General features: G+C 41.1%; 18 protein-coding genes, 1 long non-coding RNA gene and 1 gene segment (V, D, J or C); 12 read left to right on the plus strand and 8 right to left on the minus strand.

The window, feature by feature from the left end:
• Positions 1-1,771: 1,771 nt before the first annotated feature.
• On the plus strand, positions 1,772-17,866 carry LOC311273838 (serine/threonine-protein phosphatase PP1-beta catalytic subunit-like). The gene is made up of 8 exons (XM_084381108.1): positions 1,772-1,859; positions 7,277-7,408; positions 14,111-14,341; positions 14,422-14,526; positions 14,646-14,717; positions 14,973-15,124; positions 15,736-15,870; positions 15,973-17,866. Exons 1-8 carry the CDS (start codon positions 1,808-1,810, stop codon positions 16,075-16,077), a joined length of 984 nt encoding a protein of 327 aa, XP_084237234.1. The 5' UTR covers positions 1,772-1,807; the 3' UTR covers positions 16,078-17,866.
• Positions 17,867-18,938: 1,072 nt separating this feature from the next.
• On the plus strand, positions 18,939-24,841 carry manea (mannosidase, endo-alpha). The gene is made up of 5 exons (XM_084380511.1): positions 18,939-19,193; positions 20,199-20,808; positions 23,266-23,375; positions 23,503-23,579; positions 23,764-24,841. Exons 2-5 carry the CDS (start codon positions 20,301-20,303, stop codon positions 24,395-24,397), a joined length of 1,329 nt encoding a protein of 442 aa, XP_084236637.1. The 5' UTR covers positions 18,939-19,193; positions 20,199-20,300; the 3' UTR covers positions 24,398-24,841.
• An 804-nt stretch (positions 24,842-25,645) lies between these two features.
• On the plus strand, positions 25,646-33,550 carry fut9a (fucosyltransferase 9a). Of its 5 annotated transcripts, none has more exons than XM_084381112.1 (4): positions 25,646-25,712; positions 27,092-27,370; positions 29,186-29,432; positions 29,707-33,550. In XM_084381112.1, exon 4 carries the CDS (start codon positions 29,715-29,717, stop codon positions 30,795-30,797), a length of 1,083 nt encoding a protein of 360 aa, XP_084237238.1. In that variant the 5' UTR covers positions 25,646-25,712; positions 27,092-27,370; positions 29,186-29,432; positions 29,707-29,714; the 3' UTR covers positions 30,798-33,550. The 5 variants fall into 5 exon arrangements, with proteins under 5 accessions (XP_084237238.1, XP_084237239.1, XP_084237236.1 ...); XM_084381113.1 differs by lacking the exon at positions 25,646-25,712 and adding an exon at positions 26,705-26,797; XM_084381110.1 differs by lacking the exon at positions 25,646-25,712 and adding an exon at positions 26,821-26,925.
• A 2,274-nt stretch (positions 33,551-35,824) lies between these two features.
• Positions 35,825-43,631, plus strand: fhl5 (four and a half LIM domains 5). 2 transcript variants are annotated; one of them, XM_084380628.1, is made up of 6 exons: positions 35,825-35,895; positions 40,168-40,341; positions 40,520-40,694; positions 41,575-41,744; positions 41,895-42,081; positions 42,261-43,631. In XM_084380628.1, the coding sequence occupies exons 2-6, from the start codon at positions 40,180-40,182 to the stop codon at positions 42,410-42,412; spliced, it is 846 nt and encodes a 281-aa protein (XP_084236754.1). In that variant the 5' UTR covers positions 35,825-35,895; positions 40,168-40,179; the 3' UTR covers positions 42,413-43,631. The 2 variants fall into 2 exon arrangements, with proteins under 2 accessions (XP_084236754.1, XP_084236753.1); XM_084380627.1 differs by lacking the exon at positions 35,825-35,895 and adding an exon at positions 39,955-39,980.
• Positions 43,632-44,368: 737 nt separating this feature from the next.
• LOC311273642 (transforming growth factor-beta receptor-associated protein 1) lies at positions 44,369-50,034 on the plus strand. The gene is made up of 11 exons (XM_084380778.1): positions 44,369-45,053; positions 45,249-45,443; positions 45,635-45,789; positions 47,016-47,098; positions 47,254-47,604; positions 47,775-47,832; positions 47,913-48,056; positions 48,213-48,347; positions 48,433-48,577; positions 48,655-49,076; positions 49,181-50,034. The coding sequence occupies exons 1-11, from the start codon at positions 44,375-44,377 to the stop codon at positions 49,316-49,318; spliced, it is 2,505 nt and encodes an 834-aa protein (XP_084236904.1). The 5' UTR covers positions 44,369-44,374; the 3' UTR covers positions 49,319-50,034.
• An 18,515-nt stretch (positions 50,035-68,549) lies between these two features.
• Positions 68,550-73,518, plus strand: col10a1a (collagen, type X, alpha 1a). The gene is made up of 3 exons (XM_084380530.1): positions 68,550-68,626; positions 69,025-69,169; positions 71,027-73,518. Exons 1-3 carry the CDS (start codon positions 68,621-68,623, stop codon positions 72,859-72,861), a joined length of 1,986 nt encoding a protein of 661 aa, XP_084236656.1. The 5' UTR covers positions 68,550-68,620; the 3' UTR covers positions 72,862-73,518.
• Positions 73,519-77,957: 4,439 nt separating this feature from the next.
• marcksb (myristoylated alanine-rich protein kinase C substrate b) lies at positions 77,958-80,664 on the minus strand. The gene is made up of 2 exons (XM_084380599.1): positions 80,274-80,664; positions 77,958-79,274 (listed from the first exon to the last, which is right to left on the minus strand). Exons 1-2 carry the CDS (start codon positions 80,367-80,369, stop codon positions 78,693-78,695), a joined length of 678 nt encoding a protein of 225 aa, XP_084236725.1. The 5' UTR covers positions 80,370-80,664; the 3' UTR covers positions 77,958-78,692.
• Positions 80,665-84,466: 3,802 nt separating this feature from the next.
• fyna (FYN proto-oncogene, Src family tyrosine kinase a) lies at positions 84,467-103,149 on the plus strand. The gene is made up of 12 exons (XM_084380689.1): positions 84,467-84,647; positions 91,635-91,891; positions 93,870-93,966; positions 95,618-95,716; positions 95,936-96,039; positions 96,621-96,770; positions 96,909-97,073; positions 97,823-98,002; positions 98,283-98,359; positions 99,164-99,317; positions 100,722-100,853; positions 101,587-103,149. Exons 2-12 carry the CDS (start codon positions 91,645-91,647, stop codon positions 101,793-101,795), a joined length of 1,614 nt encoding a protein of 537 aa, XP_084236815.1. The 5' UTR covers positions 84,467-84,647; positions 91,635-91,644; the 3' UTR covers positions 101,796-103,149.
• Positions 103,150-104,107: 958 nt separating this feature from the next.
• LOC311274282 lies at positions 104,108-106,012 on the plus strand. Its single transcript, XR_014624738.1, has 3 exons — positions 104,108-104,492; positions 105,001-105,140; positions 105,887-106,012. It is a non-coding gene; the product is annotated as an uncharacterized lncRNA (long non-coding RNA).
• A 229-nt stretch (positions 106,013-106,241) lies between these two features.
• On the plus strand, positions 106,242-108,475 carry LOC311274065 (E3 ubiquitin ligase TRAF3IP2-like; the record flags this gene model as incomplete). Its single annotated transcript, XM_084381489.1, has 6 exons — positions 106,242-106,416; positions 107,327-107,415; positions 107,529-107,597; positions 107,840-107,944; positions 108,038-108,112; positions 108,229-108,475. 6 exons carry the CDS (start codon positions 106,242-106,244, stop codon positions 108,397-108,399), a joined length of 684 nt encoding a protein of 227 aa, XP_084237615.1. The 3' UTR covers positions 108,400-108,475.
• A 547-nt stretch (positions 108,476-109,022) lies between these two features.
• LOC311274329 (uncharacterized protein) lies at positions 109,023-134,615 on the plus strand. 21 transcript variants are annotated; one of them, XM_084381921.1, is made up of 46 exons: positions 109,023-109,458; positions 111,685-111,861; positions 111,955-112,038; positions 112,112-112,216; positions 112,296-112,451; positions 112,655-112,798; positions 112,894-113,037; positions 113,291-113,434; positions 113,833-113,952; positions 114,111-114,230; positions 114,345-114,389; positions 114,481-114,528; positions 114,636-114,662; positions 116,054-116,197; positions 116,289-117,857; positions 119,873-119,932; positions 120,104-120,244; positions 120,602-123,940; positions 124,031-124,294; positions 124,411-124,497; positions 124,649-124,699; positions 124,993-125,058; positions 125,366-125,461; positions 125,683-125,733; positions 125,918-125,983; positions 126,238-126,276; positions 126,398-126,448; positions 126,544-126,612; positions 126,722-126,769; positions 126,866-126,913; positions 126,992-127,033; positions 127,117-127,185; positions 127,303-127,350; positions 127,557-127,604; positions 127,688-127,726; positions 127,973-128,005; positions 128,098-128,145; positions 128,237-128,299; positions 129,817-129,864; positions 130,785-130,832; positions 130,958-130,999; positions 131,108-131,152; positions 131,709-131,750; positions 131,860-131,895; positions 131,985-132,020; positions 132,142-134,615. In XM_084381921.1, the coding sequence occupies exons 1-46, from the start codon at positions 109,449-109,451 to the stop codon at positions 132,225-132,227; spliced, it is 8,286 nt and encodes a 2,761-aa protein (XP_084238047.1). In that variant the 5' UTR covers positions 109,023-109,448; the 3' UTR covers positions 132,228-134,615. The 21 variants fall into 21 exon arrangements, with proteins under 21 accessions (XP_084238047.1, XP_084238040.1, XP_084238051.1 ...); XM_084381914.1 differs by having other exon boundaries at positions 120,602-124,294; XM_084381925.1 differs by having other exon boundaries at positions 120,602-124,294; positions 131,988-132,020.
• Positions 134,616-136,097: 1,482 nt separating this feature from the next.
• fabp7a (fatty acid binding protein 7, brain, a) lies at positions 136,098-137,474 on the minus strand. Its single transcript, XM_084380770.1, has 4 exons — positions 137,318-137,474; positions 136,949-137,121; positions 136,751-136,852; positions 136,098-136,400 (listed from the first exon to the last, which is right to left on the minus strand). Exons 1-4 carry the CDS (start codon positions 137,388-137,390, stop codon positions 136,350-136,352), a joined length of 399 nt encoding a protein of 132 aa, XP_084236896.1. The 5' UTR covers positions 137,391-137,474; the 3' UTR covers positions 136,098-136,349.
• A 1,018-nt stretch (positions 137,475-138,492) lies between these two features.
• On the minus strand, positions 138,493-149,990 carry usp40 (ubiquitin specific peptidase 40). Of its 2 annotated transcripts, none has more exons than XM_084381675.1 (31): positions 149,295-149,990; positions 149,118-149,185; positions 148,919-149,032; positions 147,742-147,906; positions 147,403-147,549; positions 147,091-147,234; positions 146,843-146,971; positions 146,534-146,653; positions 146,313-146,420; positions 146,002-146,205; positions 145,702-145,837; positions 145,465-145,546; positions 145,104-145,275; positions 144,933-145,017; positions 144,773-144,843; positions 144,148-144,557; positions 143,917-144,070; positions 143,739-143,799; positions 143,271-143,324; positions 142,937-143,025; positions 142,675-142,761; positions 142,538-142,574; positions 142,306-142,370; positions 142,023-142,097; positions 141,710-141,931; positions 141,433-141,551; positions 141,271-141,336; positions 140,947-141,157; positions 140,561-140,656; positions 140,378-140,472; positions 138,493-140,269 (listed from the first exon to the last, which is right to left on the minus strand). In XM_084381675.1, exons 1-31 carry the CDS (start codon positions 149,488-149,490, stop codon positions 140,161-140,163), a joined length of 3,891 nt encoding a protein of 1,296 aa, XP_084237801.1. In that variant the 5' UTR covers positions 149,491-149,990; the 3' UTR covers positions 138,493-140,160. The 2 variants fall into 2 exon arrangements, with proteins under 2 accessions (XP_084237801.1, XP_084237800.1); XM_084381674.1 differs by having other exon boundaries at positions 145,702-145,840.
• Positions 149,991-151,343: 1,353 nt separating this feature from the next.
• Positions 151,344-158,449, minus strand: LOC311273442 (thrombospondin-type laminin G domain and EAR repeat-containing protein-like; the record flags this gene model as incomplete). The annotated part of the gene is made up of 13 exons (XM_084380519.1): positions 151,344-151,497; positions 151,766-151,867; positions 151,959-152,134; positions 153,084-153,316; positions 153,451-153,658; positions 153,761-153,922; positions 155,011-155,081; positions 155,182-155,313; positions 155,405-155,555; positions 155,642-155,732; positions 156,114-156,448; positions 156,991-157,214; positions 158,365-158,449. The coding sequence occupies 13 exons, from the start codon at positions 158,447-158,449 to the stop codon at positions 151,344-151,346; spliced, it is 2,124 nt and encodes a 707-aa protein (XP_084236645.1).
• A 3,028-nt stretch (positions 158,450-161,477) lies between these two features.
• LOC311274407 (small ubiquitin-related modifier 3) lies at positions 161,478-165,687 on the minus strand. The gene is made up of 4 exons (XM_084382080.1): positions 165,559-165,687; positions 164,550-164,678; positions 164,339-164,410; positions 161,478-164,145 (listed from the first exon to the last, which is right to left on the minus strand). Exons 1-4 carry the CDS (start codon positions 165,577-165,579, stop codon positions 164,083-164,085), a joined length of 285 nt encoding a protein of 94 aa, XP_084238206.1. The 5' UTR covers positions 165,580-165,687; the 3' UTR covers positions 161,478-164,082.
• A 1,603-nt stretch (positions 165,688-167,290) lies between these two features.
• Positions 167,291-172,946, minus strand: LOC311273727 (pituitary tumor-transforming gene 1 protein-interacting protein-like). Its single transcript, XM_084380941.1, has 7 exons — positions 172,696-172,946; positions 171,859-171,911; positions 171,449-171,557; positions 170,765-170,867; positions 170,171-170,236; positions 168,672-168,718; positions 167,291-168,253 (listed from the first exon to the last, which is right to left on the minus strand). Exons 1-7 carry the CDS (start codon positions 172,778-172,780, stop codon positions 168,216-168,218), a joined length of 501 nt encoding a protein of 166 aa, XP_084237067.1. The 5' UTR covers positions 172,781-172,946; the 3' UTR covers positions 167,291-168,215.
• Positions 172,947-174,297: 1,351 nt separating this feature from the next.
• On the minus strand, positions 174,298-217,902 carry myo10l1 (myosin X, like 1). 2 transcript variants are annotated; one of them, XM_084381046.1, is made up of 43 exons: positions 217,408-217,902; positions 204,167-204,265; positions 194,316-194,474; positions 192,732-192,919; positions 191,805-191,939; positions 191,264-191,388; positions 191,113-191,126; positions 190,901-190,985; positions 190,511-190,617; positions 190,076-190,205; positions 189,869-189,987; positions 189,611-189,757; positions 189,416-189,516; positions 189,079-189,145; positions 188,243-188,335; positions 188,084-188,152; positions 187,906-187,988; positions 187,549-187,651; positions 187,108-187,188; positions 186,874-186,998; positions 186,642-186,765; positions 186,435-186,541; positions 186,050-186,329; positions 185,076-185,936; positions 184,758-184,881; positions 184,537-184,675; positions 183,530-183,634; positions 183,316-183,411; positions 183,137-183,230; positions 182,956-183,011; positions 182,586-182,728; positions 182,161-182,355; positions 181,771-181,928; positions 181,554-181,674; positions 180,619-180,767; positions 180,273-180,421; positions 179,970-180,177; positions 179,730-179,866; positions 179,411-179,534; positions 178,833-179,186; positions 178,545-178,721; positions 178,262-178,453; positions 174,298-177,995 (listed from the first exon to the last, which is right to left on the minus strand). In XM_084381046.1, the coding sequence occupies exons 1-43, from the start codon at positions 217,426-217,428 to the stop codon at positions 177,891-177,893; spliced, it is 6,249 nt and encodes a 2,082-aa protein (XP_084237172.1). In that variant the 5' UTR covers positions 217,429-217,902; the 3' UTR covers positions 174,298-177,890. The 2 variants fall into 2 exon arrangements, with proteins under 2 accessions (XP_084237172.1, XP_084237171.1); XM_084381045.1 differs by having other exon boundaries at positions 184,534-184,675.
• Positions 217,903-227,415: 9,513 nt separating this feature from the next.
• atg9a (ATG9 autophagy related 9 homolog A) lies at positions 227,416-236,983 on the plus strand. Of its 2 annotated transcripts, none has more exons than XM_084381571.1 (20): positions 227,416-227,583; positions 227,820-227,939; positions 228,922-229,073; positions 229,212-229,255; positions 229,373-229,437; positions 229,597-229,746; positions 229,988-230,129; positions 230,223-230,363; positions 230,460-230,580; positions 230,717-230,892; positions 230,983-231,105; positions 231,624-231,811; positions 232,198-232,351; positions 233,435-233,614; positions 233,748-233,954; positions 234,064-234,293; positions 234,456-234,573; positions 234,716-234,986; positions 235,220-235,365; positions 235,462-236,983. In XM_084381571.1, the coding sequence occupies exons 3-20, from the start codon at positions 228,971-228,973 to the stop codon at positions 235,468-235,470; spliced, it is 2,568 nt and encodes an 855-aa protein (XP_084237697.1). In that variant the 5' UTR covers positions 227,416-227,583; positions 227,820-227,939; positions 228,922-228,970; the 3' UTR covers positions 235,471-236,983. The 2 variants fall into 2 exon arrangements, with proteins under 2 accessions (XP_084237697.1, XP_084237696.1); XM_084381570.1 differs by having other exon boundaries at positions 227,884-227,939.
• A 1,854-nt stretch (positions 236,984-238,837) lies between these two features.
• On the minus strand, positions 238,838-241,546 carry cUnh21orf58 (chromosome Un C21orf58 homolog; the record flags this gene model as incomplete). Its single annotated transcript, XM_084381490.1, is given in 9 exon segments — positions 238,838-239,002; positions 239,120-239,265; positions 239,347-239,461; positions 239,671-239,853; positions 240,002-240,075; positions 240,416-240,464; positions 240,466-240,474; positions 240,603-240,648; positions 241,500-241,546. Coding segments are annotated over 9 exon segments (834 nt in total).
• On the plus strand, positions 241,545-241,963 carry LOC311274067 (Ig kappa chain V region 3547-like). The segment is given in 2 exons: positions 241,545-241,566; positions 241,653-241,963.
• Positions 241,964-245,086: the final 3,123 nt, after the last annotated feature.

Genomic DNA, 245,086 nt, shown 5'->3' on the forward strand with positions numbered 1-245,086 from the left:
TTTTCAGACAAATGTTGTGACGTAAAATACAATTCTTACCTCAAATCTTAATTTTTTAAATACTTGAATTAAGTGTCTATAGTTACTTTTTTCTGGATTTAGCTGAGGACAGAAAACTCTCAGTAGATGTAAATATAAATTTAACATTGTGTGGCCATTTTGTGCAATGGTAAATACATGTAATTATGTACATGTATTCTCTATGTTCTGTTTAAAAAATAACCTTAACGCCTTTGATTGTAACTAAAATGCTTTTTGTTTATTTGGAATAAGTAATTTGCAATAAATTCATGTAAACTGTTTTAATGTGAGTGCTCAAGTGACATCTGAACAACCAGACACCAGCCGGTCCTCCTCTCTCTGTCCAGAACATCATCACCATTACATGCTAATGGTATTTATTTTAGCAAGCCAGGAAACACAAATATCACTATATCATAAGTTACACAAGCCATCCATGCAGCAATGACTCAGCACACATCAGCCCACATGTATTACCTTAATCATTACCGCCAATGAGATAGTCTGACCATAAATCATAAAAGGGGTTATTTTATGACCTCGGACAGTGATGAAAGACACCGACTGCTTCTGTTAATTATGTCACAAGCATACAGTGGTGGGAAAATACGTAAGTAGTGAGGAACAATTTGCCTGAGTGCTTTCACTTTCTGATTTTTTAACAGTTTTACTTCCTTACAAGTATTTGTCGGCTGATTTTACAAATAACATACATGATAATATTATTAATCAGCTAATAAACTAATATGTATTATTATAGACTAAGCAGCCCAGCAGTATATAAAGTAGTTGAAATCAGCTCCACCAGCAGCAGCCTTAAAGTGATGCAGACATTAATACATCACTAATTAAAATCCAGTAATATAATAGATATTGTTCTGAAATAGTTCATTCTGCATGATGGGTACCTTTAATTTTAGCACCTGCTGTGTATGTGGATACTTTTGTATTTAAAGGATAAATTCATCCAAAAATTGAGGGTTAGGGTTCAGTTATTATCTGGATTATCTGACCTTCACAGCAAAACAGCGCTGCAGCATTCTCCGAAACAGCTGAAGTAGATGGAGACTTGGCTCCATACAGCTCATCTGGTGTAACAGCAGTCTGTGAAAGCCCTGAGATCCCAAACTGATTTGAAAAGATGTTATTTACACTCGTTTTAAGCCAGAATCTCCACTGTAGCTGCTAAAAGCGTGCATGAGCTTGACCGCGTGTCCAGGGTGTGAAGAACGTCTTTTCAAATCAATTTGGGATCTTTGAAAATGCTGCAACACTGTTTTGCTTTGAAGCTCCAGAAATATTGTGTGAACTACGAAACTTCACCCGACTTTCCATCCATGTGGGAGTGAGTAGATAATGACTGAATTTTCATTTTTGGGTGCACTTATCCTTTAAGTAGGCAGGACATTTACTTGCAACAGAGTATTGTACACAGTGATACTGCAACTTTTACTTAAGTAAAAAATCTAAGTACTTCCTCCACCATTATTTACATTGTTGTATGATTACTGCTTCTTTAAGTGCAACCACAAATTGTGCCTTTATTTCAGATATGTTTCAAAATAATGCAGTGTATGCTTAATGGAAATTAGCATATAACATAAATAATATGTGTTTCAGTCTGAATCTACTTATAAAATCACTTTAATAACTATAAATATGATTAAAGGGCCTCTTCTTTAGGCCATTATGATCTGTGGTTATTGTTTTGTTGACAGCAGCGCCCCCTGGTGTCTGCAGGCGGAACCTAACCAGCCAACACTGACTGTACCACATCAGTGTGAAGATGGCGGAGGGTGAATTGAACGTGGACAGCCTCATCTCTCGGCTTCTGGAAGGTGAACAAATTCAATACAGTCTTTTATCACACGCAGCCGGCTGTTGCTCACTAAACCTGGCGTGGGATTTATTCCCTAACCACCGCGGTTGCTTTAGAAAACGCAGGAAATGCGTTAGATAGCGCGGCTACCGTCAGCCACTCGGAGCGGCTAGTCCCCGGCTAGCCCAGGCTAACGGTCCTGTTAGCTGGCCGTGTTTATAAACACTGTCGGCGGTGAACGCCTACATTTCTCAGTTTTCGCAGCCATAGCTAAGTTACTCCTGGAGAGTAGTTTTACTGCGTCTTGGCCTTCACTTCAGCGTGTAATTAAACTTCCTGCCTGCTGTTTTTGCTCTGTTATATTTAAAATTGTGTACGGTTGTGCCGAGCAGAGGGGGCTGGGACGTGTGTCCTGAGCACTATGACATTAAAATACAACCCAGATAAATGTGCCTTGGCTGTGAAGCTAATACCTGTTACAAAGGTTGAGTTAATATATGTTAACCTCAGGTACAAGCAACGATTTTCACCTGGACATGTTTAAGTTTTGCCCCATATCCGTGATATACTGCTCAGTTTCTGTTAGTGATCTGGTTAATGTTACATTTTTGGGAAGAGGATCATTTCCACAAATAGATAAGCTTTAGAAATAGACCTTAAACACTTGCATATGATTAACAATTTCATCTGATATTGGGTGCCCCTTTTCAGTAAATGCTAGACACATTTGATTTGTGAGGCGGTTTGATTTTTGTAAAGTAATCTGAACTTTTCCAGCTCTCCTCTCTCTGGTGTTGTAGGTGTATTTTAGTGGGCAGGTTGCTGTGATTCAGAGCACTCATGCACACTGGGCCCACATACGCTTTAAATGCCTGTACTGTATTAAAACCAGGATAGGATGGATGAAATGTTCGTCTGGACTTGTCCCTCAAACTGTCCTGCTGTGTTCACAATCAAATTATTGCTTTCATACTTGGTAAGTAAAGGGAGATTATTGTTCGTGTCCGAGGTCCAGGTTTTGTGTTTGGCAGAGAGAGAGAGGTGTTAAAATCCTTTTGTGTTGGCCATCCACCTGCTCGAGAGAAGGCGGAGAGTTTTCTGCTCCCCTGTGATATATCCTTTGAGTCAGACCAGACCACTAAGGCAAATTCAGCTGTCCTTGGCATACTTTCCATCAGTGTCTCTGACTGTTGGATAGATGAGACACTATGCCAGCACTGAAATGAAGATTTGGTGGTTATAGCTGTGAGATCTTGCTGCGACCGCCGTGTTTTTCTTGCAGCTTCATTTGCTACTAAATGGTGAAAGTAATTGAAAATAAACAGAAAAAGCAAATATTAAATCCTTTATCCGTATTGATCTTTCACACTGTGTTTTCCTTGGTACTCAGCTTGGACTGCAGTGACTTGTTGACTGTGTTGCTCATATTTTGGATAACAGTTGGACTTGGCATCTTTCACAGGTGGTCAGTTTGGTTGTGATCTTGTTTGTGCAAGATGGTGATTGTGTCTTTTTTTTCCCCACCACGCTCATAAAACAAGCGACTACACATTTACTAATTAGTTCGGATTGTTATCGCTTCATAGGCTTCTTACATAATCGCTCAGCCTTGTAATTAGTGGTGTGAACTTATTCAAGGGTAATAATCTAAGCACATGTGCAAATAATTTATGACCATGATAAATGGCCATAAAAGATTGTCATCTCTTCTTATTGTCTGTAGGTAAGACATTTCTTCTAAAGATAGTCCACTGCCACTGTGAAACCCCTTGCTTCTTGGTGCCTATGACAGGTGTAGGGATTTTTTTTGTTCATTAAATTAGTCTGGATCAGTCACCTTAAAACCTTATTATGAAGGGTTTAGTGGAACTAGTCAAGACAATGCACCCTGCAGCTTAGCAGGAATGAATGCCAGGCTATAGGGCTGCACGATACGGTAAAAAAGAAAGAAAAATCATATTGCAATTATTTTGACACATATAACGATTTTAGTATGATTCACAATTACTGGGAAATTTGAATCACAATTCTATTTTTCATGGAAAAAACTATTAAAATCATGATGATGCGACATTTGTCAGGGTCTATACTAGGGTTGGATGCTGAACTCAGTACTTTTAAGGGTACTGACTGAATTACGTTGGTACTACCGAGTACCGATTCAAGTTCAGTCAATCCGTGCCAAATTTCAATCAGTTCCTTAGGGCTCATGTTCAAAGTAACATTATAGAGAGAAAGAGAGAGTGAGACGTCACCCCTGCAACAAGTCACAGTGAGTCAGGTTAACACGTGCTGCAGTATTTGCAATGCAAAATACAAAGCTGACCAGAGCATCACATCTATCCTGAGGAAACACCTGGTCAAACATAATATATGTAAAAGCTGAAGAGTATACCATTTCCTCAAAGCCAGGTCTCCTGCAGCTGACATTGACACACCTGTGGAGCCAGTGGTGCACTTGTTAACTTTCGATTGATAAGGCATCAACATCAACATGTTCATTGTCATCTTTATATAATTAGCTAGTTGGAGAAGTTGTTTTTAGCGATAACTGGGCTTTTTTACACTGTCCTTGGTTATTTTAACGTTAGCCAAATCTCAGCCACTGGCTGCATCCGAAATTTCCTACAATTTTTTTTAATATGAAGTATGTTTCTTCATTTTAGGTTGATTTCCAGGTTGAATAATGTTCACAAAATAAAATAAGTTTCTCCAGCTGCCTCCAGGTCTTTGAACAGCTTGCTTCTTAGAAAGATAGATAGATAACTTTATATAATTTTCTTCTTCTGCCGGTCGTATTTGATGACTTATTTTTTACAACTGGAAGGACATTTTTGTTATTACAGAGAGAGTTAAGTACCAAATAAAACTAACTTTGGCTACCCGCTAAACAGAATTTGTTCTAGGCCAAGGCATTGTTGCAGCACGTCTGTACCTCATTATCATGCTGTGTTGTCACTTATTTTACCTTAATCAGAAAATTACAGTCTCTGCAAAAAGCCCTAGTTTGTACGTTTTTTCCAGTCTCCAGTTTAAGTTTGTGACTCTGTTCTTGAAGGGCAGAACTTGACTCCAAATTTATGTCTGTTTTTTATGGATATTATATCGTTATAAATGGAGCAAAACCTGTTTAATTTGCATCACAACAGTACATAATAGCTTACTGTATGTTTTGAAAACTCAGTCTTGAGGAAAAGCCAAGTGTCAGTGAGACTGCTTATTCATGGGAATTAAAGTGTATGGAACACTGTGTCACTTTCTCCGCACACGCGTACAGTCACACAGCCGCAAACTCACACTCACAGTGATTTGGTCTCTGATGGTTGTAAATCCTTGTCATTGCTTCATTTTAGCCTTTGCCCCTCAATGTTCTTAAGAACATAATCTCTTTTAAAAGTGCCAGCCTGCAGAAGTGCGGGCAGTGAAAGGTTCAGTGTTAAAGCCGAGCAGGCTAAGCATCCGAGCTTAACTCGCTCGGTTCGGCCCTGATGAGGCCTGGCTGTGGAGCGGAGAGCCCTACTTCTGCTATTTCATGCTTCATACCACGGCTATGAGGCACTGCAGATACACTAGATGGATGATAAAGAAAATTGATGGTGTGAAATTGATGGTGTAAAAAGCAACACTTCGTTAAGATTGGTGCAGCCCTGGAATAGAACTGGCACTCAGATTTACCATCTGTGAGGATCCATATTCCCTTGGTTCACTCATTTCTCTGAGATTTGGTTGCATTACATGACTAATGAGATGGGGACGGTGAGAGAGTCTGAGTTCATTATGCAAGTAGCATGTATATGTTTATGTCTGCAAAAGGAAAGCATGCACTAATTACACTTGTTAATCTTATTTTGAACTGTTCCCTTTTTTCGCCGTTCTCTCACTTGTCATCCTTTAAGGAAACAAAAAGGAAAAGTGTTTAAGTAAACTTCCTCCCTGACTAACATGCATTCGTTTCACTAGGCTCAGCTATTCTTTAATGGGATCTTGAGTGGGCGTCTAGCTTTAAGGCAATACCAAAATGGTTGGTTATTACATAATTCTTCAGGCATGGATTTGTTCATCACTTTTGTTTTCATCGTCAATGGTTCATCTTCATGCAGTGCTTTGATGTGCCTTTTGTGACGTCAGACTGAGACTAAAATTAAAATCTCCATGCAAGTGCCATTTAATTATCATTTACTATACATGTATTGATACAGTGATGAAGCACAATTGGCCACTGTTCAATCGCCAGTATATATCTTCAGCCTAAATATTTTATATATTTGGTTCTACCCTTGTTTACCTTTGGCACTAGTCACTTTATGTGTATCTAATGCCATGTGACCAGGATGCAAAATTAACTTTTGTGTTTGTCAAATTTTACCTGACGCTCAGCAGATTACTGTTTTTTGGGGGGGGGCTGGTGAATGAAGCAAATCGACCATCCACTTGCATATTTTATCGGCATTTGGCTGTTGACTGGTGCTTATTTTGTGCTTGTGACTGCTTGTGAGTGGCTGGCATACTCTTCCTGCCTGCAGTGTTATTGAAGAATTGCTGCTAATAAAGCTCTGCTAGTTTGGCGATAAACACGTTTCATTTCACAAAACAGCTCTCTATCATGAGTATTGTAACAGATGCTTATTTGAGGGCCAGGAGGGCGGTCTTTACGAGTTGGCCGCAGTCGCGAGATGTCACTGCAGCACTTTGGTATCTATGTAATCGGGAATGCTTTGACTCCACTCCAGAGATGGTCCATCTCGGGCACAGCACGGCAAAACTTGGTGCACTTAAACTGGTAATGTGCCAATTGAAAAGCCCCCTATCAGAGCCAATTTCTGCCAATACTTATAGTTTGTAAAATGTCCTATTGGCACTGATTAATCGATGGAATTAAGTAAGTAAATAAGTTGCAGCGACAGTAAAAGGCAGACTTTTGAAACTACATGGAACTTCAGTCTTATACAAGCCACAAGTTACCATAGCAAGGGAAGCAGTTTTTCTGTTTAATCTCACTTTTCATATCTCTGACTATTGCAGCTGCTGACTTTAGCCAGCGCTTGCAACGCTCGCTCCTCTTTTCATCGTTGCAAGATAAATCTGCACCCAGAGCTGTGGCTGAACGCCAGAAAGTAGGCTTAAGCTAACAGTGCAACTACACAGCCAATAAACCCACACCAGTGCTGAAGATGCAAGCTGCTCTCATAGTCTCAGCAGTGGGTTTCTTGAGTATGGCTGACACTAAGCAGCTATAAGCTACAGAACCATTACGCCCACAGATCATCAGATTTAAAGATTGCTTTGTGATTCTGACGCAAGTGAGGTTTTTTTTCCCCCTTAGGTGTAAAATTCTTGTATAATGGTCCCATGCTGATGAACTTAATGGTGCTGGGGGGGTTGTTGGCGCTGCTGTTTTATCACTGACAATATTGTGGTCTTTTCTCTCCTCTCCAGTACGGGGATGTCGCCCGGGGAAGATAGTCCAGATGACGGAGGCAGAGGTGCGGGGCCTCTGCATCAAATCCAGGGAGATCTTCCTCAGCCAGCCCATCCTGCTGGAGCTTGAGGCGCCCCTCAAGATCTGTGGTCAGTGTTCTTCGCTTGTTTAAAACCATTTTCTCAACACCTCGTGTCTGATTTTGCCTTTCAGTTTATAAAACATAAACTTAGTGCTGTGGTGTTTCTTTTAAAGCACATCTAGAATTTAAAGGTTTACTTGCATAGCCAGACAGGATAACACTTCCCTAGACTGGGTTATATATATCAAGTCAGTGTTTCTCTCAACTCTGTGGATGTTATAGAAGGATACATATGCGGTAGGTCAGTGCACACATTTACACAGATTGTATATCGTTGTCTTTCACACATAAAATGGACAGACCAAAGTGGAGCAAATGAGTGCACATTTGCAAGTGAACTCCCTCTCAACAGTTGAAATCTGCCACTGAAACTATCTCTCCCTGGCTCCTGCACATCTCTGCACCCTCCCACATGCCTTATCTCCTGCCTCCAGTGAAGCGCTGCAACCGCAAACAACTCTGAGCCCTCTAATATATGTGCCGGTCCTTGAAAATACACTACACAAGCTCACATATAGGCCTACACACAGTTCATTCGTGGCTGTCCTCATACCAGTTCCCTCCCACACACATTTACTGTAGAGATTGTTGTTTTGTTCACCTAATACTATATCAACCTCAGATGACAGCGTTTGGACTAAATGTAATAATGGGAAACTGTAATTTGATCCAATTGATCTAATTGTTTCTAATCAAATTGGATGTTTAGAGAATGATGTTATCCATATGTCTGACATCACATTTTTCAGAACACTGACTTTTTAAAGGCCTCAGATGCTCTCATCCATGCAGACCTAACCCTGGCAGGTTACTCTGAAATATGCATGAGTTTCAGGTGGTGTTATTTGTCCCTGTGTAAAGTTTCTTTGTCCCTCCTTGACTTCCATTGTTAAGTTGCTGAACTTCTATCCTCATGCTGAATACTTTAACCCAGGCTATCAGAGTAGCACCATTGACTGTAAAGACCAAACAGCGCATGCCTTTAATTATTTACTAATGCCACACGGATCAGGTTCTGTGCCTTCTCGTTCATACATGTTAACTTTAATGCCACCTGTATCATTTTGCCCAAGCCAGCAGCTTTGATGCTTTTTTGCTTTATCATTTATTTAAACAGTATAAAACTGGATTTTTTAAAATAGAATAATTTTTAAAATAATAATAATCAAGCAATCCATTTTGAGGATGTGTTAAACCCTTTTTGCACAGGATAAGTGTTACCTGGGCACCTTAAGTAGTTTGTAATCAATGTGGAGGTCATATGTGATCTTATTTAGGGATAGATCAATATGTTGTTTATTTTTTTATTAGTACTATTATTAGAGAGAAGTTATATTTGGACCGATAAACATTTGGAGTACAAATAAAAAATCTTAATGTAAGTAACTGCAAATTACTTAAGTACAAGATACTTTACTTGAGTATTTCCATTTCCCTGCTACTTTATACTGCAACTCCACTACATGTATTAATGTAATTAATAAGTTAATAGTTATTTTGCAGATTCAGATTACTCAGGGTCGATAGACTGTTACTTGTGACACACAGCCACGAAGCATCTTATACTTGATCGAAACGAGCTGCAAACTTGTATTGAAGCTTGTAACACATACAGAAAGTGAGCAAATTGACTCTAAACTATATTCATAATGTGGCGGCCAAAGAACAGATGCTCTGCTTCTGAAAGTTGATCTTTCTTGGAGCCTGTGCTAAATGCGAATGCGCCGCACAAAACACAAAGATGGGGTGGTACTTTGTAAATCATATGCGGTTCCCTAGTAACACTAGTGCCATCCAAATAGGGCTTTAGATAGTAATTTTGTTGCAAAAATAATCTAGAGGGATGATAATGATTAACAACAACCTGCAGTCACGATCCTCGGCAAAATTACCAAGGGGTTGGATGCTAACCATAATAGCACCTTACAGTTTCAAAGCCAAATGTAACTGATTTGTTAGCCTGTTGAATTAGCTGAAGAAAGACCGCAAGCTTGCATCCTATGTTTATACTGTCACAGAGTTTATGTTTGCACTCTGTGGGAGCATTTATCATACATGCTCAAACTCTGGGAACAGTGTCAGCGTTTGGGCTGAGTCCAACAGAATGCCTTTAAATATTTTCTGAGTAAAAGCAGGACCGACTTTCTTATTTTAAAGTTGATGATATAATTAAGAAATGTAACTACTTCAGCCATATTTTAGCAGAATATGGCTGACAGTGTGTATTCAATTTCTCAATCTAAAGTCATTTGTAAAAAGAAAAAAAGGCTTTTGGATTCATAAACTGGATGTGTAAAAGTATCCTGGTCTCAATGAGGATTCAGACGCTCCCGTCTTTTCACATTATTTTATTTTTTGTATGTTGTGTAAACGTAAACTTTTATGCCATCTCATCTCTTTGTTAGCTGGTATGCTATTATTTGGTTCATGTGATTTCCTCTTATTGACTAGTGCTACTACTGTATATAGGTGAGGCCACATCATGCTGTTTGGTGTTTGGAGCCTTGATGAAGATCTAGTGGTTGAACCCTTTTGTCTTTTTGTTTGTCTGGCCTGTTTAACTGAAGGCTTTTTAATATTTCCCTCCTGACTTGATGCATTTTTTTGTATTCGGAGTGCATCTGTTATTTTGAAGTTTTCAAAGAGCACCAGACACAACTATATCTACGTGGTATTACATAGAGCAGCCAGTCATCAGCACATTTATTTCTGTGATTCTCTTTTTTTCCCGTCAGCTTGTCGCGTGTATCACGAGGTGTTAGATGTATCCGTAAGGTGATATTCTCACATCTTGCTATTGATCACACTGTTTTTAAGTTTGAACACTTGATATAAAACATTTTATATATCATTACGTCATTTATCATATAGTATTTCTGCACAGTTTTCCTCCTGTTGTCTTTTCCGTGTGAAGCGGATCCCTTGTTATTTGAAAAAGAAAATGTATATCAGCAAAACAAACTATAGTACAGTTATGGACCGTGAGCCTGTTTGCTTTGAAATGTGCTCTAAGCAGTATTGTTATTATATTACTATAGATATCATTAAGAGCAGCATTATTAAGTGTTACCAGTTGAGTATCTGGCTACACAAGGTCATGCAAAAGGATTTACAGTTTTACTACTTAAGTACAAGTGCTGTAAAGCTCAGCTAAAAATGTAATGGCCATCCCATCATGCGTACACAGGCAGTCTTTGTTTTATTGTTATTTATTTCATTATGACTGATCTATTTGTCTGTTCAGCATAGGAGCAGTCAGCATGACATATAACATTAATGTACCACACTTGGGGAGTCATAATATGCAGTGCTGTGTCATTTAATTTATGTAGAGTTGAGTTATCACCATTGCTTTCACATTGCGTTGTCCTCTGAGACAGATCGTGCTCATTTATAACACTGACCTCAGGTTTAGCGCTCCGTTTTTTCCAGCTCTCAGCCTTTTGCTCTGCTTTTTAAACCCTAAATCTCTGCTGCTATTCTCGGACTGTTTTGACACTGCAGAGGCAGTGCTGAGTAAATAATTCACTGTCATCCTACAATTCCTTGTGATAGGGCAGGCAGGGGGGGCTGCCCCATAAAAAAGCCAGTCTTGGTGAAGCTCACAATTTCACATTCAGCCATGCAGCAACTCAACCAGGAGTCGAGGAACGTTAGTGTAAAACTAACCCGAGGTGTCTTCTCTGGAGGCAGACATTTCCACCCGATCTAAAGGTCGTTGCTAAGGCATTGCTGTTGTTGTTATTATTGCAAACAGGCTCAACCGAAATTAAAGACAGTCAATGTCAAAGGTGTGGGAAAAACAAACAAAAACAGTGAAAACAGCAATAATGCTGAGAAATAGAGTGGCAAAAGAGTATTATTTTTAAAATCCAGTTAATCCGTTTTTTACTACAGCTCAGCTGCAGTTAGCACTATTCCTACAAAGTTCACTAACCCTCAACCGTCTCTGCAGAGATTACAGTTTATGTTGCCATGTCTCTGACTCTAGCAGTTTATCCGAATGTGGCTTTGTTCCTGCTTTTAATTTCCTTTTCTGTGCACACTGCAGCAAAAATGAGCAAAGCTAATTGTTTATGTCTCATGTCCTGTTTTGGTGCAGCGCAAACAAGTTTGATTGTTCTCTGTATGTTGTCCTCTGTATTTACTCCGTCCCTCTATGTTTACTTTGTTGTCCAGTATGTGTCGCAGACTGCCAAGACTAAAAAAAAATCTGTCCGTTGAAGTCGTTTTTATGTCATATTTATAACTTTTAATGGGTCTGTTCCAGCTTTAAGATTAGCATTAAGACTGTCACAATATCAAATTTTCACTACATGATTGTAATTGTGGCCAAAAAATAATCACAATAACAATATCATTGCAATATTTGTCCAGGCTGGCGAGCTAACTCTTCTTGGATGCCGGTAGAGTGTCTCGCTTTCATCTGACATCAGCTGTAGCCATACAGTGTGGTAGTTGCTAGCTAGTTACTGTGTCATCTTTCCTTCTTTTTTTCTGTTTGAGGCAGCTGGCAACCAGCATTAAGTTGCATTACAACCTCAGAAATGATTTAAGAGGCGCCTGATTATTTACACGATATTATCATTTGCGTATTATTAACATGATATCAGTATTTTATTTTCAAATATCACGGTTATTGTCAAAACCGGAATATTGGGACACCCCTAATTAGCAAAATGTAGACATACACTGTAATGTATGCCCAATGACAAAACATTAAAGATATGACTATGAATTTTGCTGTTGTGGCAGACTAACGGAAGACAAAAAGGCACATTTTTTGCTATAAAACTGAAAGCAGTATTAAAAACAATTATTTTTTGGAAACTTTTTTATGATACATGGATCCCTGCTGGCCACCTAGCATCACCTTTTTTCCGTGAGAAGTAGGACATGAAAACAGCAACTAAAGTTTGGAAATGTTTAAAAGCTTTCCTGGTTTCATACTGACAGCTTGTGGACCATAATGCTGCAGCACTGTATTAATACTTTAAGACCATGTTTCATTGAAGTTTGGATATTGTATTATTAATGTAAAGGATTGTGAAGTTGTTACCATTACCAGCACTTGCAAGCTGGGGCTGCGTGTCCAGGGCAAAGAATGATTGGTGTTGAAACACAACTGGCTCAGCACAACATGAGCGCTTGAGTATAAGATGAAACCAGACTTCAAACATCAGAACTGCTCCTTTAATCTTTCATTTGCACGGAAAAAATGTGTTATTGCATGCCTTGCTGAGACACAGGCAAAAATAAGTGTAGGCCCGTAGCCAGATAGGTTCGGTGCCAGTCGTGGTTTGCGTTTTGGTGCCTAGATCACTGACGGGCATGGGGGAATAGACGAAAAGCATGCCAGCCACTCTCATGATATAAAGTTGTAATTTTTGCTGGTCATTTTTGTCTCAGGGTCAGGCAGCTGCGCAGTTTAAGAAGGCCTATTATTTCATTTTAATTCGCATTTGGTACCATCTTGTAATGAAGCACTGCCTTAAAAAGAGTGTGGCACATAATTTTGTGTCCCATTTTGGTCACAATGAAGCCTGTTATTATTGTCCTGGCCTTTCTGGTGAGGCTCCCTGCATTCATCTGGAGCACTTAGCCCAAATTAGAGCAGCTCTGAAGTTGGTGCAAGAGGATATAAAAGGAAGCAGGTCTTGGCTAGGTGACGGAGTGAGGCTCCCCCGTCGAGATCCTTTGGTAAGACTGATGTCACAGAGACAAGGTTGACCCTGAATCCTGCGAGAGCTGTTAAAATTAAAGTTAGTTTGTGTGGATGTGTGTCCTTTATTTTTGTGATTAACCTGGATTGTCAGCATTCTCTCCCTTGGTAGTTCATTTCCCAAGGGCCACGGCATTGATCTGGTGACAGTTGTAATGGCTCATTTTGTGTGTGTATCCTTGGGCCTGCAGCTAAAGTCCCAGTAAAGCATGGGCACAGTCATATATTCCCACCAACCTACATGTCTGGCTGTGTTCTGAAAATCAAAATGGATTCAGAGAGATGGGAGTTGGTGTGTGTATATGCAGTGTGTGAGGCTAACATGTGGTTTGGAGTTACAGAACAAGAAGTTTTTACTGTTGTGTTAAGTCCTGGTTTTTTTTAATGATGTTCTAGCATCTTTTCATGAGCTCAACTAGGGTTTTCCCAACTAGAGATTTTCCTAGTCGACCAGTAGTCGTTACCTCAAGACATTAGTCGACCAGTCGTCGCACTTTTATAATGTTACTTTAATTCTTTAAATGTGTATTTTTGGTGCAAGGACCGAAAAGCGGCCGGTTAACCTCAAGGACATGAACATGAACACGAACATGAACATGCATTTGTCTTTGTCCCTGATACTTTCATGACAAAAGTCTCATGGAAGAAAGTTTTATCCAGGCCCTAAAGACAAGGTCCAGCTCCCGCATGGAGTTTGAGAGGTTTTTGTTTTCTTCTTTTTTTGTCTGCAACTAATGAAAACTTGGATGTCTTACTCTTCTCATTGAGTAAGGGCTTAGTTGACTATTGGGGGTCTGCACTAATCACTACATCATCACTTTTGTAAATAATTTGGTTTCCTTCACTCTGTCTTAAATTCTCATTCTCAAGTAGCTTTTCCTTCTGTAATAATTTGATGTTAAGCAGCCTGTCCTTGTGCCTGCATCTTCAGTAAATAGTCAGACTCACATCTTGTCTTCCCTTTTGCTTCTCACCCTCCTTTTTTAGGTGATATCCATGGGCAGTACACAGATCTACTGAGGCTGTTTGAATATGGTGGCTTCCCTCCAGAGGCAAACTACCTTTTCCTGGGCGACTATGTGGACAGAGGGAAACAGTCGCTGGAGACCATCTGCCTCCTGTTGGCCTACAAGATCAAATACCCAGAGAACTTTTTCCTGCTCAGGGGCAACCACGAGTGTGCTTCCATCAACCGCATCTACGGATTCTATGATGAGTGTGAGTTGAAATAAAGTCACACAGCCCTGAAGCACATATATAGTTATGTTCTAATAATGTGTTTCTATGCGTTCCACCAGGCAAGCGCAGGTTCAACATTAAGTTGTGGAAGACCTTCACTGACTGTTTCAACTGCCTCCCAATTGCTGCTATCATTGACGAGAAGATCTTCTGCTGCCATGGAGGTAAATAACTGTTGGTATTTCCTCTGATTTGTCCCAAATACACACCAGAAACCTCTTAATACTCTTGTAGAAAAAATATTCAAAGCAACACCAATCAAAAGTAACCTTTTCTATTTTAGGTTTATCGCCTGATTTGCAGTCGATGGAGCAGATTCGCAGGATCATGAGGCCAACAGACGTGCCTGATACAGGTACTGTGTGTCTGCATGCTCATAACTCATACTGAAAGTGTTCACTTCCTCTGGCTTTCTCCCTAGAATTTAAAGTTTACCTTTAAATGACAGCCAGGCTCTCTCTCTTCCTGAATGGATGACTGTTACATCAGTCACATCATCATTCTGTGTTGCATCAGCAAAGCCAGCTGGATTCTTAGCACATTCTTCCCACAGTTGTCTGTCCAAGCTCTTCCTTGAACTCTTTCCTCTTCCCTCCTGTGTGTCTCTCAGGCCTGCTGTGTGACCTGTTGTGGTCAGACCCAGATAAGGATGTACAAGGCTGGGGAGAGAACGACCGCGGGGTCTCCTTCACCTTCGGGGCAGATGTGGTCAGCAAGTTCCTAAACCGCCACGACCTGGATCTCATCTGCAGAGCCCACCAGGTAATTATAGATGGAGTGAAACCTGTATGTGGAGAGTAAATAAAAAGGCACACAGCAAGCAATCGATCTTTCGTCGAGACTTAAAATTGGTTGGCCACGCACTTACGTGATAGCTGACCTCCATTAGTTTGTCTGTCTTTGGCACAAGTAATTACCTAGGCTGAAGCAAAGACACAGACACCCGAGTTAAACCACATATTAATAGATAGACCTTGTGCAGCAGAGTCGGCCCCCAGTTTCCTGCTGCTATTTCATTTCTTTTCTCCATGCATAATTCATTATAATTTCATTTAGTGCTCGGCTACTATCTTTTTTTTGGTGGAGTAAAATAATATGAAATGCAAAGAAAGAGAAACTACTGTATGCATTTGAGACACTGACGTCAAGTGTCTTAAACCTGATTAAGATTGAAATGCAAACATTCTCCTTGCTGGTTAAATCGGCCACAGCTATTTCAGCTCTGAGTTGGGCGTTTTTTACATTGATTCAGGTGTAGGTGGTTTTGTACACTCAACCCTAATAGCAACGTCGGATTTTGAAACTAGCTGAAGATCTGTTTTCTTGGTATCGATCGATGTAGGCGGCGGAATAACGTCACATGTCTTCAACAGGTTGTGGAGGATGGATATGAGTTCTTTGCCAAACGCCAACTGGTCACACTTTTCTCCGCTCCAAACTACTGCGGGGAGTTTGACAATGCAGGTGGCATGATGAGTGTTGACGAATCCCTCATGTGCTCCTTCCAGGTAGGAACACATATACGTTGATCCCTTTTTCATACTAAACACATCATTTCAGAAACGCTCACACGATCTCCTCTCTGTATGTGTGTCTCAATTTTGTTAAAGATCCTAAAGCCCTCAGAGAAGAAGGCAAAATACCAGTATGGTGGTGTAAATTCTGGTCGGCCTGTTACCCCACCTCGCACCGCCCAAGCCCCGAAGAAGAGGTGAACGCGCAGCCTTGGCTCTTCCCCCTTCCTTCTCGCCCTTGTCCGTCCCCGGTCTGCCATCGCGGCAACCCCTGTAACTCCCCTGTATAGCGAAGATACAGGGCTTATCTAATTGCCCAAGTCTTTCTCCTCTTTCTTCACCCGCCCTCCCCGACTCCACTGACAGCTCTTTTCTTAATGTGTACGTGTACATAAATTTGCTGTGACCAATCTGTTTCTTTTTTTTTTTTTTGCCTGTTTGTTGGTATTTTTGATATTATTAACAGATAATCTCTTTTTTTTTGTGTGTGGTTTTACTTCCAATGCCATTTGAGGTTTTCTGAAGGTTGTGTGTCGTGAAAGCAAATGCCTTCTCTGTGAAGAGGGGCAAAAGTGACTGAGTTAGACAAATTCTTGTTCAGTTAAACGAAAAAACACAGTGGAGATTGAACTTTGTTTTGCCTTGACCTCTCAAAAAGCGGAGAGAATCCTTCCAGTGTATTTCAATTGAGACCGAGGGTTTCTGTGCAATGCTAAAAGCCGTAGACACAAATAACATTTCTCTGATTCCAGTTGGAACACGTTATAGCATCTGCGGTAAACTTGTTATTATGCACATTTTATATATTTAAGCATTGAACAAGTGTACATCCCCACGAGTAGCAAAGAATGTGAAGAGACCGGCGTGAATGAAAAAATAGAGGCTAAATCAGAAGCTGCTGGCAGTGGACAAGCTCTACCCGGACACAACGCCCTCTGGGCATCGATTCCTCCGCTCCGTTATGCCTCCCTGTGCCTCGACTCCACACCCACGCAAACACATGCCGCTTCTCACACAGAGCTGGTATTGACATTTTCCTGGGTCTGTTTATTATTTGTTCTCATCAAGATAATTTCCCCCATATGATCCTCCTGATTTATTGTGAATGATGCCGAGAGATTTGTTTTTTCATTTTGTGCCCATGGAAAACTAATATCAGTCAGTTAAGGTCAGTATTTAACCTGCAGACATACTGGATACATAGTGCATTAAAAAGTGCTTATATAATTGTCCTCTCTATGTATGGAGAAGCAGATAAGGATAGAAAATAACAAATAGCACTGGTTGCAGTTTTGCAAGTGTCTAACTTATCTAAGTAAGTCTGTACAGTGTTAAAAAAAAAATCTAATTAAACAAAAAGCAAGCTCCACAGTATTTAAATTGTTTAGCGCTGTGTTAAAGTGCACACAATAAACAAACATAGTGAAGAAAGTTTGCTCTTGGAAGCTTTTAGATAAACAAAATGCCAGCTATCCTCCTTTCACATCACACAATCTGTTCTGGTAAAGAGGAAGAACATTGGTGGAGTCAGGAGTGGGTGGCAGCACCAGGCTGTGTTGCTATGTGATAGTGATGCCACCTGGTGTATAAATACAGTAGTAGAGAACAAAATAGTACAAATCAGATCAGACAGCTCAGGATGGGCTTTTGATGACATCGCCAGTACAAAATGTGTCATTTACCACAAGGAGGTACTTCAGTTCGACAGCTTGGAAGTTAACTTCAGTCTACTGCAAATAAGATGCAGTCGATCCTTTGTGGAAAACAGTTGCCTCGTTTCTTTTCTTTCTTTTTCTTTTTGCTCTTTGTGGTATTCTTCTTTCTGTTGTACTTCTGTGTTCTCTATCACATTGTTTACTTTTTATTCACTTAATTTATTTCCTAATAATGATAATAAGAAAACAATGAGGTGTTACCAAAAGCTGTTTTGCAATTTGTACAAGTTTGTTTGAAAGTCTATAAATTCAATTAAAATGGATGGAAACCAAAATTGTCGTCACCTGTTTTTTTTTTTACTGACGTCTTGTCATGAATGCTTTTCCCTCTATTCCCCTCAACATACAACAGAGACTTGATACTTTTCTACAGACCAACAGAGGTAAAAATCAGTTTGATTTTTATAAAAGGAGGTGTCTCAGTGGTGGAGTGAAACTTAATGAAAAGCCCAGGAACTCTTTAATTTTTTACTCCAGAAGATCGACAGCAGGAGGCAACAAGGAGCGGCCAGGTGGATGTGAGACAAGATCTAAGCAAAAAAGATCCACAGGCCCACTGGTGGAGAGAGGAGAGTGCAGTATTTGATGATGCTCTGCATGCTGAGTGTGGAGAGAAAAGATAATAAATATGTATGATTCCTGCAGTAAAACAGGTTATCTGTTTCAGGTATATGTGAACCAATAGCCTTTCTGATCAGACTTTGCAGATTCAGATTATTAACACAAAATATAAATCAGCTAATAAATTATCATTAATTACAATCTAATTCTACATCATTCTGAAATGGGATATTCAACACAGTGAGTCCTTTCTTCTTGGTCAGTGATACTGTGGTACTTGTACTCCAGTATTTAATTTTTACTACTTTAAACTCACTGCATTTATTTACTTTGCAGATTGCATGTTATGTTAATTTATTTTATCAGCAATTAAATAAGATAAACACATTGTCTGAAAAATTATGAATATCGACCAGGCCACTAATTGGTAGATATATAGCGTACAGTATATACATACATGTGTATATGTGTATAAATACTTGTACTTTTGATACTTAAGTATATTTGCCATATTCAATATCAATACTTTAAGGTAAAGGTGACTTTTAACACAATATCTATCTACTCTTGGTACTAACTGTAAAGTAGGCTTACAATTTGAGTGTGGCTTGTTTGTGTAATACACCTCCCCAGACGAAAGGGGGCGACATCTTTCACCGTGACTCAGTAACGTTGCTTCTTTGTCTGTTGTTGACAGACCAGGACCGTCAGCTCCCTAAACCACGTGGATGGGCCACATCGCTGCGCAGGCGCATTTGCAGATGGTTTACAGATCTGTGACGGGTTTCCGGGACAAGCTGCTGAACCAGAAGTACAGCTTGTGTCCCGTCTTTTGCAGCTCATACAACGAAAATAATTCATGAGGAGCCCCTACGAGCTGTTAGACCTGCTGTGTTTAATACTAGACATTGTATTTGAAAAGTCCCCGTTATTTAATGCCGAAATATGTGACGCGTTTGGCTGTCGGGGGCTGAAACTAATATTGTGTAGCCCTTGTTTATTCTTGGCAGCTATTGACAGGTCTAAAGTTCATCAATGCAGGTAGAGTTGAACTAGACAACATTGTTGGCTTGTTAATTGTGTTTTTAGACATCACTAAACTGCGTTAGCTACAGATATGCAAGGCTGGTTTTAACTGTATATCTGACTCCGCATCGTGTTCACCTATTTAAAATAACCGAGCTCTCCGTTTTTCTATAACTCTTTTGCTCTGTTTTTACAGCCGAAATGGTAATCGATAATTTATGTATAGTTTAAATTATTTACCAGACAAAACTGATACACATTTGACGGATGCAGCCTCTTAAATGTGAGAATTTGCTGATTTTCTTTGCCTGACACTGTGGTAATCTAATCTAGAGCTGCAAAACTTCGTAAAGATAATTGGCAATTTTCCACGATAATCAAAAAATTGCTTGGTTTGTGCATTTTTTTCCACTGCATTTTCAGTGTTTTATTGATAAAAATGAATATTCAAGAAAATTAGAGTTCATTCTTATAATAATATAATTAGGGATGCACTTTATGGAATTTCTTTCAGCTGATACCGATATTACCTGTTTCTCATGGCCGATAGCGATAAGATAACCGATAACTTATGTCACATTTTTGTATTTTAAAAAGAAGTTCCTCTCCTCTAATTTATGCATACGTTATGGTAACAAAAAGGAGATAACGTGAGCAAAGATAGATGATTTAATATTCGATAGCTCGAATAAGATTTTGAAGTATACTTTTACTTCTTTTTGTTTATTGGTGGATGGACACTTTAAAGGTGCATACCACCACCTACTGTATGGAAGTGTGTAGATGCTGCTGTTGTTAAGTCAATGAATGCAATTTAGTTTCATATAAGCGACTCTATTTTGCTATAGATGATAATATAAATTTCCCAACACTGGGCTGATAAATTATATATATATTTAGATATATATATAGATGTATATCTTCTCTGTTTATAGACCAAATGATTAGTCTATTACTGATAACCGAAAACCTAATGTTCTTCAGTTCACGATTATATCTCTTGTTTCCTCAAACCTTCAGGCCAAACAAAAACCCACTGACCGACCTTCAATGGCATCCTGTCCGACAACTCCCTGCTGTCTCAATAATGAATTGCGGATAGCCTCAAGTACTGACTGAAGAATGGCAAGGTTTAGGCGCAAATCTTGCATCACATTCATTGCTCTGGTGTTGCTTGTGCTCATAGTAACAGTGGTCTTGAAGGCGCTCACACCAGAGGACTCTCCGTTCAGTGACCCTGTCGGTGAGGAGCTGTTCCCGGAGAGAAGGAATGCGATCCAAAGAGAAAACGACAAAAAACCTGACCAGATCAAAATGAGTGACTCCGCTCAGTCAGAGAGAGATGCTCAACTGGAAGCTACACTAAAGAAGTTCCCTCCTCCAAACTACTATCTCCATGCATTCTACTATGTCTGGTATGGAAACCCCAAGTATGATGGCAAATACATCCACTGGGACCACCCTCAACTGCCACACTGGGACTTTAAGGTGGCTCAGGGCTATCCACAAGGGAGACACAGCCCACCTGATGACATCGGGGCCAACTTCTACCCCTCTTTAGGGGCTTACAGTTCCAGGGATCCCTCCGTTATAGAGGCTCATATGCAGCAGCTGCGTACAGCAGCCATTGGTAAGAAAGAAAATTGAGCCACACCTAACTCCAGGGCTGGGCAGAAATTCAATATTATCTCTTGTCTAGGGCATACTGATCTGATTAATTCACAAGTTTATTTGTATAGCACAATTCAGACACAAGGCAACTCAAAGTGCTTTACAGGCGCATAAAAATTACATTAAAAGAAATTTAAAAAATGCATTTAAGATATATTAAAAACAAGTAGGAAGACATCAAGAAATAAAACATTAAAACAAGTTAAGAAATAGGAAAGTAAGCTAAAACAGAATAGGTTTAAAAGGGACAAGACTAGAAAATAAAAGTCACAGTGCAGTTCAAAGCCTTGAAATTGCTTCAGCGAAAGGCAGCAGCAAACAGAAAGGTCTTCAGCCTTGATTTAATAGAGGTGAGAGTTGGAGCAGACCTTCAGTTTTCAGGGAGTTTGTTCCAGATATGTGACGCATAATACCTGAATGCTGCTTCTCCATGTTTAGTTTTGACTCTAGGGGCTGAAAGCAGACCTGCACCTGATGACCTCAGAGGTCTGGATGGCTCATAACGTGACAGCAGATCAGAGATGTATTTTGGCCTGAAACCATTCAGTGCTTTATAAACCAACAACAGGATTTTGAAATATATTCTTTGACAGACAGGAAGCCAGTGTGAAGATCTGAGAACTGGAGTGATGTGATCTACTTTTTTGGTTCTTGTTAGGACTCGAGCAGCAGCGAATACAGTTTCTTCGTCAACACCTTCATGAAGCTTGTCATTTCTGCTTACATGCAACGTTACATTGATTGTTACTGAATCAAATGTTACATAACTATTGATTCAGTTGTGCCTGTCTGCTGGCTACTGGCCTCATGTTACATTACATAAAAATGATGTGAGGACAGAGCGGAGCGCTGCTGTAAGATCAGTCCTCAGTTTTGACAATTACTCTGAGCCAAGGTATCACAGTCTTAAAAGTAAGATAAGTGTGTCCTTACTGAAATCACTGTCACAATATAAACAGGAATGGCACTCATACTGAACATACCAGCCACCTAAATACCTATTTTTTCATCAAGATTATTCCCTGAGAAATTAACTAAAGTGTTGAAAAACACCCTTTCTTGCAATGTTGAAGAAAAGTGAGAAAAAAGTCCTCGATCTGTGTTTTTAATCCAGATCTTCTTCAAAAGTCAGTGCTGTCTATTCTTGGCTGTAATCCTGCTGACAAACCAACCAGCAAACAAACAAATTGGTGCAAACATCCTCCTTGGCGTAGGTAATAAGGTAATATAAAATATTATGATGTAGCAGATGTATTTAAAATATAAAACATCTGAAACTCTATCAACAGCATAAAAGAAAAAAAAGAGCTAATTCTGCTCATTGTCATCAAATTGTTGCCTATGGTTGTACCATGTATGCCGATAAACAATAATACTGAGTTAACACCCAGCCCTCTGTTGTGATACTGCAGTGATCATAATCAGCAAATTGGTCGTACAACTGTTAAGTTTGATAGTTTTTGTCATTTATGGCGTCATTTTTGTAAATCACACTTAGCTTAAAGGTCCACTTTGTAAGAAAGTGGATTTTTGAGTCTCATTCTGAACCTGTCAAATACTGACACTTTGGGGTTGTAGGTTGGGTTAGCAGCCATCCCAAAGAGTTGGGAATCAGCTTTGTTTAACGAGGTGGACCTTTAAATATTTTCATTAGTATGCGGCGGTACAGGCTGTAAATTGCTTACAGGCCAGCCCAACCTACATAAAAATATAAACAAAAAATATGCAAAACTAGGGGAATGCCCAATGTCCGCTACTTGGACAATAAACAAATGCCTCCTTTGGATATAATACAAAGCCCCAGGGAAATAAAATGGTAAACTGAAGGTGTAAAGGGGCTTGGGTTTTAAGGGGTTCCCCAAATAAACAAAGTCCCCTTAAGGAAGATGTGGGCAGCCAAGAAAACAAAGTGGGGCCTAAATAGACCAGAGTTTCTGGCTGACAATCTAAGGGGGGAATGAGGTTCTTGGTAATTCAGGGAGCGATTCAGACTGGGTCGGGGGCAGATTCAGTGTGAGGGTGAGAGCCCCTGGTGTGCCATTTCCCACCTCTCTTAAGCCTTTCAAACAGGGTGTCGTCAGTCTCCCCACCTGTACACAGCTGCTCTGAATCCCCTGCAATCAGTCATGAGGAAAATCAGCCCAAACAAAGAAAAATAGCAAGTCACAAACAATTGGACTGCTACAAGTAGTAGTAAATATTAATTTATTATCTCTGTAACTAATCATTTTGTTAACAAAACTAAAAAAATGTATATTTTGACTGTCCCCATTTTTATTTGTGCCCCAACTGTATTACTCCTTTGACATATATAACATCACTCTAATACATACAAACCATAAGAACAACCAGTTATTCATGAACAATTATCTGGTCCAGGTTTTGGATTCATGTTTATAACTGTCTTTTTTCTCAGGTGTCATGGCTGTTTCCTGGTATCCTCCTAATATGAAGGATGATAATGGTGAGCCTGTGGATGACCTTGTGCCTTTGCTGCTGGAAGTGGCACATAAATACCATATTAAGGTACGTATGGATTTTGATTTAGCAGCGGACTAAATGTTCGATGCAGTATATGGAGCTGCTTGAAAAACATGTTTTGAGAAAGTTTTATGTCATCTTTATTATGTTGTGGTCGTGTGTGTGCTTACAGGTAGCGTTTCACATTGAACCGTACAAAGGAAGAGATGAAGTCAACATGTTAACTAACGTCAAATACGTCATTGAGAAGTGAGTATTGCTGTGTTTTCTCTGTGCTGTCAGTAAAATGTTAGCAATATGATCTCACACTCCATCTGGAAATGGAATAATCTTTCATTATTCATTGTATAAATAATTATCCTGTTTGCGTCTGCCTTTTCTACTCCCCTGACATTTTCCCCGTCTTCTTGTGTCTTTTACTTCCTCCTCTCAGATATGGAGAGCACCCTGCTTTCTTTAAGTACCGCACAAACACTGGCAAGCTTCTTCCGCTCTTCTATGTGTATGACTCATATCTGATGAACTCAGAGCAGTGGGCCAAACTGCTAAAACACACAGAGAGTAACAGCATCAGGGACACCCCGTATGATGCCATCTTCATTGCCCTGCTGGTTGAGGAGAAGCATAAGAGGGATATCCTGACTGCCGGTTTTGATGGTCTCTACACTTACTTTGCTACTAATGGATTTTCCTACGGCTCCACTCAGCGCAACTGGGACTCTATTAAATCTTTCTGTGAAGATAATAACCTGATATTCATTCCAAGTGTGGGTCCGGGGTATATTGACACAAGCGTTCGACCCTGGAACTTCCAAAACACTCGAAACCGCATCAACGGCAAATACTATGAAACCTCGCTGAGCGCTGCGTTGGAAGCCAGGCCTGATTTTATCTCTATAACGTCTTTTAACGAGTGGCACGAGGGGACTCAGATTGAAATGGCGGTTCCCAAATCAAGCATGACTGTGTATCTGGACTACCTTCCCAATAAACCCACAATCTACCTGGAGATAACTCGCAAATGGGCTGCGATATTTGGCGGTGAGAGGAGAAAATGGCAGGACTGATGTGACTGAGAGCCATAGCGGACGATTAATCACGGTTGTATAAAATAATCACATGAAAGCTAAAAAAAAAGCTTTAGTTGCAGAACGCACAACAAAATGCACTGTACTTGATGAATAACTGTACGAGACCAGCTCAGTTATTTGCAAAGCCACAGGCAAGTTAACTGCATTATCTTAATTTCCGCTGCACTGATGTATATGATTTTTGTTTACACTTTGATGATTTATTGTTAATTTAATTACGTCTAATTATTTCCTGTTTACACAGCCTTGTACACATTTTCAGAGTCATAACATAATAAGCATGTCTCCAGCTGACACTGTGCATTGGCATGATTTGCCTTCCTGTAATCTGTGACTATATTCAGCCTCGATAGAAATTAATAAAAGTGTACCCTGGAAAGGAAGGAAAGACGTAAATAAACTGAACAGTGCCGGTGTAAAGCTGTCGCCTCGCTCTGCTTCCAACTCCGCCTCAGTCCAAAAACAACAAAAGGAAAAGCACAACACAGATCTTGATATTTGAAAGGCATGTCAAAATGAAACCTGAGCCGTATCAAAGTGATGACAACAGTAGAGGGATGACAGGACAGCAGTTCAGTTACTGAAACAGGCGATGAGCACAGAGAGAGTGGAGAGCAAAAGCAAAATTATTTTCATTCCTATCCTTTGTTGCAACTTTGCATTTTGGGAGGGAAAAGCAATTAATTTCACATCACTCGTCAGATTAAGATGCATCGTTTACATTGACCTCAATTGGATTGGTAGAAATATAAACCTATTTAAAGGTGTACTGCAGCAATTTTACACATGAAGATCTTAAAAGATTAAGGAAACAACAGAGGATACATTTTTTTAAAAAATAACAGTCCTCGGCTGTAAAACTAATTTAACAAGGGAAAGATATCAGTGACCTTCTCAGGGGGTTTCAACAAGTGATCTTGTGGCCGCAGCTGTTTCTTGTCAACACCCACGTGCCTCCCAGGTGTCTCCAGGTGTTTGCGGCTGTTGCCTGGTTCTTTCCTCATCTCTCTGTGTTTTTGCCTGTTGCCTGGCTCCCTCGTCTCTCTGGGTTTCCTTTTGTTGTCTTTCTCTCTTCAGATTTAAAGGCGTGGCTGGACTCTCTGGTTTGTTGCTGATTGTTGTTGATTCTCTGGCCCACATAGATTTTTAAAATTCAATCGAGGGAGTTGCTATAATGATGTCCCGCCATCCCCGGAAAGTCTATGTCCATCGCTAAATTCTCAGCAGCCCATTGACTGCATCAAGTGTTTATGGCGGTAGCAAATGCAACCAGATCCTCAGAATGAGAAAGGTAAGAGACAAAAAAAAGCTTATAAACTTTACTTCCATCATAGCTAATCTGTTCAGATGCGCCATAAATTATGGCTGTGTTTGCATGTTTCGAGCTCGCTACCTAATATTAGCATTGGCCTCCGTGCTGGTCATTAGCCTATTTTTCCGAAAACCCCAAAAAGTCTGAAAAATGCTCCATTGGACTGAAGGCCCAAAAACGAAAGCCCACCGCTCCATCGGGCAGTTCCCGCCATGCTACCAGAGCCGGCTATGTGGCTTAGCTATGGCATACGTTTGCTGCCGTAGGACACACAGCGCAAACGAAATGCCACTTTCAATACCTCATAAAGAAATCATTTAATATTCTACATTAAAAAATAAGTTAATGATAATGTGATAAAGCGTTCCGCCAGTGTTTTTGATGCTTGAGCCGAGTCGCTGCGTCTCTTTGAAGGATGCAAGACAGTTGAGTTAAATTTGTTGAAATTTGAGGCACAAGTTTCGATAAAAGTAGGTCTATGACACTGTTAGGGTGCAGATTAATACGCAATTACACTTACATTTTTCTAAGTTTGGTTGTTCTGTGCTTTAGATGCAACGTGCGCATCATTTCGACCCCTTTCGTGCCAGAGCTTGTGTCCTGGTCGATAAAATGTTTGCTGGGAAATCTATAGAGTGCTCTTTTTAAATGAGTTATTCATGAGCTGATAGGCATAACTGAAACTCAACTGACTCTTTTGTCGAAATATACACTGAGGCATCAGTCCCTTCAGCAGCGAGTGATGTGAATTACCCTGAAAATGTTGCGGAAATTAGCGCAAATGACTTCCTTAATTGATGTTGGCTGTATTTTGGAGGGTTGTGGTGCATTATCATCACTAACAGGCGGTCATAGTTCAGCCTCTGGCTTACGGCTTCATCACTAAAAGGCAGCCATGTAACACACACACACACACACACACACACACCTCCCTTTATTCTTTTACTCGGATAAACAGACGATGCAGGGCCAAGTGAGAGGAAACCTTTCTGACGCGCGCTTCCTCGCAGCAGAAATGATTCACCTGTTTACTCAAACGGGAACCTTCAGAGGATGATTGAAGTGTAATATGCACTAACGCTGAATCTCAGCATCCCACACACACACACACACACACACACACAAACACACGCACACACACTACTGGAGCTCCGCCACAGCCTGCAGCTGCATTGACGGTAAACAGAGCAAGGTAGCGCATGGGCAGCCAGCAGGGAATTATTCCACATCGCATCACATCCCTGAGCATACATGGCGTCCTCACACACCGAGCCATGAATTTATCGTGCAGGCTGACGGGGTAGCCTCCAATTTACTGTTTTTCTTTTTTTTTTTCTCCCCCTTTTTTTTTTTCCTAGTCTGCAGCCATCATTCGTTGCGTCGGTGTGCAGCGGCAGCGGCAGCATCAGCGGGGAAGATTCAGCGCACATTGCTACAGTAGGTACCATCATTTTGTGGATCAAGACGATGGATGTGGGCTCATCCCGATCTATTCCTGCAAATACGGCGGACGGGCGCGATTTTCTATTCCAAACGCATCCGCATCTCCCGTATGTTGCAAGGTGTCTTTGAGCAGGGTACGGACCTCTGGAGGAAATGAGAAGAAAGGTCTATTTTGACTCACGCCTGTCGAGATGGTGAGTGAAATGCATGGCTATTTTTTTCCTCTCCCTCTCTCTTTCCCCCTGCACCCCACGGCTGAGCAGCGGTACCTGCTTTTGACGGCATGAAACCCCCCTCGCCAGCTAATTAGAAACGATCCCCCATAGAAAAACATGTCAAAATAAATGTAGCGATCGGCTGTTTCCTGTTATTTTCCACATAGCATCCTCGCATCCTCAGTGCACCGGGCACACATTTCCCTCCAGTGAATACGGCTTGTGTTTTAACATCTTGCATTGCACTCTCAGCCGTGTTTGCATTGCACATTTTGCACATTTTTGCAGCACCATCCTTCACGCTATTATTTATATTCTGCGCGTTTTTTGGTGCGCACACACATGTAATATCCCAGTTTCCTCATCAACTTAGATTGCAGTGTCACGCCAAAAAAAAAAAAGAGAAAAAAAAAAAGACAACCATTTTAAACAGTGGCTCCACTATATAGCATCACGTTTTATAATGACCTTCAGTGCTCGCTGGCTGGAAATTGATTCTCACCTGGGATGGAGTGTCCTTTTACAATCAGTGCAGTGGCCTTCCTGACATCACACATAAATCAAAAAACGCCAGGTTTCGTTTTTTTGCCCTCTAGCCTACCTGTTACCAAATCCTCATCAGGGATTTGATGCATCTCTGTGATGCTCCCAAAATCTTGTGGTTTGCGTTCTCCCTGCCTCCTCTCCACTCATTTCACAGCCCTGCTGCAGACTACTCACCCGTGCCATGCTCTTTCGGTGTCCCAAATACATCACAATGCATTTGACAAAACCCCATTTATGTTATTTTCAAGTCTGAGTGAGTGTTTGAGCTGCACATGGCTCCCTCAGGTCTCATTTCTTGGTGCAGAGGGGGGAAGAAGAGGAAGAGAGGAGGAACATACACCGAGCGTGTGAGCCATATTACCCTCTCATGTTAAATGCTCTGACCTCAGCAGCGTCACCATGGAGATGCTATAACTTTACCACACACTGCATATTTAATAAGCCTGATTTTGATCTCTGCGCTACTCTACACTTCACTTGCCTTTCTGAATCCACACCAACATGTAAGGTACGCATGGGCTGCATCCTCCTCGTGGAGCAGAGAGCTTATCGCAGCCGCTGACGGAGAACATGTTTCGGTAGTGTAAGAGGATTTGCCTACATGAAAATGTATTGATACCGTAAGCCTTTAAAAGGAGTTGTACTCATCTGGCCTCCGTTCATGTGGCCTTTGTGCGCAGATCTGTGCACCTAAAGTCACAGATGGGAGAGATGAAGAGGCGCCGTCACACATGAGGCCAATGTCAACCCCCGTATGTCATACTGGAAGGATGATGTGAGGGGAAAATGTGTCGAAGCTGGTCTCATTGATGTGAATCTGCTCGAATAGATAGCAAGTCACCTCTCAAGGTCCGTCGGTCTCCATCTGCTTGTATGGCCTCTTTATGCAGATGCAGGTGTGTTGAGCCACAGAGAGCCGGAGAGTCAGGGGGCCTCTCCACTCTCCTCCTCAGCCTTAAGATGGCAGCATTCTCTTACAAAGCCAGAAACTAATATCAGCTGGAGGCTTACATCCATACTTAACAAGCAAATTTGAAATAACATCCACGATTAACTGGCAATTTTGCAGCAACCTTTGTGTTTTCATTTGATTTCCAAGCTAATTTAAAGGATTTGGTTGAGATCAGCTCATCTCTACATGTTGATTGCGCATAACTTCCAGACTGTTTCTGTGGTGACGCTTCGTTTCTCTCCCTTTCTCTAGCCCTAATTGATTCTCTCTGATTCTCTCTCTCTGTTCACGTAAAGGAGGCATCATTAAGAAGACCTGTACATTCAAGATCAAACACACCTCATTAGATCATTACGGATCATTGTTATTCAGCGTGAGAGGCGTCTCTTGAGCTGTGTGACCTGCAGTCTTTTTTTTCCCGCCTATGAGCGCCGAATCGCAAAGAAGATTGATCCCACCGTCGACCCGATGTAGGAACTGCTCCCTCCGATTCCCACAACCTCTACTCTTGCTTGGATTTCAGCGTTCAGTCAAATCCACCAGGTTTGTATTTTGATGTTCGCGAGGAGGCAAAACATTTGTCCTGAGTATTGATCCAAAGCAGTGACTGCCTTACATATACTCATAGATGCTCACAAGCTAGCTAACTGTATTTAATTGCGGCACAAATGATGTTCAGAGTCAATGATCCAGTATAATAGACATCATAAACACATTGTGGTAATGTGAAACACCTTTACACGACTGAGAGATTAGTCTGGATGTTGTATCACGTTGATCCCCTCTTGATCTTTTTCCTTTGGTGTGCCCTTTTCAGGACGGAGTATGCCATCTGCACCTTTCCACAGAATCCTACGACCCCTTCTGCTCGGCACTTTCATACTGGGATGCTTTGTGACTCTGTTTTTGATGTATTTTAAACCATCCACAAGCTGGTTATCAGGTCCCGTAGAGTCCACGGTATCCACAGACCGGGTCAAGAACCTCTTCTCCACCAAGAGTGATAAAAACGTGACCACCGTCCTGATCTGGCTCTGGCCCTTCGGACAAACCTACGACCTGAGCGTGTGCAGCTCTCTCTTCAACATCGAGGGATGCTTCATCACGGCGGACAGGAATTTTTACAACAAGTCAGATGGGGTCGTCATCCATCACCGAGACATCTGCACCGACCTGTCCAACCTGCCGCCGGTAACGCGTCCATCCTTCCAGAAGTGGGTATGGATGAACTTGGAGTCGCCGTCGCACTCCTCCCAGCTGCCTGGGATCGAGAACATGTTCAATCTGACTCTCAATTACCGTCAGGATGCTGACATTGAAGTGCCTTATGGGTCCATCGTAGCAGCGGAGGGCGATGAGGACTTTGTCCCACCTAGTAAAAACAAGCTGATCTGCTGGATCGTGAGCAACTGGAACCAGGACCACGTGCGGGTGAAATACTACAATGAGCTGTACAAACACATTGAGGTTCACGCGTATGGACAAGCCTTCGGAGAGTACATCTCTGACCAAGACTACTTCCCCACCATCGCCAGCTGTAAGTTCTACCTGGCTTTTGAGAACTCCATCCACAAGGACTACATTACTGAAAAACTGTACAACCCGCTCTCTGTGGGGACAGTGCCAGTGGTTCTCGGCCCGCCCAGGCAGAACTACGAGAACTTTATCCAGGGAGACGCCTTCATCCACGTGGACGACTTCACCTCGCCCAAGGAGTTGGCCGATTACCTGCTGCTCTTGGACAAGAATGAGGAAATGTACCTCAGGTACTTTGAGTGGCGGCGGCACTTTAAAGTAAAGAAGGCCTATTTCTGGGCAGAGCACACATGCCTGGCTTGTGATTACCTGCGTAGGCACAAGGAGTACAAGGCATTCAATAACCTTGACAAGTGGTACTGGGGTGGATAGTGCTCTGAAGGGCTATGCAGTGCTTGTTTTGCTGTTGAAGGCAGTGCTTTAAGATTTTTGTCCTTCATTTAACATGAAGGTTCATTACTGTTCTGTCCCGAGCTCCCGAAGGATGTTCTTCAGTTGGTTAAGTGGCACAGTGAGACATCCATCTTGTTTTTCTTTTAATTTGCAAGCCAATTTTGCTAAGCCTTACTTTGCCTTTTGTCCGATTCATTTCTTATTTATTTTGTATGACTTACAAATGCACTAAAATTTCTTTTTATTATTTCAACCCATGTTTTTGCTTAACATGCCCACATTTGCTGCTATTTTTCATGTTTTTGTTCTATTATTAGAGTGAATGCTGGATTGTGTGGATGTTCCTGTGTAACAGACAACATTCATGGTGCGAGGTTGTTTGTTTTTCTTTATCTTTAAATATCATCTTATCATCAAGTGGCACACAGTGGACGAAAAATAGTGTTGGCTGCAGACGGAGACTGACACAAGAAGTGAAAATATTTATGTAATATTTATTCAAGTGAGGCATTATATGATAAAAAAAACAATCTCATCTGTGCTAGTGATGCAGTCACCTATGCAGTGTTTACTGAACTCAAATGTGAACGTAGTTCAATTGTGTCATGTACATATTGTGTAATTTTGGAATTATGTAGCTGTCATTTTTTTTCTCCACCATGTTTTTGTAAGTTTGCATTTGCACTGCTAATCCAACGGTTACCTTATCTTTACATATGTACAGTAAGACAGACGGTCATCATACGATGTGGTTGTAGATGGCATATGGTGATCATAATCGGGCAGTCTCCAACAGCAGATGTGACTGTGCTCTGTGAGAGGGAGTTACTATTTTAATCATGTTGTGAATTGCTCCATTGTCACATGTGATGTGTCGAAGTGCAGTTGGAATCTCGTGTTGATGATGACAGTACAGTACAGACGTTGTACTGCAATATAAAACTCCCGCATTGTAATTATGTTGCATTCTGATTTGAGTCTGTAATTTTTAACTGAATACAGTGACGGGAAAGAGCACAAAAAGAATATTACTGAGTCTTTTGAAGAAGCTATTTTGCTGTGTGTACTGTGCTGTCATCCCACAACGTGACCTAAAATATTTACACTGATATTTTAAACTATTTCACGCAGATGTTACCATATGGGTGAAGTGCGTGTGGGATGAAAGATCTGCCCACATGTTTGGGACCTGTTAAGAACAATGTGAAAGATGTGAAATGTTGAGGATTACTTCTGTCTTTGAATCACCACACTGCAGTGTTGTTTTGGAGAGGTTTGCATGTGAAAAATATTTCTCTGTATTTTTTTGTTTTTTTTGTTTACACTTGTTTACAGCCAACCCGACACCACTCAAGATCACACTACGAAAAAGACAGCTCAGCATCTGTAAATATCTCATCAATTTTAAATGTTAATCCATGAACAATGCATCTCAACAGCGCTCAGCAGCTATTGACATGACGGTCAAGTTTTTACAGAACGTACTGTGCAAAACCATGTCAACATTTTATGCAAGATAAGCCGGTGTCTTCTTGGTCAAGGTACTCGAACATGTTTCAGGTTCAGGTTTCATTTTGATATTTCTTCACTTTCAAAAGGGACCATTGATGTAAATTAGGATGAATTTAATTATTTTTCTTATGGAATATGGTTCCAGATGCCATAGTGAAACCTGTATATAAACCTTGTAGTGAACTGAATCATCATCAGGATCAAACCAGCCCACTAACACAGATCATTCCTGTATGTGCACCAGACTGAGGGAGCTCCGATAGTGCTTGCATTCATGGGGAAAAGAAACAATGTGTTGTATATATTTTTAATGTTCAAATCTCTTTATAATGTGCAAGTGTTGTCAGGCAGTGGATGCGGTTGCGCTGCACCTTTGCAAGTACGGTCGGTGTGAATCTAGGCGAAAGGAGAGAGACACTTGGAAAGGATAAACGTCAGAGACAATGGTTTTAGTGTTGTGAGGTGGACGTTTTCATCAAGGGAGGCAATTTTACACTGAAGTTTTTCTTTTTTTTCTTTGTTTTGATTAGTCGGTAATCCTGTTGGCATGACCTAATTGAAAAAGTCTTGCCAAAACGCAGCAGAGATATAGCACTTTTATTCATGTGGAGTTGTGTGACTCACTGTGCTGTCTTAGATGGAGCTATTGTGAGTTCAGAAACTGTCATCCAAGACCTCGGCTGTCCCACAGTTTTACTATGAAACTGCCACTCATGGTTTCATATTGTACAGTCCAATCTCATGTATGAAAACAAAGGTTTCTTGTCCAATGTGGTTGGTGACTTTAAGGAACAAAAGATTTTTCTTTTTTTTTATTATTTTGAGTGTGTCGTTCGTCTCTTTCATCCTCCTTTCTCTCTTTTTTGCACAAAAAAACAAACATGAGGAGCTGTGGCTTCTCTGCCCCTGTCTGAGTCTGTGAGTGTGTCACAGCACCAGAAAGTGAATCAGGATGTCTCTGGATACTGTCTGACCTGGCACTGATTTTGCTTGAGTCCTTAAAAACACTGCATACCAAGTGAGATGAAATCTTTGTGTGTGGTTGGATGTGAAGATTTCACCAGACATGCTCCTTTTCTGCCAGTTCGCTGACATAATCAGTGAGTCAATCTATACAAGTTTTTTGCCAAATCATTGTATTTTGCCAAATGTTGTGTTTTAACTGTAGATGTCTGATAGTGTCAAAGAAAATAAAGATATGGGCAAATGAGCAAACATGAGTGGATCATACAGCACTTTTTTTTCAAAACAGCTAATCATGTATTTAATGGAAACCCTTTCAAATATTCTCAAATAAGTAGTTTGGTTGTTGCTTGCTGCCTTTAAAGGTACAATTTGTAGGATAGGTGATTGCTGACTCTCATTTCCCAGGTTGTCAAATACTGATGCTTTGGGTTGTGTGGGAATAAGACGCAACAATCTTTGCCTACTATCTTTATCTACATGACAGCATGATAAAAAAATAAGACAGTGCTTTTGGGATGCAAAATTAGTATACGCCCGTGAATGCAGGATGAGTCATCAACATTTTTTGTGTTTTCCAGGAAATTACAAACTCTGTGACACCATTAAAAATACCTGATAGCCTGATACTGGAGAGATATGTAGCAAGATTAAAAAAAACAACATTTAGGCATAGAGTTTGACTGCGTGGCAACATTTTACATGATGGCACCTAATGTACGGTTCTTGTGTTTATATCAAGTGTCATTTCCAAAGATGTTGCCCACGCTGTTTTACAGTGCCATGCAATGCAGGCAGAAGTATAAATAGCGATCTAAAAGCCTTGATAAGTGATTGATGAGAGTGTTGTGGTGGATACGCCTCGATCCTCCGGCTGTTGTTAGTTACCCCATATCCTCGCTAGCACTCTGGTATTTGCAGTCGCCTCCTCACCACGGAGATGACACATCTTTAACTGCCTCTGCTCAGTGCTGCGGGTCAAAGTATGTGATAAATGTTGCCAGGATCAGTGGCGTGAATAATCCATTGATGTCAGTTGGGGATTAATGTGAAAGTTCAGGTGGGCATGGGGAGGGGGGACTGTCCCTGCAGTTCTTTCAGCGCTCAAGACAGTCACAGAGGAGGCCATCGGGGCAGTGGTGGATCTCACATTTGCTAAATACGACACAGAACATTACTCTATTGCATCTACTGTATCTCCAGTTCTTAAAGGGATAGTTCACCCCAAAATCAAAAACACCATATTTTCCCTCTTACCTGTAGTGCTATCCATCTTGTTTTTGTGTGAGTTGCAGACTTTTGGCGATACCAAGCGTGCATCGTGGAAGAGGGGTTTGTGTTTGTGATAGCGTGGAATGAAAACATTAATTGCATCCTCCTCGGTTGAGCTGTAACGTTAGCTAGCTTAGTTAGCTAGCCTCTCGTCCACATGTTTATAATCAATATCTGAGGAAAGCTTGATAAAATGACTGGGTTATCCAAACAGTCTTTCTCAAAGAGATGAACTGAGCGAACACAAATTAACCCGACTCTGCAGTTTCATTCATCTCGACAGAGGTTTATGGGGTCTTTCTGCTAATTGTTTTGGTTTTCGAGCCCCAACTTTACTGTTTCTGGTGCACTCTAGGGCCAGATACATGGTCAGCACAAGTATGCAAATGCAGGCGCTTCAAGCAACGCAAGATTGATTGAGCGTGTTGTTGCATTCTGGAATGTGTCACCTGAAAACTGTAAAGCAACACAAGCATGAGCTGTTGTCTGTGCATTAGCCTACGATCGCTACAGCATTAAACTACAAGAGAAAAAGAGAGTGTTTGTACTGGCTGGGCCAGGCTTTGGTATTTGCGTTTGCGTATTTGCATGGACCATGTTTCTGACCTTAATGCTGTCATAGTGTCATTTCCGGTTGCTCCAGGCAGTGGTTTTCAGTGAAAAAGTTCTCCAAACCCACCTGCTCAGCACCAAACATCAGACAGACAGAGTTAGTAACTAGCTGGTTAACATAGTGCAGCATCCAGCAGCTAAAGAGCAGATTATTCTCTCAGGAGTTGGTGGGGACCAAAACAGAGCTAAAACGACTCATCGGGTGCCCAGAAAGACAACTCCAAATTAATGCTAACGTTGCCTTTATATCTAATTAATGTGTAAGTAAGCAACTCTAACTTTGCTAACACATTCGCATCAGCTTAAAATGCAATACTAATTTATGTCCATGTTGTGTTTACAGCTTGTTTGCACTGCCCCAAAGTGACAAAAATATCAGTTATTGCTGGTTCCAGATATAATTAAGTGCTGTAATAAAGCCAACAAACATTTTACCATTTGCTGTCTCCATCATTAAAATGTTTTGGTCCAAGCAGACAAATTAGTTCAAGTTTGTTCAATTCCTGCCATACTAATGGCTGCTGGGCTTTTTGGATCCATCCAATAATCTGGACTGTTTATTTGTGCTGCACTATTCGTGTAATAGGAAATGTTCCAGCACACTGAGGATGAGGTCGTTATTGCTGGAAAGCTGGAGAATAAAGGAAGTCTTCTGGAAGTCTTTGGGGCTCTGAAGCTGTCTAAAGCTGACAGAAGACTGAGATTTTCCTCGTAGCAGGTATGTAAGATCTTCAGTTTTTTGCTTTTTAACGCTACCTCTGTTTTTCGGGCTGTGAATAATTGAACAAAATTCAAGGTATACATTTCTTATTTATCTGATTTACTGAGGTATGTTTTGTGCACCAAGTTGTTGCTGGCACCCAAAGGTAATCAGCAGCTTCGTCTACACAGTCAAACCGAATACCACAAACTCTGTGGGCTGGGAGGAGGCAAGGGATCGACGAGGAGAACATTTTAATGGGTTGTGCATTCCTAGGGGTAGACAACTTTCTCTCCTCTTTAGCAGCGGAGATCATATGTCTGGCTGTGTGACAGGTCTTGTCACCCACTCATACCATGACTCATTTTGGTGAGAACTGGGGAGGGCGGGGGAAGCAAAGTCATGAAGGCATGAACCGGGCGCTCACAGGGCCTCCCTGAAGGGGTGTAAGGTTTTGTGAGATAGTAGACTTAGTAGATTGTATCTCCTCGCCCCCCTGGCAACCCCCTATGTGGCTATCCTGTTCAGTCGAAAACGTTGCGTTGAAAGCGAGCCCTCCACGTCGCAGAAGAGTGCAAAGGCCAGCTCAAAGGGCCAGGTTTGTGTGAGTCCTCTCATTAACTACTAGAGACGCCCCTCATCTCGACCTAATGGAGCCCACTTATGCTGTCATCACCATGCCAACCGGCTGTCAACTCTGGTGCGGCGAGGCCTTTGTGCTTCAGAGAGATGCAACTGTGTCGCGTTGATCTGTCTCAGTCTACAACAAGTCGCCACCTCAAAGGAGCCACCAAAGTAAATGCTTCTCTTCTTCTCTGAGATCATTCGATTAAGAGTGGGGGGGAGAAAACAGCCACTGACACCTTATTGTAAAGACTGAATACATTAAGATAAGAGGACACCCGAGTCCAGGTCAAATAAAGGCCTATTTATTGGGGCTCGACAGGCCGCATACGAAATCTGTTGGCAGCTGCTCACTAGTTGACTTCAGAGGATTAAGCAGGCAAAAAGGAATACGCAAGATCAGCAGGCTTTCTGCTCTGCAGAGTTGGCACTGTCTGCTGTACAAGTTAATAATCCAAGAGACAAAGACCAGCACCTGTTATCTATCAGATACAAATCGGAGCGGTTATAATAAAATTACAAACAGGCATGCACGACTGCAGATTAACGCTGACAGTATGAACACAACATACAATAATCTCTGCTTTAATATCCAGTGAATAACCGCTGACATGCAATTTATTTCATATCATGTTAATACACTCAAAGAGATGAGAGTTTTTGTTTGCTGGTGAATATAGGTCACCTCCACCCTGGCTTGATGTCACATGATGACAGACATACTGTGCAGCAGCCACCAATGCAACAAAGATTAGAAGCTTTTGAGAGGCAATGACTAAACTTGTCCTACAGTTGGTTCTGGGTTTATTTAAGGTCTGCATGCGTGGCTTTGTGATTTGCAGTCGCTGATCTGGACACCAGCAGGGAACGAGGGTACAATACAGTGGTAATTTAATCCAAAGAGAGCAGATGACTCTGTGTAATCCGGCGTATCCACCTACTTAGAAATAAGTAAAACCTGAAGGATGGCTCTTCTTCAAACGGAGATAGTTCCTACACCTGAATTCTTCACATGACATGGTTATTTTGTTTTCAAAGCCTTATGTAACGCACAGCTTGTAGGTCAAAGTCTTACATTATTCCTCGGAGGTTTGTAGATACCACCTACGTACACCACAGACACATGTTTTAACATCATCTGCTGATCCAACAACACATTACATTGTAGTTATTCGCAGGAGTGTAATTCTAGATGGATTTCTTTACAAGGAGTGGCACTGAAGAGAAAACAGAGGGGAAGAGAGTTCGTCTACAGAGAGTTGCATTCCTCTCAGCCTCATCCCCATCGCTGACCTTCCTGTGTGTGTGTATTTGAGGGATTAGGCCGGTGGGCCGGGCTGGTGGTCTTCTCGGGCTATTTTTATGAAGATGTCCGCCCCCTGATCCTTTTGGAAAATTGATATGAGCACATGTTCCAAGATTCAAATGTAATTAGTCGACTGTCAGTCAAAGATGCTTAAAAAACCGGGATTGTTTTAACCAGCCCGGAAAAGTAAGATTTGTACTTTTGATGTTCATTTTTGACAACCAAAATGGCACATTCACTCGGTATATGCGATTAAGCCACATGCAGACAGATCAGAGGCATCTGAATTCTATACTGTACCGTAATGATCAGGGCGCAACACGACACACTTAAAAGCTGTGGGTCAAAATTGATCCAATTCGGGTCAATATAGCACCAACACAATAACTTTACCACACACAGTAATGGATTGATGTGCACCCAGTTTGTTATTTTTTCATGTTTGTGAGAGTTTTATGTATAATTTGAGCTTGTCGGGTCAAATTAACCATATTTTAGTTTGGATAAATGACCCAACAGTGATGCAAAGTCAAGTTTTCCAAATGGTGCCAGTTAAAAATATAATATGGAACCTTTCTGCATTAAAATAGCTAAAAAGACCAGACTTGTTATCACTTTGTTGTAATGTGCTTGCATTACTGAAATGTTTCCAACAACATTAACGCCAAGAGAAATACATAATTTCATCCATGGTAGTGGTTCCTTTAATTTGGTGGCCTATCAATAACACCTTTACCCTCTGTAGGTGCTATAACTTCAGGTTACATGGTGAATTTATAGCCATTTTCCAAAGCACAAGGCTTTAAAAAAACTAAATCACGTTTGAATCCTTTGTGCTACATCTATCCCAGAAAACTGCTGATGATTAACTGAGGAGTCTCAAATCAATTGTATTTATGAAGCCCAGAATCATAATCACATTGCCTCCACGGGCTCACCGCCTGGGTAATGAAGCTGCTCCGTAGTCTGGTCGTATGGCAGTGGATACTTCTGTATCTTTTGCCAGGTGGCAGCCGGGTGGACAGATTGTGTCTCGTGTGGGTAAACACAAGATGATACATGAGAGAGTGAGGAAGGAAGTCGGGGCATTAGCGACCCAGCCACTCAAATGTTTACTATTGATCGTATTGCTCAGCCGTGATCGCACATTCTGTTTCACAATGATGACTCCCATGATCCCACACTACTTCATGACATCATCAAACCTTGGCCTTTGTTATCATTTTGACTGAGAGACGCCATAGCAGCAGAAATGACAGCTTGTTTAGAGTGAACCCATTTTAGGGTCAGCGCTATATTGACCCAAACTGGGTCCGTTTAAACCCACTGATTTTCAGTGTGTATTGCTAATCATCTATTGTTCCAGAACAACATACGATGAATGTGTTTTTAACGAGGTTACAAGCGTATCGCTATCAGCAAGATGGTCACCATCAAACTGTCGTTTCAGCGCCTCCTCCTTTGATTTGCCGTGGATGGATTGAACATCCACAGGCCCGCTGCTTCCCTCTTCTGAAGTGCTGCCAAGGTGCTCTCAATAGCTACTGAGAGGTCCTGGCATTATAGTTCTGTACCTGGCAACCACAAAGCTGCTGGCGCCTACCTCCCCATAAGCCATCTGCAACTGCTTGTGTGTGTGTGGCGGGCAGGCGTTGACAAAGGCCACAAGTGTGTCCAGACACGTCACAGCATCCAAACAGCCAACTGTCTCGACCATGTGTCCAAACTGATACAGAAAAAAGCAACCTTAGGCTCAAATCTCATCTTTTACTGATGTGTATTTATGTGAAAGTGATCAAACATTTAGGCATTGACATTAGTTGGATGGTAAACAGTCATGCTTCCCAATGTTCTAGTCCTAAAACTGCATCTCTCATTGCTTTTACACATTTCTGGAATAAAGCAACAAGAGTTCAATTAGTTCAAATGCTCAGCAATCTCTGCACCATCAGCTCCCTTAAAAGGTGCAGAATGATGTAGTGGAGCAAGTTCATTCTCCCCAGAGATTACCGCTAATAAGAGGGCCAGTATTTATAGACGATCCCCCCCAGTGGATAACCCCTAATCCTGCCTCACCCCTCTTCATCCCTGCCCCATCCCTGTGCCTGGACCGCTCACTGTCTGCAGCCCCCAGATTCAGCTTCAGCCTCAGCCTCACCCCATACCGACTGAGGTAGACACTTCTTTATACAACATAGATTTTCTTTTTTTTTCAGATTCTTTTGAAAGACGAGGGAAAAATTGCTTGATGAAAGGGGGAAGAGATTGCTTGGACTATTACAGGGCATTTTCACTCCATTTTTTCCCCCTGTTCTTCCTTGTTGTCCAATTTTCCTCCTCATGCTCTCTTTGACCTGCAGCTAAGAACAACAATGTCCACCAGCGAGCGTTTCGACTGCCATTACTGCAAAGACTCCCTGCTGGGGAAGAAGTACATAATGAAAGAGGACACGCAGTACTGCACTAAGTGCTATGAAAACCTGTTTGCTAACTGCTGTGAGGGCTGCTCTTCACCTATTGGCTGTAACTGCAAGGTAAGGAAGACCCAGTGTTACCCTGGCTTTGACGTCAGAAATGTTTAACTAAGAATGTATGTTATTTATTTTGCAAACTAAAGGTGATTATTATATATATTTATATTCATGCACATCCTAAATATTTTACCTCACAGAGTACTCAAAGTGCAATAAAAAATGTGTTAAATATCTACAGGATTTGTCCTACAAGGATCGCCACTGGCACGAGCAGTGTTTCAAGTGTGCAAAGTGCAGCCGCTCTCTGGTGGAAAAGGCCTTTGCTGCCAAGGATGATTTGTTGCTCTGCACTGAGTGCTATGCTAATGATTATTCCTCCAAGTGCAGCACATGCAAGAAAACCGTCATGCCTGGTGAGTTCAGATGATGATAATTATGAGGATAATGAACAGAAAATCACAGAAAATCAATATCAGAATATATTTTCACATGCATATAAATTACTTTTTTTTTTTTTCTTGACTGTGAATACAGTGGTTGATATACAGTTTCACCACAAGGTCAGTTTAATAGCTGTTCTGGTCCTTGCGATCATTCATTCTACTTCTGGATGAAACTTGGATGAACGAGAAGTGAAAGTGCTGTGAAAAATAGAAATATGAACATGAACTAGAATGGCACTCAGTAGAGCGCATACCTCCGACAATGCCCCTTTTGTACTCACTATACCAACCAAAAGTTAATGTGGTCTATTCTGGGCTGGGACCCATCCTCCATTCAAGTTTGGTGGATCTTCATTCAGTAGTTTTTGTGTAATCCTGCTGACACCTCTGGTGTTCGTCTAATTTGTTTAAATAAAGATATAGTTTGACATTTTAGGGAAGATTCTTATTAGCTTTCTTGCGCAGAGTACCAAAAATATGAAGCTCAACCAGAGGCAGTTAGCTTAGCTGAGGAGCAAATACTGGAAATATTTCTTAGTGCAGGCTATTTTTAGCACAAAAAATTGTGTGTTAAGGCCAAAATTGGTCTTTTCAAAAAGTGTCTGCAGCGTTCCCAGCACAAATGACACCTATGATTGACAAAAGAAATTAGACAATCTCACCACAGGATCCATTTAGTAGCTTTTCTGGCTCTTCAATGCAACTTCCTCCTTTCCCAAAATTCTTTCCAAAATTCATAAGACTGCATCATCCTCTCCCTTTAGATAAAGCAGGACTATTTTAGGCTGCCGAGTGTTTCTATCATAGAGGTACCATATGCTGACTAAGTCGCTCTCGTCCCCTGTGCCAGGTTCCCGCAAAATGGAATACAAGGGGAACAGCTGGCATGAGACCTGTTTCCTGTGCCACCGCTGCCAGCAGCCAATAGGAACCAAGTCCTTCATCCCAAAAGACACCGGCTACTTCTGTGTGCCCTGCTTCGAGAAGCAGTTTGCCTACCAGTGCTGCGCTTGTAAGAAGGTAGTGTTACAGATGAGTGTTTTCTATGTATTGGCTGCTGCGGTACAGTAAATCCCCCTGACACTGAGGCTGCCTGGTAAAAGGATGCTATTGAAATGTCATGTCTGTTTTTTTTCACTCTCACCTCGTCTGGACTTTCGTTACCTCCAGGCCATCACAACAGGCGGAGTGACCTACCTAGACAAGCCCTGGCACCGTGAGTGTTTCCTATGCATCGGCTGCAGAAAGCAGCTGTCGGGTCAGCGCTTCACCTCCAGGGAAAACTACCCCTACTGCCTCGAATGCTTCAGCAACCTGTATGCAAAGAAGTGTGTGGGCTGCACCAAGCCCATCACCAGTGAGTCACCCGTCGTGCTCATGTTTTCATTCACTCAGCTCACGCACGTCTCCGGCTCATATTTTAAGGCCTTTATTTGCATTTGTGTGGGAACTGTCAGATAAACAAGGTGAGGTGAAGTGAGGATGCATTAACCTGCACATTATGTAAATACATGGATCTTTGCTTGATGTGTGCAGGTCTGGCAGGAGCCAAGTACATCTCTTTTGAGGAGCGCCAGTGGCACAGCGAGTGTTTCACCTGCATGCAGTGCTCCGTGTCCCTGGTGGGACGCGGCTTCCTCACCCAGCGCGACAACATCTTGTGCACCGACTGCGGCAGGGAGAAGTGACCTTTCCACGAAGGAGTCACCGTGACTGCAAGAGCTCATATTCTGACACAGATACTGTGCTTCCATGAATAGTTCTTCTTAGCAAAATGCCTGAATGTCACAAAAACACAATTTCTGTGTGTTATAAATGACCATTAGTTCTCTCACATGACACACACACACAAACACACACACACAAACAATGATGTTTGCATAAAGATAACCATGCATTTTTAAAGTGAGGGCATTGTTTCATCGTTAATGAATGTTTAGTTTGTTTTTCTGAAATGAAAATGCTTTTTCTCCTCGCTTACTTTCATTGTTGACAAGAAAAGAATGATGTCGCAAACATTTTGTGTAGTGAATGGTGAGAGACGAATAATATTCTGATCATTTGTCAACGTCAGATAAAGGATAATCTTTCAACTCAAGAAATTTGCAGTTTGTCATAAAACTGAAGAAGTATAAGACTGTGAAAATACGTAATCGGACAGATTACACACTGCACTACGCGACTGCCCCCCAGTGCCCCCTGTTCATAAAAACCGCAGTGAATGTGCCTTCTAGGATGCCGGTATGGTAGATAAAACATGATAAAGTGCTCTAGAGGGTGCCCTTCCTTTGGAGAAATACAGCTGGTGCCCTTTTTAATGTTTTCACCCCTGAATTTCAAACATCCTGAGTCTGCCACTGCCACACTTGTTATTTTCACCTTTTTAATTCCATTTTTGTGCCAGGGTGACAGCCATGTTAGTGTTGGTGACGTATATATTGTGCGAGATGATGTAGCTCACAGAGCGGTTTCACACAAAACTTCTGCAGAATATATTTTACGACAACTCAGACTTCATTGAAATGCAGAATTATCTTTTAAATTGAAAAACATCATATTCGTAATTCATGGCACAATTCAAACGTGATCAAAAATGATTTTTGTCTCCCCCCACTGACTACTGTACAAATCTTTTTGCAAAATAAGGTCCCATGGGCGAAATTAGAAGGGGAATGACTTGTGACAAAGATGTTATATAACAAATGCAGGATGTTTTACAGTTTGACAAGAAACTTTCGTATCTAAAATGTCATTAGTGAACTGTGCTCATATCGTGCAACATTTACGCAGATACAGATATATCTGTGATAGGCCAATATTGTCTGATAATATCAGCCAACTGATATATACAAAAAAATGTATTTACACAGAAAAAACAAACAAGGATGCAAATTTCTGCTTCTCTAATGTGAAATACTTTAAACACAAAAGGTTGCTCCAATAAAGACCTTTCTATATATATCACACTGAAATGGATATCATTGTCTGCCTGCTGCTGCAAATCCTAATAGGTCTCACTCTGCTCCGATGATGCCATCCAGAGGAGGAGTCTGCATTACAAATATAGCTATGATGGTAGGTTTGAAATCCAGATCTTTTTATGATCGTGCGTCCCCTCTCAGTCACCCTTTTAAACAATCATTGCTGGAAAACAAACCTCTGCTGTGTGTTGCTTCTTGACCCCGTCGCACCCAGCGCACTCAAGTTGTAAACAAACAGAGCGACCATATATGGTTTGATCAGCAGATCACTTGCTCTCCTACTTGTCTATTATCCACTAACCAAAGACGCCACTCTGGTGGATCCACATGCCAAGAATACAAGTGGCCGTAACTGTGGGGCACCTCAGAATGTCTGTCCTCTTCGCCATACCTATTGTTTTGATACTTGTAAAACGCTCTTGGTGAAGGCTGCTGGATGGGTTGTGTAAGTGTCCTCACATGGCAGGATGAGTGGCGTAAAATGCTGACATAGACTTCCTGTCAGGATGTAGTCACATGGGGAGGTGAAACGACTTTACACTTCAGAAACTTGTGGAGGAAATAAAGAGGAAGGGAGAACAGCGGAGAGGTAGGGACGTCTTATTTTACATATTTCCTAGAAGATCTTTCATTTAGGCGGACACGTAACGTATTTGACCCATTTCTGCAATGGCTTTTAGAGCATTTACACAAACTCATGTCTATGAAAAGCAAGCAGCACCAAAGGAAAAGGACAAATCCAGCATCCAGTGCATTGAGTGCTATGAGCGAAATATCTATATAGGCACCAAAGATGCAACAGTCCAGCATCTCATCCTTCCCAGCAGCACAAATGGAGACGCAAGTCTCAAAACCAGAGAAGGTAGGGCAAGAAAACTGGGCTCAAGCAACCAAGTGGCCCAACTGAGGGCAGTCCCACTTTTCAACCATCTGCTGGTCCTGTGGGATCGAAGCGTCACTGTCCTCAACATGTTCTCATTGGAGCCCGTTCCAGCTCTGAAGAAGATCCAGCATGTGTCTTTGTTTGAGGTGTGCGACTCATTTCTCACGGGCCAGACTGCATGGGTGCGGATGGTGACTTCCTCCAGCCGCAGGAGGGTGATCCGGATCCACGTGGTGGGAGTGGACAGGTGGGAGGTTGTAAAGGAGGTCCCTCTGCTCCAGGACCCGGTGGGCTTGGCGGTGGATGGCGTCAGCCTGTGTGTAGCTACCAGCGACAGGTATCTCCTGTGTGATCTTCAGACTGGCAGCAGTGAGGAGCTTTTCCCTCACGATCACAGCAGGCAACATGTTGTTGTTACCTCAGTTGGACTAGGGGAATTCCTCCTGAACGGGCCTGGATCTCTAGGTAAGAGCTGCCAAAATGTTTATGGCACATAATGTTCGAGCTCAGACATCTCCATGTGTCATTATATGTTTCCTCTCCAAGGCAGCTATACAGTTAATCATCTCATATCACACCCCCATCCATCCATCCATCCATCCATCCAGCCGGGGGGTATTTGTTTTTCCAAGATATAATTTCTCCATCCTCATCCCTCAGGCATGTTTGTGATGAAGACAGGGATATGCCAGCGCCCTCCCCTGCAGTGGCCTCAGGAGGTGCTGGCAGCCGGAGTATGTTTCCCTTACATCCTAACCCTGCAGCCTCAAGTGCTGTCTGTCTACAGCATGGTAGATCAGCAGCGCAAACAGACTGTGAGTCTCAGCGGAGCGAAGGGTCTGCTCTCCACATCAGGTAAACCAGGCAACATCAATTCATCACCTAATCCTGGCAGATTGCAGACCTAAAGGCTGTCAAATTGCGGTTTTGTTTGGAGAGATGTAGCCGAGTCTGTCTCAGCTTGCACTGATTCAGTCAATCATTCTTGCACCCACTGTTCCTACACACTGAGAGCGTCTGAAAACCAAAAACAAATCTCCCTTCAGATGGCGTGTTAGTGTTCACAGAGAGAGACATTTTCAGCCTGCGCCTGGTGCCATTCGAGGAGCAGATCCAGGCACTTGTACGGCAGGAGAGGGTCGAGGAGGCCTTATTGCTGCTGGACGGAGTTCAAGGCCGTGAGCCACTTGACTCATACAAGGTGAAATGCAATTTATAGACACACAACGGGACACAAACAAGCCTTTGCCTTGAAATCCAGGTTTTTAACAATATGTTAATAATTACACAATGCAGTTATAGTATTTCTCCTTTCATCTGTCCTTTTAGTCTAATCGTGTCAAACCAAGAAACAGGAAAATAAGTGAAAAAAAAATAATATAACAATAATTTAGTTACTTGCCAGTGGTGCTAAAGAAAAAGCCGCAGCATCACCAAAGTCATTTGAACAAATGTCTGGGAACCATAATTGTCCGTAAAAGTGTTTCATTTTTAATCTGGTATGGGTTGAATACTTCACACAATAAGTGAAAACTAAAGAAAGGTCCATCCAGAAGTTGCTGAGACTTCAGTCTGGATCAAAGTGGTGAAACGACTGACCTCGCCTCCATTAGAGTGCAGCTAACATGGCTGAAATCCAAACCAATGGTGCTCTGAGCTAGCTTTTTCCAACCTGCTTCCCGTAATTGCAAATTGACTGTGACGCTTCAGCATCTTAGTATATCATAATGGAGAATACGGAAGCACAGATAAACTAGTCTTTCGAAAAGCTGACCATCCTAGCTCAGAACTTTTCTGGCACAGTACTGACTTTTTTCTTTTGCTGGATGTTCGTCGTAAAAAAGGAAAAAATTCAGGCTTTCCCACACCTCAAACTTCAAACCTCCTTATCTCACCTTCACTTTTTCTGCCTTTTTTCTGTCTGTCTTTAAAGCAGCATTGAGTGCAGCTATAATTCCCCCATTTTATAGTTTCACACTCGGCTCTGTTCTGTCCATAATATGCATGCATCACAAGCCCAGCTGGCATTGCTTTGCAGCGTTGGAATTGAACATTTCATCACGGTAGAGCAGATTGAACGGGGATGTCGAGGCGTGGTCTGACTGCATTTTTGTGAGCTGCTGTTATAGGTGTATTCTAGCTGGATGAAAATGCAACTGGGGACAACAGATGGCGTCTGAGATTTAGTGTAATCTGCGCCATATCTCAGGTTACAGGTTAGAGTTGAGGATTAGGGGTCAGAATTAACGCACTGATGAGTCATGAGTCATTGCTTTTCGTTGTTTCAGCGTAACATATTGCCCCTCGAATTTTAAGTCACACAGTGTTCCGCCTCGGTGACTTCAGCTGACCTATTGGAGCTTTAAATATGTTCATGCAATGTGTGCCTGCTTTTAAAAGAGCTTTTTTTTGTTGTTGTACTGGCAGGAGCTGCATAAGGCCATCACTTGCCTGGCTGGATTTGTTCATTTTTACCAGCAGGGTTTTTCCGAGGCCAGAGATCTCTTCATGTGAGAGTAAAACCCCTTTCACGACACTCCAAATTCCAAATAAATCACGGCAAACTGTGCAGTTAGATGTGGTTTTTGTGATGAGTGTGTCTTTTCTGCTGAATTCTACACTAAAGTCTGACCCACAAATCAATACTCATTACCCACTTGAACAGTAAAGGTGAGCTGGACCCCAGAGAAATCATCCGTCTCTACCCTGACGTGCGGCCGTGTCTCAGCGAAGACTTTCAATCCCGGCTGCTTGATCAAGTGGACAAGGGCAGGGATCTGCAGGTGCTCTGGCAAGAGGACAGAAACACGTTTCATCATTACCTGGCCTTCCTGGGAGAGTTTCTCAGAGCAGTGAGAGGGATGGAGCAAGGCCTGAATTGCATTAAGGAGGTGGACTGCGCCCTCCTGAGGCTGTACGTTGAACTGGGAGACACTGAGAGTCTGCAGCAGCTTGTGGCATTTCCTAATGAGTGCAGGCTGGACTACTGTGTTCCTGTTTTGGAGCAACACAACAGGTGAAAGTGCATAGTTATGTATTGATTTGTAATTGTACTTGCTTAGAGCACAAATATGGTTACGGTGTTTTGTTTAGGGACGAATTATTCTTGAGAGAAGAGACTTCAATGCTGTTTGAGACATTTTGTCTAATTTGCACAATTTCTGTTTGACCTCTTTTAATTTTCAGATTTTTTGCGTTAGGCTCCCTCCATCAAAGCCACGGAAATCAAATCGAGGCAATCCAGGTATCATTTCCCCAAACTCCACACACGCCATACATAAACTTCCAGGAGGGACTGTGTTTGATCCTGTTTTATTCTTCCAGACTTGGGTGAAACTCGCAGACGGCGTCCATCAAGACTCCTCATGCTCAGATGTCCATGGACACATAGTTTGGACTCTCAGTCAACTCCGAGACAAAGATGCTGTGTGGAAATTTGCAGACTGGACTCTGCAAAGCAACCAAGAGGTGACTTTTTTCAATCTATCATGCTCTTAACCTAACTGCAGAGGGCAGAGTTGCACAATCGACAGTGTGAAAACACATCAAAATGTCACCAACTATATTAAGTAAACTGCTCTATTTAAAGGACAAGTATTAACAGTTTTCCATTATTTGAGAAAGACAGGTGTGCAGATTTTCACCAGCCGTCCACAAGACGATCGAGTGGAGACGCAAGACGTCCTCGCTCTCTTGGAGAAGTACCCGCTGGCATCGCTTTTGTACCTGGAGTTCTTAATCCACGATTTGAAGAGTGAGGTGGGTATGGCAGCGGTGACATAATTTAATACCCTGACTCCTTTATTAAATGCACTGAGACATGATTTGTGTAATCTGCCCCCAGGAGGAGAGACATCACAGCCGTCTGGCACTGGCATATGTTACTCATGCACTGCAAGAGGAAGAGGAAACAGATTTGAGGAAGACCAGAGGGAAGTTGCAGCAGCAGCTATGGGAATCCAAATTCTACGATGTCTCCACTGTGTATGGTGTGTGGATGCCTTCTGAGAAATTAAATCAATCACCAAATTAACACTAAATTAAACTGTTTTTTTGTTTTTTGCAGAGAGAGTCAAGCCAACAACCCTGCACACAGAGAAAGCCATTCTCCTCTGTAGGGCCGGTGAACACTCTCAGGCGCTGCAGGTGCTCGTTCACCAGGAGCGAGACCCCCAGGCTGCAGAGGCGTTCTGCTGCAGGGCCGCCCAGGGCCGAGACTCTCAGTTCAGGCAGACCCTCCTCCTCAACCTGCTCCAGATCTACCTGAGCTCTGAGGATCTCGCCAGCGCTGCAGCGGACCTGCTGAACAACAACCCTCGGTTCTTCGTGGCAGAGAAGGTCATCCAGCTCCTGCCTGATTCTTGGTCTGTTCAGCTGCTCTCCCAGTTCTTAATTGGATCCCTCAGAGAGACCTTGCACCAGAGGCGGATGGCAAGGTTGCAAAAGGCACTGAGCCAGGCAGAGCTCATGCGGCATAAGGTCATTTGGGTGAGTTTAACAACATATTTCACATTTTTATTTCGCTCCGGTGAACTTTATGTGTATTCTTTGTTTTCTGAACCCCGTTGCCCTTTTCAATCTCTACTCTACAGAAGCAGGCCTCGGAAACAAAGTTCAAGCTGGACAAGAGGCAGAAGTGTAAGGTTTGTCAGACAGACATCGCAGAGCCAGAGTTTGCCTTGAGTCGGCACGGTGAGCTGATGCACACAAGCTGCACTGGACTCAGCTAGACCAATATATTGTCTGTTTATGCAAATATGTCTCTGCACTCTTGAAAATCACATTCATTTCTAGCTGGATAAGTGTCTGCTTCCTACCCGTTCATTTCTCTAAATTAGACTGCACCATCTAAGCAAACTCTGCATAAGGATTCAATTCATGGAGCACGGACCAGCCACTTTCTTTAATTAGAAAAAATAAAATACATTGTGTAAATAACTGGTTTCAAAAATGCAAAAGAGCAAGCAGTGCACTTTTTTCCAGGGCGGTATGTCTGAGCCATTTCCTACAGACATCGCAGACAGCAATAGCTATAAAGTGAACGGTGGAGGACACTCTGGGGCATGCATTCACTGATCAGACAGTGGTGTTCTACATGGAAACCACCTGTGGTCACCACGATGACCAGCGGGAATTTGACCGTCTGTATATATGCATCCCCGCCATCATGGTTTCCACTGACTGTGTATATTTGTCTGCATGGAGCTGGAAATAGAAAGTCAACAAGGCTGCACGTGAGAGCGTTTTTTATGCAGCTCGTGCATTAATATACATTTATGATCACAATTATAGGTTTAAAAGTGAAAAGCAAACAGGTCAAGGGAGTGCAGAGTTTTGGGTCATTTCTCATCATATTAAAAGCGACTGAAAAGGACATGAAATCAGAGGCTGTTTTTAACAACATCATCCTTATATCATCAAGGAACATGACAAATATAATAATACACAAACTCCAGTATGTCCTCATGTACAGTATGGAAATCTTGTAAATAAACTTAAACACATGTCATTAAGTTAAATGACACTCCAGCTGCATTTGTCTATTTTTGTTGTAATTTAGTCATTAAGGCTAACCAAAAACTGAGAGTATTTCTTCATCCCGATGCATTTTGGGACAGGAGTTAAGGAGACGCCTAGAGGAGCTGGAACAGTAAGTTTTTTAGCCTGTGGTGAGTGACTAATTGCAGTGTAGATAAATAGTAAATTATGAGCATGCTGGAAAGGAGTATGTCTTCGCGATGGCCTCACCAAGATCTCTTCAGCTTTTCTCTCCTAATGAGGAGTTTCTCATTGTTCTCACTGAGGGTCATGTAATGTTTAATACTGTTTTTAGAGTTTAACTGGGATTAGGGGCTGCAAGAATAGACTTGACTTAAGCTAAGACTTGAATTTTCTCACTTTGATTGAATAAATTTAACCTCTGACTCATATAATAAACCGATTCGTACCCCAGGAAACCCAAGAAAACCACAATCCTGGCGTCTGTCTTTCATGTGGCTGCAGGAAAATCGCCACGCCCACTCCTCCGTATATGCTCCTTGTAATTTTGATAATCCATGCATTTAATTTAAATCTACTGTTTGGTCATTGTAAGCACTACTGGGTAAACTGTGGAAAGGTATCAGAAGCACAAAGCATCCACTTCTATCTCACTTGTTTTGAGATGTGAAGGAGCCTCTCACAGACTGCTGCTTTGTGACTGGCTGAGCTCTGGGCTGTGCCTGATGACCGGTGACCACTGGGTGGACCTGAGGACGGGATCGTGTCCACTCCTTCCCCTTCTCACGGACATTCTCGGGGGAGTATTAATGTTGTTTTGAACACCTGTGGTTGGGCTGTGCCTCAAAAATGTTTTTCTCATCTTTGAAGCCGACCAAGTGACCAAGAGTATATACAGACACAAGCACAAGCGCACCTTCTTCTGCCTAAATTAAGACTCCAGAAGGCCTGTTTGGAGCATTTAAATGGATTTATTTAAAAGCATTAAAGGGTAAGTTCACCCAAAAATGAAAATTCAGTCATTATCTACCCACTCACAAGGCGCACGAAAAGTCAGGTGAAGTTTTGTAACCAGTAAAACCTTTCTGGAGCTTCACAGCAAAATAGTGTTGCACATTCTCTAAAACAACTAACATAGATGGGGGTTTCTAAAAAAAACAACAACAACAGGACAGCTTGTCCTGTGTAATCTAAGTATATGGAAGCCCCGAGATCCCAAATTGATTTGACGCTACGCCCATGTGGATGGAAAGTCAGTGGAAGTTTTGTAGTAAGAACATCTCTGGAGCTTCACAGCAAAAGAGCGTTGCAGCATTCTCCTTGTATTCGTTTACAATGAAAGAAAAAAAAAACATAAAATGGCTCTATACAGCTTCAGTTTCAAAACTGATGTGAAAAGATGTTATTTACACCCTTGAGGAGTGGTTGAACTTGTGCTCCCACTTCCGACGTGGTGCGAGCTCATGCTTTACATTTTTTGGGGGGGATTTGGGATCTCGGCGCTTCCATACACTTGGATTACACAGGACGAGCTGTAGGGAGCCTTTAAATCCCCATCTACTTCAGTTGTTTGAAGAAGAAAATACTGGAAAATACTTTACCTGACTGTCCATCGGCATGGGGCTGGGTGGCTAATGACATTTTTGGGTGACCTTATCCTTTAAGGGATCTAATTGTTTATAAGAATGAGTAGTTCCTGTTCGTGTGAATGTAATGCTCTTGCAATCTGGAGTTCAGTACATGAGTAGGAGGGGGCTCTGGATCACTGCAGGGTGACGGCCAGACGGGCATTTCACACATGAGGGGAGTGGATTGGATGCAAAAAGGAACAGTTATGGAGGAAAGTATGGTGGGTATCCAGACATTGGTCTCCCATTATAAATACCCATGTTGCCACAGACTCAGTGCAGGGAGGGAACACAAGAACATTTTCTTCTTGTGCTTTTCTAAATATACGAAAAAATGTTGGCTGTCTCGAGCAGAGGACGTAATTGTTTACATGCTAACATATGACTGTTTTGTTTTGTTTTGTATGGACTGGGAGGAGCGGGATCATGAGATGCACAGGACTTTGTGGCCTGTACGTTTTGTTCACTCTTATGTTTGTTTCTCTAACAACTCAAAAAAACATATTTAACATTCTTTAAGCAGCTCGCAGTCTCACGGGTCTTCTAACTTTATGAAAACTGCTTATAAATGTGATTCTCAGAAACTAATGCATTAATTCAGTGTGGCTCTCATTAATACACTGAATGGTTAAAGACAATGGAGTCCCATATGCTGTGTGTCTGTAAATCCCAAATCCCAGTTAGTCTTTCAGGAGTTATTTTATTGGAGTTTTTTAATAGTTTGTTTATAAGAGCGCTTACAGTGAATTAGACTTCTCTGGAGTCTAATTGACCTTAAATAACGTCACTGTGAAGAATGACACGAGGTAAACTCATTACCAGACATGTAAGTTAGGTCACTGGTCTCAAGTAAGGCCCGAGTCAAGTCGAATCCCAGCCCAATCACCAGAGTAAATGGTAGCTAAGTATGTTTCTGCAAAACCACAGATAAGATACAACTTAACATTTCTTTATGTTGCAGCTTTAAGGTTGGTTTGGTTGAGTTTTCTATTTCTCACATGGTACAATGCTGTGCTTAGGCTCTGCTTAGGTTTAGGCACAAAAAGCACTTGGTCTGTGTCAGGTAAGGGTCAGGGATAAGTTGTATTGCATTGCATCACATCGTTTGTATCATATTAATGGTGCTTTATGTTCATTTCTGTATTTTGTCACCCTCATGAAATGTGCAGGCTCAGTTTGTTTCTTCAATACTATGATGGGTTTTAATAAGACTGAAAGAGAAGGAAAAAGATATAGAAAAGAAAAACTGCTTTTATATGGGATATAGGAGTGGAGTCTGTGGATCCCAGAAGATGAATAAAAGCAAGTGTCAACAAAATAAAAGGAGCTACAATATATTGTTTAAATATTTAATACCTTTAAGTCAATTATTTGTGTAATATCATAAAAATACATTATGATATATACTCCACGCTTTGGCACCAAGACCATAAAGTAAATGCTGCCTCAGGATTATGAATATTGCATCAGGTACCTCGCTAAATAAAGCCTATGGGAAAAATGAATACACAATGCTTCACCGTGCATCATGCATCATATTTATAGTCAAAGCCACAAATTACTGTATCATGTCCCTTATGACGCATTTTTCAGTCTCTTAGTGGTCGCCGGGAGACAAGGAGAATCTTAGTTTGCAGCCCTTCTGGTAGCAATAATGGTAAGGTAGCAGAAAACCTAAACGATTGAACTTTAATTCCCACTCTCCCAAGAAAAACTTATTCTATAGATATAGCAGAACAAGTATGGGAATACGTAGATGAAGAGGATGATCAAAACGCGTCTTTTTTTAAGCTGCTAAGGCTCTCATTTTCATGGCTTGCTACCTTGGGGTTTGGCAGAATGCCACTGGGAGAAATGTGTAGGGTGGCCCACTGGAGACACAGAGGGCAGAGACAGACACCACAGACACCCACCCTGCCCTGCTGCACCCAGGCATGGCTTATATACACCGTACTGTATACAGTCAAACCCTCTCTACAGCAGAGTTATTATAGATTTTTCATTGGTTTTCAGTACATTTTCATTCAGTTTAGCTTCAGTTAGTCTTCAGAGTGGGTTTGAACCTTTCAGTCAGTTTTTATTGTGTAAAAGTGTTTAGTTTTAGTTGGATTTGGATTAGTTACAGTATTGGTGTATGTATGGGTTATTTGTTGTAATGCGTGGGAATGTGTCCAGAATACATATCACAATGCAAACAAAACACTGTGTGAAGGCTTTTGAGTCATGTACACATCCCAGTCTCAATAAACATATGCACCAATGCCTCCTTGTGCTTCTTCTTAGTTTTAAGTTTAGTCTTAGATAACTAATAACCATGGACTACAGTGATAATAATCTCCATGTTTGCCTCTTTCAGTGCAGCTTTCTTCTTGACTGGATTTCTTTTTTCGGAAAATAATTTTGTGCACAACTGCCACTTTGAGGATGGTTATCCTTACTTCGAAAATAACATTTCCATATAATTAGTTCCCTAAGAAGTCAATTATAATATTGTTATGGTTAAGACCATGGCACTAGTTTTTTCCATGTGTCTCTTGTGTTTTTCCCTCCCATGTGTCCTGTGCCTCCCCTCTTCTGTCTTCTCTCTGTAAGCGATCAGCGTCTATTCAGGAGGCGTGGTGATTACTGCTCTCGGCGCTGACCGGGACTACCTGCACACCTGTAATCAATTCTCTTATCAGCCCTGCAGTATTTAAGCTCCGGTCCTTCCTGTACCACTTTATTGATTCGGCCTCTGTGGCAGTAAACAGCTGAGTCACCTTGAGATGTGTTTTCAGGTTGCCTTTTGTGTTTTTGCCTGCCTGCCTGCCAGATCATTCAGTGCAAGACTTACTTCACCCTTTGCTTGTGACATTTGGATCGTCATACATTGTGCCTGCATGTCTTCAGTCCACACTTTCTTCTGCTAGCCAGGGTTGGGAGAGTAAACTTCCGAAGTACTGTCAGAAAGGGTCAACAAAATGAAGTCAAACAGGTTCAGCCTCCCTCCCCACCCCAGTATTTTCATAAAGTCCAGAAAACTCACAGAAATATCAAACACGGCTTCAGCTGTACACAGAAACTTAATTTCCCTCTCCAACCTGAGGTCGACCAGAAATAGATATATTCCTAAACAACTTAACTGGCATTGGCTTAATGTTCTGTACTGTATTCAACTAATGGCTTCATTTTAGATGAAGAATGAGAGTTCGTTTTTGGAAGGTCTTTTTGGCAGCCTCACCTGTTTACGCCGTTATTTTCTAATGAGTGGACTTCAGGTGGAGAGTTAAGTGTTCGGCCCAAGGGGTCTAGCTGTGGTCCACCTGTTATTTCTGTGTGTCGTTTCCAGCTCTGGCACCTTTCATCTCTGGACCATTTGGGTTTCTGGGAATAGAAACAAACAGACCTGCTAAGTAATCTAAAAGTTGGGTGGAAACTGTAATCTGGCGGTGCAACTGCTACGTTGTTCCGCACCTATACATACAAATGAACTTCATCATCCATCTGGTGAATAAGATCATATCAGCTTTCATTAAGAGTTCATTTTATATACCTCAGTGTAAAAATATAAGTGAATGAATCCTATTTACAAGTAGGTCTGATTTAGATTGCTACTCTCAATTCAGAGTCTCTTCTTGACACTCAAAGAAGCGATTTAGCAAACTGCAGGTGATGACTATGGCACCACAAAAAAATGGCTTCCTGCTCCGTTCCATGTGAAACAAACATAATTAAAGCTCTGACAACAGAAGGGACGTGTGTTCTGCGCCGCAAGGTCCCCGATAGCTTCTACGCTTTATCTGTGAGACTGCGCCTCATGTGGTGTTTGACATCACTGATTACAGAGCATGTGTCATATTAAGTTACTGTTACTGTACCCTGGGAAAGTGGAGAACTTTGGATCTTGCATAATTAGACATTTAACGCCAATCCTTGCCACAGGCGTACACACCCTTCGCCACAACAGATAGGCCAGGGAGTTAAAAGTGTCCCAGCGCCCCCTGATATCAACCGCTGGAGTCAAAACGCCCTCCTTCTGCTATCTAGGACTGAACTTACTGTAACCCACACAATAAATGCCCGAGGGGAGCATGAAAGCCAATGCTAACCCCAAAATGGCCCATTCTATCTCAGCTGAAACAGCAGGAATCTCAAGTAATCTGTATTTTAGAGCAGAAGAATTCCCACGAGCTATTATAAACTTATATATAGCAATCGAAGCTCCAATCACAGCTCTGTCAAATTAGAGGTATATCGTGTTTGAGCATAGAATTACAATTCTATTTCTACAGATCGAATATCTCTGGAAGCGTCGTACGAATGACATTTCCAAGGCTTTCATTAAGTCTCTCATGAACCCTAACTACCACCGAGCGGAGAAGAATAGGCCGATTCTCAGCTGACGTGAAGCTGCACGACATCTCAGCACTTTGTGGTTTCATGCAACAACACATACCCATACTTGAGGCGTATTTCAGGAGTGCCTGAGCATTACTTTGCATCTAAAAAAAATGCAAAGAACAATTTCCAAAGAGCACATGATGTTCTGTGACCAGAAAGTACACAAGTTAAGCTAATATTTGTTCTTAAACACACTACAAGGACTTTTTTCACTGGTTGTGAAACGGTCTCAGTTTAGTACTGAGGCCTCGATGACCTACATAAGAAAACGAGACCATCGGCCAGAAGATGGGCTATTTCCATATTAATACTACAGTTATTCATATATAGATAGTATAGGGTTGGATTCTGATTTATCCAGGTTCGAAAAGTCTTAAAATCAACCCTATTTTTTTTATAGAGGAGTGCTCATACCGCTTTTGTCCACAGGGGCCGCCTTAATATTTTAACGAAACATCCTTTAGGAAGCTTTAAATTAAATTAATTTGGGTCATATTTTGCTTCATTTCTACTCATTTCATAGCGTATAACTTGGCCCTAGTTGTGGACAGTAACTAAGTGCAGTGACTAAGGTACCTAAAACGGGAACAGTATTTACATATCTTGAGGAGAACTGCAAACCCTTTTGTGGTTGTGTGAAGTTTAACAGTCATCGGTGATCGGGCTGCTGCATTTCGGGCTCCCAGACTTTGGAATGACCTGCCTGAGGAGATCAGAGCTGCAAACTCAGCCTTGTCTTTGAAAACACTGTTGAAAACCTACTTTGTGTTTCAAAATTGCTTTCTCTTTTTTTCTTTTCTTCTCTTTTTTTATTTGCCTCATGACATTCTGTTATACTCTGTGTTTCATGAGTTTAGCTTTTATTGCCTCCAGCTTGTTTTACTTGCTATGTGCTCTTTTCAGCTCGGTTTTCATTGTAAAACACTGTAACTATGTATTTGTTTTTTTAAATATGCCTCATAAATAAAGTCACTTTTAATATTAATGTCACTTGAGTCAACATTGGTTAGACTACATCCAGTCCATGACCACCCAACTTTATCCTCTGACCCTTGAAGGGGAACCAATCCCAGGCTGGGAACCAATGACTATTGTACATATAGAGTAAAGTATTTATTTATACAGTAGCTCTACCTCAACCAGCTGCAACAGTTAAATGGTACTTACACATTGATTGCATCAGTACTATTAACAATCTATGTCGTATACAACAATATATATCCACAGGGGCCATTTTCCTGAAGAAGGAGCCAACTTTTACCTTTTAGGCACAATTTCTTAAAATCTTCTTCTTCTACTGAAGTCAGGTTTCGGATGCAGGACTTTCACTTACATAAGCGTCTTTTTAAAATGTTGTACAGGTATTTTTACCTAAATAAGCAATGCTGTTTGGTCCTGTCTGCCACTGAGACACAGGCTCTCTCTATGATGGATTTTTTGCTGAATGATGTGTTCAGTCAGCTTTCAGCATATGCTCAAACCCAGTGGGTCCAGAAACGGCAGTAAATCAAAGAGTCATCATTGTGGTGACAGCACAGTGAATCACAGCGTCCTAAATAAAGCACTCCAGCTTTCCATTGTCTAAACAGCGAAACCGACTCCAAGCTCTATAACATAACATTGTGTATGCTTAACATGGTGCTTAATGAAGCAACAAAACCATGGCAACAGCCGTTATTATATGTGTGAGTAAACCAAAGTTGGTGTGTCCTTTAAGCCCATAAAACCACAGGAAAGTACATTTGTTTTCTGCGTTCCAGTCCTGATGCTCTAAATGCTCCTTCGAAATCTCTCTCTTTAAGCATAATGAAACTTTAAGGAATATTGTAGCAGCAAATACATTAAAGAGCAGGTATAAATGTGTTAATCAGTCTATATTTACATATAAACTTCCCTTTTATAGCAAGATGGCTGTATCTCTATATGTGGTTGCTTATTATGGGCGTAGTGTCCAAGACTTGTTGGAAGGTGCAGTATAAATCAGCGAACTACATTGGTCCGCATCTAAAAATGTACACATTTCACAATGATGGCTCTAAAATGTAAAGATACTGACTTTTTTTCCCCCTTCCTGCCTCTCTTCTTTTGTCTTGCATACACGCCACATGACTGTCACAAGTTTCCGTCTGCAAAATGTATGTTTTATTTTCATAATCTCTCATCAGTGAATGTGCATCATCTTTAGTTATCACAAAGATTTATCCAAGTCTCGCCGGAAAACAGTTAAAGTGCAGCATTTTCTCGATTAATAGGGGAAAAGTCAGTATCTTACAAGTTTAGAGCCATTATTGTGACACTAATGTGTCGCAAATGCACATTTTGATAGCTTGCTTCTTTCATCACAATCATTAGAAAAGAGAAATAGTTCACATATCAATGAATGATGAAAAGCTGTACTTGCATAGTAATCGACAACTGATCAATTATTTTTGATGGTTGTGGTTTGCAAAGGCTGAAAAATGCCTTCCAGCCGTCTGCTTTGAAAACCTGATTGACAAACTGTGTCTCTGCACCTCTCTGACTGCACATACCAGTCTTTTCTCCTACCCCCAGGTGATTACTGACATTCACAGTTTATTGCTGCATTTCATCTCAGGGCAGAAAACTTAAATCATCAGGAGCAGCTCACCTCAACTCTCCTGCATGCGTCTCTGTGCAGACTGGAGACTGATTTGCAGAAACTAAAGCTTATGCTAAGCTCTCACTTGGCAGTTGGTGTCAAACTGGGACAGACTGACAGACTGGAGAGACTGGGCTGATGAGTCCCGAAAAAAGCTCCCCAGCTTATAATGCCAGGTTTTGGCACATTTCCGACCTTTAATTTGGAGAGGGTGTTTCGCAGTCACGAAACCTTGGAGAGATAATGGGGGTGAAAGTATAGCTTACAGTAGCTGCATGTGTACAGGCGTGGATTATAATTAGCTTAATTTCAACGAGGCAAACCACTTGTCTGTGAGGTATAGATGGGATCAACCTCTGCAATCAACTGGGGGGCTTCACACTGGTGTGTATAAAGTGAAAGTGAAGAGTGCAAACATGAAGCTAATCTCATTTTAGGTTTTAAATCTCTTATTTGAGATCTGTTAGGAAAACAGTAAATGTATGCAATTTACACCAACTTAACAACAGAGCAACAGGAACCTCTGTCATTTCAAATGCAACGTAATACCTGACTACAAACATTTTCCATCTGCGTGGAATCCCTCATTGAACGTGAACTTAAGTTTGGATCAGCTAAAACTTATTTAAATTCTAGCAATTTTGATGAAATCTTTGTCATTTCTCCAACTTGCTGTGGCCCTGGACCTTCATTGTTCAGCCTGCCGTCCCTGAAACAGAATAATGAAACCAAAAATTAATGTGACATTCTCTGGGAGGCACTCACAGTTTTATGTGGTATTTGTTGTGGTCCAAATATCAAATGACAAATGTTTGTTAGACTAATTAGAGCAGCTATAAACAATATTTTTAACCATGTTGGTTGCATTTCACAATGGCAATGTCAGCCTGATAAGTGATCGGTTAGTTGGTTACACTGACTGTATAAAACACGGACAAAGCCAATCAGCCTGGACGATGGGGAACTACCTTAAACCTGCATTCTTTCTCATGGCCGACAGGGGACGCCTCCACTGGCTGCAAAAAGAAGTCTGATTGTATTCTCTTACCAGAAAATGACCCTACTTCTCACTTGATTAATTACCTGAGTTTCCAAATGAGTGTATGTATTGATTCACTTGTTTCAAATAGTTTGAAAAGCCACAGTCATATAAAACAAACTACAAATATTAGCTCCCTGAACGGGATGCACACAGCAGCACATCTGCGAGTGAGGCCTGTTTCCATCTTTGAAAACATGTTTGATCAAATGTCCTGTCCCTTTATTAGACAGCCACTTGAGAAAAGCTGCAGCCATTTAAATGCTACTGAAGCAGTTTCCAGACACAGTGTCCACCTGTCTGTCTGGCGTAAGTCGGGATTCAAGCAGCGGCTGCAACCACAGTTTTTTTCAACCACGAGCTGTTGCGATCTGACCAGTATGTGACTAGACCAATGTAAACACTGTAGAAGCAAAAGTGCACCAGTATTAGTACTTAAACTCTCTCTTCCTTTACCACACGGACCTCAAACTTCCACTTTTGGAGGTTTTGTTTGAAATACCGAGCTGTAAATAGCTGAGAAAAATACCAAATGGAAGCTCTTCAAAGAACTAGCAGTTCACCTTGTGCCATTCAGACTCGGCTGTCCAGCTCCAACTCTGGCACCAGAGAGAAAGATGTATACTTACGGGCTTTAGCTGGGCCTTAAAAGTAAAGTCCATACCCTTGGAAAAATGGTATTTACAGTAGCTGCATTATCCAGGAAAAAAGGAGATTTGGTACAGGAATTATAGACGAGATTAACAGAGGCTCTTTGTCGGGAAATAAGGTCAGAAACCCAAAATAGTCATCAGGCCTGTCCTAGAAAGATCTTCCAGCAAGCTGTCATTGCAGTTAAACCTATACATGCTGCAATTGAGGGGGAGAGCTCTGGGAAGTGACATTATAATTATTATGTTAAGAGGAAGGGAAAGTTTTACATGTGGATCAGTCTGGTTAACAGGTCTACAGCCGTGGTCACTTAAGACAGCTGCAGTGCGCCGAAATTACAGAGCACAATGACTCACACTCCTTCTGTGTTTAAGACCACTTGGCTCGGCTCGGCCCGGGACAGTAAACCAGGCTCTCCACAGAGAAACTGTTGCCTCATCAAAATAACAAACTCTTTGTTCTGCTTTGCAAAGTTTGACCCTGCAGGCCACCTAGAAGCATTTATTATTATTTTTTATAAAAGAAGAAACAGTCCACGTTTGTATATTTATGAAACTGTATCAAAAAATTATTCATCCAGACCCCCCAAGAAGCTCCTCTGATTTGCATTTACAAAAAAATGACACTTCACTAGCTTTTTATCTACGTAATGCAGCCGACTCGCATACATCATTTAACGAAACCCAGCCAGGATCCAGCCCATTAGACGCCTCAGCCTTAACCTTTCCACAATAAAAACCTTTTATTAACAAGTGCATGTAAATGTTAAAAGCTACATGTGCGTGTCTCTCATCAGGAAGTTACCTGCTAAAAACAGACCGGGGTTAACAGCTCATTTCATACAAATGCAGGCCTAATAGCTCCTTTAAAGATGTGCTCAACCGTGACTTTTCTTTGGGTGAAAGGGTTAAATCACTTGTAATTTCACAGCATTCTGCAGAACTACAAACACATAAGATGAATTTCTGTGTAAATGTCCACTAAACGCGACACAGCCACATTTAGCCGGTGAGCTTTTTTACACTTCAGATTTGTTTTGTCTGAATGTCAGGAACAGTCTCAGATGACTTGTGGTCAGACACGTTTAATGCTCCATGGTTTCCCTTATATTGTAGTTGGTGTACTGTACACTGAGGGCAAGAAATACCCTGGACCCATGCTGCGTGAGACAACTCTCCAGTTCCTCAATCGCAGGCCATGTGAGGCTCTGGACAAACTCACAACACAAGTGTTTTTGCATTCAGTATCCACCTTTGGCATGTCTCTTCAAAATATCCTGCAAATATAAAGTCCGGTCCCCTCAACCCTTTAAACAAACATGACGAGAAGCCAGCTACCAACATGCAGACCATTTGGAACGAAACTTCACTTCGAGTGTTTTTCATCCAGATTTATTCTTGTGTCTGTGGACGACCAACAACAAACTCTGAAACATCTGCAGCGAGCCACATGTCTGAATGATTGTGGGGACTTTTTTTCTTAATTTTTTTCAGATTACAGAGCCAACTGAATACACTGGGTTTCTGGGATAGCACATGTAGACGATGTTACATTCTTGGTCACATCTGATTTTAATTAAATAAAACCAACTGCATATTTGCCATTTTTCATAATACTTTGATTTTAGTGAGAGAGTAGTGCATGTGTGAACTCTTATTGGTCTTATTGATGTTTCATGAGAAGTGTCTTCAATTTTCCGCCAATTTCAGGCATAAGTCCAAGCACTGGACGCAACTCCGACCCAAAGGCATACTGACTCGGGGTAACTGGAGGGATGAATCACTGAAAAGGGCTTAAATGGGATGTGGTTTTAATAAGCTAATTGGTTTGGACTGCAAGAGTCATGAATTCATATAAAGGGTTTCCTCATCGAGTTTCTGTTTGTAAACTAAATAAAACCCACCAAAACAGTCAATTGAAGTGAGATGTGAAAATATTCAAGCTCTACACACCCTTTTCACCCACTGATGAAACTCTGACGCCTCTCCAGCTGCACGCCTCTCATGTCCCCTCCTGCCCTGTCTTGCCATCCCCAAAGTCACGGTCGGAGCCGCTGTAAATCACCTCTGTACTGTATCTCCTGTTGTCATAATGACCGCCGTCGGTCTTGGAGGCTGTATTCAGTCCCAGTTCAGCATCCAGCTGTGCTCACTCTCATGTCAGGCTGCAAAATCCAGTTAAATTGGGCCCGGTCGCCTGTGGTGACTCCCCCTGTGACCTGACAAACTCCAGGGCCGCTGGCTCCACGGCTAAATGAGCCATGATCTAAATAGCTAACAGTAGCTTGCTGCAGCCAAGGACTGCTAGCAAAGAGCAGCAGTTTACACTGGTGACATGCTGCCCCCTATGTTTTTGGAGCTACCTTCGAATACTGGCCATATTCTACAAATTACACCTTTAAGGGAAGGTTTGTAAGTGCTGAAGGCTGTTCAAACCTGCAATTTATCGAGACCATAAGGGGCCTCAAATGAACTTTCTGCAGCTTTCCAGGGAGTCTGCTTGGGGTGCAGGCTTCAGACATTTTACCTCAGTACAAGCATGTTGGTATTATCAGTAAAATATAAAACATACTTAAATATCGAAAATAAAAGTAGTTATCATAAATATGAATGTAAGAATAAACATTTTGAGGTTGCAGCTGGTCATAAAAGAACTCTTTATGCATTCTTACTTTTATTATGTTGTTAATTGAGGGCAGACGGGATGATATTGTTTGTGTACGTTATATAATGTGGAACGATTCCCATTTAGACTCAGTGAAGGCCACTGTTTCTGGCTCCGGTCAGACTATCAGCCCACACACTGTCCATCAGCCAGCAAAAGAAACCTCCAAACCACACCGACCGGATCGAGGCTTTGACCGGAGCATTGTTGTATGGACATAGTGTACTGTACATTAAACTTCCCGTGGCCTATAAACAAACACCAGGAGGAGAGATATGTGAATTGTGTGGGCACTAACTAACAGTTTGGCTCCTCCATATATTTTGAGACAGACTTGGCTGGAAACAAATATAGCGTACAGAACCAACACTTGTCTTTTCTCCCCGCAAGTCGTTATGGTGCAGTGCTAACTACGTGCTGCAGAGAGCGAGGTGACATTGTGTTGTATAAACATTGTTCCTTGGTTGTCGCTTTGCATTTCAGACACGGTAAGTGTCATTTCCCCACACGCACACATTCCTACTGCAGTGTGCTCGAGTCAAATGTAATTATGAACTGACAAGTCAAATATAAATCCACCTCTGCAATAAGAGAGCCGGGCGTTTTCATCCTCGTGTCTTTCACACTCCACTCTTCTTCGCCAGTCTTTTTTTTTCCGGGGCATTTGTTGTGAAATGGCTGACGCTGCCTGATATAGACAGTGAAACCTGAAATTTTGGCAGGCTTGATGTTGAGGATTAGTCATTATCCTTAAATACAGGACTCCGCCATCTACACTTAAGCGCTGAAAATCCCATTAAGGTGGTTTTATTTAACTTTGATATCTTTTAAATGATCCCACAATAATCAGATACTCCGAGAAGTCTGTCTTCTGTTTGACTGGGAATTTTTTTTTACTTTGAAGACAAGGCGAGATGATCCAAAGAACAGTGGAAAGTTATAATATACAGAATAACAAGCAGAGATTGTTTCCACACAACAAGGATGAAAATAATATCTATATGTGTTGCTCTGAACTTTTTACCTTGGCAGTAAATTGTGCGCACAAGTGCTGCTTTGCCCACCCCATAAACTGTCTGGCTGAGCGGTTAAATTAGTTTTTGGCAGCTGAAACTCAAACTCTGATTTCCTCAAACCAGCAGCTGAGTCAGACCTTTCCAGAAATAAACTTTCAGCAAATTTAACCATGGAAACAATCAAATCCAGTCGAGATAAAGTGGCACTTGGTTGAGCGGCAAAAAAAGTTCTTGCCACATCCAGCAGACTGGTGATAAGATCACAACCAGCCTGTGAGCGCAAATTTTAAACTCTTTCCAACCTGATTACACGGTAGGTTTATGTTTTTACACAACTGGACACTTTGGCTGTGTCCGGCTCTTGCTTCACATGCATTCACACCTGGGAGCTGTCGAAGGACATCCAACTGCTTTCTCATCCATCCCCCCATTTTCCTGCCGTTCTGGGTTTCAAACCGGGTTACCTCCCAGACATTAACCCTCATCTCTATGGCTACCATCACCACTACCGCCATTTTCTAGTTACTTTTACACTTCCGGCTCCATTTGGGTCCATGTTTGTTTTCAGGGCCCTGTAATTTCTCCACCAATCACTCACAAGGGCCCCCGTCAAGTCTGCCATTCATAAAGTTTAAAGTAGCTCTTAGTGGTCCGTGGAGTTTATTGAAACATTAAATTTGTATCCCAGCCGTGATGGTGTATCTTTAGCCGTTGCTTAACTCACGTGCTCGGTCGGGTCCCCTTACATCAACCGCCAATTATGTTCTCCTCTTGGGTGTGGGTTGAGCCTCGGTCAGCACGGCGAAGAAACCAGAAACATCAATTCCTGTGCACTAGAGCACACAAAAACAGACAAAATGCGAAAACCTTACTTCCAAACACTGTTATCATTGTCGAGTACAAGCGCAAACATCACAAGCGCTGCCAGTAACACTGTCCAGAAGTGCTCTCGAGGGAATTTAAATCCAGAGGCTGTTGTCAGATATGGACAAAGGCCTGTACAGTAAACTGGACCTCAGAGTGCCAACCTATGTCCTCTACAGGGGTCAGAAGAAGAAAATTTGCCCAGTCATGGCTTTCCTTGTTTTTTTCTTAGTCTTTCTTTTCAATTTATTTCTATACGAGATAATAAAATGAATTGAGTTGTTCTTCTAAACAGGTACCGGCAGTACAAGTCGTGCTGTGATCTTTTACTTAGATAAAAGTGGCAGTAGTTTAGAAATTCTCTGTTTCATTTTACCTAAATGTACTACAACCCGATAACAAACAGGATATTTCATTAGTGACTGAATTAAAGTGGACTGTTGGGCCTTGGCAGAGGTCTGCCCTCTACTGAGTACCCTTCTAGTTTATTATATTTTGTATTAATGATCTAAATCAGCAAATTAACCAGTACCTAAAGCTGTCAAACAAACCTAGTGGAGAGTGGAGTATTTCGCTCTGAAATGTAGTGGAGGAAGTCATATAGTATATAATAAAATGGAAATACTCAAAGTAAAGCATCTCGAATCTTATACTTAGTTACTTTCTGAGGCGTTATCACATAAACAAATATGAAACAAAATCTGAACTCTTACAGTCCTGAAACTGTGAAGCTCTCATGTGCTCTCGGTGACTTTGGGTGTGTCATGTTCATAATTAGCTATTTTCTTATTCTACTAAAGTCAGTAAAAGCGTTTCGGGTCATATATCCAGTGTGCATGAAACTGAAAGCATGTGCGTATTTTACAGCGAGGGTATCTCGACAATATAAGAGCCGAGCGACGTCACCGCCTCCAGTTTGAGGGCTGTTAACCTAATTCCTAATGGTTATTACAATGAAGTCTGCCCACCACATCAAGCTGCTGCGGTGCTGAAATGAGCAGAGCAGAGGGTGCTCTGCCTCAGCCCTCCATTCTGCCACTAGAAGACCAAGGACACAAAGTCCTTCACAAACGAGCACAGTGGCGTGTTTAGAAAACAAAAAAAATATGTTGTGAGGTTATAAACAACATCCAAATTACACTGTTAATTCAAGTCTTCCTCAAGCCAAAGTACACTCTGGTTCCAAGGCTCAGCGTGGATATGTCTGCCTCTACAATGGCTCACGTGCAGATGCAGGTTGTTGTCTCTGTTTTGTTCATATAGAGATGAATCATTGTTCTCAGAACATGGGAACTAAAAACAGAGAGGCTCTGTTGCAGTGGTTTAGCAGCAGAATGTTTGAAAAACATAAATAAACTGAATCATCTGAACCTATAAACATATAAAATCCTAACTCCACCCTCTCTTGCTCTGTCATTTCATCTAAATTTGACTAAATCTGGCATGGCTGGACCTCATCATGGGGCACCAACATAAAGAGATTTGAAATGTAATAATACAGTATGGCTATAAAATATCATAACTGATGCCACAGGGAACACATAGTGTGCCATTCACCAGACATTCAGTCACAAAAGGAAGCTTCAAAAGCTGAATACATACAATGCAGCTGATAAAGCGAGGCCAAACGTGTGCAGTCAAAGTGAACATTATGACTTGCATTTTATGATACTGGCACAAGTGTGATCCTCCTCTTGCTTGACTTGCACGTGCACATGTAATGCTACGATTCTCCATCATGATGACACAGCCTCAGGTAGTCTGTCTGCCCCCTTTTGCTGTCAGTCGTCACCCCTGTCTGGGCTATGAACACAATTTCAAACATTTGGAAATGAAGATCGCAAATTACTTTCTGTTTTATTTGACAGGAAGGGCAAACTTAAACAATGCTTGCCAAACATGATTAAGTGCTGTAAGCCGGGGTAAGGTAGCACTTTGGAAAATTGCAGATAATTTGGTCTAATTTACACAAAAAAAAAGTTCAAACGAGCGCCATGTTGTAGAATCTTTAATTATGGCTCCTGTGAAAGACGCCTGTCACACTCACGTGTTGTATAAACGCCTCATATAGAAACATACTGAAGCCTTCAATCAGGCAACTCGTGATCGTCTTTTCTGCAAATACACTCATGCTGTCAGCATTATGGATGTACATTATAAGGACATACAAACCTTAAATGGTCTTATGTTCGGGAACATTCTGGGATGGTACCCTACACAACGTTTATGGCCACTTGTGTGCTTGAGAACATGTGATTATTTGGGTGTATGCATTTCCTATGTGGCCGGGCTGAAATTGAGAAATTACAGTTGGAGGATCTCAAAGTAAGCAAGGCAAGGTGGAGGGTGAGGGTGAGGGAGGATAATACAGGAGGATAGAGCTGATTGAGGAAATACAACATCACGACAGAAAGCAGCTGTAATTGTAGGAATAGGCCTGAAACCTCTGATGATGTATATGCACAGAGGGGACCAAAAATAACAAGTGACCACAGGGGCATGGCCCCTTCTCCTCTGCAGAAACAGCAGCACCCTGCTCCATGGAGAGGTGCTGTGCAACAGTAAAACCTGCCCTCTGGTGTCCAAACATCAGTACTGCATGTGAGGGCTGTTGCACACTGGGTTGCATTCACAAGGCCGCACAGAAACAAGCCCAAATGTCTTTTCCAGTGGCTCCTTATATAGTTTTATTAGCTGTTTTGAGGGTGAAACGCTAACAAAAAACACAAGTTAAGAAAAAGTGTTCACCCTGAAATAGAGGCTGAAATCAACGCAACTTTGTCCTCATGACACGCCGACCAAATAGGAACAGGAAATGAACAACACTAAATAAATGAGAACATGTGAATCCCTTAAAAGAGGGGATTGCATCAGGAATAAACCTAATTATTTGCTTTAAATCCAAATCTACAGTACCTTTCATCCATGACCCCACCATTTCCCCTGTTTACCTTATCACGGCGGGGGTGGTGGTGGCCAGACAGCCAGGAAAGGTATGGGCCAGCCGGCTGGACAAGATGTAAATTTGCAGATGTGTCTAGCACTGTACATCCTCAATGAAAGCTCTGTGAAGCTACACAGGTGCTACTACAAATCTGGTGTTGTTTTTTATAGATGTGTTTTGGCTATTTTCAGACGTTGTCATATTTAAACAGGGGGTGTTATAAACATTCATAAATATAGACACATCCTGGGCATAAAAAAATTAAATGTTGCCGGAAAAAGTGTAAATATAAGTGTAAAAAGACTGGAAATGTAAAGGTGTTAGTGGATTAAGTTTATTCTCCCCGCAGAGCTCGTTTGTGTTCTTTGCTTGTGTATTCATTTATTTATTTTTTCTTACTTCGAACATGATTATTTTCTAGTTCAGAAGAAGGACTGAAATAAGTGATAATCATGTGTCTGGATACTCAAGACATGGAGGCACCCTGATGTGACATGCCCGCTTTGGGCAGATCTGTCTGCTAATTACAGCCTAGCTCTGAGGAGGGAGGTACTTGCGTGGTGGGGGCTTTTTCTTTTTTTTTAATGATGCGAGGGGCAGATATGGTATAAATACCCACATCATTGTACTGGAAGACAGCATATCCTCACTTGTGCTCCTACCCTAAGGATATACAGTAGCACCAGGAGATCACTGGTGCTGAAGAGACTGACTTTCCCCACTTTGGATGCAGGTATGTGGGCTTTCTCTTCCTCTCTTAGCAGCTCTGTCTCTGGAGGAGCGCAGGCAGCATCTAGATGCTTCGTCTAGGCCTCGAGTTGTTCCTGGAGCAGGGAGGCAGATTTTGGCTGGCTAAGAGCTTCCTGGATGATATTCAGAGAGTCCTGAAGCATCCAGGATGCTCTCACTGAATCCAAGAACTGAAATTCTCTCCCTGCTCCACAAACTTATTGAAACTAAACAGAGTTTATTTGCCATCTGTTGAGTTTCAGTAAAGATGCACAGCCTGTACATTTAGCTAAGAAAGTTTTTAATCTCTGGAAAATGACTCAGAACTAGAGAGAAAGTTTGCTGACACTTTGTACCTTGAGAGTGGCTGTGCTGACTGTCTCCTTGCTTTTTTCCCTGCAGGTTGGACTTTGTAAGATGGACTTACGAGTAGCAAGCATCGTCCTCCTAATGGCGGCCCTGGCTGCAGCCCATGGGAAAGGATACGTGGTGAAGAAGATGGTGAAGGCTGCCCCTCAATACCAGCCCTACTCTGTGAAGAGCCACGGTAAGAACACACAGCCCCCTGCTCTCTGTACAACCTTTCTGACATTGGAGCATGCTAGCATTTCTCCTGCTCAAGATTCCTCTAAAGTCAGACTTTCATCACTAAACATTTTACTTTTACTCTTTACTTGAGCAACATTTTGTGACAGTCATGCCTTACTTACCTTTAAATCTTCAAGTAGCAAAACCGGCATCTCTGTTTTGGCAACTAGAAGCAAGAAGTGCACAACCAGCTGCGCTTTACTTTGAAAACTGAACTCCACCTTGCTCTGGAGTTGCCTCTTGCTCTGATTGGCTGCAACAGTGTGCATGCTTCTCCAATCACATCCAGTTCATTTCGAGCTAGGGTTTGAATGAGAAATGCTCATTTAGTCAGTGCAGACTTTTATTTTTCTGGAAGTCGAAGGACTGGATAAATTAACTTAAAGGTTTTTCACATTTTTAGGAAGTTTTGTAGGTCTTTAGCAGCATTTCTTTCTCATTTTCTATCTGCTACAAAGTCCTCTTTCCATGATCAGCATCTCTGAGGAATCACTCATCTTTTCTATTGCTTGATGTGCTCAACATCTCACATTTTGAGGAGCACAATGATTTTGGCATGTTTTTTAAAAATCATTTTAGCTGTTTATTTCTTGTATATTCAGAATCCCACAAAAACGTTTGTTACTGCACTTACTGCACACAATGTTAATTATGGTGTGGCCCTGCAACATAAAATATGCAATGTTGCTTTTACGTGATCAACATGCTGCTATTTCTATTTGAGAGAGTAGCTGTTAGTGAATTATTTTTAGTTTGACACTGACAATTACAGTCCAGTCACCCAGCAGTGCGGTTTGTTTGGGTGTGCCCGCTTCACACAGAAGTAGAAACATCTGTTTGGATTTATCCAAACTCGACTGCAGTTAGGCAAGGAGTGAGCCTTTTACACCCAAACACATGTGACCACATGAAGGCAGCAAATAAAAAATAGGCTCTCTCTCATTTTGACCATTTCGCAAACAAGTCACAAGATATCTCTCTGTACAGTACAGTGTGGAAAAATAGCATGTAGTGTATTGTTTAAGCTGTTATAATATTTGTATTTTATTGATGCATTTTCTATATAATAATTAAATAAAGGCCTAAATAATGCATTATATATATATATATATATATATATATATGTGTAAAAAAAACAATGCAGAGACAAAACTCAACATTTATTTTGGATTATATAAAAGTTTAAGATTTGAAAAGGGGTTTTGTAAAATTGCAACAATGAGCCAGCACCATGTAGTCAGACCTCAAATCTACAAGATTGGTTTCTAGGAATAAAACCTGCCCCACCTCCAGGAATTAAATTTAATTGACATAAGATCAAATTAAGTCACTTTCTAAATGCATCCATCATTTTAACTCTTAACTAAAGCTAAGCATGAGAATAACATTCATTCAAGCAATTTTCATGAATGTTTCCTTTTGATTGTTGAACAGCCATGTTGTTTGTCAACAAGACACTGCCAAAACTCATTCACATTCACACACACTCAGGCCTGAGAGTTGGCCAGCACATCCATGTTCTTGTAGTTTAGAGGCACTAGAGTTACTAGATCCTGTAATCTAAGATATCATTGTGTGAATGTGATGCACAGACTATAAGTTAACATTTCTATTACAATGAAGTGAAAAATAAACAACAGGTTTTGATACCAACACATTACAGGTGTAACTTTTATAGTGATATTAATCTGCAACGCACAGTTGATGAGTGCTTCCTCATTGCCTGTTTCCATTACCACCTGTTTATTTGGGGGTTTTGTTGTTGCTTGTTTGTTTTTGGTGGTATTGATGATGGTCACTGTTTCACTCTTCACAGTGGTTTCAGTGGCAGGTGAGCCTGGTCCTCCAGGTGAGCCCGGCCCTGAGGGACCTGCTGGCCCTCCTGGTGCCCCAGGTGAGAGTGCTGAAGGTGAGCCTGGACCCCAAGGACCCCCTGGAACTCCTGGAGCTCCTGGTCGCTCTATTGCTGGCAAACCTGGATCCCCAGGTGGACCTGGCAAACCTGGCAGCGATGGAGCCCCTGGTGATAAGGGAGACACCGGAGCCACTGGCCCTCAGGGACCAAGGGGAGTCCCTGGATCTTCTGGAAGCCCTGGACCCGCTGGCCTCTCTGCTACTGGCAAGCCCGGACCTTCAGGACATCCTGGACCCATGGGACCTAGAGGAGACTCTGGTCTGAAGGGACATCCAGGTGTACCTGGACTGCCAGGTGCAAAGGGTGATAGAGGGGTGGGAGTTCCTGGTGCTCAGGGTGAGACAGGACCAGAAGGTCCCATGGGCCCATCTGGGGAGCCAGGTGCAGCTGGAGTTGGAAAGCCAGGAAAACCAGGTGCACCCGGTGAGTCAGGCAAGTCAGGTATGCCAGGTAGAGATGGTGCCACAGGTCCAATGGGACCAATGGGACCCAAGGGACACACTGGTGCCCCAGGTGTAGGTCAACCAGGTAAACCAGGTGAGAATGGTGCCCCAGGTCTGCCTGGCGCAGCTGGCCCTAAAGGCCACCAGGGACCTAGTGGGGCAACAGGTGCCCCTGGAGTCCCCGGATATGGAAAGCCAGGTGCAAATGGAGAGAAGGGAGAGAGGGGAGCCACAGGTGCCACAGGTGCCACAGGTGCAAAGGGTGATCAAGGTCCAACTGGTTATACTGGTGCTACTGGCGCCACTGGACCCACTGGTCCTTCTGGACCTCAGGGTGTAAGAGGTTTCCCGGGTGAGTCTGGTGCTGCTGGCCCTAAAGGTGACACAGGTGCAACTGGAGCTCAGGGACCTAAGGGAAATAAGGGAGATCAGGGACCACAGGGATTCGCAGGCAAGCAGGGTTATCCAGGCGCAGCTGGTCCTCCTGGACCCAGAGGAGCCAGTGGACCCACAGGTGACAAAGGCAATGTAGGTGCCCCAGGTACCCCAGGTGCCCCAGGTATTCCTGGCCCTGCTGGACCCAAAGGTCATCCCGGTCGTGCAGGTGAGCCAGGTGCGTCTGGTTCTGATGGCGCCCCTGGTTCCCGAGGACCTTCTGGACCTCAAGGTCCTTCTGGTGCTCCTGGCCTTAAGGGACACCCAGGTCTCCCTGGTGCTCCCGGCCCTGCTGGTCTGTCTGCCAAGGGTATTGTTGGACCTGAGGGTCCCCCTGGTCAGCCTGGTGAGCCTGGTGCTGATGGAGAAGCTGGCCCAGCTGGCCCTCCTGGTCTCCCTGGTCCTCCTGGTGAGGTTGTATTTGAGAAGGGCATGGGAATGGCTGAGGTTATGGTTAAGTCCCCCATGTCTGCTTTCACTGCATCTCTGGCTACCCCCTACCCTGCTGCTGGCACCCCCATTAAGTTTGACCAGATAGTGTACAATGCTGAGAATCACTATGACCCCGAGAGTGGCATTTTCACTTGCCAGGTTCCTGGAGTTTACTACTTCTCCTACAGCATCCATGTCAATGGTGCTCATGCCCTGGTGGCTCTGTACAAGAACGGCCAGCCTGTTATGTTCACTTATGATGAGTACAACAAGGGCTTCCTGGACCAGATGTCCGGCAGTGCTGTCCTTCTGCTCGATGAGCAGGACACAGTCTACGTCCAGATCCCTGATGACGAGGCCAATGGTGTCTTTGCTGCCGAGAATGTCCACTGCTCTTTCTCTGGGTTCCTCATTGCTTCAACGTGATACGTTGATACAGTAGTTCCCAAAAAGCCAACCAACTAAATTTGCAATCTATTTCTCAAATTAAAGTCAACTCCCTGTTATTTTTTTCCTCAGCCAAGCAGACAGGCAGTTCACCCTTCTTTGAGGAATAGTAGCATCTTGACTTGAAAACTACAAGAAATAGGTGCTTAGAAGAAGGAAAACTAATTTATAAAAACAGGTGATCAGGGATGGGGGAAGCAATCCACAAAGTTACCAGTGAGCTTTTGTAATGGAGACAGCATGTGAAATTGAGGTGTTATAACTGTGTTGTGTCCTGATTTTTTCTTTTCCACTCTGGTACTTTTATACTGATTCAACTGGTGATTCCTAATTTAGTGTTTGTCTGTTCTTTCTTTCTTTTTTTTGTTTGTTTTTGTACCAGCTTGTTTTTGTTTGAGTGACCAATAATCTTATTAAAAGTACACAAATACTTTCTGTGCAACATGTCGTAACTGTTATCCTTGTATGTGACTTGAATATTGTGAAATGGTAATGGTCAAATTGACCATTATGATGAGTCACCAGAATACTGTCATACAAACACAAACTACCAGCAACATTGTTATATCCCTGAACATGCATTATGTCATGTAAAGCATAATGACCAAAATAAAAGATGTCTAAACAAATGTTTTGTCCCAGAAGAATTTCCTGTTGGCTTTATTTCATATTCAACTTGGTACACTTTCAACTAGTTTGACTGTGTATTTCATTTGAGTATTGCACATAAATTAATCCCCTGTGGAGAAAATTTCACCTGCCCACAAATTCACTGTGGTTAGTAGTCAGCTTTGGACTGAACACTTCAGCAGGTCGGCTTCTTATGTTTGCAATATGGTTCAAAATGCCTGGTTTCCAAATATTAGCTTGATCCCAAAACATGAAAACTTAATAAGATTGTCAAAAACAATACATAATAGATGCTAGCATATTGGCTACTGATAGCCACCTAACCTAAACATAGTATAAGGTATATTATAATGCAGTGAACAAAAAACAAAAAACCAATAGCCATACTTAAGATATTATATCAAAATATTACTTACTTGGTAAAAGTAAAGGTAAAATACAAATAATACTTGAGTGAAAGTAGTATCTGATATTAAATGTACTTCAAAGTATCAAATGTACAAGTTAAAGTAAATTATATATATATGTTTACATTTATATACTGTATACTATGGGTCTACCAATTATAGGATCTAATATTCACATTTTCCTGATGGTCACTGTGTTTTTTAATAGGATTGCCAATAAAATATATTAATTTAAAAATGTGCTGAGTTGGCTTTGATGCAGCAGTCAGTCATCAAAGTAACTAGTGACTGAAGTTATCAAATAAATGCAGTACAATACTTGCCTCCATCTGTAGTGGAGTGGACATGTAAAGTAGCAGAAAATGGAAATACTTAAGTACAAATGCCTCAAAATTCTACTTAAGTAATGTAGTTACTGCCAACATGTCATCAGTCCCCGCCAGATGTTGATTTCAGATCCTTTGTATGTAAGTTAAAGTAACAATAACATAATATAAAATCATTCAGCAACACTTTACTTCAACTCCCCATTTTAAACATGTATAAGCAATAAATGAACATTTAATAAATGATTTATAACACACTGTAATGTAGTTGTAAGAATTAGAGTAAGAATTATTAACATTCAAAATGTCCTCATATCTGCTTACAACTACATTGTAGTGTGTTGTAAACCATTTTATAAAGTGTATACAGCTTATAAATGCTAAATAGGGGGACAAAAAGTTAAGTAGTACACATTTTCAATTACAAGTTACATTTCCAGGCGAAAGGATTTTTAAAAAAATAATAGTAATAGTACTTATGATTGAGAATCCCCCTTATTATTACTTATGTAAGCAGCAATATAATGTTGCAGTAGGGTATTTTAATCTGTAAACACAAACAAATGTAAAAAAGGTTTGCGATCTTCAATACAGACTCTTTAAAAGGTAGTGTCAGGTGTATGTGGCCAGGTTAAACAGTCACATATCATAGACAAAGGCTTTAGAAAGTGTCAGATGTAATAATCTGATATTGTTTGTATGTAGAAATTTAATCTGCATGGTTATTTCACCAGTCAAATGAATGTAGTGAAGTACAAAGTACAATATCTCTCCCTGAAATGTAGTGGAGTAAAGGTAGAAAGCATTAAAAAGGAAATACTTACTGAGTAGGCCTAAGTACTTGGGTATATGTACTTAGTAACTTCACATCACTTGTCCCTGTATAGAAGCTGAGATGGATGAGGGTCATAAAGCACAAATTCCTCCCCACATGATGGCCACTGGTCGCCTGCTTGGCAGCCAAAGTTTACAAAAGCTACTCTACCGTGCCAGCTGAATATAGGTGTGCTGAAAATAGTTGTGTGGGATGAGGGACAGGGATGGTCCTCTGGCAGGCCAGCAGCTGTTTGATCCTCCCCAGGAGAGAGAGAGAGAGCGAGACGGTGGTTAGGTGAGGGGCCCGAGGGACAGAAAAGAGAGGAAGCTGGTGGAGGGAAAACCGCTGGGGATTGCCATCTGATGGGACTGCCATTCAGAGACGGTCTGCGGTCGGCGCATGAGGTGGGACCGTCAGGAACACAGACGGAACGCTGCCTCTGGTCGACTCCACAAGCCGCACTCCAAAATTATCTGGTGCGCTTAAAGGAATATTTTTCACTTTGATTTATTTTGGGTGTTTAGACGGCTAACTGTATTTGCTTTAATGCATCTATACTTGTGAATCTGCTTGTCTAGAATGAAGCTAAAGAACCTGATGAGGATGGAGAGTGGCATGATGGGTTACGAGCTGCATGCTAGAGACGCTCACTTTACGAGGAAGAAAATGGCAGTAAATCCCTCAACAACCTGCCCAAGATGGACATGCACACCAGGAATCAGAAATAGAAATATTATGTGTAAAACACACCCTTCCTGCGGTGGAGGGCTGCAGTACACAGGGTTAAACTGGATGCAGAGGAAATAGATGGTTTGAAATGAGCATGGGTGCAGCTGTGGGTGGCTAAAAACACCCCAGAGGAGTTTGCAGTGAACTCATCTACTCTTAAAAAGATTCTGGTGTTTTTATGGGGTTTTGTAGAAGAAATCCTAACATGTCCATGGCGAGGTCTGCGCTGCAGTTGTTTGTCGTTGATACCAAAAAACTCCACACGTCGTGAAAATGTTTGTTTCAAACACTATCATTTAAAACCAGCAACACTGTGACTGAATCAAACACAACTTAGCCCAAATCTCATCACATAATTACGTTGCGGCTGTTCCCCGAGTCAGTTGGTTATTTCCTAAAAATACCGAAGGGTAGCAAAACATGTCTCACTTTGTCTTCTTGTAAATGAGGTTTAGAGAAAACGATGTTTGTGATAATCATACAGTTTTGGAGCCTTAAAGGTGTAGTTCACCACAAAAATGCCCCCAGATTTTTTTTAAAGGTTGAGGCTAGATGGGGCCACTGAAAGTGGTGGTACATAGAAACCTGGGACTGTGCCACAGTGGCTGCTGGATGTGCTTTTTGTTACTTACTATCATGAACTTGTAAGAGAAATAAACTTTTAAAATGAATGGTGACTAAATTGAAATATCAGAAAGAAACCTTTTATGCATATGCAACTTGTGAGAGGGCAGTAATTGTATCAGGGTGGCTGTGGTCACCAATATCTGCGACACTGGTTCACCATGTGTGAAAATCTATTTACTCTTCTCAAGAAAGTAAAAATCCAAACAAAATGTGAATACAAATGTATCATGTTTCTAGCTAACCTCGAGCATGGCCTGCTCCATTCTTCCTAGCAACAGAGAGCTTACCACCAGCATCTTTTCAGCAACAGTGCATGCTGATAGCCTATTGCTGCCTTTAAGTATGGACTCAGATGAGGGCAGTCAATCTATAAGCCCAAAGTTTCAGGTAGGTGTGTTATTTGTTTTTTGAAACCTTTAGCTAGTGGACACTCCCACTTGACTGTAAAAAAAAAAAAAAGGCCCCAATTGATTCAAACATATAGGGTGTAGTTTAGAGAAGTAGTTATGTTCATGATAGCATACAATGACTAAATCTGAGCATATTTCCTACATGTATAGTTGCAGTTGTACTGCATTGTTGTGTTGATTAACAGTATTGCAAAAGGTACCTAAAGGTCATACTTGAGTATAAGATATCATCAAATATGATGCATGCAAATAGCACCAAATTAAAAGACTTAAAATATCTGATATTAAATGTTCTCAAGTATGAAGTTATTTATGTATGCGTATACTGCATACTATACTACCCAATAATCTTATCTGATATTCTGCATTTTTTTATTGGAATCAGTGTTTCTTTTAGCTGATTGCTAAAAAAACTACTACTGTGGCTCAGATTCAGCATGTAACCTGAAATGTAACTAGTGACTTAATTTATCAAATAAATGCAGTGGAGTAAAAGTGTAATATTTGCCCCCAAAATGTAGAGAAGTATAAAGTAGCAGGAAATGGAAAAGTACCTCAAATCTGTACTTAAGTACAGTACTTGAGTAAATGTACTTAGTTACATTCCATCACTGTCTTAATGCCTTGATATGCCTTTATTTTATGGCATGGACAGAGGTTCCTGTTGAATGTATAACAACAAATATTAACTCTATTGCTCCTTTATAGAGGCTGTTTTGTATCTTATGTTATTGCTAATGTTATTGAAGAATTTCAGTTTCCTACAAATGCGACATGCTATTCCTTGCCATATTATGATTTTTTTAAAATATTTATAGATTCCAAACCCCTCATGATACAGATTTCATAATCATGCTTCTCTACACATGGACTAGAAACCTCGCCTCAGATTTATTCCTATAATGCTCCACAAGAGGGTGCTGTAAAGTCAAGAATCTGTATTTATTCCTCCAGGGGCTCAGTCACAGAACACAATAGTGAAATGTCGGAGGAGACATTTGAGGATTGACTGACTGACTTTATTTTAATAAGCTGAATTCATTTTGAATAAAGGTGGTTATGGCTGCTCAAATACATGCGTGTGCTTCTTAGTGTAGTGGTGTTGTAGTCATCACAGCTTGATGCAAGATTTGCTTAAAACATCTCCCAATTTTATTCAATCTTACAAATGGTGAAAAACAAGAAAACTTCATTTACAATGGGTAATCTGTTAAAAACTTCAGTCATTTAGGTACATCTCAGTCATAAAACCAGTAATATCAAATTCTATACAACGTGCATTACTACAGAGTTTTGAAATGGTGGAATCTAGATGGGAAGTGATGAGCACCTATTGTTTTTTGACAGTTAACTAAATCTAGTTCATTCAGGAATGGTTGTGTCCACAGGAGCGTTTGAGTTTTTAAAGAGTTGTAAACAACTGTGCACTGCAAAGACAACATTTAAGACTTGGTTTAGGACTTTCCCTTTAAATATCACAATGTGTCAAATCTTGCAGACACAGCTTTAGCTGCTACATCCAATTGCCCAGCACCAAATACTTTGATAAAATATGTCAAATTCAGCAACGTGTCAACACAGTCATGGTTTCATGTAGAAAAACATTCACACCCGCATTCGCACTTTCACACTCACCCACGTCACAAATGCAAGCACCAATGAGCAGTGAGGAAGCAGCAGCACACTCTCCAGTACACCTCCTGTCCATCACTGCCAAGGACGTTGCAGTCATTATGGATGAGATGGTTGCAGAATAGTAAACAAACACCAACAAAAAAAATGAACAAAAAAAATCCCTGGTTTTAGACAAGTCCTCGCATTCCTTCACATCGCCTCCTTCATTCCGGTGTCTCGTTCAGCAGGATTACTCAGCGGTGGCTGCTTCTGGACTGGCTGCCGTCTCTGGTTCAGTAGGTGAAGCTTCAGCAGGTTTCTCCTCTCCTCCCTCTGGTGCTGCCGCTGCTGCCTCCTCCTCTGCCTTCACCTCCTCCTTCTTCTCCTCCTCCTCAGCCTTTGGCTCCTCAGCTGCAGCCTCCTTGGCTCCTTCCTCGCCAGCCTCAGCTGGTTTGGCCTCCTCGGCTGGTGCTTCCTCTGACGCCACCTCACCTCCGGCTTCTTCTTCGGCTGTTGCTCCCTCCTCAGACTCCTTCTTGGTCTTCTTGAAGGAGAAGCCGCTGAGCTTGAAGGAGGGTTTCTTGAAGGAGAAGCGCTTTTTCTTCTGCTTGCCGTCATCGCTGGTGGATGGGGTGCCTTCCTCCGGCTTGGCAGAGGCCTCTCCGTTTGTGGCAGGCTCCTTCTCGCCGTTGGCCTCGGCACCCTCTACTTTCTCGCCTTCTTCCTTTGGAGCCTCCTCAGTGGGAGTGCTGCCGTTGGCCTGGACATCAGCTTTGTTGGCCTCCTCTGCAGCTGGAGAGGCATCCCCATTGGTCTTGGCATGGCCGTTCTCCTGGAATGAAAGAATCGGCTAAAAATGTCATTCTTGAACATGCAGAAAAATGACCCTTGATTTCCCTGTAATCATGCATCTCCTCCGGCCTACATTTGAACACGCGCGTGCAGGGACTAGCCCCTGAAAAAAATCTGGCGTGCCTTGATATTTAATCAAATTCAACCTCTAGTGGCAACCAATAGGAAAATAGACCTAAAACTGCAGCAACATCTGTTACTATGAGAGTGACGACAGATCTATGGCTTTCAGCAGTAGGCTGTCAGATAGACTGCAGCACCGCCGGGGCCCGCCAGGGGGCGTTCAATGTGGAGCCAGTGGATGCAACATAGGAATTTGGGGATTTTTTTCCCCCCTTTCTTTTAACGACCAGTTTAGTCATCCAACGTTTGCTATTTTAATTTTATATCCTTCTGTCACCCAGCTCTCCGTGCCTTGTATAATCTGTTGATTTTGTGGCTTTTGTGTGCGGATAAAAACGTGGCTCCTTTCTTGAACCTGGCAACAAAGGCGTGGTAGCGTTTTTTAAAATGGCCATGCCACCAGTGAGAGCGGCCGCAAACCCTCGGCTGCACACATTTCAGCCAAATGAATTAAAAAAAGAAACACTGTATGTGAAGCTGCGGCCAGAGAGAGACTGAGAAAATGTTTGTTAGGGGGGAAAAAAAGGCCATTTGAACAATTTCGTGATGAATTTAAAACACTCGGCTCAGTGGGCGCAGCCTCAAAAAGATGAATTAAAATATGCGCATGTGTCAATTTGAAGCATTGCAATAACGCCTCCGTTGTTTGAAACAACGTTTGGCAGCAGAAAACATCAAAATTGAAACAATGCACGCGCCGGTGAAAACGGGTACATGTGGCCACTTTCCCTGAAAGCCGGCGAGCGTGGGGATGCGCTACGGGGAACATGGAGCACGCCATTGACGCAACACATTCCCAAAACGAGACAAATTCCGCTCCAGCAATTAAGACTCGGATAATTAAAATCTTATTTACCTGTCCGTTTGTCTTCGCTGCAACAGCTGCGCCTTCTGCCGGCTTTTCAACCGCAGCTTCCTCTTTTCCAGCGGTTTTGGAGATTTGTGCTCCCATGCTTCTGGCGCAACAAAGGAACCCAACCGATCAAATGATTGAACAAAGACCGCAAGCTTCCTCCCCAAAAAAATTTCAAGTCAAGCGCCGACACCTCCTTCTTTTCCAAGCGAAGCCGAGGAATCAGGGCCGAGACCGAAGTGACCGCAAAAAGGGACGTGTGAGAAGTTGCCGGGGGTGGAAAAAAATGTGGCGAAGACGCAAAAGAAAAACGCGAATTCTTTCAATTTTTTCTCGAGCGGAGTTTGTAAATGGAGAAATTGGCCCCGCCGCAAATGAGATGCGGAGTACAACGCCCAAGTCCACTGATGAATGGGTACTGGGGCTATGACGACAAAGCCGGCCCGTCTCCACCAATCACAAGTCCCCAATCCCCAACGAGTGGGGGGGTCATGGAGTGGGGAGGAGGCGGGGGGGCATGGACAATAGAGACAACAACAACATGGCTAACTACTTGTTTTTTAAATGTCTGATTTAGGGCGAAATGACTTGATTTATTTTCGACCGAAATTGCAGCTGAGCAGGCGTTTGGATGAGGCCCTGCGCACTGAGCTGGACGCTCCCTCCACGGAGGGAATATCCCAGAGATCCATGACCATCCCTCACCACAGTATAGTACATGTTTAAAGACAAAATGGCCAAAATGTGTTTTATAAGTAGCTTAGTTGTAATATTAAACAATACATTACAGAGAAATAGCATGCAGATAATAACAATAGGTCAATGTTTGGGCCAGTCATCTCTAAATATGTTCACTATGTGTCATCTACAAAAGCAATGGGCTACAATTAAATGTTATTGTAATTATATGGACATGCAATGATATGATATGAATATCATATGCAACAGTATAGCCTCCATTGTTATTGCATATTGTGTGAATATATAATAATAAACAACACAGTATGCAACAATGGAGCCTGCATCATTATACATCATATGATATCAATATTGATATGGAATATAATATGAATATAATAATAGTCTGCAGATATGCAATAATATAGCATACAACACACATATTTAATCAAATTGTCTCCTAATACACAACATAATATGCAATACAGCAGCTTACATCTTTACTGCATTTTATATGAATGTACAATAATACACAACATAAAATGCAATAATATAGCCCACAACGCACTCTATTATTCAAACTTGCTTTTTCTCTCCTATTGCTGTCTAGTGTTTGTACATTTTCAATGTTTTTATATCTTTTATTGTTTATTCTTTTGCTATTTATCATGTTTTTTTTTTTACATGTTGAGCAAATTAACTTTCTTACCTTTCTTTAAATAATATTGCATGATTTGTAAATTGCACATAGCTCAAATTTATAACCAAATTTCTAGTTAACCTGATCAACCCGGCACTGACTCCAGGTTCATACAGAGAGCGTCCCTCTTAAATAAACTTTATTTATTTATTTATTTTAACTACACAGAAATTTCAAAGTCTGACATCTGGAAAAGAAAACTACATAAAACATTAGATCTTAATTTTGAAAACGTCATACCATAGAGCCTCCAGCTTTTTAATGGTTAGATGTTTTGCTTAATAAAAAAATAAAATAAAAATCAGGGTTAAAGAGGTTAAACATTTTTATTGATATACAAAGCTGCAACAAATAAGGCCAGGGAAGGTGTTTATCAAAACCTGTAGATGGACATTTAAGTGACAAAACAACAGCATGTTCTGGACAGCTGAGGAGAGAAAGCTCCGCTCAGCTGTTCTCATATTATATCATCACGCACCCTCCTAACATATGTCTCGCCCAGTAAACAGACGTCCCCTGTAACTATAAGCCCCTGTGCCCACAACTTCCCTCATCCCTCTTCTTGCATAATAGCGTCTTGTCTGCTCGTTGCAGCTGGAGCATCCCAGTGACCCAGATATAATGAGAGTTTATGGCCCTCCTGCTCCAGCAGCCTGCAGTGCTCTGACTCCACCACCAGCCACACGTCTCCTCTCGCTTTCCATGACCCACATCTCCATGGTAACCGGTCCAAAATGGCTCCGAGGAAGAGGCTGCACGTCGAGCACCTCGGCGATCGTGACTCCTGGTTATTGTGGAGAAGTAGGGTGAGAGTGAGTTCAAAAACTAAGCAGCCCAGACAACAGTTTGAGGATTAGGGTAACTTCTTTGAGCCACCCTCCCTTCATCAGGCTAACTAGGCCACGCTCATTGTTGTGATATTCTGATTACATGCAAAGCTGCAATTATTATGTTGAGCTGCCATGAATATGTAAACCAGAGGACAAAGCCAGCCGGCCATGAAGTGTTTTCAACAACACCATGCCAGCCAGACATTTAGACATAAAGACTTCACCTGTCAGGAAGACATCAGGAGGAGTGTGTGCACGACTACTGCACACAGCTGCCTCAACACTATAAAAAGGCAACTGCGATCTATTAATCATATACAATTTAACACTAATTGTGGATGGATTTTGGTGCATTTACTAATATATAAGCATTGATCTCAAACCACAGACGAGAGTGGCCGCTGCAGTCTAGTCTGTCTAATGATCTGCTGCCAATATATCAGTTTAAAGCTTGTCTGATATTCAGATTTACAGCTTTTTTTCTACATTAAATGATCGTATAATGGAATATCTTTGAGTTTTCAACTGTTGGTCGGACAAAACAAGACATTTTGACAATTTAATTGACATTTTCACTATTTTCTGACAGTTTATTGACAAAAAATAAATTGATTACTCAGAAAGTATATTTGATAATGAAAATAATTGTTAACTGGAGTCTCATCAAACTAACTCTTAATCAAACTAACAACCCTACAATTTATTGTAGGGTTGTTAGTTTGATTCTCGATCCGTCCTGTTCACATGTCAAAGCGCGGAGCACAAACTTGACTTGTCCGTGTGTTGTCGCTTTCTCGTCCTTAAGTCGCTTATTCAGTCAACCGTATAAACTTGGAGTGCACGTCTGGCATTCAAACAGCTGCAACACTGGAGGACTACTGCGTCAGTGGAGGTCAGAGGTCAGCATTGTGATTCATAATTACATTCCTGAGCAGGTTTAAATCTCTGTAAATCCTTGTAAATTATCAAAAAATGACATTTTCTAATCTGAGTAGGATTGTTTGCCACAATGAATGGAATACATGTTGCATTTTGCAACCAATACTCCCTCTGAGTGTCTGAGTGTTGCTGATGTTTTCATGACAAAAGGAGACATTATTCCTCAGTTTCTGTTGCTTTGCAAGCTTCATGTGACAGCACCTGAACATTACCGGAAATAAGAAGCTGTTAAGAGTTCTATTGATCTTTAGGGCTTCATTTACGGCGGCCCTGAGGGTCAAAGCACAAATACTTCTCACAAAACACAACATTTCACAAAACACAACAACTCTTTATGCCTATTGATCTTTAGGGCTTCATCACGGTGGCCCTGAGGGTCAAAGCACAAATGCTTTTCTCGATACACAACATTTCACAAAACACAACAACACTTGTTCAACCAGGGGAAAAAATTGTTGCATACAATGGGATGAAACAGAAATCAGACTAAAAGATTTATAAAGCTCTACTTGTTAACCCTAATTAACCCTTCTCTGTGTGAGACTCTGACTTTCTTATTCATATTTTAGGACTTGAGATGAGAATGTGAGGAGAGCTCTGAGCGCCTAAACGAAAACAGATAATTTACCAACCTTGCCCTGTTTTCCAGTCTCTCCACAGACGAGGAGGGGGGCGTGTCCTATTATAAATAGTTAACTGCTATTGGAGGGGAGCGGTGTCAATCACAGCTCGTGGTCGGCGTGGATCCGCATCAGCTGCACGCAATCACAGCTGCGTCAAGACGCACACAGACGAACCGGAAGGCACGCCAGCGTTTGCGGGTCAAAATAAAAGCACGGAAGTTGGTCATTTAGAAATGACATATAGCTGCTAAGCAGTCTTACTTTGACAGAATTAGTGAGAATTTTATTTGAAACACAGGTTAAAAACATTAGATTCGTTTTCCTCTATCGCCTTGAAATGACTTGCCCTGTTTCATTGGGGAAAACAACAGCTTTATTTTGGAGGGATTAAACAGGAGCTGCGTGCGTGCTTTGCTGTGAACTTGACACTGGCCGCCATCGTCATCATCTGTACGCACGGCGGCGACAGGAGCTCCTGGATCGGCAGGGACGGGTATCCCACCGCTATTCTGTGTCAATGCGAAGGAAAAACACTCACAGAGAGTAGAAAAATATCCCCGAAAAGTCCCTCTGGAAACTCCGATGGATTAATCTGGCTTTTTCTGCGGTAAGCACGCTTTTTTTTTTAGTCCTCCTCCCGTGTTGAATTCCAATCGGTGCACCCGCCTTGTCCCCTATTTTTGCGCTTGTGTGGAGATGAATTCATTTCGGGAGAGGGAGAGAGAGGGAGAGAGCAGAGCAGAGGAGATAAATACCACATTGTGGCTCGTTGTATCCGCTCGTGTCAGTCGGCAGATGTTGCGTTGCGTGTGTTTAAAAGCCAACTTTGCCCTCAGAAGGGGGCAGGAGAGGGAGAGAGAGGCTGGCGGCGGTGGTGGGTGATGTTTTGCAGCGCTCTGATTGTGGAGAGGGGGCTCCTCTTGTGTTGCAGCAGCAGGGATGGATGCGCTGCAGAGCTGAGCTGACCACTGAGGCCAGGCACGCATATGATAAACGCCACAATGGCCTGCAGACAGCCGCCTATTGATTCCCCCCTCCACCAACCCGAAAAAATAACTGTCATATGCTTTGAGATAATTGCATTGCCACGCTGTTAAATATCCAGTTAAAGCTGTCCTAATCGGGTTATCTGATGTGTCTGGAGGTGCAGCCATCCATCTTGTGGGCAAACACCGGGGATGGTATGTGAAGTGTGTGTGTGTGTGTAGCCTCAGTCTGATCCATGTGCAGTAAGTTGGCCAGTAGTTGTTGTGTGATGGTCTGCAAATATGCACTCAGCACCCCGAAGCTGTGTGTGTATCCAGCCTGTCATTATTCCATGAATGGCTACACAGCTGGAGTGCGTGATGCAGTATCAGATGTGAATGAGAAAAAGGAGTTACATATTGTGGTTCATGGAGCATGATCACTTCCCCCTCAGGCCCTCTCTAACCATACTGTTCAACAGACATATTGGCACGTAAGCTGCTACATGTGACTTGAGTTCCAAATGAAATATGTCACGACAAAAGGTGGAATATTTAGCTCAAAAAGGAGTTAACTGATCGCTTTATCAGAGCAAAATGTGTTCATTCACAACATATCTTGTAGTTGTTTGTGTGTTTTTTTGTGTGTCAGTCGATACATGTCACACACACAGCCAGGGCTGCAGCTAATGATTATTTTCTGTTAGAGCTGCGATAATTAGTTAAGTAGATCAACAGGAAAGTGAACTGCAACGATTCTGATAATCGATTCGTCATTAATCACATCACATTTTTGAAGCGAATATATATGAAAATGATGGATTCAGCTTCTCGGATGTGATCGTTTGAACTCAATATCTTTAGGTTTTGGACTGTTGATCAGGCAGAACACCACTGTAATGAGCATTTTTGTTTGTTTTCAGATGTTTTACGCACAAGTCGATTGTCCAAGCAAGTAATCTGAAGATTAATTGACCATAAATAATCTTTATTTGATTAACTGAGAACACAATCAGCAGATTGGTCCATGATATGTCAGGATATAGTGAAAAATACCCATCCTGGTATCCCAAAGTCCCGGTCACTCGTACTTCATGTTGCTTCTCTGTTTGCACTTTCTATCAACCCCAGTGTCTTTTACTCCTACCGGAAAACTTCCAGCCTCCGTCCCTGCAGACCCACCACATCATTATTTCCAGTGGGTTCTTACATTGAACATTGCCCTCCGCTGGCACAAGATTTGGAAAGAGCCGTTTAAACCCCTCCGTGCAGACTGACAGGCAGAATCTGCTCCTGTTGGTGGAAAAAGAAAAAAGAGAAAGAGTTAATGTTTTTCTAATTTGCCCTTTTCTCCCATTTGGAAAATATTCATCTGCTAGGCACACGTCTCGCTGAATGAGTGGTCTTTTACAATGGGCTCAATGATTTAACAACATGACTCAACGTACTCCACTGTGAACATTGTGACACCAAAACACAGTGAGGCTTATACCCACACGTACACAGCGTATGAAGCTCAGCTGTGGGTTTCGTAACTAGTTCATTCAGAACGTGAAGAATGCTTTGAAAGCCTTAACAGTGTTTTTCATTGTGCTGATAATCTTGTGGCAGAGTGAAATGTGGCCATTGTCTTGTTGTTGATTCGCTGAATGAACTCGGTTGTCTGACACAAGCAAATATTGTAACTATTTAGAGAATGGTCGCCATAAGGAGGAGATTGCCTTGAGTCGTACCAAATCCAGTAAACACAGCATCGAGTTTCGAAATGGCACACAAGTGAAAATGATTCTCTTTCAGATAATGTCTGTGGTTAAGTGAACAGAAAGTTTTGGAGCTGAATAAGGTCAGTGGGAGCGTGACTTCTGTAGGAGGGGTGTGGGAGGTTTGACCTTGTTTTGTGCCATGTCAATGATCCGAGTGTAAAGGGACCACACAGTCGAATTAAACAGAGCTGTGTTGTTCCCGTCTGCGTTGAATTGCAAATGATCGTATTCTGATGAGACTTGTAAGTTCGTCACGGTTAAATAATGAAGTAATTCATAATGTAATGACCAGTTGAGCATAGTTTAAGGTTTAAAACACTTCTTTTTTTTTTTTTTTTACAAAGCACAAGTAACATCAGATCAGCTTGTTACCAGTTAAACTTTGTGTTCCCATTGGAGCTGAAACCATTAACCTATTATTTTGAACTATTTTGATAATAGTAGTAAATCTTTTCTGTCATTATGAGTCCAGGATGGTATCCTCAGAATTTGAGAGCCTCGATAAGGTTGGAAAATAGACATGCGTCATTGAAAAGAATATGAATAATCTTTTGATTTTTTAAAACATTGTCTTTTGGGAGCTTCTGTAAAGCTTGCTGATTCTCATTATGAAAAATAGCAGTGTTGTAATGGCTAATAACCTTCGTCCTTGTCTCAAACAGTGCCTTGTTTGGTCCTTTTAACTTGAGGGAATTGGCCAGGGAAGTCATTGAAAAGTCCTTGAATTTGATGTTAAAGAAAGGTGTGTGAACCCTGAAAACACACAAAAAAAGCATAAAATCATCACATCCAAGAAGGTGTTTGGTACTTTTGGCCGATAAGCCACTTAAACGATGAATCAGTTAACAGCATTGTAAATTTGTTAATTAATTGTCTGCAGATCAAAATAAATATTCCAGCTCGAAAGTGAATCGCCACCAGTGCTCGTCCGCTCATCTCATTTTGTTCAGACTGCACATCTGTCTGTATGTCAGGCCGGACTGTCTCCCCCATCAATCCCTCAGTTACGCTGCGTGACCCTGACATGTCTGTCCTTTTTAATTTAGTATATTGATCCAGCAGCTTTGCTATAAATGGCCGAGTATCTCATCATGGCTCCCAGCTCTCTGTGTTACTGTAGATGATTAACACTTGTGCCCGTACGGCATCAAAATAAAAGCCGTCATTTGGGAAATTAATTTCCAGTTGATCCCAGCAGCTGTGACTGATGTAGTAGAACTAACCATCATGCTGTTACTCTGCGTTCAGATAATATTGGCTACTTAATTTCTCTTCACTTCGTACTGTGAAGGAATCTCATTGATAAATGCTATCCAACAGATTTGGCCAGACATCAGAGTCAGATTTCATACTGACTTTTGAGCCAATCAAGATGAGGAGAATTAATGTCTGTCTCATGTGAAAGTCAAGCCCTTCCTCTCTCTCCTCGTTTCCGCCTCTCGCTATTAACTGTTACGACACGCCACGTAGCTACGATCCTGTCCCTGTTGGACCTTCCACATCACGCCACTGTGGTCCTCTCGGAGGCAAGCTGTTCATTTGGGTCTGAAAATAGCGTGACGATGAGTGTTCTTGCTGGCTGAGGTGGTCATGCGATACCCAGGCAGTGCCACGGAAAGGAACAAGCCCCGCGGCAGCGATGCCATCATCTGCTTTTTTGGGGGGTGAAAGTTGTGCCGCAGGTCAGGCGTGGAGCGGCCTAGCATGTGGCTGCGTATCTCGCCTAAAATCACAGCGCTGCAGCAGGGCTTTGTCTCGACACTTTGATGCGATCCATAGTGTCGATTCATGCGTGTAATTGAATAACAGAGAGATCCCCCTTTGGATGTGATGAATGCTGGTGGAACTGTCGTATTATTGTGAGAAATGTGACAAATCTGCCTGTTGCTGTCGAACGTGCCTGACATGAACTTGATAAAAACTAGATTACTGTCTGCCTCCTTCAAAGAAAAATTTTTCTTGGGTCCTTGACATGATTCATACGCAAATGTTTACTCAACTAACATGCCAAAAAAACAAAGGGGAACACACGTACATAAACAAGTCAGGATGGCCTAGTTTCTGTGCAGCAGAATGGTTCCAGATTTGTGAAAGCTGTGGTAGTCCCTGGCCTTTTTAACTTCAAGAGCAGGAAGATTTTCATAATCCCCACAGGCAGCACGGCGACGTGAGATCTCCCCTCATTTACTCAGATCCCTCCAGGAGGGGATGCAGTGCTATTTCAATCATTGCAGTTAAAGAGGAAATGCAGCAGAAAACAGACTTTACCTGTGTTATCATCACAGTCACTTCAGTTTATATTTCCTCGCTCGTGCAAGTCCCCACCAGAGCTGTCGAAGATTTAAGTATGTTACTAACCCTGCTGTCAAGAAGCAAGAGGCTGGCCTGGACTGGTTGTCTGTGGACTGGTTTCCTATAACTGGGAAGGTAAATGGTGAGGTTGCAACTAATTATTATTTTCATCATCTACTAATCAGCCGATTATTTCCATGACCAAATGAGTCATTGTTTTAGTCTTTATACATCAAATCATCCCAATTTCCTAGGGCCCACAATGATGTCTTCACATTGCTTATTTTTTCCAACCACCAGTCGAAAACCCAAAGCCTCTTCACTTACCTTCCTAAATGACAAAGAAAAGCAGCAAAAATCTTCACGTTGAAGAAGCTGGATCCAACAAATGTTTGAAAAATCAAGATTAATCAACTATCAAAATAGTTGGCTATCATATATGCAACTCGCTGTTTGCTAATTTTTCTTGACTTCTCAATAAAGATTGTGAACAGACTTCACTTTTCTCATGTCTGCAGTTTAGGAGAGGCTTGTGCATTTCCCCTTAAATGGAAATGTGTTTTAAGATGGATTTCTTTTTTTTTACTTACCTGCTATAAAGTAGAGACGGGGCGCCGTAAATACCAGGAGACAGAGGATGTAGATATTAATGTCAAGGAGGATTATTTGTTTTTTCAAGGACCATCAGAAAATCAGCATTCGTCCTCCTCCTCTTTGTATTTCAGCCTGTGGTCTGAGCTTTGGTCTGGGCTTATACTGTAAAAATGCTTGCACTGGGCTCGTTTTATTCGAGGTATTTAATGGGCTTTTATTGGCAGTAATGAATCACAGTGATCTTCTATCTGCAGTGGCCCTGTTCCTCTGTTAGTTAACCAGTGTGAAGCAAGTAAAGCACTGGAGAAATCGGAAATCCTGTGCACAGGAGGTACATTCTCTACGTATATGTGTTATACTTCCATGCACCTGTGGATATTTGGATGTTTGGACTTTGATAGTGCGTTTGAATGTAATTTACAACTCAAGCATCATGAGTACATCAGAGCACTCCCTTAGTTAAGTAATGATGCATAATTTGTGCCTTCTGTCTACCCTGTTGCAGGAGACAGTCTGCAGCAAGTGACACATCTGTTTGCACTTTTTTTTTCCTCATGTAGGCATTTGGGTTTCTTGCTGGTAAATGTAAAACGACCCTGGAGGAATTTGGCCATACACTATGCAGCTTTCCTTGCAACCATTAAGCTCCGGCGTCCTGCAGGACGTGCCGCTGATTCCAGCTCATTTTGGGGCTGTAAACTATTTTCCTAGTAGCAAAAAAAAATACCCATCACAAGCTCTCAGAACACGTGGTGACATCTTGAAATGTTGTGTTTTTGTCCGAGCAGTGGTTCAAACCTGGAAAATATTTCGTTTACTGTCACAGAAGACTTTTAAAAACTGGAAGTGCTCACATTCGTGGAGCTGGAACTGGTGATTTCTTTGCCATTTTGCCTCAAAAAACTAATCAGATCAGATGTAATGAGCTGAAACTGTTGCCTCCAAAATCCTCTTCAGATGTGTGATGTTGCTGGCTTATTTACACCTATCCCGGCCAAATGTTTTGTCCATATCATCGGCAAAAACATTTCTCACAAGAAGCTGCTACGTGGATCTGAGTCTTTTAGCTAAGGTCAGGAGTGGTGCGCTCTCCCTCCCGTCTGTTGCAGCGCTGGCGTTTGCCCCCTAGCACCACCTCTCTCCAGCCACAGCGACTGTAAACAAGTGTGTTTCCAATTAGCCGTCTCCGAAGTCAGCTGGCCGCTAAAGCTGATGAAAGACATCGGTGCTGTCAGCGGTCTCCTGCTTGCCCTGTTGTGCCGGCTTCATGAGCTTCCAGGGCTTAAAGGGTGGGGATGGGGGTGGGGGCACGGTGAGCCGAAATGTGCATTAGTTTAACTGGGTCTTTAAAGACGGTAAAGGCTCTTTTTAATTGGCAAAGCAGATTGCAGCGCTGGTTTAGCTCTGCTTTAGTGAGGCCAAATGCTCCATCGGGCCCCCTCATGAGACTGAACCAGGGAGTGGTTGGCTGTTAAGCGTACATTCAGGGTTACATTAAGGGTCTCTCTGTGCGTTTTAACTCGCTGCTATGCATCTATAGATGGGTGTCTGGCTCCTTGTAAAGAAAACAAAAATAACGTGCATGCCAACTTGTAAATGCGATGGGCGGGTGTAAATTCTTCTCACAAGTGTGGTCGTGCAGTAAGATGGGAAAGTAAACCATAATAAGTAGTGCTGTTAAATTCCTTTATGCCAAGTTGAGATGGATATTCTCGGCTCAAAGTATCTCACAAAAACGTTAGCCATACACTGCAGCTCTGTCACATTATGTTCCTCTGTGTAATTAGTAATGGAGTTTAAAGTATCGTGTTTAATTTCAGCCTAATTGAAAGATTTTTCACAAGGCTCTGTGTGAGTCTCAGAGGAAGCGCTGAAATAATGGAATATTGAATCATAATTTCCCCAACGGAGACGGCTTTTGAGCTATTATTTTACCTACGTGCTAATTTCATCTCCGTGTCTCCTTCTCTCCACCCACAGAAAGTAGAGAATGGGCTGTGTCCAATGTAAGGATAAGGAAGCAGCGAAACTCACTGATGACCGGGAGACCAGCCTCTCACACAACTCGGGGTACCGCTATGGGTCCGACCCCACGCCGCAGCACTACCCCAGCTTCGGGGTCACCACCATCCCCAACTACAACAACTTCCACACCGGCGCATCTCAGGGGGTGACCGTGTTCGGAGGAGTCCACACGTCCTCGCAGTCTGGGACGCTTCGGTCTCGGGGCGGAACAGGTGAGGTCGAGGGAGCTTTTTTTAAATAAGTCTGTGAATGCATGAACGATTGTTCAGATGCAGGGCAGCTGTTTAGTAAGCAGTAACTGGTCCAGGATTTTAGAGGCTGTAGTTGTTACCCTGAACATTTAGCATCTAGCCCTGTATTTATAGTTAAGACATGAGCGTGATGTGGATCTTCTCATCTAACTCTCTGCAAGAAAGCAAATAAGCGTTTTCCCCGAAATGTCGAGATGTTCCTTTTAAGACAGGGTGACATTGTGAGTCTGAAATACGTTGCTGTCACTAAAACGGGGTCATATTACAAACGGCAATTAAAAGAGAAATAAAATGTCCGTCTAAGTTGTAAAGCTGTAAACTTCTGTGAGGACCACTCACTGTCTGGCTCTCGTCCAGCATTCAATAAAAAAGGCTGATGTCAGCTTAATATGTTGAGTGACCGGTAAACAGAGGCTAGTTTTCACTTCCGAATGAACTCCTTTAAAGTCTTTTCCTCCTGTATTAATTCCTTTCTTTATGTGTGCTGATATTGTGGTGCTGTGATAAATGCGTGTCCCCGCAGAAGATGAATGTCCACTGGCTGAAAGTTAATGGAAAAAGGAGTGACCTAAATTATCACCGCTCCTCTGTGAGGCACATCTGAGGACTATAAAGATCAGACGTTGTGCTGAACAGTGCAAAAGTGCCTCTGTAGTGGAGAGATGGGCTTTGCAGTCAATCTCTTCAGATTTTAAACATACATACGATGCGGGATGCATAAGTTAAGCGCATCTTCTTGCTTTGATGTCAACCATTCAGGGCTTTTTTTTCTCCGCAAGCACAGATAAACACTCTGTGGAGTCAGCACCAGCAGCCTGTATGAATAAGATATTACTCCAGGAGAGCAGCACTAAGCAACCTTCAAAAAAAAAACCACACACAACAGAGTCAAAAACCTCATCTGACCTCCCTGTGAGGACATCCACATGTTTGCCTCGGAGACAGTGAGCAGCTCTGGTCATTTGTAAGGTGTGTTTTGGAGGTCACCGCATCGGAAGGGAATTGTGTGGGAGCTTTGGTGCGGCATTGTAGCTCCGACCGTCCAGGGACGACTCGGATCAAATCAGAAAATGAAATCGTTTTACAGTTTGAGGCTTATTAAGAGATACAGGGACTCCAGGGCCGCTCTGAATCTCATCAGATAAATTTGATGGCCTCAACATTCCTAGAGGATGCTCTCTCTCTGATGAGGCTTAAAGTCCGATTTGGTTTTGTATGCAAAACAAAGAGTTCTAATTGTTTGCATACTAAATAATTGAAATTTTTTAATCTTTGGTGCCAACGGCCAGCTATTTTGGTCATCAATTTATTGTAACATCTGGTTGGAGCTTGTTAAATGTAAGCATATGCTGCTTTTGGTTGTCATTTACGACAGTAAGTGAAGAGTCTTTGGGTTTTGGGATAAAAGAAGCAATTTAAGGACGTCACTGTTGGCTCTGAGAGATTGTGATGACATTTTCTAGACCGATCGATTCATCCCGCTCCCTCTGTAGACATTAAAAGCTCATTCTAAGGAACCAAAAACACAGATTCTTAGTTTCAGATGATTCTGAACACATAACTATGAATATTATATTTCATTTCTGCCAATAGATCCTCCTAAATCCTACACATTGGACCTTTTAAGATGACATCTGGTGGAGTGAATCTCTTAATCACTTTGAAAAATAAGACATTAAATCTGGATAATTTCTCAGACTTATTTGTGTTTTTGTATTAAAAGTACAAATATGGAAGATATTATTGCCATAAATTGTGAGAAAGCGAAGTAGCAGTGGAAATAGAAGCGAGCAGTAATTCGTATTGCTATTTCATGACCGGCAGCCCATGTGGTGGACAGCTGAACAACAACAACAACAATAACATAAAACCACAATGAAAATCCTAACAATATACTTCAAACTCTAACCACCACATGCCACTCTTTGTTTTCCTGCAGGGGTGACTCTGTTTGTGGCTCTTTATGACTACGAAGCCAGGACCGAGGATGACCTCAGCTTCAGGAAGGGGGAGAGGTTCCAGATCCTCAACAGCACGTAAGTGTGAAAACATCTGCATGACAGCATTCAGGGTGGCGGTCGTGTTTTCGGTCTCTGCTTTTCGTCTGAATGCTGCATTTGGAAATGTTTCACAGGCGCAGACAGAAGGATCGAGTCTCTGTTATAAACCTGATCTGGGTTATGTGGGTTATGTTACTTGTATAGTCTGACAGATGGGCCATATTTTATTGAGCTTTTTTGGTTTTTGCATCATAGAAATAAAATGTGTCTTGTTATAATTGTGATGTAAAAATAGTGACAGAGTTGTTTTGCTTTTACACAATGCATACACATACATCATTCTGGTTAGGTGCTGGTGTCGTCCTCAGTCTTCAGCACACTGTCTGCACATGACATTTAGGCTACGGTGCAAGTTTGTCTACTTTCTCCTTCGTTTCTCTGGTAGCCTGCCAGCTGCTGTCAATCAAACAGAGACTCCGATGCACCCTTCCAGCAGGCTGAGACAAAAAGGAGTAGGGAGGCACGATATGGATTTTTTTTTAAAGCCGTTACTGATAACCAATAATTACCTGCTGCTCTTGGCCAATATCAATAAGATAACCAAAACAGGCTGAGATGTAGTGAGCACAGATGATTTAATATTACATAGCTCTGATATGATTTGTTGTGTCAACACAGCATGCTGCACCTGTTCCTCTGCGTTTATTGGCAGATCGCAAACCAACCTCAAGGACAGTTATGTAAGATATGGCCAGAAAACGGCAAAATAATTAGCTTTCATCAGGAGAGGATGACGATACAACAGTGTTGACGTTGACAAGACGTCTATGTACTGTGTAGTAGAGATATCTACTGAAGTTAGCATGCTAACCAGCCAGCCCCGGCCCGTTCTGTCCTGTAATACCACTTCGTACCACAAGAGGCGATAGTCTGATAGTTACAGCTGGGAGATGTATGCTACTTAGCTAATAAGTCAACAAAATAAACTCATAACATATAAAGAAAGGATAAGTTTTACACTTATTTTCCTTACTAAAACGGAAAATATAATGGCTGATAGAGCCACTTCGTCAATGTGCTAACTGAGCTACTTGCTAACGGCAGCCAGCGACCACAGCCGACCATGGTTAAAGCAAAGAGCAACCAGTCCAGTATAGTGAGCAGTGGTTAGTGGTTATGCTGCCTTTTATAGTTGTAGGGCTACAATCACATTATTGCCATTTCTCACCTTTAAAGGTGCATACCACCACCTATTGTAGATGAGTGCTTGTTAGGTTAAAGAAAGGAATTTAAATCTGCCAGAAGACAATAATTAAAATTCCCCATTATCTGTCTAGTAATTTACTCGCTCCATATATGTTGTGCATCCCTTTCTTGGACTTTTTTCTGTGTTTCAAGAATAAAAAAATATTAATGACGCATTTAAAAAAACATGGTGACATTATTCAGATGACTAAAAGTGATTTCAGTTGGACTTCAGAGAGATGACTCTTAGTAGGAACCCACGCACTCGAAAACAACTCGCCGCTTTAAATGTTTTTGTATCTCCGCTCAGCTCTCAGAGACAACACGGCCAATAAATCTGATCACCCACGACTGAGTGTTTATTTGTCTGCATAAATGTTGATCTCTCGGTTGATTCCAACCTGCCTCCATCCTCCATCTCTCTCTGTCCTTCTCTCTCCAGCGAGGGAGACTGGTGGGAGGCTCGCTCTCTCACTACAGGTGGAACTGGTTACATTCCCAGCAATTACGTCGCTCCGGTGGACTCGATCCAAGCTGAGGAGTGAGTAAAACTTTTTTTTATACGAGCACACACTCTCACACAGTCTTTGGGGCATGGCAAGCCTCATCAGCAGAGAGAGTGTCATAAATATTTCAGAGCTCATCTCACTGTATTTTGTTAAATGTGGTATACTGGCACGTAAAGCATTGAATGTTTGAAAAAATGCTTAAACCAAATGTTGCACTCCATACTTAATTCCTTCTGTTTTTCTCCCTGCAGCTGGTATTTCGGTAAATTAGGCCGAAAGGACGCAGAGAGGCAACTGCTCTCCAACGGCAACGCCAGAGGCACTTTCCTCATCCGTGAGAGTGAAACAACCAAAGGTACTCAGACCGAGCTGACGTGCTGACTGCTTTTAAAGTTTAGTAAAAAATACAAGTGTTTGTGAATAAAATATTTAGCAAGACTTTACTTAAATGCGCCATGTGGCGGTAGAAGCTGTTTATTTATAGACAAACTTGGAACATTACAACTTAAAATTCAGTTTAAAATCACGTCATTAACAATGTAGTTGCTCCAGATTCATTGCCCCAAATCGTTCGCACAATGTGCTTTATATAAGCTCGTGAAAAAACTGTCATGCCCTCTCAGTGCTCTGTAATATCATGGTGAAGTCTTACTTAGGGCTGCGACTAACTATTATAGTCCTCGTCGATTCATGTTTTGCCCATTTCTTTGATTTATTGATTAGTTTTTGGTCTATAAAATAACATAAACTGTTATTAAACATGTCAGTCAGTATTTACTGTCACAGAGGAGTAAAGAAACCAGAATATATTCATTATAAGAAGCTAAAATCAAATATTGTAGGCAATTAATTAAAAAGCTGACAACTAAATGATTAATCGTTAATTCACTGCGGCTAAAGTCTTACCAGAGATTCTGCTCATTCTGCCTGTTCCAGGGGCCTACTCTCTCTCCATCCAGGACTGGGATGACGTCAAGGGAGATCATGTCAAACACTATAAGATCCGCAAGCTGGACAGTGGAGGCTACTACATCACCACCAGGGCCCAATTTGAGACACTACAGCAGCTAGTACAGCACTACTCTGGTGAGACTCTTCTACAGTTATAAGGGGGTGAATAAAAAACCTCCTGACATGATAGATCTGCTTTCTCCTTCATAAAATTACAGTGTCATGTGGCTTCTTTAACATCTTTTTTAAATTCAAACTGCACGCTTGATCCAGCCAGGGCTGCGGGGCTGTGCTGCCGACTGATTGTGCCGTGCCACAAAGGCATGCCCCGTCTGACTGACCTGTCCGTCAAAACCAAAGACGTGTGGGAGATCCCGCGGGAGTCGCTGCAGCTCATCAAGCGTCTCGGCAACGGCCAGTTCGGAGAGGTCTGGATGGGTGCGTATCTTTTTGGCACAAAAGAAGAGTTGGACAGCTGTGAGCAGTGTTTCGAAAACATGCTGTATGCGTTGGATCATTCAACACCAACACCCAGATAATGTTACGCACAGAGAGGAGTGTTCGTCAGTGATTTCATTTGGAAATTGGGACGCTGGATACGACTCTGCATGATCTCAGTGTCCATTTCCACTGAACTTCCCATGCATTTTGATTGAATTCAGGATCTGAAATGGCCTTCTGACCTCGTAAACCATGGTCTATGTGGTGTTTTCTATATTTCATTAAGTTTCTCTGACATGGCTTATCAAAGCTCATTCAGGCAGATGCTGTTTTGGTTCAGTTCAGTTCAATAAAACATAATTTGTCCCACATTGGGAAATGAAAAGCTCCATGTGTATCTGATTTACCAACATCTGAATGTGTTTATACCACAGACATAGAGTCAAATCCTATAATAGATTCCTTTATAGTAAAGTTTTCAACTGGGTCTAGCCCAAAGCTTAATTCAAGTCGTGAAAACTTGAAAAAGATGTGAAGGGAGATGTTAAATTAAAAAAATAACTGGGATAATATGCTGTCTGCAGCTATTTCTCTATATTATTAATGCCTGTATTTTTATGATTATAACAATGTTGCACTGCGATAGGTGAATATCTCCCTCTCAAAATGAAATCCTCCTGAACTTCCACTCACCGACCTCTGGAGAAATACCCTTAAACAACCTCTTTTTTTGTTTTTGTTGTCAGGCACGTGGAACGGAACCACCAAGGTGGCGGTCAAGACTCTGAAGCCCGGCACCATGTCGCCCGAGTCCTTCCTGGAGGAAGCTCAGATCATGAAGAAGCTCCGACACGACAAGCTGGTGCAGCTGTACGCCGTGGTGTCCGAAGAACCCATCTATATCGTCACTGAGTACATGAACAAGGGTAGGTGCTGTTTCAAACTGACAGAGTAAAAAAAGACACTATGAATATTACATACATGCATTTGTGCACACACCTACTCAGTGTCTGCATAATTAATACATCGGCATGGACAGTACAGTATGTGTCCTACTTTACTGCATGGTGCTCTGTCATAGAGACCCTCAGTTACCACAGCAATGACTTAACAAATACAAATATGTGGCAGGAATCCCAGACTTGATGTTTTGCTTCAGTTTTGATCCAACATCCAACAGATCCTAACAATTTTGTCTTTCTTTAGGGAGTTTGCTTGACTTCCTTAAAGATGGAGAAGGACGAGGCCTCAAACTGCCAAATCTAGTGGACATGGCAGCTCAGGTACGAGCTAAAACAGTGAAAAATAATCTGAAATCTTGATGCTGTGAACTCTTTGAAAGATTTTATTTCCAACAGCTTCATTCACTTTAATGATCTCCAGCTGTTACCAATCTATTAATTTAATCTGTGTTGGAAATTTAAAGCCATTTCATGTCGATGTTATGCTACAGTTTACAGTTTCGTGAGACAAAACAGGTCTGTGATTGTCTTATATTAAGGCCATGTCCATGCATATACGGATATTTCTCAGCTTGTTTTCTGCGTTTTTGGCTTACAGTACACATAAACAGCATTTTAGGTCACTGAAAACGGACCTTTTGGAAAACTCTTTTCAAGGTGAAGGTATTCAGAAAACTCCATTTTCAGTGTTTACGTCCGGAAACGACGCAGTTGTTGGAGTATTTTGGAAAAGAGAGACAAAAACGGCTGCTTACAATGTTTTGCTGACAAGTTTTTCTTGTATGTCAGGACTTGGCAACTAAACAAATGGACAACAGAGTATTTAAAGTCAGTGATTTAGCTTTAAGACTGGAGCTCTCAATCTTCAACAGCTTGAATGTTAATTTGAAACTGTGATTTATCTCTTCCTGTCGGCCGATAAGCAATCATATCTGACACTTGAGTTTATTTTGCAGATATGGCAAATCTATGGGGTTTCTCATGAGAGATCCTTCTCTTTGGCAGCCCCACTTTTAAGGATTATAAACAGGCTGTTATCTATGTAAAAATCTTAGTACAAATTGAATCCCCTTGAAACTGTTCAGTGATGTGACATTCACTGGAAAAAATTACTCCATTTCCCAGGTGGCGGCAGGCATGGCATATATCGAGAGGATGAACTACATCCACAGAGACCTGCGCTCTGCCAACATCCTCGTCGGAGAAAGTCTGGTGTGTAAGATCGCTGACTTCGGTCTGGCCAGGCTCATCGAGGACAACGAATACACAGCAAGACAAGGTGGGCCTGCAGGTTTGGGCTACACCAGCCTTTCATAAAGTGTTTCTTAAGTTCATACTACTATTTGCTTTAAATGAGTGGTTCTCTAAATGAGGGTGTACCATTACCATTTAGAGAATGTTTCAGCTTGTAAAGACCTAAGTAATGTATAATTTAGTTGCTAGGAAACATCTGTAGTGCTGTAGCCTGGTTTGGTCAACAGCAATCAACTATGTTAACAGGAAGCATCTTGTAGCATCGCAAGCTTGAACATAACTTAAAAAATTAACAGTTTCCAAAAGCCAAGCAATGTGTGCCCATCCTTTGTAAGTGTAGGTATCACTTTAATATGTCTGTTATGGTTAGCAGCAACCATACATCTCAGACCAGAGGTAGTAGCACACTACTTAAAAACCCATAGCACCCTGTTGTCGCAATTTGCACCAAAATCCTAATCCTTCTCAGAGTCTTAACTCGGTCAAAGCTGCAAATAAAGACTAACACATGTTGTTTATATTCAGTTTGACTTACACTTCCCAATGATATCATTACCTCTGATTTCCATTTTGGATAAACATCCATAAATCAACTTGGAAAAAGAAAAAAGACTCTTTATGTTCCTGTGAATCAGCACAATTTTAGGTTTTCTTCAGTATAAAAGTGATTCAGTGATAGTTTTGAATAGATCCATGGTTGCGCTATTTCACAATGTTTTTGTAGTATTCTCTCAGTTCCAAACCACAGCATCCTCTGAAAACTTCATGTCAGAGGAAAAAGTTTTCAGGCTGGTAAATGTCTCGTTCCATTTAGTCAATACCAGGACACGATTTACAACCACACACACACAGACTTTTCAGAATAACTACAGTAAATGAGCAGGAATTTGTCTCGGTGACACATGTGGAAAACCGACGCACATGTGGCCACAGCATGGCGCAAAAACAACAAATATCGCATTTATGCAAGGGCACAGTGCAGAAGTTAAGATGCAACACATGTTGAACACAAACTCTGTCATTTTAATTGTGTACCTTGTAAGAAGGATGAGGAATAAACTTAACAAAAACATTGTTCTCCTCTGACTGTGTTGGCAGACGTAAACTATGTCAGGGGGGACTCCCAGACTCTGTTAGTCACCCTGTCAACACTTATTTGTTAGGGATTTAAACGTTTACTTGTTCAACTTGGGCCAAGTGTGAACTAACACAAGCAGAGAGATAATGGAATTGTTCCCTTTTATTTTCCCTGGTGGGATGTTATCATGTCCTCATGTCTCTGTACTAATGAAATCACAGACGAAGGGGGAAAAAAAAATCCTTACAGAAGAGACTGACCTACATACCCCTGCTGCTCCTGCAGTGGATTCACAAAAATGTTTGAGAAGGTTTTCGAACATTAAAAATCACACATCTGAATTTCTTTCAGGGGCGAAGTTTCCAATAAAGTGGACCGCTCCTGAGGCTGCTCTCTACGGGAAATTCACCATCAAGTCGGACGTGTGGTCGTTCGGCATCCTGCTGACAGAGCTGGTGACCAAGGGCAGAGTGCCCTATCCAGGTGAGTGTGTTCAGCTCTGTGGATTATGTAACCGCGTCTCAATTCCAGCTGATTGCACGCGTTTGATTAAGGCAGAGTGCGTGAGAGCATTCGAGTCCGCAGAGACGCTCGCCATGGTTCTGTATGCTAAAAAAAGAGCAGCGTGTTGCATAATGTACATTACGATGTGCATTATGCAGAGGAGTGTTCGCAGATGACTGTGTGAACATGTGAAATGTTTTCCTGTGTTTTAGGCATTCAAACAAATTCAATTATTAGAAGAAAAATAGCAGGCGTGGAATATAATAAAAGCTCTTATTGCTTTTTATGAGTAGTTTTTCTTCATATACTATTGTACTATTAAAACCTGTGATTTAAAAAGACCTGCAAGCCCACACTGGCGTCAATTACTCAGGCTGATTAATACTCTGGGTGGCAGTTTGGTGGAGCTCTGATGGGAAATACGAGTTCATGAAAAGACAATTTTGAGATAGTCATTGTGCTCTATTAGGGCTGCAACTAAAACTGTTTTCATTATCGATTCATCTGTGTATTATTTTTTGTTTTTGCCGATAAAAAATAAAAAAAATAGTGAAAAATACCTCCAATAATGTCCCACTGCACAAAGTGATGTGTTGTTTTGTCAACCCAACTGTCCAAAACCCCAAAGTATTCAGTTCTGTATCATGCTTTTCTTAGACTGACTGATTTTTCAGCCACATTTGCCTTCATTTCTCCGTGTCCCTCTCTCCAGGCATGAACAACCGCGAGGTGCTGGAGCAGGTGGAGCGAGGCTACCGGATGCCGTGCCCGCAGGACTGCCCCACGTCCCTGCACGAGCTGATGGTGCAGTGCTGGAAGAAAGACCCCGAGGAGAGGCCCACCTTCGAGTACCTGCAGGCCTTTTTGGAGGACTACTTCACTGCCACTGAGCCTCAGTACCAGCCGGGAGATAACCTCTGAGCACCGCTGCCTTCATCTCATGTCATTTCACCGGCTCTCCACCAGGGGTAGCCAGACTCCACCTGTTCTCTCTCTCTCTCTCATCCTGTGGCTGTGACGATCCTTAAAAGCTCATCGACTGACTTCTTTGACTTCCAAGCTTCACACAAAACTGGGAGCCCTGACAGCATACTGACTATCAAATCAAAGGATGTTTTGGAGGAGGGCACTGAGATGACTGAGGAGTTAAAAAATGACTGCCATGGATGAACGAGATGAGTTATGTTGTGTAACTTGTATGTAATGTAAATATAAATTGCTTGTTTACTTATCTCCTTTTTGTTTCATTTTATATTACTTTTGATATTTTGGAAATGTGTGGATTTTTTTTTAATCCAACGTCAAAATTAATTCAGATTAACGGCTTGTAGGAAAACCGTGTGAAGCTCACAGTTGGTAACAAATCGTGACATAATAATTGTAGAAATGGTAATAGTTAGACATCGTGGACCGAAGTGGAAGTCCACTGACCTTTTTTACGAGGTTAATATAACAATACTGCTCTCCTCTTCTCAAGGAACTTAGATGTACTATAACACCTGTTCTTGCCTTTTCATGTTTAGTAATATTCTTATAACGTAAGGGAATGCCTTCATGCTTTCTACACACTAACTAAGTGCATCATGGACTCTTCCAGCCAAACGTGTATGCCATCTGCACTAATATTAAGTGCATTCATCGCATTTCAGCTTCAGCCAATGATTTATAGATCTGCTTAAAAGCGACTTTTAGTTCCTGCAACTGCAACCATTGTTCGGCTGACTGCTTATTATACTGGCGATATTTTAAAATGTGTGTTGCATTATTGTACGGCAGCGGGCTGTGTAAGAAATTCTCGTCTTTTCCGCTTCAGCAGCCAAGCAGACAAACAACCTGCCGCTCACATCATGACAGGAAATGAAGGATGCGTACCTGTGTTTGTCCCTCCATAATGTGTACCTGGAAAATAACATGTTGTTTGTTACGAGACCAGACATGTTTATTCCATCGTATTGTTTCGCCCGGCCAGTCTGATGTGTCGTCAGTATGACATAATTACAGTATGTGATTTTTCTCTCCAGGGAAATCTGCAGCTCGCGATGACATTTTCTCAAACTTCTCCCTGACGGGTGAGAAGGTGCATTCAAGGACGCCATTTCTGTGTATTTCTGTTTCCTTTTCATGGGTGGAAAAGTGAGCCAAAACTAGTTTTTGAACCACTTTGTTTGACCCTAATTCTGTAGATGTACAGAAAAATGTTTTTGGTCTCTGCATTATTTATTGTCTGTCTGTTACTTGTACACAACTGGTTTTGAAATAAACAATCTTGCCATCATTCTTCTGTGGATTCACCACTACAAAATGATTAACGCCACACACTTGTCGGTAACATCTGATTTGAGGGCCTCCGTGACTGTTAAGACCACAGGTTTCGCGTTTTCCAGCAGTCAGGGTTCATCAATCATTTATGTTTGAATAGACACACCTTGAAATGGCTGTGGGTGAGTGAGTGTTTCTTTGTGGTTTTCCCTGAGGCTGAACATGACACAAAGACAACACCTCTGAACTCAGAATATATGCAAATCACATAGTAGGTCTGCCTGGCAATTGGAGAGCACTCAACTGGAAACAGGAGTTTAATTTAACCCGTTTCATTTGGGTTTATTGTAAATTTTTAGCATCATGAATTGAGGTTTTTAACATCCAAAACATTTAACTGTGGAGTTTTGTTTGAATGTGGCCACTTGTTGACCTTTTGAGAGCACATCTGTGCTGAAATGCCGCTCCTGTTTCATTCTTTCACTGGATAATATTCCTTTTAAATCATTTAACCAGAGGCCTTTTGAAGAGTAAACTCCAAGAGTAAGACTCCACTTTTAAAGGTTATCCTCTCCAGCTAAACTCTTCAGGCCGAGCTGGCTGTGCAGCACAGACACTACATTCTTGTCTCTGATTGGGTGCAACTGAAGCGGAGAAGAATTTGCATATAACAGGCTGAAACACACGCAAGCCTCTGCACCCACAGGAGTGTAAAGAATCCCGCAGAGAACAGGTAGGTTATTGTTACTCTTGCTTTACAGTCCGAGTCCCCTTCTTTCTGCTAAGACATTTTATGTAAGAATATGTTGTCTTGCGATGTGCACATTAGAAATGTCTTAATTCAACTGTATTGTAACCATTTTGCCAACTTGCAAAGACAACATGTTTTCTGCTTCTGTCTGTTCTTTGCAGGACTGCAGCCTTCTACCGAAGTCTCCTGGTTAAGATGGAGCAATCTGAAAAAGCACCAGAACTGAAACCCACCACTGCTAAATCAGAAAATTCCCCTCGACCGTTTAGCCCGGCAGTCAAAGGAAACCAAATATTTCATGCAAATCCACATCATGATGCATTCATGCCAAGCTGTTGCATGGATGCAGATTATTTCTGCAACAAAAGCCCGTGCAAAATCAGACAAGTGAACACAGAGTTTGGTTTGCCTGCACGAGAGCTGATGCAGCTCAGACAGCCACAAGGTAGAGGAGCGACTCCTGCCTGGATTAACCTCCATCATCAACCTCCTGAAGGCCTTTGTCCTGCAGGAACCAGGGAGCCTGACACCAGAGGAGAGAGCTGTTATTGGACCTGTGGACCGAGCCAGTGTGGAGCAGCAAGGCCAGCAAACAGAGGAACAACTAGGTGAGGAGCTAAGATAGGAAATCACTCAAGATAGTCAAATCTGTATTTGGGGTAAAATCATTTACATATTTTAAGACCCTGGTTTAAGACAATATATTTGTGTTTTTGTTTCATTACTGTATCTAGTTAATATCCACTTAAAGACTTATCTTTAAATGTGAAACTCCCTGGGAGAAATAGTAGGACAGTATATGCTTTTGTCAATCCCTTTTTGAACGGTAACTTAACCTAGAACCAGGCTACACGTAACACTCACCAGTTCAATTTTCATTAAAAAAAAAATTAAAAATTGGAAACTTTAATTCAAAGATCATGTTGAACATTTTATTTTTTATTCGTCAGATCAATGGGTAATAAAAATTTTGACTTCTTTTTCTTTTTCTGTATTTCTGGAATGTGGACTTGAGCAGAAATGAAATTTAATGGTCCTTTCAGCATCATTATACACATGCTAGAGTTATCTCTTCTGTTGAGAGGGTTATACATATAAATATTTTTGTATATTCAGGGGTGAGGATGAAAGCAATTCTCGGGTTCAGCTTGAGAGTGATGAGGAGGATCTCGAGCCTCCGTTGCCGTTAAGATCTGATGATGAGTTGTGGCACTACAATCCTTCTATACCTCCTCATCAGTACATGCACAACTTTGGTAAGGACATTTTTATTGAGTATAATTACTGATAAAAAAAAAAGCCTAGCGTACGTACATTTTAAAAGTATGATTAAAAGTAAATGATGTGTTCATTTCCATGTATGTATATACTGTAAAGTGTGAGTCGACTGATTATTGTCAAGGCTCATTATCGGACCTAGGATAATCAGAACTTTTCTGATTATCAATTACTTTGACGATCAGTGTTTTTTAAAAAATCTGATTACCAAAAAAGTGCCACTTTGATGCGTCATTCAATCTGCAAAGTCAAAAGCACAATTTAAGTCTACAGAATGTATTAGCATAAGTATACTCAAGTAAAATACAACTACCTCAAAATTGTATTTAAGTGCAATACTTGAATAAAAGTACTTAATTACATTCCTTCACTGCTGTTGGGTATTTTAACCTTTTACCTTATTATATTTTGATCAGTGTGTGTCAAATATTTGCCTGTAAAATGTGAATACTTTCTGCGTCACAGAAAATGGGCGCACTCAAGCAAAGCACATATAGCTAAAACTTTACAGTATTTGAGTGAATGCTTAGTTGCTTTACACCACTGTCATTAGCAGCAGTTTTATTTTTATTATTATGCAAAAAACCTGATTTTTGATTTAGTTGACCAGTTAAGCCTATATGTACTTGAGCTGGCAACCGCCTGTTCGCTATCCTGTGGCTTTTTAAGGCATTTTCTGCTTTGTTATTCTGTCACAGAAGAAATGTTTAACCTATCTCCACAGACCTTCATCATACTATGAATGCCAGGTGTTATCGCTCTGCAGGAGAAGGGCAGTACAACTTCAATCCAGTCAATAGATACCCCCCACCCCCTCCATGTCATCACTCTGCACCCTGCCAGGACAGAAGACTCTGGGAGAACCCCCAAAACAGGTATAAAGAGCAAGTAACCTGACGCAGCTTTACACAAAGTTCCCCCAAGCCACACTGTTAATGTTAAAAAAGCAGTGCGCCAGGTGCTGCGGCAGTATGTACTTTGCATATTAGATGGAGCCATCACATGTCAGCATGATTCAACACAACCCTTTGTTTATTTTTCTTTCTCGCTGCTTCAGGCTTCGACATCATGAAAACTTCATGAATGACAGCCTGGCTCAGGGAAGCGTCTCGGTGAACGTGCCTCAGTTCTACGCCCCCCCTGTGGAGGGCATGTCACAGGTCAGCGTGATGAACCTGACCTCGGCGGGAGCAGAGGCGTCCGTCTCGCATCCTCATGAGAAGAGAAGAACCATCAGTCTGCCTGATGTGTGCCGTGAGTCCTCTCATTTAAAAGGGGATGCTCATGTCTTATTTTGGCAACTTGCTTCATATGTAAGCAAAGTAAGTCGTGTTAACAGAACAGGTATTTATGCAGGATGTAGTTTCTGTGGGCAATTAGGCTTATTATGATACAGTCACGACAAGGCGCTGAGTTATGGAGCTGATGCTGATATTAGGCTGCGAGAAAGCACCCAAATAAAGAGAAATCGGGTTCACTGCTCACTATGAGCATTTCAAAATGTAGGTACTTATAATAGTATTTGTATTTGTTTCTAAACCTAAAAGATCAATGTTTTTTAAAGAAGAAAAGTTTATTTAGTTATTTTTTTTAGTTTATTTAAAAAAATGTAACTATTGTTAGTGAGGCTTACATGTGTATTGATCGTAAAGTAGGTTGAGGTGTTATATTAAATAAGCTCAGTCCACAGAATTTAAACTATGCCTTCGAACAAGCTATCAAAAGTTACATAAAGGTATGATGTCACAGTCATGGCCCTCAGCCAGTGCCCTGGTTATAAAAACCCAAGCACAGTTGCACAACATGATGGGCGTGGCCTGCTCAGGTCTGTAAGCGCCTGCCAATCAGAGCAGACTTGGATTTCCAGGAGGGGGGCATTAAAGAGACAGGATCACATGAATTGTCATTTGTGTCTTGTACCGTAAATCGGTACAAGGACAAAATACAAGAAACAGTTTCCAGTGACATTCAGTGCAAACTAAAACCCACCACAGAGAACACATTTCAGTAAAGCCTCAACAAAAACTCAGTGTTACCACTAAAATTCAGAACAAGGCACAACCCCATATGGTGTTTCTATTTTTCTGGAAATTTAGTGTGATTTACTGATGTACAATGAGAAATTTGGGGATTTATTTTGATTTATGATCTCCTCTCTTCTCAGGAAATGTTTTTATAACTTATTCCTCGGATGCTTCTTCAGAGATAATCCCCTTCGTGGACTTCCTCACAAAGCAAGGATTTCGAACAGCTGTAAGCGACTTGCTCTTTAACTAAATGTCAGATAATTTAAAAAAAAAAAAAGAAAAAAAAAAGAAAAAACTCATTTGACATTTCACTTACAGCCCTGAACTTTAAATTCACAGATTGACTTATTTGACAACCCCATCAGACGCATGGATATCAACAAGTGGGAGGACAGTCACCTGAAAGATGTAAGTTAATAAGGCTGTTAATACACAGACTTGTGCATTGCTGTTGCTATATTATCACAAGTGTTACTAGATAAAAATGTAAGATTTTAAAGACAGACTCAGACTAAATGTGGCTTTAATAGTTGAATAAAAGTTCCAGATTCTCTCTTTTGTGTCTGTTTTTAGCTTCAAACTTTTGTATTGAAGTCGTCTTTTCAGGCATCGTGTGTGAATGTGTCTTAAATGTGCTTTTTTTTAAACAGCCTTCAACCCTGATTATCATCGCCATCAGCGAAAAGTACAAGGCAGACATTGAAGGCTCTACAGTGGACAGACATGGTCTGCACACTAGATACATTCACACCATGGTGAGAGCCTGTTTGCCATTTTTTGTTGAAATGAGACATCACTGAAAATAACTTTTATTATGTGCTCAAATTTTTTTAATGTAACTTTGCCAGATGCAGAATGAATTCATCCAGCAAGGCAGCTTGAATTTCAGATTCATACCAGTTCTCTTCCTTAATGCATCCCAGGTCAGAAAGAACTTTAATTAAATGACAAAGCATTTTTTTAGCATGTGTATTCAAATTTTTCCCACCTTTTTCTTCCTCTGTTCTCTGTATATATATATATATGCATATATTTGCAGAAGCACGTCCCATGCTGGCTCCAGAACACACGTGTTTACCGTTGGCCGCGGGACACTGAGGATTTACTGCTGCGGCTCCTGAGGGAGGAGCGATATGTTCCCCCTCCTGTACCTATGGAGCTCACCCTCATCATCAGGCCTGTGACCCCCAGCTCTGCAGCTACACTGTAAAGACATGGCTGTTGTGCATGTGTGTATGTTTTTGATGATTGTAGTAGTGTGCATGTTTTACGATGTGTTGTATCTAATGTACAGATGTTTTTCAGTTGTTTGAATAAACCTTTTTCTTTGTGTAACTGTACACACCGTAATCAAGCTAGTGGAGTGACTCTGAGGATGGCAATGTCTACAGTAAAAACATATGCTGGACCCGTTTTTGGTTCACTGGTGAGGTAGTTTGTAATTTTGGAAATGTGTCACACATTAGCAAATGGGTGCACATATGAAGAAAGTGATGAGTAATGAAGCCCCCTGAACAAAATAAATCGCATAAGCACCAGCAGCAGGAGGAGGAGGAAGAGGCCGAAAATGTTTAAGCGCAATGTTTCCAGCTGTGTGTTGTCCGTTCCTCATCTTGGGCACCCAATTTGTTCCAGTTTAGTGGGCAGCACCAGTGAGGGTGCCCAGTTCAGCCAACTGATCTTACACACACCCCTTCAACCACCAAAAAAGGCCTGCCAGAGCAACTGGTCCGCAGAGCTCCAGCTAAGAATAACCCGGGCCTTCTGGGGGATAAAGTTACCTAGAAGCCCCCCCTGTGCTATGCTCTGACCTATACCATGTGAGGCACCAATAACACTGGGTGGAATATTCTGTCCGTTCCCCCCTCACCCTATCCAGCCCTGTGCTTAGCCTGGTGCTTTCCTTCCCCTTCCCTGCGTTGCTTTGCTTTGGCCCCTAGATCCCCTGCTGCAATGCTGCCACACTGGCAGCTCCAAATTCCCCAACGCCTGTGAAACTTTATGTTTGATTTTTCCATTTTCTTCATTTTTTTTTTTTAAACCTTGGAGGAGTTCAACCTGTGGATTACAAGATGAACGGAACAAGACTGTGATCACCAAGTGGAAATGGAATAACTGAATAACTGGAACATTTTTCTTTTACTGACAAGTCGATGCAGATTGGGTTCATAACAAATCTGTGATTTTCCATTCACTTCTGCATGAGGAGGCTTTGCCCCCAACTTAAAGGATAATACCTGAAATTGTCTCCATACCACCATGGCTGAAGGTAGGACTGTTACACCTGCACTGGGCCTACAATTATTAACCTTTACTGCTTGATGCAGCACAGAAAGCCCAAGTCATATATGCTTTGTAATAAAGAAACTGCAATGTTATGATGCTGTGTGTCCTCTTAGGAAAATGTGTTGAAAGTTGGTTGCTATAAATACAGGATATCATGTAGCCAGAGTATTAGTATCGCTGTCCTGTGACAGACATGACTGCTGCTGGGGCTGACCTCTGGTTTTTCAACAACTTTCTGTCCTTACCATCTAAAAATAAGGCAACTTGTTATGTGTGCTGCTCAAACAAGTAATATTTCACAAAGAAATCTTCAATTCTTTGATGAATCTTATGGGGCTTAGTGAATAAAAACAGCGGCAACAGGCGGTTTCAGTCAGAGTCAGTATACATTTGTGGTGAAACACTGACACCATATGTCCACCCTGAATAACTCAGCTGACTGAGGGGACAGTTTTTAGTTTTCATAAACCAGCACTTGTATATGAGGAAGTGAATCATGATGCGGGCATGCACAGAGTTCATTCGCAGTTAGAAGGTATCTGTAACACTTGAAAGAACAGCAGCGTTGGTGCACTCTTACTTAATTAGTTGACGATGGCGATGATAAGGTTTTAAATACCATCAAGACTTCACACTGTACTAAACAGGTGGGAATCATGTTTGGATGACCTAAATGAAAATGTCAGATATTTCCAGGTGAAATGTCAGATAGGTTTATGTTGATCAGGCTACAACCTTAATCAACGTAATCCTAAAGCTTACATGTTGATGCAACACAAGAGAAGTGGTGCCATTTGATGAAGGCAAGGATCAGACATACTGTCTTCACTGTGTTATGTTTGAATCCAGGGCCGTAATTATGATATACATTGTGGGGGACATCTCCCTCCTTAAATATATTAATGCAAAATATAGGCTAAATAAAAAAAAAATGCTATGCCTTGAGAAGAAACCACACACCACCATCCTGAATAATCATTAGCAAATGTAATTAAAACATAACTTAACTAATCAAATTATGATTATTACAGTATTACTGCTGGTTCTGGTCCAGTGTACTGGAGTTCTGTATGCGGTTTGTCTGAGCTGGTTATCAGTTAAAATAATTATAATAAAAATGAAAAATAAATAATATAAATTCTCTTTGGAGCGTTAGCTAGGTAGCATACATTCTGTTCATGAGCAAATGAACAAAGAAAAAATGTGTTTCATGGATTTCTGTGAATCTTTTAGAATTGCACTTTCCTTGGTGGGGGAGACCCCCAGACTCCAACAGATGTGGTCACCCCCAGTGTTGACTCCATGGCTAAGGCATTGTTTCAATCCTTTTTATCACAGAGGAAATAGCCTTCACCTGTCTTGTTTTAGCTGCAGTGTGTATGATGAGACTGGAACAAGATACTGTCTTCAAGGTAAAAATATATAAAAGGAACTCCAGCTGATAAGTTTTTAAAGATGGTTATATGTCATTATTTATCTCTGACTGAACTATATTGTCAATTTAAAGGAGCTCTGTGGAGTTTTCTTGTAAACAAAGTTTCTGTTTACATTAAACTATTTAAACTAAAACGCAATGACACAGTGAATCTTTGAGGTCTAACTAACAATAAAATGCATTGTTCTTAAAATTTTGAAAATTGCCCATGTTTACTTACTGTCAGTCTACTTCTTCTCCCTTTATGCCTTTATTGATATAATGATGTGTGAATATGTGCGTAATCACTGACGGACATGTTTGTCCCTCCATCTGCATGCAAAGGAACAAAACAGGGTATCAAGCCAAAAAAGCATAGCTCAAAAACTTTATTTCCTTCCAAATTTTAATCAAATCTGATAGCATTCTAGCAGCCAATGTTATTTTTTTTTTACAAAAACACTTAACTTAACTTTTTTTTATATAAATAGGGAAACCCTTTCATATGATTATTTATTGTGATTGAGATCTGTACTGACATACAACACGTCAGCGCCCTCTGGCAGACAAACTATGTATTTTTTTAAATACCACTGTAACCTGATATTTTGATCTGCACCTATTGAGTGTTATGTAGACTGACATTGAGGCCAATTATACCAATTATATTATATAACCTACTGTAAAAGTTCAAACCAAACATCTTCATGTAGCAGAAGCAAAAGTAAGACCGAAACAGGGACATATGGTTGACTTTTCAGAGTGACTTTAATATCTTTACCTATCCATCTTTAGCCACTGTGTCCAATGGAGTGGCGGCACCACAGGCGAGCTCCCTCAGGTCCAAAGGTCTGGGGCTCCTTGGGAAGCTGAAGATGTCTGCAGAGCTGCTGATAGCTCTGGTTGCCCTCCTGTCCTGGGTGACAGTGGGAGTGGTGATGTTTGACTTTGTGGAGTACAAAACAGTCCCTGGTAGGTCACACATACCTGAAAATGCACCTTTTTTTGAAATAACTTCAGTCATCAGACATGCATAATTACCAATATGTATTTTATTGTTCTCAGACATTCAGCAAATCATCACAGACCCTGTTGGAGCAGTAAACAACGCTTATGATGAAGTTTCCAGTCTGCTCAATAAGTTTCAAGGTACATAAGAGATACAGAAGAATGCATGCATACATGTTTTTAGACATCTAACATCTTATTTCTGGTCTTCTAGAATGTGCACCTGATTTAAGTGACCCCATGTCTGTTGCCACTTACGCTGCTGAGGAAATATCGGACGCAAAAGATGGAGTTGTTCGCTATTTTTCTGATGAGGAAGGTATGAAAACAACCAGGAAAGACAGCTGTTAACATTTTGGCTGACGTGTGATGTAACCATGACTCTAATGATCCCGCAGGGAACTTCTACCTCGACTATGTTGACCCTGTGGTCATTGGTAGACAGGCTTTCCACTCAACGAATGACTTCATGGGTGGAGTTGTGGGCTCCTTCAGGGACACATTGTGTGCTATAGTGGACACTGTATTGGATACTATATTGGATATTAATAAAGGTAAGTCTACTATATTTGAATGCTTATTTCTTACTAAGGAGTCCTTTCAATTCACCAGCAAATAGCTTGATAGATATTCTAATTAAATGTGTAAAAACGACTAATCATTTGATTCATTCATCTACAACTCTACTTCAATAATTCTTGCTGAGTTTGATATTAATAAATTAGTTTTTCCATCACAAATGTCCTTGTTTTCTCAGGAAAAACTGACGTTAGCTACATTGACCCTGTGGTCATAGGCAGAGGTGTCTTCAGTGTTATTAATGAATTCACATGTGGAGTGGTGGGCTACATACAGGATGTGCTCTGTGCCATCCTGGACACTATTCTGAATGTAGTGAAAGGTATTAAACCTCCTAACATATTAAAATGGCCATTAACGTAGCACACAGTTTTGATTTTACATATTTGTTCTTTGTACTTATTTGTTTTCCCCCAGGAACCACTGACGTCAGCTTCATGGACCCTGTGGTAGTTGGCAGAGATGCCTTCAGTGTTACTAATGACACTCTGAGTGGGATAGTGGGCTACATCCAGGACGTGCTGTGTGCCATCGTAGACAAAATACTGGACATAACAAAAGGTACCTGCTTCATATTTTAACCTTTACATTAAATATAATTATGTCTGTATTGTTTAATCCTTAACTCATGACTAAACAAACATTATTAGTTAATAACGTTTGTATTTGTTATAGATATATAGTTTTGTTTTTTTAAAGAGAACATTAATCATTGATTGGTCATTAACTGTCTTTTCAACTAAATGACAGAACGATTTGTTGAATGAAGTAACTAACTGGAGTTATGGGCCTGGATGTGTGTTGTTCTTCTCAGGAACCACTGACGTTAGCTTCATTGACCCTGTGGTCATTGGCAGAAATGTCTTCAGTGTTACTAACGACTTTGTGAGTGGAATAGCAGGATACATCCAAGATGTTCTCTGTGCAATCATGGATGTTATACTGGACGCAGTACAAGGTACAGTATCTGTCGTGGTTATTAACCTTTACCTAATCTTTAAGACATTTTTAAAAAACCCTCTTGGATCAGCTGGGAGATGCATTGTAAAAAAGCTGAAAACAGGCTAGTTTTCATTTCAAAGATATATGGCTCTCACATGAATACATACATACAGTATGATTATCTTATATAATATGAAGCCTTGCTGTAGATTAAACTACTCAAAAGTATGAGGTACCGATCTCAAACAACTACAGGAGTAAAATGCAACATTCACATTAATGCAGTGATATTAGTCAAAAGCATCATAGTAAAACAGTGATAGGGAAGTATGAGTACTTTTACTTTTGCTGACTTACTTTACTTCAGCAAGGTTTTGAATACAATACTTTTACTTGTGACTTTCTGTTGATCAGGTATCCAGAATGCTTTGGGATTCAGCCCCATGTCAGCCCTGAAGAGAACAGCAGAAATCACCACAGAACAGATCAGCATGCTTGTGGGCTACGTCTCCTCAATGCTGATTGGCGAACAAGGTCTGTTTACATTTGATGTGACTGCTCATATTTCTCTTTGAACAAAGACATACAAATATATATATTGTAATGGGAGAAACAGTGAACAATCTGAAGTTGGGTATGTTAGTATTATGAACAGCAGCTCTGACTGAGTTTGTGGTGTGCTGATATTTCAGGGATCATGCCTGAAGTGTCCATTGACCCCATGAAAGTCGTTGAAGATGCCATTCTGGAAATGTCAGACAAGAAGGATTTGTTTATAGCTTCCATGTCAAGCATGCTTGTCGGTGAGCAAGGTATGCTTGTCCTTTTAACTCAAATGCTTCAATACTTCTGATCCAGAAAGACAAAAATATATATATTAAAAAATCTTGATGCATATTTTGCCATATTTTCTTCTCATGTTTTAGGTGAACCTGCTGCCACACCGGTTGTACACATAGTGACTGAAAAAGGTTTTCCTTTTATTAGTTTTTATACACCTAAAAGCATCTTACTAGCCTCTTTCTGCGAACTACAACAAGTCTTTTTTTTCCATTTGACTAGATGAAACCATAGCTCCCGTGCCTGATATAAAATTGGTACAGAGGAAAGGTAAGTAATGGCAATAATTTTCCTTGCTGTCACAATACAGATAATAAAAATAATGGTTAAAATATTAAGCTAATTGTCATTTATTCATTTTCTTCTTTCTAATGTAGGTGAATTCCTGCCACCTTTAGAAAAAGGTAAGAAAACACCACACTATGGCGCCACACCTGTTATGGACAGGTTTAATGTGTGCTGCCTGCAAATAGTGGCCTTTCATGCATGTTTGCATTGATTTTTGTTAGTCTTTGTGTGAACCGGTTTCAAGTCTGCCTTATGTCATTTTCTAATGTATGATGTAACTGTATGACGGTATGTAGGTTTGAACAAACGCGATTAATTATGGCATGAACAAATTTTCATCATAACCACTGTATACTTTCACTGGAATAAACATCTATGACCTGGTGACTGCATCTCTTCCTTTGTCTGTCACACTGACTGTTTGTTGGATGTTACATGTCACTGAACTCTGCATTCACATCTTTTTGTTCCACTCATCATATTTTGTGTCATATGTTAAAAAGTTTTGTTATGTTGAGCTTGAAAAGTCGTCTTTAATATGTGTCTGCCACCTGTATTTCAACATCTGTGATATCCTGTATGCTGTTTGTATCTGGATTGTTTGTATCTGGATTGTTTGTATTGGATGACGTGTGTTTCCGTGCCGAGTATTTCATTTTGTCTTTGCATGGAATAATAATAAATCATCAGTACAACACGTTTCAAAAGTTAGCCTTCAGAATATTACTCACTAAATCAATTGTGGGTGGTAATATTTTTGGAATAAGTCTGGCAATAGTCCAAATGTTTCTGTTTGTCATCAATTCCCATGAAAAGACTAAAACCAACTATGAATGGATCCAACTAATAATCCTGGTCTCCGTAGCCAAAACCTGAAATATCTTGTTTGTTTTTTTGCACCATAGATGAGGGATATTCACACTGACTGCTATATTATCCGCTATATTGACCCAACGAATGCTAAGATGTGAAGGTTAACATGAAATTTGTCCATTAAATCATAATGTAAATCCCATGTTAATGTAGCTTGTACATCAGTTCCATACTCAAAGTGCTCAGCTGTTTCAGGAAGTTACTTAAAATGAAACTATACACTTGTGACACATTTCTAAAGATTAACCAAGCATTGACTGAGTGTACTTGGTTTTGGTAATTTCAAGATTTGCTGACAACAAGGAAATTGTAAAGATATGAGCATATTTTCAGTGCTGGACTTGTTTCAGTTTCTTGAAGACGTTTCGCCTTTCATTCAAGATGCATCTTCAGTTCTAACTAACTGGAGGGGAGTTTGCAGGCTTTTAAGCTGATATGAGCATATGTTGAAAGTTATTAACTTCCGCATGTGCTGTGTACTATGTAATGCTATGAACAGTCATTGTTCATGTACACATTTCACCCCATCAAATTCTTTCTGTACCTTAAAACAAGTTTTCGGAGCTGCATTTCTGTATAAAAATACATGAAGGTGAAGGTCGGATTAAACAGGTCACATGGGTGGATGATACAGTTACAGAGATCATGCAAGCTGCCAAAGAAGAAGCTGGCGCTGCTGCTGCTGCTGCAGAGTTAAGTGAAGCCCCAGACTCAAAGATGGAGGAGGAAGCTGAAGTTCCCTCTGAAGCAGATCTGACAGCGGCGGAGGAAGATGATGGTATTCACACGGTTTTTCTTTAATAGTCCAATTTTTTAGTCAGATACAAGATCGATAAAAGGCACTAAATTTGTTGCTATCACATCACTAGTGAAACATGTCGACGTCGAAGAAACGGAACATGAACGAGCACCGGAAGATGAGGAGCTCCTCCATGATGACGGCGAGGAAGAGGAAGAAGCAGTAGAGGGGGATACTAAGAAGGAGGAGGAAGAGGTCATTAAAACCGAGGGGGATGCAGCGAACATTGAGGAAGAGGAGGAGCAGAAAGAATATGACGGAGGCATTGTTACAGAAGAGGATGAATTAAAAACAGCAGATGATGATGAAGAAGAAGAAGAAGAAGATGGAGATATTAAAAATGAAGAGGTTGAGATAGAAGCAGAGGAGGGGGAGAAGGAGGAGGAGGCCAAAGCTGAAGAAGTTTTGGCACATGGGGAGGGGGAGGAGACAAAAACAGAAGAAGAAGTGGTAGAAAATGAGGAGGAGGAAGATGAGGAGGAGGAAGCCAAAACTGAAGAAGTTTTGGTACATGAGGAGGAGACAAAAACAGCAGAAGAAGTGGTAGACAATGAGGAGGAGGAGGAGGAGGAGGAGGAGGAGGCCGAAGCTGAAGAAGTTTTGGTACACGGGGAAGAGGAGGAGACAAAAACAGAAGAAGAAGTGGTAGAAAATGAGGAGGAGGAGGAGGAGGAGACCAAAGATGAGGAAGTTTTGGTGCACGGGGAGGAGGAAACCAAAACAGTGGAAGACGGGGTAGAAGATGAGGAGGAGGAGGAGGAGGAGGAGGAGGAGGCCAAAGCTGATGACGTTTTGGTACACAGTGAGGAGGAGGAGGAAACCAAAACAGCAGAAGAGGTGGTAGAAGTTGAGGAGGAGGAGGAGGAGGAGGAGGAGGAGGAGGAGGAGACCAGAGCTGATGAAGTTTTGGTACATTTGGAGGAGGAGGGGGAGACAAAAACAGGAGAAGATGAGGAGGAGGAAGAGCTGGAGATGGAGACCAAAGCTGAAGAAGTTTTGGTACACATTGAGGAGGAGGAGGAGAGAGTAGAAGAGGTTGAGGAGACCAAAATGGAAGATGAGAAGGAGGAAGAAGAGGGGACAAAAACTGAAGATGCTATAGAAGAGGAGGAGAAGGAGGAGGACACAAAAACAGAAGAAGAGGCTGATGAGGAGGAGATTGAAGATAAAGATCTTCATGAAGAAAAAGACAAAGAAAACATTGAAATAAGTGACACTGGTGTCAAAGAAGAGTTTTCAAAAATTGACCAGGACGATCAAGCTTTAGATCTTCATGATGATGAGTCTTTCGATGAGGAGGAGGAGGAAGAAGAAGAAGAAAAACAGGAAGAAATGGAGATTCTCGTGGAGGTGGATGATGAAGAGGAAGAAAAAGAGTCATCTGTCCAACAGCTTGACCTTAAAATCCTGTCAGCTGAGAAACTCGATAATGCCAGTGTAGCACCTGAATCCGATGATGAGGAAGAAGGGACAACTGTTCTCGACGAAGACGAATACTCCGACATCATCGACGATCATGATGAAAACAACAACAACAGTGAAAGTGGGAAACCTGAACTTAAACGAAAGAGGAAGGTTCATATTCCCCATGAGAGGCTCAGAAGACTTGGATCAAGAGCTGATCACAAGCATGAGAAAGGTACAACACTTTTACCATTACCATCATGTATGTTTCATCATTTTCTTCATTATCAGGTTATGAAAATGTTTCTGATGGTGAGTGTGTTCCTCAAGATGAATGTAACTTGGAATGATAGTATGAGTATTTATCATCTTTACATTTGCTAACATCTTTACGAATGACACACTAAATGCTTTGTGACATGACTAGTTTTAAGGGCCTAAAGGATACTTGAACGACTCATGTATATTGTTTCGTATATTTTATTTCAGTGCTTTTCGTTAACATTGTGTTTTTGCTGTTTTGTTCTGTGAGTGTTAATCATCAAGCAGAGCACCAAGCATTTAAACCTTGTTTCATCACAAAAGGTGTTTCATTACAGATTAAACAGATTAGATTGTTTTTAGGAAATGTTTGCTGTTTTACTCAGAATCAGAGGCGACGGTTGATATCAGAAATCTCTGTGTCATTTATATTCAGAAATGAGTGTGACTTATACTTCCCTAGGATATGATTATCTCTTACGTCTATTGTGAAACATCCATAAAAACACTTGTACACAAAAAAGATGATCTAATAACTGCAAAACTTGCCTCAAAATCACAGTATTTTTTAGTTTTCTTTAGCATCAAAGTAATCCAGAGATAGTTGTCTGTGCATCCTTGGGTAAATTGTAAACAGGAACTGCTAATGGCCTACTGTTAATAGCTCCAATTAGTCAAATTGTAAACAAATACAAATACAGGTAAAAAAATGCCAGGGCTCAAGTTGTAGCCCACAGCTAACTCACCTGCTAGCTGGCAACATTGTACTTCCTGTTTACATCCACCAAAGCGTCATGCAAAGAGGAGCTACAAAACAGAGGTAATGCAAATAATTATAATGTTGTACAAGCAATACTTTAAATATACACTTGGACTTTGCAAATCCCTGTCCTAGGCTAACCTTCTCTACCTGCTTGTAATTAGATAAGCTAGGCTAATATTTTTGGTGTTTTACTGATCAGATTGACCACACGTAAATTCATGACATGTTATTTGACCAAAATGTTTTGTATTTTTGTCTTAAACGGCCTATGTTCTGACTACGTTAGCTGTAACGTTAGCTAGCACAGTATGCATCGACTGTGTGTGCAGAGCACCTATGGTGTGTTTGTATGACTAGCCTATCCTCCAAAACTCCTCAGGACAAGAAACACCTGTTCTTCCAGTTATTCTCCTCCACCTCTCCTTTCTGTTTGTCACTTTACAAAACAATTTGTTAAACCTTATGAGAAGTGCAAAATATCTGCTTAAGTTGAGCTAGCAAACTCACTCAGACATATCTTCACCTCAGTTTTTGGAGCTCCAAGGAAATCTTGGTAGCAGTTATTTGTGTATCTGCATTGATCAGTCTGGGATCATAATATATAGGCTAGTCCTCTATAAACATAAATTTGTGTGCTTAGTCAGTAGCTATATGTACCGAACACACATGAACTAAACTGTTAAACTCATCTGACCACAAGAAAGATTAGCACATTAAATTAAAAAAACCTATAGAGATGGATATGATAATGTCAAGTCAAGTTTTATTTAGATCTGAAACTCAGCCTGACTTATGTGTGAATAGCTGCACTGAAAGAGGATCTTAGGACTAGTACATCACCTGTTAATTCCAGCTCCTTTAACTGTGCTTTTTTTTCATCTTGATGACTCAGTGAGGACAAATCTATTTCCTAAAGTGCTAATTAAATTGGCAACTTAAGTGTTCCTTCTTTAAACTGAGCAGTCATTGCCTCAGGCAGTGAGCCATTAGTAGAGACAGCAGCTAGATGGTGCTAAAGGGCTGAGAAAAACATTGATTGATTTCTGGATGAGGACATTTTTGGAATGCTTTTGGTGTGTTTGTAGCCATAGTGTTTTTAGTGTGTAGTGCTTTCTAGGCAAGCATGATTACTTGTCGTGATGACTATATTGCTGGTCTGATTTTTGGCTAGAATCGCTCTCTTATGTACTGTATATTCTAATATATTTCTGCATGAAATACTTTAGTTCTCAAAGAGGCAAAGGAAAGGCACGCAATGAAAGAAGTTACAGATGCCATTATTAAAGGTAATGTTCTTGAAATTGTGCACACTCTTCACTTTGTTTTCTCCCCATATCTTTTTATGTTTCCTAATTTTCTCATTGAATACATTGATTTGGTACAACTTAGTAAAACAATAATGTACTCTATTCACATGAGCACCTGATAACTTTACTTATGAATATGGTTGTTTACAGACCTCAAAGCTGCAGAAACTGAAAAAGAGAAGAAAAAAGAGAAAGAAGCCAAACATGAGGAGACCATAAAGATAAAACTAGAAGAAGAAAAGCCAAAGGAGGAGGCCAAACCTGTTGAGAAGAAACCACAGAGGCTCAAAGGTAATTGCACTTCATCATAAAGTTCAAATATTGTACGTGGATGTACCTGTGTAAACACAGAAACCAGCCTTTTGTAGAGTTTATGTACAAAGTATGAAATAGGTCCAAAACAGAATGATGTTCAATAATTTCTTTGTTTAACCTTATTGTATATGTAATATATATGTTATCACTATAAGCAAATACGTATGATAGTGATTCAGCATTTTTTATTGTTTCCATATGAGTAACATTCCCATTTGTACACAAAGATGACAGTATACTCTAGCTGTAAGACTGATCAAACCTTGAAGTCTGTTACAGACATGTTACGGTACATAAAGAACTGACAGTTTTTATAACTTGATGAACTTTTAGAAGAACCAAAGCCATCTAAAGACAAAAAAGCAGAACAGACACCCAAAGAGGTAAAGAAACCATCCAAAGAAGAGAAAGAAGTCAAGAAACCTCTCAAAGTAGAGAAAGAAGTCAAGAAACTTCTCAAAGAAGAGAAAGAGGTCAATAAACCTCTCAAAGAAGAGGAAAAAGTCAAGAAACCTCTCAAAGAAGAGAGAGAAGTCAAGAAACCTCTCAAAGAAGAGAAAGCAGTCAAGAAACCTCTCAAAGAAGAGGAAGAAGTAAAGAAACCTCTCAAAGAAGAGAGAGAAGTCAAGAAACCTCTTAAAGTAGAGAAAGAAGTCAAGAAACCTCTCAAAGAAGAGAGAGAAGTCAAGAAACCTCTCAAAGAAGAGAAAGAGGTCAAGAAACCTCTCAAAGAAGAGAAAGAAGTCAAGAAACCTCTTAAAGAAGAGAAAGAAGTCAGGAAACCTCTTAAAGAAGAGAAAGAAGTCAAGAAACCTCTAAAAGAAGAGAAAGAGGTCAAGAAACCTCTCAAAGTAGAGAAAGAAGTGAAGAAACCATCCAAAGAAGACAAAGAGGTCAAGAAACCTCTCAAAGAAGACAGAGAGTTAAAGAAACCATCCAAAGAAGAGAAAGAAGTCAAGAAACCTCTCAAAGAAGAGAAAGAACTCAAGAAACCTCTCAAGGAAGAGAGCGAAGTCAAGAAACCGCTCAAAGAAGAGGAAGAAGTCAAAAAACCATCTAAAGAAGACAAAGAGGTAAAGACACCATCCAAAGAGAAAGAGGTCAAGAAACCTCTCAAAAAAGATGGAGAGGTTAAGAAACCTCTCAAAGAAGAGAGAGAAGTCAGGAAACCTCTCAAAGAAGAGGAAGAAGTGAAGAAACCATCCAAAGAAGACAAAGAGGTCAAGAAACCATCCAAAGAGAAGGAGGTGAAGAAACCATCCAAAGAAGAGAAAGAAGTCAAGAAACCTCTCAAAGAAGACAGGGGGTTAAAGAAACCATCCAAAGAAGAGAAAGAAGTCAAGAAACCTCTCAAAGAAGAGAAAGAACTCAAGAAACCTCTCAAAGAAGAGAAAGAGGTCAAGACACCATCCAAAGAAGAGAAAGAAGTCAAGAAACCTCTTAAAGAAGAGAAAGAGGTCAAGAAAACATCTAAAGAAGACAAAGAGATCAAGAAACCATCCAAAGAGAAAGAAGTGAAGAAACCTCTCAAAGAAGAGAAAGAACTCAAGAAACCTCTCAAAGAAGAGAAAGAGGTCAAGAAACCCATCAAAGAAGAGAAAGAAGTCATGAAACCTCTCAAAGAAGAGAAAGAACTCACGAAACCTCTCAAAGAAGAGAAAGATGTCAAGAAACCATCCAAAGAAGAGAAAGAAGTCAAGAAACCATCCAAAGATGAAAAAGAAGTCAAGAAACCCATCAAAGAAGAGAAAGAAGTAAAGAAACCCATTAAAGAAGAAAAAGAAGTAAAGGCACCATCCAAAGACAAGAAAGAAGTCAAGGAACCCATCAAAGAAGAGAGAGAAGTAAAGGTACCACCCAAAGAAGAGAAAGAGGCCAAGAAACCATCCAAAGAAGAAAAAGAAGTCAAGAAACCCATCAAAGAAGAGAAAGAAGTAAAGGTACCATCCAAAGACAAGAAAGAAGTCAAGGAACCCATCAAAGAAGAGAGAGAAGTAAAGGTACCACCCAAAGAAGAGAAAGAGGTCAAGAAACCACCCAAAGAAGAAAAAGAAGTCAAGAAACCCATCAAAGAAGAGAAAGAAGTCAAGAAACCTCTCAAAGAAGAGAAAGAAGTAAAGGCACCATCCAAAGAAGAGAAAGAGGTCAAGAAACCATCCAAAGAAGACAAGAAACCTATCAAAGTTGAGAAAGAAGTCAAGAAACCTCTCAAAAAAGAGGAAGAAGTCAAGAAACCTCTCAAAGAAGAGAAAGATGTAAAGGCACTTTCCAAAGAAGAGAAAGAGGTCAAGAAGCCATCCAAAGAAGAAAAAGAAGACAAGAAACCTATCAAAGATGAGAAAGAAGTCAAGAAACCTCTCAAAAAAGAGGAAGAAGTCAAGAAACCTCTCAAAGAAGAGAAAGAAGTAAAGGCACCATCCAAAGAAGAGAAAGAGGTCAAGAAACCATCCAAAGAAGAGAAAGAAGACAAGAAACCTATCAAAGAAGAGAAAGAAGTCAAGAAACCTCTCAAAAAAGAGGAAGAAGTCAAGAAACCTCTCAAAGAAGAGAAAGAAGTAAAGGCACCACCCAAGGAAGACAAAGAGGTCAAGAAACCACCCAAAGAAGAAAAAGAAGTCAAGAAACCATCCAAAGAAGAGAAAGAAGTCAAGAAACCATCCAAAGAAGACAAAGAGGTAAAGAAACCATCCAAAGATGAGAAAGAAGTAAAGACACCACCCAAAGAAGAGAAAGAGGTCAAGAAACCATCCAAAGAAGAAAAAGAGGTCAAGAAACCATCCAAAGAGAAAGACATAAAGAAACCATCCAAAGAAGAAAAAGAAGTCAAGAAACCTCTCAAAGAAGAGAAAGAAGTCAAGAAACCTCTCAAAGAAGAGGAAGAAGTAAAGACACCACCCAAAGAAGAGAAAGAGGTCAAGAAACCATCCAAAGAAGAAAAAGAGGTCAAGAAACCATCCAAAGAGAAAGACATAAAGAAAGCATCCAAAGAAGAGAAAGAAGTCAAGAAACCTCTCAAAGAAGAGGAAGAAGTCAAGAAACCATCCAAAGAAGACAAAGAGGTAAAGAAACCATCCAAAGAAGAAAAAGAGGTCAAGAAACCATCCAAAGATGAGAAAGAAGTCAAGAAACCATCCAAAGAAGAGAAAGAAGTCAAGAAACCTATCAAAGAAGAGAAAGAAGTAAAGACGCCTCTCAAAGAAGAGAAAGAGGTCAAGAAACCATCTGAAGAACAGAAAGAAGACAAGAAACCCATCAAAGAAGAAACAGAAGTAAAGGCACCGCCCAAAGAAGAGAAAGAAGTCAAGAAACCCATCAAAGAAGAGAAAGAAGTCAAAAAACCTCTGAAAGAAGAGAAAGAAATCAAGAAGCCCCTCAAAGAAGAGAAAGAAGTCAAGAAACCCATCAAAGAAGAAAAAGAAGTAAAGAAACCATCCAAAGAAGAGAAAGAAGTCAAGAAACCTCTCAAAGAAGAAACAGAAGTAAAGGCACCGCCCAAAGAAGAGAAAGAAGTCAAGAAACCCATCAAAGAAGAGAAAGAAGTCATGAAACCTGTCAAAGAAGAGAAAGAAGTCAAGAAACCTCTCAAAGAAGAGCCAGAAGTCAAGAAACCCATCAAAGAAGAGAAAGAAGTCAAGAAACCCATCAAAGAAAAGAAAGAAGCAAAGGCACCATCCAAAGAAGAGAAAGAAGTCAAGAAACCACCCAAAGAAGAGAAAGAAATAAAGAAATCATCCAAAGAAGAGAAAGAAGTCAAGAAACCACCCAAAGAAGAGAAAGAAATAAAGAAATCATCCAAAGAAGAGAAAGAAGTAAAGAAGCCCATCAAAAAAGAGACAGAAGTCAAGAAACCTCTCAAAGAAGAGAAAGAGGTCAAGAAACCATCCAAAGAAGAGAAAGACATAAAGAAATCCCTCAAAGAAGAGAAAGAACAAAAGACAGAGCCAGCAAAGCTTTCTAAAGAAGAGAAAGAAATTAAGAAGACTGCCAAAGACAAAGAACCTGTCAAGAGGAAAGAGGATAAGACAGGTATGCATAGGCCAGCAATACAATGTTTAGGAAATACACAAAAAAGAAACAGTTGACTATTCCTACCAAAGTTGCATAATTGTAAATTATAGCATAATCTTTCTTCTGCATTTCAGCTGATGAACCCAAAAAGACTGTGAAAGCTGTCAAAAAGCATATAGTTCCTGTTCTGAAAAAGGAACTTGTTAATGTTACAAAAACAGGTATGTAACAGGCCACACACACTATGGGTCAAGAGGAATCGAACAGTATTCAAAACTATTCTAGTAGCAGTATATTTACATTACATTTAAAGCATGGATCAATATGAAGATAAGTTAACACATTATATTCATGAATTATCCCCAATAACAGAGGTTCCTGAGGTTCCTAAGGCAAAAGCCAAAGCAGAACCTGCAAAGAAAGGTATGAGCATGCTTTCATTCTTTTGTGTCAATTGTCAATTCAAGAAAAAGTATTTTGAGTTATTAAGCGGTTTAGATGCTACATAACCTTATAGCCTATCAATCTTTAATCAGCCCTTTCAAGAATTAAACTTCATCTTAACATATTCAAGCCAGATATTTAGCATATTTTCCCTTGCTGACACTGATTTGTTTATGTGTAGAACACATAAAAAACTACATATTAAGTGTCACATAATAAACATGTGCCTTTATGTAAAGCTAAGGATTTTTAATGTCATAATTTTCCACTAGTGGCAGCTCCCAAGGAGCCCAAGAAGGAGCCAAAGCAAAAAATCAAACCTGAATCTGTAAAATCAGGTAATGCAAAGACTCAGAGACACTGCAGTCGAAGCCAGAGAGCAAGAGGAATATAAGAAAATGAAACACTGGAAATCCTTATATCAACAACCAAATAAATACAGTTCTACTGAACCACAAACTACTGATCTTACAGTTGAATCAGCACCTCTTTAAATAAAAAATAAATAAAATGGCAAGATATCAGTCAGATTTCATCAGGAATACTGAACGATGCTTTGTAGAGTTAAAAAACAAAATGTAATAGAATGAAATAAAACAGCCTGACACTGAAATTGTAGCATAATCTTTCTGCTGTTCATTTCAGCTGATGAGCCCAAGAAGACAGTAAAGGTGGTCAAAGCTGTAAGAAAGCAGATAGCTCCTGTCCTGAAAAAGGAACATCTTAATGTTACAAAAACAGGTCAGTAACAGGCCACATTCAGTGTAACCACATGTGCACTTGTTACAGTGTGTGACATTATAAACCATAGGCAAAATAATTATGATATAATTATAGTTTGCATTGAGTGCCACCATTACATGTTGGCTAGTGCCTGCAGTGATGCAGTTTCGCATGTAGGTGGAGTTAATGTCAAGATAAGATGAGCTCATGAATTATCTTTTTGAATATTCCAATAATAGAAGTTCCTGAAGCTCCTAAGCTGAAAGCCAAAGCAGAACCTGCAAAGAAAGGTATGAGCGTGCTTTTATTCTTTTGTATTGATTTTTTTTTATTGTTATATTAATCATTTCAATTAAACTTGACCATATTCTAGTCAGAAACTTTGCATTTTTTCTGACTTTGTATGTGTAGTACACATAAGAAGTTGTACATTCATTGTCACATTATTTTCATAATTTCATTATTTTCCACCAGTGGCAGCTCCCAAGGAGCCCAAGAAGGAACCAAAGGAAAAACTCACACCTGAACCTGTAAAATCAGGTAATGCAAAGACTCACTGATGCGGAAACTCTTATACAATACAGTTCAACAGCACCACAAACTACAGATATTAGTGTTGAATCAACACTTTTTTAAACAAAAACTCAACATAATGACCTTCATCAGATACCTACTTAATGTATACCTACAGTTTAAAGTTTATCAGTTTGCAATGCAAATATAGTAGAGCTTTAAAGAATCTAATCAAAAGGCAAAGCTATTCTAACATTTTGCCCTGTTTCTTGACACAAAAGTTTCAAAGGAAAAGGCCAAAGCAGCTCCTGCCAAGAAAGGTAACACATGCACATTATAAGTTCATAATGTTCCTATCACCAAAGAGAAACATTATTTTCTTTTGTCACAATGGAAATAAAACTGTCCTGCTATAACCAACCTTGCGCTCTTGACACACAGAAGCTGTTAAAGCTGATAAAGAAAAGGTCAAACCAGTCACCTTGAAAAAAGGTCAGAGTGTTGCATTTTATAATGGACATGAAAATATTCAGCTATCTGGATCTTGAGCAACAATTTCATACTGTATGTGTATTGTATTTCCACAGAACAAGAGGAGACTCCCAAAAACGCCACTCTGGTAAAAGAGAGAGTCAAAATAGTGCCCATGAAAAAAGGTATTTTTTTTGGTGTATAGTTTTGATTGGTTTTAGATTCTTCCATGTTTCAGTGATTTGAGTCAGTGATCCTAAGCATACACCTGTTGTTTGTTTTTTTTGTTTTCAGTTGTCAAGGCACCCAAAGAGAAAGTCAAAGCAGTCTCTGCAAAGACAGGTTTGGCAAACTTTTAACGCTGCAAACGTCAAAATGTTCATGCCATCAAAGGTTTTGGTTTTGTGTGCTGAACATCATGTCATATGTTTTCTTTAGCAGCTGAGGTTTCAAAACAGAAACCCAAACCAGTTCTAGCACAGAGAGGTAAGAGCTTACCTTACATTCGGTCCAATGTGTCATCTTAATTTCTGTGATGATGAACCTAAACTCTCTTTTTTACAGAACTTGCTCCACTCAAGAAAAAAGCCACCCCAGTTGTTAAAGGTAAGAGGACACCAATCAACGTTTATGTTAATGTTTTAATAATGAAGTCACTGATTTTCATTCTCATTCGTTTCTTCTTACAGAGGCAGAAGTACCACACAAAAATGTCTCACTAACAAAGGAGAAGGTGAAGGTTGTGCCACTGAAGAAAGGTCCGTCTGTTTGTTTTTTTTACAGCTGATTTTAATATTGTGTGTATGCTCACCACTTTAGCAAGTTAGTCTTTGTTTAACTTGTACCATTTCACTGTAATATTTTCTCTTCATTAGTGCCTGTAACTCCAAAAGAGAAAGTCAAACCAGCACCAACTAAAAAAGGTAATTACAGTAATTAAAATACTTTCACTGTTATTTCATTTTTAATTTTGACAGTCTGCTTTCTTAACAATTTTTTGTTGGAATGCTTCAATTTCAGTGTAATAAGCTGCATTAGTTGTAAATCGGGTATGGTGACATGGACACAAAATGCTGGAAATGGCCAACTCTACTGACATTTGTGTTATTGTTATCATTTGCTTTCAAAGCTGAGGTTCTCAAGGAGAAGAAGGCTGAGCCAGTGACTCCCACAAAAGGTTTGGTTTTGTGACTGTAGTGTCTTTGTTGTTTCTCGCTTAACTGTATACATTGGAATTAATAGGGCTGTGTATCTTTCTAGCACCTGTTATCAAAGCAAAAACTGCTGAAAAGAAGAAAGGTATGCAGCGCAAGTGTGTTTCTCGTGCTTTAGAGGCGATTAACATGTGTCTGCTGGTGGAATGCTAATCAGTGTTCATGCTTTACAGCCACAAGATAACAACAATTTGTTTGTTTTTTTTAACAAAAATCTCAATCACATCTCCAAGAAATATTATACAATGTCATTGGATTGTTCATAAATCTATTATTTATTTAAAAAAACCAAAAACAAAACAGGCATTTATTTTGTATTTATTCCCTATAGAAGCTGAGGCCAAGCCAGCTCTTGCCAAAAAGGGTAATTCTGATACGATCAATCATTATTTGGCGAAATGATAACTCTTCTTAACACAACAACTGAACTCATTTTCACCCTGTGTTTTGCTGCAGCACCTGAAGTCCCAAAGGAGAAGCCTAAGCCAGCTCATGAAAAGAAAGGTAAATATTTAATTAAAACAAGACATAGTATTTCATATCCATATTTGAGTTAAAAAAAAAATGTTAAAAAAATGTTGTTCCTTTGAATTAGCTCCTTCTAAAACAGACACTGGGACAAAGAAGGAAAAGGTCAAATCACTCCTAAAGAAGAAAGGTAGCCTGCCAAAATCATCAGCCTGGAGATGATTTTCTGGGCTTGTAGCTTAGAAGAAATAACATTATCATCTACACACAGTTGCCAATTTATTAGGTGAACCTACTGTAGCTAAAGCTAATGCAATTAATACAAACTTTATGACGACTATAAAGATAAGTATTTGTTGATTCAACTTCTGCTGCAGTTTGTGTCAACTGTATCAACTGAGTTATACAGATGCATTAGTTTTGGCTGGTTGTACCTTATAAACTGCTGCTGAGTCTATATTATAATCCCGTAGGTTCACTAAAGGAACTCTAACATGTTATCACACTACAACAACAAAGTTCATGAGAGCCAATAAATTCATACATTCACTCAGAGCCCAAAGCATCAGTGGACAAAGTCAAGCCAGCCTTCACAAAAGGTACAAAAACAACGACACCTACAGCTCAGATGGTCATGTTAGGTGACAAATACATAAAACTTTTAATTTTAAACTTTTAAAACAAAATGCTCTGTGTGTCACTGCGGTAATTAAAGGGCAAGCATTGTCACAAGTAAACATTAATTGTATTTTCTCCCTGATGGATCAGCATTATTGAGGGGAAAAGGCCAAACCAGTCCATGTGAAGAATGGTACATTAGTGGTGCTCCATCTACATATCCTTGTAATTACAGTTATCTGGTCACAGGATGTAGGTCATGTGTAAAAGCTCTGATTGGACGGCTCACGAGGGAAACAAGCACTTTGCATACAAGATCAATAAATCACTGTAGAGGATGTAATGTACAGGAAATGGAGGTTGATTCCTCTGCAGCAGCTGCATCGGCAAACAGCTGCTTCCATACAATGATCTTTAAGAATACGTTATGCCTGCTTAAATAGGTGTAGTTGATAGATCATCAAGCTTTTATTACTCACCTCTTACCCACTAATTCATGGACAATAAAGAGCTGAGATTACACAGCACATGATATCCAAGCCAACAAACATTTACAATGTGTTGTAAATGTTGAAATGCCCCTCAAGCCCTTAGCTCTAGTTTAATACAAACTGTGTTTAGGCAAATGAAAGCTACAAAAACACGTAAAATAAAATGAAAATATGCATTATATAGAGCCATAAGCTTTAAAAGAGGTGAAACTAACTCTGGTTGAGTCATTTTCACAGATTATTTCATGTATAATGAGGAAATAGCGTCATATGTCCATTTCACATTTGAGGAGATGATAAAAAAGCAACAACAAGTACATAAAGACTTCTTGGTTATAATCACCAGATGCCTAATATATTCAGCCCAAACCAGCTGCTGATGTTAAAGGCACGAATCAATAGTGTTTTCTCACTTTCTAACACAAATTACAGCTTTCTAGTCATAGATTTCTCATGCTGTGTGAGCTGCTTTAAGGTTTTAGAAACTCAGTTTTGTTGTGGTTGTGCTGTGGCTCCAGCTGCAATATGCCTTTTTGGACAATTAGATAATTGTGACTTCCACTGTTGAGATCCTGTGACCTTATTTTTCCTTCTGCAGAACTGGAGACTCCAAAAGAAAAGGACAAACCTGCTGCAGTGAAGAAAGGTACAGTGTCTGCCACAGTGAATACTGTTATTGTACATATCAGCATTGTTTAGATCAGATTATGATGCAACAAGAATCTCAATTTGGTGATGCATTTGAGGCTATCTTAATAAGGTTTTATAGTCTATATAGATATTATAGTATAAATATAGTATATCTATTAGAAATCATTCCACAAAGAGAAGAACTGTATGCTTTATCAATTGCATTTTCTTCCTGATGGTGCAGCCATGTTCAGGGAAAAGCCCAAACCAGTCCGTGTGAAGAAAGGTACAACTTTAGTGCTTCAGTAGAGGCAGCACTTCATGTACCAAGCCGAGTGCAACATGTAATCTGATTACAACATGAAGGCCACTGCAGTCTGTGAATGTAGCCATTGGTTTATTTAGAGGGGAAACACACATTTCTACCCGCTGCTGCTGAAGCCTGAGAATATTTTCCTGCTGAATGTGATACTCGACATCCTTTATAGAAAACATTCAAAATTAAGATTTAGAAATGTGTTTTTATTCAGCAAGAAGATATTCTGTTATGAATCCAAAAATAACAACAATTTTGACTTCTTTGTCTATAAATCTTAGGCTTATAGACAGTAAGTGTACAGAGAGTTCAGCAATATTTTCCAGTAGCTTACTGCACATGCATGTTAAACATTTTTAACAACCCTAGAAAGTCTATTGGCAGTGATGTTTTCAGTTTTTGCTTTGGGACCTTAGGCATGTCTGTTCATAACAACATATCATTATGAAGAGACGCTGCAGTAAATCAGCCACATTAATGTCATCCCGAGTCTACTCTGGTAAAAGATGCATATGCTATACTAGCTAACACAAGCAAGAGAGAAAAGTTGTTTTTTTTTTCTGCCCTGAGGGGTCAGCAATATTGTAATTGCCAATTTCTCACTTATATTTGTGAAACAGAGCCTGAGGTCTCAAAAGCAAAGGTCAAACCCAGTGCAGCAAAGAAAGGTACTGCATACAATCATTAATATGTCAATATACTGTGAATTTATGGAAAATACTTTTGAAACTGCAAGAGGACAGAGCAGCTGCTTGATCATTTCATGTTTTGTGACCATTTTGATTTATTTCAGAAGACAGAGTTCCTAAAGAAAAACAAGAGCCTGTAAAGAAAGGTATCTTCACTTTTAAGAAACTGACCAGACAAATGGTTTACAGTACAACTACCACTGTACACTTTAGACCTAATTATTCATGAAACTTTATGTATTTGTTTCTTGTAGAAAAAACAGTTGAGAAGAAGGCAGCCAGAGAGGAGAAAGCTAAAGGTAGGTTGAAACTTAAAGGATAAGTTCAGCCAAAAATGAAAATTAAGTCATTATCTTCTCATGTGGACGGAAATTCAAGTGCAGTTTCATAGCTACAATTGCTCCATACAGCTCATACAGCATAATCCAAGTCTCCTGAAGCACTGTGATCCCAAATGGATTTGAAATTACATTATTTAAACCCCTGACGCGTGGTCGAGCTTGTGCACCCACTTCGGACAGGATCCTTACTAACACTTTTAGCTTAGCAACTTAGGTGAAGATGTTAAAAAGGGTATAAATAATGTCTTTTTGATAATAATGTCTCAGTTTCGGATCTCTAGCTCAACTCTGTTTTGATGTGCAGCTCCAGAAATGTTTTGTGGACGATTAAACTTTATCTGACTTTCCATCAGCATGAGGGTGAGAAGATGACTGAATTTTCATATTTGGGTGAAATTGTCCTTTAATGTAAATAGACTAGGGAAATGTCTGTGTGAATAATATAAATATAAACAGCACCAGCATTTGCATATTCCCCTGCATGTAGTTAATCATTATCAATCTTTTGTAACAGTGGACAGAGTTCTTAAAGAGATACAGGAGCCTGCAGAGAAAGGTACAGTTGTTTGTTTAGCAACTAATTTTTAAGTGTTTGAAATATTTTTTTACTACTACTTCTAACTATACTTTTATTTATGCATGGAAATTCTTCTTTTTTGTTCTAGAAAAGAAGAAAATTACCAAAGAGGAAAAAGTAAAAGGTACTGAATTATTGCTTATTGAAGCAATAATTCAGGGTAATAGAACACTGTATTGTTTTATGGTTAACATCATGTTCTCTTTCCGATAGCAGAGCCTTCTGTATCAGACAGCTTTCAGATGGAGGGTGAGTCCAAATTCCCTTCTCATAAGCAAAATATCACACAAGTGTGCAAACAGCACACTCCGTCTTCTCTCGGGATGACAGATAGAAGTGAAGAACATATTACTCTGAACTCCCTCCACAGATGAGCTGCCCTACTTCCAGTGTTTCTTTGTGGACGAGGACGAGGCCCAGTTCCCGTTCTACGCCTTCTCACCGCTGCAGATTTGAAGCTTCAGTCTGAATCCAGCCTGAGGTTTACAATTTAGCCAACTTACTGATAACGACGAGGTCAAGTCACTGAGCATGCCCTGCGCTGCGTCACTGTTAGTCTTCAGGAGAGAAACCTGGATGAGCAGAGGATGATGGGTGATCTGATGTGATGGACCGACTTTATTATTTGGTTGAGCTCTCGTACCAAATACATGCAGCCAGTGTCATTCCTTTCCATTTTTTTTATGTATTCATTTTTTTGTGTTTTTAATTTTTCTTTTTGAAAGGTGGATATAATGCAATTATACAAATGGAACAATAGACTATATTACCTTTGTGGAGCATTTATTTAGGTCCTCACAGCTACACATGCAAATAAACATGATGGTGCATTTTTTTTTAAAGAAGGAACATATTGTGTGTTCAATTCCTCCAAAGCCACATCAACTTGAAAAGTGGTTTGTACAGTAATTGTACATACATTTTTATCCTCAGTAATTTGTGTACTTTTAGCTTTTTTCTTGTAAAAGGCAATGTTTTTAAGGCTCAACTCATCCTGCTTTTAAAGCCCTTACATTAACAATTGTGCATAAGTCTTGATATTTTTTCAAGGAAACTTTTAACTTTTCACACATATTCCAGTATTTCTCCCCAAACGGGTACAAACAAGCAATCAAAGCATTAATGAAAGCAAGGAAAGTTTTTTTTTGTCTGTTTCTGTCTACTTATGTGTCAAAAGGAATGACCATGCACTGTATATGAGAGCTCCCAACACTACCTGAAACACTACCTTTAAAGTCTTATTAGACTGTACCATGTAGATGCCATGTGTGCCAGCTCCTCATTTCTGACATTTGGTGCTAAAAACAAGCTTTGCATCGTCTGCCCTGTCAGAATGAGGCCCGAGTTTGTATAATTGGACAACAAGTTGGAAACATGTTTTCCAACCACTTGTTCTAGTCAATGAGATGGCGAGTAAAAGTCTTTTCTTGCACTGTTATAGAAGATGTTTTACAAGCTAGACCATTAAAAGTACAGTAGGGCACATGTGATTAATTTTTTTGTCAGTCGAAAGGGATGACTGCTGTGGCTAACGGCAATTCCTTGATAGACCAAAAACGCACGGTCACTAACTTTTGGTTATTGGCTGTTTGTGTGTAGAAACACGATTTATTTTTGCAACCTTTTCAACAGGTTCTTATAAACCAGAAAGGGTCAGAAAATGTTTAAAAGTTGTAATGTTTTTAACATTTATAACATGAATATATCATTGTATTTCATCTGATTACTGTACTAAAACAAATGTGACAGGTTTCATATTACAGTTTATGGAAGTCCTGTGCTTGTGATGTACACTTGAGACGATTTCAGATTGATTTTGAATACTGAAACTGGACAAAAATCCAAGTAACGTGTTTGAAATCTCTGAAGTATGAAGAGAGCTGCAAGAATCAGCTCCTTCACAGGTTTATTTGTCAACCTGAATATTGTTGTTAACGCGGTGATGTTGAAGATGAAACTGTGTATCTGCACATCGTGTAATTGCACAGTTGTTGCAGAGAGCGCCACATGCTTGAGCAGATGATCTCAGATGTACACTGGTACATTATTTCTCAGCTTGTACCAGCTGTTGTTTACATGTAGCTCTTTACATTTTGCTCCATATGTTGCATAGAAGGCAGTTATTATTACAGCTTGTGACACTAATCCCACATTAAATCCACTTATCTTTTTATTGAAATAATAGAAGCACAGTCTTCATGAGTCCATATATGGTGCATACGATCTGCTCCAGTAACTGCACTGTAACAGCTGAGTTATGGGGTGCCGTTCCACTATCACTGATCCCAAAGCGACAGTGTCTTTGAATATTTCTATGAGTTATTGGACTGAAAGTAGAGATGTTGTTGCTAATATTTAATTCATGGCAACAAAAGATAAATATTTGATTCAGTTATTTTACTAAATTATATTTAAGCCTCACTTTAACCAGGTAAACATGTGCAATATATACATTTTTAAATATCTGAGTGATCAAAGCATTGTATGTTTGTCGGATAGTCGTTGAATGTAATGTGCATGATGTGTGTTTTTGTTTCCCGCTCTGTTTCTGTGATATTTTCCCCAACGTTAAAAATGGCAGCACTAAATACTTGAACTTATTTGACACCAATAACTGACATCTGTCGCTCAGTTGTGTTGCTAACATGAGATGTTATTCATATTTAAAATAATCTCATTGTAAATAGTTAAATAACTTGAGTAAAGGAATGTTTAATCCGATCCCTGCTACTGAAACTGCTCTTTAACTGCGGGTAAATTCACATTATGTATCATTTGTTAATTACATCTTCCTTATGCTTGTGAATAGTAGCAATTTGACATTAAAACAGAGCAATGCAAATATTTCTTTTGTAAGTCTCGTCTTTCTCTAAAGGTCAGCTTTTTGCCAATGTCATGGCAATAATTTGTGGTCAGTGCAGTGATTGATGGAGTTAAGTCTGGCTATGTGAGATGAGCAATGAACAAAACAAGAAATTTCCCAATTTTCAATGCGATAGCTTTGTGCCCTCATGTCATGTCATGAAAAGTGAATGAATGGCTGGTTTCAGTTGTATAAAGTCATTATTGACACATTTATATTATTTACGCTTACATTTAAAATCAGTTTACCTAAGCTTTATATACGTTTGCAGGTTTACGGTCAGGTCTTTCACACTGATAATCCCTAATGAGGCCAGAGATGGGTTACTACGGGCCAGTTTACACCACTGACACAGATTCCACACAAAGAGGAAACTCCTGCTGCTCTCCTGGGAAGCTCACTGAGGAGAGAAGAAGTTACACTAAACTATTATCTCTCACTGCTTCTCCGTCGTGGAACGCGATAACCCTTTCAGCGCAACTGTGCTGCTGTGAACACCGTGACATGAACTCGCCTGAACTTGTCTTTTAACTGTTGTCACCCCGAATACTTATGCAAATGATTTGGCCTGGATTTTGTGAGAGTTCGGGGCAATTTTTTTGGGCATCCTATAACTAGAGCATAAAGATAGATTTTAATTTAAATTAATTCAGTGGGCAAAGGCCAAATGAGTTCCACTCCAGTTACCACGGCTTCTTTGTGTCGCACGCTATTCAGGGGTGGCCAGAAACTTGGCAGCCTGTGTGTTGGGGTGAGAAGAATGGCCACTTGTAGTCACAGTGTTCAGTAGGCTCGACACAGCTCACAGGGGAGGACAGGGAGGCGTTCGCTTGGCCTCTTAAAATGTGGGAAAGACTGAGGTTAGATGAGGGTAAGCTTTAAAACTGTGTCCTCTTGTTTGTAACAGTTACAGATCACTTTAATTTTAGACTTTGATCTACCAACCGTGGGATAGTGGATTTATTGATACAAACTGTCCTCATCCTGCACAGTGCCCTTCCGTACTGCTGTCATTCTGTCACACCAGCGGCAGCATTCATTCACGGTTGGTCCGCACACCATCGAATGATGCCTCTACGTAATGACACCACGACTAAAACCGGATTATCCCGAGGCCAGTGACATCACCACCCCCACCCCCTCCACTCCCCTCCAGCTCCTAGTCGTCTCTGACCATCTGGAGGTTACTAGAGGACGTTCATTCCCACGAGTTCAATGGTCACACTGGCTGCTGCTGCTGCACGGCCGGCTCTGGCCCTCACCGTCACCCTGCAGCTGTCACCTGGAACTGACCCATCACAGGGAGAGCACTGTTCCCACAATTTAGGTTGACATAGTGAAAAGAAATGTAGGAGTGCATTCGAAGTTGGATGACAAAAAAAAAAAAAAGCCTGAGAAAGAGAGCCCTGTTGAGATAAAGTGGTACTGACGGAGCCCCAACTGAAAAGTCTGAGACGTTAAAGTTTAGTCAAGCACTTTATTTTTTTTCCCTTTTTCCACAGAATCAAACATTTTAGGCCCTTCACAGTCGGAAATTTCTTACAAAAGATCTTACAAAAAAGATTTCCCAAAATATTTATCTCATGTTACAACAACAAATCAAGTGCAAATCACTGCTGTAAAAACATTTTTGTTAAAATAAAAAAAGGGGGGGGAGGGGGGGACACCTTTTTTGCAGTGCAGGGATGATTTGCTCATTCAAGTGGATGTTAGAGTTAGGCTTTCTCGTATGTGCGGACCGCCTGGACTCCCTGATAAGTCAAAGTCTGTGAGGCAGAGAGGAGACAAAGCAGAGGACAGCCTGTGTTACGTGATGGTGGTCAACATTTACTCGCGCTTTTAATGCAAAGTCTGGAAATGATGCATACTGAATGTCATGCAAGTTTTCCTTAGATCACTCTAGTCGTATCATTTATTTAACCATAGCAATAACAAGGCGAGGCAAGTTTATCTGTTAGGCACGTTTGCACAACAAGGCAATTCAAAATGCTTTACATAACTACTTTGCAAGTTGTAAATGTAAGAACAGTGACATGCATGACAAGATTTATCTTCTGTTGCAGCTGTAGGGGTTTGTATCATACTCCATCAAGCTGTGCGTGTTATGTGATCTCACCATCACCATCTTCCCATCCTTGATTTCTCTGACAAATTTGGTCTCCTTGCCATCCCACTTCTGCACTTGCACAAGGTTGTCTCCCTCCAAGGTGAAAGTAGACTGCAAGCACAAACAAGCAAGTTAAAATTTAAACCACCTCCAGCTAGAGCACACATTAAAGTGAAAAAATTATGCAATGACTTTTACGCAGCTTACTTTGACGTGTCGATCATCAGGTGTAGTCTCATCAAACTCCTCTCCCAGCTTGGAGGAGATCTCGGTGTTCCTGAAGGTGCTCATGGTTTTCACCACCACTTTGTCTCCATCCTGGCTGATGGCTACTGTTGGTTTGGTGACATTGCCCACTTGTCTAGTGGCAAAACCAACACCTGTTGTAAAAACAAATCAAAAGAAATTATGCTTTGCTTAAAGTAAAAATATTTGAGCAAAAATAAGCAACTACTACATCAGAAACACACTTGTAGAATAAGTGCAGCCTACAGCAGACATCATTACTCACACTGAGAACAATTAACTCTTATTTCAAGGAGACAAATTAATAAAAAACAAATCAAACTTGCTCACCAAGTGCCTTCATGTAGTCATCAAAGTTCTGGCTGTCCACCAGTTTCCATGTAGCACAGAAAGCATCAACCATTTTTGCAAATGTTATTTGTCAAGCTGAGCAACTGTCAGACAATCTCTGCTCTCCCTGCAGTAAATCTCACAGCGTGTCTGCCGGCCACATTAATACTGTGACAGAGGGACACTAGAGCTGCACTGTGAAAGCTGATTGGACACTCCAGGCTTCTTGGGCTGTGATTGGTCACAGCAAAATGTGCTGTTGAAGGAGCACTATGCCGTTTTGGAGAAGAAATTCAGACTCAGAATTTTTATATTTACAATATTAATGAGGTACTAAAACAAACAACAACAAACAAACAAGTATTTTTTCCATAACTGAATAAACAAGCTGTTCTCAGAGGAAAATAATGTCCCAAGAACACTGTTTAAGGCTAGAAAAGTGGCATGGTCCGCCAAATATAATCTAAAACCGTATGAAATTGTGTTGTCCTTTAAAGGTCAGTTTGTTTATTAATTTTATTCAGTCATGAAAACGAAGAGACTTTGTTTATTAAGTTAGAAAAATCAGTCAACAAAGATCTTTCTCTTTGATTAAAATTTCTTCCCCAAAAAACTACATAGTGCACCTTTAATGTTGCATATTTTGTATGAATAATGAATGTCAACTGTAACATGTTTTTTTCCGTGATAACAACGAAAACGGTCATTAATTACTGTTAATTAAGGTACTACAAAAACTCATCTTATTTACGTATCTTATTACAAAAAGGATAAAAAGTTAATTGTTTTTTTCATATACAAACTTTTCTTGTGAACTATGAATTTCTTGCAGTAGACCCCAAATTTCACAGCACTATAGCTGTTCAAAGATGGAAAAATCAGCCAACATTGCCAGGCAAGGCTGGCTAAAGTGGGGTCTGCAATGAGGTTTGGTTTGGCCAACCAGAACAGGAAAAGAAAAAAAAGAAGAAAAAAAAAATTAAGATGAAGGGCACAACAAGTCCATCAATTAAGGAAACTTGGGATCGTAATACCATTTTGCATTCTTGTACATTACAGACAGTACAGTTTGCTTTTGGCCCGTGGTCCACCATTAACTTTCAGTTTTGGCCCTCCATGGAAAGAAAATGTGGGTACACCTGCCCAGGAGCAGGTTTAAAATGATTCAGCTTAAGTCTGATTACTGTATACCTTTATTATTGATAAAATACTTCCTGCAGATACAATCTGACACAAATACAAACAGATGTCTACTGTCATAGTACAGCAGATCATTCTTTATCAATAACACCAAAGATGTAATCAATAACACTCGTAAATGATATCATACTATACAAAATTAAATTTCACTATTGCTGAGTATACTGTCAAACAGTGTTCTCCAATTGCTTTAAAAAAAAAAAACTTGATATTTCTACTTGGCACTGATCAAGGCCAGAATAATACATGAAATAAAACAGGCAAGCAGCCTAGAAAACCGATCACATTTCATACAGTATAAACATTATTTTGTCACTTCTTTTTCGAATAAATTATCTACAAGAATATTATTTTTCTTCCCTGAAGTCACGTATAGTGCATGCAAATGAAACATTACATGTTCCACAATGAAAACTCATGTATCAACTCAGGGAATTTAAATTTTACATAATCAAGGAGGATTAGTGCCAGAAAGGATTTGAATGCATTGTTTTACAGAATATATCTGCAGCAGCCAATTCACCTGGCATCAGATGATTATAGAAGAATAATTTCTTTGAACATGAAATTATGGAGAAAGTGAAGGCTGTCTGCTTTATTATTAGCTCTAGAAGAGGATCATGTCCAATAAAAGACGACTAAGTTGCTTAACCGTTTATAAAATATGACTACAAGTAAACAAAGGCATCAAACTGAAATACTTTTTAAACTGTAGTTGACTCATATTGAGCAGGCGCATGAACAGTTTGAGGTTAAGAAAACAAAACTATTAATTACAGCAAAATCTTGGGGGGGGGGGGCAGAGAGGGCAGCAGAGGTAGAATGAGAGAGGTAGAGAGCGAGGTAGGGAGGACAGAGCAGCACTGAGGCTTCTCCATATTAAGGCCCATCTCTCCTCTCCCTTATCAACCTTAAAAACAAGCCCATGATACAGAAAAAACGTGCTTGTTCTCAATGCACAGTGACAGGTTTCTTATACAAATCAGCATTACTTAAAACAAGTTATCCTATGCGCATCAGCTAGAACTTTTGATGGTTGATTTCCTGCCATAGTGGCTTGTTGGCATGTCAGAAGATAAAAAGCATTAACTGGTGGCTGACAGTATTTTTTTTTCACCCTGATTGCTACATTTTATACAAAATTGTATAAGATAGACGCTCCAGTCAGCACAAATGTCGGTATATAACCTCCAGCTTGTAATAGCAAAAAAACAAAAAAAACAAAAATAAACACTCAAAGTAGAAAGTGTTTTCTCAGGGCTGATACTTTTACAAAGTAGCTACCGATCAATGCAGCAAGACAATCTGTTTTCCTGAATGTCGCTGTCTTCAAATATCCCCAAAAATATAATTCCATAAAGGGCATGTGTGGTGGTTGTAATTTAGAAATCTGAAATAATGGTGGTACTAAACAGCAAATCAAAAAGGCAAAATAAAATTCCTTCTCTTGTCAACAAATCAGACAAAAGCGAAGAAGGAATTAATTTACAGCGGGAACTGAGTCGGGTTTGAAAGGTTTGTGGAGAAATACAGTTGGAAAAAAAGAAATGGCACAAGACTGACGTCAAGTGGATTGTCCTGCAATGTAGCATCTGTGTTTGTGCGTAGTTATGATTTGTCCATGCACCCACAGGAGCCGGGTGCTATCTGAATACTCCAACATTGATTGACAGCCCCACCTCTGGTTTCCTGGATTTGGTCGTTCCAGCCTTCTTGCGTGGTCCGACACCATCTGAGCCTGCAGCCTGCCCTCTGAAAAGAAGCAAGGGTACAACGTTTCAGTAAAGGACCCAACTGACACAGTGTGGTAGTATTAAAGCTACAATACTGATCACTGCCATTAAAGGTTTGAAGTCCTACCCTTTCCTGCGTTGCTCCGCCTGCTCTCTGAGCCTCTGCTGGCCCTGCTGATCCTCCATGGTGACAAAGTCCCTGTTATTGTCAATCAAAAGATTCTGGAAAAAATATTAAGAACAGATTCAGCGTTTCTCGAACAAATAAAAAAACAGACTAGTTTTTAAACAATCTGGGTTTTATGAAGACCTTGATGCCGATTGTGTCTCCATCTTTGAGGTGAAACGGTGCTCCCAGTAGTGATTCTGCCCTCTTCTTCTTTTTCTTTTTGGAAACCTGCTGGTTCTGAAAGTACAAAGACATACGGCATATTATTCACTTACAAGAATATTGAGATTTTAGGATAGTTTCTTTGCTTATGAAATAAAAAAACCTAATAAAATGATGAACTGAATGATCAGATCCATGCTACTTTTGTCAGTCCTTGCTATGTTTCACACTTGTTTTCACTGTATGTTTTCAACTCTTCCAACTCTACCAACTTTTCTATTGAGCAAATGAGTGCAAGTATACATACGGATTTCCCCTGATGCCTAAACCAAGAAAAACAAGAAATTACTCTGTGCTTATCTTACCCAGTTTGAGATTTCCTCCCAGGTGTGTTTCTCTGGCTGGTGTTTGGCCAACAGAAGAGAGTCGGGGGAGAGGCCATAGTGTGAAGCCAGACAAGTGCGTAGAGAGCGAGGAGAAGAGTCTCGGGATGCATCCCAAACCAGCTCCTCTGGAGGGTAGTAGCACCTCTCCCCTGGTACTCCCATTTTAACATTCAGCAACACCTCCTTGGGGCTTCAATACAGATGGACACAAATAATTTAACCGAGAAATAACAGAAGAGCCCCTTTCCTTCTCATACACATTATGTATAAGTGAAAACAAACTGGTGACATTGCAAACCTTACCCTAGATCTTCCTCTTTTAGTAGCTGTTGCACACAAAGGTCTGTACCACTGGTCAGCTTCAATTTCCTGATCAGGAGGAAAATCGCAATGACTCAAAACTGAAATTATCAATAATAACTAGAATCTTGTGAGCATCAGTTACATCTTCGAAAGTGTTCATACCTGAGTGTGAGATGTTGTCCTCTGAGGATTCGTGCCAGCCTTCGTCCTTCAAGTTGCCACACACGCATGAACGCAGTGGTTGGCACACACACATCCTGAAGGGAGGGCAATGTCATCACCTGACACAGAAACAGAAAACAAAATAGACTGAGAGGAGCATCTTGGGTAGAAAAAAAAAACACCAAAATCACATGCACACTTTGCCTGACCTGATTATTAAGCCTTCCATAAAAGAAAAGAGAGGCAGTGTGTCAACAAGGACAAATTATACTCATACCTGAGTCTTAAAATCCTCCAAGGTGGCCTCGTCCGATATCTCCACCTGTCCTACATTTTTCAGCTCTGCCATGTTTCCAGCATACATTGGAGGTGACTGACTGTGTGTTTCACCTGCAGTCACAACCTCCAGCATTTTCTCCTCAGTGTGGCCGTTAAAATCAGTTTCCATGGAGTCGTTTCTGGGATCCAGATACAGCCACACTGATAGCTTTAGAAAACCCTGACACAGAAAACCAGAGAACCAGGCTCAAGAGAGTGGTAAAGTCACAACATTCAATAAATCTCCAGCCAAAGTCAAAACATTTAAGTACCTTTGGAGGAAGCTGTCCTTCTGTGACGATTAATGTCTCTCCATTGCTTATCTTCAGCTCTGACAGAGAAGCATCCTGAAAATTGAGATTGTTGGTCAAATTATTTCAAACGATACTCAAAGTTTACATCACAGCATACAGTATTCTCTCCAGACTTTTACCTGGTACTAAATATAATGAAAAAAAGCAAAAAACTACACCTGATAAGTGGGTAAAAGAAGCAAAACAAAGTAAAAGATGTCTGCAAACACCGTTGATTTAGGTATGACAGTCAGCGACTCACCTCATCCACAATTGCCTCTCCAACCTCTTCACACCAATCAAGCCTCCTCAAGTGCCAACAGGTGCCTGCAAACGCATATTTAACTGACATTAACAACCAGGTATTGCACTGATGTACTATAGTAAAAAAAAAAATGTTTGATTTCAGTCCTACCAAAACAGAGACAATAAGATGAGTCTGCAGGGCATATGAGTTACATACAGTACAATAAAGCAGAAAAAAGTTATTTTACCATCAAGTCCCACAGCATCCAGCATTGCCTTTAAACACTGCAAATAATAAGAAAATACAAATTTTAAAAGTATGCATACATTTATCATAAGCACGTGTTGAAGGTTTCACATAAGTGCATGAGCATTTTCTCCTCACCTCTTTGACAGTACAAGCACTCTCCACAATTATGTCCATCTCCATGCCAGCAGAGGGCGCTGTGCCCACAGAGAAGTGAAGGAAAAGCTGCAACGCAAAGAAAAAAACCCACATCAATCAGGCATTGAAATGCTCGTAACTCCAATTTGCTTGAAAACGTAGGATGGGAAAGGTTTCGCTGCTACTTAAAGGTTCTGTAACTTTCACATGTGCAGCTGCAAGTACAAAGGATTTATTGAAGCTTTCAAATAAAAAGACACACCTGTGATGCCTTGGGGGCAATTCCCGGACAGAGAGTCAGTGTGGTCATGAGTCGCACCCCTGCATCGCGAACACTCAACTCCTCACACACTGTCAGGTAAACCAAGGTAAGACAACACAAGCGCACTTGGTAAATATGCTTTAAAACTTCAAAGATGGATGATGAGAAGAAACATTACAAGCAGGGGGAGTACCTTTTAAACATTTTATGAGGGGGCAGTGTACAGAGTGTAAAGGAATGCATATTTTGATATTTTGTTACAATGAGGGGGATTTCCAGCCTTTAAGTTGTCTCCACCATTAAAATCACCCCAAGGTAACAAATGTAACAGTACCTGGAGGAAGGAGTTTCCCTGTGCAGTCCACCTGTCTCAGACAGTACTGTGCACCTGGTCAGTCAGAATAAAAACAGCTGATTTAAGGACATATCCAAACACAAATATACAGTTTGTGATTGCATAAACAGTAGCTAAGATTAAAAAAAAGTATTTTGAGTCAATTTCCATGGTCAAAGGCAAATTATAATATTTTAAAAGGTCTAGTGTGCACGAGGATCTTTTTGCAGAAATAAAATATAATGCTCATAATTATGCTTTGATTAGTGTATAATCACCTTAGAAATCTTTGTTTTCCTTTCAGATATTTTTTATCTGTTTACTTTGTCATCTAAAAATGAAAAAACTCTAAATGACTTCTAATACGAGCTCTTATTTCTAATCAATTCATTGATATTCATTTGTGATTAGTGACAGTTGTAAAACATCTGCAGTTGTAAACAGTTAAGTTTAACACGAGCAGCTTGCCTGGGGGGTTCTCCTGTAGCTGCAGTTCTTCTTTGGCCCTCTGTTTCACCTCAAACAGCAGCTGTATGAGACACACATCAAACATGACTAAATGATTTTTTAGAGACAACAATGTAGTGCTAACATGGAGATACAAAGAGGAAGAAGAGACAACCAACTGCAGCACAAAAATACTGACCATACTTCCTGTAGCTGGAACCTTGATCTTCCTCCTCTCCTCTTCTTTGTCCCCTTCTCCTTCTCCTCCTCCATTTGGTTGAAACTCCACCTGGAGCCAGCGGCAGTCAGACGGTGTAGTCACAGTGACGACGTCTCCATTTAGAGTGAACATGCTGAGCAAAGATAAGAAGACAGTTGTAAAACAAACACTTGAGGAAAACAACGTCACATACATTGCGAAGGATTTTACCTGCTGTCGAATGATTGTGGCTCCAGCACCAACAGCGCATCTCCGTCTTTCAGTGACAGCTCTTTTAGCGTCCGCTGCATGTCATCGGGAGGGAACAGCCTCCATCCGCTTGCCCCTCCTCCCTCTCCTGCCCCCTGCTCTACTCTCTTTCCTCCCTTATGCTCCTGGCACAGCAGACTCTCCTTAGGCTCCCCCAGAGCCTCCCTCACCTCCCCAAGAGTGGCAGCACCTGCAAAACCTCTCGCCTCCTTTTTAAGCCCTGGCCCTCCATTTTCAAAACCTCCGCTTCCCTCCTCACACTCCACCCCATCTTCCACCTCTGGGATCCCATCTTCCCCCAAATGGGGGCGGACTACAGTCAGCAGCACTGGCTCCCACTCAGCTCCAATGAGGACAGTTGCACCACACACCTATAGAGGAAAACGTGTCAAGTTTGGTTATCTTTGGTCAGATACTGTGTTCCATGCAAGAATCACTCATATAAAACAATTAATTCTTCTTAGGTAGCACGTATGAGTGATATCATTGAATTGAAACGTTCCAGTGGTTCAAACCTACTATACAAGTCAAGTGCAGATGCCTTTTTTGCATGAGGCCTACTTTGTTGGACTATGTCTTCCCTTACCTCTCTGCCGTTCCACACAAACAGGTCAGAGTTTGTCTGAAGGCCTGTACTGTACAGGGAGACACTGTCATCTGCAAAGAGTACCACAACCAGAATGAGTTACAACATTATTTAAACGTCTTTTACTCTTTCAAAAGTAGTTTGTATGCAAGAGTCTCACCTGTAATAGTATTGTAGAGGTGTAGACCCGCAGGAAGACTCTTGGCCATAGTCAGAGCCATGTCCCCTTCCCACTGGTCCAGCATCTTTACACACAAATGCAAAAACAGCTCACTCACACCATTCTTTTTTTGATTTTTAATACACAACAGCTTTTTGGAAATTAAGTCACCTGATAAATAGCTAATCGGAGATCTCCCACAGTCTTTCTACGGTCGAAACTCAGAGTGATGCTCCCGTCCTTCTCCTTGTTGATTGGTTGCAGAGCTCCATTTTCTAGCCTGTAATTGGTTGCCAGGTGAAGTCGCAGCTCCACAGTGTTATTTGTGGCTTCGAACTTCTCACTGCAACAGAAACACACGACTGACATCAATAATTAATGTAACAAACCAGTTTTAATACAAGTGTCTTCCTTTTTGTGTTGATCCTCACTGATTTATGATTTCAGATTCCACTGAAATGTCACATTCTTCAGTCAGAATCTACTAAACAGCCAAAAGCGTGGTATGAAACATGAATGTGTGTTTTTGTACCGCATTTGCTGTAGTCTGATGTTCTCTTCCTGAGCCATGTGGATGAGGTGAAGAGGAACTTTATATTGGGCATTATTCAGGGCTGCAAATGTAGAGGAAACACATAACACATTATAAAAGACAGTCAAAGATAATCAAATTACCCTACTTTCTCTTCTGTTATTCAACTCTTTTCCATTTCTTTTTCTGATCTGACACATCTTTTCCAATACTAATGCAACACATGGAGTCCATTACCTTCACTGGGCCTGTGCAGCTGTGTTTTTCTGTAGAACAGCATGTATGCACTCTCTTTGCCCTGGAACTGCTTCTCTATGTCAGACTCCCTGATGGAGGTCACTGTGGAGTCGTTAAGGTCAAACCAGTGGCTACCCTGCTGACAGACAGGAAGAAACACCGTGAGAAACAGGCATCAAAGTAATCACAAGATGTCCACCAGGAACATAGATGAAAAACAACTGAGTAGGTGTAATTCTTCCTTCAAAAGTCGTAACGATTTAACATTGGACGTCGAAAATGTGGCTGCTGCTCTAATACCTCTTTTTCAGGCTCCGGCTGTTGTTCAGCAGCTCCAGGGTCTGAAGGTGTTGAAGAATCAGAGTTAGTGATCTGCTCTGTTGGGCCTGGGGGCTCAGTCACAGGGCTTGGTGGCTCAGCCACAGGGCTTGGCGGGTTCGCCTTCAATGCCACTCGAGTACCATTGGACACCAACATGAAAACATCACTGTGGGACTGCAAGAACTAGAACAGAACAGAATGAGTAACAAGACGACAATTATTGGTACATGAAATAAACTAGTGTAAGACCCGATTTAAAGAAAGCATAAAAAGATCGTAAACTTAAATACCTTTCCTATAGGACCGTAGTGTTTTCTGAACTTTTTGCTCCAGGATGAACCAATCTTATCCAGGAGTTTCTGACCCAGCTGGTCCAACAGGATGCTCTTTGATGGCTCCTAGTGGACAGGAAATCACCTTATCAGTCAACTATGACTGTACCACTGACACAAGAACAGAAAAAAAACATACATGAACTAGACAAAAGCTCTTAGATTTGCAGTAGCTATACCTGGGCGATAATAGCAGTGAGGACAGACAAAGGGTCATCTTCTTGTAGTTTTGGCTCACACACTTCCTTCTTGACCGCTTCCTTGCCTTTCTTCTGAGTCTTGAGTTTGCATTCCTCCTCCTAACAACGAGACAAAGAGGCATTTCTTTTTATATTGCCGCTAGTAATGCAAGTCCATTAGAGTATTCGCATTCAACTGCTTTTGAAATAGCAATTTTAAAAGCAAGTATAACCAAAGACAGCTAGTTTTTTAATAAAAAATATTCCTTCATTTGCTCTTTTCCACCTTTGCGGTTTTATTTTTCTTACCGGCGGCTCCCATTGGCCCAGCTGGTCAATGTCCCTGATATAAACATGGTAATGGCCCCCATAGCAGCCACCCTTATGGATAATCACAGAGCTCAACTCGTAGGAGTAATCAGATTCCTCTCCATCGGTCTGTAAGTAAGAAACACATAATATTTAACTTATTAAGACATCTTTGTGTGGGCACACATCTGGAAAGCAAAAATGACAACCGAGAAAAGTAATGGTAAATGTAATCTAAGGTCAAGTACCTGTTCGCAAAACGGCTGCAGGTTGATTGTAATGGGGAAACTATAGCGTCCCGTCTCCTTGTATCGCTCACATTTGGCAAAGTCAAAACTGAACCTCAGCAAAGACACAGTCATGAATGGAGGAAGCTTCTTAAGCTTGGCAGACTAAATAAGAGCAAAATATAAAGTGAAGTGAGACACAGCTGAAAAAAGATAGATTTGTTATGTTTATGTAAAATCATTCATACAAACTAGAACAAAAGTTGTTCTAATGTGAACATCTGTTAAGGTTCATTGGATTATAATCTTTACAGTCTGAGAGCTGGCACTGACCTTGGCAGCAGTAACCAGCCTGTCACACTGTGCACAGCGGTACAGGTTATTGCCCTCAAACAACTCTTCCTCCACAAACATGCTCCACAAAGCATCCTCCAGGCTAGACATGCCACAAACACACACCGTCAGGTCCAGGAAGTCCTCCTACAGAAGACACCAAAAATTACAGAACCGGGTTGATTATAATAATGTTTGTTTTAGCATTTTGTTGTGAAATGTATTCAACATGGATACCTCCTTTGTGGAAGTATAATAATTCGAGCTGCATTTATAAAAATATATATAAAAAAGGAGCCACGTCAGAGAGGCTGAGAAATCCTGCAAGCACTGACGCACCTGTCTCTGGCTGACATTACCACACTCCTTGCAGGCAATGCTGTTAACAATGGTCCCATGGTACAGCCGATGGATAAAAGTACTACCAGAGGTGTCCACAAGAGAGTGCTCCAATGCACTGAACAGAATCCTGTTCAACTCCTGCACATCATGCTGATTTGTTCCCTGAGATAGGACAACAGAGAAAGGGTCAAATGACAGAACGAAAGACGCCATGTCTCAGTTACATACTATGTACTAAAGTATACAGTACACACTGTATTACAGCTTTCATAGTGTATTGTTTTTGTTGTTACTATAGAAGAAATCAATGTATATCAGCTGCAGGTCTAATGCGTAAACATTTTTTTGTTTTTGCTTCAATGTGAAGTAAATATTGATTGCACAATGTAATGGCTATAGAATAACAAAACCATCTGCATTTAGATCGGTTCCATAATCTTTGCTTTCAGTACACAGGCAGGAAATCTCCTCGGAAAATGTGGGCTGACTGGCAATCTAGTCAGGCTGGCAGCCTTGCATCATTTCTATTTGCTTTTAAGTCTTCATTAGAGACTAAATTAATGATTAAACTCATATTTTGTCTTGTGTTGTTGCTGCACTGAGGAATACTTACAGCAATCTATTGTCTTTGTTACAGCGGCGCCAGCACTAATGCCACTTGGAAATGCTTTGAAAGGGAAGAAGTTGACTGTTTCCCCTTTAAATTTAAGTTTTGGTCATCTTATTACCATAATGTATGTTTTTTTAAAGCTCACTCTTTATTCTAAACATTTACGCACTGCAACCTTGCAACATTTCTGTCTGTTATGTGTGTAGTCACTCTCACCTCCCCCAACTAGAGCTTTGGTTGCACTTTCCAGTATGATGGTTTTAGAGCTCCAGTGTGAGTTTAATCAAATCACTGTATGTACATTCTTAACCTGGAAAAGGTGGCTGTGCATGTCCTGAGGCGAATTCTGTGAATATTTCTGTCTGTTCTCCCTCTTTGTGTATGTATTTTTGCATGACTGCAGCTGGGTTGCCTCCAGACAAGCTGAAATTCCAATTCTGTCGCAGTTTGAAATCCAGTTTTGCGAATGTCTGCATGCACTTCCCGCTGTGACCGGAAGGTAAATCAATCACTGAAATATGAAGTGTAACCTGAGCCTCAATGACTAAGATAATGGACACAGACCTCGCTGCTGTTCCAGCCAAAACTGTCAGTGAGGCTGGCGGTGGAGGCGCTTTGCTGGTCTACCAGTAGCAGACTGGCAAACAGTCTCTGCAGCTCCAGTGGGATCACTCGGACCTGCAGAGAAGAAGGAAATACCTCATTAGAAATCACATAGATGATAAGTTGCATCTCTGGTTACACCTACAATAAAGGGACTTACTTTGGCCCCTGGTTTGTCTTTGTCTTCCAGGCATCCTAATTCATCTGGCCCCAAACTGAACAGCTCCTCTGCAACGACACACAACAAAACACAAATAAGAAAATATAATACATACATAACTGTCCTCTGGTGGACCTGAATCTCATCCTACTGTTAGGATATGTAAGCTGGCCTCACCTCTGAACTCTGGGGTGAACAGCAGGGTCTGGAGCAGAGAGTTGAGGTAGCAGGTGCCCCCCTGATTCTTGATGCCGCACAGATTGCTTCTTCCCCGGGGTGGAGGTGGCTCGTCTCCCCCCTTTGCGGCTCTCCCCCTGGAAGACACCGAAGCGAAGCCTTCCTCCTCCTCTTCCTCGAAAAGATTCCCGAACATGCTTGTGTGAGTTATGTACTCAGTTTTCTCTCAATTACGCTGGGACTCTGCCTCGTAGTAAGTCGTGTGTTAGCACTCCGGTGTGCCCTCTTGCTATCTCATCTTGGTCTTGCCGAGTTCTCTGTTGACAATGGCCGGGCTGACTCTGAAATAAGAGGACTTCACGGGGCTAAACATAGCGACTATTACCGGATGTATGTGCGTTTGACTCACAGTGGCGTTGTGTAGCAGCTTAGCAGGCTAACAAAGCAGTCCGACACCGACGAGCAGCTTGACAGCTCAGCGAAAATGAAAAAAAAAAAATCAGGCAGACGCAAATGTTCGCGGTCAGTGTCACTACGACTTAAAAAATGGCGTCTTCTTCCCGAAACCCTGACGACTGGTTTAATTGTTACACAATGTAATTGTAGCTTCTGGCAATGGCTCTGTCTTCATTTGTCTCCTTTAAAACTGATAACAAACGAAACGTAAATAAAAATACCCTCGGTGAACAGTGGGCAGCCATGTTTCTCCCTGGCAGAAAATGAAGTGGTGCATTGTGGTACTTGTAGTCACACACTTGGTTAACGCGAACGCTAAAAATCCAAAATAATTGACGTTACATTCATTACACTACCGATTAACGTAAACATATTACGTTTAGTTTATTGCAATTTCAGGAATTTACTGTCATTTTATGAAACAGCCATATAAAATCATGTTTTATAGCTACATTTACTTTATCAGCAGTGACAACTGTAGCCTCAAAAACTACATTTCCGACAAGTCCAATCGTGAAGTCATGGGGCTTGTAGTCCTGCAGAACAAACATGTTTTACAGCGTGGAGGTTTGAAGTCAAGTGCCCAGGGGCCATGAGAGTTGGCTTGCATACCAGTGAAATACTTTACTAGGGATGCTTCATTAGCCACGAAATTGCTTTGAATAAAAAAACTTGTGTACTGTGGTTTGCTCCTGCAGGGTATGTATACCACCTACAAGCTCTAAATGAACATACTTTGAATGTTAGCGAATGCACAAACAAGTCTTGTCTTGCAAAAACATACAATGTCTGGTTTATTGTAAAAATTAAATAATTTACTGTCATGTTTCATCTAAAAATTCATGCAGTCAGAGGCAAACAAGTAATGATCAGTCGGTTGTATTATGAGAACACACATTCCACTTAATAAACAACAACAACAAAATGTTAAATATCAATAGGCTATCAAATGTTTTTACAGAAAAGATCACACAGAGTTGTATTCATCTTGTGCGCATGATATTTGTGTTAAAGTGAGGTACATCAGTTGTTAACCTAGCACCACTGATGCTTAACTCCCTAGACCTAAACCTTGAAAACTTGACATCTCTGAAATGAATCACTGGTAATTACTTATTTTTTCCTTATTAAATTGTTCAATTACATTTTCAGTCTTTATCTTCATACATTATGGTCTAAAAACAATTTCAACAAGTTAGGCCAACTTAGGTGTTACGCTAGTGGAGAATTAAATTTCATTGAAAATGTCTGGCCTAAAACTGTCAACTATAAAGATATTTACTCTAAGAAATATCAAAATCATTCCTCAACACCCACCAAGTGCAATTTCTTTGTAACTTGAGAATGTAAAACCCTCCTCAGATTGATAAACTCCCCGAATTTCCAGAAACAATACCAAGGTTGTGACCTTAATGGTTGCTACAGCCCTAATTGTATGTAAATTGTGAATAGGCACAGTATAATGAAGGTAAACTTACTTCAATGCAATCACACGATTTCTCACACAGAAACATACAGACACTGGATAAGAAGAACTACATGTACACACAAATAAATACAATATACAAAACCACAGGCAGTCTCTCTTTTTTTCTAGTAGATTTTCAACTTGAACACTTTGGAGAGAGGTACTTTGGCACTAGAGTAGATCAGATATGATTCTCCTTTGGAGCTGAAAAACTCCCAGTCACTGCACCCAATCGTCGGGAGCCAGTGAATGGGAACAAAGCCTTCATATCCCTGCCACCTAAAAGCAAACAGAGAGGAGGAATCAAATCAAGGCTGTATTTGCATATCAGCTTTACAAAAGGATCTAGGCCTAAAATTAGCTGTCAGACAGTTCCCAGTTCCTCTACTAGTGAATTCTCATGTGTCAAAGGTGCAGGTGTGCTTTTAATAGTCTGGCTCACTGAAGGTAAATAAATCTACATTACAACAGTGTAGGTGTATGTCTCAGCACTAAGAGTGGCTGAATTATTTCACACTGGGAGGGGTGTTGTTGACAAGCTGAGTACCTGTAGAGAATGCTGTTGAGAGAGTAGGATTCTCCATTGAAGGAGTTAGCGACAACCAGAAAATATTCCTCCCCGAGGGTGAAGAACTCCCAGTCCACAGCACTGGAGAGACAGAAAAGGTATGTGGCGATGTCAAGAGTTTGAAACGGCAGCAAGCAGGTTATCACACAGTTAGTGTTCTCATAATCAGTACCTATAGGTCAAAATATCCTGGAAGCGGACAAACAGCTGCCCATTCATGTCCAGTTCATAGATAGTGGAGTTGATGGCATATTGACTTGGTCCATTAGCAAGTCTGTGTCCGTTGGCAACAACTAAGAAGACTCTGCTTCCGATCTGGAACATTTCCCAGTCTGTGGCGCAGAACGTCTAGATTGACAATGAGAGTGAGAAACCATCCTTAATGTAGTAAGTATGTTTACTCAAGTACTGTACTTAATACAATGCTGAGGCACTCTTATTTAACCTGCATGCATTTAAGTTAAAATGGATACTTTTGGATACTCTGCCCATCCTTCTGGCTTTTTGGATGTAGCCCGAATATTCAATTATCATATGCAATGAAAAGAACATTTCTCGCTGCTTTAACAGCTGCAAAACAGACAATACTTAAAAGTTGGTTTGAACCTAATACTGTTCTTTACAGAGCTGTATTGTTCTGTGATATTTGTCTTTAATAAGATCTGCATACTTCTTTGACTATCGCTTGCTTGGACATAAAGATGGAAAAGCTGAAATACATGTAAAATCATTTCTGGATGATATTTACGTGATTAATTTCCACCTGCCCCAGGGTGTTCTCAAAAATCCTCACATCCAGCTGTGGAGTTCCCCTAAATCATTTCAGCAGAAATGGTTTCTCATATGACTATAAATGTGTCAACGCTCTTTCCTAAAATGTGGCTACATTCAAATATATGATTGACTATCAGTTACACGTCAAAGCACTGCCATCGCTCAAGCAAATCACGGCAAACCACACGCTCTGTTTTTGGCCCTGTCTTAAATGTTCCTTGCTTCCCATCTCTCTTTCATTGCCCTTTTATCTCTCCCCGTTTGTATTCCCCTTCCCTCTCTGTGTACAGACAAGATCGTTTTTCAGGCTCATCTCACAGATACAGATCTCATCAGAGGAAATCAAAGCCCAGCTGGTGAGAAGATGAATGACATGGAAATCATGCAGAAAATAGTCAATATCCATCCACACTCAAAACACCATCCAAATTTATCATGTATTGTGGTGTGGCACCAAACCAGTTTTTTTTTTTTAAATCAAGACATCAAGACATTTTTTTTTCATTTTATGCTGACCAAATACCTTAATTGTCTGAAACACTTTGAAGCTTCCATCGACCCAAACGTAGATGACTGAGTCGACAGAAGTGGTCACTCCATCAAAGGCGTTTGCGACCACCAGAAAATGGTACGGTCCAACTGTGAAAAACTCCCAGTCGTAGGCCCCTGAGGTCGGCAACATCTGGTAAACCTTAAAAGACTTTGTTGACCTGTCCCATTTGTATATCACACTGTTGATAGTGTGATTATTATTACCTGGAAGAAGACAACCACATCAGCTCTGCCAGTGTTTTTGTAAACATTGCCAAAATATACGACTAATATGGGACCGAAAACATGTAATCATATGATGTATATTTAGTTATATTTATATGTATTTTTTTTTTTACCTTTCCTATGATTGGCCACAGCGAGATAGGTTTGCCGATTGATGTTAAAGGCTTCCCAGTCCCGTGCACAGTAGGTCTGCAGAGTCTGGAACTGCACAAACCGTTTTCTTTTTTTGCTCCACTTGTAAATGACGGAGAAGTCCATCTCTGATTCTTTGAGAAAAGGCTTGTCTGACCCTCCGCCAGAGTTAGACACCACCAGAAACATCTAGATTGAAGTAACAAAACACAGGGAATATCAGCTGGCTAAACTATGTGACACATGTGCTCAATTCATATTCCATGACCCAACTCTTTCTTTTAGTCACACCTTCTTGCCCATGTTGAAGTGTCTCCAAGCCAGCGCTCCATATGTGCTGATATTCTGGTAGAGCTGGAATCCTGTGTTGCTCCACAGATACACAGCAGAGCCAGAGGCTGCTGACCGATGAGCCATCGCAGCCATTAGACCCATCCCAGGTACCTGGAACACCTGAAGATTGGATTAAAAAAACATGAAAAAAATATGTTTGGAAAGCCATTTTGAATGGTAGAAGGAAATCACATGATGGTGAAAATGAATACTGCCCAAGATTTTATGCAGAAATGTAATCAGCCAAAGGTGGGACTACAACAGAGGAAATCTGACTAAGACTGACCAGATTACATTTCAGGAGAGGACACCTTTCGCTGTACAGTTCATCCGATATCGCCATGTTGGTGTTGTTTCATCTTAATTAATGTTACACCAGGACCATCATTTCAAGTTGCCACAAATTCCTCATTGGGGGCCAGCTGATGTGACCGAATGGGCTGAGGACATGACTGCCACTGAGGAAACTGGGGTTCATGTTGCATCTGGAAAATATTGTTGTACTGTTCACTTATTATTTCCCTTTTTTCAGTTTACTGACGCAGTTTTTATAGGTTGAGGCAAAAAAAAACCTTGCTTACGTGAAGGAAAAGATGGCTTGGTTAAAATAGACATTTCACAAAGTTAATCATGTGTAAAAAAAAAAAAAAAAAAAAAAAAAAGGTAGCTTCTCCATGTGCACATTTTTCCACTCTTTTTTCCCCAGAAGCAAAGCTATGACATTACTAAAACGTGATTGGTCAGGTGCAATGATTGTCCTGGAGCAACATTAATCATGGAGTTCCAGGAACAACAACAACAACAACACGGCGATATCAGTCGTGCTTAACAGAATACTAGTTCTGTTTCAACACTGACTTTCAATTGTTTTTTCTTGTGACCTTTTAATACAAAGCATTGTTTGTCCATTACCCCTTTTGGCAGGATGCATATCTGTCTTAGAGGCCCAGAGAGATAAAACTAAAAACTAAAAGTAGAGAAAATAATTTTTTATAGCCGAACTTCAACAAAAGATACAGAAGTATCAGCCGCCGTACCGCCAGACTACAGAGCAGCTATTTCCTCAGGCTGTGAGACTCCTAAACTCATCCTCAACAACCTTGAACCTTGATCTTATGGCTAGTTTCCAAGTACATTAGGGATCTTTTCAATAGTCTAAACCCCACAAATGTATGTAAATATCCATGTTTTACAAAATGTAAGGATACCTCTACATCATGTGTCTCTGAGCCGGTGATGAGGACTTGGTGTTCCAACACATAGTCCAGTCGTTTATGATCTGAGCAGATGGAGAGGTGAGAATTTGGTCAAATTGAATCTAAACGGAATAAAAAAAACTGGCTCAGGAGTGGATGGTTTGATTAATTAAGAGTCCACACCCTCTAGCACAGCGATCCAAGTTGTACCGTCGCAGAGGTAGAGTCCTTTCCTTAGCGGATTGAACCACAGCTGGCCTTGTAGCAGCTCCGAGCATGACCGCTCCAACCCCACTGCCACTCGCTCCTGGGTTTCTTTGTGATCAAAACATAAAGACAAACCTTAACTAGGAAGCATTTACGTCATGTCTTACATCACACCGTGAAAAATGCATCTGCAAGTTACCATAGGAGGTTGCGTGGCCGTCCCTCCCTGCGACAGACAGGTCTGAGAGAAGTGGTGGTACTGACAGAACTGATAGCTGGGGATCAGAAGAGGGGCAGATGTGATGGGTGGCATCTGATCCTGGCACCAAAACCAGCTGTCGCAACAGACCCTGAGCACAGAGCAGCAAATAAAGATTCAACTGTTATAGAGGAAACTGTGAATTACCGGTTTATTCCTTATGAAATGTAGTCTTACTGAATACAAGCCTTTCCATCTCCCCCTGCTGCCAATGTGGAATCTGGATCCCTGAATGTTGAGGTCTGCGGGGAAAGGCCTGGAGGGAACACTGTTTGCAATAAAAAGACATAATTATTTCTAATAGCTGAGGTTAGTTGTTTTCTTCAATAAATTATCTAAAAATCACCGTAATTAAAGCAGTCTCTGTTCTGCTTCTGTTTTCAGGAGCAAGACAGGAATTGTATTGTATAGGCACTGTAAGGGTGTCGATTCCTCCCTTCTGTGCGCCATGGGGAGTTTCCACTAAAAGCCATCTATCACAAACTGTCAGGACACTGTGATATGGCTGCAGGGTGCGAGCAGATTTGGAGCAATGCCATTGTATTGTGGTGACGGATCTACTATCCCTCAAGGGAATTCAGAGGGAACAGGAAGAGGAGACACCCAGTGAACAGAAGCACTCAAGAGGAACGAAAAAAGGTGAACTTACATTTCCAGTGGTAAGCTACAGTCCACTGTGAGCCTGACTTGACGACTATCAACGACTAAAACCAGAGTGTGCCACTGGTTGTCGGCCAGCCGGGCGCCTCGAAAGCCCCAGTGCTCCACGACCCCTCCGTGACCTCGAAAAAGGAAGTGCAGACGTTTTCCCGAGAGCCTCAGTCCCAGGATTATCCGTCCACGTTCCTCGTTACTCTTCACCTGCCTCTCCTTCTTCTCCATCCCTCCATGTTGCTCCCTCTCTTCATTATCCTCCTTCTTCTCCACCAGCCCTGTTTTCTCCACTGTTTTTGGTTCCATTAAGGAAAAGATGTATTCATTTCGCTGAAAGGCAAATGGGAAAAACTATTAGTCACACTGTGTTTGACAGGAGTGAAAGTACTGCACAATATGATGTATGTGCACTTAATGATTGATAATGAAAATAATAGTTAGTTGCAAGTAGCCTACATTTCACAGGAAAATTACTTGTTAGATTGATACTGAAAATACCTTTCAACTGTAATACAGTGATATACAGTATATAAACCTGCTTCAAAAATACATTATATAGTTTTAATGATCTCTACTAACATTCTGCTGCATCTTTTACTTTAGGTAACTACATTTAGTCAATATTATTTTGATACTGAATGCAGGACTTTTACTTAAAGGGTAACTCCAACAATTTTCCCCATCAAAGTGTGTTTACAGTTCGTGGGGAGTACTATTACATTGAGTGATAAAAGTAGTATAAAGCCTTTTGTGGCTCCAGAGGAAGCTGCATGTAATCTCATAAATCGCTTCTGGTGGGTTTGCAAGTCTTTTTTTGTCAGATGAGGACTTTGTCCACCAATCACACCACTGAGTATTTCTGGGACACTCACCTTGGCAGCACTGGAGGTGACTTTTAGTGTCACAATAATGGAGAACTCTTTGGGGAAGAGGTCGCAGTTGACCAGCAGCTGAGAGGAGGGAAAGCTCATGGAGGTGTGAGGGGTCGAGAAATGTATCCCCCTCACCGCTCCTGCCTGCTTCATGTGCACCCCTGGTACAAGTTTGGAAGGGTCCCTCTCAAGGACAAAGGACAGAAGATCCAGAGGGAGAAAATCTGAAGACAAATATAGAGATCAGAAAGATTGCTTTACTGATTAAGCCATTTCATTCTCTAATCTTGGGGTCGTGAGAGGTCACAAAATAAATCTAAGGGGCCCTGAGATGACTAATTGTATGAAAAAGAAACAAACACATTGTCTGCCACCCAAATTGTGTCTTTTTTTCAGACTTTTCTACATGTTTTAAAATATTATTCAAGCTGAGAAAGTTAGAATCACTCATTGATTGATTCTATGATTGATAAAATAGTTAACAGATTAATACATAATGAAAAGAATCATTGGTTTAAGCTTCAAAATAGTTGATCTCAAACCAACAAGAGAAAAAGGCTGCTTACCCATTAATGCATCAATAATAATAATCTATTGATATAAAGTGTGTAATATAGTGTAACAGTTACAGGGGATGTTTTTCTGCACTGAGTACTTTTACTTTAGTTTTTTCTTCATATGTAACATTTTCAATAAATGATCTTTACTTATAATAAGGTACTTTTATGGTGGAGTATTAGTACTTTTACTTTAATAAAGCATCTAAACAACACTGCTCTCATAAATTAATATATAGACTACCTTATGAAACCAAGGGGTCACAAGTTGGCACAGCTTTGCTTCAAAGGGACGCGTTGGGAACAACAGCTATAAACTAATAAACCCATTAATGTCATAGGAAGCTTGAGTTCCTGACTCCCCCGCTGTGTGAGAAATAGCCCTGGGTTGCGTTGGAGCTATAGGAGGTTTTAGGAGGGGTTGTTATTAAGAATGACACTCTTTGAGGAGCCAGAATAATGGAAGGGAATTACGCCAAAATTGATGAGACATCATAAAAACATGTCTGTCCTGATGTTACGATCTGTATAGGATTGTTGTGGAATCCCAACCACATCCAATGTCTGTACTTGTTTGTGGATATTCATTTAAGTTAATATTGCACGCAACGCCGCGCACAAAAACACTCCCACTGTACTGTAAGCAGACGCAGACAGTTGGAATTATCCAAAAGAATTTTAGCTGGAGGGGTTTCCCAGGTTTTTTAGATGAAACAGTAAACCATTCAGTGGATAATCATTAACTCAAACATCAGAGGTAATAGACAGTAATGCTGAGGATGTGGGGAGATAAAGTAGAATAAAAATGGTATATTACCTGTACAGTGTCTCCATGTGTCTGTGGTGGTGTCAATGACCCTTAACCCCAAGAGGAGGAACTGCACAAATATCAGCGATGACATTACAAAAAGCATGTTTGGTTCAGTTGCCAGCTGGTACAAATGTCTCCATAGTGAAGGTATTTCTCTTTGTCTCTATCTTAAATGACGGCACACACAGGTTGGCTGTATGTTCTTCATATTGATACAAATGAGTTTTTTCAGATCCTCCAACCCCAAAGAAAATTATCTAGTCAACAAGCTCTGCTCAAAATCATTAAACTAGCTTTCCTGGCTACCTAAGATTCAAATAGTCCCAGAGCATCTGTGCGTAGAGAGGAGTCCATTCACTTGTGTGGAGTATCCTGCACCTGCAGCTCCTTTTAAATGCCACAGCCATGCAAATCACTAACCAGCCTGTCAGTCATCCTCCCTCAACCGCCTCTGATGACACAGACCTGCCAGAGGGGTGAGTCGATCCACCGTGTGTGTGTGCTCACTTCTGACACACAAACTGACAAGCATACAGTATATTTTACAGTAACGATACAGAAAGTTTAACCTCATGAAAAGAAGCCATAGCAAACAAAATGTCTCTTTTTTTAATTAAAAGGCAACAACAGAACATGTGTGACCTTTGATCCACTAATGGATAGATGGATATGAGCTGAGCTATTATCATATTAGCTGTTATCCTGTAGTTTATTACCTGAGCAACTGAGGTATGTGCATGAAGCCAGCTGTGATATTAAAGTCTCAAAGCAGGATTATTATTTGTTGAAAGTGTAATAAAGTCAGTAAAATTAGGAAAACACTGCAACGGCAAGAGGGCCTGGATCAAATAGTACTTTTATTGCATTAATTTTAACCCACTTGAATTGGATAAATCGCAGGAATTTGACTTTTAAAAAACTTTCCAGCAGTCTCTTGATCATCCGGGGTCACCCAACAATTTAGCACCACTTCAAATAACTTGATAACATCATTTTCCAAAGTCTATTTCAGTCTGGTTTGTTGGTTGCTATAGGCAAATAATCAGAGAGACGTAGGCATCTCGGCTTGTGTCAGATCTCTCTGTAACCTCTCATCCACCGGCCTGGTACATTTACAAGGCAAATGCACTTTGTCTCTCTTCTTTCTCGCCCACATTAAGATCATAGACTGCACAGAGATCAGGATACAAGATATCAACTCTGCCTTTCTCTTCTCTTCCTCTATCCATTCATTAATCTTTCTTCCTTCCAGGCATGACCACGGAGTGGGTGTTGCAACCTCCTGTGTGGTTAGGGATCTGTTTAGATGCAGAGAAGTTAATGCAGATTGTGCACTCATGCACATGTTTTTCCTTATTCCTGCTTTGACTCATCACCTGCTGGTCTTATCGCTGTTCCAGCTGTGCTGAATGCAACCATTCAGTCAGTGTATCAGATGAGATCTGAGGCTCTAAATCAGGGATCAGGTAATAAAAGACGTGCTGAAAGTAAAAGGATAAGCTCACCCAAAAATTAAATATAATCTTTATCTACTCCCTCCTTCATGCTGATGGAAAGACAAGTGACGTTTCGCAGTCCACAGAACATTTCTGCAGGAAAACAGTGGTGCAGCATTCTCTGAGGATCTTGGGGACTTGGATTGCGCTGGGCGAACTGCATGGAGCCATTTTTTTTCAGTTGTTTTTTAATGTTTTACAACAAGCCCCCATCTACTCCAGTTGTTTACAACACTGTGTTGCTGTGAAGCTCCCGACATGAACTACAAAACATCACCTGACTTTCCATTTGCATGGTGGTAAGAAGATAATGACTGAATTTTCAATTTTGGGTGAACTTATCCCTTAATAATAGACTTGAGTCATTTTAATTACTGAAGCCTAACGTACATTTGTGATTTAATGTTTTTTCTTTTGTTTCATATTGTGTTTCTTGGTGTCCTTGTTTAAAACATCTGTTTTTGTTTGTTTTTTTATGATTATTATATTTATACTACTGTCCATGTTGTACATATCTGACCAATAATGTATTCATATTTAGACTTCTGTCTCTGCTGCACATATCTGATCTATAGTGTATACACTATATCCATATCATAACTCCAGCTGTTCCTTTCTGTATGTCTTGCTATTAGCATAGCCTCTACACCTGCACTGCCTACTGCAACTGCTGCACATCTTAATGCTGTATATATCTTAGTGTATTCATATTACCACTTACTGTTTACGCTACATTATACAATTTTATTGGCTAATACTGGCTTATCTCAGATGTGATGTGCAGATATCGTGCCATATGTGTTGATATGAAAATGTCTTATCAAAACTGATATCACTGATATTATTTTGGACAATTTTCAAACTGTAAAATGTTTCGCCTTCATTACATATCTTTGTCACAAGTGTTTGATGTGAGAATATTAACAGAATATGGTCATTTTTCATATTTCAGCCCTAGAAATCCTGTATCAGTCTGGCTCTACATCTTACCACTATATATAGCTATTAACATTACTCTGCATTTCACTGCATTTTGCTCTGTCAGTACGTATACTCTCTATGCAATGACAGTAAAGTTAAATCTAATCTAATGGTGTGCTATATGTAGGCTGTTTCATGACAGAATTAAACCAAACCAGACCAGGCAGAGTCATGAAATTATGATGGCTCACTGGCACCACCTGGCTGACTATTTTCTTGAAGCCACATGTGGTATTTCCATCCACAGTACATTGGCACATTTTTAGCAGGCAGTGCTCCAGTGGGACCTGAAACCCTGTCTTACATAATGAACGGCTCAACAACTATATATAATTCAGTGACATCATGTTCTGACAAGTGACAAAATGTTGCATACCAGGAAACAGGTTAAATGGTAGAAGGTCACGGATCCCTACCTGCAAAATTTGTAAATGCTTCTTAGTAATACAATAATGACAGGCACCGCAGCATAGTATATCAATTTTGTGGCATTAAAATAAAAATCTATAAACTAAACAGATTTTTTTATCCTTCCTCAACATCCAAGAAATAATCCCAGAAGTTGTTGTAGAGCATTAAACATTTCAGTAGGTGACCCGTTTTTGAATACACACACAAAATGATCATGCACGTGACGGCAAATCTGAGTACCAAACTATATTTATTGTATACAGTAGTAAAAGACCACAAATAATGTACAAATCAGTAGAGAAACAAATAACATGACAAGACCTGGGCCCCGTTCTTCATACATTACAAAGTTCAGCTCGTATGTTGCTTTGTCCAGCGTACTCAGCTCCTAAAATGCAAGTGGATGGGCTGTGCTCTTATTTTGTAGGACCGGAAAGATGAAATCATGATGGCTGCTTGTGACTGGCTTGTGCAGAGGCATGTCTTCAAGAGTTAACAAACAAAGATGTCTGTACAACATAATATCAACAAATGCTTGTTGTTAGTGACTGCGGTGGAGGATGAGAAATGGTTTGACCTCAGGTAATCAAAGATGTCAGAGAGGACAGTAGTGAATATTTCATACAGCTGGTAGCGGTGAAGTGAAGCTTTTTCAAACATTAATGTCAAATATTCATTTCCAAATGAAAAAGGTATTGAAGTTGACATGTTTTTATTAGATAGAATGATACAAAAATACAGCTAAACAGGATGTTGACTACAATTTAAATACCATTTTAAAAATTACAGTCTTTTCTAAAATGGCGGCGCAATTCACTAACGGCTATGACTAAAAAAGGCCAATTACAACTGCAGCCCATATTGCATCAATTCCATCATCAAATACCGCATAATGCAATAATTTCACCTATATTGCAAATGTCTAAAGAACAGTGGTTTTTGAAAATTTAGATTTTTCTTCAAATTGCTCTGGTTTGTTTTTGTTTTAAGTATGACTCCTTAACACAAAACCTGTTCAGTTATGACAATACTGACCTGTGAGGAAAGCTGTAGCCTCGTCTAAAATAAATTAAAGTAGGTAAACTTAAAAAACGGTTGCTATGATCCAATTTGCTCGTAATAAGGTTGTACTTTTGCAGGTTCTGAGTGCAAGGACTACTGTCTTCCAACAACAGACACATGATAATCCTGACTGAACTGAAATACTCAAACTCATGTCAGGCCATTGACGATCAAAACTGAGCCAACTCTGTTTCCATATACAAAGAATGGGGCCCTGTGGGTATAGAACACTTATCTCCCAAACTCCACTGGTTGGCCTCCCTGCCCTCCCGATATGCAACAAACTGCATGCATCCTTTCTCCCAGACTGTAAATTGCTGGAGACACTCATCACCACATTGTCGGCAACACGGCAGTCAGGGTTGTGTACAAATAGCCTCCAACTCCTGCCTTTAACACACACAAGGAAACAGCTGGACAGTTGACATAGCAGTTTAAAGTGTCTTCGAAATGTGATACTAACTTTTATTGTATATAACCTTGCTCAAACTAGAAGCTGCTCATCTTCAAAACAAATCTAGAATCAGTTGTCCTGTCAGCCTACATACGCAGGGACAATACAGAGACAGCTGACCCCAAAACAGCATTGAGGAACAACCTTCTGGATATTCCCACCCTCCATTTTCATCCCACCCAGAATGTAAATCCCAAAAGCATAACCGCTTGTAAGAATACCATAGGAAATGGGCATTGGCCCATCAGAAAATAGGGAAAGAAAACAAAAAGTTATGTATTCCATGTCAAGAGACTATCTCACCAGAGCCCAACCAACTCCACTTGAGGATTAATTAAATTTCGGGATCTGTCTGGATGAGTGAACAACAGTCTGTACCGGATACCCGGAAAGAACCTCTATCAATTAGTAGAGGTCAAAGAGGAAGCAAATAACATTAATGAAATCCCTTAACATGTGACAGTTTTGACCTTGCAGTTTGCTTTTAGAGTGATCAGAGTACATCAAATATGCAACAGAAGTTCAGTCTTTGGAGAGTTGGTCCAAGCCCCACAACATTTATCTAATATCCGCTCTGATACTTCTGTACAGAAAAATCAACAAGCCCCCTGGGTGTTAATTCTTGAAAGAAAGAAAAAAAAAAAAAAAAATCAAAAATACAAAACAAAAAACATTGCAGAACTCTTTAGCAAAAGCAACTAGAATGCAGAGAGAATTAAAATACCTGTTTGACAGAAGAGCAGGAGTCACCGTTCAGACAAGAAAAAACAAAACAAAAAACACACACACAAGAAAGCGAAGTGAAATGGAAGGCGGGTGTGTAATAAGTTCAGATAGTGCTTCCATTTCAAACCATTTTCATGCCCTCCGACTGTGACCCCTGGACAAAAATCTTGCACAGCCTCGTGTTCGACCCCGATGGATGTAAAATAATGTGACAAACTACAGGATGCTAAGCTTTCACCGGAGAGTGAATGAGAAGCACTGACAGACCAGGAACAACTGTGACGCGCTGTTGGTCCAACCACAGCCTGCAGTGCCGGAAGGAAATGTCATCCTGATTGACCAGCAGAGATACTGTTGTCGCGCACAAGAGTTCAGTCCTGGCTGAGGCAGTAAATAAACAGCTGAGGAGCTCCCCCCCACACACACCTGACGAGAAACCATGACAGACATCTTTAAACTGAGGAAATAATAATAATAACTATTATAATAATAATAATAATAATAATAGGCTGCGAGGAGCGATGGGGAGGGGAGGGACAGTGAAGGTGGCTGAGGGCGTGGTCTGAGGGTGGCCGTCAATGAGGTGGGGAGGGCTTAGCAGCGCCCGCCTGTCTGCTGCTGGAATACATCTATGGTGTCTTCATCTTCCATCTCCAGCTGAGAGGAGCAGAGTGAGAGGTTCCAGTTAGTGGATGTAAACAATCACTGAACATGTAAAATGGTTTAAGACGATCCATAGTCACTGAACAGTTACATTGCACATTCAGTGTTAAATATACTGAATTGAAAGAAATATCATCTCAGCGAGGTTTTGGGAGGATAGAATAGGGAATAGAGGATAGTGTCTTACCTGTGCAGGTGTATCCGTCTCATTGATCGGCTGGCCATCAAACCTGAACCTGATCTGCCTTATTGCGAGGCCCTGCAGGAAGAGACACGACAGACATGAAGCTGAATCCATGCACAAAGGAAAGGAATGAGGTATTACAGTAAATCCAAAATAATTGTATGTTGTTGAAGAGGAGAATGCTGAAAAGCAGTCATTTGGGCTTTTAGCTCACCTGTCGTTCGCAGTACGCCTTCATTAGTTTGCTGAGGGGTGTGTGCCTTTTGATTTTGAACTGGACCACCGACCCATCTTGCCCTGCAACCTTGAGGTTGATGTGATCGTTCTCAGTCTTTACTCCCTCCTGCAGAGACAAAAACGTGTTTCATCAGGTAAATCAGCCAGTTTAGGCTGAACCACAAACACTGCATTACACCAAAGACACACCACAAAAAGAGAGTGTTATCTCACTGCTATCAGAGACATATGCCAACCAAGCAAGTTGACTGCAGCCACAGATAGCCTTGCAACTTCCAACAGAAATGTCACAATAACGACGTAGTAACCACGACATGTGGTGCAGGAATAAAGTTACACCATTTTGCACGCGTTAACAAAACAAAAATACACTGGAGTAATTTTGCCAGGTTATAAAAATGTGGCTAGGCGGGCACAGATGCTAATCTTAGCATGATTAGCTCAGGGCTAGCTGGTTGGCTCGCCAGCCCTTTAAGGACCGCTGCTGAGTTTAGCTGCCGGCTAATGCTGCTAGCAGTTTTTTTGTTGTACCGTGTCCAAACAAACACAGACACATTTAAAAACAACAGGGACAGCACTGCTAAGATAGTTTTTATCACAGTGCGTCACCTCGGTTTGCGCTCTTTTGTCAGTGCTGCATTTGCGGCATTTGCGGCGTTGCGGACATAACGTGGTCCCGTTTCGACAAAGAAAAAAAATCCGCAAATGACAATCATGGTGTAATTGGCATTTCTGCTCGCTATCGTCGAGGGCCTAGTTAGCAGGTCAGTTTATCTCCCACTTCCATCCACGGAGGGTCGTTTAAGCGCATATACACGTACAAATGGATGTGCAGGTACTCATTCATTTGCGAAACAAACACTGCGCCGATTCAGAGAAACGTGCAAACCAGGCCATTTTAGATTGCACATCTGAGCAATGGTTTGGCAGGAGCTCGACTGAGCCATCACAACACATCTACAGCTGGCTGAGGCTTCATATCTTACCTTTGGCTTTTCCTCTGACATCCTGGCTGTATTTCGTGTGCGGGTTTTCAGGAGAATCGGTTAATTGGGCTTTATTTGTCTTCCTGCCGCCTTCTGTCCTCTCGTCTCTGCTGCTGACGGGTGCGCGCTTTGGACCGCTAGTATAAATAAATGATTGGATCAGACGAGGACCACGTGACTGCTAAACCGCGGGAGCGCGGACACGGGAGCGCGCACCGATGCAAAATACTCGAGCACGCGAATCGAAAGTACCTGAAGGTGATATCTTAAACTAGCAAATCATTTGTGTTATGAGAATTTTGTAGTACATGTAGAGGAATGTGAATTGATGTTACACAACCCTCTTGATAGAGACTGTTAAATATGACCTATGACCTGTAACTTGTGACTCTTTGTATTGTTTTAAGACACATGTAAGGTATTGAGTAAATCACTCAAGGTACTGAATGTATATTCAATATTATCACTTCCTTCTGTGTGAGTGATTACTTTAAGTACAGAAGGGCAAGGTGACAACACACCCACAGAGACAGATAAAAACCATGCGTTTCTCCTCAGACATTGAGTCTTCACTTTGTAACAGACCTGCGTGTTGCTTTGTGAATGCTCCTCTTGTACAAGATATAAACCCTTGTTTGAATTTTGAGCTGACTCCAATCTCCTTCCTCCAGTTCTAAATTACGCAGGATTATTTTAACAATTTGTGCATGCATTTGGATGAATTTTCTGTAACTCACACAGCTATAAAACACAATAAACAAACAAAACACATTTAACTAAGTCAAGAAACCAAATGTGGCGGTAATCTAAAATTGATGTATGGCTATAACAAATGTTGTAAAAAGTACCCAAAAGACATATCTGAGTAAAAGTAAGTAAAGATATTGTGTTCAAATATAAGTCACCCGTACGAATACTACATGAGTACTTGAGTCCTGAAGTAAAAAACTGAAATTAAAGATACTAATTTTCTGGCAATATGTACTCAAGTATTAAAGATACAATAAATGTAAGATGACCTACATGTACTGTATGTATATACTGTATACTATGGGTCAACCAATTAACTGCCTGATTGATTATAAGATCCAATATTCTGCATTTTTTTCTTATTATCAGTGTTTTTCAAAATCTTATTGCTGATAAAGATAAATTAATTTGAATCTTTGCCAGGCTCTGATGCAGCACACAATGTGCAGAGTTGCTAAAGTTATCGAATCAATGTAGAGGAGTAAAAGTATAAAGGTAGCAGAAAGTGGAAATACTCAAGTAAAGCACAGCAAGTACCTCAAAAGAGTACTTAAGTATTGTACTTGAGTAAATGTACTTACTTACATTCCCTACTGGATGTTACTAACTGTGTAATAATAGGATAAAATAGGGTACAAGCATGGCAGGAGGCTACGCAATCTGGTTTAAAGTTTGAAAGTGGAAATACAAATCAATTCAGCAATGTCAGCAATAAAAAAAATAATCATTTTAAACATCTGATTTGATTTATGCTAATAAGTCGTAATCACTGAGTCTCTGACATCAAATATCTGTCATATAACACCTACAGTGGAGAAATATATATGATCTTTACCTCACACAGCAGATGTCAGCGTCCAGCCTCTAACGACCTTCGATGAGGCATTTTGAGCATCTCAACTGTTTTAATCAATGAACTTTCACTTTTTAATCATTTAGGAAACAAAATATGAGGCAAAAGTTTTAATAAAAGCACAAAAGACAAAGCCTAGTCTTTTATTAGGTCTATGCATCTTTACAGGGTATAGAGACAAACGTGGAATAAGACACTTTACGATCAACACATTCAGCTTAAGTTAAAGGTGCAGTGTGTAGGATTAAGGGGGATTTAGGAGGATCTATTTGCAGAAATGTAATACTATTCAAATGTTTTATTAGAGTATAATCACCTCAAAAATAATGAGCCTTTTATATCTACAAAGGGATAGGGTCCTTTCCACTGAGTCGCCATGTTGCAGGCTTGGCAGGCACTGGCTTTAAAAAGGGCCACCATAGGAGAGGGTGAGACGATTCTACACACTGGACCTGAACAATTACAGAGTACAAGGCAGAAGATCTTATTTTGACTCCATAGTATGAACAAGTTTTTTAAAAAAACTTTTAAAAAATGACCTTTAAGAAGTTCATGTTAGGATAGCAATGAGTCGATTTGAAAGAAGAGAAAAAATCACAAAGTACAAAAATAGGTTTTAACATCCAAGTATATCTCTAAATCAGCAGCAACTCAGGCGAATGAAACAGATGCAGCAGATTGTCTAAAGTCAAAGGAAGGACTTGTGCAGTAACCAAACTTGATTCTCTCCATTCTGTACAGTTTAAACTTAAGACTTACGTTTATAAATAGTATAAGGAGACTGGTGCTACAGGAGCCAGCCACACTATTGTCTTCAACAACACTGTTGCTACATGTGTCTATTCTAGCTTTGGTTACAGCCTCTTGGGTCATCGAGCACAACACAACATTCCTAATCATTGGCTGGAGTAAGCCAGAGACTGCCTGTACAAAACTACTGTCACTTCAGATTGTTTTAGTTATAGTATACATGAATTCTCAGGTTATGTCTACTTTCACAACCACGGGACAGGTTGTTGTCTGTCACAGGTCAAGGGGAGACAGAAGGGTCCTCTCATGCAAATTTGGAGTATGGATTTGGTCCACTTAGGCCTGGAAACACAAAAATAATCAGTAAAGACATGCATTGATATGAAAGAATAGGTTGAGATGAGGGCTGGGCTGCATGGCCTTAAAAAATGATCTTGTATCGTGATTTAGCCTATATTTTAGGCCATATTTTAGGCTGTTTGCCTCGGTTTTTAGTCATTGTACTAAGCTCAGCTAATCGGCTGCTGAGCAGCTTTGTAGTTACTGTAAACACATGAGAGTCCTATCATTCTTCTCATTTAACTCTTGGTAAGAAAGCAAGTACTGTAAGCACATTTCCCAAAATTGTCAGACTGTTTCTTTAATGTCTGTCAAGTGTAAACCAGAAAAAGATAGAAGGAGCACACATTTAGCTCCCATGTGTGTGATAACAGAGAAAAATAATAAAAAAGAAAGTTTGTCAGCATGACATAGAGCTCACCATATTTCTTCCTGATTTCCTCGTGTCTCTGTTTCATCTCTGCCTTCCTGTAAGGACAAAACATTTTCTTCTGAGTCACATTTACTGATAATATTTTCTTCACTCCCTCAAACACTCCCCAAAGTCACATGACCACAAACCAGTTCAGGCTGGTAGCAGTTTGACGTGAGCATTTCTCCCCCATCTGCGCTGCTTTTGTGTTACGCTATGAAGGAAACTGATATGGCCATGAACAACAAAACAACAGGGACAGCCTGTGTGGCAGGTAAACCAGGAGATAAAGCTACACATTGAAACAATTAAGAGACTACCTGAAATAGGAAACACTGAGGAAATGTTAACAACTTTATTTGAACTAAATGTGCATAAAAAAAAAAAAAAGGTACAGGCACGACTTAGCAAACTAATTTGCACACAGCGATATTGAACAAGTACTTACAGGCCACCTATAGGGAGTCAGTCTTTACTTTTTACAGGTGATAGCCCACAATGACTATAGTAACATTAGTCTACATGAGAAAAAGTTACACTCAGGTTGAAAGGGCTCCTACATGGAAACATTAATATAGGACAAATGAGGATAAAGAGAAATGTTTACGTGTAGCAGGAAGTACAAGCTAAGCAGAATTGATGTGGAAGAAAGCTCTGTGGGAGGAAACTCTTCATGTGTACAGCTGTGGAAAATAACTCGGTACATTTACTCATGTAAATGTAATGAAGTACAGTTTTGAGGTCCTAAAGCCATACTTGAGTATTTCCATTTTTTGCTACTTTATACTTCTGCTCCACTACATTTATTTGACAACTTTAGTTACTAGTTACTTTGCAGATTTATTTTAACAGGGTTATTTAATAGTTATAATTGCAAAAAAAATGTGTGTTTGTTGGTCAATAGTATCAGTCGGGCTCTACCAATAATATACATTATTCTGAAAAATACCTTTCTGCATAATAAGTATTTATACTTTTTGTATTTTAAGTGTGTTTTGTTGCAAATACTTTAGTTCTTTTACCAAGTAAAATTACAATGCACGTCTTTCACTTGTAACAAGAGTATTTCTAACCTGGTGTTAACAAACCTGTGAATCTTCCATGATGGAAGAGCTTGGACCAGGTGGTGGCGGTGGAGAAAGGGGTCAGAATGTGTTCAACAGTCCACTGACTCATGTCTGGCCAGTTTGACTTTAGATATGGTCTGATAATCAGACTGAATTGCTGTATTGCTTCACTACATTTTTTCAATATTTGAACTGCAGGAAAAGTTTGAGACGTGTGCAGTGATTCAGAGGTAGACAAGAGGCTAGTTCAAGATTAAGAATCAAGTCCACCTTGTGCATTTGAGGTTCCTTATGTGGAGATGGATACCGTCTCCTGAAACATCTTTTTGCACAGGAGAGCTACTGGTAAACTATAGATATAGAGGTATCATACACACTCACAAAACAACAAACGAGGCCATGCTTAAAACTGTTACACACTAAATGAACATCACTTCTCACCTTTCTTCCTGCTTGGTTTTTGTCTTATTGGCTTGTCTCTGCATCTTGGCCTCTAACCTTTGGGATCTGACACACAAACACAACACCAAAGTTAGGGTGAGATTAAATAGGTCATGGAAAGTTACACAGTGTGTGCTTGTGTGTATTCTGGGTGCAGACGCCTTCGGGTAACCACACCAGAGCTGGAAGAAATGTACAGTACGTGGCCATAATATCTTTATGTGATTAGACAGCACGATATCATGAAGGTCAATTATGAAGAAAAGTCACACGACAGAGTGACAAATGAACTTGTCCCACAGCAAGTCCTCAATGTGGCTTAAACCCCACCAAAGTCACACTTAAACCTTCTGTGGCAATAAGCGTATACCAAAACCTAACCATTTCTAAGCTAACACATAACTCTAGCCATTTTTTATACTTGTACCTAAACTAGGCAGCAAATGTTAAGCCATATCTTTAATTGATAGCCAGCAATCAATTATTGTTTAATCTGGTGCAGCTGGTGCCTCAGCTTCATGTTGAGGATGATTTTCGTCAGTTACTCTTCAGACATAGATCAAGAGGGTCAAACATAGCTCAGTGCACACTTACCCAAAGTTCTCACACTTGCAGCAGCAGAACAGGCAGACCAGGGCGGCGATGATGATAATACCACCAACCACGGCCAAGGTGATTATCAACGCCTGGAAGTTCACTGCAGACGGACACAGAGAGGCACCAAGACAAAGTTATGAAGGGAACAGGGTTAGTGTCACAGATCTAACTTCAAGGTAGGAAACATGGATGTTCTACCTCTTTCCTTAACCACTTGTGTAGTTCCTTGATCTAAATTTTATTTGTATTATGAGTGAAATAATATCTGTAATGCAATACAAAAATTTGTTTCTTACCATTGTAAGGTAAAGTGATTACAGTACGCTTAATGGCAGGTGATCTTTTGATATATCTACTTTAGTTGGCACACTCCCAAGACTCCAAGTCCATACTGCTAGCTGCACGGCTAACTGAGCTAACTAGGTAACGGCAGCTAAAGTTGCCAGCAGTTAGCGGTTACTCTGATATTGTTTTGACTAGTGGCTGATTCTTACATAATGCACCTTTATGAATGAAATGAATGGATATCTGAGATTGATCTGAGATCTGAGATGAGTTGATAAGTGTTTTTGTATACTGTATGTAAATACGCACATATCTCTTTTATATATTCTATTTTTTTATATGCAAATAAATATAATAAAAAAATGTTTCAGTGTGTGTCTGCGTGCGCTCTCTTACTCCAGCAGAGACCCCAGCGTGCATCATTCAGTGGGCAGAGTGAATGCGGCGGAAGGATGGTCTTCACTGGATATGTGACACACGACTTGGTTTTGATACACCACAAGCACTGTGAAAACACCAAAACACATAATGACCTCTTTGTTATTTCAACAAACAATGAATCCTGAGGTATTCAGGGCAAATGCAGGATACTGTCTAATACACACACACACACACACACACACACACACACACAAAGTTGAAAATGGTGGAGGAGGGTGGGTGAGACAGATCGGTTACTCCTCAAACCAGTTTGACAGGTGTGGAGGTGGAGGAGGAGCCACTGGCTGTAGTTCCTCCACCTTATCTTTTCACCCAGAATGAATACAACACAGAGGAAACAAAATGTTTTCTGTGTCAGTACTCACGGTCACGTTATTAAGACATTGCTCACAGCTTGTCCCATTCTTCGCCTCACAAGCTATGGGAGAAAAAAGTCAGTTAGTTTAGTCGAAACCCAAAAGTGAAACACAAGTTACTCTATTGGAGAGATTAGCTGAAAACACTACAAGACGCAGATTAAATGAGGCCTGTGGTTTGTTCCCACTGCGGCTTTTGTAACTAGTGCTAATCCTCCTGGGACATTTTCCATGGAGACACAGCACAGTAAACACACAGGCTGCACACCAGTCACATTACTATCAGCAGACTACACAGGACAACAGCTGGGTTTGTGTCAGTGGACCCATGAATCTGTAGAACCGAGGTCTAAACCAAGTGTCATTCCTGTTTTGGTTCCTTTACTCTGAGACAATCAAGAACTTGAGGGGGGTTGAGAAATGAAAATAGACCTGTTGTTCCTGCTGAGAGGTTTCAACAATACACAAAGATATTAAACTAACAGAGGCACAATCATATCAACAACCATTGTTTGTCTTGCTTTAATGTAGCCTTTACATGAGATTTTCTGAATTATTTAATGATAAATTATCTTAAAACTGAATATACAAGCAATGGGAGAGTAATCAGGACCAACACAGCTCAAAAAAGTTGTTTGGCTTCTGTGTGTCCTGCTCTTTTCCCTTGAATCTTTGTAATTGTAAGACACAAGAGAAAAGTCAATAAAATCAGGTGATTTTTTGTGTCCATACATTTTACCTAGGATCTCACATGACGCATCTATGAGCGATTAAATGAGAGGAAGAGCTTCTCTTCAGCAGCCATTAATTCCTCAGTCACCACAGAGTTCCTGTTTCCACTCTTACCTATGCCAGGTGCCGCAGTTTGTGCGAAAACTGCCGCCAAACCGACGACAAGCAGGAGAGCAGGGACTAAAATCCGTGAATCCATAATCCGACCACTTACACGAAGATTATTCCAAGTGTTATCCTATTTCTCAGAGTTTTGTATGAAACCTGTGAGCGCAAAAGAAGAAATGTTTTGGCTGCTCCGGTCGACAGCTGAAACTCGGTGTGAGAACCTGCCGACGAGGAACCAAACGCTGGATCATGACGCACGCTCATTACGCACTGGAGACAAAAGGAGGGGAAGGCGTGTGCGTGCGTCTGGGGTGCATTTTTTCTTGTAGGCAGCAGTACAAATATACTTTTACTTATTCAAGTACCATTACATCATTGTAAACATACTCCATTACACGTGTTCATAAATTCATGACATCATTAGATTGATACGATTTCATCAGTTTGTAAGCAGAATTTCACTTTTACTTTATTTTCAAACATTATATAAACATTTATAGAGTGAGTTAACAAGATAAGTCTGGGATGATTCAAATTTTCTCCAATCTTTGCTATTTTTTGTGAAATATTGGATGATACCTGTGGAGAACTGAGACTGCCAAAAACAAAAACAAAGAGGAATAAATAATGGCCTAGTACATTAATTAATATGCAATTAAATGCATGTTAAAGAAAATGAAAATGTTACAAAAATTTAAAATGTGGCATGAATTGATATTTTTGTATCATTTGGCTAATTGTAAAAAGAAAATACAGACATAAATATGTTTACTGTACACGAATACTTAAAAAAATAACATGGAAAACTGAATAGGAAAGTAAATAAATAAGTGAATTAATACACATAGAAGCTGTGGTGCTACTGGCAGTAAATTGCCTACAGGCCAGCCCAACCTACATAAAAATATAAACAAAAAACATGTAAATGTCCGCTACTTGGACAATAAATCAATAAACAAATGCTTCTTTCGGGTATAACAAACAAATGTGCTCCTACAAGCCCCAGGGAAATAAAATGTCAAACTGAAGGTGTATAGGGCGGCTTGGGTTTCAAGGGGGTTCCTGAATAATCCCAGTTTCCTCACTAGAATGATGTGGGGCAGCCAAGAAAACACAATTGGGCCTAAACAGACCAGAGTTTCTAGCTGGCAATCTAAGGGGAATGAGGTTCTCAGTGGATCAGGGACAGATTCAGAATGGGGGTGCCATTCCCCACCTCTTTTAAGCCTTCACAAAAAGGGTGTCATCACACCATGATTGGCTGGGAGGGAAATGCCCCAAGCTGCTTCCACTCCTCAATCAGGAGTCAGTCTCCCCACCCTGTGCACAGGTGATCTGAATCTGCAATTAGGCTTGAGGGATTTTGGAAAATCAGCCCAAAACAAAGAAAGACAGCAAGTCGTGGTGGGATAAAAAGTTGACTACAATATTGCCCTCTGAAATCTGGTGGAGTAAAAGTATATATTGTAGCATGAAATGAAAATCTGAATGAAGTACCTCAAAATTGTACTGAAGTTAGTAAAGTAACTAATCCATGTCCTTAGTTGCTTTCCACCACTGTTTGTCGGTCTTTATGTATCAAAATAAATTCACAATGACAACATGAAGTCGAGGACAATAATTCCAATAATTTATTAAAGCATAATTTTGTAAAGCCAGTTACAAATAAAAAAGAACAACACACATATCTCTCTCTTTCTCTTTTTTTTTTAAACAAGCACAATATGTTCTACTATGTAATGATGATAATAAGCATAACATAAGATAAGAATGGGCCCCACTCTGGCCGCCTGCGGCTGATAACAGGACCCTTTGTGATGAAGTTGCCCTTGGAAACAGATTTGTGATCAGATACCGCAAACTTGAATTTGTCGTTCTCCTTAGCAAACACACTGATCGCATTTCAGCAACTCTAGGGCAACTTCCTCCTACTCAGTGTAATATCAGTGACAGACAGAACCATAGATATAGAATAACTAGAACAGACAGCATAGGGTTCCTTGTTAATTATGGCTTATGGGTTACTTTTTCTGGTTCTCCTCTTGTTATAGCCAAAACCAAAATAACCAAAAGTTCAAAGTTGAACCCGTGAGTGAGTTCTGCTTATTCTAACTCTATAGGCAGGATCCCAGTGGGCTGTGTGTATGCAGCAAGGGTCGGAGCCACGATAGAAGACACTGAGGTCATGTCTGAAGTGAAGGGAAAACACACCTGGATACTTTAACAGGCCTATCTATGGTATTACTTAAAATATATTTAAATTTGCAGGCCAAATTATTACATAATTTGCCATTTTCTCACCAAAATAAATATCCCTGATAATGTGGGGAGGCTTTGAAACAGCATTTGGACCATGTTGGGAAGTTAAATCTTAAGACAATACTTTGCAGACTTTGCAGAAAGAAGAAGAAAATCCAAATTATAATAACATCGTTTTTGGTACCATTGACCTCAGTATTTCTAAAATCCTGGCCTCGGCCCTGCAAGTGGCACTCCAGATAGACAACAAACAACTTAACCTGGAAAGAAGTTCAACTTCACTTAAACACGCAGCCTGGCAAGCAGCAAACCATAACTGTTTTCAGAGAAAATATTGAAATTATCATTGACACAGTTATCATGGTTTGGGTTTATAAGTCCAGTGATTTTACTGTTTCATTTTGAAGGTTTCATCCTCAAAGGGGGAATCTGCTGGGTCCATATTTGGTTGGTTTGTACTGTGATGATTAGTAAATGCAAGACACCAAGACAGACGGATTGGGAAACAAAAGGCAAGCTTCAATAACGTGAAGCTGAAAAATCAAAGGAAGGCGACAAAACAGACATTAAAACCAGACTGGGGTGAATCCTAAAAACTAAAGAAAAATACAAAAACTAAACTCAGAACAAACCCAAAAGGCACAGGGAGCAAAACCAGGAACACCGAAGACACATGATGAGTAAAAAAAAGGGCTGGGGAGCAGGGAAGACTAATGAGGGAGGTGAAACAAATAAAGGCAATCAAAAAAGGTGGGAAACAAACAAAGACAGGAAGTGTAAAAGACACATGACAAGTGAGGATAAAACCCACAAAATAAAACAGGAAATAACTAAACTCAAAACCCCAAAAACAAAATTAGATTAGTTGGACCATGTTTCATATCCCTTGATATGGAAGTGTTTTCATCCTCTTGAGTTGTTATACATGAGGGACGCTGCCATCTACCTGCAGTGCCACAGAGTCAGGTGATATTGACAGAACAGTGACTTCACTTTCAGTCCGTAAACACACACACACACACACACGCACACAAAGCAGTGATGTGACTGTCAGCATTCTCAGTGCACAATTAAACCATCTCTGAGCCCATATCCTCACAGTGTCATATCTGCTCCTCATACACTGCAAAAATCCTATATATTTATTTTATACATTATCCTTCCAAAACACACCTTGCAATACATACAGGTCAATAAGAAATAAATAACCCCAAAACCCTCCCTTCATGTCCCATGCTTTTCCCTTTAACTCACGATCACTCACGACACCATTCTTAGGTTAGTCATGTAAATACGTCTTATTTTCGAGGAATACACTCGGTAAAAATCTCTTTTCTCATTTCCCTTTTCTTCTCCAACTATTAACTACACCATGGATACACGCACACACACACACACACACACACACACACACACACAGCAGCATTCCAGACACAGCACTTCGGGGTGGTTAAGATAGCAGAGGGCGTACAGTAATAATACCAGTAATAAAAGTTCATAAACAGGTTGGTAAACAGACAAACCGGAGCTCTTATGCGTTATTTTTAGAGTCACTGATCTTGGTAAAGGAAAAAGTGAGAATAGCATGAGCAGACGGGGATATACAGTATTTTATGGCTCCAATTACGAGATAATAACAATGATAAATTCATCAAAACACTGTGGCAGCCAGTGTCATTATGGTGTTTTTTGCTATTAATTCTTATTTCTCTGTGAGTCACATTAATGGCACAGCCAGTGAAGGATGTACAGTATTGGCATCATATTCAGACATACACCATTCACTTTGCATGTATTTTACACGAGGTGTCACATTGCATTTAGTATGGCATCTACTGTACAGTGCAGTGGCCACCGAAAAATTCAATAACTCTTATAATGTGTGATATACAGTACAAAACGATACATGTCGGTTCAGTCTATGTGTATGTGAATATACAGTAGATAGTGTTTTATATGTAGACACAGATAGGGAAATGTTTTGTCTCATACTATTCTGGTAAATGTTCTCCTCATCGAGCCATGCACAGACTCTCCACGACCAGAGAGCCTCCAAAGCGAAACCTCTTCTCTTTCTTCTCAAGAATATCTACTTGACAGTGTTCAGAAATATTTAAAGCCACTTCCTTTGGCTGTCTTCTTCTTGTGGCCACACGGTGGCACTGACGAGTGAGCAAGTGAACACTGTGTTGGGCGGGCAGGGAGCTCATTTTCCCCCTTTTTAGCAGCCCTGAAGAAGAATCATCATCGAGTCCTTTTTCTCAGTCACGAACAGATGTGATAACAGCTGACGTTACAGATACAACAGAGAGAAAGCAAGCAAGAACAAGAATTCAGCGTTATAACTTAATACCAAACAAAGATGCAACGGGAGTGAGGTCACATGAAGAGAAAGAGAGAGAGAGAGAGTCTGAAACTGGAGGAGTGAGAAAGAATGATTTAACTGAGAAAGTGTGGCTTTCTTCTGTCTGGCAGTGCACTGGGGAGCGAGGGTGTCTGTCTCCGCCTGGGACAGACTGGGACTGGGCGGCTGAGTTGTGCTTGTTATTACGGAGTTTTGTCCGGAAAGGAAAGCGGAGAGAAGTTTTGAGTGTGCTTGAACATCTACATGCAGGACTACAACTGGGGGGTTATGTGTGTTTGAAAGGACCGTCCCAAAATACAGGTTGCTTTTCTTTGTCATGCTCGTTTCTAAATAGATCCCTTATCCCCTTATCCCAAGTGAAACCCAGGCCAGTAGAGTGTGCGTTTGGCAACTGTGTCCACTTCTATCTTGCTTTTTCCCCCCCGTTCAATCATAGACGTTCATCCACCACCACCCTTTTGATTCAACCTTGAGGATTTGGTGCGACTGCCTCCGTCAAAACCGACCAACCAATGCAGAAGGGCTGAGGCATCTTTTGCCACTGGATGAACCGAGGGCTCTGACTGGTTGGTGGCGATCACCTGACCCAGGAACTGGCGACGCTGGTCACTGACATGATGCTGCAGCGTTTCTTCACCATCATGTTAATGTAGGCCCTCATGATCTTGGTGATCTCCCCAACCTGAGGGGAGAGAAGAAAGCGGTGGATTATTACTGGTCCTAATCTGACTGTGCATGGCTGCATTTGTGTGTGATTGGAAAAAATTAAAGGGGTAATACAGCAAGTTATAATTAAATTTCCATGAAACTGAAAAACAGTGGATCAATGGTGAATAATAAATATAAATATATAAATAATAATATAATATAAATAATAAAATTATATTGATATTAAAAATTAACAAAAAAATAAAAATAAAGAGTAAATACTGAATAATGAGCGCTCACCAGCGGCGTCTCGAAGAACATTTCCCTCTCATCCACAATGATCTTGTAGGTGCAGAGCTGTGAAGCCCCAAAAAAGGTGATGTGTTCGTACTGGAAGGTCTCCAGCGGCTTGGGTTCACCGCGTTTATACACTGACACGTTGTCAGCGCTCACACTCAGCCACAGATCGTGAGGGAAACCGCCCTCCTTACACTGCAGAGAGGACAGCAGGGAATAGAAGAGGTTAAGCATCAGGCGTTTGCACAGATACCTTCAGTCCATCGTTTACTTTTTATTTTCTCACCTCCACATCGAACAGAGTTGATCCGTATCCAGGCCACTCCTTGATGATGCTCATGTATTTAAGCATGGCCTGATGCTGAGGCATGCCCTGCAGCCGGGTCCACTTCTCCAGAACACTGGTCCTTGTGGCTGACGTCTCCTCCTTCACCCACATCTCCAGCATCTGCTCCTCCTCCACCTGCAGGAACACAGCTCAGTTAAGTATAATATAATATAATAAAATATGGACTAATATATAATATTAAGTACACATGATTTGCAATGGATTACTCCTACTTCCACCACTGACCTTCTGCTTCTTCAGTGACCCCGTCTTGAAGCTTCTCCTCAGGGTGCCATCCAGGAAGCTTGGAGTCTTTCGTTTCTCCACCCCGATTTGGATGCCTCCCTGCGATACTACGGTGCCCTTCCCATCTCCTGGTCCACCTCCTCCGGCTCCTCCAGCCCCTCCTGCTGCCCCCACGCCCGGCTTGGTGGAGTGGAGGATGCGATTGCGGAGACGTCCGATTGGATAGACGGTTCCGAGGCTCCAGCCGGCCCGACCTGCCCCGTCACCATGGAGATACTGGAGGCGTAAAGCGGCCAAGTGCTGCAAAGTCTCCTCTGAGGCCGGGAAGTGACCGCTTATCAGAGACTCATGGGCCTGAGAAAGAGAGGAAAGTGACAATTAATCATCTTACTAAATAACATCACAGGAATCAGAAGTAGCATTCTGAACAAGTTACAAAAGGATTTAATCTTTTATTTCTCCTATACTGGACCACAGCTTGAAAACCATTTTTAAAGCATTTAAAGAATTGAATTTGAAGCCATAGTCCTGCCTAACCAGAGTTACTTCTCAAACCTACAGTGTACGGTGAGTCTCACCTGCTCAAACATGAATGCAAACTCCACTCCTTCCTTTGGCATGCTCTCCACATCCAAGAAGCAGTAGAGCTTGAAATAGAGTTTCCATTCTCCTTCCTCCTCCTCTTCCTCGCTGCCTGCCAGTCTGGAAAAAACAACAAAGCAGACTCAGGATGAGTTACCACACACAGATCAAAACAAACGCAACATTAACGGCATGATTAGTCTGATGGACATCTATCTAAACCAGTATTTTGGCCTCAAGCAACTGAAATATGTGCAGATATAAAGATTACAGATGAATCCCTCAGGAAAACATTTATATATTGTACTTAGATACCTTTCAAACTTGGCCAGAACGTCTGCCACAATCACTCTGCTCTCCAAAGCTCGGTCTGTGCAGGAATTGTGTTCGAACAGAGAAAACAGGTTCTTGCTCTCCTCCATGGCCAAACCTCTGATCAGCTTCTCCACAACCTGCAGCAGCAGCAGCAGCACAAAAACACGGATCAGTTTCTTATCGCACACAGCAATTCAACCATTAGCTCTTGACTCAGATGTCTGTTAATGTGTGCTATACCTCTCCAGCTGTGGTGTGTGAATTGATGGAGATCTTGCAGGAGCCTCCTCCGTGGCAGTACACGGTGGTGCTCATCTCCTGTCTCACCAGCAGGGCGGCGATCTCCTCCTGGGAGGGAACAAACTCACGAGTCTTGGTCTTCTTAAGGGATTCTCCGATGAAACTGGCGTAGCGCTCGATATCTGTGCCGGGGTAGCGCTCACGTACCCTGAGTCAAAGCACATGACACAGTTATATAATGTTAATTTCACGAGTGGTACATCATATATGCATAATCATTGATCCAGACAGAAACACACACACCTCTTGAGGTGGAAGCGGAGGTATCTGAGGATGGCTCGACTGGGCAGGAAGGTGCAACTCATGCAGGTGAGCAGATGCCAGTGTGCCCGATTGGCTGGGCTGTTAGGCTGAGGCACATGATTGGTCTGCTTGATCACCTGACAGTATACCTGAGGAACAGGAATATGGAGGCGATTTGAGAGGTTTTATTCAACATTTGACAGCAAACAAACACGTCGGACCCCTTCAGAAACATGATGCTCTTATATTTATGGTGAAAAAAGCACTGAGACTAGAGAAGTGCCTGAAATTGGAAGGTAATTATTTGATAGAGAAACAAAACAAAATTAATATGAAAATAAATTACCTCATCCCTGAGAGGGCGCAGGTCCTGGCAGGTCTGCAGGATGCCCTGGATGATGGGCACTGTGTCTGCTAGAGTCTCCATCTCCTGCAGTGAGTTGAAAACTCGCACCGCCTCATCCTGCAGACTGGCATAGCCCTGCTGCCTTTGTACTGCACACAGACAAAGATAAAAAATAAAAAAGAAAAGAAAAGGGTGAACAAAGAGAGAAATGCTTAGTAGAGCAGAAAAAACAATATGTAGCTATGCAGATGATGCTCAAGTTGGCAGCAAAAACAGCTATGAAAAAGCAAGGATGATGCCAATGTGCCGCCAAGACGTCAGGGTCGTATGTATCAGATCATAATTTGTGAAGTGTTTATCAGATACAGTATTTTAAATTACATGTGTATTAGGAGCGGATTATTACTGTGTGACATCTAGGTGAGACAGCTGCCCAACAGCTGACCGCTGATCACGGTTTTTAGCAAGTCGTCTGGACTTTTGTAGTTGCCACTGTCTTGGCGATAAAACCAGATATTTCTGTCATGGTTCAGGTTTTTGGCTGAGTTGTTTCCTCTTTTATTTTGTAAGTGCTCTTCTCATGTGTCATGTTTTGCTTTTCACTTCCTCTCTTTGTACTTTTCCCGCCTTTCTACCCGTTCACCTCTGTTTCATTTGCTGGTTAGTCGATTTGTCCACAGAGGCCCGCCGACAACCACACACTGACAACACTGGCTGCTCCTGATTGGATGAATGCTGCTGCGCCGGGATTTCTAACCCGACCAACTTGTTTGGAAACTTTCTCTTATATTACAAAAAATAATATATAAAAAAAATAGTTTTTAATCATTCTTAAGGAGTGTCCAGATGCCCCTGATTTGCATAAAGTAGCTAGAAATCAACTTTATGCAAATGAGGATCAGGCAACTAACTAGATGAGTTTAAGTTTTACTCACAGCTGGTGACCTCTCCATAAGGGAGTGGCAGCAGAGGGGCGTGCAGAGGATGCTGAGTGTATCTCAGGATGGGGTTCCTCCTGTACATTTGCTCCACGATGTCTGGGTTCACACTGTTCTCCTGAGGAGGACACAAAGAGATTCAACTTAATGAGTGACTTTATGATAATTAATCTGAAGATTTCACTGTAAATGTTTCTCTCTTTGCATGTTTCACCTTGATGTCTCTGATGAGCTGCAGAGTTGGAGTCTCTATGGGAGTCTTACTGTCTATGACTCCCTGTATGGCAGCCGTCCACCTCATGGCCTCGTTCAGCATCTTAGTGTAGAGGCGGTAGGAATGCTTCCTCCCGTACACAATGATGTTCCAGTAACCTGAGAAAACATTTATTACAGCATCTATTAGTTCATGGTTAAAAAATTCACCATTAAGGGGAGATGTAATCATAATCCTTCACTTAGTTTAATAAAAATCCAGTTAATAATACATTTTTCACGCATATAATGAAATTACAATCCTTACCTTACATCTGGTCCCTAACCTCATATGTCTAATCCCTCATTATATTGCCCTTTCTGCCTTTTTGCGTCATTTCTCTGTCCTCACCTGTCTCCCTGTGCACTCGTTCATCAGGCTGAATGATGGAGCAGAGGGAGTTGAGGACCAGAGTTCCCATCTTGGAGGAGTTTTTCTCGGAGCTCTTGTAGTAATCCAGAGAGTTGTGGGTCAAAACAAACCAGCGCTTCTTCAGCTTCAGGGAGGTGCTCTTTGCATTCGTCTTCATCTCCTTTTGGAGCCAGCCTGAAAGATGACAAGGCAGGAAGAGAGAAAAGGCAGAGGGAAGAATGAGAGGTTTTATTACAGTAACACAACGGTTGAGGAACAATTTAATGATCTGAAGTTAGTTAAAGTTAAAGTAACATGATATATTTTACACAAGCGTCCTTTTTACAACATTGCTAAATTGTAATATTACCCTGTAATTTTGCGTGTGACGGTTTATATGTATCCCCCCAGTATTCTGTTCTCACCTCTGACAAGGAACTCCTGCCCGTCTATCCTGGCGTCTCCTTTTGGTTTCTGCAGCAGACTGATCCAGTGATGCATCTCCTCCGGTGTGTCGCTGTTGCAGTGGATCACACGGTTGGCCGTGATGATGACAAAGGAGTTTGGCCTGTAAACATTAAATGAAGAAAGAAAAACCCCATCACATACCTAAGTATACAAAAGATGGATAGAGATAGATAGAGACAAGAGGTCTGTTGTTCAACTATAGCTTTTAAAAAGTTTCTCTCAGGAAGAGTAACTGACACCAAAACCAAAAGCTTATTATCTTCTTAATATGCTCCTCCACAAAGTGAATCAGCCTTTCCTTTATTTCTCATGAGTCACCAAACTTACCGATCAGGGTTGTCTGAAGCACAAACAGAGTCGATCAGCCCCACGTCAAGAGTTCCCTGAAGGACAAACAAGTTGAAGAAGAGAACAGTTGAAAGCATGAACTAATGGTGCACTAGAACTTCTACAAAGGAGTAACTCAAACACATAAAAAGTTATTGTCATCTTGTGTTTAGAGACTGACCACAGCGTTCTTCGGGTTGGCCTGTTCATGGGACATCTCCAGCAGCTGCTCAGGTGTGCACACGCGCACCTTACTGAGCACATTAAACCACCCACTGCATAGAAAGACAGATGTTAGAAGAACATATGAATCCACTCGGATAAAAACAGGAACTCGATGCTGTTTACTGTCCACCTCACCTTGCATCCTCTGGTGACTCAGCAAACACCTGATAGGTCCTCTCATCTGTCACAATGTTCAGAGCGTTCTCCTTTTCATGATTATCCACGATCTCCCTGTTAACACAAACAGCGCACATGTCTGAGAGATGCAGGTGTTTACTAGAGGAACAGAGAAACAGTGAAGAAGGGATTGGGTGTGTTTTCTGGCTCTGGAGCTTCGTTTAAATCTTACTTGGCAGCTCGGATGTCGATGGTTCCCTTCAGCTTCTCCTCACTGTCGTTGTCGTAGTACATCAGCTTGTTGTCCCTCAGTACAAACCAGCGCATCTTCCAGTTCCTGAGGTAGAACGAGACACAATGAAAACAAAGGCAAGGACGGCCCACCCTAGATATCTTGTGGTTTATGTGACTCTTTCTGGAATACCAAGTGAATTAGCTCCTTTGTATAGAAAACCTCTGACATACTGTACATGAATGTGTACGAGAGGAAGAAAATATAGAATAAATGTAGTGTAATTTAATAGTTTTTTTTAATGTACTTTAGGCCTTTGAGTTACGGAAGCGTATCGCTGCTACGCCAGAAAAAGAAAAATGAATCAGTGTCATGTTGTACATATTTTTACTGCACGTCCAGCTCCCACATTGGATTTAATTTCTGTCTTTTACTTTGATATTCTTTTCTTTTTTTTGTTTTGTGAATATTATAACAGTGTGTTATGTTCATCTAGTTTGTTATAGAATAAAACAAGCATAAAACAATGTCCCCTTTTGGAAAAGTAAACTCAAAATATATTTCAAAAGATTCTTGAAGTAGATTATTGCTGAGAAGAACTGTAAAATCTCAGTAAATTCCCCAGCAGTTGAGTAGGACACTGATGTCTTCAAGCGCTGCAGAGGGTTCAAAGCATCGAGTTAGACAAACACGAACGCCTCGACAGGACACAGGGGCTTACTCTTCAAAGAAAGATGGTCATTCAACTGTAATCAAGCCACCATGCATCCAGCAGCCAAACTGCTTTCATGCAGCGTGTCATTACTGTTAAGCAAAGCAGTGCTTTTAGTGCGATAAATGTGCATTTTGAACTGATTTTACAGGTTTGTAGGATCTTGTTGTTCCATGGACAACTTAATAATCATTCAACCATTTTTTTTTCATCTGCTTTATGAGTTTTCTCATCAAAACTGTGCAGGAAGATGTGGTATTAGCATGCAGCTACGCTCAGTAATAACTACAACAACCTCCGTGAGAGAGTGGAGAGGCCTCCTCCCTTCTTGTAGAGCCAGCCGGACTTGAGAGACTCTTGTTTGGACCGGAACCACATGAAGGTTTCATCCTTCAACACACACCAACGCCTCCTCCACGGGATCATCAGACCAGCTGAAGGAGCAGAGAATGAATCACTGTCATGTCAGAAAACTCAAAAGATGGAGAGATGGTTTCACTTCAAAATAATACCCACCCTTCATGTAGAGGTAGCCGTGGAAATACGGCGGTCCATTTCCATTAAGCAAGGTCACTCTGCCATTCGTCACTTCTTCATCAGTGTCCATCATGCCGTCGTGTTCATCGTCACTGTCTGCATACTGCAACATCACCCAAAAACATAAATTATTATTTCATATAATAACAAATGAGCAAGAGCATTTGGTTTTTTCGTTTGGTTACATGATCAGATTTCTCAACAATACTGACAATCTTTTTTTAAAAGCAGTTTCACTGCTGCTCATACATATCTGCGTGCACGCGTGCGCAGATGCGTGTGAGTGTGTGTCCTCACAGAGTCAGAGCTGCCTCTGTAGGACTCGATGCTGGCGTTGGTGCAGGTCGACTTCCTCAGGTGCTCCTCATCCGTCACGGTGGTGCTCCCTCGGTTGCTCCCCGATACAGAGCTGTCGTCTCCGGCGTTGACGGACCCCTCCTCATCCTCCTGGTCGTAATCCGACTCTGTGTCGGCCGGCATGCTGTAGATCGGCTCCTCCCCGTCCACCAGGCTCTCGACCATGCTCACCTTCCTCTCCGGCTCTGCCTTGGCTCCCTCTTTCTTCCCCTCCTCTCCTGGGGGAGCTGGGTGTGGAGGGGGAGGAGGAGGTGCAGCAGAGCCATCTCCAGGTGGAGGGAGAGGAGGAGGGGGAGGAATTCCGGCATCAGGCACGCCATCTGCAGGCAGAGGAGGCGCTGGAGGTGGTGCAGGAGGCACTGTGCCCTCTGCAAAAGCAGGTGGAGGAGGAGGGAGGTGGGCAAATATCTCCTGATCCAGAGGAGCGTCTGTCTCAGCAGGAGGAGGGAAGTCGGGGAGAGGGATGCACTCATCCTCAGCGTGAAACCCTTCGTCTACCTCCTCCTCTTTGGACGAACTCCTGTTGGCGCCCGCAGCTTTCGGAGGTTTGGCCTCCGCTGCAGGTTTAGCCGCGACTGCTCCCAGCGAAGGATCAACGCCAGTGAAGTTCAGGAGGTCGATGAGCCCTGTGGCCTTACGGGACGCCTCCTTCTTCATCCGTTTGAGCTCAGCGTCCCGGCGAAGCTGCAGCTCCTGTTTGGAGGACTCACACAGCTGAGACACCTCGTCCTCTCTCTTCTTCTGCAAGCGCTCGATCTCTCGCTCCAACTGCAGGATATCCTCCAGACTGTGGGTCTCATCCTAGAGGAGAAAAGAGGGGTTAGAGATTTAAAAGGCATCAAATGAGATAAAAATATCACCCTTTATTCTGTAAATCAAAGAGGAGAGGTTTTATTTTAAATAAGCAAACTCACTGGTTCATCATTTGTCTCATCTCCTTCCTTCGCTGCCTCCTGCTCCCCTTCGCCCGCCACCTTCTTCTCCTCCTCCTCTTTCTTCTTCTTCTGCTCGTCCTCTTTTTTCTTCTTCTCCTCTCTGAGTTTCCGAACTCGAGTACGCGCCACCTGACCTCGCCTGTGCCTCTGCAGCACCAGCGCTGCCTTGCGTTGCTTCACGAACCGCCTGTGCTGGATGTGCTTTCTGAGGTGCTTCTGGAGGGTGACCACACTGGCACGTACACGCTTGAAGTGCTTCCTGTTGACCAAACAACATAAAACACAGTGAATAAGAACCAGCCGTTACAGGGGTGCAATCTCGTATATGAATGCCTACAATTGGGTTCCTTCCTTGGTTTCTTACTTGGCAGAGAAAGTGAGCAGGTGGGCTCGAATTGTCATGGCAGCTTGGCTTCGGACCTCATCCCGGTCTTTCTCTAAACGCTGCTCCAGAGTCTCTTTCATGAACACCTGCAGAACAAAGGTGAAGGTTGACCAGGAAGATTCACATTTCAGCATATATAATATACTCAGTTGCAATCCACCAATGTCATAAACTATTGGATCTTACCTTGGTCTTTCCAAGCTGCCACTCTTTCTTGGTTTTGTCATATTTGAATAGAAGGTCTGTACTCCTTTTCTTATCATCTCCTGCTGCTGCTGCTGGTGTTTTCTCCTTCGCAATGATCTTATACCTGAAAAGCAGAAAACAAAGAGTACAGTGTTTTAGAGACAACAAAAGGGAGATCTTAGCAATAATATCTCAAAGGCTTCAAAATTCAGAGACAGACAGAGAGACTAACCGAGAGAAGAAATCTTTGAAAGTTCTGCGGACAGGAAAGCCGGCCCGACGGATCTTCACCGTCTCCAACATCCCTGAATACCTCAGCTGGTTCAGGACGACCTCCGGGCTGAAAATACTTGGATTCTACAAGTAAAACAACAAAGATTATTTAACATTTGAGTAATTATGAGAGTCTCAATCAGGCTCTGAGACAATGTGAATGTCAGAACTGATAGAGGTGTGAGACAGAAACCTTTTCCATGTTGGGCTTAATGCAGCGGATGAAGAAAGGGTTGGACACACTCAGAGTGGCCATGAGAGAGTGGAGGGAGTCCTGAGGAGACAGAAAATTAAAATGATTAAAAATAATTAATTTACAGCTCATACATTTGAGTTATCAATTATTTCTAAAGGTATTTATCAAAGGAACAAGCTCATGGTTTCCAGTTTCTGAAAATGTGAGGATTTGCCGCTTTTATCTTTGTTAAATCACCATAAAATGAATATCTTCACCCTGTGTGTTGGACAAAACAGGACATTTTAAGATGTCACCTTGGGTTTTGGGATAATATTTCTGAGACTAAGCACTTTTAATCCAAAACTTTTCTCAGATCACGGTGATACTGGCTTTTACAGCTCTTGTTAGCTTGATATTGTGGGTATCAAATAATCTCAAACTGCCTGCGTCGCTCACCCTGAACTGGGAGCTGACGGTAGGTTTGCGCCTGGCGGTTCCCATCTTCTCCTCGTTGTTCCTGCTGCCGACCTTCTCGAACAAATCATAGATGAAGTCCAGTCTGAAGGAAGCAGAGACATCATGGATGACACAAACAGAAATCAACTATAGCTGACATTTAAAGGAGCATTTTAACAGTTTATCTATACTCTTTGTATAACTCGCAGGTGACAAGTTGGCATCTTTTGATGACATTTTGGATGAGATTTTACAGTTTCTTGAGGGGTTAAATGACTGAAACAGACCTACAACTAAACATAATCTCATTCCCTGTACTCCAACAAACTATTCATTTAGTGTGTCTGAGTGTCCTGCCTGCTGTCCTTGAGCATGTTTAGGATGTCGTCTCTGAAGGTGTCTCTGTTCTTCTCCAGGATCCCTCTGACATCATAAAGGACCTGACCAAGACAGACAGATTCACCATAAATCTCCCTGATGTCACACAACAACATATACAGTTTGTTGATATGATATTCATTTATGTATAACTCACCTCCCCAGCATAGTGTTTGATGCCAAACTGATGGTCAGCAAGTCTGGGTTTGACATAGTAAGGGTTTGTCTACAGAAAAATAAAATACAATGTGACGTTTTAATCCCAGCTCGGCACATTTTTTGAATAATTCATGCAGTTTGTGTGTAAATAACTCACGGAGTGTCTGCTGTGCAGCTTCTCCAGCAGAGTGAAGTCAGTTCCTTTGGGGAATCGACTCTCTTCATTCACCAGAGCCAACAAGCCCAGTTTCTGAGAGAGAGAGCATGTTATCGCATCAGCTTTATGAAATCAACACCACTTTCTAAGACTTCAGTCCAAGGTTATTAGATCAGTTGATTTTCAGAGAGCATCTGAGGCAAGAGTACAATACAGCTCTTAACTGACAGTGAGGTAGCTTTTATTTTAACTCACTTCAACAGAGAAAAGTCTGTAACTTTTTAACTTCCTGGCCAGATGCACAGAGGATGTTAAAGGGATAGGCTCATTTTCACCGCTTTACCTTGCCATCAGACAGCCTTTTAAAACAGGGAACTGAAGCCATTATAGCCATCTTTGACTACCACCGGAGATTCTGGTCTACATTGCCTTGATTGGTTACTTTGGATTCACCAAAGTCACGCAATAACACAAGCAAACTAACCAATCGAAGCAACGGTAGGCCAGAAACTAACTTGTTCTTTCATGTAAAATTACTGTTTCTGTCAAAAAAGTCTGGTGGCTTTGGAGAGAGGAATGTAAACAGCTTTAGTTCCCAATAGATGGGAGAGATGTATGAAAGCAAGGTAAAGTGAAAATACTCCTAAGTGCCTAAGATGTGTTTGTTTCTCTGCCCCCATCCACAGCAGTAAATTACTTAGCCTTCTGCAGTGGCATACTATGGATAAAACCTGAATTATCCCTTTAAGTTGAAATCTTCGGAAATGTGCTGCACCTACTGACATTATTGCAACTCCAAACACTGTTTATAATACAAGTTATGACAAATCTTCTACCTTCTCTATAAGGTCCAAACACTCTGCGTTGTCCATCCAGTCGATGGCGTCCCACTGGACACCTTCCCTGTGGAGAGTAAACCCAAACAATTATACAAGGAAAAACTGCTATACAGTATTTATTTTTCTTTATATCTCTGCACAGCCTGCAGTACTACATACGGAACAAACACGTGACCTCTTCAGCTTGTTGGGACAGATTTGGATTATGCATTACTGTTCGGACCAAATGTGTCTATTTGCTCCCTGCTGTATTTTCTAATCAATTCACTAACAAACTAACTAATGTGTAACATATTGATCTTTGTTCAGCAGGTTCCTTTATGTAGAAATGTACCTGTTGTACTCGAGCTGCTCCAGGGAGAAGATGTGCTTGTTGAAGTACTCCTGAAGTTTCTCGTTGGCGTAGTTGATGTTAAACTGCTCGAACCGATTCACCTGGAAGCAAAGACACATTTCCTGTAAACAGGTTTGCTTCTCGTCTGCCGGTACGGTAAAACAAGCTTCAGGCCAAACAGCTCCGAGCTCTGACCTCAAAGTTCTCGAAGCCAAAGATGTCGAGGATGCCGATGGATTTAAAGTTTTCCTTCCCTTTGATCTTCTGATTGATCTTGAGGATGATCCAGGAGAAACACTGGGAATACAACGCCATGGCGACAGAGTCTCGGGAATCCACGGCCTGTAACGACGAGAAGGAAACCCCGAGGGAGTGTTATGGATGAGCGTATGAGTGTATCGGAGATCGATCAAGTAGGGGAGAATAAATGTGTGTGTACGAGTGTGTGCTGACCTGCTCTATAGTGAGTGGGGAGCAGATTTCCTCTCCTCTGAGGATTATGGAGCGCTGAGTCAGGACTTCAGACAGCTGGAAGGCGTCCAGGCCCAGCAGCTCACTGGCATTAGTGACCACTAAAAAGATGGGCAGAGATGCATTACACTCCTGCAGCACATCTATCTAAGTTTCACTTTTCCTGACTCACTTTACATGTGAACTCACCTTGCTTGGTGGTGATCTGGGCTCCTCCCGCAGTCATGAACTCGATGTTTCCCAGCTGTAAGACTCCTGACAGCAGCTTAAACATGTCTCTGATCTCCTCCTCGGAGAACTCCAACACCTTCAGAGCCTCCTACGCAGGGACAAGCACAGGAAAGGAGATAAGGTGCCGCAAGCAGAAGAGGTGTGTTTAACAGTGACAGTGACAGTTACCAAGGTTTGATGAATGATGTTTTGAATTTCAGGCGTACTAACATTTGTATGAGGTAGAGCTGCTCTCTAAACTGTAAGATGGGATGCGAGGAAGACATTTTGAGTGGAAGGGGACTTTAATGTGCACAGCAGGGGCAACTATGATCTAGCAACTGAGATTACTACCAAACAAGGATTAGTTATAGCGATATGAATACATGGGAGACAAAAGGCCATCACACTGACCATAACACTGTTAAACAGTTCTTTGTCATTCAGGCTCTTGTCCTTCAAACATCCTGATTGGCTGAGGTAGTGGAAAGATTCGGCAGGGTCTTCCAGGAAGTATTGACCTGATAGAGGAAACAAACATATTGTCATATGTGTCATATTGGGAGAGATGAAAATTGAGATCCTAAACTGCACATACATTATAGATATATTCTGGAAAAGTTGCAGTGAAATTACACAAAAAAAGATCTTTTTGTATCACCAGTTTTGCCTCACTGCTGCAATTATGCTATGAATTCTGTTTCAAACAGACACATCACACCCAAAAAACGATTTTGTGCAAAAATAGTGGGCTTTTTTAAAAGACACAATTGATACATGAACACTTTCTCTGATTTTTCTCACTTTTCTGCTCCTTTTTAGCTCCCGCCAGCAGAGCGTAGAAGATGTGGTAGTTTCGTTCTCCAGGGTTTTGTCGTACCACTCGGTTCTACAGGAAAATCAATGCAGCAAAGCCACAATTAACATTTTATTATAATTCACGGGGCAAAACTGACAAATCACTTCTCATTAATTTTAAAATGATATGACCAGGCTGCAGACGTGGACTTGGTTACCTTCTCCAGTAAATCTGAAAGGTAGAGTCAAGGAAACAATGTTCAAAAATACATTCAGTCAGCACTTACTGTAACAATACAATAATAAAAGCACACACAGATGCTGGTGCAGTTGATATAAATATACTTTAATATATAAATATAAGGATACAGTCAAAGACGCAGCCTCCCTGGATGTTTCCGCCCTCAGAGAAGTGAAGTTGGATGAATTTCCCAAAGCGACTGGAGTTGTTGTTGTAAACAGTCTTAGCATTACCAAACGCCTCCATGATCGGACTGCAAAGAGAGTAAGAGTCAGTAACGTTGTATTACTGACCTTTACATATCCATCAAAGAAAGACTAACTGAGCCTGCCCTTTTTTTCTGCTTCACATTGAGAGTCCAGTACAAACACTGATGACTTAGCTCTCCTATAGTACCAGGGCTTGCTCTCTGGCACTTAATCAGAGACTTGAGATCTGGGCTTAAGTGCTGTGACTCCCTAAAGGCTTCACAATCTAACGTTTTCATTGGTCGCACCAGTGCACCTGAGATTCAGAGATTTTTTTTACTTATTGCAGGCAAAAAACACCTTGTTTTTATCATAGTTTTTACTTATTTTTGAAGTGAAAAAGACGAAAAGACGTTAAAAACAGCTGTGGCAGTAATAGTGTGGCGGCAAAGTGTTCCTTCTTCATTTTCCTCATCCGTACCTGCTCTGTACGATGGCCTGCTCCACTCGCGTGCTCTTCTCTGATGGAGCAGTCCCGGCTGATTTCTGGCTCATCACCGACAGGAACTGAAGCAACAGTTTAGTGCTCTCCGTCTTCCCTGCCCCTGATTCACCACTGGAATACACACACACAGACGCACACACACACACACAAACACAACCCAATTTAATCAAACATGACCTTCTGTGACATTCCAGTATCTCAAACTCGTCTAGTCGTTTAATTGATATTGGTTTGATGGCTTCCGAGATATTGCATTAACTCCCGGTCTATCTCAATCAGGATACTAAGCGAGACAATGCCCGAGTGTAATTGAAAGCATGATGTAATTTCTGAGTTAGCCAACGTCACCCACTGGATTCATTTATTAGTAGAGGAATGCCGCACGCATGTTTCTAACCACATAAGAAGAGGCAACCATCTTTTTCATCCTCTCGTCCTTCACCTGACAAAACATTCAACTGAAGGTTGATTCTTTGAACTTGATCTTTGCTCTGTCACTCATCGCAAAACAACCACTGAAATCAATACGTCTGAAAAAATGCCTGATTTTCACGATCATTGTCTTCCTGTCTCTGCATGTGCTCCAAGTACAAACTGCTGATAGAGACCATTAAGAATACAGACAAGAATGTTAGCCTGTGTGTCTTTATGCTAAGCTAACTATCTTATGACTCTTTAGCTTCATATGGGAACTCTGCATTCAGAGACATAAAAAAAATGCATGTGTAATTGTGGGTAAGTAGGACAGTCGTAATTGTTTCTAAAAACAGAAATACCCTCTCGCCTACTGCATGCTGGGATTGACTGCAGCCCCCCTGTGACACAGGATTAAAAAGACAATGGATGGATGGCTTGGTCTGAATTAGAGGTAAATCTGTTTATTTCGCCACGGTTGAAACTCACCTGATGAGGACACACTGACTGTCGTGGCGTTTCCAGATGCAGCGGTAGCATTCATTCGCCACGGCAAAGATGTGCGGAGGGAGCTCTCCTATGTGGTGCTTGGAGTACAGGTCCACCCTCTCTGGGTCATACAGACCTGAGATCTGCTTGTAGGGGTTGACAGCTGCCAGGATGCTGCCAATATTAGTCTGAAAAGAGTCAAGGAGGGACGTTTCAGGTTCTGTCTCTGTATCATTTCTGAGATTTTTGACTCCATTTTTTTTTTCTCCTTTTCTGTTGTTGTAAGTTTTTTCCACTTGCACCTAAACACTTTAACACACTGACACATTTATGCAAATAACAAGCTCTCAGGAACACATACAGTGCAGCACCCCTGTGTTGATATTAATCTGGATGGGAGGATAAGAGAACACAGCAGGGTGGAGATCATACAGGGGGAGAGACATGTGACAAATCACCAGATTTTTATTAGAAAGGTGAGGTCAAATCAGTGTCATGATGGCGGAGGGAGGCTTGATTTCTGTTCTGAACCGTTTGCTTTCTGTCCTTCCGCATTAGAAACTTCAGGTCAGCAGGCCCTCCATCGTGTCATATTTCCCCGTCTGTGCACTTTATGTACTACACACATATGAAACTGTGCCGACGTATATAAAATCATGAACACACAGTGACACAGAAAGCTGACCTCACTCAGGGTAAATTCTTATGATCAGCTTAAGGGAAATCCGTGTATGGACAATATTTCATCATCTAGATTAGGTCACACCCAGGGACGCTGCCATTGGTCCGTTGTCTGATAATCTTTCAGGTTTTCAACTCACCATAAATGTGATGAGTGATCATGATGTGGTCGTTTTTGGCCTTGATCATAATTAATTGATCTCATCCATTTTAAAAGCACAAACAGAGATTATTGTCTCTTCCGTTGTCATTGGTGAGATGAAATAGAATTTTATAGACATCAGCTGATGCATCTATTCATTACAGACACACACACACACACACACACACACACACAGCAATAATATATCTTGTGATTACTGAGACAATTACGGGATCTGAGAAAGACAGCAGAGCATTTTGATGCTACGTATCAGATTAACTGTATAAATGTGTGTATAAATCATGCCTGCAGACAAAACAAATCATGCATGTGTTTGATACTGTCTTTTCCAATGGCACTTTTGGCCACGCCCAGTTGAGCTGAGCCACGCCCTAGCTGGACTGAAAGCATGCTCGCCCTGCCTCCAAGCGGGCTGCGTCCACATCTCGCAACCAAAATGCTGTTTGTTGTTGTAAGAGTGTGTAAGAACTACAGCTTTAAAGAAGTGGTAATTAATTTGTTTTGTAGTTTACTTCACTCTTTTCACTTTATAAGACTCTCGCCTCTCTGTCTCTCCACCTATTCCACTTAGAGCAGATGGATCTGATAAGATGATTTGTGTTTCCCACTAAAAGCCTCATGCATGCAAAGATTACTGGAAAAGGAGAAGGGGGGCACAGCAAGCCACACACGCTTGGCCACACACATACTACACATACTTAGAAACACGTAGACACGCGTGTCCATCTAAATGCACTTACATAGATGTTATCCTTGTGGTAGCGCTGGTACAGGTTGTGCATGATGGCGGCCTCATGCAGCTCAGCCAGTGCTGACATGTCCTCCACCCCATCGATGCTGGACTGGTGCATAGCGTACACCCGCTCCCTGGTGACCTCGGCCTGCTGCAAGTACAACACCTGGAGGAAGACAAGACAGAAGGTTTTATTGTAACGAAATGCTGTAATTTGGTTGTTTTTCCGGCGCTCACACCCACACTCAGCCTTCAACATCTATTCCCACATCAGTTAGTGATTTCCCTCATTTCCTGCCATGGCTTTTAATAATCCTGAGAAAACACCTGAATTTGTTGCAGTCATACTTGAGGAAGCTCTAATTGGATCTGACAGCGATGTAACACAAAACAGGTGCTCCTGATGGAAAACGACGACCACAAAAAAGGGAATAAATATCTCCGGAAATCTGCTTTGTTAAAGTAATTAGATTAGTGACTTTTACCCTTGTTTTGGTTTTCTTTAAAGACTTTAAAGTGTTTTATTTGATGAGCCCCCATTAACTTTTGGTTGTGGATGCTTTTCTCACACTATTAAACATCTCTAAATAGGCCGTTATTCAACATTTTTCGTTTATTTCTTAGGGAATAATGCATGGATTTTATGTATTATGCTAGTGTTACATGACATTGTGTATGTGATCAAGGACAAATGAAAAAAGAAAACTTAACAACACATCAGACATATTTCTGTCAAATCTCTTCGGAGGTGAGTATAATGCTTTCAGTTGTTGAGCTGATAATGATGCCTGCTGGTTAATTAAGGTACGGGGGAGGCCAACGTGCTCACACACAGATATAAAAAAAAGATGCCAACATTGCAAGGTCTTTCCATTTTTAGCACAAACAGGCTAATTATGATGCAACATGATGAAAATCTACATGCTGAGAATACAGAGCATCTAACTAGACCCCGATCTCATCTATGTCATCCATCGCCATGGAAACAGGGGAGCAGGGGGACAAGATGGGCATGGGAGGGGAAGAAGAAGAAGAAAAAGAAGAAGAAGTAGAAGATGGATGGAAGCAGAGAAGAGGAAGAAAGAGTAACAGATCGGATCTGGCAGGACCTGACAGGTGAAAGCAGCTCGGTGTGTAGTCATGTCCGGCACATACACACATGCTGCTACGACGATCGTCAGCCCACACACACACACACACACACACCAGGACAGATGATAATTGCCGTTCTATTTCAGCATAAAGGTCGTTCATTCATTCCAGCAAAATCAACTTGTCTAAGAATAGAAAGCACGGCCTTTACAATACTGGGTCGTTAATATGTCAGCTTAGTCTCACAGCCAGCCTCCACCCTCTGTGTGTGTGTTGCTGTAACAGATGTGTTGGACGTCTGTTGAGAGTGGCAGAGGGGCGCGCTGTAGGCGCTCAGACATCCTGTTCTTAAATAAATCTATTTCACTCCAGTAACAACGTCTTCCACTGCACAGGGCTGTTGCATGCAGCCGATGAACGAACTCACAGCACTGTCATGCCTTATTGTTTTGTATTGGTTTTAATTTATATTTAATTTTTTTATTTTGTTTTTAATTCAGTTTTAATTAATTAATTCACTTTTTTAGTTCAGTTTTGTTTAACGATAACAACCTTGCTGCAAGTAAAATGGCTGACTATATGCTGTAGTGTGTGCCTTCTTCCTCGTCTTTCATGTTGTGCAGAGACATCTTGTGCATACTCTGTCTGTAACTGATGATGAACGTCTGTCCCATCAGGACACTAACCTTTCCCCACTCACTCATCTGTGATGAAATGACCCAATTACCCCTCGTCCTCCATTAGAGGCAGCATAACTCATGTAGGGTTCGATGGCTGACGACTCACCATCCTCACTGTGACCCTTCCACTTAACTCTTTGTCTTCACCTTTTTATAACCGTGGTACTCAATCAACATACTGACAGGTTGTTATCCAGGCACAATTAGACATATATAAGATTATTACAGCAAGGGTCAACAGCAGTGGCCATCTTGTAGAAACTGCAGCGGAGCAACAGTAAAACTAGGCTCAGTCAGCTGTGGAGTGAATTGAGAGAGAGAGAGGTGACTGTGGAAAGACAAACACACTCTTTTTAATCTTCCAGCTGAATCTACAGGGGGCTAACAGCTAGCTGGTTAGCATGCTAACTTCAGTACACAGCCTTTAATGTAGAGTCGAGGTCAATGCCAACTTTTACATCTTTGTGCGTGTGTTAACGTGTGAATGGTTATGTCCTTTTTAATGTGTGTGCTGATGTGCACTGGAGACACGCTTGTCCGGGTGATGAGATGCATTAACATGCCTGTTAGTCACAGCTTGAACAGCTGTACACATGCACTGACACTCTCAGATTGGCTGTATTACAACTTGACAGGGCTGTACTTCTGTATCTGTGAGAAAGAAGAGACGGAAAGTCCCTCAAATGATATCCAGGTCTATTAGTTTCATATCAGGCTTTTCTCTCTCCCCTATTTCTTTACTTTCTCATCCTATTAAATCTCTCTCCGGCTCTCTCTCTCGCTCTCTGCATGCCTACATGTCTCGAACATCACTTCTGTCTCTCTCATCTCTCTTTCCCTTTGTACGTCACTCCTCTTTTATCCCTTCCCCCCCCTCTCTGTCATTCGCCTCTCTTTTCTCTCTTTTCTCTCTCATATCATCCCACTCTTCATTAATTTACCCCTCTCTCCTCTGCATGCCTCTCACTTCATTTCCCGCATTTCAACCTCCTTTTTCTTCCTCCATTTTTTTTAATCTTACTCATTATTGCTGGTTTCTGCTTAGATGTGTCCCTTCAGCCTGCTTTTTCACTTTTGTTTTGATCTGTCTCTCTCTGTTTACAAGATATTCCTCCATGCTCAATCACGCAGACTCACTTAATGCCTTAATGGCTCAATCTGAGACCCCTGCCTGTAATTGAAGGCTTACTGAGAGCCATTTCAACCAGAGACTCAAGCATGCCTTCGCAATCCAGGATAAATTATAGTGGGATAGAAGATAACACAGCGCATGTATTGAAGGGAGGAAGGACACAGGAAGAATGACTGAAATTGCCGTCTGGGTCAAAAATCACCTTGACTTGTCCCATTTCACTGAGCTTACTGTCAAACTGATGTACGGTTGGTTGTTAGAGCAGTTTGTTACAGTACGTTTACAGTATGACTCTGGGTTGTGAGTTTTGCCCAATTTGAGCTCACTGGAAAAACAAATGTGCATCGTATCCTATTCAAAAACAATGATTGTGTCAATGTTATATTTATATTATATATTTAGAGTATTGTATTGTAATATTGCTATGTTCAACCTGAACATTAAAGAAGTAGAAAAAGGAAACACATTTGAAGATATAGCATGGCTTCATGAAGCTAAAACATCTAAACAATTAAAATTTAAACAGTGTTTAAATTGATGGTCTGTAAGATATATTCATAGTATATTGTGTATATTGTTTTGTGGACATTTGTGGAGACAAAATGGTTCACTGTTTTCAGTTTTGTGTTTTGATTTTTTGAAAAAATTGAGCTTTAGCTTCAAGTAATGTGTTTAAATAATTAGGAAAAACTGTAAGTAGGTTACTTATAACTTCACTCTTCTTGTATAACCATTGTTTATTTTGGCCATTTGTGTAAACGTTATATCAGGAGAGTATAGGTATGTAAGTATTATGTTAAAAAGATCTCATATGTGACATTTCTCCATTATATATCCAAAAACAACTATACCTTTGTATCAGAGAGCGACATATTATACCTTTAAAGGGATTTAGTATTTTATTTTCATAAACCTTGAGGTATTTGCAAGAGACAAATTTCAAATAAAGATGCTAAAAATCAATGCAGCCTTGAATGAAACACACTGGATCCAACATTTCCCATAATTCAATTCAACAGCATCTCTTCGAACCCGAAGAGATGCTTCGAACCCGCCTTTCCTCGTGCATGCCCATGGCTTTTAAGCTCCCTGCTACCAGTGTGTAACATCATCAGGGTTCATTTCTCAGACTAAAAATGTCCCTCCAGAGTCAGTGAAGACGTTAAAACACTGTTTAGTATATTACTCCTCATGATGCTGAAATTGATGTATTAAAAATGGGGAAATAAACTGGACATAAGATTAAATCAAATAAATGCCTGAGCTACAGTTCCGGGTTTTACAATAGCTTCTAATGCCAAAGCTGCTTTAAAATATAAAGGCCTTTAACAGGAGATAAAGCAGAGATGTTTAGGGAAAACCACTTGGGGACAATCCAAACGCAGATGATTCAGAGAGAGGGGACGCTATGAAGTGAAAAAGTATGTCAGGGACTGAAATAAAAAGCAGCTGGAGTGGAAGAAATACAGGTTTTTTGCAAACGTCTCCATCTTCTTCTTCCATTGCCCTCTGGTGGGTTTTTAACACACATACACATACTGTACTGTATGTGAAGCACACACACACACACACACTAAACTATGACAACCCTGAGAGTCTAAAATGGGATACTTCATGCTCAATAATTCATTATTGGAGCAGGGAACAGAAAAAAAAGATTGAAATAGTGAAGGAAAAACATAGAGAGAGAGAGAGACTAACAGACTAAGAGGGAGAGAGAGACAGAATGAGAGTAAAGCAGAAGTAGAGCACAGTTAACCAACTCTGATTTGACTTCAGTAGTATCTCACACTAGGATGTATTGTGAGGGAGAGGAAGCCTTTTATATCTTAAGGATAAGTCAGCTAACAAAGCACTAGTCTGTCTCTCAATCAACCCCAAACCTATACATTAACCTGCTGAAGATGTCAACATTTAAATACAGGTCACAAAGTGTATTATTATTATTATTATTATTTTTTTATTAATTAAAACGTATTTATTATTTCCTAAAATGACAATATGCAATACAGTTTTAAGCCCACAGTATTCAAACAGGAGTAAAAGCTGCATTTGTAGAGGACTATTTTCAGCTGCGGATTAATACACGTTCAGTGCACTAGTGAGTATATAGCGATTATTTGTAAACTCCACAGTCTGATACACGGCAGCACACAGACTGCAGGGCACATAGACTGAAGTTAAGCAAGACCAAAGTTCACAAGCGCAACATCGGCCAGGAAACTTCTAGCTGTACGAGGTTATCAACATGTGCTGAGGTTAGCATAAGAAGTTGGGCTGCGTATGGTGAGTGCATCCATCCAACAGTCAGCTACAACAGCAACAAAGAAAGACAAGGAGGGTGTTGGGGTTGTTCCGCTGTTGTCATGTTTGTGAATGCAAAAACAATGAAAAAGCTAATTTTACTGCATTTCTTGATGTTTGGGTGCCTTGAATGTTTAGATATAACCAGGTTGGAAGTAATCGAAACACTCCTCCTAGTGCTGTCATGGTCCTGTGATTTCTGTGTCTTCTTATTTATGTGTTTTCTGTGTTTTTGCAGTGTATCTTCCTCTGTTTCCTTCCTGTGTTTCTGTGCTCCTCCCCAGCCTGCTCTTCCCTCCACACCTGCCCTGCATCAGCTTCGTTAGCCCAGCCCTGTTTCCAGTGTTCTTCCCGGCCCATCAGCTCCTTTTCTGCTCCCTTGTTTCTTTACCTAATTCCCCCCCACCTGTGCTTCTCCTCTGATTTTGTCTTGTTATGGGATTTGTTGACAATACTTCCTCTCTCAGACACGCGCTCAACTTCTTCCCTTTCATCGTTTTCCGATTCTTCTCTCTTCTCTCTAAAATTGCTCCGTTAATAACCTGTTTTGCTCATGTGCACACACTTTCAGAAACACACACACACACACACACACACACACACACACACACACATACAGGCCATGGAGCGGCCTTCCTGTAAAGCCCTCTGATGTCTGAAGCTGCTTTGCATGATTCAGGAGGAGAGCCAGGGGAGACAAGCCTCTTCATCTGACTTCATATATTAGCAGCAGCCAGAGTGAGGAGAGAGAGCGAGAGCGATGAAGATAGAGCTAGAGAGAAAGAGAGCGAGAGGGAGAATGCTGTGGGCACAGTGACCTATATATTCAGCAGAGCTCTGTTCAGTGTAAGATACAGTATCACAAAGTGCTGTACGCACCTGCAGCTTTCCTGACTGACCTCGGATCAGAACTGGCAGACCTCCACATGTCAGATTAGGGATAGGGAACACTGAAGGGCTGTTCTGAATGATCTGACCCTTCAGATCAGATGTGTCGGAGGCAAAAGGAGCAGCTGCAGCCAGCAGTGCTCGGCTTTATCTTAAAACCAAGGAGAGCTCTTTTGGACTTTGACGTGAACTTTTTGGAAAATGATGTGTGATCATACTCATTGATTAACGTGTCAAGCTTTATTGTTAGTCAATATTTTTACTTCCTCTCAATTCCCAGTGCAGTGTGTTCAACTTCTCATTGCTATCAACTTGCACCTTCCTCTGATGCACCTGTCACACATTCCCGGTTTGCAGAGATTTCTTTAAAACAATAAGTGCATGTGCAGTGTAAAGCTAACTCCAACACGTGTTGTACTGCACTCCTCTAAAAGTGCATCCTGTCCCTTGCGTTCTTGTTTCTGCTACCACCGATCATTTGTTAAATGAAGAAATGAAGCAACGCACTACTGCCATCACATTACATTTGTCTGTAACGCAGTAGACGGCTAGAAAAAAAATAATCAAGCGTGCCTTTTCATCTAGGTTTAACATTTGCCTGACCTCTCCTGATATTCATGAGAGTCATCAACATCAGCACAGCATTTAGTGTGCCTGTGGAGAGTCTATTAACAAGTTCTCTACACAGAGAGGGAATAAGTAATTCAGTACTTTTATAAAAAAGTAATGAGCAATGTGTAATACATTACCTTTTCTGAGTAACTGCACTCTTAAACTTTAACTCAATTTCTTCCTTCTCTGCCCTACAGCCCCCTTTTATCACTGGGGTGTATGACACCTTTCACATGTCATCATGGTTTAGGATTTGGCAACGAACACTCACCCCACCCCGAGGGGGATTTCTGCACCCTTATTCACAGATAGTAGAAACTGCAGAGAGACACCGGAAAAAAAGAAAGACTGACAGAGAGCAAGAAACAGAAAGAGAGACGTCTGTCTGTGTTTGCATATCAGTGTTATTGCGCGCCAGGTTAAGAGAGTTAAGTTAATCTCATTATGCGATACTGAGCAAATGAGTAACCGCGGGGTCCTCAGAGGGTTTGAAATACCGAACTGTGACGACGAATGTGGGTCAGGAGATCACACACAGCAACAGCAGCCTGTTTCCTGACAACTCAGACAAAACAACTCATTTCTGCACTTTTCATTAGGCGCATTAAACAGAGTGTGTGTCACTTATTTCTGTGTGTGTGTGTGTCTGTGTGTGAGTAAGGCATCCCTGCAGCATGTTCTGTGCTCGCGTGAGCTCTCGCTGCGGCTTTCACGCTAGCTTCTGAAATCCAGGTCACATAACACACAGTAGCTTCATAACTCATCACTAACCTGTGTGTGTATACATGCATGTTGGTACGTGTGTGTCGGTGTAGTGTTTAGGTGTATGTGGATAAGGATACAAGTGTATGTGTGTGTGTGTTTTGTTGTTGTGTAACCTTCTGTCTGTGATTAAATACTTCCTCATGAAATCAAAGTAGCCTCCAATTAATTATCTGTCGATCAACTCACCAATTACTCGACTAATTGTTTCATCTCTACCTTCTTCCGCTTGGGCCAGAATCCTACTGTAATAAGAACAATTACAGGCCCAGGTGTTTATCCAAGCATTAACAGGAAGACCCACAAAGACTTGCTATTTGACTTTAAATCAAGGGTAAAGATGTGACAGGCTTTCTATTCCATTAAATAAACAACACGCATCTGATATAACCTTTCTGAAATGGCAAAGGCAGAGGCTTACGTTGTGCAGCTGTTTTTGCTTGGCACTTCACAACGTAGGAAAGATGCTGATATCTTTGTTTGTTTGTGAAAAGAGGCTAAAATGTGGGTGATCAATGAGACTTTTGTAGATGGCAACTGTCTTCTATGTGTGGAAAGAATCAAAAAGATCACTCGGCTTTTAGTCACAAATGACTGACATGAGAGGGCAGGATAGAAGAAACGAAAAACACAACATCAGCTGAGCCCTCAGGACATCTTCTGTAAACTTAGATGAACAGTTTTTGATGTGGTACAGGTGAGCAGCAGCCTCAAACATTTCCTGTTTCATGAGTAAAACAGACTATGAATGATGTAAATGCTTGCCTATACACCCTTGGAGTTGTGCTGATCTGATATGAAGGCTTGTAGTTTTGCAGCCGCAGCATTTGTAACCCAGAATTGGTAATGTGGTGAACTGGGTCAGGGTCTGTAGAGTACAGAACCGGAGTGACATGGCAGCTGGGGTGAGACTAAGAAAATGGGAAGTGAAACAAAATGCTGTTAAATCTTGCATGTTTCACGAATGTTGGTGCAATTTCTCAGCTTTTCTATTCTTTCGGCCATTAAAATGTTTCCGGTGTTTCACCAGGCTCCATGGACATCGAATCAAAAATGTATTTATGACCGAGATCAGGAGAACCGTGGGGAGTGATGGGAAGCCTGGTACTGTTTGCATGGGTCAGAGCCTGTTGTATCAGGGTAAAGCTCCCCATCCTGCTGATTCTCTATCAAATATTCACCGCCTCCTGCAGAGCTAACATTTAAACACCAACAGCCAGCAGAGAGGGAGGGCAGAGGGAGGCAGGGAGAGCTGAATGGGGGTTGGGGGAGGTTAAGGACGTTCATAATCCAGTGCAAAGAGAATGCCTGCTCCTATAACCAATCCTCTATTTTGGGAAATGCCTCTCCATCCCTGCTGTGCCCTCGAACAAGAACGGCGAGTCAGATGCATTAAAAGACGATGCTTTTAGAGCAGCATTTTGTGTTTTGAAGGCCAAGAAATATGAATTCATTGTACAGAAAGAAGCTGAGGATGTTCTTTGAGGGTATAAAGGGAGGATTGAGACTCTTGAATTCAGGCTAAAGGACCAAGTCTATTATTAGCTCAGTGTGAACGCTGCCAACTGGAGCGTATGTGTGTGTTTGTGTGTGTGCCAAACACATCAGCCATCAAAAAAACATCAAATCCAAAGAACAACGTGTGCACAACCTTGCACTGATACAGATTAGACGAGCACACTCATAATGAGATTTAAACATTCAATTCCATTATTTTGGCGCGGGGTGTCAAAGGGTCGGGGCTCAACAGCTACAGGCAACGGCGTCCTGACATCTGACATCCTGAAACAAACGAGCAAACGTGCATTTGTGCTCCCATAATGCTTTCCATCTATTCCAGCTCTCCTCTGGAGGCTGAATGTGTGTCAGAGATGAATTTTGCATATGTATGAGGAGGAGGAAGAGGAGGAGGAAGGAACTGGGGCAGGAAAGTGGAGCATTATGACCAGGAGTTTGTATCGATCTGCACAGGAGAGGAGGAACCTGCACAGCTGCTTCCCCTTCAGTCTGACCTTTAGCTGAAAGCTAATGACACAAGTAACTGCTGCAGCTTTGCTCAGCATCTAATCTAACACTGTTAACTTTCCTGTCTGATTTGAACTAATTACATGTGCGTTCAGCCTGAGCAGTGTTTGCAATTTCACTCTATTTACACTGTTTGCGAGATACTGCAAACTCATGAACAGCAACATCCCTGGTTTGAAGTCACCTGGGGACCTATCAGGGCTGCCCACTAAATGTTGATTATTTGAGTCATCAGTAGTAAAGCCTCTGGTGGACTGGTGGACAAGCATGCCAGGCTGCGAACTCAGAATATCGAAACTACAAATCTAACCGTGATGAAAACAGGCGTTTCTGTTTGCATGCATGCGTGTGTACAGTTCTTACCTCTCCATAGTCGGTTGTGACGACGAGGGTTCCATCTCCACAGGAGTTGACTGTAGCGGGAACCAGCTGCTCCTTCTCTCTGACCCAAACACGGGCCCCCTGGATCAGAGACACACACAAAGACTGAAGTTAACCACTGCGACCAGTGAAAAGAAAAAGAGCAGGATTTGGTTACGTAAAGTAATGAAACCCCAGGGGACCTGAGTGAGTAGTAATGCTGTGTGCTCTTATTTTGAAGAAGAAGCGAGTACTGGAGAACTACTAGTTTGCTGTTTACCCTTGATGCGGACAGTCACTTGTTTGTTTCTATACCATTTAACACAGTCTGTATGTATAATGAGTGAGCGTGGGTGCACAGACGATCACAGATGTGTTTAATGAGAGACGAAGACTTTAACATCTGGAGTGGCAACAATGCTTAACATCTGTAAGTGTGCGGGTGTGTGTGCGGTACATGCGTGTGTGTGGCTGACTCAGGGTCAGAGGAAGTGTGCTCTCTCCACACAGACAAAGCCCTCATTCACACAGTCGCTGACCTCTGACCTCCAGCCCTTGAAAAGGGGCACAGAGGAGGAAGAGAGGAGGGGACACGAGAGGGCACGAGAGAAGAGGAAGAAGAAGAGGAGGCAGTCAACGGGGCTACTGAAGTACTGCAAAGACAGGAAATGGACCACATGCTAAGTTTGCACAGTTTAGTCTATTGCACTGAACTGTTTTGAAATTTAAAAACACTGTGAGCTCATCTAGTGTAAATGACATCACAATGATCTAAACCAATTGCTAAAAAAAGACTCTAAAGACTAATTACAATATGTAATGCATTACAGATGCTCAATAACTGCATTTTAGTACTGTGGAGCATTAAGTCACAGTATACTAGGCAGCATTTCATACGGAAGAGTTCTTAGACTATTAGTATTATAGTTTCATTACATTTAATAGAAAAGTTTGGAAGGAATTTCACTCAATGTGCTTAAATAAATGTCAGGATGCCACAGAAAACAGTATTACAATTTGTTAATGAGCAGATTTTAAAATCTGGAAACATTATTGGATATGTATGGGGTTTGGGGGTGTTCGTCTGACAAAACAAGACATTTGAAGATGTTACGTCGTGTTAAAAGGAAGGAATGTTCAGGATTTTTCATGATTTTTTTGACATTTTTAGTCCATATAACTGCACCAAAATAATTGCACCTTTAAAAATGTATTCCATTCTGTTTCGGTCTTGTTGTAGTAACAAAGTTTCCAGACATAAGTATCAGTAAGTTAATCAGTAAGTCTAACGCCCGAGAGGGTGTTTGAGCCCTGAAATGGCTCAGTGGGACACCAGATGTGCATCTGAATGAAGTGAGCAACAGAGGAGGGGTGGAAAGGAATTGTTTTAGCAACAGATGGTCCCAAACCCCCCCAAGCACTCCCTGACAACTTTTATCTCTTTCACTCTCTCCTCCTTCTATCTGCTTTCTTGCACTCTTTATCAATCTGACACACATACACATACTGATGATAACAGAAAAACCAGTCGTGCCCGAGGCTATGGAGTTAACCAGGCAGAAATCATTCACACACACATACAGTACAGTATACTATATTATACACACACACTGTTGGGTAAATCGGGGTGAGGCTGCGGGGAAGGAATGTCTGAGTGAGCTTAGATTCAGAGTTTAACACTTCTGGCTTTTTTGCCAAACATAAACTCTTGTAGTCTAACAATTTCATCAAGGGCATTAGGATACACACATATTTTTTAGCCTGTACTTTGTGTTTATTGCTAATGTTAGCATGCTAACACACTAAACTAAGATGGTGAACACGGTAAACACAGTGCCTGTAGACTCTCTGACAACAAATCAGTGCATATCTGTATTTTAATGGTGTTGCGTTTTTCAATATTTTATAATCTCAACCTGAACTTGCCTAATTGAGTCCATTAAAGTCTGAAGTCTGAAATCCACTGCATGTAACATTTAATGCTAATTCGCTCCAATCTTTGCCCGAACAAGCCTCATACATCTAGAATCACTCTGACAACTGAAAAATTCAAGAGCCTCCACACTCTCTCTGTTGTCCTCTCCTCAGCAACTCTCTATATATAGACACCTCTAGACCTTCTCTCTCTCTGCAGCCGGTCAACCTGTCTCGCCCCTAACTCCAGCTCGTCTGCCTGTCAGATTCCAGCACACAGAGCCATTGTAATGATGGTGGTGCCGTGACTTGACCTGATGACCGCTTCTGCCCGAGGCTCTCCTCACCAGCACTTCGCTACATCCTGTTTTAACTGATAAAATTACCTCTGACACATCTTTAGCTCTAGTCCTGAAGCACACTAGATGCGCATAAACACATTCCTCCTTCTTTTTCCATAAACCGGACTGTAACGTCCTTGCTTTCAGTCTCACACGCTATCTGTCTCTTCTTTGGTCTCCAGTCCCAGATCGATGTACCTTTCCTGAGCCATGTGCTATCTCGAAGGCAAATGCGGCGAAGAGGAGACCGAGGGTTATAAATGACCTGCCAGCATTACAACCTACACCCACCAGCACCCTCGTACACCTCCTCCTCCTCCTCTCTGTGTCCTCCTCCCCTCCCCCCGTCTATTACTGGCCCAGACAGACAAGAATGGCCATGCATGACAACAAACTCCAGGGCTTTCTTTCTGTGCGGTTTACGGTGAAATCACAGGTTTCTGCTCTGTGAAATTCAAACCGTACCGCTGTCAAACCAGGGCCTCCAGCTTCGTCCATCACCTTTTCGTCAAGCTCCATTAAACTCACTCAACCAACCTCAATTGTCACCTTACCCTCAAACATGACCTCTGACCTCATATCTCACACCATGCTCTCTAACCACCAGGAGCTGAAAGAGTACCCAAAACATGCTGCCCAAGGGCTGCTTTTCGATTTACCTTATCGTGCAAGTAGAAAAAGTAATTAGTGCGTCTGTAACAGTTTGTTTCATGTCAATAATGTTCGCTCCGACATGTTCCTCCTCTGCACCTGACTGGATGAACGCACCACTTATTCAACATGGCAGCTATTCTGAAAATGTCAAATGCATTCATCCCTGGACACATTTGAGGCAAGAAGAACGCCGCACAGTTGCAGAATCGTGCCTTATAAAGGCCTAACCTATGCTGGAAATAGTTAATAATAACAATATTTTTAATATTTTAAGCAACCTGTGTTGTTTTGTGTCCAGTTTTGTTCTGCTTGTTTTGTTTTTTAATCTTTGCTTTGTTATATTTTAGGAAGCCTTTTTAACATCTTGGCCAGGGGACTACAGTAGCCTATAGCCAATTCTGGGATTTTTACTCATGTATCACCATGTGTTTTATTAATTTCGCTGTCCCTTCTTAATAAAATGCATTTCATTAGGGATGGATAGAAATGCCACTGCAAGCATAGGAGAGAATCTTATTTTCTCTGGTTTTATGTGCACATGGAGCATCTCCAAGACAAAAACAAGGCCAGTAAAGCATGGCAACAAGTGAGGAGGTTGGCCTGCCGGTGTGTTGTCGGTTTCGTGAATTATTTCGGTTAAAGACCTGCTGTAGGAACCACTTCGCATGCACTCACTTTGAATTTATGTTACACAGTTAGCATGCTTCAATTAGTTTTTTGCTAACTTCCTATGACACAGTATACAATGTCATGATTTTTGAGTAATTTCCTTTTTATTTTGTAGGTTCTCTCCTCATGTTTCTGTTTTGCGTAACACTTCCTGTCTTTGTCTCTTTCCTGGCCTTTTTTCGTGCTTACCTGTGTTTCATTAGTTAATTAGTCCTTGTGTATTTAAGTGTGTTTCCTGGCCAAGAAACAATCTTTTCCTACACCTAACCAAGTGGTTTTTATGTCTAAACCTAACCTGAGCACAAGCACAGCGCTGTCACATCATAAAATTGAAAACTGAACCTAAAAAAACATGAAATCACAAAATAAAGAAACATTAAGTTTCAACACGTGTGGTTTACAGAAACGTAGATTACCAACATTATTCTGGCAGTTAGGTTGTGTATTAAAGGATAAGTACCGTTTTTTACAACCTGGACCTTATTTCTGGCAAAAGATATGGTCATTTACTCACCCAGATAACTTTGGTGTCATTCGGCGTCGTTCGGACGAAATTAGATCCAGTGTAGCGGCGATATATCCATATAATGGGAGTAACGGGGCATCGACACACAGCCTCTATATAACGCATTATCTGCCACGAAACTAGTTCATTTCATCAATATTTTGTTATGAAATGCTAGCGCTATTAGCCTCTGAGTCCGGGCTCGTCTATTGTCAACATCCGGGGTCTGTAGGCTGATCTACTACCTCTGACCTGGAAGATGTCGTCTCTGAGCTGCGCGCGCACCCGCGACAGCGCGCCTTGTTTACCTGTAGCTGCTGCTGCTAGTTTGACCCCGGATGTTGATAACGGACGAGCCCGGACTCAGAGGCTAATAGCGCTAGCATATCGTAACAAAATATTGATGAAATGAACTAGTTTCGTGGCAGATAATGCGTTATATAGAGGCTGTGTGTCGCTGCCCCGTCTCTCCCATTATATGGATATATCGCCGCTACACTGGATCTAATTTCGTCCGAACGACGCCGAATGACACCAAAGTTATCTGGGTGAGTAAATGACCATATCTTTTGCCAGAAATAAGGTCCAGGTTGTAAAAAACGGTACTTATCCTTTAAGGCCTGTATGTAGCGGAACGGCTGGCAGGGTTGATTATACAGAGAAGATAAATGGGAGAACTATTAAGAAAACCCTGACCATCAAATAATCTTTCATTACTGAGCGCACAAAAGAGAGATTCCCCAGAGCATTTGGCCTAGACGCTGGAACAGCTGTATGTATGTATGTGTGTGTGTGTGTGTGTGTATGTGTGTGTGTGTGTGTGTGTGTGTGTGCGTGTGTGTGATAAAGGCCTTGTTTCTGCTCGGGTGATCACATGGACGCCCATGCCATTTGACTGAGGCGTCGCCCCGGAGACAGTCTCTGATGAGAGACGCTCACGCCCCGACAAACAGCGACCATCGACCCAAACATACTATTAATGTCTGTGGGCAAACACACATTTTAAACTTCAAACTGATAAAACACTAAAATGAGCATCAATGCGCCATGTCCGACAAAAATAATAATACTCACATATGGTGTTTGCCTCAGTTAATAAGGGAAGATAAATTAAGACTAAAAAAAGAAAAGGACATTGTAAGTTAAAAAAAAATTACACAGAAGGACAAAAGTTGTGTCTTGTGAGAGAAACATGGCAAAATCTTTGGTCGGCAGTCCAAAATGGTGGTCCCAGATTGGAGCTTTGGTGACCAACGGCAGCAAAATTCGGACAGTGAAAACACACAAACACAAACGATACGAATCAAAACAAATGAGATGTGACAGAGACAGAAAGAGAGAAAAAGAGTGATTCACGGGGACAGAAGCATATCTGACAACCTGACTGTCACTGACTGGCAGAAGGACAGAAAAGAGGAGATGGACACGACAGAGACACAGGGCAAAAGAGGGGTTATGGTGATGATACTGGGAGATACACAAAACCTAGAAAATGGGAGCAAAGGTTAAAAGTAGAGGAGGCTGAGGAAGACACAGAATGACAGAAACGAGACGCAGATGAATAAATGATGAGAGAAACAGCTGACCAGTCAGCAGCTAATGGAGGAAAACTAAAGACCAGCGAGGAGGTGGGAAGACACAGTGGGCTCTCTGGAGACTAAAGGTCAGGGGTGCATTTAGAGATGACTTTGAATGTGTGTGTGTTTGTCTGTCTCTCTGTCTAGCTGCTTCAGCACACTCATTTATTACAGTTACTTCAACCACAGAGTTCAAACAGCACCTCATACACAACCAAGACTCCCAAAACACAACCAGACATCAATAATTCAACAAGATAATATCTTTACTTCAGTCCAGCAGCCTTTCTGATGTTAATTCTCTCAGTGTTTTGGGACTTTTAGAAACCAAATCTGGCCCCCCCAAAAAAATAATCACGAAACAAGATCGGCCATTAAGCTCCGCTTAGCTGGTTTCTGACTACCTCAATTCTCCGCCTGCAACATCCCTACAATGATGGATATCTTATAGGAGAGTGGGTGTGGGTGTGGTTGAGTGCTTATCTGAGTTAATCGGGCGAGGAGGGGAGGGTCCTCCGGCCAATATGGTTCATGTCATGTCATGAGTGGGTGAGTTCACTTTGAATGGGAATAGCTGATCAGCCATGTGAGTTCAATGTTTGCTGCGTCAGAAATTATTTTTAAAAAGGTGTCATCATTTCCCTTTAAGTGTGACAACCCTTTTTTAAAGCAGGCAAAAATCGGCTCAAATGAGTATAAAAGCGTTGTTTTGCAAAATTGAGAACGCTTAAGCAAATTTTTCAAAATGTGCATAAAAATATGTCGATAGAAACACAGCAACTGTAATTTTTGCTGATATTTACCGAGTGTGTTTCCTGCCTAATATACAACCTCACAAGTTACATTTGAAGGCAGTTTTATGTTGGTTTAAGGAGCAAACTGTTAGTGCAAAGTCAATCTCGTAACACATTGCCTATCGTCTGCCTGCAATTTAGCCTCTTGGGCTGCTGGTGTAGCCAGCGAAAGCCGGAGAATGATTGATTGGTCCTTGCTCAAACATAATTGTTCAATACGACTCATACTACAAACGGGCTACAGACGGAAAACGTTAAGCTTCCGATACAAAAATCGTGTCCCTTGATTCTGTAATCAAAATACAAATTATCACTAATTAATACCCTAATCTCATATCCCTCCTGAGATTTTTTACTCAAGTGTCAGTGAGATTGGAGAGTAGTTACTATTCTGGGAATTCAGAGGTCAAACTCACTTTTCGTCACTCGACTCCACAGTAAAATTGTTGTCATCCTATTTTCCGCCTCCCATTAATGGCAGAATCCCATTGGACACGCGCTGTGGAGGTCAGGATACTCGTGGTATTTGTTCCGACACTTTTGGTGTGAAATCCCTGTAAGAAGCACTGGCTTTCTTAGAGGCCATCGTACAAGAAGCAGGTGAATTTGTGTGTGTGTTTAAGGGACTCCCCGCTTTCACCGTTCACCATTACTGTGATAAAAGCTCTCCATCCCCTGTAGTGCAGTCCGACCTGTGTCAGGGACCTAAACTGTGTCAGTAATATTCCATTAAAGGTGATAATACAATCAGGACGGCGAGGCTTTCAGCAGATTATAGCGGCTGGAAGGAGAACAACAACATGGATTTGTGTGTGTGTGGGTGGGTGTGTGTGGGTGTCACTGAATGGGATTACAGCTAACATTCAGCACTGTAGGTATAAACAATAACATCTGGTGACAGAAAGAAATGTTTCATTCATTTTATTACCCTTCCTGGACGTTGTGCTGTTAGAAATTCTTCAGTGAATGTTATTGAGGAATGTTTTATTTTGAAATTTTCATCTCTTGTCTCTTTTTATTATAGTACTGAGGAACAACACATATTCAACTGACTTATATAAAAATCTACACTTGACTGCAATTTTATTCTTGCATACCATCAATCTGTATTGCTAAGTGTGTTTTTCCAGTCACAAAAAGCAAGATGGCAAACAATTGGCAAGAAATGGATAGCTGTTCTTCTTCTACAGTGGATTTCCTCCTGAACACCTCACTGTTTAAGCCCCAGTCGAAAACCCTGGCATGCTGCACATTACTCTACAATTCAGTCACATAGTGTTCCCTACACAAACCTTGGGGGAAAAGTCTGTTTTGTATCTCACCACTATCTAGCAGCGTGTTGCATCTTAAAATGTATTTTTGTGATTTTCTGCCCGGAATGACAAAATGTTTGCCTGGAGCGTGCCCAATGTTTAAATCCACCATTTCCACAGAAACCCGCTGTGGGATAATAGGTAGAAAAGTTTTGCCTTCTCCCTTGAGGTTAGCACAGGGAATGCTACGCCACCAAAGCACGGAGTACTGCAAGGAGTCACGAAGAGGTCACGAAAGGAGCTAACAGCAATGCAAAGACCTGAAACCAAAGTTTGTCATGTGATGTTTTGGATCGCGACAGGACTTCTGGAAATTGCCTAATCATTTCACATCATTTACAGTTATAAGAAACTAAGAAATTGACCTCTAAACTACAGTTATTGGAATCCCAGACCCATATAAATTGTGCTGTCATTTTCACTTGCCATTTATTGTATCTTCCAGATTTGAATCAATGTTTAGACTGACGCAATAAATGTCCTTTAGTATAGGGTTGAGAATAAACTGAACTGAAAATGCTGTTTGAACAAGAACATTCACCCAGAGAGTCCAAGCAGCTGTTCGGTCAGACAAAACAAGACATTTGAAGACTTGGCTCTGGGAAATGATAATAGATTATTTCTGACATTTTACAGACAAAACAAAATGTCAGATAAATCACCATTAAAAATAATCAAGTTGCAACCCCCAGCTTGTTCTCTCTTTCTATCCTGGTGAGAACACTTAAATACTGTAACGTGGCCAACACACCTACACACACACACACCCACACGACATCAGGTCAAAGCTCCCTCACACAGAGCTACTGTAGATACAGAACTGCCACCAGTTTCAAGTGCAACGTGTTCCCTGTTTGGCTGCTTTGCTGTTATTCTGTGATATCTGAAGCTTTAGACAGATAACCTTTGACCTGTCCTGAATTCCAAAACAAACACATGAAATGATTTATCCAAAGTAAACCAGATCAGAGTTTACTGCTAAATTACAAACGAGGGATGAAGGCAGCAGAGAGAAGCAGCTGTTAATGTTACTTTGTGTGTGTGTGTGTGTGCGTGCGTGTGTGTTTGTACAGTGCAAATCCTCTTTGAGAGGCCAGTTTTGAGCAGTCTGCTAATTATCACATTCTCTCTCATCTTGGATTAAACTACAGTCACATACCCCCACCCCCATCAACACCCTGGCAACAAGACTCCACGGCAACAGTGTGGAAACAGGGCACCATGGAAACAGCCTCTCTCCTCTCCGAGCATTGGTGGATGCTGGGAAATGATGTACAGGTGGAGAGGATTGTGGGATATGTTGTACTGTATCATTTATATTTTTATTTTATTTACTACTCAGAATTATTTGTGTTTATTAATTTAGTCTTGATTTGTGTTTTTACTTAAGGACAAATGTGTTATTTCTCATTTGGGGCTATATACTGTGGGTAAAGTTTTTAATGCATGTACTGTTACATGTGCAGTGTTTTATGTGTTTTTCATCATTAAATAAACTCATTCATTCATTCATCAGCTCAGAAAAAAACATAATGGTCAATCCATACTCTGAATCCCATAATTAATATGAGAGTACCTATAATAATATTACTAGAGCTGAAACAATCAATCTATCTATCTGTATGGAATAATACTGTACAACTACTTTGATAATCAATTGATCATTTAAGTATCTTTTTCCTACAAAAATGCCAAAAATTAATTGGTTCTATAGCTTTTCAGTTTTCAGGGTTTTCTATGTATGTGTTTTATATTGTTTGAACTTTATTTATCTGGGTTTTGGACTGTTAGTTAGATGAAAAAAAAACATTTGAAGACATCATTTTGGGCTTTAGGAAATAGTACTTGCCATTTTCTTATATTTTTAAATCATTTTCTAACGTTTTAGACTCTCTTTCGGAGAAGAGTAGGATTCTGGGAGATGTTGTTTTATTCACACGCTGTAAAACAGCTTTAATGCGGTTTGACTAAATCCAAGCTGTAGTTTCACACCTACACATGCAGAACAAGCCAGAGATTGAGACGGGAAATAGAAGTAGAAGATGGGAAGGAGAAAGGAAAGACAGAGCTGGAAAAACGCCAGAAGGAGGAGGGCGACTGTGGTTGGTTGGCCGCGATGGAGAAGCACCAAGCGAGTGGCCGCAGGGAGCGAGAGAGCATCAGAGGGAAGGGAAAAAAGGAACGAGAGAGAGAGGGAGAAAGAAGCAAAGCTGATGCAGCTCCTGAGCAGAACAAATGCGTTTGGAGCTGCTGAATATAGGTCACACATCTCCAGTGACTGTTCCCTCTACTGAACCAGCCTCCTGCAGAATGCACTTCATACAAAATCCTGCATAATTGGACCACAATCTATGGACTCAAATGTAGCTTTTTGTGTCTAAATGCATTCCACAAAGGTGTGAATTTGTGCTGGCATTTGCAGACACCTTCCATAGAAGTACAACAATGGCAGCTGCAGCTTTGTTACCATGAATGTTTCAGAGTTTATATACACGCAACCATATAGAATGCATCCAGGTGATTAATATTTTACTGCAGAGCAAGTTCTTTGCATGAAAAATCAACCTCAGTGTGAGAAAGTTTTCATTGCTCTATAACCATTCTCGTAGGCCATAGTGCCCACTCAACAAATTGCATAGTGGTAAATGATTATTTACAGCCTGTTCAGTTATATAGACTGAGGAGAACGACAGAGCAAATACAGAAAAAGAGGAGAGGACTGTTGACTGAGAAAAGACAGGACAGAAAGCGAGGACATAAACAGGCAGATATGACACAGCGACAGTGACAGCCGGCTTGAGATAATGTGTCAAAGCTGTTCTCCCAACATTCACACATGTCTGTCTCCCGGTTATCAGTTCATGGTGGCTGTGCACCTGTAATCCAGTCCAGACCCATCACACTCAAAGCAACACAAACACAAAATGTCACCCCAGAGACCAAATGTCATCCATCTTACCCCGGACACACACAAAATCATGTAGGCCTGCAGAAATTTAGGACTAGAGGGTACAGGGTATACCTTGTTGCACAATTCCTATAATACAATCCTAAACACAGAGTGAGAGAGGTTAAAAGTTTCCAGTAAAAAAGTATAAAAGCTATTAGCATTAGCCTATTTCCAAGACTAAACTGCATGAAACAAATTAGCCTCATACTTACATTTACAGAGGATTTGTAGTCAAGTTTGACACATCACTTGCCCTCCAAAAACTGTAATTTTGGAAGTAATGCTAACTCGCGATGCTATTTTCACTTGATGTTTTTTTCCCCGGATAGCAAAGGCATGACCCACCCTACTCTGCCTCTGATTGGCTTACCCTGATATTCTTACCTGAACCCTAACCAGTCTCACTCCTCAAGCCAAATCTAACCGACCCAATCAACAGAGGCAACAAGTACTGGCCAATCAGAGGACGTGTAGGGCAGGTCATGACTTCACCACCCTCGGAAAAAATGTGTACATCATGAAAGCCTTTAGTTAGCTAATACATACAAGTTTTAAGCCTATATTTCTGTGTTTTTCTTCAATTGCAGTTACCTTTGTAAAGCAACAAGCGTTAAGTATTGCAAAACATAAGGATACTTCTCTGAAATTTATACCAGGGTAACATTTGATTAGCCTACATTTTTCTGCAATATGTTAATATCCCTTTGGGTCACTTCTAATGTATCCACAGTATCTTTTTACTTGTCTGTTGTCTCTCAGCCACCCAACCAAAAGATTGGTTTGTGTATGTATTTAGAGCACATAATGTCACTGCAACTTCCATATTCCACTACTAACCAATCCAGTTTGAATATGAGGGGATTATACAGTAGTCTACTGCCACCTGACATTTCATGCTTGGCTGGCCGGCCAGCTATCATGTTTTCTGCCTGGGTTGAGAGCGAGCCAGAGAGGGAGGTCAGCTGTTCACTCTTTTCTGGTCTAAGGGATGGATATACTGTAAGTGGAGGGACGCAGAGGGATATAAAGCTGCGGGATGGAGCAATGAAGGCAGCAGAGGAGTGAAACAAAGTGGATGCTGGATGGACACCTCCCGAGAGGACTGATTACTCAGCAGCCCCCGCTGCATGAAGTCTTTTTTTCTGAGTATCAGATATGCAGCTTATGCAGGACTGCAGGCCCGAATGTCATAACTCAATAAGTCACTCCATTTTCAGGTCCCACATGAGCTTTCAGAGAGTGTGAGGCGCGGGGCTGCAGGGTTGGTGATGTGGTGGTCTGTTTATCGATGCTATGATCAATATATTACAGACAGACTGATGGGAAATGGAGCAGGGGAGATGGTAGCTGTTGCTGTATGATCATCAGAGCAGTTGTCATGAGTATTGTTCATTTCAGGCATTATTTCCAGGATGCAATGGCTCACACCTCCGTGCACCCTTGGACACCAGTGTCCACCACAACCCCTCACACACACACACCAATAAACGGCATGACATCACTGCCAATGTGAGAGGCATTTAAACCCATATCAGATTAACTTAAGAGGGGGGAGGATAAGTAGCTTGGAGAGGATGGATATTGGCATCAAAGTGAGCGGACAAGACGGCGTTTCGTGAGATTGCGTGGATGCATGTGGGACTGACCAAAACACAAATGAAATGAAGGGTGTGGGGGGGTGGCAGTCGACAATGAAGACCCTAAATGGAAGGAAGAATGGGTGGAAATACAGAGATGTGAGAGGTAAAGCTCAGACAGCACTCTGGATCTGAATGAGGATGGTTTTGTCAAATAAATCCAAGGATGCTGGAGGTGGAGGAATGAGCAGAAGGCTGAATAAATCGACCTAACATTCAATTAGATGCCAGTTGTTAACCATTTGTCTCCCTCCTATCTCACCCATTTCATCCACACACACACAAATACCCATCATCCATCTACTCCTCCTCCTCCCCCCTCCTCAATTCCCGCAGCCGTGTACCGACCCATACCCACCCTATGGATCCATCCCATCCACAGTGCACTAAAAACGCTGAAATAAAGGGTCTCTCAGCAGCAGCATGGTGTGGGAGGGCTGTTGCTGGAGGCCAACACGGTCTACCCTCCGTTAACAGATTGCCTTTAATCCGAGAGCCAGCCTTATGGATGCAAAAGCCCGTGTCAGCTCTCGTTTGGCCAATTTATCTGCGGCTCTGCTCTGAATTAATTCACCAAGCCGGCAGCCAGCCCGGCCCTGATGCTCTGCAGTGACAATAAAATAAACGGGGTGTTTAGTTTATTTGTAATCGATGATGACATGCAGTTAAGACACTGGGCCTGTTCCTGGTGGGTTTTGTTGAAGATAAGCAAAGCAACACCTGCCATAACGCGATGTGAATCAAAAGAGAGGGGTGGGAAAAAAAGCACCATCTTGCACCAGCAAAAGCATCGAGCATCGGCGCAAATGTGGGCTCTATCACACCGCGGCTGTCTTATCTGTCATGAGTGTTTAGCTCCATAATACTGTCACATATTCTCCGTGGCTTACCTCTGTGAAAAACCCCTCCATCCTCCCTACTCCTCCCAGACGACACGCGCCCGGCCCCGCAGAGCGCAGACACCGGCTCCGGTCTCCGGTGCGCAAATCTCGCCAAAGGAAGGGTGAGCTGGTGTGTGAGGATCCGTGAAAGGTAGCGGTGCCTCTGTGTTGGTGTTTCCCATTCACCGAGCGTTAATCTTCATCTCTGAAATGCCTCAGTTGCTCACAAACACACCTCAGCAGCGGCAGCGGCGACCGGGCGCTATGCGCAAAACAGCCACATGAGAAAAATCCAAGGAGGCTGTGATGAAAAATTAAAACTGTCCACGCCAGGGATCCGTCGGAGGAGCGCTAATTGAAGCGCCCCGGTTTTCCAGGCCTGCCTCGTTTTAGCGTCCCAGTGTATGTGTGTGTATATGTTTGTGTGTGTGTATATGTGTGTGTGCGTATGTGTCAGTGTGTGTGTGTGAGGCTGTGAGTGGAGTGCATGGGGTTGAGAGAGAGGACCAGTCCAGGGGCAGAATGAGCTTGATGCTGCTCACCGCACACACCGACGGGGCGGTGCAGACACAGCCTCCTCCAATGCAAAACACACACACTCAGCTCACACACACGCACAAGGCAGATGTAGGCTGGGGCAGGCTTGAAGTTGTTCTGCTCAACACCAGCATCTGGATTTTTTCTTTCCACTCCAGTCCAGTTTTTGTGTTGTTTAGATGAGTGGGTCTCAAGGTAGGGTGAGGGGACCTCCAGGGTTCCTTGAGGAGGTACCAGGGGGTCCCCAGCAAAAAGGGAATCATTTACTTTCACTCTGATTCCATTCATAAGTAACTCAATGACATACTGTGTGATTATTTTGCTCATGGGTTTCATACACTTGCTGTAAAACATCTAAAAGAAAACATTTGTATGCAATGGGCGTCTAATTTGTGTCACTTTAGGGGTCCTTGTCATGAGAAACACTGGTCCCACCACTGGGGGTAAAAAGTGGCTTTGGCCGGTCACTACCAGAACAGATGAAAGAGCCTCAGTCCCACTTGGCCTCATTACAGGTGTTGATCCCTAAACGAACCAGACTCTCCAACAGCAGCACCAGCATGTTGAATTCCATGCAGCAGTGATCCCTGACAGGAATGGAGGGAAAAGAGGATTTATGCTAAAGAAAAATAAGGAAAGTAAGATAACAATATTTCTTTTCAGATTTGTAATACTTTACAGCCTTTTCCTAGATCCTTCCCTTTATCCGCATGCACACCAAAAGTTGATGGGGTCTATTCTGGATCAAGACCCTTCCTATATCCAAGTTTCATGGAAATCCATGCAGTAGTTTTTGCATAATCCTGCTGACCAACAAGCTACCTCTGTGACGGTAACTACACTTCTGCATTATTGTAAGAGCCCTCTATGAATGTCTTACATTTATTACTGCGGACCTGAGATTTATTACCCTTTATAAATGATTTATGAACATACTGTACGTAACTGCATATCTGATGGTTTAGTACCATTATAGCCTTAACTAAGACATTGGTGAACCATTCACTGACAAATTAAGTCCTGTATTAAATCGTATAACCCTTTATAAAGGGTGACTTATCAGGGAATAATATAATTGTTATTTCCCCACGTGGCTACTTTTGCATGAATATTATATAAATCATTGTTGAAGGGTGAAATAATGAATTTTGACAAGGTGGCTTGAGTGGACATGAATATGCAACAACACAGAGGAAGAAATCTCCCAAAGACTGAATGAAATGATGTCTAAATTAGTCATGAGGCGGGAGCTGTCAGCAGTATTCACTCTAATGTGTATTAAAAATCACACAAAGAGAGAAAGAGTGAGAGGGGAGAGTTAACATTTCCGTATGATCTTTCCCAAAAGAGCCTACCGAGCATTGGAGGAGGAGGAGGCTTGGTTACAAGGTTAGTCAGAGCCCCTGTAGGGTGAAAAATGATATCTCACAACACACACACGTACATATGAGCAGAACAGCGGGGGAAAAACACCCCAAAATCAAAGAGGGTAACACATAATGTCCCCAAAGACACCGGTTTGTATGAATGAGGTAGAAACACATACACAGCTGGTTTATGTGAGGTGGACCGTGCATGGTTTCATTCTCCTCAGAAGACCAAGCTGCGGGGGCCAGGTGCAGCCATCACGAGCCCAGCAGGCTGAGGCCTCTCTGGGGTAAAGTATTGTGAAGCTCAGCCTGTTCCCCCTGGAGCCCTGGAGATATAGAGGGGGGCCTCCTGTATGCATAGAGGTATTATTTAGTTGTGTCCTCCATCTTCATCATGGAGACACATCAAAAGCTACCGCCCCAACATCGGGGCCCCCCTTTTTGTTAGAAGTGTGTGTCTGTAGGGGTACACACACACACGCACATACATAAACACTCAGGAAATGAGACCTGATCTTTGTAATCTTTAATATGAAGTGGCCTCAGGGGGAAAGGAGAACTCACGTGGTGAACCCTGAGACTCCAGCAGCACAGGCCATGAACACTAAGCTGCTTCATGCTAGACAAACAAAGAACGTATATACAGTTAATTATATAAACATAAACACGTACTGCATTTTTAAAATTTGCATCAGGGTGAATGTTAAGAGCAACATGATGGTGAAGGTAACATGGACAGCATCTTCATATTAAAAGTTTGACATCTGGGAAACACAATCAATCAACTTTGACTGCGTTTGAGCATCAAACATCAATTATGTAAACACTGAATCCACTTCTCCTTGTCCTGCTGTAGTCCTCGACCTGTCATTTAGATAATTTGGTGTTTTCATGCCAGAGGATGACTGAAGTCACTAAATATCCCCACTTCTAGAATGATCAAATACAACAAAGTAAATAAAAACAAATAAAAAATAAAAAATAAATACATTAAAACAAAATAACAAAACAATAAATAACAAAACAAAATAAAATGAAAAATAAAAACAATTGCATTTTTTAAATGCTGAGATGCATTCAGGTACCAGAAGCTGTTTGTTGACATAGGACTAAGAGGTTACAGCTCTGTCAGGTTGATTAGGTGGCCTGCAGTCGTGCTTACACATCATAATGGATGCTCAAATGATCTCTGGTGTTTTCTCAGAAGTGTTTCTTTTAAAATTTAATGAAGCTTTGAAGGACAGAGATTGCCACTTTGTGAGAAAATCTGAGATTCATATACTGCATATTTTGCATGTATTGAGACATGTTGATTAGACAGTGCATTTACTGTATATACCCAGGGTTGAAAGGGTTAGTTTAAAAATGTATTCTGATACAGTTACTAATTACTTGTTAAAAAAATGTAGTCAGTAAGGTAATCCAAGTATCACAATATTAAAATAATGTAACTTGATTACTATCTGTTACTTTTGGATTACCTCAATACCAAACATATGCTGATAAAGACTTTTTTAAAATCTTAATAAAGTTTGTGTATTCTGTAAGATTTTACAGACATCAGGACAATTTAGATAGTGCTAAGTAGAGCTGAAACGAATGGTCGTACATTTTAATAAAATGTTGGGATAACTCTATTAAACTTCCTTTTGTATGTACTGAACCCCTCTGGACTAGTAGTAGAACATATTTTAGAAGTCAATAAACCAAATGCGACAGACATGAATTTTGCACGGTAAAATCCCCAGGGTGGGAATGCAGAGAGGGGGGCTGCTGTCCATGATTACATGCCTAAAAGCCATCGACCCCTCATGTGTACAGGAACACAGAGATGCATTCAAACACAAACACATACAGATATTACAAAGTTTGCGCTATTAAATTCTCATTACCATGACAACACCAGGACTGAGTGACCCTCAGCTGTGAATTGTGGGATAGATTTTGTTCCCTGCGAGTCAAGAGCAGAACTCTGCTTACTCATCTGACCACAGCTCTCCGTCTCTCTCTTTCTCCTTGATGTCTCCTTCTCCGCTTACTGTTACACATTGAATATGTGTGTGTGTGTTGGGGGGGTGGAGTGTAAATCACAGAGACGTGTGTGTTGGGGACAGATCATCAATAGGTCCTCTGGTTGTCTGAGTGAAAATGCAGACAGATTACTCAAGAGCTCACATAGAAGACCACCCATCCATGCTGCTGAGTCTTCATCTGGAAACAAACAACGCTAACATATAATTAAGCACAAGCATATCATTTAGCATATGTATAAAGTATGTGGTGTACGAGTGTGTGTGTGTGTGTGTGTGTGTGGATGTCATATGTTGCATGTGCTAGCAGGCGTCATTCACAATGTCACAGACAATCAGGTTTTACGACCAGAGCATCCATAAATCTCTCTTTATTTATTAACCTCCATTTCTTTCTCTTATGTGACCCCGGCTCTCTCAGTGCAGACACATCTGTTCACGGCTGTCTGAGAGGACACGCTGAGTCAAAGAGAAGCAGAGGAACTCAGTGTGAAATGCCCTGACTGATCATTATTACTTTGTGCTGGTTAACTGGTAAAATGGGACAATCCAAAACAAGGCCTGGAGGCTGAATTTGGTTGTGAACAAGCTCTGTTTTAGCTTTTTGTGATGGTCTCAGAGAAACAAAGAGGCATTGTTAATTCAATGCAATTTCTGGAGCGAAATGTTCAAAATGTATCATCAACAGCACATTGTTATATGTTAAAAATAATAAAATCTTCAATACCCTTAAATTAAACTATGTAACGCATGCCTGTGCTATGTTATCTGCAATACATCAACAACGTCACCCCTCTCTCAGTTCAAGACTTAAATGCTATTAGAGTAACTGCAGCAGCTATAATTAACACCTTGTTTTCATCAATCTACATTATGGTTTATGCGGTTTGCAATGACCAACCAACACACACAGTCGAGGAAGTGTAATATTGAGCAGATGAGGTTGCTTAGTCTCTCTAATTTAATTTACTTTGAATTACTCGATATTAAACCTCAGCCAGCAGAGGGCAATCACTTCAGTCCACAACGCTAATGTTTCAACGTCAGTCACTCAAATACACATCAGGACACGTGCAATTATAAAATGTACAACACCTTTTGAGAAATAAACCCCAATGATACGATTTGATTTTGTTTTGCTTTTGTATCAGCTTTATAAAAGGTTCTCCAGGAGTCCAGCCATTGAAATCCTATTGATTGAATACCTTAATCTGAAGTTAGAGAACTGGAGTTAAATGAAGCAGCTAATGGAGCAATAACATGAGCTACAATCAAAAGGACGACTGAACATGTTCTCCAGGTGAAGGGTAACTCTTAAATTGTTTGACATTTTGTGAAACACACTTATTCACTTCCTTCCCAAGAGTCAGCTGAAAAAATTGACATCACTCTCTTGTTTTGGTAACAGATTAAAACAATGGATAATCAGGGCAGCCTAGCATAAAGACAAGGATAAAATCAGGCCTACCTGGTCTTTGTGCTAAGCTAAGCTAACTGGCTGCTGGCTTTTACTCTTACGCTCAGCAGAAAGCCATAAGCATTGTCTATTTCATAAAATCTCCAAGTAAATGTCAATGTTATTACTAATCATCGATGGCATAACTGCAGTTCTCCGACTTCCTGGGAGAGGAAGCTTGTTTTATCTACTGCTTATACCTCCAGACAATTTCTATCGGTCCTCACAAGCCACCATCTTTCTCTCTTTATTGATTATCAACTACAACGCTGATATTGACCACTAACCTTTCTGTCTACCGAGCAAGTCTGAAGGACATTTTCCTGTCTGGAGGCGCAGCATTAATTCATTTACAATACATAGACATCAGGCCAAATGGGTTATGGTGAGAGAAAGGAAAATCCATGAAGTCTGGTTTTGGAGTTCACTCCCCGGGGACAAGTATACTGAACAATATGATTCATGCAGTCATGTCTGATGCACACCTCCCCACACACACACACAAACACACACACATACTCTCAGAGAGTGACATATATGATGTCACCCGATCCGTATGACTCATGCAACACACAATGAAATCACATTTCTGAGAATAAAGGAGGACTTAAGAAGGTCATTTTGGAAGAGACTCACTGAGCAGGCTTCTTTTTATATGGAATAAAATATACTTGTTTGAGTTATAATTACTATCAGCGGACCGTAGAGTGTATTATTTCTCTTACCCAGAGATAGCTGCAGACTGTTTAAAAAAAAGGTGTTAGGCCAACAGTGCCATATCAGCAAATTATGAATGAACGTTTGACCTCCTCTTCTCTCCTCTGCTCTCCTCTCCTCACACAGGTTTACACTATTGATTCAACATATCATATCTTATTTTTTAATATTCATATATATATATATATATTATGTTTCTCTGTGTCATGTACCAGATGAACCACACGGTGATTTAGATCCCTTGCTCATCCTCTTCATGGCAAAATGATAGCAGAGATGAGTAATCTCTTTGTTCAGGTTGCCTCCTATCTCCTTCACAGACATCGCCCACATACACACAAAAGCAATCACACAAACACACCGGTCAAACTTAAATCAAACACGGACAGGAAATTGATATCAGACTGATCCATTGTGTGTGTGTGTGTGTGTGTGTGTGTGTGTTTCTGAGCATGTCTCTGTGATATTTTCTGTCCACAAGTGTCTAAAACATCTGTCAGGGGAAATACTGTGAGGGTCTTATCGGTTCAGGTTTGTAAAATCGATTGTTAAACATCATCACAACAGACAGCATCTACTGAGGACAGTAAGGTCATGCAATTTGGGTGGTTTAGCAGCCTCTATATCCTATATTTTATATTTTCATTTTTCATTTAATAAAATATATCATACTGAATAAAGGTTTTGTAAAATGTAAATATCTGATCATAAAAAGAGTAAACAAGACTTTGAATCTGACGAAACACCAATCTCCCTCTTTCAACAGGTAACACTTTTTGATGCCTGGCGCTACAGAAACATTTCAGTCAGTCTTTTCTCCGCCAGGATTTATTTCTTGGCAGCTTTAGAGGAGGCTTTGAAACAGAATTTTAGAGCTTCATGATGGGTAATACTGCATAATTTACAGAAGATATAACAGTTGAATGAATAAATAACATACTGCAGGAAAAATACAAATAATTTCACGTTACTCAACTACGGAATATCAAATCTCAAACAATCTCAATACCGTTGTGCAACAAATGTTCAATGAATAAATAAATACTTTTAAAAATTAGAGGTGAGAAAAACTCGGACAAGTGACCTTAGCATTCCTAAAATCCCAGCTACGGCCCCGTAATCATAAATTGACATAATTTAGGGAAAAGCTGAATCATGATTCATTGTAGTTTAAAACAGTAGTCTATTGTATTGTATTATATGTCGAGCCATAAAGGAAGCAGGGCAATTAGGGTTGTTGGAAAGCTGCCCCATGCAGGGGTACCAGCAGAGAGAGGAAGAGCAGCGTTTTAAATTTTAAAGGCAGGTTTAAGGAGTCTTACTCTGCACCCTGTATATGCATGTGTGTGTGTGTAGATTTCATACCTGCTGTGTTGGGTCTACATGGGTGCATGTACAGGAAGGAGCTTGATCTCATTAAGTTTACTCGAGAGAGATGACCTCATCCTGATTCCCTTTTTCCCTGCCCCCCTTCCCGGGCAGCACCCCCCACCTGCCACACCCCGCCGACCCCTCCCGCCCCTGCTATCCAACCAATGGGTTGCACGGCAGCATGACAGCTCGTCTTTGGACCAAATTAGCTGTCAATGCAACCCCCCTAATTCCCGACAGACAGTGGGGTAATTTAATCAGCCGGCTATAGCCTGCAGCAGAGCAGACCTGCTTAAACACACACATGCAAACACATAGACCAGAATTATCATATCGTACAAGAACACATGGAGCAGTGGAGAAGAAAACAGATTAGCTCTAACCTAACTTTAACTTCCTTTCGTGTTGAGATCATCTGCAATTTTACCCTTTAGTCTTCCTGCACAAATGTCACTAAATAAAGTGAAATAAGATTAAATCGAGCTGTTTAGTGGAAAAGAGATATTGGTTTATGTTGAGCAGCTTTTAGTTTTAATTTATTTACTTTTATGTCCCTGTTACCGTTCTGTGTTTATCAGCTAGTGAGCTTCGTTCTGACAGATTTACTGGATTAAGATGACTGAAGCCTAATCCTAATCAGAACAGATTAAATCCCCCAGATCACTATAATTACTGGATTACACAGACTCCCCCCCTGACTCAAGACACCCCTTCACCTTTTTTAAAAAAAAATCTCTATCCACACACATAAATAAACACACACACTGTCACAAATGGTTGCATCATGAGGGGAAAAATGAAGGGAAGGAATGAGAATGACCTGCCAGGTTTGCAAATACTTGTGTGTAATGTTGCGTCTCTGTGTGGTCCGACTATCCACTTGTCTGTGTGTGAAGCAGAAACTCGCTTATTAATTCACTTCTGTCTGGGGAGAATGGTTAATGAAATCGTCATCAGTGAGTTCAATACACACACTTGCTGTAGCCTAAACACACACAAACATACACAGGGATGTGTGTTAACCTTGTAACTAATGCAGTGACACTGGGAACAAAAGCCCAGCTGTCACTCCAGAGGCTTAACAATCATATATGAATATTCATCACAGCAGAGAGCGACAGAGGGTGAGCTTTTTGTGTAAAGCAGCATCTTGGTACTGTATATTCAGCTCCCGAACCTCAAAGTCTGATGGAAACGTGAGAAAAACTGAAGGAGCTAATTAATGCTAATTTGTTTTTATGTGCAAAGTAAAAATCTAACTATTCATGTATAAAAACAATAAGTTTGCTATGCACCCTCACAGAAAACCCACACAAATTTCCCATGTTTTCCACGTGTATCCACATGTGAATACGTGTGTTTTTGCATGCAAAATTCATGTGGTTTTCGTGTGAGGGTGCATTCACCTCCTTGGGTCAAGGGACTAGTGGGGTTTTATGGTTGGGGACATGGTTTCGATTAATATTTAAAATATTTTTAAGCCAACTTTTTTTTTACTACACTGTAATTTTCCTGTTAATTTTCATCAAAGGCATTATCAAATCCAGGTAAAGTAACTATTAATGCATTTTTCATTTATTATTGGAAACTTAATTAACCAATTTATTTAAATGTTTGAATAAAGTACGGGGAATGACACATAATTTGTAAGATCATGTAGACAGTGTTGTAGAAGTACCCAAAAGTCACACTTGAATAAAAGTAAAGAAATCGTGTTAAAATGGTGCTTTGGTAAAAGTAAAAGCCACTTGTACTAGTAGCGCTTCATTAAAAGTCTTAAAGTATCTGATATTAAATGCACTTAAGTATCGGAAGTAATTTATACATACAGTATATTAAATAATTTATATAATAAATATATATTTCCATGTGGGTATACTGTATACTATGGGTTTACCGGCTATCAGCCTTGACGACTATCAGATCTGAACTTCAGCATTTTTCAGATTTTTTGTTAAAGATATGGTACTTTGGCTCTGATACAGCATGAAATCTGCAAAGTAACTAGTAACTAAAGTCACCAAAAAAATTGTAGTCAGTAAAAAGTACAATTACCTAAAAAAATTGAGTAAATGTACTTAGTTACAATCCATCACTGCATGTTGGCCTAGTCCAGTCTAATGACTCATCTTCCATTTTATACCAAGACATAAAACATACATATGAACAAGGATAGTGGCTAAATTTGAATGCTGTGTAATAGCAGCAATTGTTGCACAAACGATTATCATCAGTTTTACAGTAGACTACATGTAATACCTACATGCAGCAGCAGCATCCAGGAGGAGGCTGCACTTGCAGAATGAGAGCACCTCTGACAGCATTGTAGTGATACTAACAACGACCAGGCGGTGGTAGTAAATACCCATTTAATTACACAAACCAGAGTCTGCAGGGAGCCCGTCATGGAGGCTCACTCAGGGCGTGCGTCGCTGACTTCCCTTATCCACACACAACACTTCCTCAGAGCCCGCCTCTAGCCGCACCTGATTGGCTGCCGTTGTTACCGTCAGGGAGCTCTCTTTCCTATTGGCTAACGCCCCCCGCCGCTCAGCTGTGACGGACGCCACAGTGCTTTAGCTGTTTCGAAAATGAAACTGGCGTCGAGGAGGGAGGTGAAAGAAAACGAAAACAAGACGGCGAACAGATAAAAAAAATCCCCTCGCATTCACCTTGATAAGCTGGCGGAGCGGGAGACCCGGAGGTAAGGAGCTTGTGCGGGATTGAGAGGTGGCATATTTTCCTGTGAGCGAGGCAGGCCTGTGCTGTCAACGCACGACAACAACAACACCTGGACCAGTCCTCCTGTGGTGTCTTCGTATTTTAATGTGTCTCTGCTGGATACGTGAACCGCTTCAGACAGCTATTTCTCTTGCGTTCTGTGTCCTGTGCTTTACCCCAATAGGAATATGGTATAAAGCCCTGTCCTGTCTGTTACAGTCCTCCTACGTTAGACTGAAGAGGACAGCTCTAAGGGAAATGTCTCTCTTCCCTTTTTTTACAGCTGGGAATGTTGAGTCAACACAACAGCTGGATAGGACTTACTGTACTGCAATGGAGGTAAGCATAGTGTGTCTGTATCTGATGTAAACCACACCAGAACCTTGCTTTTCAGAGGAAACTACATAAAGCAGGACCCCTTGTTTGTGTTGTAATGGCTGGGGTGTAAGGACACCACAAACCATTATGTTATCACATGTATTAAGTATTTTGCATCTTATTAAGTCATTTCCATTGTGCTTTCTTGCTGTTTTTTTGACATATTTTCTTTGTATATGTTACATGTAATCCATACCATGTAGGCATGGTCTCTTCAGGAGCTCCTGTTGATATTATAACCTACAAAGCTCCTGCTATAACTAAGTAGACAGCTTTTGAGACAGACAGTTACCTATATAGGAGGTTTGAGTTTCGGTCTAACTGACTGGAGCGGATGCAACATGAAGGGGCTACACCACAAGTTATACATGCACACTACTAGACACGCATTTAATCTGTGCAACAGGAAATGTGTGAACATTGCCTTTGAATATCTCCGTCGGTTACAAACACACATTTGCCATGCAAGTTTTGCAGTGTTAAAAATCACTAACGCGTCATCACCAGTGATTGTCTAGCTAACTCTGGTACAATTACTTTCATTTATGTGCTGTCCCTGTGCAAAAAGCAAACAAAAATATAATAAAATAAAAAAATAAAGAGACTGCCCTTTAAACAGGGAGTCTATATTTGAATCCCTTTGTCAGCAAGATCCAGCTCCAGGGTTGCTGCTCTGTCGCTTATGGTGACCTTTGACCTTCCCTCAGAAGAATAAAGTAAAGTTGAATATTTGCCTTCCAAATCAAGGCTCGTGTCGGTGGTAAGGCTTCAATGGAAGCTGTAACTTGTCCACCATGTTTCCAAAATGGGTGTGTACCCGTCATAATGAGTTGATTATTAACCACGATGTGTCATCTTGTCATGTTTTCCTTTTATAGCACTGATCTCTTCCCTTCTATTCTTCTTCCTCTTTCCTTCCCCTCTTCTCTCCCTGCCGCTCCAGTCTGTAGCAGTGGGCTCAGCTTCTTGGTGAGACTGAAGCTGATGTCACCATGGCGCACTTTGACACAGAGTACCAGCGCCTGGAGGCGTCCTACAGTGACTCTCCCCCTGGAGAGGAAAACCTGCTGATGCATGTGCCTGAAGGAGCCAAATGTATGTATGACACACATACCCAAATCAAAACAAATCCCGAACTTATCAGACATGCAGATTCACACCTTCCTCTTTTGCATTGGTAATGATGCCCACTGTAATAACACCATTGCTGATTTTGTGATCAATCTTTTGCAGCCCAATGGCACCACATAGAAAACCTGGACCTGTTTTTCCAGAGGATATCCTTTTTTAAATGGTTTTGGCATATGTTCTAATGTTCTGATGATCTGTACTGTACTTTTACATAAAAAGGATTGCTGTAAGATACATTTACAATAGTCCTTAACGTCCCTCACGTTTATAATCTGCACCAGAAGAATGGATTCACGTGTATGCTGCTGGGAGAGATCTTCGAGCTGGTGTATGTATCCTATCCACCAGATATGATGTTTATGAAGGCATGTTGTGCCTCTCTGTAGGAGTCTTGTTTTGATGTGCCCTGTAAGTAAGTTTCTCTTTCTCCTCTGCCTCCTCCTCCACCTCCTCCTCCTCTTCCTCCTCCTTTTCATTCCCCATGCAGTCAGCTGCTGTTTGTGGTTGGCTTCACGGTCTTCCTCGCAAACTGTGTGGACTACGACATACTCTTTGCCAACAAGTTTGTAAATCACACTGATTCATCTAAAGTCACCTTGCCTGATGCCTTCCTCACAGTGGACGTGTGCAGTGCCCGGTGAGTGTCAAACATTCAAGCAGACTTCCTACGTTTGTGCGCAATGTAAATGATCACATGAAACTGATATTTGACTCTTTATTCCATCCTTGTTAATCTCCCAGACAGAAATATGATATGTGATACAAGAATCTCAGAATAGGATGAAAGTAGAAAAGATGCAATCACTTCCAAATCCTTCCAAATAAAGTCTGTTGTTATTGATCATCATCTTTAAATCATCAATCATTTTCTCCCACAGTATCAGAGACAATGCATTTGTGATCTTCGTGCTGATTATCTCTGGGGTGTTTTGGCTTCACCGCCTTGTCAAATTCATCTACAACGTCTGCTGCTACTGGGAGATCCGATCCTTCTACATCAACGCGCTCAAGATGACCATGGTGAGACATATATTAGATATTGAAGATTTGTGTTGTATTCCTTAGAATGAGTGATTGTGTGCACTAACCTCAACTGTGCTTTTTTCCTTTCAGTCAGAACTCCCCTATGCAACATGGCAGGAGGTTCAGGCCAGGATAGTGGAGATCCAGAAGGAGCACCAGATCTGCATCCATAAGAAAGAGCTGACAGAGCTCGACATCTACCACCGCATCCTCCGCTTTAAAAATTACATGGTACACTGTTTGTTTGCTGAACTATTCTTGTCTGACTCTGCTACTTGCAAACACAATGCAGCAGCCTACCAAAGCTTTCTTCCTGTGCATCTCTAGGTTGCAATGGTGAATAAATCACTCCTTCCCGTGCGATTTCGACCCCCTGTCCTCGGAGAGTGTGTGTTCTACACCCGCGGACTCAAATATAACTTTGAGCTCATCTTTTTTTGGGGGCCAGGTGTGTCAATGTTCGGTGTGCTTTATAGACTGTATGAAATTAGCTAACTCAAATATTTGCCCGTTTGTCAAGGTTTAGGATTACAAAGGAGCCCTCTTTTGACCTCCCTTGTTGTTTTTGCCTGGTTGCTCTGTAGGCTCTCTGTTTGAGAACGAGTGGAGCCTGAAACCAGAGTACAAGAGAGGAGGTAACAGGCTTGAGCTGGCAGACAGGCTTGCATCCCGTATTCTGTGGATTGGTATCGCCAATCTGCTGCTGTGCCCAGTCATCCTGGTGTGGCAGATTCTCTACGCCTTTTTTAGTTACACAGAGGTAAGTGGTTTACATGCACATGCAAACTTTATGCAATTTCCTTTTTCATTTGCTGCTCTAGATCATAGTTTGTTGTGTGTGTGTGATCAGGTGATCAAGCGAGAGCCTGGTTCTCTGGGAGCGAGATGCTGGTCTCTGTATGGCCGATGTTACCTGCGTCACTTCAATGAGCTGGACCACGAGCTCATGTCACGCCTCAGCAAAGGCTACAAGGTCAGTCAAACATTTGATGCTCTCAAGTTTCTTGTAACACTGACCGATGAAACAGCATTTCGAGAGTATCTAGCTTTCATATCATGACGTATTTCTGAGTAAAACAGGGTTCGGCAGACGGGACACAAGGTTGGGAGGAATTTGATTTGATGATGGATAAATTCTAGCTTGTAATCACAGTATTTTGGGAAAAAGGACTAATGAATCTTAGCTCTGTGTCGCTAAAAGTTGAAGACGTGTTGATTTGTGGATGTCATGATATTATTGATTGATATTGTTTGGTTCAAGCCTACATAAGCAGATGTCATATTTTGTTTTACAGGAAGAAAACAAAAACACATTTTTCACTTCATCTTGACTATAGCTAGAAAGAATATGCCTGACAGTGCAGACGATTTTGTATTAATATCCTGCTAAAAATGCTTATACTGGTTCCTCTCATCCGTTGCCCGCAGAGTTAATAATTAAGTCTACCTATTCCTTTCTCTCTTCCCCTTCCTTTTTCCTGTTTCGCTCAGGCTGCATCCAAGTATATGAACTGTTTCCTCTCACCGCTCCTGACTGTGGTCGCCAAAAACGTTGCGTTTTTTGCCGGGTCTCTTCTGGCTGTCCTAATCGCCCTGACAATCTATGACGAGGATGTTCTCGCAGTGGAACATGTTCTCTCATCGATCACCCTGCTTGGAGTGTGTATCACAGTCTGCAGGTAGGGATAAGTGTCACGCAGTTGATATGTCTGCTTGTCTCATCTTTAATTGTTTCAATACTAATATGATATGAAATGGCAAACATGAGATACAGATTTAAAACATGAATAACTGACACAAATCTTCAGCTACATGGAACTTAAGTGCTTTTAACCACCGTGAGCCATTTCTCTTTTGCCCTTTTGAAGCTACCCTGAGTAGTAATCCCTTTAATGCTCTCCGGCAGCTTATTCTGCTGTATGACTGCTGAGTTTAAGAGGGATTCCTTCCTTAAGTAGCTCTAGACTATTTGACGTCTATTAATAGCTCTCAATTATGATAATTAGATATTTCACAAATATTTTCATTTGATTTTGGATCTGTTTTCCACCACCTCTCTCTTCAGATCATTTATTCCTGATAAGAACATGGTGTTTTGTCCTGAGCAGCTGCTACGGGTTATCCTGGCTCATATCCATTACATGCCTGACCACTGGCAGGGCAATGCACATAGATATGAGACTCGTGACCAGTTCTCCCAGCTCTTCCAGTACAAAGCAGTGAGTATGAATTCTGAACTAGGAATAAATATCAAGACTCTGGATAATTACAAGGGAATTAACTTGTCAAATCTATCTTGTATAGGCATTTTCTATTGTAGACATTTTACCATGAAATCTTGGGTGTAATTAATTAGCATTTATGATGACTGTATTCCATTTATATATGCCAATTTAAGGGCACCGATAAGTGTGCCGGCTGTCTCGTGGGCATGGCTTTCTGGGACAGTTATAAATGCATTTAAGCCATCATCATTCATGCGTATTAATTACACCTTTCCTGCTTCCATTATGACGACTCAAAGTGCCTGCTGTGAAAAACACCTATAGTCACTTTGTAAAATCCTCTCTGAACATTTATTTGCTGCACATAGCTTTTTTCTCAGAACCAGACAAGTAAAACCACTGATTTCAGCTGTTGCCTATCAAACAGATTCACAGAAGCTGTAGGGGTGGTGTAGTTTTAGTGCCATGCCAAGAACCTTCTTGTTGGTACTTGTTAAAGAGACGGTTCAGCCCCAAATCAAAAATACATATTGTGCCTCTTACCCGTAGTGCTATTTATCTATCTAGATTGTTTTAGTGTGAGTTTTGGAGATATCGTCCGTAGAGATGTCTGCCTTCTTTCGGATTATGGTGCCCAAAGCACAGTATCACTCTGCAGAAGGAAGCATGCATCCACTCATGGACAAGAGGCTTGTGCTAGTGACAGCGTGGGATGTAAACATTACGTCTTCCTCAGTTGAGCTGTAACGATAGCTAGCTTGGTTAGCTAGCTAGCCATGATCTGATCCATACTTCCTTCTGCTTGGTGATGCAGTTGCGGGGTGTAGTTCACTAGAAATAAAATAGTTAGTACATGGAAACAATCTAAATAGATAAATGAAAAATGTGAAATTTTGATTTTGGGGTAAACTGTTGCTATAAGTATCTACATTCCCAGTTGGTGGCATTTTGAAGATTTCAAACTAAATGAATTGACCAGGTTTCAACACATGAATCAGAGGTTCAATATACAGTTTGATGTGCTTGCTGAACCCTGTACTGTTCAGTTTTAACCTTTCTCCTCTGTTTCCTTTCCAGGTGTTTATTCTAGAGGAGCTGATAAGTCCAGTTGTGACTCCCATCATCCTGATCTTCAGTCTGAGAAGGAAGTCTCTGGAGATCATTGATTTCTTCAGGAACTTCACTGTGGAGGTGGTCGGGGTTGGAGATACTTGCTCCTTTGCCCAAATGGACATCAGGCAGCATGGACACCCTGCGGTGAGGAACTGCCACTTTAAATTTAGCCACACAGACATAAAAAGATGTAGACACCCTTGAAAATATTTGAATTATGTAGTTGTATATATCTGTGGGCGTATGTTTCGGTTGACTCTCTCCCCTTCGTCTGTAGTGGATGTCAGAGGGGAAGACAGAGGCGTCTATCTACCAACAGGCAGAGGATGGGAAGACAGAGTTATCCCTGATGCACTTTGCCATCACCAACCCTCAGTGGCAGCCTCCTCAGGAGACCACACACTTCATCAGCCAGCTGAAAGAACGAGTTCACAGAGAAGCTACAGGGGCTCCTTCAGATCCACTCTCACTCTCTGAGTCTGAGGTACAGTGGTAAACAAACATCTGTGCTCAAGTATCACAGTGGTCTTCAGTTAAATCTTCAGAGGTAAAACTTATTTACACTTGTCTCTTGCCTTTTTTTTCTTATGTAGCCAAGGAGCCTCATTGCAAACCTCTTAGGTCCCTCTACACTGACCTCCGTACATTTCGGCAGGGACAGCTCTTTGACCAATCATGCAGCAGCTGGCATAAGCGACGGGGCGTCTGCCTTACGCTCGCTTTCCCCAGTCAGCAGCAGTCTTCACCTGAGAGGCAGTTTGAGTGCAGCTCACAGGTCTGCTGGCCACACTTCAGCCATGAGCAAAGGAATGGCAGGCTCGGGGTAGGAAAATTCACCCTCTGTGTTTTACCTCAACTCCCTCGCAGGCTGCATCTTTATGTCCATTTGCAAAGTACTCTAGGGTACTTTGTTGTAAGAGCTAAATTCAGTACTCCTTTCTCTATCCCATCCTTTTCATGTCCTCATTTTCTCCACACTCTGTAGGACTGATGCCCGGACTGTGAGCTCAGGCAGCAGTGCATGGGAGGGTCAACTAACCAGTTTGGTCCTGTCAGAGTATGCCTCCACTGAGATGAGCATCCATGCACTCTACATGCATGAGGTAACTGTGTGGTAGCAGAAAGGGAGGATATCTGCACGAGTCACAAACTGAATGAAGCACAGTGTGTTCCAACATTTTTCTTCTGTTTCTGAATATCTTAGAGATCCTCACCCGTTCCTTCTCCTCGTTTCCCCCCTTGTAGCTACACAAGCAGCAGTCTCGCGGCGAGCTCTCCCGTCACACGTGGCACAGGCAGGAGAGTGACGAAAGCAGTGACAGCGTCCCCGATGAAGTCAGGAGCGAACCCAACCCTCACTCCAGAAATTTCCCACGCTCACACACTTTCCCCACAACAGTTGCCAGTCCCAGTGCCATTCCCACTTCAGCTTCTGCTTCTGCCACCAGCAGTACCACTCTTGGCCAGGTGGGGGCATCCTCACAGAGCAGCATCCAGCGGCGCTTTAGTGGATCAGGTACCTGTTTTTTTGATGATCTCTGACTCCATGCTTTACACATCATGCATTTGAATTGAATGTTACTTAATGATCCAGTCACCAGCTAACTCTACCACAGTTAATCTCACACTGGTTTAGGTATAATAAGAGATTTCTCAAGTATTTCATTAAATCAACTGAGGATAATTTACAGCGGCAGTTCAGTATTCATTTTTGACTCCTCAACCACACTTTATATCTCTGTTTTCCAGACTCTTTTGGAGCTGGGGGGAAAGCAGTGAGGTCGGCCCGCGTGCCAATGGGAGGCTGGGCAGAGGACGGTCAGGCAGCACCACGACACCATGACCCACTACCAGAGGAGAGCTCGGAGGATGAAATGCCTCCTCACATCCACAAGGTGAATGCTGTGCGTGTGTGGTTGGAATGGCTTTGTTAATTTGCCCATGTGTGCTGAAAATAAATGTACATTTTTGTTCTCATTTTCTTACTTAAGGTTACATAACCAACCCAGCTGAATAAGTGTCAGCGCCCCATCCTCCACACATCATCATTCATGACCAGACTTTTGTCCAGGACTGACCACAGATGAAGACGGATATGTGCAGTCCCTATAAACACTTAACTTGTGGAATCATCTGGACTGGTCGATGACTGATGCCATCATCAACTTCATCAAAGATACTATACGCCTAAACAGGCAAACAGGGTATATATCTGGATTTGTGTATCAAAAGAGGACCTATAGGATCAAGTTATTTCTAATAGCCACTGACACCATCAGAATACACTACAGTCTTGTTTTTAATATCAAAAGATTGCATAATGAAAGTGCATGTGTTGCTGTGATGTTGTAGAACAATGGGAGCATTCTTGGCACTTTGTCACTGTAAAAAAAAACAATGAAACAGTTTGCCCAAAAATACGTGATCACAATAATCCTTATTGTGCTATTTATTTGCACTATTAAAAAGTGCAATTTGAAGAATGTATGGCATCTCTCACCAAAATGTGTTCAGAAAGACACTGGTAACACACTGACTTTCATTATGTGTATCTCCTCTGTTAGCAGGAGGCTATGTATCCTACCCTGTGCTCTGTATTTCAGCTTGCATCCTTCCTCTTAGCAAAACATAGAAGGGCCTCAAATTGTATCAAACTCACCATTCAACGGTATCGCTTGACGGTTTTTAATAATATAATTTACTCTTCATATTTTAGATTTTTCACGTGAACTTCTAAATCTAAAATCTAAAATGTACGTCTGACTCTTTGCGCAGGTAGACGCTTGTTAACAGATAATTGTACGGCGTATCCTGGTAGTCTGCACACACACGCGTACCGTGTAAATAAATGTTATCAGGATTTTTCACGGCAAACATCCAGAAAATTAAATTAATCAAATTTAATTACAAGGGCCAAGATTTTCTGATGTGTAACCAGAGATGCTGTTTGCAAGCAAATATTAATCTTGTCTTTATTGTTTACCAGTCATTTTTTTTGTCAGCAGGGTGCAACAAACACACAAGGCTGTTTTTAAGCATGTTATATTGACTTCTGTGCCATACAAAAAGCCCTCAAGCACAAGTGCATGATCATCATCCATACACGTCTTCTAAAGAGTTGTAATTTATCCTGCATAGTGACCATCGTCTACTTCTGCTCAACCACAGCATGACTCTCCTGTTCCCTGTCACCAAGCCTCAATTCTTTAAGAGAAGAATAATGCACTTTAATTATCTGGTAACGCAGAGGGTGTCACTTGTTTGTATGTTTTCATATAAATAAATTGTAATTATTTTATTTATCAAAAGGGACGTGCCATGATGATTGAAAGCTATGAATCAAGGTTGTGTTTTCTGTTGTGGACTGATAATATGGTTCAGGATGCAGTGATTCAGTGCGGTAACGTAAGTTTAAGTGACCATCGTTGGGTTTTAATGTTGTTGTGTATTATAGATCTTGTAAAATACCATTTTGTACAGCTGTAAATTCATCCATTAAAGACAAGGCAATGATTTTGTGTGTAGACTCTACGGACTAACATGACAAAATGACATGGATAGTGACTTGGCAAACTTTATACCATGGTCTGGGTTAATACCCTGTTCTGATTGGCTGCAGGGTGTAAATTAATTCATGATAAACAGAAAGTGTAAAAAGTACCCAAAAGTCATACTTGAGTAAAAGTAAAGATATTGTGTTAAAATATTACTTTGGTGAAAGTGAAAGTAACCCATAGGCATAGTACTCGAGTAGAAGTCTTAAAGTATCTGATATTAAATGTACTTAAGCATAAAAAAAATAAGTAAAAGGTAAATTATACATATATTTACATGTATGCATATACTTTTTAATCTGATTGCCCAAAAAATCTACAATCAACATAATCCACGAAGTAGCTAGTTACTAAAGCAATCAAAACATTGTTGTGAGTTAAAAGTTCAATAACTGTTTCCAAAATGTAGTGAAAGGGAAGTACATTATAGCAGAAAATGGAAAGTACAAGTGCCTCAAAATTTCACTTGAGTACAGTACTTGAGTAAATGTAATTAGTTACATCCCTCCACCTCTACACGTCCAAAACTACTAAGCAGTTCAAGTGAAACTGTCTGTTAAATTAAAAGATAAATGAATATCTTATTTACAAGTGTGGTACTACAATGCATCATCTTCTGAACACCACAAGGTGGCGCCTGTAACATACAAGCTGCTTAAGAAACAGCCTGTACTGTCCCTGTAAATGTATGGATACCACACTCTATTTAGGTCGACACTTCAGGATGTTTTTGTTTTGAGGCTGCTCTCTATATTTTATGTTTTTACTGTCGAGCGTATCTAAGGTTATTTACCTTCAATACTGAGCGTGGATGGCTACAGGAGCAGGGCCCGGATAGCTCAGTCGGTAGAGCATCAGACTTTTAATCTGAGGGTCCAGGGTTCAAGTCCCTGTTCGGGCGTCAGTTTTTTTCCCCCCCCTTCGTCCGCAGCCACCTGTGTTTATTGAAACTTTCAATTACACTGTTTGCCCATCGATTTTTACAAACTATATAACTTCATAATTTCATCTAAATCTGGTCACTGCAATATCCAGTTGGCATAGTACAAACAGTACACATTACAGTACTGAGCATTAAGCAATCAAAACAATATGATGAAACAAAAACTGAATAAGGTCAACATATATATAGTTATGTCAATATCCAAGGCTTGTTTGTTTTTTTATAAATGTACTGTTTTCATACAGTTTGTTAACTTTATTATTTCTGAAGGTTAAAAACAGTATAATCTGGCATTAATAAATCTACATCTGTGAATAATTGCTCAGAATCATTATTCCTTTATTGGTCCCGTAGACGGGGAAATGTGTGCGTCACAGCAGCCAAAGTACAGCTATATATAACAATAAACAATAATAATAGTAAAAAATAAACAATATAATAAAAGCCATAAAATGACAATGAGGTTAATGTACCTCAAGTGGTGTATCAGGTGTTCCACAAGGACTTCTGAGTTGACCCACTAGGGAGTTTATGACTAGTAGTGAGTTTATAAAAGGTGAAATTAAAGTTTGATGTACAGTAGTGAACCCACATGTTTATGTCTGTCTGCCATTCACGCATAATATACAAAGATAAGCAACTTTTCTAACTGATTCATTTTACAAGTTGTAGTTCTTGTTTCTTGGTTCTCAGAAGGCAATCTTAGTCCTGTACATACACACGATACAGACACAAAACAAATGCATTTGATCATGAAAAAAGATAATAATAATAATGATAATTGTCTATTTGCATATAGTATTAGCAGATAAAGAACACATGCTGTTAGTGAACCTTACGTATTGAGTTGTGGGAGTGTAAAAGGGGCTGTTACATGGTGTATGTAGGGTAGTTGTCCCCCTGCCTGTCCTGCTGGGACAGATTGCACCCCTGGTAGCCATGTAGGGTGGCTGATGATGGGAGGCAGCTGTTGTGCTGCAGGGTTCGAACCATAGTGATGATGATGATGGACAGCAGTTCCCCTTGGTTTGACATCTGGCCTCACAAAAATAGGGTAACCTTCCTGGAAATACAGATTTGGTACTTTTGTGTGTCAGAGCTGCGACCTTTTGCTCTATCTTTACAAGTCAGATAGTGTGTGCTTGTGTGTACCTGCCCAAGATATGCCGTTGGAGGCGCACAGTGACTGGGCCCTCCAGGTGGTGACAGGCCCAAGGGAGGCATGGCTTTCAGCATCATATTTTGCATTATGATTTGGTGCATCTGGGCATTTTGCATCAGCATCATTTCTACCATGTCTACACATAAAAAATACACATACAAACATATGAATAAAAGGAGATAAGAATTAAGATATCTCTCTATTTGTGGTCGCATACCCTCTTTGATGCTGCCTGAGCGTGGTGCTGGGTAGGGCTGAGGTGGAGGAATCTGAGTAATCAGCGGCTGCTGCTGTGGCAGCTGTTGGATGATGGTGGTGGGCTGTTGGGGTAGCTGCAGAGGCACAGAAAGAAAGTCGGGGGAATAATGGCTTTGTTTGCATTGTGTAATTTTAACTGTCCTTACACTATTGAACTTGAATTAAAAGTTGGTCTTGATCGTGGAATAAATACCGAAACAAAATAGATGTGCAATAATTAAAGAAAAGAAGGGGATCTGGAGAAGGAAACGAAGAAGTGTGAGCAAGTGTAAGTGTGTCTCACAGTCTGTTGGATGATGCGTGGAGGCTCAGGTGGAGGAGGGGGCAAGGAAGGCAGAACGGGGGTCGGCTGGTAGAATGGAAGTGGTGGAGGCGGCTGAGGGGCCATAAAGAAATGCGACTTGTCCTGTTTTCGTGACCCTCCCCAGGTGTGAGGTCTCTGGAGGTCCTCTAGCATGTGCTGCTCCTGCACGGAGGACAACAAACACAAACAAAACACAAGCCCTGACAACGACATACAGCAGGATATTGGGAATGTCCCTTCTCTTTAAGTCTTTATACTTATAAATTATATTGATAGAAATGTATATGTAATGTGTTAAAGATGTACAAACCCTGAGTCTTCGCAGTAGGTCCTGCTTTCGCCTCAGGGCACGGTGCAGCTGATCAAACTGTCCATCATAACTCCCTGACCAGACAAAATCATGTTTATAGAAGCAACTCCCATTTTTTGTTCATCATGTCTGCTTCATCTAATTCCTCCAATATCATGTTTTGAATTACATAAAATTCCTTACGCCTTTTTTTTTTATCAGCTCCCAATACTAAGTGCTCAATTTCATAACCATTTACAACCAGGTTAAGCTGACAACAATGTGCATGTAAAGTATGCTATCTTATATTATTCATAATCATTCCTATTATTAGCTAAATGTCTAATAAGAGTGTAAATGATTCTGTCTACAGGTTAAGTTCATATTTTCCACATTTTCCACAATTCCTCATCACAAAAAACTCTGTTATCTTACTTGCAGACTGGGCAGACTCTGCTCTGTCGTCCATGTTGTGCCTTTTGTTCTTCCAGCCTCTAGAAAGATAGACTTTAATGTAAAATCCTCAGGTTAAGTAGAAAAAAAGAATGCAGAACTATTTAGTAAATGAAGTTCAAGTAATATGTTTCCACATGAACAAATTGTACACCAGCCTCTCACCTACTTTCTCCAGCAGCTTGAGTCTTGTCATCTGATCAACCACAGAACTGCTATGTTAAGATCGCATGAATCAGCATTAATGTTACATTTTGTGTTTGCCGGAATGAACATAAGTGGTTGAAATAGACATAAACATACAAACAGTCATGCAAATACATAGTTTAATTATCATGATTACCTGAATTCTTGGCATTTGGAGTCACACAGTTAGACTTTGTGTTCACCTGTGAAGCCAGACAGTGGTTGCCATGAGACACAGAAACACTGGGACCTAACCATGATGCACAACTACTTGTTTTCTATGGCTTGAGACAGAGGAGAGAGTCGGACTATCAATTCACATGAAATTATCTTACCAAATTGTTCAGATACCATTTTCTTCTGACTTGTAATTGTTTTTTTTAATAAGTTAAAGCTTAAGAATGTGACCACAGGCCAAGATCTTAAGCTTTGACTTGATTTTATTTGCATTATCCTGAGAACAACAACTGGATCTGGATGCTATGAATGACATAAAGACTACATTACACTACATTACGTTACATTAAAAAAAGAAATTCAAAATCATTTTATAATTGTCATTTCATAGTGAGTTCAGTGTTGATCCAGTCTGCCACCAGGGGGTGATATAGAACTGTTACTCCGCACAAAGTCATGTGAGATTATGAAGAGGTCAAAAGGTGACGAGAAAAAAACTAAATGAGAGCATAGTCAAAATTTTGAACGGCTGAATAATCCTCAACATGGGGAACTGTCATCCCACTGCTGCTTTTTCTGTTTCACATGGACAGGTGTGAGTTTGCCTTCTTGAAAGTCGTTTGCATGATTTTAATGCACCGCTGCACCCAAGAGTTTAAAATCTTATGTCACAGAGAAGTCTGAACTGTTTTCATGCACTCACACTGAAAACTGCATCAGCATGATGTCGCCAATAACTCTGATTGTCATGTTGGGTTTTCTGAGTCAGGGTGAGAGATTTTGAAAATGTTTGATGCCAATCCAGTCAGTTCTCTCCACATTTACTTTTGTTTAACTTTGTCATTTCTCATTTCAGAGTCTTCTGCCAACAAGTTTCTGACTCAGGCTGACAAATCCAAGTCTGTTAGTCTCGGAGGGACTGTGACCATCAGCGCCACAGGGAGTTCAGATATTGGTGCTGATCTCAGTTGGTTCCTTCAGAAACCTGGACAGGCTCCCAAACTCCTGATGTACTGGGCATCAACTCGCTTCTCTGGAACTCCGTCTCGATTCAGTGGCAGTAGTTCTGGTTCTGACTACACTCTGACCATCAGTGGAGTTCAGGCTGAAGATGTTGGAGATTACTACTGTCTGGGCTTACATAGTGGAAATGTGTTCACACAGTGATTCAGAGCCGTACAAAAACCTCCTTCAGTTTGACTGAAGTGAAAACGGCCTGCTGCAGGTGCAGAGGGTTGGTGAGGAGACTGTGATGAGGAGAACTGGTCCAGTGAACACAAGAGTCATCAAGCAGAACCACAATGAATCTAAATAAAACTGAAACAGCCTCAGACATTTTTCCATACACAGTTTTAAACTTCAGTCCATTTCAGTGAATTCAATATTTTTGTCAGTAAACTGGGAAATTGAAGTTATTGTTGGACTTTAACCACTGATATAAAAAGAAATTACATATAACAGTGTCTCTGTTAATAGCTGCACTAAACAGTCTAAAACTAAAACAGTCCAAAGCAGGAACAATTATTACAGATTATTATTATTGTATTAACTAAAATGACTTAATGTTCAAAATGTTAGATTTTATATTCAGATGTCACAAACTACAACCATCTCCTGTTCTTTCATGTTTATAACATCAGTTATGATGCTGAGATGATCAAGAATATATTTTTCATGATGAATATATAACAAAAGAAAAACAAAGACACTGACTCTTTATAATCCACCATTTTATTAAATGATGAGTTAATGTTCAAAGTTTCTCTTTGAGATAATCTGATGATATTCAGCAGAAGTTGAAAGTAAAGAATATAAAGAAGAATATGCAGAAGATCAGTATTAGACAGCAACATGCAGACTGAAACACTGAGCAGAGAGCTGTGAAACCTGCAGAAACATGTGAACAGAGGAGATCTGTAGCTTCATCAAGATCTCTATCAAAGCAGCAGCATCATCTCCAGACAGGAAGTGTTGCTGAAGCTCTACTCTGAGCAGCGCTCAGGCTCCAGGCTTTGAGTGACAGGGCTCTGTCCATTCAGACTGGCCTCACAGCTCACTGAGCCCGCCTTCCTCCACTGGTCTGCAGAGAGGCTCAGGGTGCTGCTCCAGCCGTAGTGGCCGTCCGTCCCCAGGACCTCCGAGCTGTGTGACACCCCTGAGGAGCTGCTGCTGCCCCCCACCTTCCAGCCCAGCCTCCAGGTGGACGGGAAGCCCCCGCTGGACAGACACACCAGTGTGGCACTGCCCTGCTGCAGCTCCTCTCTGGAGGGGGGGAGGACGGTCAGGGTGGGCCGCACCACACCCACTGGAGGAGAGAGAGGGGGGAGGAGAGGGGGAGAGAAGACAAAGTCATGAGAGTGAATGCTCGGTAATAAAGACACATGACAAACTGCCCATTTCTTATATTTGATCAGATCAAACAGAATAAGTTGTGCTGCTGTTGCTCTCATAAATCCCTCAGTATCAGACCATCAGACACATGATTCAAGTGGAAATGCAACTCAAAAGCTTCACTGATGATGATTATTGACGACATCTTCATGTGTGTTTCATAATGTGTGTCAGTGAATAACTCATCCCTGTGATGATTTTCTTCCGTTGAAGCTGACAGAGCTGAAACACTCGTGAACACAGTTCAAACCTTTGTCATCTGTCTCTTTCACTTCCTTTTAACCACATGTAGAATGAATGAAGCGTGAACACAAAGATGAGCTGCATTTACTGATAAAATACTGTTTGTGTTTAAAATCAGCTTTTTACATCTAAACGCTGTTGAAATGTTCAGATTAAAAACATTGCAATAAAATATAACTATTGAAGTTGTGTGTTTTGAGCATTAGAGGTTTTACTTTAAGGTTGATATTAAAGAATTTTAAGCAAAGAACAATTCAAAGTGATCATAAAGAACAGAAAATTAGAAAAGAGTTATTTTGTGCCTCTTAAAATTAAATGTTAAGCAATTACAGTTTCCTCTCAGATTGATCACCTTCTTAAAATAATAATAATTATTAACAACATACAAACACTGAACTTGATCAGAATCTCAATCAATAGTTGTTCAATAGTTGTTATATTTGCCATTTGTTGTATAAAATAAAAATCTCTGGTACTTACAGTCAACGATGAGTTTGGTTCCTCCACCAAAAGTCCACCACAGTGATACAAACTCATTAAGTGGCCGTACAAAAACCTCCTGCACTGTGAACAAGCATCTATCCACTGAAAACACTCTCTGCTTTTTATAATAAACACAAAAATATTGATATTTCTTGAATCTATAAAGATTTTCCAACGTTATGGATTGAAAATATTGAATGAATACGAATGATTTCTTTCATTTTGCTTGACTTTTCTACTCCTGACAGAGAAACGATCACAGTCTCCTTGTAACAAAGTCATTTTTTCACAATTTTATATAAATTTATACATGCTTAAATGAACATGATGCTTTTTTAATAATCATCATTTACTGATAACTCATATTAAACAGAAATTAAATATATTATATGTCTACTTTAAGACAAACAGACACATCATACCAACCACAGTGGACACAAACTCATCCTTAAATCCTCAACTGCACTTCTAATATAAATATTTTCCTCTGTTCCATTAAGATCATAGATGGTGTAAATCCAAGAAGTATTTCTCCTGATTTTGTGTCCCACGCTGCCTTCAGTGTGTTGAGAGCAGAGAAATGATTTCCATAGAGAGGAGGCTTTGCATGGTCAGCTGATCCTCCAGTAAACTGAGAAGGTTTATAGTCCTGTGAGTTCAACACTGCAGGACTCAGATCTGTCAGTCAACACAGCAGAAAGCACAAGCACCATGACTCTCATCACCATCCTCATCTGGACGCTGGCCTGCTGCTGTTTTACAGGTTGGTTCACTCAGCAACATTTCAGACATGATGTGCTGCCTTTTCTCTCATTTATTTCTGCTGATAAATTAATGATTTGTTTTTGTGTGCAGGATGCAGCGGTCAGGTGACTGTGACTCAGCCTGCAGTAGTGACATTTACTCCAGGATCCACTGTCACTCTCACCTGTAACAGCAACCCAGCTATTACCAGAGACAGTGATGGTGATGATTGGATCTTCTGGTATCAACATAAATCTGGACAGCCTCCAAAGCTCCTAATAAAATATGCGAAAACGCGTGTATCAGGAACACCAGCTCGGTTTAGTGGCAGTGGAAGAAGCTCTGACTTCACTTTGACCATCAGTGGAGTTCAGACTGAAGATGCAGCAGTTTATTACTGTCAGAGTCTCCATCAAATCAGCAGTGCTT

Source organism: Pagrus pagrus (assembly GCF_965226575.1).
Source record: "Pagrus pagrus genome assembly, chromosome: 18".
Taxonomy (NCBI): domain Eukaryota; kingdom Metazoa; phylum Chordata; class Actinopteri; order Spariformes; family Sparidae; genus Pagrus; species Pagrus pagrus.

Bases quoted from the DNA above. Each gene is read 5' to 3' on its own strand.
- LOC311273838 (XM_084381108.1), top strand. From the start codon at position 1,808: ATGGCGGAGGGTGAATTGAACGTGGACAGCCTCATCTCTCGGCTTCTG. The intron at 14,527-14,645 runs GTAAATAACTGT...TTTCTATTTTAG, and splicing joins GATCTTCTGCTGCCATGGAG to GTTTATCGCCTGATTTGCAG. The intron at 14,718-14,972 runs GTACTGTGTGTC...TGTGTCTCTCAG, and splicing joins AACAGACGTGCCTGATACAG to GCCTGCTGTGTGACCTGTTG.
- manea (XM_084380511.1), top strand. From the start codon at position 20,301: ATGGCAAGGTTTAGGCGCAAATCTTGCATCACATTCATTGCTCTGGTG. The intron at 23,376-23,502 runs GTACGTATGGAT...GTGTGCTTACAG, and splicing joins CACATAAATACCATATTAAG to GTAGCGTTTCACATTGAACC. The intron at 23,580-23,763 runs GTGAGTATTGCT...TCCTCCTCTCAG, and splicing joins GTCAAATACGTCATTGAGAA to ATATGGAGAGCACCCTGCTT.
- fut9a (XM_084381112.1), top strand. From the start codon at position 29,715: ATGCCATCTGCACCTTTCCACAGAATCCTACGACCCCTTCTGCTCGGC.
- fhl5 (XM_084380628.1), top strand. From the start codon at position 40,180: ATGTCCACCAGCGAGCGTTTCGACTGCCATTACTGCAAAGACTCCCTG. The intron at 40,695-41,574 runs GTGAGTTCAGAT...CCCCTGTGCCAG, and splicing joins CAAGAAAACCGTCATGCCTG to GTTCCCGCAAAATGGAATAC. The intron at 42,082-42,260 runs GTGAGTCACCCG...TGATGTGTGCAG, and splicing joins CTGCACCAAGCCCATCACCA to GTCTGGCAGGAGCCAAGTAC.
- LOC311273642 (XM_084380778.1), top strand. From the start codon at position 44,375: ATGGCTTTTAGAGCATTTACACAAACTCATGTCTATGAAAAGCAAGCA. The intron at 48,057-48,212 runs GTGACTTTTTTC...TATTTGAGAAAG, and splicing joins CTCTGCAAAGCAACCAAGAG to ACAGGTGTGCAGATTTTCAC. The intron at 48,348-48,432 runs GTGGGTATGGCA...ATCTGCCCCCAG, and splicing joins TCCACGATTTGAAGAGTGAG to GAGGAGAGACATCACAGCCG.
- col10a1a (XM_084380530.1), top strand. The intron at 69,170-71,026 runs GTAAGAACACAC...CACTCTTCACAG, and splicing joins CTACTCTGTGAAGAGCCACG to TGGTTTCAGTGGCAGGTGAG.
- marcksb (XM_084380599.1), bottom strand. From the start codon at position 80,369: ATGGGAGCACAAATCTCCAAAACCGCTGGAAAAGAGGAAGCTGCGGTT. The intron at 79,275-80,273 runs GTAAATAAGATT...CTTTCATTCCAG, and splicing joins CAGCGAAGACAAACGGACAG to GAGAACGGCCATGCCAAGAC.
- fyna (XM_084380689.1), top strand. From the start codon at position 91,645: ATGGGCTGTGTCCAATGTAAGGATAAGGAAGCAGCGAAACTCACTGAT. The intron at 95,717-95,935 runs GTGAGTAAAACT...TTCTCCCTGCAG, and splicing joins GACTCGATCCAAGCTGAGGA to CTGGTATTTCGGTAAATTAG. The intron at 97,074-97,822 runs GTGCGTATCTTT...TTTTGTTGTCAG, and splicing joins GTTCGGAGAGGTCTGGATGG to GCACGTGGAACGGAACCACC.
- LOC311274329 (XM_084381914.1), top strand. The intron at 124,295-124,410 runs GTATGCATAGGC...TCTGCATTTCAG, and splicing joins GAGGAAAGAGGATAAGACAG to CTGATGAACCCAAAAAGACT. The intron at 126,914-126,991 runs GTAAGAGCTTAC...TCTTTTTTACAG, and splicing joins ACCAGTTCTAGCACAGAGAG to AACTTGCTCCACTCAAGAAA.
- fabp7a (XM_084380770.1), bottom strand. From the start codon at position 137,390: ATGGTTGATGCTTTCTGTGCTACATGGAAACTGGTGGACAGCCAGAAC. The intron at 137,122-137,317 runs GTGAGCAAGTTT...TTTTTACAACAG, and splicing joins TGACTACATGAAGGCACTTG to GTGTTGGTTTTGCCACTAGA. The intron at 136,853-136,948 runs GTAAGCTGCGTA...TTGTGCTTGCAG, and splicing joins CTGATGATCGACACGTCAAA to TCTACTTTCACCTTGGAGGG.
- usp40 (XM_084381674.1), bottom strand. From the start codon at position 149,490: ATGTTCGGGAATCTTTTCGAGGAAGAGGAGGAGGAAGGCTTCGCTTCG. The intron at 146,654-146,842 runs GTAAGAAAAATA...TCTCGTTGTTAG, and splicing joins TGGGCCAATGGGAGCCGCCG to GAGGAGGAATGCAAACTCAA. The intron at 142,575-142,674 runs GTGAGGAGAAAA...TATTATTTGCAG, and splicing joins GTGCTTGTACTGTCAAAGAG to TGTTTAAAGGCAATGCTGGA.
- LOC311274407 (XM_084382080.1), bottom strand. From the start codon at position 165,579: ATGTCAGAGGAAAAGCCAAAG. The intron at 164,679-165,558 runs GTAAGATATGAA...TTGTCTCTGCAG, and splicing joins TGTCAGAGGAAAAGCCAAAG to GAGGGAGTAAAGACTGAGAA. The intron at 164,411-164,549 runs GTGAGCTAAAAG...CTCTTCCTGCAG, and splicing joins AGGCGTACTGCGAACGACAG to GGCCTCGCAATAAGGCAGAT.
- LOC311273727 (XM_084380941.1), bottom strand. From the start codon at position 172,780: ATGGATTCACGGATTTTAGTCCCTGCTCTCCTGCTTGTCGTCGGTTTG. The intron at 171,912-172,695 runs GTAAGAGTGGAA...TTTCTCCCATAG, and splicing joins AACTGCGGCACCTGGCATAG to CTTGTGAGGCGAAGAATGGG. The intron at 170,868-171,448 runs GTAAGAGAGCGC...GTCCGTCTGCAG, and splicing joins ACGCTGGGGTCTCTGCTGGA to TGAACTTCCAGGCGTTGATA.
- myo10l1 (XM_084381045.1), bottom strand. From the start codon at position 217,428: ATGGAGGGGTTTTTCACAGAG. The intron at 189,758-189,868 runs GTCAGCACACAC...TCGTCGTTACAG, and splicing joins CCCCACTCACTATAGAGCAG to GCCGTGGATTCCCGAGACTC. The intron at 179,535-179,729 runs GTATCTAAGTAC...TGTTTTTTCCAG, and splicing joins GTTCTGGCCAAGTTTGAAAG to ACTGGCAGGCAGCGAGGAAG.
- atg9a (XM_084381571.1), top strand. From the start codon at position 228,971: ATGGCGCACTTTGACACAGAGTACCAGCGCCTGGAGGCGTCCTACAGT. The intron at 231,812-232,197 runs GTAGGGATAAGT...CTCTCTCTTCAG, and splicing joins GTGTGTATCACAGTCTGCAG to ATCATTTATTCCTGATAAGA. The intron at 233,955-234,063 runs GTACAGTGGTAA...TTTCTTATGTAG, and splicing joins TCTCACTCTCTGAGTCTGAG to CCAAGGAGCCTCATTGCAAA.